The sequence below is a fragment of the Ptiloglossa arizonensis genome, chromosome 3 (assembly GCF_051014685.1).
Source record: "Ptiloglossa arizonensis isolate GNS036 chromosome 3, iyPtiAriz1_principal, whole genome shotgun sequence".
Taxonomy (NCBI): domain Eukaryota; kingdom Metazoa; phylum Arthropoda; class Insecta; order Hymenoptera; family Colletidae; genus Ptiloglossa; species Ptiloglossa arizonensis.
In genome coordinates this window covers 1,205,309-1,451,938 of record NC_135050.1, presented here as the reverse complement: position 1 = coordinate 1,451,938, position 246,630 = coordinate 1,205,309, and the positions used below count along the sequence as shown (strand labels likewise).

Below are 246,630 nucleotides of genomic sequence, written 5' to 3'. Positions count from 1 at the left end.
CGTTGAAATACGGTTCCGAAAACGTTCAATTCGTAACTCGTCGATGGAAAGATTCGTACAATTCGGTGGAGTCTCTGGAGAATCGTCGATACTTCGTAAGATCGTGAAAATTCGCTATTGCGAAACAATAACCGTTCCGTGGAACTGTGGCGAGATTTATAAAAGTTTGCAGCCTAATAATAAAAGTGAGCTGAAAATTTGGTTGCAAAGTTCTTCCGTCTTTAAAAATTCACAAAATCTAAAGAAGCTGCAAGCTAATGGTAAAAGTGAGCCGAGAACTTTGTTTAATTCTTTTATTATTACAATTTTTATTACTAAAAGTGAATTAAAATTGTGAATTAAAACTTTTTCTCTATGCATTCGCAATATCTACGGAAGATGGAACCTAACAGAAAAATTGAGTTCAAACCGTCGTCGCAAAGTTTATATTTACCTAAAAATTCGCAAAATGTACAAGTTGCAACCCAGTAACAAAATTGAATTAAAACCGTAATCGCGATGTTTTTACCTAATTTTCTTTTCCAAAAAGATTCGCAAAATCTACGCAAGTTGCAACTCAGTAACAAAATTGAATTAAAACCGTAGTCGCGATGTTTTTATGTAATTTTCTTTTCCAAAAAGATTCGCAAAATCTACAAGTTGCAACCCAGTAACAAAATTGAATTAAAACCGTAGTCGCGATGTTTTTATGTAATTTTCTTTTCCAAAAAGATTCGCAAAATCTACAAGTTGCAACCCAGTAACAAAATTGAATTAAAACCGTAGTCGCGATGTTTTTGTCTAATTTTCTTTTCCAAAAAGATTCGCAAAACCGAAGCGGTTCAATTTCGGCAGCGGCTGCCGAAAACCGGCCGAATTCCGCGGCCGAGATTCGGGAACACGAAAGTTGCACCAAAATTAGACGTTAGAATCGAGCATCGACGCTGGTGATCTCACGATAGGCATGTCATTAGGGAATCGTGGTGACAGCCGCTATTATACTCTCGGTGCTCTTGTACGTTGCTACGGATGCCAACTATCGGCAGTCGCTATGTAGAGATGTCGGACTATATTTGGGACGTTGAGCTACGGTTACTTCACTGGCCCAGTTGGCCGTTGATCGGACCCCACGTATTTTTAGTTTAGGTCGTAAGCACCTAAGAGCAACTGCATCGCAAATTACCGCGAGCAGCGTACGCGCAAGTAATGAACGTGTACGGATCCCAAGCTGACTCTGCCGTGTTTATAATTAGACCAATGTTACTCGTACGTGATTTTACATAAGTGGCACCGATATTCTCGTTAACCCTGAAAATCAGCACCGACGACGACGACGACGACGACGACGACTACGACGACTACGACGAGTACGACGACGACACTTGCACGCGGTCCGATCGTTCCTGATTCGCGGCTGTCAAGCGAGCTTGACAGACGCGTTGACTCTGTGTCCCCAGACTTCCTCCCGGAAAGAATGTCGACGTGACGCAAGCCTCTGAGCCAAAGACCCGTTGTTGTTGTTGTTGTTGTTGTTGTTGAACGTCAGCACACGTGTACAAACATCGGTGACTACGATCATCTCTTGGATTTAGCTGGCGAAACGATAAGAAATTTCAAATTCGAGAACGTCCCTACGGTTTGTTTACCACGGTGAGATCTGTCGAAAAATGCGCGGAAAACGATACACGCGAAATATAGAACGTGAATTTACGCAAGACGCGATGTTGTTCCTCGAACGATACGTAACAATTACGATTTAACACTGGAGCTACCAAAGGGGTCAATTTGACTTGTGCCAGGCTTCTTTTTAAAATTACTCGATTATTAACGGTGTCTTTGCTTACAATATTGGCGAACAATTATCAAAATAGGTAACTAATCGTACTGGTAAATTATTCTGCCCTTTCTTCGTCTAACATCGAAGATACGTATGTGGTTGATACAAATAGTGATCATCGATAGTTCTAGTATTAAATTACGGTAAACTGGAAGTAGTATACTAAATGAATAATTAGGTATGGTGTGGGTCAGGATGTATGGGCTATATGTTATACGTGATATGTTATATTTATACAATGTAAAAGTTTGTACTAGGATTTAGTTATTTTAAGTTAGATTAAGTTGAATTTGTGTAATAATAGAGAAGTACAGAAAGGAGACAGATCTCTTTGTATTCTCAGAAGGAAAACAAATAAAAATATATTACTACTACTATTGTTACTACTAAATGAATATTGTAGGTCGTACACCGGACGACGACGTGTACTATGAACGATACTTGTGGCTTACTACAGGCATAAAAATATATTGTATTAATTTGTACTGTGACTTACTTATTTTGGAACGTCAAACTTTTTGTTTGACAGTGTTTGTACATCTGTAAGAAATATACTAATTGGAATGATATGACGCGAAATTGTACACATCAGCGAGAAATAAAATAATTATAATAATATGAGAACCCAAAGTAAACAAAAATAATTGCACGTTTAAGCAAGACGACTATTTCATTAGTAGATATTTTCGTTACGCTTAAATTAATGATTTGTAAAAATTCTATGTTCGTTTACACTTGAAACATTTTTTCATCAATTTATCGTGAACGACTCATCGATTTGATTTCCTTCACTTATAATCTGTGAAAGAAGGAGACTTTTGGATAATTATTTTAGTAAAAAACATCGAATTTTATAAAAGAATTCAACTCTCCAATAGAAATATACAAATTTTTGTAATACCTACCTTGATCAAAAAGTTCTAGGACTGTCCCCCGTGTGTCGCTGTCAATCACCCGATTGTTTCTTTTTTTTTTTTTGTTAGGTTACCATATCTGTCATTAACACTTCCTTCCAATTTCAGCATCATAGCTTGATATTTGTAAAAGTTACGTTGTACTGAGCACATCTCCTTTGTTCGTGTCTTCGATTTTGAAAATGGCATCATTTGAGCATCAACGAGTTTGCATTAAATTTTGTGTAAAAAACGGATTTAACGGTCCGCAGACCTTGGATATGTTGGAGAAGTGTTTCGGCAACGATACTCTTTCGAGATCAAATGTTTTTCGATGGCACGAACGCTTCAGAAGTGGTCGTGAGTCGGTCGAGGATGACAAACGCAGTGGCAGGCCGACAACGTCGAAAACCGATGAAAACATCGATAAAATTCAAGAAATGTTGTCCGAAAACCGCAAATTGACCATCAGAGAGCTGGCAGAGGACTTGAACATTGCTTATGGATCTTTGGCGGCGCTAATAAGATGTTTAAGGTAGGAGAGAACGGAAATATAAGGAAGTGGGGATAAGCGTTTCATCCCGGGCCTGCTAGTGGACTCGTCAGTAAGGCATCCTAGCAGGCCCTGCCTTATACGCCGGGACATTGGAAGATCGGTAAGAGGTCGTATATATAGCGATCGGAGCAGGTACGGGAACTTGCGGGAAACGGTTGATGGTGAGTTTCCCTCTGGTGGCAAGCGTGGGTAGCGCCGCCACAGATCCGTTCAAGACGTTTTGGTTAGTGATTTGGGCCTCAGACGTGTCGCTGCAAAACTGGTGCCGAAAGACCTCAATTTCATGCAAAAAAAGGACCGCGTTGAAATCGCGAAAGACATGATTTCCAAGGCCGAATCCGACCTAACATTTATTAAACGTATCATCACTGGAGATGAGACGTGGATTTATGAGTATGACACACAATCCAGACATCAAGCGAGTGAATGGCGTGCACCGGAAGAGCCGAGACCGAAAAAACCACGTCGTTTTCAGTCAAGAAAGAAGGCGCTGCTCACGGTTTTCATGGATTACAATGGTGTTGTGCATCAAGAATTCTTGCCAGAAAAACAGACAGTCAACAAAGAATATTATTTGGGCGTTTTGAGACGTTTGCGCGAAGCAATTCGTCAAAAAAGGCCAGATTTGTGGGCAAACAACTCGTGGATTTTGCACCACGATAACGCACCGGCGCACAATGCGATCCTTATCCGCGAGTTTTTGACGAAAAACAACACGAACACTATCCAGCAGCCTTCAAATTCACCAGATCTGGCTCCCTGCGACTTTTTTCTGTTCAACCGAATGAAAAAACCGCTTCGCGGAACGCGTTACAGTACCCGAGAGGAGGTCATGACAAAATCGAAGACGGCTCTGATGGACATACCGAAAATTGAGTACCAGCGGTGTTTCGAGGATTGGATCAAGCGCTGGCGCAAGTGCATTGCAGTCAATGGGGACTACTTTGAAGGGGACCATATCGATTTGGACGAATAAATTTGTATTTTTGATTTTATGAATAAAGTCCTAAAACTTTTTGATCAAGGTAGTAGTCGCGCAACATTTACAATTCGATACTGTTTACCAGAAACACGATTCGGACGGATCGACGTACACGGTTTTTTTAGTATTCTATTGCCGGAATATTATTTAATCGTATTTATTTATTTTATTTCGTTGTACGGTAACAAATACTAGTTTTATTTCTACTCTCGTGAATACGCAAAAAGTCCACGAAGTTTTGCAGAAATTTTCCAACGACCCAATAAGCTTAAACGTCAAACGAGTATTTCGCAAGCAGTTAAAAATATTGACTTTAGAATAATAAAAGCACTGACAAAACAAACCCGATCTCCGAAGTTAAGGGTTCAATAACTGTCGCTCGTTATTACGCGAATAAATAAATGGAGTTACAATTCCATTTCTTCGAGACTCGTTGATAGCTGACGAAAACGTGTAACGCGTATATCCGTCAGCGTTCAGCCCGAGACACTACCTCTTTTATATTTTATAATGTACATATATCAATATTTCAAAACGTAACAATCTCTGAGAATCAACTCTTTAGATACAGTCAACCACAACTACGTTCGAAAGATTCGTGGAGCATTGACTCGTGAAAGAATACGAAAGAAAACTATCATTAATTAAAAAAATCTTAAAAGTACACATTTCTTTCCCCGTATAAAATAATATTTTACCTTTTTACGCGTTATTACCGTTACACATTTGCAGAATATTTCCAATTTGGTTCCTCGTTGAATTTGTTTTCAATTTCATCTCTCTTATATCTTCTGCAGCATTTGTAACACGATTTTGTAATTTTAGTCAAGTTCAAGCATCGTTTCTTTATTTTCTAATTAATTACCTGTCTCTTGTAACGAGGATTAGCTGTTGCAGTAAAGAATATGCATTTACAACTATATTTACCAATACGTAAAACACTTATCAGAGGCCATCTTCGATTTCGAAGTTTACACTAATGACTGTAAAACTCCCTGTTTTTTTCATTTTTTCTTAAATACCATGTAACTCGAAACTTCGTCGAAGCCAAACGTTCACGAGTTTGTGTCGAAGATCCATCGTCGAACTTTGCATATTTCTTCGACCTCGAGAAGCTAATAGAAGTCAGGGTGCTTTAGTGGCTCTATAAATATGCATATTTTTTATTCGTAAATAAATGGATAAATAATGTATTGTAATGTATAAATGAATAATAATTAGTGCAGAGTTTGTAGTGTTACGAATACTGGATTCGGTGGACGAGGGAAGAAGAAAGTTAGAAAGACTAATTTTCAGTAATCGATTCACGAGCATCGGAATATTACAAAGACTGCTTCAGTATCACTAAGATGTTCAAGATATTTTGGAAAACCAGACACGGGTGAAACATAAACCAAGAACCAGGTGTGCAACCAGGTGGTCGAGATGCAATGACCAATGTTACGAACAATTGCGCAACACCGTTGGTTGATAAAATTATAAGAGAGCTTGTATACACGCTTATGTACACATAGTGTACATCCATCAAATTGGAACACAGTTATTGTTCCAAAACAAATGGATGTAACTTCAGAGGCAAATTCGACACGTTTAAATAAAAAAGAGTTCGTACAAAAATATATATCCGATCTGACCTTGTTTCCGAATTACAGTTAATTTTGTGTTATACTAATTCTATTATCTTCACGGAAATTATTCATAGTAGATACCATTGTCATTAACGTAAGCTTCTAAACATCTTATCGTAAATAAGATAATTAATCCGTTCAAAGGTATTAGTTATTGTTCGGCAGACAACAAAGGTACAGATATGACAAGAAACGTTAATTATAAACAGAATTGTAGAAAGTTTATTTAAAATAACGAATAAATTTTACGAGTTTACTTTTTCATGATTTTATTTTTACGTTGGACAACGAACAATGGTACCTTATTCGTTATTTGAAATAACTCTGTGGTGAATAAAGGTCCGAAATAAGTTTTATTGGCACATGTAAAATGAAAGTTTCTTATTTAAATAAATTTTTATTCGAATGAAACATTATTTATTATTATATTTCCCAATAATTTCGTTTCAATCGTAAAAATGTTCGTGTATTGAACAAATTTATTCGAAATGTTATTCAAATAAAATTCAATTCGAATAGCGCCCAACTCTGCTATAAGCTTATAAAAGTTTCAAGGAAGAATTTGGTTTATCGTAAAAATTATTGAAAAACGGACACAAAGTTATATCGGACATACGTTTATACGAACGTTTTTTCTTATTTTAGTGCACTGAATTCGCTTCTGAAGTTATGTTCACATATTTTAAAATACTTTGTACATACGTTTAATAGCGATGATCACCATCGCTGGCAAATGTACTAGTTTTCGTTTAAGCGGTAAACAATGTATGACGATAAACATAAAATTATGCGTAGTAGAAAGAATAATTTGCCGCGCAAATAGATCGATTTCGTAATCGCTATTTCTAAAATATTTAATTTCGAGAGTATTTTGCTCATCCGCGAGTTTTAGAAACTCGGGAGCGCAGAACTCCATCGCATGCCCCAAATTATCGTACGTTCTGACGCGTATCTAAAGGAGTTTAAATACTCGAATGTTCGAACATCGCGAAATTCGAACCGTGTCAAAACTTGAATTTTCGATCCGATCCGAGAACTTGAAAAATCGAGCAGCTTTGAAATATATGAATAACTCGAATTGAAACGAGTAGCTCTAAGTACTTGAAACAGTAGTAAGTTCTAAATACTTGAAACTGATCATACTTTATTTAAAATAGTTGTGCATATTGTTATGTGTAATTGAAATATACGTATATTTTCTAGATTTTTCATTTTTTCACTCCTCCCATTATTTTTAGAAATAACGTCCGTTAGCCTCCTTCTGTATAATTTTTCTATATTTTTGTTTACCAAGAGGTTTAACCCATACATAAATAAATAGAATGAAATACAATAAAATAAAAATAAATATTTGAACAACTCAATTCTTTTGAGCAGTTCGGTTCTTTCGAGTTGCTTGTTTCAATTCAAGCTACTCGTTTCAATTCTAGTTGCTCGGCTTTTCCGAGCTACTCGTCTCAATACAAACTACTCGTTTCCATTCGAGTTACACGGTTCATTTTGAGCTACTCGTTTCAATTTGAGTTACTCGGTTTTTTCGAGCTGTTCGTTTCGACTTAAGCTACTCAGTTCAATTCGAGTTACTTGGTTCTTTCGAATTACTCGTTTCAATTCGAGCTGGTACGTTCTTCCGGGCTACTCGATTTTTCCGAGCTACACGTGCCAATTCGAGTTACTCGGTTCTTTCAAACTACTCGTTTCAATTCAAGCTACTCGATTCAATTCGAGTTACCCGATTCTTTCGAGCTACTCGTATCAATTCAAACTACTCGTTTCAATTCGAACTACTCTATTCAATTTGAGCTACTCGTTTCAATTCTAGTTACTCGGTTCTTTCAAACAACTCGTTTCGATTCAAATTACTCGTTTCAATTCAAACCACTCATTTCAATTCGAACAACTTTATTCAATTTGAGCTACTCGTTTCAATTTCAGTTACTCGGTTCTTTCGAACAACTCGTTTCGATTCAAATTACCCGTTTCAATTCAAACTACTCGTTTCAATTCGAACTACTCTGTTCAATTTGAGATACTTGTTTCAATTCCAGTTACTCGGTTCTTTCGAACAACTCGTTTCGATTCAAATTACTCGTTTCAATTCAAACTACTCGTTTCAATTCGAACTACTCTATTCAATTTGAGCTACTCGTTTCAATTCCACTTACTCGGTTCTTTCGAACAACTCGTTTCGATTCAAATTACTCGTTTCAATTCAAACTACTCGTTTCAATTCGCACCACTCTGTTCGATTCGAGCTACTCGTCCCTGTTCGAGCTACTCCTCTCAATTCAAGTTACTCGAACTTTTAGCTCCTTCGAGCTGCCGGGATCGGTTCGACTGTTCAAACCGAGTACAACTCGTCTTGTTCGAGTATTTAAACAGCTCATCGTCAGGGTTATCGTTCGCCCGCACTTTTGCGCAGAGCGATGCGCGTTGACGGACCACGCCGAGGAGTTCCTGCTTCCTCGTTAAAAAGTGAACGTACCCAGACTTGCCCGCGCGTCCCGTGCATATTTTTAGGCGACCGACAGGATAATACGAAATTAGAACGGGCAGCCTTTGTACGTAGCGCGTCATTAGTTGTTTGCGGGTCCACCGCGGCTGTTACGCCCGATCCACTCGCTGTCCCTGGGAGGCATTATTGTTGCCAGAATCCAGAATAGACGTAACTCGCGCGCTCTGCCCCTCGTAACCCCCATCTGTCATACGAAATTTCAACTTTGATCCTCCCGATGGCCGCCTTTAAATCTTCGACCGTTTCCCTCGCGTTCGCGATGATTTGTTGGCCACGCTGAAAGCTCCGTCGTTTCTCTTGCACTCGCTGCTTCTCGTGTTTTACGAATATTGATGACCCCCCCCCCCCCCCCTGATGAATCCTCCCCGTAGAGGCACGGATTTGTAAAATTGCTCCAACTGTAAAATTTTCCAAATTGGACCACCTTTGCCGACGATTTTCGAGCGAAAATTATTTTTACACATTTTCAAGCCAAACCTAACCCGGACCGACAGTTCGCGAAGTACCACCTACGGTGACGATATGTAACGTTGTTATTAAATTGTTTCGCTCGTATACTTTTGTTTATATAGGAAAATAAAACGCGGCGAGGAAGTCGATGATCAAAAATCGTACGTACACGATAAACCGAACATCGAGCCGAATTTACGGCTAAGATCGAGTCAAATCGCGCCAAATATATAAAAGTTATGTTTGGCTGGGCCAGCACACTCCTCGCGTTAAAGACCCTCGGACTATTTTGAGTTATCGCCGGTCTGTGATTATTCTGTCATTTTTCCTCTCGATGAATATATAACCGTCGTTCGCGGGTTAAGCGTTACAATTTTATAACGTTTTAAACCATCCGTGCACTTTTCTTCGTTCAGTATTGTTTTCGATCCTTCTCAGCGACCGTCGTGAAAGAATCTCTTTCGATTCGATCCTGTTTCAATTTTATATTCGATCCCAACGCGTTCGAGTTTTTCACGCGCACAGTCACGTTAATTTCGTTCAACGCGTTAAACGTTCCCAGATAGAAAAACACTCTCTCTTTCTTTTGTTTAAAAATTCTCTGCGTACAAGATCGAAAACATTCGACACGAGAAAATAGAAGATCCTAGAGCGACGTCTACATCGAATTTTACTTTTCTATTCGTACAGTCGTAACGAAGCTCCTCGAGCTAAGTAACGCGGAAATGATAGATCGAATAAATTTGTAAAACCGCGCACAGGAGACAATACCCATAGACGCAACACCCGTGTTGACGTTACCGTACCGATTTCGATTAATTCGCGAACGCGGCCCAATTTAGGTAAGCTTGCTCCACCGACCCTCGCAAGAGCGATACTCTCCCCGTTTAAAACGTTGCCCTCTGTCGTCGATGAGAAAAGATTCGGCTCGGTTACAGTTCGATCGATCATTCGAGTCGACACGCTGTCCCATCATGGGAATTTAGCACTTTATTTACAGAAAAAGGTCCACAAATAAACAGGATTCGGCCCGCTGCCGGCGGCACGAGCGGCTCGAAGCTAGCGCGCTCGTTGCTCTATTTTCAGGGTCTGCCCGATGAAATTCGCGTCAGCGTGGAATCAAACTCGCCGGGACACGTGCTCTACTTAACAAAGCATCGTGAGCGCGTTGAAGGCTGCCCGAGCGTGCCGTAGATATGAAAAACGGGATCGGGTATAATTAATCGGGTCGAGACGGTTCGTAAACGGCGATCGACGATGCGTGTTTCGAATTACTTCTCGCAAATCAAGACTGCGCGCCTGTCTAAAAACCACGGGAAATGGAAAACGGCGTAATGAATTTACGAGGGTTAGCGAAAGCACGCTCGTAACTCGAAAGTCGATGGGGGGTGGGGGGGAGGGGGGAGGGATGAACACGGTACGCCTAATGATGTCCCGGAACGTTGGTACCACCGGCCGACTTTTACGTAACACTTTATGTTTTATCTAAAAATAACGTCACGCTTTGAACCGCGACTACGAATAAGCGACGAAATAACGACCGTCTATTTTCGTTCATCGTAATGAGAGAATACCGAGAATGCCGCGAAACCTTTCCGCGACCCGTTGTGCACCCTTCGGGCGCTAGGTCTCCCGCAAGTTACGCGAAACCTGTTGGACGCATTATAGTGGTATTGTGGTTTTGGAATCGGTTCTTCGTACACGAGTCTTCGTTTTCTTTCTCGAAAAAAAGAACGTTTAACGCGACTCGTGGACCCGGGCTGCCGATTTTGAATAGTTTTTTTCTTTACATCCACAGAACGATTTTTAAAAGATCGATTTCTTTGCGTCCATAGAACGATCTTTTTGTGTAGATCTTTCTCTAGCCGATTTTGTATAGTTTTTTCAGAAGATTTCTTTGCATCGATAGAATGATTTTTAATCGTGAATGTAAAATTGTATCGAATTGAAAAAAAAAACGCAATTTCCTTTGTTCGATGTAAAAGAAATTTTTCTTAACAGCATTTGTCTCTACATCGAAGCACATGTGAGGAAAATCTGAACGTACGTGTAAGTAAGATCGAGAGAGGACTTTGGTCTTGATTCGATTCGAAAAGAATCGACTTCTTTCCGATCGATTTTCAGTAAATTATTTTTAACCTGCAGTTTCTCAAAAATATAGGTTTTAAAAGTACATTGTAGACCATAGTTAAGACCTGACCATTTTTTAATAATATTAGAATAAGAATAGTTTTGTAATTTTCAGAGGTGGCCCTCGTTCATGGACGAAACATTCTTTTTTACGAAATTCTTAATCGTAAAGGTTAGAGGGCCCTCCTAGGGCAGCCATCTTAGTCGAGAAGAAAGACACGTGTACCCAATTCGTAGTTGTAACTTACCACGTAACGAGATACCAAGCGCTGTAATTTATTCGATAATTAAAAACTTCCTCTAGGAAGTTTAGTTTGCACAACACTCTCGAATTTAATAAATCACACTGATAAATTAGAAATTAAAAATATTATACAAGCTGTCTCGGATAAATGGTGTCACAAACATCCGTCTTATTTCTTACCGTACGAAAAAACTTTCTAGAATAAAGTGGCATCGTTTTAAGGGCTGTGTGTAATCACTGAAGAATTTTTTCTCAAGCCCTTCTTTGTGTGAGATTTTAAGGTCGTCGATATTTTTTTTTCTTTACATTTAGAGCACAAAAAAGAATTCAATAACCGTAATAACTATAGTTTCTAAAAAAGTTCGAAAAATATTCTTTCTGTGGTTACGTGTAACTCTTGGAACAGTGCAACCATAAGTGAATTTGTCATTCTTTTAACTTGTACAACCAGGAACCGTATAGTCGTGCTTGGAATGGACAAATAACTAAAAAATGTAACTGTAATTGTAATGGACATTGGTCGAAACTAAACATTTATATTTCGATTTGTATTTTTATATTTTAGTACAACGACTTTTGTTCTTTGATTGTTTACTTGATCTCCGAAGATGATCTTAAACTCGTGGATCGAAATGTAAAATACAGAATGTCTGGGTTATACATCCTGTTTAATGGTATCTACCAGATAGCAATGACGTGTGTTTCTTCAAGTCCCATCTGTATTGTATCCGAAGGATAAGTATCGGGGAAATTGTTGTTTTTCAGGCAACGTCGCGCAAAAGGTGCAGAAAGTTTAACAAAACGTTATTAAAACTAAAAGAAGAGCGTTTAGAATTACAGAGACGATTGCTAAACGAAGAAAGAAAAGTTAAAAGAATAATTCATAATTTAATCGAAGAAAATCTTAAACAACTAAAGAAAACGAAGAAAAAATGTGACTTATCAATATCAATACCGATATTTTATTTCTTTTTTCCATATAAAATAATGTACATATTGGTATAAATAACGTGTTGCTATTTATACCAATATGGAGTAAAATAATTAAGATTACTAGAATCGTTATGCAAATTTAAATAACACAATAGACGAAATTCTTAATAATTATAAATGCACAATATTTACAATTTACACATTTTTATGAAACATCAATGAGTATATGGATGGAACGATTAATATTATCCACTTTTAAAAATGCTCAACAATTAACGCATTTTGTCCTCCGTTACCTTATTTATTTCCTGCAAATATTTTATTCGCAATCTGTTCGTCATCTATTATCGGTATTATTGTTGCAATACTGTTTTCAATATTTTTATTCTAAATAGATACTTTCATGCTCAAAAATTCGTTTTATTATACTTCTTGATCGAATTATAAACGTTCTTCGATCGGTGTGTTGATTTGCAATACTCGAATTAATAAATAATTTTATCTAGAATATTCACTACCGCTTAACAGCAAACCTGATGAAAATTTTCCTAATTGAAATCCGCTGTGTAATTCACTGTACAGGGATGTCGTTGCAACGAGCAACAAAATCGCATACAATTTGCATATTAACAGATTGACCGTCGTGTTCGCATGTTTTTGTAATAGAAATTTGCAAAATTGTATCGACAATTTGTCGGCAGGAATTAGACCGACAACTTTATAATTACCAATGACTTTTTAATTTATATTCCATCAAAATGTTAAAGAAAATTACCATCATTAGAGTTAATTGAATAAATGAGTTAAAAGTTAACTCATATTGAAAGAAAAATATCCTGTTCCGTTTCGAAAGACTCACCATCTAGAATTTTTCACTGTTAGTAAAAATGTTGATACATCGTACAGAATGTAATAACCATATAATGTATATCAAACATGATTGCAATGCAACAATACGGTATGTGTAGTTTTATATAATACTTTCTCTTGCAATTTAATCATTTTTTCTGTTCTTTACCCAGAGATTGCACTTCGATATCCATTCCATCGTCCAATAAGATTTACATTCTGCAAAGAAAATTATTTTCAATTCTTGAATTTCTTTTCCGTTCTGAGGCATTTTAAAATATTGTGGTTACACTAATACAAGTGTAATCGATACTTTCGAAATAATTTTAAGTGCGGTTAATGCGTTTACACGAGAGAAACCTATCGAAAGTAAAATACTTCCAGTAACACGAAAGCACAATGTTAATAAAATCTGTAATAACGGTGGTAATGTTACATTCCGAACTGCTCGTAATTTTCCTTCGATTTTTTATTTCCATAACCATAATCATTTCCTTTTTCAAATGCAAACAGTATCGAAAATCCAAATCGTCGTATATTTTTAAATTATTACTCCGGCTTACAATTAAAAAGAATATACTAATTGAAAAATATATTTTTTCACACTGCATAACTAATAAATAGTCAATCGATAAGTGTTTGTCTAAATTTTTCACGAATTTTTTAAATCTGGAGGTGCTCTTAACTCGCACCAAAGTGTGGAAAAGTACTTTTTGTTAACAATACGCAACAAAAGTTTATCGATTACTTGTTACTTCATTAATCAAATATAGAAAAAATTTGTTGACATTTTCTGTAGATATGAGAAAATAACATTATTCTTGTCATCATTACCTCTGGAAATATCCTGCTTCGATCAATGCACACTTGCGAGACTTATAAAAGGGCTGTGTAATAAGTGAGTTGCAGTTGATGGTCAACTGCATTACCTCGTTATATGTTACCTTTTTCAGTGATAAAGAAGCATTATAAACTCGATCCGAGAATTCAACTGATTCATTCTACTTGATTTTTCTCTCGTTCAATCAAATCTTTTTGAGTGTAAATTCGATCGAACAGTGGATAACAATTATTGAAATTGCATATCCACTGCACTTTTACATCACATTTAACTGTCTTTCAAGAAATGCATCACGTACGTTCTGTCCTAACCCTCTATGGAAAAGGATGTTCGTCTATTGTTAGATTTGCAGAAGGTTTATATAGTTTTACTAAATTAGAATTTAGTACGGTCCATACGTCGCGTATAGCAGCTGATTTATCATTTGTTATTCGTTGTGCACGTGTGTTTACATCGTCAAAACGAATAAAACTTAAAATGTTCCAGAGCCTATTCAAACCCATATTCAATAGCTATAAAAGCTGGGAATTCTTGCGTGGTAAGGGTTTTTCAGATCTTTGGTAATTTTATTACCGATTGTTATTTCTCACTCGAATTTCTCGTGGCGGTGTTTGGTGGATTGTAAAAAAAACTGAAAAATAATTTAAGGGAAAGCGTTGAAATGAAATTATTGTCACGTGTTTGATGCATTCGAGTAAAAACGCTTCGAGTAGCCAGGTATCTGGTTATTGACATACGTAGAAAAGAGCTGGTTATTGAAATAAGAGTTAAACATTTTCTCGGACGTCCCCCTTGAATCGTGACACTTTCCTTGATCTCGACTTCTACCTTGGAAAACACTGCACTTGCATCTCGTTTTACTCAGAGGGCCCTCGAGGATCATATGTCCCTTTAAATTTATTTCTGGTACACTTTATTTGAAATCGTTTAACATTCGTATATACGTAAATCGAGAAAACAAGAAAATTGAATTTGTCATTTTGTATTATCGTACAATTTTCGTATCGTATAATATTTTCGTAATACAAGTTCGTGCTAATTATGTCTAATGTCGAATTTTCATTTTTCTAAAAAAATTTAGTAACATTTAATTTATTACGTATCCTTCACCATTGTTCACGACCTCTTTCTAAACGTCTGAAAATTGTTTAAATCTAATTTTTGGGAAATTCTATTCAAAGCGTTTTAAAGAGAACGAAAGAATTGCCTTTTTTAAACCATGTAAACTATTTTTGAACTATACTCGCAGCAAGATATACTTCGCCATAGACATCATCAATATTTTGAGCGGTTTCGATAGCTTCGGAATCACGATTAAATTCATAAAGTAACACGTGTCAGAGATGTTTGTTTTTATTCACTCAGGATTCCATCATTTTTCACCCGAAGTTTCATCATTACCAACGTGAAACGAAAACTCCCGAACGATTTAAACGCGGGAAAACAAAGGCAATCGAATCTGTAATACAGTACCTTAAAATGCAATATGGAGTATTTCATACTTTTCGTGAAATTATAACCGTACAAAATTTAACGAACATTGCGATTATTAATTTAATACTATTGTAATTGGTCTGTCTACTGTTGTGCAAAATAGAATAATATTTACACATATTTTTGTTGCGAGTAAATTGATCATTTGTAAAAAAAATCGATATAACTTTACGATAACTTTTTTCAATACTAAATAACTTTTCATCGAAACATTGACATTTTCTTTGAAAAATTATTCAATTCCTCTTACAATTTAAAACAAAATCATCATTTTGCCGAGACACCTGTATTATTAGAAATAAATACAATCGGTCATCCACATTGTTCTACCTCGTAAAAATTCCTTTCGTCCCCCATCTCTCTCAAATCGCAAAACTTCCCCGATCTTATCCTCTTTAAAGAACACCCCTACACGCGAGTCGGTGGTTCGGTGACACGTGCCCTCAAACCAACAGCGATCTCGTTTCGCTCACAGATGAGGAGAGGGGGTGGGGGTGGGGGGCACGTAAATCAACGTATCTTTCCGGATCCGTTTCTCTCGCTCGACGAGCGTTTCCGAGAATACGACCGCGGTTTCGCACGCGATATACTTCGTGTTACTTTGCTGCCCGTTTATTTTTAATCGGCCGCTAATATATTTACTTCCGATTTATTCCGTCTCGCGTGATAAACTCCGCGCGAAAGTGGCGGGGCGCGCGAACGAATCAGCTGGCCTGGATGGAACAGATTTAACGCGAAACGGTGTCTCTCATGGACGACACGCAGATCGAGACACGGCCGTACATTAAGTGTATTTAGAATCCGTGCAAGAAGCAGAACGTTGACCGTGCGTTCTTCCTTCGTCCCCCTTAGCCCCCTCCCGTGACCGTTCCACGCTCGCTCGCTCGCTCGCTCGCTCTCTCTCTCTCACGCGCGAGGTGTTCGAGCGGCGTCGCGTGGGCGGCCGATGGTTCTTTTCTGCTCCTATTTATGAATTATGTTCCTGGGTAATTCTTCGCGCGTGTCCTAACGCGCGAAACTCCCTATCGAGTGTCATGGAGTAAACCCGTAACACGGTACACACGAGATTCAAAATTTCAGTAGGACAGTTTGAAGGTAAAAAAATACAAAGACGAGCAATACTTGTAAGAATACTGTCTTTTTATTCGCGTGTAGTTTTATATACGAGGGTGGTCCCAAAAGTAGCCGACCTGACGTATAGATGGCGGTAGTTGTTTGAAAAGTACGACTAAGGGAGAAAGTACCGACCTTACGAAGCTTAAGTTCGAAGGTTGACGACGCTACGTTATTTGATATTTGTTTGGCAGCCATCGATAGCGAATGCTCTCAGTGAATTTGTAAACATGGAGAAAATTGGTTATAGTTACGGAATACAATACTTTTGCTTGAAGGGCCTCGCTGCAACCGACATCAAAGCGGAGTTAGATTCTACTCTGGGGGGAGTCTGCTTTTTCGTTTACAATAATAAAATATTGGATGGCAGTCGAACAAATTAGGTAACTATGCCTGAAATGGTGACAAAAGTCTACAAAATGGTATTGGATAATCGTCGACTAAAAGTGCAAAACCAGCAGACATGGTAGACATCAAATCAAAAAGTGATGTACGTCGCATATTGACTGAAAATTTGGACACGAGAAAGATGGATGCCGCGATTACTCGCAATGGAACAAAAACAGCGTCGTGTGGATGTTTCGATCGAGTGTTTGGCGAGGTTTCATAGCGGTAAAGCCGAGTTTTTGCATCGATTTATGACCATGGATAAAACATGGGTCCATTGCTTCACACCTGAGACGAAGGAATGGTCGAAACAATGGACCGAAAGGGGAGAAGCGGCTCCGAAGAAGGCGAAGACAGTTCCATCTGCAGTGAAGGTCGTGGCGTCAGTTTTTTGAGATGCTCGTGGGACAATTTAACATTGATTATCTTCGGAAAGGAAAAATGATCAATGGCGAATATTATGCGAATTTATTGTAGCGTTTGAGCGATGAAATCGAGAAAAAACGGCAGCATTTGGCGAAAAAGAAGGTTTCGTTTCATCGAGACAATGCACCAGTTCGCACATCCGTTATCGCGATGGCCAAAATCAACGGATTAAAGTTCGAATTACTTGCCTCGCGCACCCTATTCGCCAGATTTAGCCACCTCGGATTATTTTCTATTTCCAAACTTGAAAAAATGACTCGGTGGTAAAAGATTTACCAACAACGAAGAGGTGGAGTCTATAAACAGGCTATCGAAGCTATTGAACATCCTTGGGAAAAGTGTATATCGATCTAACAGAAGACTATGCAGAGAGATAAAGATATCTTTTCCCAAATTTATTGCGTTTTCTTTGTTAGATCAGGTACTTCTGGAACTAACCCCATATTTTTTTCCTTTTCTGGGACTACCCCCATTATTTATTGTGTTTTCTTTGTTAGATCAGGTACTTCTGGAACTAACCTCATATGTTTTTTCTTTTTCTGGGACTAGCCCCCTTATTTATTGTGTTTTCTTTGTTAGATCAGGTACTTCTGGAACTAACCTCATACGTTTTTCTTTTTCTGGGACTATCCCCCTTATTTATTGTGTTTTCTTTGTTAGATCAGGTACTTCTGGAACTACCCCTATATGTCTTTTTTTTCTGGGACTACCTTCATTATTTATTATGTTTTCTTTGTTAGGTCAGGTACTTCTGGGACTACCATGAAGATATATATGAATATAGTTTTGTCTAGTTGGTTCGAGTTTGGGCACGGTAGATGAGAGTGGGGCTAGGGCAAAGTTCGATGTCATTCAGGTACTGTCATCCCTGAACTATGATTTGTTTCGATGCGTCACGAGGGCAAAGTTTGATGGGTGTCATCCGGGGGGTGGATTATCTCAGCGATGAGTCGCTCTGATACCTCACACGAGCTAGAACATCACTCGGTAGTACATCCCTGCTCGTCATTGGTATCCGTCTAATCAACGGAGGTAGAGCGCGTAGGTAGAACTATGGTATTGTGGTCACGTTAGTAGTCAAGAGTGGACAAATCCCGCTTTCATTGAATTTGGAAGAAGATCGTCGAGCCGAGTGTCCCGAGGAATACCTCGAAGCTGAAAATTGTGATCTTACGACGGTATATTCAAAAGCGTAGTCACGAGAAGACGTTTGGCGACCTAGGGGGGCCACGAGAGAAAATGTTTTATCGTTAAAATTATTAGAAAATAATATATAAGATATCTGATGTATTGTTATATCTTATATAAAATATCTTTTTAAAATTATTAGAAAAAGATATCTTTCCAAGCTTTTCTCTGACGTTTCGATCGATTTGTCTCGATCCTCTCCAGAAGAAATAATAAATGAGGAACGTACAAAAAGGTAATTATTTATCGTGTATTAAATACGTGTAGTAGAAAGAGTTATATAGAATTATGGATGATAAAATTCTATCACATTTCGTTTTGAATGTAACGTATGGTAAATTTCTGTTATAGTAACCGATACTTAAAATTGAAATCAACGTTGCCGCGAGGTCTTGTTCTCTCTTTTTCAGCCCGTGTTGCGTCTGAAAATAAAAATTGCGACAAATTTTACAGGAAACGAGTAGGCACGTTTCTCGCTAGAAGTTGGACGAAATTTTTTTTTCGAGTAACCAAGTGACGTAACTTCGAAGAGGAACCAAGTGTTTCGAATACCTCTGAGCACAGTTGTTACATTAACAGATTCGTATCGATATATTTACGATATTACACGTTAAAGAACGCTCGAGCAATCTCGTTTTTGGTAAAGCCCGAGATAGCACAATCTTATTTTGAGTTATTTACATGTTGGACCACGCGACGCGGAAGGAAGGAAAATTATATAACGAGTTGTAGTTTCCACGAGACAATCAAGGTTCGTCATCGTGTGCATGTCACCGAGGGGCAATAACGGAACAAAAGCGACGGAGCCTAATCCGTTTGCCATGTTCGGCGCGATAATATAAATGATGTGTCCCGAATGACCGAATAACAAATTTCTCGGACAAGTTCGGTCGTTGGGGGTCTTCGTCGATAGATTGTCTTTGAGGTTGTAGCTGATATCGCATTTGGACGCGTGCCAAGCACCTATTTTCGATCTTAAGAAAAATGTGTACCTTGAACGTTTCCAATAACACCATTACATCGGGAAACTGGATAAACGCGTTCGATCGTACATAATTCGTTGCTACTTTTGATCGATCGTTAAATCATTCGTATTATAGTAAAATCTTCGCGATCCGAAATACCATCGATATATAAATCCGAAAAACCTGAAAACCGAACGAGCAAGATACCCGTACCCGGATCGTCCGTCCTGCTTCAAATTCGATACTCGATTTTCATCGTTTTGCACCGATTTGTAAATTTTCTGATCTTAAATGTCAAGATCGGTGTTAGAACTATCGAACTTCTTTTCAAAATCGCTCGATTATTGACGAGACTTTTGCAGAAATATTCGGTGACAATTATCGAAATAGAAAACTAATAGATTTGCTCTTCCTCCTTCTTAATTTCAAATATACGTATGCGATCAGGTACAACTAGGAGTACATTCATTGTTGGTAGTTCTAGTGTTAAAGTTGAAGTAAAAATTAAAAACGAAACGAACGATTTTCCCTTTTGTATCCCGTTCTGTATAATCATACTTCTTTACAAATTCTCCGATCAACGCGGATAATGATCTACGATCGTTAACCCTTTGCACTCGAAGCTTTTCAGCCATTTTTATTTCAATACTCCACGTACATAGGTTTACATCTTACAAGGGTGTAACATTTCAATTCCAACCTTCCGCATACATACGTTTACATCTTACAAACGTGTAACATTTAAATTCCAATTTGAATTCCAAGCCGCAAAGTCTTCCCGGATTGGAAAAAGGTACACTGAATTAAATGGCGAGCTCGAGTCTTCCCCTCGAGTCCAAAGGGTGAACCAAACCGTTCTCTGGCTGCATTTTCCTCGAAGGTGTAATTGTTCCCCTTTTCACGAAGATCCAATCATGGAGAAATATACTACACATGGAGAATTCACCGTTAATTCGTTACAAGAGAGCGTAAGGGAGTCGCGCGCGACGAATTGCGTCCTGGTACCGGAAGTCGTGCTGGAGAACACGGTGAAGAGGTTCGTTTCCTCGTCGCTCTGGCACGGTATCTTCTTAAACGATGGAGAAGACTCGAGCTCGGTCTCCCCGGTGAGCCGTTTCGAATCTTCGCGAGCGTGTCGGCTGGTCGGATTCGAAGGTTAAATCGAAAAAAGTGCGACGACAGTCACGGGAGGCTGTGCGGCCGTCGCCGGGACCACTGGCTTCCGGCCAGAGTTTTCCCTCGTTCGGTGTCTCGCCGCCAGGTAGCGACGCCTACGGACTATTTAAAGGAATTTCGGCGACGTTCGTCGCTTCGTTTTGTTCAGCAGCGCAGGCGTTGCCCTTTGAATGTTTGTTTGTTTGTTTTCGCCCTGACCCTTCATGTAAAGAGTAAATAGTAAGCACGCGTTTCGAGCGATGCTCAGGGAGGAGTAGCCGATTCGGAATCACCAAGGAGTCTCAGTTACACAGTGTGACAAACAATTGCGTTTTTTTTTTTCAAACACGTCGTATACGATTACGTGTCGGCCTGACCAGTGCGAGGCCGGGACCTACGGTGCCGGTTCGACGAAGCGACTGTAATAGATAAAAACGGGCCTGGTGAAAGAAGCATTGGTAAGTCCGCTCGTTCGCTCGTTCGCTCGCTCGCTCGTTCGCGAGCACCGGTGACACCGCCGAGTTAGTGTTTTGTGATGGTACATGCGACAGTGCGAACCGACGGGAGGATAGAAGAGCGGAGATAAATGGACAGCTAGCAAGTGTTGTGTGACGATAAAGCTAAAAGGGACTTGGCCGGACCGTGGACCGTATTGTGGATTTTTTTCACGGGGGAGAGATCCCACGAGCCGTTTAACGATCGTCCTATCGTCCGAGAGATCCCCGTAGTGTGTTCTTGACCGGTTCTCGGGGTCTCGAGTTCCGGTGACCAGTGATTGTCTCTCTTTGTTGAAAGGATAGACTCGAGTATCGGATAGAGTACGATAACTCTTAAAGTTTCTCGTTGAACTCGTTCAATTTCGAAACGCTAACTTGTTGATTCCTGGCGAGATCCTCCATACGAGGCTACGAGAGAAACGAGTATTAGTAGCTTCCTGTGCGCGAGCATGGTCTTCGAACTAACGAAAGACGGAATAGTTCTTCTCTTTTTTCTTTCATTTGGATAGACAATTCTACGTACTACGGACGTACCGTGTCCAGTGATGTATATCAAAAGTTCGATATTATTGGATGATCGTAGTTTCATCGAGCTCGGTGTGTCCAAGTATCGGCTAGACTAACATAGCGTATTGCTTCATCGGACGTGTCGATGTGAGGCTCACGTTACATACAAACACGACCTCTACTTGTTTGCCAACAAACGTACTACATTTCCTATCTTTATAGCCCGTCCACCATGTTGCATCTCATCTTCAAATAGAAACCGTTCCGCCACACTGCAACGATTCGAATATTATATCACCGCCAGTCGGTTACCTAACAATATTTTTGCATCGACCTATCGTTCCTATTTACCTCGAACGACTCATCCGGCGATTGCATCCACTCTCGATCTTTCAAATATATTCCATCGTGGCGTGTACGTTCGTTGAGTCGGTGCGATAAAAAAATAACTGGAACGAACTCTGTCTACCTCTGATCGGTGGGTGTCTTTTCCTTAAAGTATACCTAACGCGTCACAATTACCAATGTGAACGCGAACGGACAATGTTTCGGTTGCTTCGACGAACGCCATGTGGACTACCCTGAAAAGATACCAAGAAAGGATAGAAGAGCGGAGAAAAATCGGTAGAGTCGCGATAAAGATAAGGAGGAGAGGCTTTGACGCGAGAGGGATAGCTAGACGGTAGAGGCCGATAGAGAGAGAGAGAAAGAGAGGGGGGGGGGGGAGAGAAATCAGAGTGCCTCCTGGCCACCTCTGCCAAAATAATTAGGAAGTCGTCGTCAGAGACGTGCTAAAATCGTCCGCTAGGGCACGCGCGTTTTGGCCGGCTAGTCGCTTCCCGGGCGTTCGAGCGAGCTGGTCGTCCGGACAGGTTTCGGACCGGTTCCCAAGTGTTCCGTCAGTCCCGTGCGACCAACCGCCTGTTTAGCCGCAGTCGTCTGGCCTTCTAGCGCGCGCTTTATTCGAAGTTTACCTAACCGAACCTTGATATGACCGTTTGGGCATTTTCGTCGGTGCAACGGGACAACCGCTCACATTAGCGTCGAAAGGGTTAGTTGGCGGGAGTTTTTAATACTTGTTCGAATTGCGTTTCAACGGTAGAACTACCCACGGTGAACCTATCGCCGCGTTACGCGTATGAGAGAAGTTACCACTGACCGTATACGTATCTTCGAAGTTAGGTGGGGAAAGGTGGGTAAATTAATTCACCAGTACCATCAGTTGTCCATTTTGATCATTGTTCGACAATATTGTAGACAAAGACACCGTTGATGATCGACTGATTTTTGAAAGAAGTTTGGAACAGGTCAAATTTATCCCTTTGGTAGTTCTGGTGTTAAGAGAGTGAGAGTGAGTGAGTTTGAGTGAATGAGAGAGAGAGAGGGTAGAATCGGTCGAAGAGGTCTGATCGAACGCGACGTTTCGTCCAGGTGTCATTCCGTCGTAGTCTCTGTTCGGAGCTTGAGATCCTTGATCATCGAACTCGTTCGGGTCAGAATGTAAGATCATTCGCGGAATGGTTGAACGCGGCGTGGTCGTGTGGCGAGTTCTTTATACGCGGTGTCACTTGCAACGGATTCCTGTGGCCGTAACCCCTGTTGACCTCCGATTACATCGCTCATCCATTGACGCTTAAGTTTAGCTAGCGCTAACCTTGGCTTTGGACGTTTCCTAGACGCGACCATCGAACTTGAACACGAATTTCAAGTTCGACGCGCGCCTCGACGACCTTGAACCAACGCGCGACAATCGATCGACATTGAGATCTATCGATCGCGGCCTCGATCGTTTCCATGTGCGCTTAAGTACTAACGTCGTTTCGCAGCTGGATAACGCGCAGAGACGCATAGGATCCATCACGCGCGTCGGTGATCGCACCTACGTGTCAACCGATCCTGGAAAACATTGCACAGGGCCCCGTCGAGTTCCCAGATGGGATCGCGTCGATGTTAAGGATACTAATCAATAAAAACAGTTTCTCCAAGAATTTGTTCAGATTTATGCCGATAGCACCGTACAACGCTCCCGTTACGTTCTCTCGTGTTAGATAAGTTTTGACGCTTCTCGTGGACAAGATCGGTTCTCGCAACTTTCCCATTGTGTTCGAATAATAGTGTGAAAAACATCGAGTCGAAAACCAACGTCGAATCGACGCGAAAGTAATCGCGTATCCGGATTCGAATTACGCGTGTCGTTGATCACCGTACGCATTGGCGTATCGATGCGTATTCGGTAACGCAACCTCGCCCCGAATTGGAGAATATCGTAAAAAACGATCATTTATTTCGAGTGCGCGCGTAACGTAACCCCGAGTACAAAGTCGATGAAAACTAAATAAGAGTACACTCAACTCGCGCTTTCCTCGGTTATATAATCGGTTTGAAAAATTTCATAGTTTCCAGCCCCCGGGCTCCACCGTTACGTAACCGACAACGAAACAAACGTTTCTTTGTACGTTTGGTTCCGGTCGGTGTCGATCGTAACGAAATTGTCACCTCGGTAGACACACGGACAGCATCGGAGAACCGGGCATTAAAAATTCTCCGAAATGAAATTATAAGAGCAAACAGTTACATAACGACAATATAGTAATGTCCTTTGAATGTCTTAAAATACGCGCCAAGGAAATAGACTAGCAGAAGACTGAAAATAGCCGAGCGCGTCATACTTCACGAACGCTGTCCAGCCAATGGCGTCGCTCCACATGCTCGGTTCGCGCGACCTGCACGCATTTCCCCGCGGCGTGGCGCGCCGTTCGTGGCACGCGTTTCGTGAAATACGCGACAAACGTGCGAATGTCTGTCACGGAAATTCCACGCTTCGGAAGCGACGAGGCATCGGGCACGAACCGCGACAGTCGGTTACGTTATTCGCGACGTCGTCCGATATTTACGTTGATGCGATCGCAGACGGCGCGGTGGCAACTGCGCTCAATTTGTTAATGGCGCATTCCGCGAGGTGGCGCACGTGCGCAATGATTCGCCGTTCGCTGTGTCAGTCTCACGGAAGAGGAGGTTTGCTTAGCATTTAGGGGAAATATATCCGTTAAGAAAATGACGTGCGTCTCGAATTTCTGTGCCCGCGTGTCATGATACGTCGTGTTCCGGCCGCAGGACAATTGTAATCGGCGTCCGGCGAATTTGTTCGTGCCAGTTCGTTTTCTCCTTGGTTTTTTTTTGTGTGCTCGAGTGCATTTTAGGGACCTATAGCTAACCTAAATATTCGGCAGCCGTAACGTAATTTCTCTGTGACACGTCGTCAACGAACATTCCGTACCCGTTTCTGGTGAGTTTTGTTTTTCGTCGGTTCTTGCGTCTCGAAGTGACTCGAACCGAACCAGGAAAGTCAAGTTGTGCACGCGTCGCGAACTTTTTCCAGTTCGACGTGATTTCGACCCGAGACAATTTGCGACACGATTTACGAATACTGCGTGCACGCGGTTGCACTCGTTCTCGTGTCCTTTGTCCGAATTTGCTTTTTCGGTATTACTATTTCAATGCCGTTCTCTGGTTAGGTGAACGCGCGTGACTCGTTCGTTTCGATTGCGAATCATTCATAATCGAAGCTTCGTATTCCTTTTTCCATCGTACTTTCGCGATCGAAAATCGAGTGTACGAAAACGTTCGTTTCTCCTCGCTTGGTTAATAATTTGTATCGTTGCACTGTCACTTTTTTATTCGCATAATCGTTCCGTGCATTTATCATCTATATTTTGTATCATTAATCTCTGCTCGATGCTGTGCGAATCACTCTTTGTAAATAATCAACTTCACCGGTGATTAATTTAGTTCTAATTCAAGTTACGTTTGTATTGCAGAAACTATAGTGTGAATGAACGTGGACAACCATTGAACAGATAAGATTAGTGACGTACTAATACAGAAGCAACCATGGAGGACGGCCATTGCAAAACCGTGGACGAGGTGTTAAATTATTTCAACGTCGATCCTGAGAAAGGATTGTCCGTTGATCAGGTCAAGAGGAACCAGGAGAAATACGGTCTCAACGGTGAGTAAACGCTGCGACGTTATTGTTTTTTAATCTACTCGGCTCGTACGTGCAATCCGTTCGCTTCGCTATTGGACACGGTAGAAGCGATTCTATTGTCGATATACATTGCGTTAGCTTTTCCGTTCTAAATACAAAGAAACCAGTGTCTATTCTCAATCTGTATTGCTTGTTGTTTTTACATTAGAAATTGAGCAGATACGATTGGTGTGCGCAATGTTCTAAATATAATAAAATACGTGTCGTGGAATGTTATTTATCATCCGTAACATATCAGAAATAGTACGCGTTTCTATTGTGTATGCATACTTAATGGAAAGTCACGTGATACGTTACGCTACTATCTGTAAAGCGAATGTAACCGTTACGAGGTTCGCGTAATACAGGAATTACGCGTTTCTATATCTTCTTGGCGCGCAGAGAAGCCACAGGAATCTCAAAATACACGTTTGGAACCGATGTCGTTTAGTCGACGTTCCTATACGTATGTCGCGAACCTATCCGCTCGGTGAAGTCGAGTAGCGCGGTAAAAGTGACTTTTATCGAGCTACTCGCTAGCATTGGTCTATACAAGACGCACGATACTTATCCCCACCCCGTTCGATTCCACTGCCAGTCGGTTGGTACACGTGTTCGAAGTTTCCTGAATGGCCCGCATCAGCGAAATGCCTTGAATCATCGCTTCGCTGTTCTATAGAATTTTATTGTATCGATCGGTTACGGGAACATTTCTCGTCGCTGTATAATACAATTACGTAGTTCGAAGAGAGTTCTATGACGCTCGTACGCAAACAAACGTATACGGTCTATGTACATTTTAAAATTGCAGTACATACGATTGCACGAAAAATTCGTAATCTTAACTGTTCCCGGAACACAAATGTATTCTTACGCGTTTCAAAAGTCGAAAATCGTGCGCATCTCTCGATCGAATCTTGCAGAAAATTTTTATTAAAATACGTATCGTCGTGTACGAACGAGATCTCGATCTTTTCACACGTCAATGAGCATAAAATAAATAGAATATCATCGATCGTCGATGGTATTGAACGATTGTAACGAAGCGCCTTAAGCTCCCCCTCGATAAAAGCGAGATAAGCAGTATAATCTTACTTTAGGACACGTCGTTCGATTAAGTTCCTCGAAGGAACGTTTAACTCTTTCAGGTACAATTGTTAAAGGTATAAAACGATACAAAATAAGCAAAACTGAAAAATAGATTAATCAGATATTTAATTACGAGATGAAATATTAACACTGTGTAAACTTGTATGGATTTATTTCGATTTTTCACGGTGGGTTGAAAAATATTCATTCGTATCAAGGAATTAAAAGTGCGGAACATTTCTTAACCCGCTACGCTCCAAAGAGTTAACACCGGACGTCATCTGAGAACTATACCACTTTGAAAATCATTAAACGAGGAACAAAACGAAAAGAGTGCCGCAAGGTTGCGCTCATTTTTTTTTTTTCCACGTTAACTTCTCTCTCTACCGTTTGAAAATAACAGTAGGTCATAGATTGTCAATAACGGCCTTGAATCGTAGCATCGTGGCATTCATGGACAACCAGTCGGAAGATATGCACTGTATCTCACCTCGAGCAGCGTAGAAACTCACGCGTACACGTGGAATCGATAAAACGGATTAATAAAGAAGAAATATAAACTTCGAAACGTTTACCACGATCCGATCCGTACGTGGAAATTATTCGACGGCTGTAAACAGAACGTGTTCGTGTAGAGCATAATAGTACGTATATAGAGAATGTGTGCACGTAGAGCACAATAGTGCACATATAGTGGAATTTGTCCATAGGAAATTTCTTCAAGAAGGTGAGATCGAGTCTCGAAGGTTTTAATGTCTTTCTAATTTTTTTAACGCAGCTTTTCTTGGGACTTTCTTCCAACAGAATGATAGAGCACTAAGAGCTGAATATTTTTCGTGTGAAAAATTTTGCTCTATTATGTACTGTTACAAAATTGTATTTGAAAAATGAAATAGAAAGTGGATAATTCATTTCAGCCGATTTCGAGCGATTGGAGAACTCGTAACTACTTTCGTTTTCTTTATAACTTCGCAATCGTGCGAGATACAACAAAAATTTTTTACGAAAAATATTCAATGTTTAGTGCTCTGTCGTTCAACTGTGAGAATAGTCCCTCGAAAGATCGCATCGGAAGAATGAAGAAATGTTGAATCTTCGGAGCTCGGTTTCGTTCTCTCGAGAATATTTTTTATCGACAAAAAAAATTGCGTCGTACACAACCGAGTACACTTTACCGTGCACACAAATTTTCATTAAAATCGGATTTATAGATCGGGGGAACTTCCTTTCTAATGTAGCGCACGAATATTTTCGTGAGCCACTTTAGGCTCCACCTGTTCCGTCAATGAGGGTCGAGTTGGCGAATACTAACAATAGCACGGAAAACGTACTCCACTAATTGAGAATTAAAATTATCAAAGCTATCGCTCTCACGACCAATGACCCAGTACTACGTCGTCTTGTTTTGAAAAGAGAGTGTCGTATCTTGGGAATTGAAGTCGAACATGTGATCTTGTTTATTTCGATTCGCTGCCTCGTAATTTTCGTACACGGAAGGACGTATTTGATGCTATTATCGTGCCATGTTTTGATTCACCGTAAGTCGTCGAAAATTACGACAGAAGCAGAAGTCCATCGTTTCGGTACGCTCGTTGTACACATTGGACCGTTACAGACGTTGAACGTCGTCGACAGTGAAATTAGCGAATAGTTATGGGTCGTGAATACGACTCGTGTTTGTCACATTTGTACCGTAATCCGAGCCGCGAGGGTAACGTAGCATTACGAGGCAACGAGTTAATAATTCAAAGGGAATTATGCATTTCGGGAACTCGGACCGAATAGAACAGTCTCGTCAGCGACGAAGCACGTGCTTCAATCTTACGAAGTGGTATCAGTTATTTTTTTTATCTGTTATTTTATTGACGCACGCACTTTCAAAATTTACATTTTAAATTTCAACGATCAATCGTTCGTATCTGAAAATCTTGACGGTGTACTCTTGTCTGGACGATTATTCTTGAAGTGGTCTCGGGCAAATTAAAAAAAAAAAAGAAAACTAGGAAACAAACAGTTTATATTTCGGTTGTAAAAATGTTTCCAGTCCTCGATATTTTACGAGTTGAAGATTAATATTCTTGTAGTGTTTCGAAAGCTTCGTTTAATATTTCAGAGGCCCGTTTTTAAAAGTGTGCTCGTTGCGAAAATGAAATCAGAGGAACATTGATTTTTTTGGAATCTCTGGATCGAAATACTTTCTTTAAACCTTTATTGAAATAAGAGTTGTAAAGTGTGTATGTGCCAAATTTCGGTAAAATTTCTAGACAAAAGCTAGTATAAGTTTTTTCGTGTGTGTAATAGTTTCTTCTGTTGAAAAAAATTCCCTTGTTTTTTTATTTTAACCGTAAGATTGACGAAAACGGACTAAATGTTACATATGTAGAAAATGTTAACAAAACTGACAACAGATGTACGTTTCCAAAATATTTGTAAAACACATTCAAATGTTCAGAAAAAAATCGTGTGTATGTTATAAGTACTTACAACAAATTAAATATTGTTCTATTGCCTTCGGTCGTTATTCAAAATTTAAAACTTAAAACGTTCTTCTTTGGAAGAACTAACTTTTTACAAAAAGGAAGTTCTTTAAAAAAATAATTTTTTGGGCGAAATAGATTTTATAAATGTTACAACGTAAATGTAATTTAAAAACCCGTCCTAAAATTACCTTCCGAAATGTGCACAAAGGTAATTGTAGCATGAATCATTTTCACAAAGTGCACGTGAGTACGCTCATAATCGACGTGATAAGGATAAAAAGATCGATTTGATAAATACGATTATTGATAAGTTCTTCTCTGTAAAGATCTTCGCTACTGTACGTATGCGCCCTTAATATTTTTACTTATTCCCACATTTTCGTTAGTTTCTAAATACGCTTAGCAATCCAATATTGTTAATTAAGATTTTCAAATTTCGTATCTCTGAATCAAATTTCTGTTTTAAAGAACGGTTGAAAACGCTACAATAAATACCTAAACAGGCAAAAGTTTCGAACCAAAAATTTAAAGAGAAGTAACTTTATCAACCATTATTCGTCGAATCAAAATTTCACAACGAGCAAATCAAAATTGAACTATCCCTTCGAATGATACGTTTATTTTATTCGTCACCTATTGTTCGAACCAAAATCTGGGAACACTTTACTCTCCCTTCTAAATTCGTCATTTACGAATATAATTATCCAAAATATTTCCAACGCTCGTTTATCCTTCGTCAATTAAACGATAAACGCCAAACAAAAAATTTCCTTCGTGGAAGTCGGAATAAAATTCATGCAATAGGGTGTTAAAAGAGTAAACGGTGTTTGTATTATAGTATCGCGTACAGGCGTGAGGGGTGAACGTTGCATCCGCGTTGCATCCGACGCTTGCACTTTTTCCACGTTGCAGTATCACGAACGATCTGCGACCGAATTCGTCGAACAACGACTTTGACATTTTCATTACGTTTTTCTTTTTCATTTACATTCGCAATACACGGTATCCTGGCACCGTCGCGCATTCTTTTATCAATTTCACGGCTTCGAATCAATCCAAGCAGGCAATTGCACGCGGTACCGTAGGTTTATTTTCTCACAACGCTCCGGTTAGTCTGCCAAACATCCATCGAATACCACCAATTCTTGCATTCTCAAGAATCGTCGATAAATAATCGTTGCGATTTACTGGATCGCGAATAAACGATGTAATCGCTGGGAATCGGTGACTTTCGATGGAAAAACTCGATGGAAAATTGTATCCTCGACCTCTCGTCGTTTTATCTATCAACGATCGATTCGTATCGACAGATAGAATTTTCCAGCGATTTGTTTGCCATCGTCGTGTCGATGAACGTAAATCTTCGATGGCTTGTTTACCGGTTCGTGCATTGCGAGTCGGAAAGGCTTACTGCGTTATCGGTAACCGATTCGCGAGTACGGACGTAGATTGTTAGCTACGTATTTCCCCGACGAGAGTTCTGCAAGTCACAGAACCCTGTCCTTGCGGCTGTTGCGTTATCAATCGACCACGTACTTTGTGAATTTTCAACGCCACCGAATGGATGCATAAAACGTCGCTAATTGCTTTTGGCGAAACTATTGGCGACGAAACTCATTTTTGTACAGAGTGGCCGCTGAAAGACCGAAGGGTTTGAAAAAGTCGTAACTTGTTCTTTTTAAAAAAATTTTCTTTGTAAAAAAAAAAAAAAAGATTCACGATGTTAAATATATTTTCGCAAATTTAACGGACATTGAGATACTTGCAAAATAGCTTCCGTGATTTATAAAGAAATTCGTACTTTAGCTCAGCTTAGGATCAAAATTTATTGTACAACTATTTTTACTATTATTATTGTTTCATCTACGGGCAACCAGTACCATAATTTACATTAAATTAATCTCTACGAGACAGGGTGCGACTCTAAACTATTTTGCTGTTTAAAACTTTGTTGTACATTTTAAAATCGGGCCTGGTGTCCGTTGAATTATAGAATGTGAAACAATTTAGTTACCGAGAGATTGGGTTCGTTTGTTAATTAACGTTTTCGAGAGAAACGTCGTTCAAAGTTAACAAAGTATGAGAAGAATATTTAGTCTTTCAGTGGCTAACCTGTGTATTAGGTATTCTCAGAAAGAATATTAATTTATTTACGTTGAAAAGAAATCCTTCGGATCGCGGTGTTCCTCGGATCGCAATTCGCGAACTTCCAAGTACGAAACTCAAAATTTCCCGAGTGTTTCAGTTTTAAAATACTCTTCCAAGTCGACCGAGAAAACAATTGACACGTAATTAATAGTTCGGAAACTTTGAAACCGTTTGGACTACAATTCAGTATTGTTGATAATTAATAGATCACCATGGATTTCTTCAAAAATCATCGTTGCGTCCTTTAGATCCGATTTAGGTGAAACTAATTCCCGATGTTGTTTATTTTTACATATACCACGCGGCATGTTTCCGTAAAATAAATCAATAAATACAAGTAGCTCGGAAATTCACGAGTACGATTCGTTTAAATGCTCTGTCACGGAAACTCGCTACGTTGAACATTCAAAATAGTTCGGAATTCCAGAACTGCGTTAAATAATTCCTACATTAATTAAAATAAACACGAGGTTTATTTCCAACCTCGAGATCCTCAAAATTTGTTACATTTTAATCGAAAACTTAAACATTCTACGTAAGTAATATGTACGATAAACAAGAAACGAATTCCGTTGTATAAGTATTTAATTAATAACGTAACTATTAAATTGTCTCGTGGGGATAAATTGGAACTGTATATTAATCGAAACGAAACACAAACGTTTCCATTCAAAACTTAATCTAGGAAATTCCTACAAATTACGATCTTCATTCATCAGCGTGTAGATTGATAGCGTAAGTGTTTCAATCTCATGGCATCAATCATGAAATGGTTAGAGACATTGGTCAATTTCGTGGTCATGAGAATGACGCGAAATTCTTATGCATCTAATCACGTCTATGAAGACACGGTGCTAGATAAAGCCTTACCGAAGAGTTCAACTGGCAGATCTGGGGCAAAACGCACCTAGCTTCGCAAATATACGGAAACGTTTGCTTTTTTAAGGTAATGAGTTGTTTACTGAAACTTAAACACGGCCTTCGAGAACAAGCTGCATGCAGATATGCGCTGTAAAAACGTGCCAGACGCCCTTAACGGAGCAGTCCTACGATCTTTCAGATTTTCTTCTTTTTTTTTTTTAACGAAAACTACGCGACGAATTAGAACGAAACTTTCTGCACTTGTTTAATATCCTTACGAAGATGGTACACGATTGTTTTTTACATAATTTGTTTCAATAATGTACGAATTATTGGTAATATTTCGACGCTGCGTCGAAAGTGATATCGTAAATGGTGATCACGATTGAATCTCGCTCGACAACTGGAAATAAAAAACCAAATAAATTATTGTTTTTCACGAGTGTGGTCCCTATCAGAATCAATTGAAGCCAATTATTATAAAATGGCGCCTCTTTGAGGAAACATAGCTGCGATCGCTACAATTTTTTTAAGTTAGTTTTTTTTTACCGTAGAAAAACGTTTATAATATATAGAATTAATTTCGTTGCGCAAGGAAACTGGATGTTTAAAATTCACGTCGATCGGTTAGTTAATTTTATAGGATATCATCGGCGACAGTTCGGGAAACGTAATTTCAAGAGGAATGCGTTCGAAGCTTTACTTACGGCTCTTAAGTATTTAAACAAAGATTTGCGTTACTCGCGACTATTCGGCTATTCCAGGACCATAAAGAATAACTTCCTTTACCTCGAAAAACTTCCGTAATTCCAATTGTTCCTGTCCAAACAGTGCGAAACCCCAAGGTTTTCAAGTTCTAATTATACTTTGAAGTTTCCCTGGCAACGAATAATTGAATTGTACAGTGCCAAGACAAAGAGTTACATAAAATCTAAATCTGAAAAACAGCGAAGAACTCGTGCCCCTACAATGAACACCGTACATGACGCAAAACATTAACAGATCTTGGGGTAATGTTTGCGTAAATTCTAACGTACACGTATCTAGATATCTCGCGGAAGAACAAGAAAAATGTTCAAATTTGTCCCCCGCGGAATTTACATACTGAATTGTTCGATAAGTTTGGTCGTTTTTTCCATTGCAAAAAAAAAAAAAGAAAATACTATGACACTTCAACTTTGAACAACTGCAAATATACGAACGAGTCGACGGATCTACGCGAAACTTCGTACACGTTCATCGAACAGTAGTACCATCTTTCGAAAAATAAAACTTATCGAGCAATCTATTATATACGGAAAAAGAACCACTCGACGTTTATGTATGTTTACCACAGTAGCGATGAAAGTAGTCGCAACACTTCTGGACATTAAATAAAGAGGATAGAGATCGAATGGGGGCAGGTAACGAGTTGTAATCATTCATAGCACGTTAGAAGAGAGAGCTAGGAAACTCGGATGTTAGACAGGAATAGCTATGTAGATCGGTGAGATAGCTAAGCTACCTAATAGTAGCCGAGTCGTTGGTGTATACACAATAGAGTTGAGGAATTCACGAACGTGGATGAACATCCATATTAAACGAGAGAATTTTATAACTGAACGTAGACAAAGGACCGGATGAAAGGATTTTTATTATCGGTCGTTACAGTCTCCTATTTGTTTTCCTCGAGTCGCAGAAGATCACGTTGCACATCCGTCACTCGGTTAGTCGCTAATCAATGAGATCGGACGCGAGCATTCGCTTTTTACAAATTCGAAATTCTCGTGTTTCCGATTACTTAGCCGTCAGCCGCTAATTGGAATTCGTGGACCTGCACTTCCACTGACACAGTTCTTCGTTCACAGTCCACAGGTCAGTAAAGATTCGATTTCGCGTTGCACCACTTCATTATTTATCGCATTATCGTCGGTTCGCGAACTCTGAAACAACGACGAGGATTTTATCGTCATCGGTGATAGATCTTTATGAACCGGCTCGTACGATTACGCGTAGTGTGTTTCCCGGTCTTGTTTTGCCAGTCGTGAAAGCTCACGTTGTCCGATTATTGCTCCATCGGTCGCTAATTAATCCGACTTCAACTTTTGTCCTTGGCAAATCGATGTCCACGAACGATGTCCTCGTATTTCTTGATTGTTCGGTTAACGATAGTCGGTTGGCACTCGTGGATCCGCACTTTCGGTAGCAGTTGTTCGTTCGTAGTCTCCAGATCGAAAGACTTGCACGCTTTAAAAATTCCAGAGCGTGTTTGCGGTTGTTTTTAAATAGCTCGACGCACTGTTATCGCCTGCATGTTGTGCGAGGTCACGTGGCCACGCGGGTCAGCTTATGTCTCACGTGTGCCTTATTTTACGTCGAAGCACATTTTCGCAAAACATTTTGGACGAAACTCGCTCGATTTATACGCAACGATGTAAGAATATTAACGCGATAATTGTTTATTCTCACAGTTTTAAATTAGATAGAGAGGTGGGAGAACTTTTATTCAAAAATACGACGAATGAAACCAACGTGCGGCGATTTATTCGATCGGATGATTACACTTTTTATTTCTGCCGCGTTGAACATTTCATTTTACGATCCGAATTCCAATTTGTATTCAACGAGCAACGGATAGAAAGTTTGTTTCCTCGTTGATTCGTTATTCGAAACTTTTAACTGGATGACAATTTTTCTCGTCTCTGGTTACAAATTCTTAGAATTATTTAGCATTGTATTTTAATATTAAACTTGGTACTACCTCGTACCGCAGAATGGAGACTGTATCGATCGAAACCCACACTCTGCGGTTAATCTTTACAATTAATTCTTGCTCGAAATTGTGTATTGTCTTTACCTACGTTTTTGTATCTTTCCTGCGACAAGATTGCGTAAACTTTGAAATTCCTCTCCATTTAGTCCAAAATATACATCGAATCAACTAGAACTTTCTTTCAATTAGCGTATAAAATTATTAAATTCATTCTGCTCCAAGTTTACAGTGCATGTATTTTTGTCTATAGCGAACGTGCTTTATTAGCAATACAAATGAAGCAATAAAAATACCAACTGTTGGTAACAAATACGGAAACCATTGTACATAAGTGTGCATTCACCTTTAGTCTCGAACTTATGCGACATCACGCGTAGTGACATTGCATTTAATGTGCATCCTGTGCTAGGTGTCGATCGAACTGTGCAAAGAAATAGACAAACCTGACTTCAACGAGAGCGATTATGCGGTTCGTTCACGAATTAAGTGGACAATATTTCTTTTCTTATATTTTCGTTTCAACAAACGACCAATCCTTTCAACGAGAACACTACAGTATTTTTAATCCTCCTAACTTGTTTCTCTTTTTATATTTTTGTATCGTCAAACGACTAATCCTTTCAACGAGAACACTAAAGGATTTTTAATCTTCCTAACTTGTTTCTTCTTTTATATTTTTTTCCCCACCAAACGTGAATCCTTTCAACGAGATCACCATAGTATTTTTAATCTTTCCAACTTGTTTCTTCTTTTATACTTTTTTTTTCCATCAAGCGATGAATCCTTTCAACGAGAACACTAGAGTAATTTTTAATCTTCCCAACTTGTTCCTTATCCTCTTCCAAGTTCTGGTGGTTCCCCGCCGAAGTGGTTCAAGGTTTCTACACTTTGAGAAACACTGCTGCGAACGGTTTCACGTATTCGAGGGTTCCCCGCATTCGTGTGTCGCGTCGATAACGCGGTTTCCATCTTGGTCGGTTCGTACGCGAACGTACAACGGATTCGCGTTTTCCGCCAGCGCGCCACACTGGATTTCTGGCAAACATTACGTCGACGATTACGAGGTCTACAAAATAGGCGAGTGCGCGGCGAAGTATCGTCTTTCGTTTACGAAAATAAAATACGCCGAGCAACAAGTCTGCTCTTGTAACCGAGCGCACTATTTGCGCAAACTCGCGTCGCTGAACAGCCCTTTCTGATTCGTCTCTCGACCAAGAAGCGATCCGCCTCGTTAATTCAGAAACCGGACAGTCGAAACGTTCACTCCGTTCTCTGGAGGGAACATCTATGTCCCCCAACGATGAAGGATCATGCGACCGGTGATCGCGAATCCTAAAATTGGCCGCGTGCACGAGACACGGCATTATTCACAGTGTCGTTAAACTCATGGCTCGCTAGACCTGGCCCAGGTACTTAAACTCTTTTTTGTCCGGTGATCTCATATTCTCGGTGTGTCTCCGCTATTTATACCAATCTGTCCGAACACCTACGTCTCGATCGTACACGCGATCATCGGAAGCAATCGAAGTGCCGCGACTTTACGGTGAATCCTCTCAAACGTGTCGCGACTATTTTTTTTCTCCCTCGCGTAATGTCACGGAGTTATTCCCACCGATTGGAACCGATTCGATATTGTGTTCTCGACCGCTCGTTAACTAGTTACCAAAGCGAAAAAGTAAAATTTATGATAGGTTGTTCGATAAGTTTTCACGTTCGATAAAAAATTGAGTTATTGGTTTCGTCGTTTTATTTTTTTAAAGATGGTACCACCGTTACGATGAACGTGTGCGAAGTTTCGCGTAGATCCATCGACTCGTTCGTATATTTATAGCTGTTTAAAGTCGAAGTGTTGTAGTATTTTTTTTTACAACGGAAAAAACGACCAAACTTATCGAACAACTTAGCGTTGTTTCTTATTTTTCTTTTTGTTTGGAAACCTCGAAGGCCAAATAGTGATTATCGATGATTATTTGGTCCCAAACGAACGTGTTTCACTAAAGTGTTTCATTGGTGCACCGAAACAGAGATGGACTAGATTCTTATCTGAATATGAATCTCGAGTAACGAATAGAAGATACATTCAACTAGTAATAACTAGTTGAATAGAATTCATCGTATTCGTATTGAAGAAGAAAGATTATTCGAGCAACTGTTTAATCGAATAATCGTCGACCTAATTTATATACGCAGTAAATATACGTTGAAGAATATATTGGTAAACTTTCACCAAAATGCGTCAGTCAGCGCATAGTACATTTACTAGTGACTTTATACGTTTCTTAGTCATAGCGAGCATTGTAGCGGTAACTCTCAACGATAGTCCAAACAAGCATATTCGAGTATATACTGTCCACGTTTGGAGCGACGAGCCTCGGTTGTAGATTTTCTTCGATAAGTAAGAAATTAATTTATGCAAACAGATATAGAAAAATTGTTTTACAAGGGGAAAGAAGATTGTAACGATTAATATATCACGAGGTTAACTTGGAATTACAAGATACTATTACATGTAAAATGAAAAATTATAATTATGCTATGATAATAAAATAATAATCAACTGTATAGATTAAATTCTCATTTATCGAAGGGGACGTAAAGCCAAGGTTGTAACGTATAAATAATATACTCGAGAATTACTGGTCTCCCCTTCTCGCGAGCACTACCCTGAATCACTTCGTTATACGAGCCTTTCAGAAGCCAACTAATTGACTCCACTTTGTGTAAATAATATTAAAACGGTGGCTGATAACGTCAATATTCTCTAATTTTTTCAACAAGTTAACTAATTTTACTTCTATAGTTTTACTAAAATCCCTATTAGGGGACTCAGGTTGAAACCATACAAGTACATACTTTGGACACTATTTCTGTCAATTTTCATAAAAAATTTTAATGTATCATACATAGAAAATATAAGCGTTTTCGTGGTACGCTACCCAAATTTCCTAATCGCGTGATAGGATGGATATCCCTGAATCTATTGGTCGAATTTGAATAAAATTACAATTCGTAGAAACTACGTACAAATATCGCTATCGTTGCACGTGCTGCGAAATATTTGTTAAAATATTGATTTGTTTTGTAATTGCAAGCTTTTAAGGAAAAATACGTAAATTTTTCTGGAAATAGTTATCGAAGTTTTCTCAAAGATCGTTATAAACAAAAGATCCCGTATGTGCGACAATAGAGAGTATTATTGCGAAAGTTATCCACCGGTTAGGAAAAATCTGATTCGAGGAAAACGTGATTAAAGTTTAAACATAGCCATTATCATGGAAAATCTGGTATCTTCTTTAAAATGATGAATTTCGTTTTAATATTTTATAACAGTAGTCTTGAAATGTTGAATATAAAATAAATAGAACAGAAGGAAATACCAATTTTGTCGAAATAAAAGAGGCGATGTTCCCCTTTAAACGTGCTACATTCGCTAGTGAGTATCCGCATTCACTGCAGTTCACTCTTCAACCGTAACCAAAGATCGGTAAAATTTTTATCTAAATACAAATTTCGAATAACGAATAAAAGCTGAATAATTTTTTATTCAGAATTCGAATTAGAATTATAACCAATATCGAAGATTCAAAAGAAGGGAATTTAGTAATTTCGTACGACAATTAAAAGAAATGAGGAAAGATGTCACTATTTTCACAATCTTATCAAAGAAAACGCACAAAAACAAAGTACACCGCTTCGAGAAGCAATTCGTTTGAAAAATTAACCTTATGTTTGTACAATAGAAATTCCAACACGACGGAAAATAATACTAATAATTTCCATCCAAGAAGATGTAAAATTTGTATCCGAGTAAAAGTTTCGGACGAATAAAAAATAAATAACTTATCATCTACAGCTCTATAAATAAAAAACAGTATTATAAATTACAAACTGAAATATTTCACAATGATCGAACAAATCGATACACCTTTCCCTCCATTTTCAATTCGAATCGCATTTTATCCATTTCCGACTCTACGTAATTAATTGACATCCATTCGAGATAATCGAATACGTTATCTCCAGCCGATATAAGAGCGATGAAATTTCACGCGTCTCTCTGTGGTAGCGTCGCAGCTTGTTCGCGAGCCGGTGACAGTTTCGCAGAACTCGGTGTAACGGGCACGCGCGCGTGCGACCTACATCGATCACCGCGCAAACTCGATAAACAGTATCGACGACCGGGGTTAATACATCGCTCGAGGAACATTATCGGCCATTCCTGTTCGATTTGTTTTCCGCTCGTTTAATTATCCCCCCGGTTACGGTCTTCATCGACCGATAAACGAGCAACTCTAATCGGAAGCTCTCTCGTTATCGAGAGAGTACCGCGACGCGACAAACTCGCGTTCTACTCGCGACACGCGCACGAACGGTATAAGATGTTCGCGCGCCGCGTTCGTTCAAGACCGTTCGATGGCGTTCGCGCGTTCGTGCGTTCGTTTATTCGTTCCAAAAATATTCGGCGGCCGTCGACACGCAGATCGCGCGTAAACTGCGTTTCTTCGCCGCATTTGGAGTCGATTTTTTCGCTCCCATTGAAAGCCCGCCAACATCGCGCCGGTAAATCCACGAAAATACGAGGCAAACAATCCGAGCGGTCCTTTTTTTTTTTCGAGGACAGCGCGAGCCGGAGTTTGAGAGGAATATCTAGTGCCTCGAAATAAGACACCCGCGAGTGTGTTTGCTTTGTTTGAAGTTAAACCGACCCGTGTTGCGAAACGGTCCATTTTCAGGCTTGAAATATACGTGAACAGTGTTGTCGAATATGAATACTCCGTTTTGAAGTAGGTTGGATTTTTTTCACAACGAATCTGCCCACGCTTGCACGGAAATCGATGCAAACACAATATTCAACTTGTAATTCATTGCTCGGGATAACAAAAGCGTAACTTTTTGTATCTTCTCTCTGTAGAATTATACGCGAGGAGAAAGAACATGTGCCGGATGGATGAATTGTTATGTTGATTTTTTTCAATTATAACTAGCCGATGCAAAACACTTCTTATAAATATATATTTTTATATCGGTTACGTAATGCTCCAACTGTGAGTTATGTTTTCTAACATCGAATATGTATCTTGTATAAAATTAACGAATACACGGTTGCGTGTAATTATCTATTTACATTCTATTGCACTGTGTACAGTGATATTTATATTTCGTTTACGAAGAATGAAATTTTTGTTTCAAATTGAGACAACTTATTTCGTTTTAAATCATTTACAATACCTTTTAATGTTCTTATAAGTGAGTCGATAATAGTTTAGATTTTAAAGGAATATCCAATTCTACTTATTTTGTTAGTGGAGTAAATTTATTCGCGGTTGGCAAAAACGTTTAATTAACCGATGTTTATGAAAATGAACGGATAGTAAATTTGCATGCGCTTGAAACCAGTGTAACAAGCGTATTATCATTTATCAATATTTCTTGATCGAATTCATTTTTAGCATTTTAGAGAGAAAAAGAACTTACGTCGCTGTTAATTAAAAGTTATGTACTTTGTCGTTAATAGTTCGAGCAGAAAATCGTAGTTTGCGTGAATTTCGATTTTATGTCAAATAGAATGATGTTGCGACACAATTAAGTGAGTCATTATTTTGTCGCAACTTAAAGAAACTACGAGAATCGTTTTTAACAAAAGTAATGATAAAGACATGACATTGTGTTGTTTTGCTGATCGTTTGTTTGTAAGCACAAAAGATAGTATTATAAAAATTGTAACGATATGGAGGAGAACTTGATAATTCGTTCTTCGTAATTAAATGCTCGGTAATTCATAGAACTTAAACTAAGTAAAAACTAAACTGCACAAATCATTATCCTGTTACGATTCGACACACCTGTGTGAATCATTCTTAACGATACCATCGTATATTACGTCGGTTCTAAAAGCGTGAAATTATTAAATTCTACTGCTCCGGTTGTCCACAACACTGTCCATTAATTAAGATATAAAACACAATACCGTGTGAAATTTAATTTCTCGTCGAACCGAACATTTCTACCGATCCTTGTACGAGTCATTGTTCTTCCACAGTTGGACAAACTCCTGTCTGGATAACAATTTCTAGTAATAAATTAAAAAACTTTCGATAGGTTTTCTGTTCCACAAACGTCACAATTTAATTTAATATGGTGCAATTATATTTTACCTTAAACGAACAAAATCTTATTTCGATAACTGTTCGATACAATAAACGTTGAAAGTAAATCGCTATATCGCGTTTCAATTCGTCGTTTTTTATTATTCAAATAAATTTTTATCTATTTTCGGACGAAATCGCTTGAATTGTTCATCATCGAATAACAAAAAAAAAACATGGTTCCAAGTTATCCAGAATTCATCGGAAATCGGTAGGCAACAAAATCGCTATTCTTCAACGTTTTTCGAATTTATTCACTGTGATTCGAGTTGATTACTGGTCGACCAATAGAACGCGGCAGTATGTGTTCTGGAGATAGCATTTTATTGTTCATGGGAGCGCCGTCTCGCTGTTAATGGGTCGTTTTAGTTTCTACGTCTACGGAGAATTCTATTTACAGTCACAATCGGTTAAATCGTAAAATTCGAAATTCGTTTATTTCATATCTAAATATATATATGAACGAACGAAACCGCAGACGTAATTGAATCGCGTTATTTTATTTTCCGTTCTCGCACGCGCGTATACGTATATTTATCAGATAAGAAAATTATGCTTTAAATAGGACAGAGCCACCTTTGCATTCGGTAGCCGTGTAGAGTACGTTATAAATATTAATTAACAACTTTTCTCGCGCGGAAAAATTTATCGTAACGTACTGATATCTCGTTCGCGATTCAAAAGATTCGCCGTGCTACACGGAGTACGGCTATCATTTTATCCGTTTCGTTTCATTTTTCACAAGCGTGTGAAACTACATCTCGTAAACGTTTGTCGTGGAAAAACGACGGAATTTCCATGCGTTATTGTTCGTTGAATATTCGTTCGTACCGTAGTTAAGAAACGTCCAAAAAAGTTAAAAGCAGTCTGTATACGATTCGAAGTGGCAACAAATACTTCTCTTTTCCCTATCGGTACGAGCGACCACGAAACTGAAACAGTAGATAAATAAACATAGGAAGATAATCGCGATTGCAACATGTAAGCTAGAATTCCGTGTATTGGGTAACTCGAATGGTTTTCAATTGTACGTCGAAATTATCGACATTGATGTTTCTTAGAGTATCGATCGGTGCATTAAAACAACGAGGTCAATTTTTCTTTATCAAGCTTTTATCTCTACTATGACACGAATTATCAACAGAGTTGCAAAATAGTAATCGTAGTCGTGTAAACTGTGTGTTTCTTATTCGTGTGTGTGTGTATGTGTGTGTGAATTTCAAATGTTAAGAATCAAATTTTACGAATTACTTAAAATCATGCTGTTAACGATGGGTCTCTTCAAAGACTTGCGAACAACTACATTTTCCTCGAAGCTATTATTATTTGTATTTCTCTTCGAGTATACTGGAACAAATTTTTATTTTCTTTTTTTTTTTTTTAAGAAGTCTGAGATGTATTGGATTCACGAAGACTATAGTGCGTTGACATTTCGCTATACTGAAACGTGAGAAAAAGAATTACCCTTTCATTGAACTCAGCTTTTCCTTTGTCTATGAAAGTGCTCAAGGAAATACCATCTGCTAGGTTGTTCGATAAGTTTTGTCGTTTTTTTCCATTGTAAAAAAAATATTACGACACTTCAACTTTGTACAACTGTAAATATACGACAAAACTTATTGAGCAATCTATTATTTAGAAAAGCGTTAAAATATTTCGGGGACGCATTCGAAAGAATCTATTGTTTCTTTCGCAGACTATTACTTCCTAGAATGTGGAACATCGTTACGAGTTATTTTCAAATTGTTACAGCTAAATTATGGTATCTTTATCGAAGAACTTTGCGAGAATATTCGCAGTCGTTGATTTCGCGAAGGATTGTGCAAATACTGGTTTTAAATATAGTTCTAAATGTTTTTACGTAAATCGATTTCTCTTGGAACTGTCTCGACAACAATAATTCGGAAACTATTGTTTCCTTGGCTACAGTTGATATTCCGAAAGTATTGAAATTTCAACTAGTGTCACTTGTGTCTTGTTCTTCGTAGAAAATTGTTATTGCGCTCGTATTTAATAATGTTGACGTCTTACGTAATCAATTTTAAATACCAAACAACTCGAAGCAACTACGAGCAGTATAAAAATATACCGCTGATAAATACAGCGTTTGAACATGGTTTCCAAGATCGAAAAAAAAAACAATATTTATGTTTTGTATTTCTTTGTCGACCAGGAACACGATCTGAAGTAAAGCAATGGAAAAATATGTTTCGATCGAATAATTTCAATTGAAATGTTTTATTTCGAATACTGTGACCAATCGACGAGGAAATACAAAATATCAAACTAAATCTAATATTCAAACTATTTAAAAGAAAAAATAAGAAACATTTTCGATTTACTATATTGTCTTAAAGAAGCGAGAAATATTTACATAAATATATGTACGTGCAACAGTCAATTCCTATTGGAATGTAAACCAAGATTAGAGCTCAACTTTGCTCACCGATCAACTTAATTTTAGAGTCTGATATTTCTCCTTTCAAAAATTTATTTTTCATGTCTTGTATAGTAATGGACGAGTACACCTAATAATTCTGATCTTAGTTTATACATACTTCACATTGGATCTATTTCTACGTGTTTGTGTATATTCTTTGTTTTAAACAGTCACTCCAATTACAAGTGTTGAAACGCAACCGTACATCTGTTTATGATTTCTTCATATCGATTATCTACACTTTTCTAATTTCTACTTTTACGATTATACTCGTCGATTGTACCTCAATGAGCGTTAGTTTTAGTACTCTCGTTCATTGAAATACTTTTCCTTGGACAAGCTACACTTTCCAAAAACACCATTTATATACGAATCGATCAATAATCGACCGTGCCCGAGTTAACTCGGGACGAAATAATCGCCAAAAAAAAAAAAGAAACCATGCTCGACAACTATAATAAAATTAAAGAAAGAATACATTTGGAAGAGAAAATTTTCGATATATTTTCGTGTCTTTAAATATACAAATGGCAAGATAAAAATAAATTGTATTTTTTATATCGACCATTAACAAGGAACTCAACAGAGAAATGGTCAAAGAACGAGTATTTACGATTCGTTCGTCGGAAAAGACTAACTTGCGTTATAGAATGCAATTAGTGCACTCCAAATCGATTTTTGGGAAAAAATTTTTAATTGCCTTCGTAATGATAGAAATCCTTTACGCGACATGATTAACTTGCCGATCAACTCGGACATTTTTCGTATCGGATGCAATTAATGGTCTTGGATTACCCGATAATTACCATATCGGTTACGAGCCAATTATTTACAGAAATGTCTCGTTCAGGGACTGGTGGCAGCGATCAGTCTGCGTAGCGTAGAATTTCAACCGTCTCTGCAGTTTGTTACGCTTCGAAATATACACCGGTGATACTCGGCATTTTTCGTCGTTTTGCTTGATTACGCACAGCAAGGGCGCGTATATTTTTCATGCTCCCTTAACGCGTTTTAAAACAGTTTGGAAATTCACTAGCTGGGGCATTCACATGGAGTATTCGAAGATTCTAATCTAGTGGCGGTCGTGTTCTTAATCAGGAACTACCTTACGACTCTAAATTATCTCGGAGTTAAACATCGAGTGGAAACGGTCTGATCAGAAGTAGAAACATTATCTACCGCACGACGTTGGATGTTAAACAATGGAAAATAAAAACAGAGATAAACGCGTAACTTACTTTCGATCGCTTAAGCGTTCGTCTCCGTATGAAAATTTAAAAATGAGCCCAAATTTTGTGCCGTGTTCAAATTGCACAATTAACGTGTAAGTATGCAATCGAATCGAAGAAAGTTCAATCCTTCGAGCGAGTAAATTTTCCAACAGTGGTATTTGATTCTTGAGATGAACAAATATTAAACACATCTGCGTCTCTCTTCCCGTAGCATTGAGAAGAAAAATATAAAGTTGTAGAGTATGGAATAAAATACAAAAAAAAAAAACACAGAATATGTTCAATCGTTTCCTTCGATCTCGTACACCTGCATAAATAATAAAATGCGTTTAATTTATCGTAGGATCGGTACGAGTAATTATGATAACAAGGCGCGATTAAAGTAGTACAAATTTCAGTAATCGATTAAACGAATAGGATAGTACGTGAGAAGTACAGTGTGAAATTATGTTATCTACGGCACCATTATCGCAAATACTTATCGTTACTGCGACGTTGAAAAAAAAAACTACATCTCGCGTAGAGTACTGTGAACAGAATACTCGTTGAAATACAACATAATCTTTGTCTGTACTGTGACTCTCAACCGATCACATCGGTTCGTGTGTTTTAATTATTTCGCTTTTGTTTTGCTTCTTGTCGTTGTGTTGTTCGTTTTCCTTTTTTATTCGCGTTAATTTGAACTCGCGATAAATTCGTTTCGGTGAGCAGTATACAATGCACGTAACGTAATCGCGTTTCGTTAAAGTTGTAACGAATTTAAACCTCAAGGTTTCGTCTAATCGTAACGTAGCACCAGGCACGATTAACGACTCGAGTAAAATTAAATAATCCATCGACGTAATACATTTTCAGGATAGTAAACGTTTCATAGAAATCGATTCTCTTGCGTTTCAAGAAATTTAAAACGATAGACAAGCACGACGTTTTGCTTTCGTACAAAGTTATCGAAAAGAATTCGTAACACATGCGTGTAAATGTAGAACAAAATTATGGCATCGATCATTGAGCGTCCCGAAAACTGAATGAAAATTCAAGGAAATATTGAAAGAACGTTTCCTGGTAGAAATCAAACGGTATGGAAAGATAATGCTCAAAATTGAATCAATTACAGACACGAATAATGAAAATGAGACTGTCATTGACGACAAAGAAAATAATTCTCTTCGATGTACGAGGCTAGACCACATATTTGTTTCAATATTGTGTTTTTAATGATTCTTACTCTTTAAACCTGACTCGGTTACAATACATCGTGTATCTGAGTTTTCGAACATTAATGAATCACAAATGACCTAAAAAATGACGGGAAAGTATTGAAACGTATCACGGTTATACGTCATAGCACTGATCAAACATTACGCAAGCATAATGCAAATCGACAGTTGGTAAGAAATTTAAACTACATAATTACCCGATCTAGAATGTTTTCACATCTGTGACGATTAACAGTGTATTAAACGCAATATAAATGTTTAATTATATTATTACAGAATTGCTTCTCTACTTATTCTGAAAATGGTAGCATATTTTATTACGAAGAATAGTTTGTCTATTTAGGTACGAATCCGGAAGAAACGGCCAGATTTCCACGAAATGAATCGTATCTACAAAAGATGGTTGCAAGTGCATGTACATTGGCTGCTTTATGGCTATAAACAAACGATAACATTAGCGTCTGTGCACGCTTCCTAAATACCAGACCACTGCTCGTTATTGCGAATTACGACTCGTCTAGCTCGCCAGATTTACTCTTCGTTGCGGCTCGGTTTTTCAGAATAGACAAAAAGATTAGAAAAATTGAATCTAAGGTACTATTTAAAAAATGACACATTTTTATCAAAAAATTCGTTCCAATTGGCTAGAATTCTATTGCAATTTCCTGAAACGTACGTTTCATTTATCATTACATATGAAAAAAATCTATGGTATACAACTGTATGGAACTAAACGATAGAAAAACAATTCAAGCGTTCTCTTTGGAAACTTAAATAATTTCTTTAATCGATACCAACAAAGAAAGTTACAGTTTTGTTATTTTTTAAATCAATGTTAATAGTCAGCATCATAAAATCTTTGTCGATGCCTATTTCAAATTTTTAAGACTATATGTCACGCGTGTGAAAAAATCTATAATTCCTTAATAGAATAACACAGGACCGAATTGAACCATAGAAAAACAATTGAAAAGCGTTCTCTTTGGAAATCTAAAAAATTCCTCAATCGTTACCACCGAAGTAATTTATAATATCATTTTTTAAATCAATAGTAATAGTCTAATAGTGAAAAGCGTACGCTTGAAAGACGCCTCGTAAAATCTTCGAACCGTTTTTAAACCTTCAGGGCTACGTGGATACGCGTTGAAAAAAATTCCAAATTCTCCGACACAATTCCACCGCTAAAACGATCCACTACGGTCTCTTATTGGCAAAGTATCGAAAGAACAGGAAATTTCATTCTTCCCGACGAGTTTGCGCGGCACGAATTCCAATTACCTTCCCGCTATCGGCTCTTTGTTTTGCACTTTCCTTCTTCCAGTCGGCGCGGAGATATACCTGACGTGGTCGAGTTCGAGCGTAAGCAACCACGTCAGAGTAACTCGCCGTCTGATTCATTATTAATAAGCGGTCAGGGAGGAAACGTTCTCCGTCGACTGACTTTGTTCGCGATACCACGCACAGGCGTACCGCGAACCGAGCGTGCGTTCGCGTTTTGCACGCGATGCAAATTCGTGCACCGAGTCGACGCGAATCGTTGCGCCGATTGATTCAACGGGTTACGACGAAATAATTTCATCGGGAGACGTTAATACGCCAGCCATAAAAATCGCACCGCTCTTGGTAAATCATACGCGTTACGGCAAAATTGCATTAAGAGTTATCGCGGCAAATGGGGTTAATTCGTTTTAAGGCCGCTCTTCGGAGTTACTGCTTGTCGCGGCATTTAACGTCGTTCCGACTCGCTCGTGTCTTTCATCAATGACGCGAGCATCCTGCGAATCGAAAATATTTACCATTTCTTCTCAGAGATACTTTCGATACGTTTCGATGCACACTACAGTTCAGAAGTATTTCACCATCTGGAATTTCATCAAAATCGGTCTACTTCGCTAGTACGATGTACATATTTATACGTAGAACGACTATCGATTTTTCAGTATCGGTAAAAATTTCATCGATTAATAGAAGAAAAGTATCTTAATTGCGTTTCATCGGTTAATAGAAGAAAAATATTTATAAATACGATGTACATATTTATAAGTAGAACGACTATCGATTTTTCAGTATCGGTGAAAATTTCATCGATTAATAGAAGAAAAGTATCTTAATTGCGTTTCATCGGTTAATAGAAGAAAAATATTTATAAATACGATGTACATATTTATAAGTAGAACGACTATCGATTTTTCAGTATCGGTAAAAATTTCATCGATTAATAGAAGAAAAGTATCTTAATTGCGTTTCATCGGTTAATAGAAGAAAAATATTTTAGTTGCGTTTCATCGGTTGATAAAAGAAAAATATTTTAGTTGCTTTTCATCGGTCAATGGATGGAAAATATTTTAGTTTCGTTTAATCGGTTAATAGAAGAAAAATATTTTAATTGCGTTTCGTCGATTAATAGAAGAAAATTGTTACGTATCTCCGTTCGTTTACATGTTCAACACGCTGGCAATAACGAGGTTTATGATGACGTTAATCTAGCAACAAGTTTTTCGAATGTATCGAATCTTCTTGAATCGCTGTTCAAACGATTTTTACAATCGTCCACGATTGTTGTTCAGATTTTGGACTCTTAGTTTGCACTTCTCGATCCGTTTCATTTCACAATTTTTCAATCGGCAATTTTTATCCGTACTTCAAATATTACTTTCTTATTCGTAGTAATTTAAGTATTATCTCATTAATTATTGTCTGTACACGAGAGTGCGAGATACAAAATGGAAGTATAAACTACGTTGGAGAAACTTGGATTATATTTTGTATCTTACTAATATAGTGGAGGTGACCAAATGCTTAGAAACGGTAGTATTATATATCCTCGATGGAGACGAAAGAAAATATTAGTTTTGCAATTGATTTTGTTTATCTAGTACACCGTTGAATATTATGTAAATGATGCGCTTACGGAGCTGAACGATACCGCGAAGTACTCTCGACGAGAAAGTTATTCATCATTTTTTTTACGAGCTCTTTCAAAGCGACCTGGTTTTCAGATCTAAAAACATCAACGGACGATGAAGTGTTTTGGAAATGTATCTCGATAGCGTCGTTAAGTTTAACATTAGTCGATCTTATCAAATTGTTTCGAGTATTAATCGAAAGGATTGTTTGGGAAACTTACCAATCGAGTATAAATATCGAGTTTGTGTAACATATCCAGAAGCGTTCTCCGAATAATTTCTTCCATCGATTTTATCGATCGAATTATTAATTAAAAGTCTTCGTTCAAACGAATAGTAAATAGTACGCAGTATCATAAATACTGAATCAAATTCAAAGGTAGTAATATCTTCTTTTTTATTTTGCTCGCAAATCTTTAAAGCGTGTAAAATATTTTCTTGTTATCGATGTACCTGAATTGTTTAGGCTTTCTCTCTCGCATAAATTTCGCCACATCGGATAGTTTCCAGAAACAATTAAACTGTCGAGTCTTGGTAAGACAATAGAAGCACGTATAGTAATTATTGAGCCGAGAGGAAAGTTCTGTTCGTTGGTGTCTTAATTTTAACGGAAACGGGTATACGTGAATGAAACGCAATTAATCAGTGATATAACTTCCTAGTTTGCATGTTGTCGCTTATCTTGTTTCCACAGGCACTTCGATTCAATATTTACCGAGACCCGGTGGTTCTGTGAATTATCGCATCAACAATGAGAGGTTTCGTACCGACGTAGCAATTGTAATATGGTATCTCTTAAGGTATTCGCGATGTTATCTTAATCTCTGGAAGCTGGAGTACTTGAATTCTTGTACATATATATTTTGGGTAACGTGTGACGTTACAAATGATAATTTCGTTCTTGGAATATACTAGGTTGTTCGGTAAATTTTATCGTTTTTTCCATTGTAAAAAAATACTGTGACACTTCAATTTTGTACGACTGTAAATATACGAATGTATATTTTCATTCTACTGTTCATCGAACAATAGTACCATCTTCGGAAGAATAAAACAACGAACCTAATAACTCCATTTCTTATCAAACGACAAAACTTATCGAGCAATCTATCATTACAGTATATGAACAATATTCGTTATTTTATAACAAATATTTTAAGAAATACTTATGCATATTATTGAGTACGGATTTATTTATCATCGTGCTTGAAAATAATTATCCAAACTCGATACGAGTATTCCAAGTCGATTATTTAAACCCTTCGAGTGATCCGAAGAAGTATCTACTCGAATACTGTTCAGTTTAAATTATTGTAAAACAATGAAATTCAGCGGATTCGAGCAAAGAAAATCTTCTTTTTAAATTACTCGAATTATTCTAATCTGCTTGTTCGTTTCATTCGAAGTAAACGAGAACGTCACCAACGCTCTATCGATAAAAAGATTTTGAAATATTCGAGTTATTTACCAGAACGGTAGATTAAATACCGAAAAGCCGTAACATTACAAATATATTAAACGATACGGTAATCGTTCTTCTTATCTGATAAAAATACTTCGACCGTGGAAGGTACGGTTACAATATTCAAAAGCATGGTTTATTTACCAACGAGTAGGTACACAGGTTTACCGAGCAATTTTAGCGTTGAATTTAACGCTGTGTTGGTCCATCGATCGATGTCACGAAACGAAACACTGCGTGTTCATATGTTAGATATGTTTGTTGAATGCCCCAATTGTCGTACGAAAACAACTGTCGGCAAAGTCGTGCGATCGTTTCAATGGAAAACGGGAAATAATGGTTTCGCCGCAGCGTAAAGTCGAAATACGCTCTTTCACTTTGTAAAAGAGCAAAGCGTTCCGAGATAGATCTCCAATTTCAAACTGCACTGGAAATATTACGGTACAATACTGTTCGTATCGTCTAGTGTCTCTGTTACCTTTGCAAAAAAGCAACGGTCGAATGAAAAATAAACTTTGCGATCAAACTCGGACACGGACTTTCTCCCAAGGAAATTCGAATTTGTAGCATACTTACGTCGTTTAGAACATCATTGACCTTATAAGTTCACCCTTTCGTGCACGATACGTTCCGAGGAAAGTACCTACCACCAATTGGAATTATAATTTTATGTTACAAGATCGAGTATTTCTTCTTATACGAAGAAACAATTCGCGTTGATCTTATCGAAAAAGGTCGGGTAAATAATAAATGAAATTATTAATCGAACTCTTGGCTTTTGCAAGGTACAGCGAGTGGTCCGTGTAACTGTTTCAAGTCTTAACTTCATTATTAATGCACTTACGAAAGAGGCTCGAAGAGCATTGCATCTGTAGGACCTTAAATTTGTTTCATGTTCAACGGTGCATGTGCAATGAAGAATTGCATCCTTTCTTTAAATTGAAATGCATATTTTTTGCAGCACAGATCCATTCCCATGTCTATTCTACGTGTTCGAAAAAATTGTCAAGATATCGTGACAAAAAAATTTCTCTATATATCGTGCTCTATATGCACACAAACTATTACTAAAATCAGTCTTACAGGTAAGAAAAATTTCCTTGTAATACAACGTGCGAATACTTTTTCGAGTGATTCTATCTTCTATTTTATCAACTGCTCTCGTCACGTACTAAAAACCAATTGCTCTTTTCGGATTAAGTCGTATCGTTCGTTTTTACAAAACTGTTTACAGTTTCTCGATTCTTGTAACACATAAACTGTTGCATCTTTTCGACCCTACTTATTTAGTGGAGATAATGGATGGCCTCAACGTCCCCATCGAACTCAAGCATCGCCCCTTACTCTCTCACTCACACACGCGCGAATAGCTTACATTAGCAAATTGGACTTTCATTGGTTTCGATTTCACCCTGTCCCAAAGGCGTTAAAAGAAAGGGTAAGTGAAGTCGATATCCTGAGGAAAGGTCCAGCACCGATTTGGGAACTCATAAATTAATACATCGAGGATGAGAGACGCCAATTGGCGTCGTTCAATTTTCAATCGTTGGTGACTGAAGACCGTACGTTCGTACAAAAATGTCGCGTGTACTGCAAACAAAAGGAGGGGCGATACACGATATATTTGCAAATTTTGCTTAGTACCTCTCCATCGAGGAAATTGTTTTCAAACATATCGCGCTAAAAAAACGTTACTAGAAGTATCTTCAAATATGCTCGTTGATTTTTAGTAGAATATTTTACACGTTAAATACTATACACACTTTTGAATCTTATCCATCGTTTAATAATAATAAAATAATAATCGAATAATTTAAAAATTACGCGAGAATTCAACTATATGCTTATCAAGGCATCAATGTGTTAAGATTATAACTTTTCAATACAAGATTTATTAATTTCTTATAAAATGTATAATATTTTATATTAATCCTCGTAGAATGGACCTCGCGACCCATACTAAAATCACATAAACAAATTTCAAAGCGTAATATTTTCCTTGCATTTTACGAATAGGTTAATTACACATCAAAAAATATAGGTTTACTATACGAAATTTATAAATTACTAAAAAAAATAGGTTTATTATAGAAAAAAAAAAACCCAGCCTCTTCAGAAAATAAATAATATTTGTTAATTTTCTGCACAATTTCTACACAAATGTAAGATTACTATTTTAACGGTCTGGATGTGTCGGAATTATTTATGCAACAGTTTTCTTATAAAATGTATAATATTTTATATTAATCCTCGTAGAATGGACCTCGCGACCCATGCTAAAATCACATAAACAAATTTTAAAGCGTAATATGTTCCTTGCATTTTACGAATAGGTTTATTACACGTAAAAAAATATAGGTTTATTATACGAAATTTATAAATTACTATAAAAAAATAGGTTTATTATAGAAAAAAAAACCCAGTATCTTCAGAAAATAAATAATATTTGTTAATTTTCTGCACAATTTCTACACAAATGTAAGATTACTATTTTAACGGTCTGGATGTGTCGGAATTATTTATGCAACGGTTAATTTGTCAACAGTAAATATTACATATTTATACAACCGTAGTGCACGGGTACTACACGAGAACAACGTTATCCCGAATAGGCAAAGCTTCTCGGGGTGCGTTAATTTATTAAACCGTATCTAGAATAAACAACATTTCTCTAGATACTTCGCAATGAACCGTACGCTAAATTGTACGTCCTTTCGCCAATAACAGGCTTTTACAGCAACAGTAAACAACGCTTTTACAGCTCAATCGTTCTGAGAATAACGAATAACTTCACCATTTTTCACGATTTTTACTTTCGCAAAATTGTAAAATGAAGCTGAAAATTGTATTTATATTCTCCGAAAGACCACATTTTTCATTTAGTGACAATAGAGGAAAGTTTCTTAGAGGCAGCTGCGGTTTCAGCACCGAAAGGTGCTCAATAACGTCAACAAGACATTTCGGTAAATTACAAAACCCTTTTCAAACAATACAGACCCGAAACGTACCGGCTGAGGTACTCCAGGTAACAAGGGTCACACCTGGCCATGGGCGCGGTCCGCCGATACTCACGCGAACTCGGAAATACCTAAAGGGCAAGCAGTTTTCATAGTAGAAGAATGCTAACAGCCGACTGGTGCGTCCATTGGTTAAAATACTATATAAGAAACCTTGAGAGGTGAAACTGGACTTAACCCTCAACCACCGTCTCGACCAGTTTTCAACCTATTTCGTCAATACATACGTATCAAAGTGATCCGTATTTCAACCGGACCGATTTATTTAAATATTCACTTGCGAGTAATTTCGTAACATAACCTAAGCGGTATCTCAAAGTATCTTTCATCGAGTTGCAACAAGCAACTATTACTTTCGCAATGCTGGTACTCTAACACTTAGGAATCACAATATAGGTATTGTGTCCTGATCCGATTTTATTTGGAGTATGGTCACCCTATCAGCGTTACTTAATTGTTAAAATTGAATATGTGCAGCATAAATTTTTACCGATGGTATCCCACTCTTTGAGATGCCCAATGTCTATATACAACCACGACTATACACACGTACTTTCACGCAGAATAATGTTCGATCTTATGTTTGCCTATAATGTTTTAAACAATGTTATTAAGTGTCCTGAAATCTTAGAATATTTTAACTTTTGTACTTTGTACCTATAACAGCTAGTAGCCATCGCATCTTATTAAGTCCAAAACAACACCGTACCTCTTATGGTTATTACAATCCTTTCGATCGTATTATTGTCAATGTCGACAAATACTATAAAATAATTGATTTCTTCAACACTAATTCTCAAGCACAAAATTCTCAGAATGTTAAGTATAATATTCTGTATTACATTAGCATAGTATTATACTAATAATTTTGTAACACAAAAGACATTTTCCCGTTCAATAAATAAATAAATGAATTTTTGCACCGCAATTCGCAACTACTTAGAAAAAAAATTTGCAAAATTTACCCATTTCTTCGACGTTTGTTTATTGTCGCTTTTGATACGTGCCCGAAAACTATTTACAAGTCGGTACAACTTGACACCCATCTGGTCATTCCCCAAGAGCCGCTTGCATATTACGTTGAGGACGAAACAGGTGGAAAAACGGATTGTGCGCCTTGGTGACTCGAATGCAAAGCTCCCACTTGGTTATGCATTTTTGTGCACTCGGAACCGCGTGGAGAAAAGCAGCGTATTAATTTCGACGTTTCCCGAGCGGCTCGTTTTATAACGAATCGCTTCGGTTTACGGGCCGCCGAGAACAGGCTATGAATAATAATGCTATCGGGAGAGAGCGAGAAGCGTTAAAAATGAAAAAAGAGAAGAAGAAAAAAAAAGAAGAAAAAGAAAAATAGAACCCTCCTCGGTACGCGTTTACCGGCATGCGAACAATCCTCGTATGCACGGTGACGGTCGTAATTATTCGAACGATAGCGAATTCTAACGTCACCATGGTCGAGTACTTATTTTTTTAAATTAATCACGCTCGATTCTGGGAAGACGAATACATTTTGTGACGCAAACGTGACACGTGCACATAACGCACAACGAGATCCATTCGTAGTTAATTCGTGGTTTGTTAATTTCGGAGACGTGTATCGATTTCCATTATCGTGGATCTTGGAACTCGAAACGTATCCGTTACTCGTTGAAAATTTCAATCATCGTCCATTTTGTTGTTCCACGGATATTTATTTGAAAACGTATCTTGCGACACCCTACTCGCGCTCGTTACAAATATTAATGGTAAATTCGACGTACTCGATGCTTCTGGACGACGAGAAAAATATACTTTTATTACTTTTATTTCCAGTGTATTCGGTGAAACAATATATTATTTACATTTTTCTCAACACGAGGACACGATTTACAACGATGTATCGTCACAGTGTATTTAAAATCCTGTTCGACGTGTGTCAAATTATACAAAGAGAAAAGTTTTACGAACATTCCCACGATTGAATCGTATTTACATACTTAAAGTACAGACTGTTCACCATTCGAGTATTCGTGGCTTTTGATACTCGCGTTAAAAATGATAACGGATCACCACTTCATAAATATTAAATACTCGATCGATTATTCAGACGATATATTCTATTTAAAATGCAAGTCAAGCGTCTTGTGCGTTCGATTGTATTCAACTTTTGTTCTCGGGAATACTTTTCTATCATTGTCGGTGCGAACGTGCCATTTTTGTTTCGAAACACAAGAACCTTATCACGGATAAGCACGATCGGATGAACCGGTTAGGATTATCAATCGAGACTCTGTTATCGTTACAGAATCGTGTCCACGGGGGACAGTAATTGATCGGTTGTCATAAGTTCGTCAGAAGTTCGTAAATTCGAAGATGCCGCGTCGTGTTTCGGATTATTTCATTATCGTTGTTTAACGCTTTACGTACCGTAATTGGCGTGCAAAAATGTACGCAAATGGCCTCGTTTCTACGATGCACATGAACTCGCGTCGCCTCCAATAAAACATGTACGGTTCACAGTGATGGATCGTGAAGTGTAATGTTCACTTAGCATACATATTCAGGCCAGACGATTTCGTATTCGGTGAAAATACGACGACACGTTTTCTAAAGGCGAGTTTCCACTTAGGCGTCTTGTAGCGTGCCTCCACGTATCGTTCAATATCGTCTGTTTTTATGCTAAATCAATTTCACCGAGTCAACATCAGTAGTGTAGGGATAATTGATACGAGGTTGGAATGGAGATTGAGAACGTAAAATAGTTTTGTCATTCGATAAGAAATTACGCTATTAGGTTCGTCGTTTTATTTTTCAAAAGATGATACTATTATTTGATGAATACGTGTGAAGTTTCGTGTAGATCTGTCGACTCGTTCGTACATTTACAGTTGTTCAAAGTTGAAGCGTCATAGTATTTTTTTTCTTTTTGCAATGGAAAGAACGACGAAACTTATCGAACAACCTAGTATGTTTATTAAAGATAGACTGGAACTACAGTTTCGTTATAATTAAACACGTCTTACCCTATTTCGCTCCATTACTTTTCAAATTTGTTTTAAAACTCTGACTATGACTGACTGTCATTAACACAGAGAGATTGGAAGGTCTTTGGGTCACCGATTTAGTTCAAATTTTGCAGAATGGTAGATCTGGTGCTCCTCTTAGCGAAGATACACGATTACGTGCAGCGCTACTCAATAATTTTTTAGATATTTGCAATTGAAGATTTACCATTCCTTAAATGTACCTCTTCGAAATGATTACCGTGTAATGGATTAGGCTTATGACAAAAGATCAGTTTCTAAGCATCGGACCTGAATTCGATTTCGGGACAAATGAATTACTTTTTCTTTTCCAATTCTTTTTTATTTTATATCATTTTTTTTTTTTTTTTTTCGTACAAAAAGGGCTAGGTTTGTATGTGAAGTTGAAGGTGTGAGTATACTGTAACTTTATTATGGTTGCAATTGTCTTAGTAGAACTGTGCTTTGTCTTACACGTCGTTACCGCATGCTACCATGCTGTCTAAATGTTGTCTAGGTGTAAACACGCCTTAAAACGCTGATGTGACCAGGAAGTTGTTAAATAATACTCGACCTTGCACACCTAGTTCTTTAACCCTCGTGTTCATCTACGTATAGTCTTTGGAAAATCACCTATAAAAGTGAGTATTTCAGGAGTAATTTTAATTTCGTACGTTGGAAGAGCAATAATATAAACAAAAGAGAACACGTTAACTTTTTATGTAAATTTCATACCGTTAAGGACTTGTAATTATATAGAAGATGTTCTGTAAAACGATATTGTGTAAAATCGGAAGCACGTTATCGATATCCTTTATTTTAATATGATTCGAACTCGATATATCCGATGACATTTATCGTATTCTATTGCAACGTTCGTATATTTTGATCATAGGTGCATTTTGCAGCCAAAATACGACTGCTTTGCGTTCGATAAATTATATTTTACTTTACACATTTCTAGCATTTTTTTCATCGAATCGAGTCTTTTCGTTAGGTTTTAATTTCTTCTCTGTTATACATTTTATATCATTTGTAACGTAATTTTGTAACTCGATCACGTCGAACTTCTGTCGCTAAATTGCTTTTTAATTGATTAATTGCCAATCTCTCGTGAAAAAGGATTTTTTGACTATTAATTTTTTAGAAATATTCCAATATAGACGAGCTATTCTAAGCAAAGAATATGCAGTTACAGCAATATTGTTTATTAATATGTAAAATATTGACAGAGGCCACCCTCGACTTTCACATTTATACCAATAGGCTCTTTCTTTGCCATTTTCTTGTTTTTTATGTTAATATTCTTACCGAATCAAAACCAATTTTGAAAAATGAATTTTTCAGAGAAAGAAGCGAAAATGAATATTATTTTGTAAACATTTTTTGCGAGGGAAGTGGTATATTTTAAAAATTTTCCGATCGATGTCTCAGTCTTCGCGGAATTAACACTTTGCCAAGTTAACTCGCAACGATTAACGTAACGGGTGCAAAAGCTGATTAGAAAGGAAAAATATCTTCAGCTGCTTCGAATCTAGTCATTCCATAACTAATGAAGTTAAGCAAATCCAATTAACATTTTGTCCGTGTGGAACGTGGAACTAGCGAACGCACGAATCGATAACCTTTCCTATGCAAGCAAGTGATAATATGTTGATTTTATAATTTCACTTAGAAATATGCCGTTGTACAGGCTGACTCAAATGTTGTTCAACGATCGAAGATTTCAAGATCGATAACCAGGTCCGCTGGAAACGTAGTACAAACGAAAACCGTATAATTTCAAGAATTATTCACAATGCAATACAATAATGAATCCTAAAATTATAAAGTTGTATCGAAACTATCGCTCGAGTGATTTTATTTGCGGTACACCTAATGTATAGTTTAAAAATCGTAGTATTCTACTTAAATTATTGGTATTTTTAATGAATTATATTGCTTGTAATAACAAGTGTATGGAATTCAAGAATGACACATATACCATGTATGCACATTGTGCACTATAAATTATTGTCCTGTCATGCAGAGTGATAAATAATAATGCTCGTAAGATATTCTTATAACGCAAATAGATCTTCGCTAGGCTTGCCAAAACTTACGCAATCTTTTATCAGATACCTGCATTCGTTGGCTTTCTGTAACCTACATTTCAAAAATATACAATCAGATTTGTACTGGTTGGATGCACGTGAAATGTTGTCGATATTTATATCTACCCTACACTCGACTATGTTTTTCAAATTTTCATGCACTCGCAAACGTAGTAAGATTCACGCCGCTTTCCAAACGTTTTTCTAACGACTTGTTTCGTTTTTCATCTTACTGCATCCTTTCATCGATGATGCATTCAGCTTGGATTTATTCGCGAGCTTATACCTAGAACCTTGATTCGTCGATGCAAATTTTTTTTAATCGAATTTTACTTCGTTTTACCGTACTTTCAAATTCCCCTGCTGGAAGCTAACATTTCCTCCTTTTTCTTTTATAATGTTCCGTTATAAAATTGTTATCGAACAGTAGTACTTCCAATCGAGTCAGAATTATTTTTTATACGTAGAGACGCAAGTAATAAATAATTATTATCGTACCTTTTTAACATTTTTGGCCTTCGGTTTAAGGTGATGTATAGAAAAAAGACAAGTTACTAATTTATAAACGCGAAATTGACTAAACAGACATACAGCGTTGAAAAATATAATAAAAATCATTACACATCGTATAAAGGTCCAATATAAAAAATACAGGTTTCAATAGTCATTATAAGTATTAAATATTATCTGTAAAAAATATTTGCACAAATATCACAGACAGATTGGAATTTCCGAAAATTGGTTTTACCGTTGTATAATATTAACACGTCAAAATTTTGTCATAAATATAAAGAGATCCAAAGCAGTGTACATTCTTAGTTTATTTTCTCTTATCGTACTATACTGGATGATTGTTATGAGTCATATAGTCATGACTACATAAGTACCTAGACACATAAGTAATATCGAAGAGAAATTTTCAATTCCAATTTCCTCGAGAACAAACTTTCCAATGGAAAAATATAGTTCAGAAGAAAAATTTATTTAACTTTTCTATTCCAAATTTAATTCTCCTTAACATTTATTTAAAACACTTTTTACACTGTTATATTTGAAATAAAATATATTTATATTTCTATAATTATATGCGACTTGTGCACAATACATAATTTTGTCAATATGTACATGCGTATTGCAAATAAATTGTGAACGTTGTTCGCGTTTGTTAGTATATTTGTTATCGTTGCCAACGTTCTTCGGTTATAAAAAATAGTATGACACGTAAAAACCTAAAACTTTATAATCCTCGCAAGTACTATAGCAAATGTGTTCGTCTATATCGTAAAGTTAAGATAGTCCTGAATAATATCCTCGTACGTAAACATTATTTCTCTTGCTGCTACAAAAAATACTGGCTACCGTTGTGCTAATAGTAGAGAGGAAAGTTTCAGTATTATGTTTCAAGGACCCAAGCATCACCAAACGTAAATAAAAATGTGTATCCATAGGATCGAGACCTAACCTCTTCCATTGGAAAATTAATCCGTGGTATATCCCTTGCTATAAGTGCAACTCTTGTCATCGGATGCGCCCAAAACTGCACAAGTGTCTTCTTTCAACCGTTTTCCTCCCGTAGCACATCTAACATCGTAATCGAGTTCTCTTCGATACTTTCTTCGATTATCTCGAACTCCAAAATGAATTTGAATCTGTCCAATCGGGACAAATCGCGTTCATTGAACCCGAAAACACGATTCATCGCTCCAACGACTCGTTTTTACGAACCTCGCGTATCAGATACACACTAAATCCGCGACCGTGACGCTCGAACAACGGGAAAACTCGATTGTTTTTGTTCGCGTTCCCTTCACAGCTGTTTCTGATCGGTTGTAGCGCCAGAGGTGGCGCATTGTTCCCTAAAGCGTGCCATCCACGCCGGATATATTATACATCGGTGTGCGTGTCCGCGATCGATGCCATTCCGCTTCGAAGACCTCCGGCGCGCTGGACACGAACGTCCGGCCCAATCGCCATGCTAATAAGTCGGGAAAATTCATAACTCGCGGGGAGATTTACATATGCGTGCACCCTCGTTTCGAAAACGTGGAATTTTCGTCCATTCAACGACCGAACCGCTTCTTTCGCTACCTGTCTGTCGGAGGTGAGTGCTCACAGTTGTCCGATTTGGCCTGCACTAAATTCCTCACCGATGAACGCTTGGAGGCTGTGGTCCCATTCCCAATTTACGAACGGGGCACTATGGTTTGACTAGTTGGAGATCGAATGGGACGGAATGATATTTAAGTGTGGGATTATGGAATTGTTTGGCACAAGAGAAAATGTAAATAGGACGTTTACTTTTTAAATAAATATAATACAGTCGTGCAGCGGGGTATGGTTATGAACAACTGAACAGAGTGTAACGATCACGTCGGCACACCAACCGAAAAAATAGGAAAGCCGGTATCGAGCTCATCCACCATGCCTTGACTTCTCAAACGCTGCATGGTTGAATGTCGTATTCCAACATTAAGTATTAAATCAAATTTAATTGAATGCGTTCCGTGCTCGTGGTTAGTCGGAAGATCGTTTCGAGCATTGAATGTCTGTGGGATTATTGGAATCGGAATGGTTACAATGGTCACGAGGATGAGGATTATTAAAGCGATTCGATATCGTGATCGCTTTTCCCTCGTCCAGAGAAACGCTGTTACAATGCTTTTACGTTCGGCCACACCCTTAGGTGCGCGATACATCATCTCTCGTACAGTAGATACGATAAGTTAACCACTCGACTGACTCGTGACTCGCTATTACAATCACTGCCCCGTGTCTTTCTTATACGAGTTTGGGGCTTACGTGACTTGTGTCCCTCGTTTTTTCGGGTTATCGAGAGTGTAGGTCGACCGTGCTGGCTGGTTTAGGTAGTTGCCAGAAGGTTAGCAAACGATGGGCCTCTGCTATGTCCAGGTCACGGAAAATTCTATGGTCCCATCGCTACACGTATTGGTACAACCCTCGACCAGTTTCGACCCTCTGTAGAAGATCGCTCTTGCCCTCGCTCGGCATACTCTCTTTCATATGCACACACGCATATCCCATCTTCGAAGGACCACTTTCCTCCATGAAAGGAGGATCTAATCGAATCAGACGAGATAAACTATATTTCGATACTAACAGAGTTTCGATAGTCAAAATACTACGAAGCTAAGTTCGCGATTACTCGGTTAGCTTTATCTAAGCGAGTGTCGAGGCAAGAGGATCGAGTCTAAGAACTACGAACGGAATCAACTCGAACGTGCCAACTAATCTTACTCGAACGTGATGAGGTGGAGACTAAATAGGGTAGAGTGGAATTTATGTCTGTGTTTCGTGCTCATGGTTGGTCAGAAGATCGTTTCGACCGTTGAATGCATTTGCACAATGTGCACCGACTGAGAATTTCAAGTTTCGAAGGACCACCCTTTTCCATGAAAGGAACTAATTGAATCGGACGAGATAAACTATATTTCGATATTACAAAAACCAAGTCCGTGATCACTTGATTAGCTTTATCTAAATGAGTGTCGAGGCAATAGGATCGAGTCTAAGCCGACTGATCTTACTCGAACATGACGAGATGGAGACCAAATGGAACAGAGTGGAATTTAAATCTGTCCAGGGTGACAACGCCAAAACAAAAGTCCTTAACACTGTTAAACACCACAGTGTCCTCTAGGGGCACGAATTCTAATTCGTAAACTTTTAAATAGCATTACTCTCGTTGGCGATACTATAAAATAACAAGTACATCGACAAATTATCCAATATTTCAACTTTTTACATTATGGTCCGAACAAATATCAGGGACCTTCTTAAGTATCGTGAAATCATTTATTAACTATGAATAATTAATACTCAGACAATAGCTAGATAACAGTAAGTAATGTGACGATGATACAACTCTATACAACGCTTCACGATTCTCTGCTCAACACTCCTCCTCTGTTCAACACTGCTTTTCCTTCTCGAAAAGAAAAGGCCCTCACCTGCTTTTCGACACTCCCACCGTACATTCTCTTGCATTGTTATTCGTTACTCGCCAAATTTCGCTAACGTATAAATGGGCCAGCCGTCGTCAACCACCTTTTCGTTGAGCCTGATCCCGACCCTTATCTACTCCCACTTTCTCTTTTATTGTCCTCTTTCAACCATGATCCTTAACCTCTTACCAGTACTGCAATTTTAACAAAATAGCTCCACGTAACGATTACCTATTTTTTCTCATAAATTGATTGGTACTGTTATTCCGATGTAAAAGAGAGTAATTTCAAGTAGTAAATAAGTTCTTTTTATTGTAAAAAATGAAAAAAGTTATATTTAATACATACGTAACATTTTATTTTGATACAAATTATAAACACGACTAAAAATTTAATGTAGCGAGTATCAGACTCGCCCGTGTCTGACAAGGGGTTAACTTAATAATGTTCTCTTAGCTACGTTTTCCTAAAACTACACTATGCTAAAATTACGATACTACGGTTTAGAAAACTGATGTGACGTTTAACGTATTAACAATGCAACAGGCTATAGCGACGACGTGAATCCTTTCCGATTCTTTTCGATGATGCGTATCGCGGGAAAGATATTTAAATTGACACAAATATTCTGGACACATTGATCTATACGTATGGTCACGTTATAATGTTGGAATTCGATCACCCGACAAAAAGTAGACAGCCGATGTAGGATTTAGGTCCGAGATACAGTGTTCATTCTTTTTTAACTTTTCTTGGAAGCTACTTATCTAAGTGACTTGAAATTTCAACTGTGTATTTAAAGTAGCACTGTCTATCGTACGAACGAATTTTGGTAATTTCCAATAGTTATTAAGACAACTTATGAAACTGTCGATTTTTTCTACAAAATTTATATTTTTACCTCAAAATTACAATTTATATCGATATAACTATATTCGCATAGTTTTAAAAAATATTAATTTTATTTAATTCCGATCATTAAAGCTAGAGAAATCACCCCACCATGCGAATAGAAAATAGACGCTTGTATATTTTATATGTATTAACACTTTTCGCGAAGAATAGTAGAAATAATGTTCGAAATACATACTTTTAATATACGTTTGAAACATTTGTGTTAGACGTTCCATACTGGCGGAAAAAATTTCCAAATGTCAGATTTTTTCTGCCCGAAAGGTAGTATTTACCCTTAAAGAAAAGAGGTACACTTTCAAACATATTATAGATTGGAAATAAGAAAAATTCAAGTTGAATTGTAAAGAATTAGTACATACCACATTCGGAAGTTTTTAAATTTTACTTTCTTGTATCGAGAATATACGTATCCAAGACTTGCTCTTGTTTGCATTTCAGTTTATATTTAGATTAAATATACTGAATAAAATAAAAGTCTTAAAGTACTGCAAAAAATGCAAAAATGGAACATCTTCGTAGCATTCAATTTTGTGTTAAGCTAGAGTTCTATGAACAAAGTTGCTGTACTTAATCAGTTGTATTATCTTATTTAATTTTCCTGGAGTGCTTTCTATTTTCAAAATTAAAACTAAAATCACAAAATCAGTATTTTCATCTTATTTTTTAAAGCAAAGAAATTTTCCGAGTAGTTTAAAAACTCGCACGAACGTTGTAAACGATGTCTCGAAACTTCGGTGACTACTGAGATGAATATAAATGAAACGCTGCCAATCTCATTATTTTCCTCTCGTACTATGTATATTTATGTAGAATGTAGGAAACACAAAAAGATGAATGACATATTGACAAGTGCACATTTCACTCTTGCAATAAATACACGAATACAGTTATCAAACAGTCTTCGCATCACTGTTTAGAATTTTTTAAACACAGTCTCGCATAATTCATACTCGACTCTAAAAAATGAAATTAATTCCTATCGTTTGACACTTCAAACTTCTCTTTCAAGAAGTTGAGTTTAAAATTTTTTTAAACTCAGTCTTGTATAATTCATACTTAATTCTAAAAAATAAACTTAGTGTCTATCGCTTGACACTTCGAACTTCTCTTTTAAGAGATTGGTATTTTTTTTAAACTCGGTCTTATATAATTCATACTCAACTTTAAAAAATGAAATTAATTTATATCGCTTGACACTTCGAACTTCTCTTTTACGAGTCTACGGTCTAGTGATAAATTTCATCATATTCCATCCGGCTTTGAGAGTTGTAGCACAAAAGCTCCTAAGAACGAGAACGATCTAAGTCAATTTACTCCACTTTGAGAAATTAATCCTTTAAGTGTGGATTTCAATACATGCAACGCGAATACGTGGGCATACCCTAGCACGGTACTCTATAAAAGTCATGAATCGTCTCTTGAAAAATGAATAGTTGTTTTTAAACAATATTCAATTCGAGTAACAACAAATACCTTAAGAAGAAAGTATAAATTAGTTTTGAAACAACAATATTTAGCTCGATCTCCTTTTGCTCTCGAAGCAGCAGCAGCAATTCTTCTGGAAGTGCTCTGAAATCATTTTTCGATGAAATAGTTTGATATCTTCCACCGTTCTGTTTGAGGAGCTTAACATCGTCGGACATTGATGCAAACAGAAACAAAACTAACAAAAACGAGCTAATTTATATTTTTATCTAACACACAATCTATCATCGTAACAGTTTTATTGCAAGATTTTTCAAAAATATATAACAATCGATAGTACAAATGTGGTCATACGGAAGACACTTTTAAAAAATACACTCAATAACTATTCTTTCGCAGACATAATCAGTTACGATCGAACATGTACTTTCAATCCAGTAATAAATTAATAAGAACTACGTAAAGCGAGTTACTCGATCGAATAATAATTACTCGCGTAAGTTTCTGTTCGTTCAACGTTAGATGTGATATCATTTTGTAATTCGAATTTTAAAATTGTTTGTCTTCTAGTCACTGTTCGAGATTTACATCTAAATGAAAATATTTTCGCTTATCTCTGGTCCCTATCTTTGAATATTTTCTACTCACGGTGCTCTTATTTGTAGAGGCTTATACGTAAGTACGCAGGCGACATAATAAACGATTAAGGTATTCCCGCTAAGGTTGAGATTCAGACAGCTGCTACGTATACACCGTTGTGTATAATAAAGTTGGATAAAATTGTACTTTATTTAGGTCAAGGTTCGGCGTAGACTTTATCAAGGCTCTTATATGTATGTTTCCACTGTAAATTCCTAAGATAATTGAATTAATTCCGGGTTAATTAACTCGTTTTCACCTGGCAGACCGAGCGATGGTGTCCCGAGACTAATATATATAGATACATTAGCCAGCTACGTTATTAACCGCAAAGCGTTATTTGCGCACGTGAATACCGCAAAGCGTTCGAGTAATCCAATATCGAATCGCTCGAATTTGGTTGCCAATCTCCGTGGAACAGGAAAATGAAATTAATACGTATAATTTGACGTGGCTGGGCAGAACAATGGCTCCTATTCTCTACAAAAGTCTACGTTAACGCGATACAATGTTGAATAACTAACGAGTAATCGTCAATCTTAAACAAGCTACTTTTATGAACGTCTTGGCTCGTGTATTTCGAATCGTCTTCGAAATAAACGTTACGTATTCTATTCGTTTTAAAAATTGATACAATTTCAAAGAAATAACGAGAGAAAAGTGACAACACGAAATAGAATAAATATTAGAAATTAAGCGGATAAGATACGAATTAAACGACGTACGAGAGATGAGAATATTATTATTGAATAATAAATAACCAACAGAAACGACGACTAAAAGTTCTAGGTGGAAAATTTAGACAATTTTACCTCTAAATAAAAAGTTGAATCTGTTGTAGGAATTATAATAAATATGTATCCTGTTTTATTCTGAGAAATATTATATATAGTTTGAAAGTGGAAATTGTTCGTACATTTTCATACTGGATGGAAATCTGAGCAATTGAACGAAAATCGTATGTTATTCCAACAATACGGTAAATGAAAATTTCCCCGAGGAACAAAATAAAAACGCAAGAAAAGAAACAAGACAGTGAATTCTAAAAGTAAACCGAAAGTAAATCTAATTTTCGGACAGAATTTTTATCTTTAAATTGAAATTTCATCGTGTTTCGGGCAGATTCTTCCAGAAAATCCCCACGCTCGAAATTTCCATGAAAAGTGACCATATTCTTTATCGGATGCTCGGTGCGATAACCGTACAACGTATTCGAAAAATGTGAAAATTATGCTACGCGAACGAGAACCTCGTTTCTTAAACGTACGATGGGATTTCAATTTCAATTCCAAAGCAGAACGATAAAATCGTGTCGGAGCGTCTGGAGCAGCTTTAAAACGTTCTAAAGCTTTGCAATCATCGAATCTGCTGGTATCGCAGAATTCACGAAACACGTCGATGGATCGAATATTTCGACGAAAGAAACTTGCGCAAGTTCCGCCGTGGAACGCTGCGCAAACGCTTTCGAGGGTCTGAATCATCTTCAGGGCTCTCAGGACTCTTGAAGTTTGGCGCCAAAGTGGGTCGACGAGTTACTTTCCTCGTTGATTTTGAATTGCTTCCTCCTTCGGTGCCGATTTCCTTCGGAAAAGTTGAAAGAGCGCGCCGAAACCGGAAGGAAGTGCGTGCCGATCGCTCCCTGAAGTAAACCCATCGCGAAATCGATGCGTTTCCATACTACTCGGGAACGAACGACGAAGAATAACTAAACACGTAAGAGTTCAAAATTTGCGTACGAAGAAATTCGAAAAGTGCGAAACAACGTTGCATCAACTGGTGTATACCAGATGTTCAGGATGGGAAATTTCGTTCGATCGCGAAAATCACTTAAAACTTTTTTTTAAAGTGATACACGTTTCTGATTTTATTCTTCTTTTTTTTTTTGGAACACAAATAACGCTCTACTGGTACATCGCCTTATGTGAAATTAAAAATAGAAATAATCGGCTTATTATGGATTTTATTAAAAATTGATGTAGAAACGGAAAATTTGTAAACTGAATTAAGATCAATAAGAAATGTCGTTTCGAAAATTCACTTCGGAGTTTCACGGTTTAGATACTTCGTTTTATTTATTTTTTTTTTACAAATTGAGCTCCGCTATTATTTCACCTTTGTGTGAAAATAAAAGTGGAACGAATTGAGTCTATGTATCGATCATTGTCGATTGTATAAAAAATGTATATAGAACTCGGTGTACAATATCCGTTTTATTTTTAAGGGCACAGAAGCAGGTTGTTATTGACTTTCTCGCGAATTCGTACATAACTGAAAAGTTTTTAAATTCAATTTACAATCGTTTTTGTTATACTCGTTCTCGTTGAAAAAGCGACGATAAGCGAGATTTAGTACACGTTACACTTGACGTTCCCGCGAGTACTCTCCCGGTAAGAATTTTGCAATGTCGCTTACCATAAATTTCACATCTGGCTACTTCATAGACGAGCACGAAGTTTCATCAGAAATGTTTCCATCCGATTTTCTTACGTAAATAGCGAGAACTGTGCATTTATTTATATAAGTTTCGTGTCGCACGGTCGCATAATAAAATTAAACCTGTGACGATCAGCAGCCAAAGTGTACACTGAAATTGATCGCCGAAGCCTTTGTAAGTGGATTATTTTTAAATATGATTATCAATCCGAACGAAATAATTCCAGAGCCCTCGACAGGGAAATGAAATTACCTTAAAAATTACTCTATCGCCTAACTTCGTTTTCAGAAAAATTTCCTGCGAAATTTAAAAAGCGACAGGGACGTACTTGTGCCATAAATTGCGCTGGAAAATCAGGTTTGCTTTCAGTTTGCTGCAAGAACTCGGTTTCCAAGTATCTTCAATATTTTTATTTCCCTCTCGCGTTTCCAACTCCGTTCCCCTATAAATATCTTCAGAAATTGTGTTTTCGAAACTTTCGGTTTTTTCCTCGAAGAAACACGAATTTTCCCTGTCGCGTAATATTTCGCGGGATAAATTACAGCCGAATCGAGAACGCCCCGACGACCCATTTTCCATTTCTCGGGCTTAGAAGGGGAATGCAAGGCCTTCGTTGCAGTGATCTAGATGAGGCTTTGCATACTTGTACATTTACTTACCCTGATATATTACGTATAGCATTATAGCAGCAGATGCTCGATAGTTTTTTAATTACTTATAGTTAAAGTTTTATCATTCTGTATAATTAGAGAACAGTCATGGTATTATTTTTCAAGTTGGACGTAAGGGTAAGGTTGTCGTGCTTTTTAATATATTTTTGCTTTTCGTTTATCCAAATTAATCGGATCTTGATTAAAATAATTTCACTTTTTACATAAAATATGATACCGTTCTATATACAAAAAAATTCCAAACTTATTACTGCTTACAAAATTAAACAAAAAATTAAAAACGAATTTCAAAAAATACATTTACTCACATTACGCACAGAATGAATTGTCCAGTCATGGCTGAAAACAAAACAAAAATAAACGTGAAAATTATTTACCACACGATATCAAATAAATGTACAAAAAACACTTACAATTTATGTACATGTAAGGTACTCACTTTTGTCTATACAACGATAAGTACCATATTTTACGCAAAGGATAAAATTACTTTGCTCAATTATTTTTCATTTATTCTAATTAATTTGAATATACTATTTTTCTAAAGCTATACAAAATAAATCAGGGTAAATGTACGAGTATACAAAGCCTCCTCTAGATCGGTGCAACGAAGGTCTCCTTCTAAGCTCGAGAAATGGAAAATGGGTCGTCGGTGTGTTCTCAATCCGGTTGTAATTTAACCCGCAAAATATTTCACGACGGGGAAAAGTATTTTTTCGAGAAAAACCGAATGTTTCGGAAACACAATTTTTGAAGATATTCATGCGGAAACGAAAGCGATAAGAACCACGAGAAGGACAAGGTGTATGCGTAGGTGTGTGCGCGCGTGCGTGCGGAGACAAAAGAAAGAAACAGGGGCGAGCGAGGGACACGTGCAAATAGGCAATCGGTGACGAGAAAATGATGAGTGCGTTTGAGTAATTTCATATTCTTATTAACCGATAAGAGAACTATCGTTAAATCGTGCCTCGAATAGTTGAGTGTCATTCGTTCCCCAAAACTATCCGATTACCCATCCTACGTTTACAAGGGAATGGAAAATGGGTTGTCAGGGCATTTTCGATCCGGTTGTAATTTATCCTCGTTAACCGACACAAGAGTACCTTCCATGTCCCGCGGGAGTATGTCGAACGCAACGCGTGGTCGCAAGCAAGCGTTCCAGGCACGCAGCGCGAGAATCCGCGCGGGTAGCGCTAAAATCACCGCGCAGAGTTCTATATTCTTTTTTCTTTTTTTTTTTTTTTTTTTTTTTTTCACCCCCATTTTCCCCTGCGGCCCACTTTTCTCACCCCGCTGTCACGAGGGACACGCGTCGACGAGCCGTCACCGAGTGTAAGGGCGTTTATTATCGACGAGGAAAATCGTTGTTTTCGATGTCGGCGCGCTGCGATGCTTCAACAATTCGAAGTAGGCCAACTTAAAGGAGATACCACTCGCCGAAAGCTTTCGAGATTGCACGCACGAGCCAAGTTTCGTACGCGTACGATTAATTCGCCTCGCGGTTTCCCGATCCGATCGTCGTTTTGTACTAATCGGTTGTTTCTTTTTCTGTTACAGAGTTGCCAGCCGAGGAGGGTAAGTTGTTTCTCCCAAAGGGAGTTTTCGTTTTCACTGACGATCGACACGGTAAGCTGTAATCCACGACAGATTGGCATCGATCTTTGTTCTCGTTCCGGATACACTTGTTGGCCGATGCTAAACTCGTGGCTCGGTTTCAACCCTTTGCGGTTCAAATTATTTTCAGTCTTTCGGTTTAGCTGACTCGCATGGCATTTAAACACTTTCAACGGTATCGTGCACCGGCTATTGAAAAAGGGATCAGGATTTACAGAGCATACAGTACCCACTGAACCGAGTAAACAATGCCTAGTCAACGTAAGCGGAAAAGGATGCCTTGTTAAAGCTTCAATCCGTTCTCGGTTTTGATAATAAAATTGATTCACCTTCGTCCATCGCGTCTACACAACTATAGATGAATAAACGTACTTAAAAATTCTATTTAGCAATTGTTACTTGTAATACTTATTTCATAGAATTTGCGTATCAGTGATACTTATTATATAGAATCGATGCATCGGTAATACTCATTACACAGAATTAATGCATTAGTAATACTTATAACATAGAATTAGTGCATTGGTAATACTTGTTACAAAAGATCTATTTAATAATTGTTACTTGTAACATTTATTACGTAGGATCAGTGTATTACTGATACTTATTACAAAAATTCCATTCGATTATTGTTACTTGTGATACTTACTACATAGAATTTTTAGGTACGTTTATTTATTTCGTAACATTGAAATCTTATTCGTATCGTCCGAGATGCAAATTCTATAAATAAAGTCACCGACGCTTCTCTAATCCTACGTCGACCAATGATTTCGTAATTTCTATTCTTTGCTGAATTTTACCGTACACCTTTTGAATTTTGAAACCTTTTTTTAATACATTTAGTTGATTTATATTTCAATATTGTAATACCTGACGAAGCGTATATTATAATACACTTACATTTGGCGAGAATTCCTCGTGGACTACTTAAACACGAACCAAAACGGGCAGTAATTTATTCAAAATGTAATAACTTTCGAGATACGTAACTTCTGCCGAACTCGTTACTTTTATCTGCAAACGAGAAACTTGCACACGATTAAAAGCAATTCTCGTGTTGATCGATTCAATTATTTATACGCGATCGTAATTTTATAAGAAAATACATTTCGAATCGTCGAAACACGTAAAAACTATCACAGAATGCGATCTGAAGCTGCACTCTCGATGTAGAACCTACTGGAACAAAATACAATGGCGAGATACACAAACCGAATTTTCCCTGAACTAATGGCTTTTATAGTTCTCGGAGGAAGGAGTGTTCCGTGGAACATCAATCCCCTGCGGACAGGCTGCAATTTGTCACCTAGACACGCTGGATGTTTTAGGATTAGTCGATTTTTTATGTCGATCCGACGTCACGGAGCACGTGGTTCGAAAAAATTAAATTTTATCCACAGAAAGTCTCTCGAGTTACGAAGTTTTTCAATCCTCGTGATCTTTGGAAAATTCGATACGGAAAAATCGATCGTTCCTTAATAGACCTAGAAAGTCCGCGGAGAATTAAAACAAAGGACTGACAAAGACTCAGGGTTATCCAATATTTGATAAACAAATTCTTTTTAATACGTTGACTGCCAATATACACTAACGAGTCATTACTAATAGCCGTAGAAATTGTACTACTCCTTAACAATGGAGTATGCGAATACATTGCATATATAAAAGCAACACTAAATAGTTTCGTTGTAATAAATTACGTTTTCTTCGATCTAAACCAACCTATAACGCTCAATAACACACAGTTCGTGTGTAAGTTAAACCGAAAGCATCGATAATTTTATGGCGATGTAATTTTTATAGCCATTACTGTACACTTAGGAAGTTGAAAACTATAATTTGACGTAAATTAGAAATTTTGCTCTATTTTTGTTACCCACCGTAGTCATAGATACACATTCGGTGTAAGTTTTTTTGGCAAGGGAATGCTTAATTGATCAAGAATTATTTAATTCATATTACATTAAAAACTATAAAAACAAATATCCATGATCAGTACAAGTTACAATTAAGAAAGAATTGTACGAAAGATATAAATACTGTTTCACTTTTTAATAAGCTTTCTGAAATATTACAACATCCAACCGTACGCTACCTTTACTCCGAAAAACAATTACATAACTCTAGATTTTTCAGCTGTTGCATAATTTTCCTCGCGCGAAATGTAACATCTGTTCCGAAGATTTTCGAGTAGCCAGGTATATGCACTACTACTGTTTCGTTCATCGCGATATAATTTTTCGAGACACTTCGTTCGAGTACGAATACACTGTTATAAATCCAACGGGCGTTTGAAAAACATAAATTACGAAACCTGGAACCACACCCAAGAAAGATTTCGCGAAACAAGCTTGGCAGTCAACGCTTTAACGTTAGATTTACCAACCAGTCGAAATGACTGGTTTTAACTGTTTTTACAAAGAAATTTACTTTAAATTCAGTAGCATATTTTCAAAAGACATTACGACTTTTTCCATTCTTCTAATAAATTTCATAAGTTCCTCTTTTTCCTCGATCATCGATTTTCCTGAGATACGTACGAGGAACACTTTAATATACTGGAATCCATCGGTAGTTCTAGCGTTAACATAGTCCAGTGTTGCTTGAACGTTCGTCAGACCACGATGACACGAATAATGGACGGTTGAACGTCCATTGCCAGATCTCTGGCAGTTAGAGGTTCTCCTAGAGGTATCGGATCATGCAAGATCGAGGCTTCTCGCACCCGTGTTATTTACCTACTTACGCGTAATCTTCTACACCCTACGATCCCTTAAAAATAGACGCACTTGTACGTAATCGGTGGCCCGGGTAGCTCTATAGAGACGCCCGATCGGCTACTTGGCCGTGTAATTATTTATAGAGAAAACGACGGTAACCCGGTATTCTCATTTCATCGAGTATTGTCCAACTGGTCGATCGCAGTCGTCGTTGGACTAATCTTCGTAGGTTTTTGAGCTTTTGTAGGCTTCGAGCGATCGTAAAGTTGAACACGCGACATTGATTTTCATCCCGGATGTTTCATCGCGTGACGTATATCCGAGGAATGAACTCGTCTAGCTCAGCCAAGGGAATTAACCACGTCGGTGAGTTTGATACATCTTTCACTCGATGGAAAATACAAGGTGTTCGCAAGTTCATGGTAGAAAATTTACGCGCGCGTAGCACTCGTAAAAATAAATACTCGATACTAAAATTAGGTCCGAAAGGCAAACGTTTCCGAGATTCAGCCTCGAATACTCCGGTCGCATCGGTTCGTAAATAGCACTCAATACCGATTCGAAATCTCTGAACGCGTATCTACTTGCCTACCGCAATCGCAAACATTTCGAACGGAACTTGCAACGTATTCGTGGTAAACATTGCTTGTTATTACGAAAAATAAACACAAATATAGCGTAAACGAGCCTAGCTTAATTTATTTGCTCTTTGGTCGGGAAAAGAACGAGAAGCTTTTTCTTACTACGATAATCCCTCTTTAAAACGTAAATTGACGCGTCTTCTCGAAACATCTCAAGGAAAGACAGTAGAGAATTTGTTCTTCGAATCGACTTTTTCGTATCACGGACAGAGATCCAGATACGTAAAAACTGTTCGACAAGGTACACCAAGAACGAACGCAACAACGAACTTCAAAGCGATGCTTCTCGTGTATCGGTATAGCGACACGATTGTAAACTAAATTTTATATTTTTCATTGTATCTTCGTGAGAGTATTCAATGGATTGGCAAGATTCTCCCGATGAAAATGAAACTAATCGTGTATTTTTCCTTGTAATCGCTAAAAAAAAAAATTTTTTCAAAATTGAATACAATTATAAATAGTCCAAATCGTGTCGTGTTTGGACTTCATTTTCACGGGACAATCTCGCCAATCCATTGATAATATTCTCATAAAAGTACAATGAGAAGTGCAAAATATTTCTAGTTTGCATTAGCAGCTATTGCATTCTAAATGTATTCTAAATTCAATTCGTTTTCTAAATTCATAGCTATTACGCTTTAACGAAGGACGACTACATAATTTTATCAATATTATTTCATAATGTTCACTTACTCACGAACAGTTATATTACGTTGTCTACGGTAAATAGAACCACTATTATCAAAGAGTACCAAATTTAAACTTGGCTTTTGTTATATAGATGATTCTTGATTTTCAATATATGCATCGAAAACAGTAATAGGCAAATCGTAACCCACATGTTAATAAAAAAATTTACAAACGAGCAACTGTTTGATGCGCGAAAGTTTTCTTGTTCTTTCAATCGCGAATAACTAAAACAACGAAAAACGTCTAATCGCAAGCGGAAAAAATGGCACGTTCCTATCTGTCCTAAAGCTACGTGTCCACTTGAGAGTGAAATTGTCACGAATCGTCCTCGAAAGTATTTCCCGCCAGTAGAAACTGCGTTTGAGAACGATTGTCAGATTCACGAACGCAGTTTTCACCGGTGAGAAACACTCGAGAGCAATTGGCGCCAGTTTTACTTTTCGATTGTTTTCGATCGAAAGGCTACGTTCGAGTTTGTCGGACTCTCGAACACAGTTTCCATCGTTGAGGAACACTCACGTGACCAACCAGCGACACTTTTACTTTTCGATTGTTTTCAATTGGAGCACTGCGTTCGAGAGTGTTTGTTAGATTCTCGAACGCAGTTTTCACCGATGAGGAACACTTTTAGATTCGAGTGGACACGTAGCTTTACAGCCAATGTCGACGTGCGATTTTTTTCCCGTTTGCGATTGTATCTTTGCGTTCATCTTGGTTCGTACGAATACGACTATGGTGCGAACCATCGGAAATGAAAAATGTTGATAATTAAAGAAATGACGACACTTTGAAGTTTAAATATCGTTTCTTTCGTTTCTTCGAGTTTATACAATACGTTAAGAAAATATAAAAGAACAAACCTTTTTTGAAAATCGTAGTTCATTAACTCTTTGAGGCACAGTGGGTTAATATCCTGATACGCATGATGGGATATTTTTTGACTCGTCACGAAGAATTAAAATCCATGCAAATTGCACGCTGAGACTGTTAATATTCCCTCTTATAATTAAATGTCCAATTAATCTATTTCTTAGTTTTAGTTATTTTGTATCGTTTCGCACGTTTAGCAACTGTGCCTCGAAGAGTTAAGAGGGTATTCTTGTTTAGAATTAAAACAAATTGATGATTTTTGATCGCTTTCTCTTAAAGTATACGTCATCCAAAATACGTCTCCAACAGGATTTGTTTGGATTCCTAATATTTACCAAATTACGGCCGTTCAAAGAGCACAATTAGTGGTTGTAACAGACTGATAAATAAAATTTTAAACGCGTTTTTCTTAATACTTCGTTTCTCGAACCGGTGTGCAGGATATCTCAAGTTATACTTCACCGATTAACTTCAAATTTGCATTATAGTCCATCCAAAGAGACGAGATACCAATGTTTACATTAATAACTGCGCGATCGGTTAAATGATCTGCAGCTATTGGTCTATTTTCTTCAGCTCCAGAAACCTAATTACTTAGATCAAACCTAATTGCTGGTCCAATGTCGATAACTAAATTATTACCGCCATAGGTGACTATAGGATACTCGAGTGTATAACAATGGGTGACTATAATCACCGTTAATGTCGAAAGTATCTATACAGAGTTCAACGTCACATTTTTCACAGCGATATCTCGAATTTTATGCCTACCATTCAATGTCTCCACGAATTTGACTATTTCCCCCACGGTGTAATTTTTCGAACAAAATCTCCTTCCGTTAAACGAGGTATTACATCAACGTAAATTGCTATCCCTTGCCTGGTACTTATATCACAAAACTCGATGAACTTCTTCCATCAGCATGACCCTAAATTTCAATCAACTTGTAGATATTTTTCTTCAAAAAAAAAAAAACCAAAATAGCCATTCGGTAGATATCTCGCTCCATTGTTAACTTCCAAGTTTGTACTTTTAAATAAAAAAAAGACTGTCAAGATTACTCAAACCGTTCGAGTTTAATTGGAAAAGTAAATCGACCGATGACGATTGGGACACCACTTTGTGATATCGAAATTCCTTTCCTTCGAAGATTTTTAATTTTATAATTAACTACGCGGTGTACGTACGTACCATCTCTTCCTCGTACGCGTCACTTTGACGCAAGAAATGCCCGTAAAGCTAGTGTTAATATCGAGCACTTAGGCCGGAAACGTGGTACGTTAAGTCGACAACTGACGTCGCGGGGGAGGAGAAGCCACTTGCAGATGCCGTCGATGATGGAAGGCGTCGCTATCGAAGCAGGCCAGCCTTCGAGCGCAGACCAGCCTCATTGCATTACCGTTTCACGTGCCCGCGAACGCCTCGCAACGGGAGCAACAGAGACAGAGACACGCGGCCTGTAAACGTGTCAGCCAGGTCTGTTGCACGATCCTCGCGTCGCGCGCCACTCGATTTGCGAGTAATTGCGTCTGCATTACGCCCGATGCACTCGAACCATAAGGCGCCGCATCGCCTTTAGGTCCGACCTTCGATGCACGATCGACCCACACGCGCGCGCGCGCGGGTTGCTCTTGTTTTCGAGCCCTGGGTGCGATAAACGCATTGTCAAGGACGTCTACCAAAGTTCAGACCACCCTGAACGATGTCTCCGAACGTGTTGCGCACTGTTATTGTTCACCGGGTGAAGTCGAGTCTCGAGTACACGCGATCGAACACGTTACTTTTCTATGTGTTTTTCTTTGTTTTCTTCTTCTTCTTCTTCTTTTCTTTTCTTTTCTTTTCTTTTCTTTTCTTTTCTTTTCCTTCGCGATTTATCGAAACGAGTGGTATTTTTAGCCACCGAACGAACGCGCTCTGATGTAACGACGAGAATAACATTTATATCCTGTTCTTGTTTATTTCGCGACTTATCGATGCACGTTGCGCCAGTCACGTAGAAAGAAAACGATACGTACGTAATTCGTGTATTTTTACGAGTGTACGGTAGAAGCTCGAGCGTCGCGATTGGACGCCCAAATGGAGGGGGGAGGGGATAGCTCTTCCGATGGCCTTCGGAGGACAGTTTTCTCTTCGATTACAGCATCCATGGAACCGAGAGTGGGGAATACCAATACTCGATCGATCTTTCGAAAGATCGACTTCTTCAACGCGGAATCGAATCGATTTGAAAAGTACACGGATAATTTTCTCTCTTCAAAGACTTTCTCTTTTCATCGTACGTACGAATAAAATAGGTTGTGTCGATCTTGAATCGATTTTTTAAAGATCGATTTCTTTACACTAGTAGATTAATCGATTTTTCTATGGATTTTTTCATAGTCGATCTTCTAAGAAAATTTGTTTCTAGAAAATCAATCTACCAACTTTCGATCCGTATCGATTCGAAAAATCGATCTTTTTTTTCAGTAAAAATCGGTGTCCCGATTGGAGGAGAGTATTGGATCGATCGAAGATACGAACGAGCCGTTTTTAAAGAAATGTTAGGGAAATAGAGTTATAGGAAATAAATCGACAAATTGCTTTCACAGTGTCGTTCGTCGTTAGAAAGTTAAAAAACAGTAAAAATTTACTGTTTTCCGCTTTGACGTGTATACAGAGACGCGGACTACGGTATCACGAGCGAACCAGTTGCAATTAAAGAGAATCGCACGCGAATCCGGTCACGAAACTATTATTCGTATTCATGGCCAGGCATTTTTCTTCCCCGATGTATAAAAAAGTTTTTCAGTCCGGTCGGTGAACATTGAAACGCGACTAGTGAATGTTTAAAGCGTTCCTCGCGATTCACCGTGAAAACCGTCTCGGTTTTTTCGAGCGTAATTATTGTCTTTTGTCTCGAATGTTGAACCGATTCTCTCCAGAATCGCTCGAGTTTATATCGACCGTGCGTAAAATCAAATAAGCGAGTTAAAGTGGTGGCTGGTTAAAAAATACAACAGAAACGGCACCAAGGTCTCCGAAGAATGAATTCTTTAACTCGATTCAAGTTGCCGAGCCGAGATTCCTCGCGTAACCATAATTTCGAGCAACGATTAACTTCCAACTAAAGACGAATCGAGAACTCGAAACTGTCGTTTTCCATTCGTTTTGCTATTCTCTTGAACCGAGCCAAGATTCAACGATTGGTACCACGCGTTTATTATAAAATTAAACTCGATCCTAAACGAATTAACTTTCCACGCGGAGCTTTCGATTGCAACGTCGTTTCAATCTTGGCTTGGGAAATCGAGTCACGTGGGTTTGGAAATTCGAAGAAATTTGAAGGAAACTTTTCTTTTTCATTTTACTACATGCAATCGCGAGCTTCCGTTGTAGCTGATTTAAAATACCTTCTTGGAGCGGAGGCAGGCCATCAAGGTCACATTAAGGAGATTTCTTCGGTAATGTAACAACCACGTTCGTAATATCGCGTGTACGTAGCCATAGTCCTCGAAGTTGATCATTATACCGTACGAACGTCATTGATCGACTAACAATATCCATATTACGTGGACAAATACGATAATAGAGCCGATGCTTGCACAAAAGCATTCGAAGGGACTTATCGATGTTTAACATCGCGAGTATCGTAACAAACTCTTTCAATTTGTTTTACGATACATCGATGGAAGCTCCAATTTGTTGATTTTGACATTACGAAACACTTGGAAGCATTCAATACGGTATAAATTTTCGCATTTATCAGGTTTATTCGAATAGATTTTATCGAAGATACTAAGAACATCGATCTTCGTCCGCATTTTTGTTTATTTCTTCTCCTCGCGGTTTGTTTAAATTATAAGAGTTGAAAAGCAACCGGGTAAAAATCGGTTCCATCGGAAATTCGAACAAGATACACACCTTGTGTGGGATAAATTGATGTATTTAAAATAAGAACGAATAATCGAGGGTATAATTCGTTTCGGGGGGAAAACTTATCAATTACAATGTTGTATATCATGGAATCGCTTAATTTTGTGCGTAAACTCGTCAACTATAGTTTTATATATCGTAGAATCACCTGGTTTTGTGTATACATTTATCAATTACAATTTTATACACCATGGAATCACCTGGTTTTGCATACAAACTCGTCGACTACCAGTTCTCTATACCATAGAATCGCCTGGTTTTTTGTGTAAATTTATCAATTAAAATTTTACGTACATTGACTATAGGATTTTGTGCGTAAACTCGTCAACTACAGTTTTATATATCAGTTCGAATCACCTGGTTTTTTGTATACATTTATCAACTACAATTTTATACACCATAGAATCACCTAGTTTTGTATACAAATTCATCGACTACCAGTTCTCTATACCATAGAATCACCTGGTTTTTTCAACTAAAATTTTACGTACAGTGACCATAGGATTTACCGTACCGTAAACGTCACGATTGACAAACGTTGCGACACACTTGGTAAAAGTGAAATTAGCTTGCAAATCACGAAGCTCGCGGTTCGGTAATTGAGATCGGAAATCGAGACTAGGGATAATTAGTCGCGCAATTCCATCGTGGAAGTTTGATGGCCAAATGCGAGCCAGAAACATCGAGGGGGAAACGTGTCCTTATAATTGGCCAGCAATCGGATTTTCACTCGTCTCTGGTCGCCATCGTAGATTACAATTAATGAAATCGTCGACCGTAGAGCACGTTGGAACGACGTGACGTCAATCGCGTGGTGGCAAAAGGCACTTGCCATCAAGGACGCCCATCGCCTGCCCCCGATTACTCTCGGTTCCGCCATTTTTTTTTCGCACGTGTACATACCAGTCAACACACGCCTAGATCGCCGATGAAATTCGAATTCCAACGTCGAAAGGCTGTCGTTTCTTCTCTCGTGATTAGCTCACTACCATTTGGACGAACGATGGACGTCTAACTCTATTTCGGAGATTTTTTTAACCATTTTTTATCGTTCGCGTTAATTATCCGCGATATATTTCTCCAGTCGCGAAAAACATCGCATTGGTTGTTGCTTCGTAGAAGAAAGATCTTCCGTTTTTAATTCTACTTGGAGGAGAAAAGTGACGCTTTCCACGAAGGACGTAGACTCACTCTCGTGTCCGCCATTTTTTTTTCACGCGTGTCGACAGGCTGCAGTTTCTTCCCTCGTGATTAGCGTACCTTAAATTTGGACCAGTAGTAAAATTGAACGTTTAATCGTGTTTCAGAAATACCATCGAACTGCAATTTTATCGTTACAATCGAAAAGGTATTCCGATAAGCTGGTTAGAAAACATCGAGTTCCTGATTTTTTGCCAAAGAAACCGTAAGACTTTTCGGTGCGTGCTTTTTGTACTGGTAGTTATCCATGTTTGCGCTAGATTTACGATTTTTTTATACGCGAAAATAATAAATATTGCACGAGTTGTGTATCACTTGAGTGAAGCGTGTTTTGAAAGACTGGAGCGATTAGCTGACGCGATTCCTGTCGTTCTGCTTATGCGAAACGTAAAAACTAAACAACATCTCGATCGGTGCAAAAATGACTGTAGCGTGAACTATGGGAAGAGAAAATCTCGAAAATTAAAAAAATGGGGACGTTTGAAGTTTGAATATCGTCTTTTTCGTGTCTTTTTTACTTTTAGCGTGCTGCAAAAGAAAATTAAATTGATATATATATATATCAAACGCCAAAACTTATGATTCTTACGATAAAGGATATCTGCTGAAGATTCCCTCCAAATTTGAAGTAAATCGGGCAACTGGAACTTACGATATACTGTCAGCCAGTTTAAAAAATGAGAATTAGAAAACAAAATGTGTTTAAAGTCTTGAACCAGAGAAAATTCTTTTATATGAATATTTTCATAGCCATATACTTTGAAAAAATATAAAAAAACAACAATCGATTTTTGAAGCCGGATATATCCCCTTAATTGTCGAAAATACATTCTTTATGATCAATATACCGATTAATTTAATAAAATCTTTCGTATTCAATCCCATATCAAAGGAAAAAATCCACTTTGTAGAAAATAAATTCTTTATGATCAATATACCGATTAATTTAATAAAATCTTTCGTATTCAATCCCATATCAAAGGAAAAAATCCACTTTGTAGGAAATAAATTCTTTATGATCAGCGTACCGATTATTTTGATAGAATCTTTCGTTTCTATATCGAGGAGAAAAATAGCGGTCGTCACGAAGAACATAAAGATTTGGCACCGTCATATTTTCTCCTACGTATAGGGTATCAATTGATAAACATCTCCATTATCGACAAAATCGAAGTTGCAAGAGTCAACAGGTTACGCTTGTCTCGCGTTCGATGCCTCTCTTATGGATAACCTTTGGATGTCCACCAGTAATTTCGTTTCTGGTAGAAATTCTCAGCATTTATTTTCGGAAATTCTTTTTGTCGTGCATCGTGTCACTTTATACAAACAATGACCGAGAATAAACCTCGATACCTATTTACTAGGTTGTTCAATAAGTTTAGTCGTTCGATAAAATTTATTGAGCAACCTAGTACTATACCATATTTTATCGAATGACAAAACTTATTGAACAACCTATTATAATTACAAGCGTCTTCTGAAAATTAAGAGTCGGAATAAAAGATCTTTCCACAGGATGAGTTAACTTTGACTGACTGTTTTTAAAAATTTATACCTTTTGTAGGGTTTAATTAATATTTTTTGCAGATTATAAAGAATTTTATGAAAATTTTACATCAGTCACCTAAGTTGACCCTAGTGGAAATATCTTCGACTCCAAATTTTCAGAAGACGTTTACACTTGTATGTAAACATCGAGATCTACATTCGACCATTGTCAGCGCCGCCATCTTTCTTTTCCAGGAGCGTAAATTAGAGATTGTCACGCGCCTCGAGAACCAAATTCCAAAATCAACAAATTACAATTTCTCTCGCTCTCACGATCCATATAAATTATCCAATTTAGATCCAATTCTCCATTCGGATATCGCATAACTTTATACGTTTCCGTTTGACTCCATTTTGGAGATTTGCAACTGCGATTCGTCTTTTGCAGTGTAATCGACGATCGTATAATCAATTACGCGGTTCACTTCATTTCCTCCGTATCTCTTGCCATGATCTGCTGTACCTAGCGGTAAATTACAGAGAAAAGTCAGGTTATGTCTTTGTTACGGGTATCGGTAGCTGATACGACGCTCGAGTGTCTTGTTATGAATGTCGGACAATTCGTCAAACATCGATAACGTTCTAACATAACAACGAATCGAATATTTTTCCCCGAACAGTACCCACGTAAATACATGCAGAAAACAAACATTAACTTTTTGGGCTGGAGAGGAGGAGACTCTCGGTCATCGTCTAATTTTGGGAAAAATTCCTGGCTTGGAATTAGAATATTATACTCTTCCAAGATCTAAACATATGTACAGTGTTTCGAAAAAGTATTCGTACGCTATATTATATGAAAATTCTTCTCACCTGTAAGACTGATTTTAATGAAAATTCGTACATATATAGAGCATAATAATACATATATCGAGAAATTTGTTTGCCCACAGAAAATTTCTTTGAGAAGGTGAAATCAAGTCTCGAAGGTTTTAACGTTTCTTCTTTTTTTTTAATACAACTTTTCTTGAGGCTATTTTGCAACAGAATGATAGAGCACTGAGAGCTGAATATTTTTTCGTATGAAAAGTTTTACTCTATTTCGTACTATTACGAAATTGTAACTTCGAAACTTTCTTTTTAACTTCGTAATCGTGCGAGATACAACGAAAATTTTCTTACAAAAAAATTTTCAATTTTTAGCGCTGTACTGTGAAAAAAGAAATCGCCAAGAAATTGTATTAAAAAAATTAAGATACGTTGAATTTTCAGTTCTTGATTTTAACCTCTCGAGGACATTCTTTGTCGACGAAAAAAATTGCATCGTATACAACCCAGTATACTTTACATGCAAACAAATGTTTATTAAAGTCGGACCTGTAGATTAGGGGAATTTTCTTATAACATAGCGTATGTGAAGTATTGGAATAAAAATGTTCTATTTCGGATCAATTTACGAAAAAAAGCTACCGCGAGGGTGAAAAATATTAATATTCTCCTTTCGTCGCTACTAAGAGCTCTCTATATTGTATAAATCATTTCTCGTTGCATTGTTTATTGATACGTTCTCGAAATAAGTCGACGGTGTCGACGTATCGTTTGCGTGCACAAATTCTCTCACGGGAATAATAAAAATTAAGTTCACCGTGGCGATCGTCTTTGCGCGTATACAAATATTTTTTTCTTTCCAAAAAGAAAGTTACTAATTTCGTGTCTGTTTTGATTTCAGGAAAATCCATATGGCAACTCGTCTTGGAACAATTCGACGACCTTCTAGTTAAAATTCTTCTATTAGCTGCTATTATTTCTTTTGTACGTATACACCGTTCAACGAATGGCCGAATGTTTGCATTGGCGGTCCACGGGACGTTTCGAGCGCGAGGAATTTCGCAAAGCTTCGCGTAATTGGAAGATCGTGGTTCTCCAATTTATTATTGTCAGCCGTTGGCGCCGGTGGTCGATAAATTACAGAAGCACGCGCGAGAACGATCAATCGACGATCCTTGCCGCGCGCGAGAAACAAGGATTCGATCGATTCAAAAAATTCGACGATCCCTCGTCGTCGTCGCGCGCGTACGGTGACGAAAGTTTCGCGTCGCGTTCAAATCTCGTCGAGCGTTCAATTAACCAACAACGCACTATTTGTGTTTTATCGCGAGTAACAAATGTTCGAATAGTGCGCGACGAATCGCTCTTGGTATTTTTAGACGTGACGTGAAAGACGTTAATTAATAATATCGAAGCGCCGCATTATTCCTCCAAGAGCTACTAAGTAATTATTAGTTGGTCAAAGTCATACTATGTTTACAAGGGTTCAAGGCTCATTCGGTATAAATACATCTTAGTTTCAAAGGTGAAAAAATAGCGCATCGATTTCTCGTCGCTATGAAAGTCTCGTTACTTTTACGCACGTGTGGAAAATTCGTAATGGAAGTTATTCAGAATATTTTGCAACGCGACATGAACGATCCAAGAATGCACGTTTCGTTAAAATTTCTACCATTTCGTGGAATTATCCCGAGCGATGTTTGTTTGCTCTTTTTTTTGTTGTTTTTATTCGTTTCTTTATTAACACGTTGATGAGTCCCTGGCACGTAAAATCGGAATAAATTGTCGAAGTAACTGTATATTTTAAATTCCGAAAGCGTATATTAACGATCTATTAAAAGATACGAGGGAACCGTTGAAGAATTTCGAACGACCAATAAATGAATTCGAGTTGTGGCACGATCCACTGATTGGATTTGTATAAACTCGTAAGAAAAACTAACCAAGATGACTCGTTCTTTTGCACTTTCGTTGCTTCGTATTCGTTCGCAACGATACAGATGCAAATTGTAGAAACTTTTCAACGATTGGAACAATGCGAACGCGTCTCGAGCTAATTACTTTAGATCAAATGAACCTGAACAGAACCGCGAGGATAAATCGTAATATTTGACGATAAAATGTAAAAAAACTTATCTTATCGCGAGTACTACCATTTAGATAATTTTTTGCAACACCTTAATTCAATGGCACACTCTGTTCCGTAATCTTCTTCCTTGTCTGTTCGAATTGAAAGAAGAGTAGCTTGAAAAAATAAACAGAATTTCATCGTGGATTAAATATCTATAAATAAACGAGAAACGTTTCGCTATTCAATGGTGAAACCGTAAGGGATACGTGCGATAAGTAAAATTACTTACGTCGTTTCTAGCAATATCATAATTAGCGGTTGCCAGTGTACGATTATACCGTATCAGCTCCGTACGCTTTATCTTTCACTTTAATTACAATGTTTAATCGCGACAGATAAGGAGGAGTCTCATTCAAAAATAGAAAAAAGAAAGAAAAAACAAAGGAAATATGTTACCCTTTGTATATTAAATTGAGGGCGTTGTTTCACAGGTATTAGCTTTATTTGAAGAGCACGAAGATGCGTTCACGGCCTTCGTCGAGCCCTTCGTTATTTTGCTCATTCTCATCGCCAACGCCGTGGTCGGTGTATGGCAAGAACGTAACGCTGAGTCTGCGATCGAAGCGTTAAAGGAATACGAGCCCGAGATGGGCAAGGTTTTACGAACGGACAAGGCCGGTGTCCAGCGAATTCGAGCCAAGGAGATCGTGCCCGGGGACATCGTCGAGGTGTCCGTCGGTGACAAGATCCCAGCTGACATCCGTCTTAGCAAGATCTTCTCTACCACTCTCAGGATCGATCAGTCTATCCTGACCGGTGAATCGGTCTCGGTTATCAAGCATACCGACCCTGTCCCTGACCCACGTGCCGTCAATCAGGTGGGTACTGTTCGAAAGGATCAACGTTGCGCGAATAGAGTACAGTTCAGACTTCATTGTGAGTTCGAGAGCTCCTCGAACAGAGGAGGCTCCAAGTGTTGGATGGAACCTTTGCCGGTAGCGGTACTTAACCTTTTCGAGCTCACGACACGATTTAGAAGATTCCTAATCTTCTTCGGTTCGTGGTACAGATTCGAGAAAGAATACCTAGCACAGTTTTTTTCTAACCATGAATAATACAGCGACGATAGATATGTGAAAAATAAGGATCGCTAGAGTTTATAATTGTCTTGAGCTCGTGGTACGAATTGGAGAAAGAATACCTAGCACAGTTTTTTTCTAACCATGAATATGAAAAATAAAGGTCGCTAGAGTTTATAATTGTCTTGAGCTCGTGGTACGAATTGGAGAAAGAAAACTGGGCACAGTTTTTTTAAACGTGAATAATTATAGATAAAAATACAAAAAATAAAGATTCGACCAATCATTAGATACCGTAATCGTCTTGAGCTCGTGATCCAGTTTGGAGAAAGAATACCTGGCACAGTTTTCTTAACTGTGAATAATTATAGCTACGATCGAAAAAACTACGAGAAATAAAGAGCCAATCGATCGTTAGAGGACGCAGCTCGAAGCTTCGCGAGATTATGGTTAAGAATCGCTGCTTTAAGGCTTCCACGAACCACATTCTTGCGGTGATTATTGTTCGAAGCTTTATCAAGGGTTTAAGGAATACATCCGTGCCGAGAAAACTCGAGAACAAGTGGACACAGATTGCATCTGAAATCCGTGAACATTGTTAGCTCTAAGGACCACAAAAGTCTCGAAGAGTCGAGCACCGATCTTGAAGAAAATAATTCAGCGTCATCAATTACAATATTAGCAAAAGGACTTTCCACTAGTCTTTCAGAAGGACTCATCTGAAAGACGAACAATATTAGCAATAGATACATCTTCGTTACCTTTAACAAGCCAATTCAATGTTTCATCACAGTTGACTCTATTCGAGTATTCCTTAGAAATAAGTTTTTCAAAATTAAAGATTAGAAAACTATTCTTTTGTATACGCCTATCTTGAAAACGCAAAATAGTGTTATAAAGAATTCAGCCATTACAATATGTGTGAGAAAGTAGAATTACGTTCCTCTAATTTTATAGTACGCACTGCTCTAACTTTAGAAAGGATCGAGAGTGTTAAAATATTGAATTGCCTTGTTAAAGACTATTAATAATATAAGCGGGAAATCTTATTCGTATTTTAAACAGTAAAGAATGTTCACACTGAAATGTATTTATTCTTTTGTTCAGGACAAGAAGAATATCCTGTTCTCTGGTACCAATGTTGCCGCTGGTAAAGCTCGTGGCGTTGTCATTGGAACCGGCTTGAACACTGCTATTGGTAAAATCCGTACCGAGATGTCCGAAACCGAGGAGATCAAGACACCTTTGCAACAGAAATTGGACGAGTTCGGCGAGCAATTGTCGAAAGTCATTTCCGTAATTTGCGTTGCCGTCTGGGCTATCAACATTGGACACTTCAACGACCCAGCCCACGGTGGATCCTGGATCAAAGGAGCCATCTACTACTTCAAGATTGCCGTTGCTCTGGCCGTAGCTGCCATCCCTGAAGGTTTACCAGCCGTGATCACGACTTGTTTGGCTCTGGGAACTCGTCGTATGGCCAAGAAGAACGCTATCGTGCGATCGTTGCCGTCCGTTGAAACTCTCGGTTGTACGTCTGTCATCTGCTCGGACAAGACCGGTACTCTGACCACCAATCAGATGTCCGTCAGTCGGTATGTCGCGTTAATTGTCATTCGTAATCGTTTACTTTTATAATAACGGTAACTTACCGAAAAGAATTCACGAAATTCACGATTGTGTTACAGAATGTTCATCTTCGACAAGATCGAGGGTAACGACAGCAGCTTCCACGAATTCGAGATCACCGGATCGACTTACGAGCCGATCGGTGACGTCTTCTTGAGGGGGCAAAAGATCAGGGGTCAGGATTACGAAACCCTCCATGAAATTGGCACGATTTGCATTATGTGCAATGACTCCGCCATTGATTTCAACGAATTCAAACAGGCATTCGAGAAGGTCGGCGAGGCGACGGAAACCGCCCTCATCGTCCTCGCGGAGAAGATCAATCCGTACGGTGTATCGAAGAGCGGATTGGACAGACGCAACGGGGCTATCGTGGTCAGGCAGGATATGGAGACAAAATGGAAGAAGGAGTTCACTTTGGAGTTCTCTCGCGATCGTAAATCCATGTCGTCTTACTGTGTGCCCCTTAAACCGAGCAAATTGGGCACCGGACCGAAGCTGTTCGTTAAAGGCGCTCCCGAAGGTGTTTTGGATAGGTGCACGCACGCCCGTGTCGGGTCTAACAAAGTTCCTCTTACTTCTACTTTGAAAAACCGTATCTTGGACTTGACTCGCCAATACGGAACTGGCAGAGACACTCTGCGTTGCCTGGCTCTTGCCACTGCTGATCATCCGATGAAACCCGATGATATGGACCTCGGTGATTCCACGAAATTCTACACTTACGAGAAGGACCTGACGTTCGTCGGTGTTGTTGGTATGCTCGACCCGCCTCGCAAGGAAGTCTACGACTCCATTGTAAGGTGTCGTGCCGCTGGTATTCGCGTTATCGTCATCACTGGAGACAATAAGGCTACTGCTGAAGCTATCTGCCGACGTATCGGTGTTTTCACCGAGGATGAGGACACCACTGGAAAGTCCTACTCTGGACGCGAATTCGACGATCTTCCTGCGTCGGAGCAGAAAGCGGCTTGCGCTAGGGCTCGTCTCTTCTCTCGCGTAGAACCGGCCCACAAATCTAAGATCGTTGAGTACTTGCAGAGCATGAACGAAATCTCGGCTATGGTAAGTTTTATTAACGAATATTGTCTAAACGTTATAGAAAATTTACCGACAAAGTATACGTAATTGTTATTTCTGTTCCACGGTAGACCGGTGACGGTGTAAATGACGCACCTGCCTTGAAGAAGGCTGAAATCGGTATTGCTATGGGATCTGGAACCGCTGTAGCGAAATCCGCCTCCGAGATGGTGTTGGCAGATGACAACTTCTCTTCCATTGTCGCTGCCGTTGAGGAAGGTCGTGCTATCTACAATAACATGAAACAATTCATTCGCTACCTTATTTCTTCCAACATTGGTGAAGTCGTAAGGTCTGTACACAGAAATTTACTCGAAATATTTTCTAAATAAAAATACTCGCGACAACTTGTTTAATTATATCTGTCAATTATAGTATATTCTTGACTGCCGCTCTTGGTCTTCCCGAAGCTTTGATCCCTGTTCAACTTTTGTGGGTCAACTTGGTCACTGACGGTCTTCCAGCTACTGCTCTTGGCTTCAATCCTCCCGATTTGGACATCATGAGCAAGGTAAATGTTGTTAATATATATAATTATATTATATACATTAGAATAATGTATAATTATGTTTATATCACTACAGCCTCCCCGTAAAGCCGATGAATCTCTCATCTCCGGCTGGCTGTTCTTCCGCTATTTGGCTATTGGCGGATACGTAGGTGCTGCAACTGTCGGATCAGCTGCATGGTGGTTCATGTACAGTCCACATGGTCCGCAAATGAGCTACTACCAACTGGTAATTATTACTTGAAATTGAAACCTACACTGTACAGTGTATAGCGTATTCGTATGAATTGTTCATAAATTTGGAATAACTAAATACATTTAGTTATCCGACTACGACGTGTGTACGTTTTGACATTATTACGGTAAACATTACAACTCGCAGACTCATCACTTGTCGTGCTTGGGCGGTGGCGACGAATTTAAGGGCATTAATTGCAAAATCTTCACGGATCCTCACCCTATGACGATGGCTCTGTCCGTACTCGTAACCATTGAAATGTTGAATGCTATGAACAGGTAACACAGTATAGACGAGCTTCTTCGCAAGTACTTGAATCAATAATTAATTTATACTTTATTTTTTGTTTCATTTCAGTTTATCTGAGAATCAATCTCTGATCACTATGCCGCCTTGGTCTAACATGTGGCTCATTGCCTCTATGGCTCTTTCTTTCACACTCCACTTTGTCATCCTTTACGTCGACGTTCTTTCGGTATAATAAACAATCGTATCTACTCTGTGCCGTTATATTCCATCGACGTAACGCTACCATTTTTTGTCTGTTTTAGACTGTATTCCAAGTTACCCCCCTAACGGCTGAGGAGTGGGTTACCGTTATGAAGTTCTCCATTCCAGTGGTACTTCTCGACGAAACCCTGAAGTTCATTGCCAGAAAGATTACAGATGGTGAGAATCCACTTTACACAGTGCATTGGATCGTTCTAATGTGGGCTGTGTTCTTTGGACTATTAAGTATTTGCCCCATATAGAACATCCGTGAAACAATATTAGTCTAACAGACGATGTTTTTCCGATGGAAAACATTTACAACTGAGTTCTCGAACTTGCAATTGCATTTAACTAAAGTTCTTCCCCGTTGCCCGGGAAGGTCGAGATAAGTTATTAACGAAGTGCGTTTAAGTGAGATTTTAACCAGTTTGACTGTTGTGCATGGTGTTAGTACAACCATACAAATTTGCCACCAAGGCCCACCATGCCCGCATCACACCAGTACCCTGACGTCGCTCTACAATCATACGGATTTCAGTGGCTTCGAGTGATAAAGAGACCCATCGTAATCAAAACAAATTGTGATTGTTGAATTATTTTCTACGAGTGCCTTTTAAACATTAACTTTCCTCTGCAAGAAACCACCCATTGATGTTCTTTCTAATCTGTTACATGGCCACCCTTTGAACACCGTATTTGCATGTCCTCCGAACACAATGCACTTTTATACGTCATTTATCTTGCATAGTTATTGTCGAATCCTTTAACTCGTTAAGCAGTCGCATTATTGTTACGTGTATGTTAAGTCTGACGATGTTTTAGCAATATTTAAAAAGGAGATTGTTTAAATTTCTTTATCTTTTTTATTTTCTATTTTTCGCCAAAGAAAGTATTGCTCGAAATTTTTTTTCAATATTCGTAGGAATTCTGTTTAACGGTCTGGATGTGTCGGAAATATTTGTACAGTACAGGAGTAATAAACGACAACAACGCTATCCCGAATAGACAAAACTTCTCGGGGTGCTTTAAAAACATAATCCATTAAACCGTATCTAGAGTAAACAGCACTTCTCTGGATACTTCGCAATTAACCGCACGCTAAACTCAATATCCTTTCGCTAGTAATACATTTTTACAACAGCCCCCGTTCAGGGCGATGATCCTTCTTATACCCCAGAATTTGGGGTCTACGTGACTTATGCCAGGCGATGGGCCTTTAAAAGGTCCCATCAGCTTACAGCCAGTTGCGACCCCACTCGCTCGTACCTTCGTTCGCCCCCATGTTCTCTCTCGCGCACACGCATACATCATTTGCTGGCATCCTACACTCCTAAATTCGATACCTGTCCTCAGGTATCGTCCTTTCACTCACGCCATCAGTTTCACTATCTTTGTCACCTTGATTCAGGTTTGTGGACCTTAGTTTCATAAGATCCACAGCCATTGATGTCTGCATCGGGTCCTTGTGTTCACCTATTCTCTCAAACACGCGTCAATTACTTAATCCCACACTATACAACCCTAACAATTTATTCTGTAATTCTAAATTCGGTCCACGCTGAGTGTGTTCAATCGCCACATCATTCACATGACACTCGCACGGAACGATCCTCTTGCGATTCGTGTACGATTTCGTCCCGATATAGCTAACATCTTGTTCCTCGCACATGACCAGTCCACTCCTCGTGTCCTATCATTGCTTCTTTAGCTCCTCCTTAGCGTACAAATCGGCCTCACACAAGGTCAAACATTCCAACATCTCATCTTCCCCTTTAAATGACACAAACTCGAAACCCAGTTCCCGGTAACAAAACTGCCACCAATATGACGAAACCATTGAATCCCCCATCTTATACATCCCCGACTCTATCTTCCACAGCTTCTACAGCCCGTGCCGACAACCACGAGGGTACTTTGCACATACTGCATCGTACAGCTCGCGTATTGCCGAACCAATTCGACAAGGTGTAGACCGCTCGTGCTATTAGGTGTATATGGTCCTCTATAACTACTCTTATGCCACATCCTAGGCACCTTCTATGTTTCAATGATATTTTTGTTTTTGGAGTTCAAGTAAAAAGTCGTACTCTAGATGCACCTTTCCCGCATCCGCATAACAGTACTCTGTCGATAGTAGGGTGTAATTTTCTAACCTCCTCTTCTACCATACAGGTGAAGAGAATAGGAGACCACGATGGTTCAGGTATGATCTTCTCCCCCTCCTCCCATTCACAGTACCTTAGTCTCGCAGCCACAAGAACACCCTGCTCCTCACGCTTCTTGTGTTTCTCCAAGACCTCTAGTCTGCTAGTCACCCTCTCGGTAATGATTGCCAATCCCTAGCTTCTCTCGTCAACCGGATTTCTGATTTCTGCCTACGAACAGCTTCGATGGTGATCGGATCTTTGGAATCGCGACCTCTCTCCTCCTCTACCTTCTTTGTCACCATTTTACTCTCCCAGCCCAGGTATCCTGCATCCTCGTGGTTATCCCTGATCCTTCCAAGTCTTAGCTTCTCCAGCATCGTCTCGTAGGGTTTTGTCTGGTTTTCGAGGGAAGCGTTGGGTGCTAACCCTCCTTCTTGGTGTTTCCCGACTCCTTCCCATCCTCGTTCCCATTCTCCTTATCAAAGACGTCCGTATCGACACCTAGCGGCCTGTCGAGTTAAAATTGCTGTAACTTGGCAACCCTTTGATCCCTGTTCCCTCTAAAGAGGCTAGTCCCCTCTGAAAACCGACTTGCAGTTCCTTCGGTACCCGCTTTTCTGTCTGCAAAAAGTTGATTGTCTCATCCTACATCAGGCTAAGCTAGGTCTGCTCCTCAAGCAGTCCACCTACTTTTCGCCAAAGAAAGTATTGCTCGATATTTTTTTTCAATATTCGTAGGAATTCTGTTAAACTTGAAGTCTGGTAGTCCTTCGACGTGTCTCACCGTCCTGGTCGAGCTGTACAGTTTGACCCTTTCAAACGCTGCCAGCAACGATGATTTGTCCTCAAATCGTTGCATGTACGTCTGATTTCGTAGCACCCGGCCAGGAACACAAAGTCCACCATCTCGTCTTCTTCAAAGCGTACGCGATTCACCAAAACTATCTTCTCGTGGAAACATTCGCCGAAATCTTCACCTCTCTTCCACATTTGTCGAGCTGGTGGTTGTACATGTTGTGCAACTCCTCCGGGAGTTCGTTCAGGGGATAATCTAACTTACTCTGGCCTTTGAATGGGACCATTCGAGAGCTTTCTCTCGCGATCGGGATCCAATTAAAATCCTGGATTCCGCGTCACACAGACGATTCTTTGTGAAACACGTATTCATTTCTCCCACTTTTCATAGTGATTTGCCGTCAAAATAACTTAACAAATCCGTAATAGCTCTGATGCTCATCCTACCGCGAATACTAGCACTTGTAGTTTCTTTCCTCGGTGCACTTAGCTCATTCTTTTGCTGCTGCATCCTGACCTCGTGACCTAGCAGGTCTATTTCGCGTCGTATCAGTTCGTCGATCGGAGTTGCGATCACCACCAATTGCTCTCGGAAGTTCCTCTGCATACTCGACAACTTCGTCATCCGCACCTGGTCTTCTCGATGTTTCCTCGGCCGCATATCCCAAACATCGATCTTTCGGATCCACAATCCCTGATCGTAAAACCAGTTCAGCCTTTGATCCTGACGAAATCAGTCCCATTTGTTTCAGTTCCTCCCTGAGACGCGATGTAGAAAGTTCCTGATACTTTTCTAATTTTCGATCCTCGCAAAATGTTCACGAACAATGCAAATATTTCTGACACAAACCACCGAAAAGTCCAGAATCAGTTACGACCCCCCGCAGAGGGTCGCTCGCCCCCATGATCTCACTCTCACATACACACATACACACACACACAATTCGTTGATATCCTACATATTTTATTATCGTAGATTACAAAAATTAGTTAAAACATCGACAGAACGGGGTCCAATAGCATGATACATTATTTTTGCCATAATTCTAATTCTGGGCACTTGATCTTAACGCACACATACACACTGCAGCTGACTATACTTTTCGGTTTACTTATAACAAAGATGGTTTGCACTCTTCTAATTGTTATTCATCCTAACTGCTTTTATCGTTGCTTATTAAAAACGGTTTTGTTCATCGATCCTTAGCATCAAGAAAGTCCGCTTCAATGACGACGTCTAAGCTGGAACTGCCTGATCCGTTGCTGAAATTTCAAGACAGAGATTGTGCATGAAGTTTTCATGGATCTCATTTTGAACCCGTATGTTATGTCTTCCTTCCCGTCGAATTAATGCATGCACAACCGTTATCGATAATACATCCTCTAAATTCACCTCCTAGAACAATCGCTATTAGCAATTAAGAAATCCTGTCGTGCTTCGTAAATCTTGATCGCCATTGTCTCATCGATGATACGATGGATATTCTAATTTCTTTTGATTGTAACGATGAACGTGTAGTGCGCGTAGACACTCGCGCGATTCGATTCAAACGTTATTCAACTTCGATCGAACACAAACAAAAGTAACTTTATTTTATTTTTTTTTTCCTTTTCAATCCGTGCGCGATCAATCGAACGAGCACCGCAGGAACATTTTGACATCCTGCACTCTCATCGCATCTACTTAATCTTTACGTGTACCTTATCTGTGTGATTTACATGTTGAACGATCGATATATCACACAATAGATTTGTATACCACTAATTTATGGGTACGGACTGCAAAGGCTCGTGCGTGTAAGATATGAAAAGGACATTGAAAATCGATCGTCTCCAGCAGTCCGTATCTCGTCGTATTAATCCTCTCCCTCCCTCTATCCCTCCTCCGGATGGTGGTCTGAACACGAGAACGCTCGATCTAGAGATACAACTTCGTTCCTATTAACAACCACGGTTGTTTCGTCGATGTCAAACGATACCAGGAGACAACGTTTAGTCTCTGTTGTTGCCACGGTCGGAAGTAAAATAGAAGGAAAAAGAAGAACGCGATCGAAGAAACGATCCTCGTCAAGAGGAACACGCGTGTTCCTCGGAATTAGAGCTTTATCGGTAGACACCTTTGATCCGTTCCTCCTGTTGACACGTCACATACATATTCCATCAATGTTGGAATAAATATATATATATATATATATATACATACACATACGTCACACACACACACATTTGTCGAGTGATTATCGAGTTCAGACACCGCCGGAAACTACACGCGCCACATGCGAAACGATAGAACATCCGGTGTCGTCACGAGTACGTGGGCCTTTCTAACGCATCTAACTGTCACTTAGTCATTTCATTCGGGGATTTTATAAATCGTGTATGGCAGTCGAGCCACTGTGACGAACGCGTAGCAGCGACTGCCACTTCTCGACCCGTGCAAACGCAACAAGACTGACGATGTGGTTCGAGGAGTGGATATCTATCCGCGCATTCACCGTTCGACGTGAATGTATAATAATTTAATTTGCGTTAGGGCGACCACGCGGCAGAGTCTCGTCCGCTCATCCGCACTACGAGATAGCGTAATATATTATTATCATCAGTTAGGGCGTGATACTTTTGTTTTCGTCTACATCTCTCGTTTTTTTTTTGTTTCTTTTTTTTCTTTCTTTCTTTCTTTCTTTCTTTTTTTCCCCCTTTTGGTATGGGCATAAGTAAACTTAATTAGACAAAGGCAAATTATGTGACGACGTATACCGTGCATGGGTGCACGGGTGCGTGGTTGGGCGTGCGCATGCGCGTGCGCACGCGCGTGAACCCGTTTGTTGTTCCTCCACTCACGCACCCCACCTGCTACCGCTTAAAAGTATCGGAAGCAGTACTAACAGTTGTGTGTTTTGTTCAAAGTAACGACAGTTTTACTTTGTAACGGTCGCGAATGAAACACGTATCGGCAGATCCGCTTCGACGACTCTAAACGTGCGATGCACAGATCGGTCGAAATGAAAGTTTCCCCCGTAAATTACGTATTAAAAATGTGACGTATCGCCACGCGCAAAGATCGCGGAGATCGTGTTGCCGATACAAAGACGATTCGATACCACCAGTCCCCCCCACCCCATACACACACACACGACGCTCAATAAATCGTTGACGAAATTTTTATTCTTTTTTGCGTTCATTCATGGTATACATAATTTGTAAGTACTTGATTAATGATTGTGTGGATTGTGTTTTGATCTGGACCGGAAATGAAGAAGTAGTGCCATCGACGAAACGAGTAACAACACTGCGCAGCGTTACGCAAACGAGAAAAGCATCCACCGCGATTCGCGTGTCAAAGGCTTTTTTTCTACTTTCTTTTTTCGCGCCGGAGTACCGCGAGAGACAAATTATTTTGGAACTATTCGAAAAGTATATTTCGACCCCTCGACGAATTATATATATAAATATATAAACAGAGCCGCGTTATCGTTACGTTTCATCGAAAACGCGTTGCGATTCGGCTACGTTGTTTCTCTATACGTGGATCAGCCTTTTGCCTAACGCTCTGTATCTAATCTAGTACGGTAAACCTACGATGATGAAACCACGGTCCCATCGTTCGTGCAAGGAAGTACCTATTTCTAATGATAATAAGATAATAATATTAATAATAATAATAATAATAATAATAATAATAACTATAATAATAATAATAATAATATTAATTAACTTATATAGAGTGCGATGACATTGAATGATTTTGATGCATATTCGCCAGACGCACTTGTGGCGAATCACGGTGTGATCCTAATCAATTAGACCCGACATTACGGTCCGACGAGCCGGACGATTCGATGTAGAGAGAGAAAACTTATATATAAACGAGAAACGTCGAACGGTCCGCAACCGTTGCAGAATTACGTTATACCTAGCTCACGCGTACAATCGATGATTGTAATTACACAGAGACACGAGTCACGTCCTACGACCACGGCGCGTTGGCTCGCCATTTAGGAGAAGTTTGTTTATTTATCGTGTTTTATTTATCTCTTAATCGTGCATTCGAATCAAGACCGGTACGACATTATAACAAGTGAAAGTATCGTAACGATTATCAACGACTAGCGACGGTCCGACGTAGTGCATTACTTGTTATAATAATAAAAAGAAAAAAAAGATCATTAATGTTACCAATGCGTGTTCGAAGTCAATGATCGGCCTAGTAATTTAAATAGATAGAGAGGGGCAAAAAAGAAAACAAAAAAAAAAGTGAAAAGTCGAGCGCGGTTTCTCGCTTGAACTCAGTGGCATCTGCCGCGTGTACGAACATCGAACACTTAATACAATGTCAACGTAATAAGTGTTTGGTTCAGTTTGTCTCCAACTACCTGTGTAACTTTCTTTCTCTGTCTCTGTCACTTTTTCACTCTTACCTCCGAGTATGTGTCTGTTCTCACCTCATCAAATCATCGGCTGTAAAAGTTATTTTACGAGAACCACGGACACTCGATCATCCGATAGAGGATGATAACTGGTCACGACCAATCGAAACGGTCGATTTTAAATCGTGGAACAGGGATTGGATCGGATTCCGCCGATAATATCGTCCACGGGGTCGACACGGGTACGTCCACGGACGTCACGTGTTGACCATCATCATCATGGCCATTCTGTGTTCCCGGAGTTGTTGTTTGAATTTTTGCATGCATTCTTGAGACAAAAAAACAAAAAAAAAAAACAAAAACAAATACCAAAACCGATGTTCGGTAACTGTCGTGTCGGCCTGGAATGACCAACACTCCTAATCGAGGAAGTTGACCCCGACACACTTTGTTTGCTAACTCCTGCCTGCTGGTGTGTGATACTATTCAGTCACGGAGCAGACCTGCGCCGTACCACGATCGAAGGAACACTCCCCGCGCATGGATGTTTCAGGTAATGTTTTCTATGGCGATTACTATACCAGCCAACATTTTTTTTAATATCATTTTACGACACACGGGACAACGGTGTTCCCGACTGTCACCGAAATTCAAGAACGAGAACGAATTCAGAATTCCACGGTTCCTTACGACGAGAAGCAACCGTTCGGTTTTTTTGCTTCGATCCGTCATACGTTGAGTTTCCGGGACATTAATGATTTCCACGATAAACGAATTTAACTCGATCGACGCATTGCGCATGATTGGCGAGATATCTCGTTTTTAACGAATCGAATCCTCAACACGAGATATTTTGTCTTTGTTTCTTTTTTTTAATTTCGTTTTTGTGTAATCATTATTATTTATTTTATCATAGTGTTTGCAGTAGAGACTAACGTTTACCTCGAATTGCTAAAAAGTATAGCAGTATTGCTCGAAGGAGGCAATTTCAAAGATTACTTCATAGATCAATGAATGCACCTTTGTGGAGAAAGTTCATTCGTCGTTTGAAATAAGCTTCTGTAACTTTAATTTGTTAATTTGTGCAGTTGTTAAATATTCTGCAATATAAAAAAAATTAACATATTATTATGAAGCGAGTGACGTAATTCGCGAAACGATGTAAAAATGAGTCTTCGTGACAAAATATTTGATTCTACGAGTATATTTCTCCTCCATGAAAATTACTATTGTGTCATGTTTGTGCAAGTAATTCTTTCTGAACTTTGTTTAAGAATTTTCTTCCATTGTTAAATACCAAAGTGATAACAGTATTTTATATGCAAGATCGAGTTTGCATAATTTTATGTGCGTTAACAAGAAAATCACTTTCGATCAAATAGACAGAATAGTAATTGGTGAAAGAATTATTGTCAAAATAATTCTTGATGATTCACAAGGGGGTCCTACGCTGAGCGATGATGGCATTTTGAAGAACAATCCGCTCTAACGGACACTTTCTACAAACAATTAAGATTTTCAAGAGAAAAATCTCCAAAATTTAATACATTTTAATTTAATGGTATATTTTTAAACAGAGATTTAATACTTGTTATGTTGACTCTAAAGCGCTTACAAGACACTTGTAAATATTTAAATATCATTACTCTCCTTAGCAATACTACAAAAGTTAGCGTGTTAAATTAAATCACACGACATTGAATTATTCGAAAAGATTTGAAATCACAAGGATTCAAAACCTAAAGTTTTTCCGCGTACGAAGCAGGTATACAGGTAAAATTTAAATTCAAATATTCTTTTGTTACAAATCGTAATCATTTTTAAAATGTCTCCGTTAGAACGAAATATCTTCAAGATCTCAGATGTAGAGACTCCTTATTGGTAAAAAAGTTCTTCCAAATTGTCGGCCATATTGGTTTGCAGCCATAAGTTGCTCCAATGGTCGAACCAACGTCACGTGCAGTTATCTAGCGGAAATAAATTAATTTGTTAATCAACGTGCACTTTATCGAAGCCTAGAAGCAACCTCGGTCGACTATACGGGTGACCAATATATTTTTAAACTCGATATAGAAAAAATATACTCGGTTTTCGCTTAATTTCGAGCGAAGAATACTCTCCATTTTGTTTGCACCACGAATTACATCGTAAATACGCAAACACTGAAAGCAAATTACGCGCGAAAAGCATCTCACGTGATGCGTCGATAATAAAAGTTACTTTCGAGTATTCCGATTAAATAACGCGTATATTCTATTCGCAACAGTCGAACTTTCGTTCGGATTAATAAATTATGATTAATTGTCGATCTTAAGCGAGTTATTTCTATTTAATTTTTCAATCTCTGTCGGAGTAAACGTAAATACAAAACAGAGATTACAATCGCAATCATCCGAGCGAAATAGTGGAAGTAAAAACAGTAATATCAAATTAGGAATGATATTAATAAATTTAATAATGACCGAAAAATGGGCATAAAATACCGGTATAACGGTATAAAACATCGAGTATAAATTGTACAGAATTTTGATCTCGTATTTACGTAATCATTATTATCCGTTAAGTTCGTCTATTATTTCTCACCGTTTCTTTTCTTACCTATTAATATAACGTTAAATAGAACAAAAACGATAAGTACAATCTCGCAAACTACTTATTTTCGTTTTTCGAGTACCGATCGAATTATATTGCAAATATTTACTTTCTCTCGTTCAAAATTACAATCTTAATTTTCTATTCATTGTACAACAACGTTTACTCCAAGGACGAATGGAAACGTAAATAAAACCAGCTCGTCGAAGACCGACCGTATTCACCGGTTGCGTCGACAGGCATATCTTTTAGTTATTGTTGGACGATATACCGGATAACACGATATCGCACCACTCTAGCAGACGCTGCAATATTCGCGTCACAGCTACGGAGCTCCACAACGCCGACAATTCGACGGACGCGCGCGTTTCGATGTTTCGGAACGGCCAGGGCTCGTCCTCGGCCATGCCTCCACAACTGACTAACCCAGATTACGTGATATGCTTTCAGTTGCACCGCCAGTGACGCCGCCGAAATAAAGATCGAGACGCGTAGGATGAATCGACACCTGTCCGGACACGAGAAATCGTCAAAGGCACTTAACACCCACCCGCAACAACCCGCAAGCTGATCGATGGGATCGAACGACAGAAAAAGTTACAAAACGCTATCAACGCACACACACGCACACGTACACGTTCACACGTACACTCATCGGAACAGACACACGAATACCGAATTAGTGAAAACGAAAACAAATCAAAAACAAAAAAAAATATATATATATATATATATACCGGGACGCGTCTTTTTTCATCGTACACCGACCGACGCGCGCCTTGAAAGGGTGGTTCAGGAGAATTTTGAGAAAGAGTGGAGGGGTACGGGGAGAGGAGGAGGGGGGATTCGTCATCCGCGGCGGTAGCGAGCGTTAACTTTCGTCTCGCGAGGACGACCGATCCCGCGGAAGGGGGAGCGCCCAGTTACCGCGACAATTTCAAAGGGAGTTTTTCGAGGGGGCGTGGGAGGAGAGGAGAGAGGGGGGGTAGCCAGCGAGAACACGTACCCTCGTAGGGAAACGGCTCGAATCCAGGGAGCACCGAACGATCGCACTAATGGCTGTGTCTGTATTATGTTGCAGTAAACGAGAAACGGTCGTCAACAAGTGGAACTAGGCTTGTTCCCTGTCACTGTGTCCGGTTGGCAACCGTTCTTCCGCAGAGAACGCTTTGTAATATATGTTAGAATACGCAAGCTCAGCTTCGAGAACAGAAACAAAGATCAATCACGGACAAACTCGCGCGAACGCACCGCGTCGGACAATTGCGAGAACGATCTCGCGCGGTCGGCGAACGTGTTGGTCGACGTCGATGCGAAAAGGGGGGATCGTCCACGATCTCCCCCCCTCTCTGACCGCTGATCACACACCGCACCGCCCCCCTCCAACGCTACTTTTGTTTGATAAGCCCGAGCGCACCGTTTACGAGAACTTCCATTTTGTTCCATGGACGTGAGTCGTGTTGTCGACACGAGGATAAGGCATCGGAGTCGAGAGAGCCGAGATCGATACGCGATCCGCGATACGTAGTCGCTACTTTAGGACCACCCGTTAACCAGACGCCTGGAAAACTCTTCTAACGCAACGACCTCTTTCGTTTCTTCATTTTTTTCTCTCTTCCTCGACCTCCCACCGGGTCGAACCAGTCCGCAGAATCCTTCTCTCTGTTCATCGATTAATGAGAGAATAATCAATGAAAGACCTTCGTTCGCTGCCAAACACCGAATCTGTTTCTTTTTATTTTCGTCGTCTCGGACGAGCTCTCTGCACCCTTTCGTTTGCCTTTCTTCTGTTTCTTCCTCAGTTCTGATTTATCTTCTAATCGTGTCTTCTCTCTAACGAGATTAACGGTGTCTTTGATAATCAACCTTCTACGAAGGAATACCCTGTATTTTCTTTCCATTTGTCGGAGATACCCAAGCTGGGCCAGATTCGTCAAAGGTGTAGTTCCTCCGTTCCAGCAGCGAAGACTTCTCGCGAAAACCTTGTAACATCCCGCGAGGATGAGCCATCGTCGCGATATCGGTTCTGATTTTCTGTTCATCCTTGTCGTTGCAACGAAAATCGTCACAGGATTTTTGTCCATCCAACGACCAAGACGTCACGAACTCGCGGAGAACGTAAAACGAAAGCCCCTCTCGGCGAGTCGACGACTATCCAGGACCAACGAAACCGTATACCGGGTAAACCGTGGAACGGTGGTTCACTCTCTTGGTTAATTTTTCGGGCGGTACACTTTAGGACGAATAACAACCGTACCGTATTTCGATCGGTAACTTCCAACGGGGGCTTCTGTGCAGGCGCGCACGATATCGCGACGGAGAAACTGATTCCAAGGGGATTCCCCAGGATGATCGCGGGAGCCTCCAGCGAGCGCCCTCGCCCGCCCTCAACGCGAAACTTACGCCATTGGAGAAACGACGATGTCGATGAAGCTCGCGAGAATTTAACCATTGTACATAAATACGTTACACGCGCGATGTTTAAAGAGAAAAAAAAATTATTATTATATTATATATATATATATATATATATATTAAGAGACATTAAATATATATATATACATACGTATATTTTTTCCCGCGAAGAATCCGCGGCCATTTCGGGACCCGGGCCTCGAGCGAGAAGGATTCGAATCGGCCGAACGACACCGGGTTGCGGTTTTTAATTAATTTATTTTTTTTTCCTTTTTCCTTCTTTTTTTTGTTTCTTCTTTCCTTCTTTCGTTTCACCCTTCGATCGCCGATCGATCTCTCGTAGCAACGCAGAGACGGAATTAGCCATCTCGGGACGATTCTGATTGTTACTTAGGGAGAGATACGACGCTGACGATTGCCTCGAAACCGATCGGAAGACGACCGGGACTACTCTGTCCACTTACTTTCTTCGTTCATTGTGTCCTCGCGTTTTCATCGAGGAGCTCTTTTCCACGACAGCGACGCTCCACGAGATCCACGAGACGACCGATCATCGATTACCGTCTCACGAGTTGCCATCTTCTCGATTATCGGAACCGAGTGTTTGGAAACATTGGGAAACGTACGCGGAGTAAGTGTCCTGAAGTCGCACCGTTCGAAGAAAGCTGAAAGTAGCCGATGATCCCATCGAGTCCATCGACGGTTATAGCCCAACGGATTACTTTTCCAATTGATTTTCCGTTCTCAAATTATTCGCGCGCCCTGTCTCTCTTTCTCTCTCTCTCTTTCTTTCTCTCTCTCTCTCTTTCTCTCTTTGCTCTCTATCTCTCTTTCTTTCTCCGCACTCTTTCTCTCTTTCTATCTGTGTCTTTTTATCGTCGTCACCTCTTACCATTTTCGCCGAAGTAAGATCATTTCGTCTTGTAACTAGAAACTAGAGCCTTACGTTTTAGCGTTTACGAACCCGGCAGCATCGTCAAAGGGGATATTATTCCGCGCGCAACGATCGTCTCACCGAGACGAGATCGCCGATCGTGCGCGATTTTCCTGTCGATTTCTCGCTTACACAGTAAGTTAAGTACACCGTCACGGTCGAACCACCGCGATCCAACGACAAAATCCTCTCACCGGGGAGAAAACGGAGGAGGCACGAGGCGTTCCCTATTTTTTGTATACTCGTGCCGCGGTGAGGTATGACGCCATTTTACTCGATACCTGTCACCCACTTCTCTTTAAACGAAAACAAAAAAAAGTTCGAATATTTGCAGTGCATGTTAATTGTATCGTGGAGTGTAGTTTTTATTCGTTCTTGTATGGAAAATTAACGGCTGCGCGGACGCTCAAATCGTTCTCGCTCGAATCGTCCATATCGGAGTTAAATAACGAGGAACGAATTTCATTATTTTCTTCTGAAACGGCGACAAACCTTGCGTTATTTTTAATGTTGTACGTCAACAGCTCTGTACGAATAAAGGTTTGGAAGTGATGGAACCACGACCTGTACTGATATTCCGCTCTCCAAGACGGTGGAACGCCGAACGACCGAACCAATTGCCCCGATAAACTATTTAATAAAAGAGATAAGAGTATATTTGCGTTTGAGGCTAATTTTACGTCCCAGTACGGATAATAGAGAAGCAACCGGTGTTCCACCGTTCCTATACCTTCCGTGCGCGTTGTTCCTTCGTAAGATTAACGCTTCGATCAGCTGTTCGGAAAACTGGCGGCCATCTTGGTGTATACTGTCGGGAGATATTACAGCCTCGCGAATTTCTCGCGAATGTGAATCGAAACTTTGAACGTTCGAACCGAAGATACCGTTAGAAATTTTATTTCGTCGTGTATTTTTAAAACGTTATTGAACCAAAGTAGTCGCTGATACGAAATACAAAATAATCGTTCGATCTTGTTAAACGCGTATACTTAAATCTGTTTAGGTGAAATAGACAGTTTGGAATGCTACTTAACAGTGCACGCGATAAATATCAGCGAATCGAACCAGAAAACTGGATAAGATAAATTTTTAATCATAATTGCGAATATCGCGATTAACGGTAAGTATACTCTTCTTTATCTCTAAAAAAATATATTATTACGACTTTACAATAATTAGTTACGACGCGACTGCTATAGGACTTGAGAAGATTTACGACGCGCGTTTCCATTTATTCTTTCTCCGATAAGAACACTATGTCCGATCAGGCAATAACTATATCGCGATTAAATCGAGACGCAGCAACACTCCACAGAGAAATTACGAGGAATTTTATAAAAATTTTTTTATTTCTAACGTCCTATAGAATATCACATTTCACGCGTTCCTTTTCTTACATCGATCTAGATTAGTATATTCACCAATTCGCACCCACTCGTTTCACGTATGCATTCTCGGGCTCAAACAGTAATTACAAACTATACGTAATGGTTGTTCGCGTTATTTCTACGGTCGTAATGTAAATAAATACAGGATAACAAAGACGATGCAACGCGTCAACGATCGTTCGAAAAATGGAAGAAAACATAGCTGGAAGTGATTGTTAACTTATTGGTGTTTCCTTCGCCATCTCCTTCAGTCGTTGATTGAATGTCTGCCGGATTTCATTGATGGGTTTCACCAGATATATCGGCACGTCGTCATCTCGCCTCTGCAAGACACGAACGGACAATGAATTTACAAAAATTGGACAATTTTACGAGTAAAATACAAACGACGACAATGAGCGCGTAAAATTTTACAAAGTTCTCAAATTGTACACTTGTAAAGAAAGAAAATGTTCGTTGTTTAAATAATCTGCATGGAATTTGAAATACTTTCGGAGACCGTTCTCCGGATGCAGATCTGTGTTATAAAATTAATTACAAAGAAGTAAAAAAATTTAATTACAGCAAAGTACAAAATAAATTTATAAAAATAACCTATCGGTGGATTTCAGAGATCGTTTCGAGTATACGATGTGTTTGTTCTGGAATTAATGAATAATTCCAAGAACAATGTATCTTAAGCTAGCTTGTATATTTATAGTGGATGAATAACAATTGATCACATCTTACGTCTCTTCTTTTTCTCAAATATTAAAGTATCGACTTTGCTAATTGTACTCTGTTCAAAAGAACCTAGAATTTTCTCAAATCCACTGACAAAGTACAATAGTTTGCTCAATAAGTTTTCACGTCGTTCGATAAGAAATGGAGCCATTAGGTTCGTCGTTTTATTTTTCGAAAGATGGTACTACTGTTTGATAAACGTGTGTGAAGTTTCGTGTAAATCCGTCGACTCGTTCGTATATTTACAGTTGTTCAAAGTTGAAGTGTCATAGTATTTGTTTTACAATGGAAAAAAGGACAAAACTTATCGAACAACCTAGTATACTTTGTAGAGTATCTTGCGTATGATGGAAGGAACGTAAGTTTCGAGTTGAGAATTTTTCATTTTGTCACCGACTGAATAATTACCATGTAACCGAATAAATCATTCGGACCATTCGTAAACTCTTCTCATATTCGAGAATAAATTATCCGATAAAACGAAACGGAATGTTCACCTGGAAAAGGCATTCGCCTTCGAAGTCGACCAGCTTCTGTTTTCTGGCCCTCAGCAAGAGGCCCACGCATTTGTCGCTGATATGTGTGTAAATGTTGAAAAGATCACCGAAAGTGATTGCAATGATCTCAGGTTGGTCCCGACACGGAGTGCCCTCTTGGTAGATAATCTCGCATAGTTCGAGAACTTCTTTAAGAATATGCGCGGTGGCTTTACGACCGCGAATGTCCGTCAGAGAACCAGCTTCCGGTCTAGAATCAACGAGTGCTCGATTAACACGTCATCGACTCGTTTCGTTCCATTTTCTTCTCTCGAATAGAAAATGCTCGTGATACGAATCTTTTCGTTCAAATCGATAATGGTCGTAATAGCTTTTATCGTTGAATCGATCTCACGATTTATTTTCCAGCAATAATACTCATAAATACGTAGAAAAATTAAATGAAAGTGAAAAAAGAAAGTAAAAAATCAGATAGAATTGTCCACAAAAATCAAAATGTTTATATGACCGATGTTTTTTTTTAAATTCGAGTGCACAGCAGTTAACAAGTTGATCTCTTTGTTATTTTAATCCTTCGTACGATGACGTTTTGCGTATGTATTTGGTAAAGGGTCATTTATGGTCCATTACCAATCGATCCACTGTTTCGCGCGAATAGTGCCGAGTATTGTTGCTTTAAATGATTATTGATGGTTGTATAGGGTATGTGTATAAAATATACAATGAATTCTTCGGAAAACTAATTGTACAGAAAAATATGAAACGAATAGAAAGTTTAACGTAACATCAACGATCCGACGTAGAAGTAACCTCTATAATCGTGAATAAATATTGAGAATTGTATTTTTCGCTATTTGATATTAACAAGATGCTTTTACCAATATTTTAGTCTCCATCTTAATTCGACTCTCAATTTAATGAAATCTTTCGAGAATATTTACCTGCCGTACTCATCCTTCGAGAATTTCCGCTTCTCGAGGTTCAATCCGGACGTGAACGGATTTTTATTTTGCTTGTCTTTGTGCTTGTTCGCGTATTGGTCGAACATCGCCACTTTGTCGCTAAGAGATTCCTAGAACACAAAAGAACGCATCGTGATTGTTACCTTATTATTATATCTATGAAATATATTTAAATATTATTTCCAAATTGATATAATTTCTTCAGTTCACTCGACAACTGTCATCCCTCAGCGATGGAGGATTCCAATTGTTCCTTTCACGCGAACGGAGAAGATTGACGATAAAAAGCATGCAATACATAAGAAATTTTATTTAAAAAATATAATTATCCGCAATTATAATCATTCATATGAGATAACGAGAACCCATATCAGATACGAATCGTAAGAAATCACATGTACGGTGTAAGCCAAATTTAAAAAAACAAATTGAACAATGCTTTCGAAAGTAAACGATAAAATTCACATATTTCTAAGATCGCAAAAACGCGCACTCGATCGAAGAAGATTCGATCGTTCACCACTTCTCGAGAGAAGAAAAATAAACGAGTCGAATAACTAACGCGTTGTATCGACGACACTTTCAGGTAATTGAAAATAATTTTTTACGTTGCAAAAAAGAAACGAAGTAGTACTCGTGTGCGAAAGAAACGTTCAATAGCCAAGGAAATACTGGTATCGCATTGTCAGGGTTAACGGTAAGGCTTCTAATCCTCAAACCTGACAGTCTGGTCGAAAAGTTTGCTTCAAACGTGCATTCACTGCACGTAACTGCATAAACGGCACGAAAATAATATTCTCTTTAATACATTTGTCGAAAGAATTAGGTAATGACGTTCCTACATCATTTTAATAAATGATCCAAGTTTCACCGGTCCGAATCAACTTTTCGAATATTCTGGTTCGAAGATTAAAACACTTTTTGAAAGTGTCATCTTTCCTAAGTAAAGTATCGTCTGTGTCGAAATGCGGAAAATTGACCATTTGGCAGCCGAAGCAGTAATGTAGAAAGACGAACGACGACTTGAAAAGTTTAAATGTATTTTTCTTTATTTGTGTAAGTGAGTATAATTGAATCTCAACTGAATCTCAAGAAGCTTTCTGGAAACTTTACTTTCCGAGAAAAACAATGAAATTGTCCCTTTTTTCAATGAAAAACGACATAATTTTCTCCGATTGTCTCTAATTTCTTTTCCACGAATTTGGTTAGAAAGTTTATCGAATTAATCAACCTCGAGAAAACCTCGTAATCGTTAGAACTCGGTTTCAAATCAATGGAACTTTCTAAAAATGGTCCTTCGATCAAGCGTGTACGGTGTAATTTTGAATATACCGAGAACGGAACTGAAGAAAAATTATTATACTCTTCGAGATACAAGTAATCATTATCCAAAGGGAAAGTTCTCGACTCGCGTTTATTTCCTTGGAATTAATTCCCAAAAAAGTCTTTACTTTTCAGCAATTCGACTGGCCAGTCTTCTTCTTCGAGATACGATTTTCACGTCAGTGTCACGGTGCACCTAATCAGCACGGAATGTTGGAGGAAAGCCAGCCTGGACCATTTAACCGGTCCTGACCATAAAAGACAAGTAGATGGCATACTGACAAATTTTCACCGCCGTCACTGCCATCACGTTCATACGAACGACGCGTGATCCATGTTAGAGAACCTCCTTTCGAGGGATGATCAAAGTTACGTAGAAACATTCCTTCCCGACAATTTCGCGAAAACTGTGAAAATGTAGCCTTTCCAATTTTTCAAGAACCGTGGAATATGTAATTAGTGCCCAACACGCTCAAAGTTACACCGACAGCTTCGTGAGAACTGTGAAAATGTGGCTTCTCCAATTTTTCAAGAACCGTAGAATAATCAATTAGCGCGCAACCAATAAGCACACATACAAAGTGCTTATCCGGACGAAAATTTAACTATTCGAATCAGGTGATCGGTATTTCGAAAGTTATTTCTACTTCTTGAACTATAGACACATGCAACGAAAATTCCACGTTCGAGCGCGTGGTATTGTTAACATTCCTGATATTTGATTCATTGTTCGAACACGTGGACCTGTTATCGTACTTTGATGCATACACGGTGTCCCGAAAGTGTCCAATACGACCAAAATTTTATGAACGCATACCTTACGAATAACGTCGTTAATGCAAAAAGAAATTGTCACATACGTATTTGAATCGTCTATACGCTGTATAATGTATAAAAATATCTGTCGAAATTGATTCAAATGTGGTGTTTTTTTTCCTATTAGTAACATTATTTGACAGGTATGCATTCTTAATATTTTCCTCGCATTTTTTTTACTTTTATTTTCGTCTCACTCTTATGATTCTTAACTGCATTATTCATGCATTATTCGTGCATTATTCATGCATTATTTGTGTTTTCTAAATAAAAACTAGACACTTGTCTATATGACCAGATTTATAGTGGAAAGCTTTTTCTCTCGTTCCGTAAAGTAGTCGTTTACTCTAATAAGCATTGTACAAATTGTTAAATTACAAAATCATTCATTTTAATTCTGCTCGACACAAAATGGCTTGTACGGACAAATACAAGCTGGTTTACGTCCAAAAATTCTACGTCGATCATATATATACCGAGTGGATTAGAAATGCAAATAATGATATCGGTTTCTTTGTTAAACTATAACGAGACCTGTTGCAATTGAATGAATCAGCTTGAGATTGTGCGAAGCGAGGGTAACGACGATATCTGTATGAAAAACGAATCTTTGCGAATTTTTTACGAACTCTTGTAAAACATTCACTATCACCGATCAAAATTGTTTATAAGTCGAAAAAGAAATATTCCACGATCGTAAAGTCTGTTTTCATCGTCGAAAGGTGTAGAGATAATTGCAACTTTGGATCACTTGTTTCTCAGACAGTATGAATATTCCAAAGGTAGGTTCGATATAGTAAACTGTAAGGGTGGTTCAGTATTCGTATCACTGTGTCATTTGTCCCATCACCTCGAATTCCAACATTTCGGTGTTACATGTTAAATAATACTTCATCAAGCTAAGCAGTTCGTTATACGCAATGACTCGATTTTCTTGCTGTGGTGTTCATAAAATTTTTAATGGAACGTTCATAATTAAATTATATTTCCCTACCAGTAAATTTAACAAATCGTAAAACAAGTGAGATTTTACTAATAAAACCGCTGGTGTTGCAATTAGTTCTCTGAATCTTTAAAATTGTACAAATATTCCACTGGTTCTACAATTCATCCGTTATATCTTTAAAATACCATAAACATTCCCCCACTTCTGTAATTTATCCGGCGAGTCTTTAAAATTCTACAAGTATTACAAGAAATAATTCTGAAGCTCCTTTTCGCGCTAGAATAAAATACAAAAAAAGAAAGAAAAAATTGAAAACGCGACAAGTATCCCGGATGATATCGATCGTACAAAGTTGTTAAAGTTTGTTTCGGTATGATTAGAGAGCGCGCGATGAAAAAACTAAAAATCCCAACCGATCTAGCGATTCAATCGCTCAAGAGATCCAACATCAACATGCGTCGATGTATAGTTACGTGGCGTAAGAATATGTTAACCAGACGAACCAGTCAAGTTCATTGTCAAGCATGCTTTCTTTGTAGGAAAAGAAGACGCTAAGCGAATCATGGTACGGTGTTCAGAAATACTCACGAGCATGGTCGATGACATTCTTTCACTGTGTATCGTTTACAAAAAAGAAGTAAAAGCGACGACGATAGTGAGAAACTATGCTATTAATACTGTACGGTACGAAGGAATCGCGAGAAAAATCGTCGAAACGCGTCGGAGAATCGCGCTTATCGCGTTATCAACCGTTTCGAGAATATCTCGTCGAGTCCCGTCAGTGAATACGGCGTCGCGACGCCGCGCGTCTTTTTATAAGACGGTGTAACGACGTCAAAAAGCTCCCACCAAGAATTTCCGGAGGGCAGGCTCGCCACCGGCCGAAATATTTGCCGTTTTCACGAGCCAATTCCGCGCGAAATTCACAGCTTTTGATTGGTTGCCAGCAACGGGTTCCGTGGACCGGAAGTGATGAATCTTCGATTCCGTGTCCTCATCGAGTCTTCGCCACTGACGAATTTCATTCACCAATCTCGACGAATCCACTTCCCGCTGAACGCTTCTATGCAGTACGTGTTTACTTCTGTTTACATTCGAAGATACGAAACACGTTGTTGTCACTTTCTCGTTAACGAATCTTTTTTTCAACCCTCACCCGTGATGCAGTTTCATCGATCGTACTTTACGTTTATCGATATCGATAGCGGGGATTCGTATAAAAATAGTTGAGTTTTACTTTCTGATCGTTCTCCACCGACTTGGACCAAACTTTTCGTTTGGAAAAATATCGAGAGTACTTTTACAGGGAGAAACTTTTGCTTCGAAATGTGTTTCGAAAACCGTTCTCGTGGAATAAATATTTTAGAGCCCTTGTGTTTACAAGTTCTATGGGAATCGTTACTTGGGAAGTTTTATTAAAGAACAGTTTTGCCGAGAAAATAAAATTCCAAATTTATAGTACACCGTAGGTAATAGTTTTCTTTAACGAAAGAAAATTGAATTATACAGATATTCTTTCGTTATTTCGAACGAGATATATGAAATAATAAGAAACTGATAGTTTCTTGCCAAAAGTGATCCTATTGGAAATAAGAAGAATCAATTTTCAAACAACTGGGAATTATTTTGCTATCGACGATGAAAATAGTTGGTCGCATAAGTACTTTTATACTTATTTCTTACAAATTTTATTCGAACTAGAACTTTTATTTGTCCGTTCTTGTTGGAATTTATAATGTGAGAACTTTTAATAAGTTCCGCTTTAACTGTCTCAACGAAACCAATTGAAAAAGTTCCATAATTGTTTCCATCTCTGCTACGAACGCGTTATACTTTTAAAAATTCGCATACTGTGACGTCAAACAAATTTGCATACATCTATTTAACCTTTAATTAACTGCGGTAATGTATTAAACAGGGTGAGTTATTTAACACAGTATCGGTTGAAATTACTTGTGAATTATTTGTTGTATTAAAAAATGTTTCAAACGAAAATTGTTTGGTATCGATTTGGTAATTATTGACTTTGTTGTTTTGCTTTTTAATCGAGATAAACACAGAAATTGTGTACCAAGAAGATAAGCTTGTAAGAATTTCTCGTGCACAAAAGTTCTATCATTTTTCATCGAAGAATAGCTTGGGAATTATTACTTTTTTATCCCATGTATCTTAATAAATGATTACTCGACATTCGGTACTTTTTCCACTCGCATGGTTAAACATTACACATTACGATTCACATGAAAAACGAAAAAGTGAATACTATCGTATTCTACATTTCGCTCAATATCGAATGATTTTTATTTAGGACATTCTTTTGTACAACATATAGTTTACAAGTAAATTCACGCGATACAATTAAATAACTCATCGTGTATATAGTACACTGGCATAAGATTTAATTACCATACGTACAATATCGATATAAATAATAAGGAATATATTCGATATTGATGCAAGTAGTCATATATTTGATTCCAAGAGTAATTCCGTGCTCCAAAATCATACAAGCAATTAAGAATCAATACTGTATTCGAAGCAAAGTAAATTAAGTATTTACTCTGTTATATGGCTGTTTGTATTCACAGCGAAGAGTCAACAAAGTGTTAATAAAACGATAGGAACAATTTTTGTAAAGTATTATACAACATACCTATGATATCTGTATGAATATTTTCCTATCGCTAATCGCTGATAGCTTTATATCTTAGCTGCCATTTTGTCATTCAATATCTCTCGAACCTATACATATATTTATTACTTCGTACGTATAATTACACACATCAAATTCACTCCGTTCAAGGTACCATTTTTTACATTTTTTTTTCCCTTCGTTTATCTATTTTATAAATTCCACCGAAATTTAATGCGTAATATTCTTCGATATCTACCTCTATATTTAAAATTATTTACTCTCTGGAAACAATGGGAAATTTTGGTTAATCCTCGTATACCATATATGTACGAGAAAATTCTGGTTCGAGTTATGGTAGGTCCTATTTGTTCAGCATGGTTTAATCATCTACTCAGACACAGTACGGGATAAAATTACTCAATTGAATCTGACTCAAAATGAATCTTTAAGTTTTAGTAACTTTATTGACAAACTACCCGAGAAACATAATTTACTGCTTTTCATTATCATACAAGGGGTGTATGTTTCGAATAATATAATTTGTTGTAATTTGTAATATAAGTTTGATGTATAAGTAAAACAACAGCAAACTCAGACCAGAGATGGTTAAATTTTTATTCGAACAATGGACAATATATGAAAACACCAAACAGCGATTACTTCTCTACATTTACTAAATAGACACTACGTAACATTTTTTAATTCAGATTAGAATTTTCGGACCACAAATTACTAATAAGATGTTGCTCGTCTTTTATTCGGTGTTAGAAATATTTATCCAGAAAATGACACAAACGCTACAGTACGCGTGTGATTTTCCAATAAATTTTCATCGAAAGGCAGCTTCGTATAAAAAAATCTATTCCACGGTTGTGACTAGTTCGCGAACGAGTAATCATCTATCGTGCATGCACCTCGAATTACACCGCATTGTGTATTTACATCTCATTGATCGCGAATAAAGTAACGCAAAAATGTACAATGCTTACGAATGGAAATGCAAACTTCGAAATTAGAAATGTTTATTTTTCTTATGTTTCCAATACGGATTAGGTTAGATATTATTTCCTCGGTCGTGAAATATCGAGTTTCGAGGAAACCCGCGAAAAAAGAAAATACGCAAGCGCACACGATCTTCGTTCGAACCGATACAAGGGAACCTTCGCTCGCATTCCCGGCTAATTTTAAATACCGACATATTTCGATAAAATTCCAACCGTTGCACATGGCCATAATTACGACCCGTTTCAACTATTACAGGAAACCTGACTTATCCTTCGCGCGACGAATGTTAAATGAACTAAATTTAACATTTTGAGAACGCAACAGCTCTCGAGAGAGCGATTGATACCGAACGAATTCGTTCGATAAAAAAATGAAAATGTTTTTATCGTCACGAGCGTAAATACCTCGTGCACAATTCTTACCTTGGGCGAACGTGTCGCAAACGAGATACACGTTTAAACAATCTCCCTCTATGATAAAAAAAAAAGAAACATCCTATATATAAATAATTAAACGATGGGTCGTGTCGTACGATAAGTTACGAAAAATAAAAATATCATTTCGGTGCATGGTGCAATTCGAGCAATACAGTGTCTCGAATGCACTGAAATACCTGGATAGAAATTGAAAATTTTAGATCGAGGATAAATAAACTTTACGATCTTATTAATCGCGAGGGAACGTGGATGTATGAATTTTGAAACGGTTTAATTATTATTTTTTTTTTTTTTTTTTTAATTTCCAAAGATGCACCTTTTGCTTCGGGGCGTTAACGTGAAAATTCTCTCCGTGAACGTGTTTCTCGAGGATCAACGAACTCCAACGTTCTTCCATGAATCGATGGATCGAGATTCCATAGTACTCGAGGCGAAATCGGTGGAACGCTCGTCCCTTGATTTATGCGTACCTTAATACGCGTTCACCGGTCCAATCCAGCTCGTATATCGCCACTTTGTCAGTGACAAACCGTTCCTGGTCGGAAGTTAATTTAGGATGATCAGAACACGGCAACGCGATCCCCTCGTTAAACGAAGTTACCGTTACTTGTTCCGGTGTCTTTTTGGCAACGAGGCGTCTGCTAGAGGATTTCCTAAACTGTCATGCGGCGGTCACGCGGGACCCAACCAATTTAGAAAACGCCGTTCCGGAATAATTGGAGCGGGAACGACATATCGGCGCTGCTTCAATCTCGCAGGAGAAATAAACGAGCATCCTCTCTAATATCACCTAAAATAGTCGATGTGGGCTAGGTCCGTCATGGCGGCGAGGTGACTTCATTTAATGACTCATTTACTCGCCGAATTAACCTGAAATTATTTTCGATTGAAAATATCCTACGAATGCAAAAATTACTTTTACGCTTCCCAATGCGAGACGAATATTGTTCTATTTCGTGGAATAGAAATATACCGCTCCCTATTATTGCTACTTATTAAATTTCTACAGCCCGAGCAGTGTATCAGTTCCCAGTCACATCGGTCCGCGAACGAAACTCGGACGGGGAGATATCTCGGTTATTAAGAATTCTGTCGGAAATTTTTGTAGAAGAAAAAAGTTTCTAAATTTAATTTCTGATAACTTTTGTTTTATACGTTATTACTGTAAAAGTAACGGTAAATAAGATATCGTATGTTTAATGATCGATGCCCCAAAACTCTTCGACAAGTATTTAGCTACGGTCGGTAACTTAGATTTACATTACAGTTACTTCCCTTACGTTTTCAAGTTATTTATTTATTCGATGATTAATTAATCCAGCCCAATTTTGTACAAAATATATAAACAAAAAAAGAATAATAGGACGTAACGAAAGCCGTATATTATAATATCTTGATATTAGAATGCTCTTTTGGAAGAATGTTTCCCGTTTGTTGTATAATGGACTCTGTGCACTTTGCAGGAGGTAACGAATCGTTGATGCAACGTGAGAATTCAAGTGAAAAGTACACATTTCGATCGAATGCGTTAATGTTTAAAGAAGTTACGTTCGTATCGATCGAGAGTACGACGTTTCACACGCAACGGTCAAACAATTCGTGAAATCTATATTTACATAAATAAAAAGCAATTTTCTCTAACTCTTACCGTACGAGAGAACAATTGAAGTAATTGCGATGCACCAACTTGGATCGTAACCAACTTGGTTCATAAAAAAGAACCTGGCTTAAAATCTCAGCTACTGTAGAGAGAAAGGTAGGTCAGTTCCATGTTACTAGGAACGTGGCAGCACGAGTAAAAGGTACGGAAACAGAATCGAATCGTTCCTTCTATTAACTACTGATTCTATGCGTCAGTATACTAATCTAGTAATTACTCGTTTCCCTCTACGATACCCAACATCGCGCAATTCTTTTCAGAAGTGGAAGTTTCGGGGCACCGGCTACCGAATGCACCGTAACTCCCTTAACGTTGCTTCTATGGCAAAAATCCAAATAATATAAATTATTGGAAATTAAATTTAGAAACTTTCTCGTAATGCACAATTGTTCGATAGAACTCACGTTAACCGAGTTATCTCTCTCTACTTTCTTGACTCCCTCCAAAAACGTACGACGAAAGAATATTTACATTCGGAGAATACTTCCTATCGTCGAACAACGTCGAGGTGATACATCCAGCCGTCGAACGAACTAACGTAACGTTTAATTCGTTTGCAATTACTATAGCTCGGAATTCTCGGCCGCATTCCTCGACAGAGCCGTGTAGCCAGACGATCCGCGTCTTCGCGTCTTCGCGTTCCTCGAAATGAATCACCCCCGATGATACTTGAACGCGTCCCACGTATCGAGGACCCCGTTGAAAAACAGAGAATACTGACGCATCGTAGATAAATTTACTGCAACGTCCTCCTCCGTTCGACGCAGCGAGTACGCAGCGGTGGAATGTGCGCGTTTACTATTATAGTCGAGGGCAACGCGGCTCTGACGTAGTCGTTCATTGATAGCTGCGCATCGGGACGACGCAAAAACGCGTCTAATTCCGCGTTTCCGTTCACTGGTTGGCGGGGGATGCTCCTTTTACGGTGTCAGGCCCGGTGCGAGCGAGTCCGCTTGAAAGGCGTTTGAAATTCCGCGCCGAAACGAAGAAAATGGCGCCCACCGATACACCGTACGTACGCGCCAACGCGTCGACGCGTTGGTTAGGGACGACTGTTCCTTTATTTATTTGCTCTAAAATTTTCATCAGCTTGCGAAGAGGTTATCCGTATCTTGAAATAAGTCTACACCGTCGAGTAGTATCGTGGAATTCGTTGCTTGGAAATTGATCGATGTAGCAGGTTATGTGTCCTTGAGTTTTCAACCGCTCGGATTGTTTCGAGGTTCGTTCAGTCTTCTTGGGCAAACAGGTGTGTACGAGTGAGTTAGAGATGGATGATAAGGTGTATCTTGGCAAAGAGCTTTACGCGAATCGATCCGTGTAGCGTAGTTGTAAGGATTACGTAAGAGAGGGACACTGTGTACCGGTATACGTAATCGGACTTTTTAAATCGAGCGTGTATTCGTTGACGACTTGTTTAGATAATCATCGGAATTAAGTTACCGCTCTGTTCCAACTTTGTGAAAATATGCGACGCGTTTGGCGTACCGATTATTTCGTGATCAATGACACTCGCTATATTTTTATGGTCGTGAACTCGATGTTCGATGCGCTACGGATTATTACGGGATTTAATTAATCGCCCGAGGGCTTAATCGCAGCTCAATTTATCGAACCTTTATCGAACAATTTATTGATCCTTTATCAAATGTCATAAAAACTTAACTGCACGCTCTTTACAGCTTATGGGTTGGAAAATGTGGAAGATATTTGTCGTATCGCTTTGTATTAATTGTAAATATACAGGAGAAAAATAGGAGTTCATTGTTTTTAATAATTGTCGTGTTTCGCGTGTTATCTTTCGGATTAATTTTAGAGAGATGTATGCACTGTCCAACGGATGCCTACGAAGTTTCGAAATGGGAATTGACTAGCGAGGGACTTAACTACGAACAATGTCGAGTGATTGTTTAAGACGATCGATGAAGTATCATACTCTAAACCTAACCTCAAACATTTTGTTCTTATTCGGAAATATTTACACGCGATACATTATGTTTGTTGCATGATTCTTGAAGACGATTGAAGCAGTACCTGACTTTGAACATAACCTCGAACAATGAGTTGTCGCTAATATTTACACGCAACCAACATCGTTTCGAGTAATACTTTAAAAAGTACCCGATCCTTAAACCTAACCTTAAAAAATGGATTGTCGTTCAAAAATATTTATACATAATTTAACATCGTGTCGAGTGATTCTTTAAGACAATCAAAGTATCTGATCCTTAAACCTAGCCTCGAAGAATTGATTATCACTCACAAATATATACATCTACGCATTTCCACGTCGTATCGCGCGATTCTTTAAAACGATCGAGGAAATACCTAATCCTAACCTAACCTCGAACAATGGTTCATCGTTCAGAAATATGTTACGCGATTCTTTACGACGATCGAGGAAGCAGTGAAACCGGGTCGTGTGGTTTAACGCGAGAAATGTATTTCAAGCTGCCCCAGGAATTTGTTATCAAAATACTAGTTGCGTCGACATAGTAAAAATATCTATTACTACGTCAAAGAATTTTTGGAACGAACGTTGCGAGGGACTATGCACTTTGGACTCGTCCGTCACAGTTAAATCGCAGAAAATTACGCGAGCTTTCGCGCATGCCTCGTAACGCTCGAATGAATACGAGATGAATGAATAGATCACTATGAATAGATTATTTCGTTTTTAAATTCCTTGCCCCTTACACGCCGATACTTGTCTATAAATAGTACAAGTATTGTAATAAATTACTCTCGATAAAAAAGTTTTTAACAAGTTCCAATTGAGATTGAATAATACGGTATGTCTGATCCTTGACGGACACTTTCACTTGGAATTCAGACGGGCTGAGTACTTGTATCCACACAAAGAAGAAGCAGAGCTATACACTGTGCATTAGAGTAGCTCAAAATTTAAACCGAGAGAAACTCGAGTTTTCTTCTTACTTTTTCCATTTTTCTTCTGGAAGAAATTAGGAAAGAAATTAGTGTAAGTTTTATTCTCGTTAGATCTAAAAATTTTTCTTCTCGTAAGAAAAAGTGGAATTGTATTTTGCAAGTGCATTGTTAACACTTAGGTACGGAAAAAGTGAGATTATAGAAAAATTGATAATAGAGGTAATGATGAAGAAAATAAGAATTTTCTTTGGTAAGAAAAATCTTTTCTTAAATCGTAACCTTAATAAATTCAAAATAAAATCAAATATATCGCGACATTGAATATTATAAATTAGCATATATTGGATTCTGTAAATTATAAAACTTTCTTCTCATAGAATAAGTAATAACATTTATTTATGCTAAAGAGACCGAAGCTCCCTCTACTCTAAGTTTCTCTTCAAAATTCTCTATTCTTCTAATTTTTTCTATGAAATAATACGATAGAATAACAGCAATGGTTGACGGAAACGTAATTTAGATAATAATATTCTGTTTCAATTTTTCAACCCTCGTTTGGGCCCTTCTCGATAAAAATATTATACTTAAATATAAAAGAAATGTCCATAAATATTGGTGTTCGTAACGTTTCGATTCAAATACTATTCTTAAAATTATGTTCTTATTAATCGTCACTATTTTTTATCGATGTTCAGTAAGACGGCCAACTTTTATACGAATAATTTCTCACGATACTATAAAACATGACCAAACGCTACAAAATTCAGCAGCCGGAAAAATTGACCGAATACAAGGCATGTTATACCCCTTACTTCGTTGAAGATAAAAAACAATGGTAGGAGAAAACGTTGAGTGGTTCAAGAAGATCAATTTTTCCATAATCTCACTTTTTTCGTACCTAAGTGTTAACAATGCACTTGCAAAATACAATTCCACTTCTTTTTAAAAAGAATCCTACCTTTTTTGAACGAATAAATTTTCTTCGTTATTCCACGTATAAAAGTATCGAGAAAAGGTATTTTAAGGAAAAATACTTCGCAAGATATTTCAAGTTTCTTAGTAAAATACGCGCTTCGTTCAAAATTCTCAAGAATTCCACCATTCTCGTAACAAACATTTTCCAAACCATTTATTTACGTTCTTTAATGTACAATATTTTCCAAGATATTTTTCGAACACCTTCGCCTAAAAATTTTATACAAATTTTGATTACACAATGTAAATTACTGAAATCATTTTACTTTACTTTTACGTATATTCAGGAAAATACATTCGACATTAGCAAACTTCCAATAAAATATTTAGTCGTTTATGTTTTAAATAACGAGGAACGTATTTGAATCGTTGGAAAAATATATTTAAAATCGCCAATGAATATGTGGAGCATTCTATGAGACGAACGAAACGGTATTCAATCAAAAAAAGAATAAACAAAATTGATCGCTAGAGTGTCAAAATTGGTAACAGTGGATACATCTAGCACACGGAGAATATGTAGACGAAAAAAATATCTAATTATTATTAACGATGTTACTAAGATTACGTAAAAATGATTACACTAATTTTTTTATTCTACACATAGGTAACAGTGTAACATATAAAAGGAGATTGTTTTCCATTGCGAATACTTCAACGATTTCCATAATATAATACTTGATATTGTGAAATTTTAATACGGATTAAAACTTTTCAATGGCGGTGTATATAAAGAGAATTTTTCAAATCATTTTTTAAAAAATTAATTCATTGCAAATATTTCAACCACTTTCATAGTATAATATTTTCAGATATCGTGAAATTTCAATAGAAATTTTATAACTTTTCAGTGACGGTGTACCTGAATTGTTCAAATCGTTCTTTAAAAAATGCAATTGCACTTTAATCGCGTCACAATCTTGTTCTATACCGATTAACTTTTTCCCCTATTCGTACCAACTACCTGTATCGTGCGATGCATTCGGTATAACGAGAAATTAAACGACGATACGAGCCAAAATCATTTCCCGGGTACTTCCATTGTTATTACAAAGTTTCTAAAATTAATTCATTGTGAATACTTCAACAACTTCCATAGTATAATATTTTCAGATATCGTGAAATTTCAATAGAAATTTTATAAGTTTTCAGTGACGGTGTACCTGAATTGTTCAAATCGTTCTTTAAAAAATGCAATTGCACTTTAATCGCGTCACAATCTTGTTCTATACCGTTTAACTTTTTCCCCTATTCGTACCAACTACCTGTATCGTGGGATGCATTCGGTATAACGAGAAATTAAACGACGATACGAGCCAAAATCATTTCCCCGGTGCTTCCATCGTTTATTACAAAGTTTCTAAAATTAATTCAAAGGAATTTGACCGTGGAACCGCGATTTTATCGAAATTTTCGTCAACGACCTTCGGGTAGCAATGCTCCGGGACGTTCTTTCGTTCCCCCGGGCCGATGTCACGAAGAAAGGAAAAGAAACCACGAACGAATGCAACAAAACAGTCCGGAATGCCGGTATGAAGCTAACGTAACCCGTCAGATCAGGGCCCGAGCACGTGCGAGATATAAATAATTCCAGGAGCCACGGGCTCAAGCTCGCGCGATGTTCCGTTTCGTCTGAATGAAGCCGACGCGCGTCCTTGTAAACATTCGAGTGATACGAATAAATTTCGCGCCAGGAATCGCCGAAAATTCGAGACAACAAATTCTCCTCAATCTAGATCGTCCCCGCCCGTTTCTTCCATAGAAAGAATAACGTCGTTATCGTTTATTAATCTTCAAATTCGCGAGGTTGCCCAACTGCGACATATTTATTCTTTGTTTGGGTACGTGGACGTTATTAGGTATTGGCAAAGTATTTTTCAAGCTGTCGTTTCAATAATATATTATTATCTATAATTTATATCTATTTCTGTAATGTATTTTTCTCGATTTCTATTTATCGACCAATATCTATTTATTTTGACGGGTAAAATAATTCTTTCTGTTTTATTTACAACTTTTGGAAAAAACTTTGGTTCAGAAGGGTTAACATTACGAATAGATGATTTTTGGAATACGATGTACGATAAAAACACCGTTTTGGGAAACATTTGAATACTTTAGCACGGAGAATGTTCTCTTCTTTGGGCAATCAAAGTAACAATATGTGTTTATTTAATTACCTACGTATCTATATTTTCGACGAACGATAAAACACTGTGTTTTTGGAAAAATTGTAATTCAATTCATTAATTTCGAAAGGAATGTTCGTTTTAGCGAATCAGAAAGTAAAGGTACGGTTATTCGCTAAAATTCTATTCTTTACCTTATTTAATTTTTGTATTTTTATTTACAAGAAATATTAAATTATAATATTTTGTATTCTGAGGGGAATACATTTACACGGTCATTCCTCTTGGCACTTATTTAATAACTAATTAGAACGAAACGTTATTTTTCGAGAAACAAAATGTTACGAAAATTTTCAAAAGCAAAATTTATGATTTATAGAACGATCAAAGATAGCTAAAAGTAATTGAAAAATTTATTTAAAAAATTCTCACCCTGACCTCCTCGATTCTAACATGATTTTTTGGAGTGTGAAAAATATTCCACGCATATCTCGAATTGTTCGAGATTCGATGAATATAATTGATTAACAAAAATTGCAGTGTATACGTAAATTTTAATAATTACAAAGAATATTTATCGACTTATTTCCAATTCACTTAAATGTGTAAAACTAACTCGTTTCATATTACAAATTAAAATTTTGTCCGTAGAATAAATGCGATTGTTTTATATTAAACGCGACACGTTTCACGATGGAAATATTATTTTAAATGCTTTTAGCTGCAACGTTTCTCATATGATCTGCAAGTTGCATCAGTGCCAAACTATTTGCAATGCTTTTTGACAGATGTCGGTAATTGTCACGAAACACGCTTAAGCACAGATTCATCTTCAAAATATAATACGATTCAAAAGAATTAATTATTTGTTCTACACGTGGAATTTAACGTTAAACTCGACGGTAGAGAGTTTAACGAACAGTAGGTCAATTTGTAAAAGTATTCGACGAGTTTACGACCGAGTTCGAGATAATTTCACGTGTTTGCAAAGTCAACGCCAAAATCACGCAATCGTGCACACAGTGAAAACTATAATATGCGTTGTCACGTTTGAACAAAAAAACAATGTAGAACGTAGTTTTAAGAAACATCGTTTATTTATGTAAAATGTTTCGACGTACGATTCTAGATTCCTTTCGCTGTAATTCTTTTCTAATTTTATACATACCACATATTGAACCGTTTTTTTTTTACAAATTTTCAATGTTACAAAACAAAGTTATTAACTTCGATAGAAATTCTCTCGAGTAAATTTTACGCGCATTGCGATCTAATTTTACAATAATATTTCACTCTTTCGTTGCCTCTACCATTATAAATATTCTTACCTCATTATCAACCATATTGAATCATACTTTACCATATTTCGTAGAAAAAGAAACGATAAAGCAGTTCAACCATATTTTCATTGTCACAAAAATTGATTAACATCGATAAAAGACCTCTCGAATCAATTTTTACGCGCATTGCGATCTAATTTTACAATAATATTTCACTCTTTCGTTACCTTTATAAATATTCTTACCTCATTATCAACCATATTGAATCATTCTTTACCATATTCAATAGAAAAAGAAACGATAAAGCAACCATATTTTCATTGTCACAAAAATTGATTAACATCGATAAAAGACCTCTCGAGTAAATTTTTACGCGCATTGCGTTCTAATTTTACAATAATATTTCGCTCTTTCGTTGCTCGTGCACTCGATTTTGTAATTCCACGCGAAAATACTTATCCTTGTGCAATCTGTATCGCGTAGGACCTGAAATTGGAGCGTAAATAAACTATGCTCGATAAACGTTATTAATTACGATCGCGGTGCGAGGAATTGGTTTTCATCGACTTCTAATTAAACTTCGAAACGGATTTCCCCTGGTTGTCGAATGACTCCTCGGTGATCGTGAACTGCGCAGCGATTCGACGGTTTTTGGCACGGATCGCGGGATCTCGGAGTAATTAGGCGAAACCGCGTCAACGGACTTACATAACCGCGGCGGATTTGAGTCATAAAACTTGCGAGATGACACCGTGCAGCGATTTAGATCGTCCCTCTGCTGGCGATGCCCTCTTAGAAAATAGTGAATGGCGAAATCGTTGAAGTTTTCCGCGGCGGTAGCACCGAGACGAGATTCCTTCGCAACGCCGGCGAAGACCAACAGAAACAAGCATTATAAATAAATTTTCGGCGACGACGAGAAAAAAAAACTTTCGAAAATCCAGCCACGAACGCGGAGAGGAACGCTCGCGCGTGCTCGAGATGGCAGACTGGTATTCCGGAGCCGAGAACCGTGCGTACTTTATTGTTTCTTTCTCTATGAAATAATAATCGAATTCGAATGAAAATAGTTAAACTACGTGTACACGTTCCATGGTGTAGTTTATCAAGGTATAGTCGAAGGAAGAAAATTGGTCGTTCAAAGAGTACTACATTTTTAGAATCGTGTTCTCGCTGTAAGTGCATTCTTGGTGCACTTGCATTCAAAAGTTGCATTACTTTTTTTAACGGGAATTGACTTTTTTTACGCGGATAAAATACTTTCGTCGTTACACGTAAAAAAGTATTAGGAACGAAAAGTGATGTTTCTTTATTATTTGTTCACCTACGAAACAATAATTAAATTTGTAGTTTGACAAGACATACAGGGTGGTCTGTGCAACTGTTTCAGGTCATAATTTCATTATCGATGCAGTTAAAAAATGTCGAAGGAAGAAAATGGATCGTTTAAAGAGAACTACATATTTATGGCTATTTTTTTTTTATAAGTGCAACGATGCATGTGCACTCAACAATTACATTTTTTTATTTACATAGAAATGCATTTTTTACTTTACATGGAAGAAAGCCTCTCAGCGTTATACGTAAAAACTTATTGGAGCGAAATAGTAAAGAAATGATTAATTCGCAAAATATTTTAAACAAATATTTTTATGGAAGATACGTAGACACTTCTCCGTTGCGATATTTCTGTCCGTTTGAAGCATCATCGTTGAGAAAATATAGACCAATAATACTTAATTCGATTCATCTTAATTCAGTTACGAAAACAATTAGAGAACGTTGTACGACATGTACGGATTCAATTTAACAAAGAAGCGTTTGAGCATCGTTTTCGATAATAACAATTATTTAAAATCTCTCGCGAACTAATCATTTTTTTACTACTTCACTTGGATACTCTTTTTCGCATAATTACGAGAAAATTAGACCTCTGCAACGAAGAAAGTGCATTTCCATTAAAAAGAATAATGCAATTATCGAATGCACTTGCACCGTTCCACTTGAAAACAATATAATCGTAGGTACGCAGTGTTCTTTGAATCGTTCATTTCCTACAGTTAATATTGTTCTCTAACTGCACCCGGTACATAATTTTTCCAAAACAATTCTTCCCCCTGGTTTCTCTTAACGAAAATCAAAAAAACTTTCTTTCCTACTTGAGAAGAAAAAATAGTTCTCCGTTCGAGGTTCACCACAAATTACGAGACACCGAGCGTTTAATATTTTTTAACAAACGTTCCGGGCGTCATGGTGAATGAAATTTGCCAAATTCTTTAACATGATCTATCTTTACCGATAAAATCTGATTTATCGGATGGGACGAATTTATGAAAGACTCTCGAGAATAACTTCCCGAGCGAGATCGCGTTCCAAAGTTTCGCGACGTAAATTCTGGTGAACCCCCTTTTTGTCCGTTGAGACGACAGTTCGCTCGTCATTTTCTCACGACAGCAATTCGACCACCTCTATCCAATGAAAACGGAGAAATTATGTTCTGCGTCTGGACAAGGGTGAGCTCTGGCGCCTGACCAAGGTCACGAATAAAAGAATTGCGTCCTCTCGAGCGTTCGACGACCCCCTTTTTGTGGTGCTTGAAATATCTTCGATAAGATTGACCTTCTACCGCTACAACCTCCGGTAAAAAGTAATTCGGTCAAGTGAATTGACGAAGCCGAAACGAAAATTTGGTACACTACTGCTCGAAAGTCTTGCAACACTCCTGGTCTACGAGCGCGCAGTATATAGCTGCAAATAAATCAAGAGTCGTTGCTAGGGAAATCGATATAACGTTTTCGATCATTCTTGGATCCTCTCTGTAGATTTGAGCGTAATGAGGGTTTTTGAAAAATTAACCGAATACGGTTCTACACAAGTAATGAATAAGATTTTTCAGTATTTTCTTTATCAACGAAAATGGAGGAAAAGTTTACTTAACATTTTTACGTAGAATTTAATTCCGTTTAAGATTTGCTTAATACACATTTTAATCTTTCTATAAGAACGACATCGTTGTCCATGGACCGATTTTGCTCAAAATTGAATCAGTATGAATGTAAAATTTCATTAAAGTTGCGTTAAGGAATGTATACAATATATACGTGCAAACATTCGAAAAAAATGTCTTTCTTTTAATAGTCAAAACGGGATCAAAGGATATTAAAACGCATATTTCCATAAACAAAAACTTTTTTCATATTTGTCTCGATTAAAATACTTTCTTTCCCTATAAATGGAAGAGCGCTGAGAAAAAGTAATTATATAGGAAAGAGAAGTAGATGAAATACTAAATGCCATATATAGTTCAATATCGTTGATAAGATTATATCAAATGGGATAAAAAATATTGAAGATCGTAGAATAAATAAAGAATAAAGGTTCGTGATAAAAATCTGTTTTGCTATGGATTGTACATATCAAAGAACCCCATTCTCAGAGCATAATACACATCGTGACTGGTTGCTTTCATTCATTTCCATTCAAACTAAAACCCGTTTCACTATCGCATTAGCAACCATTATTCTGTATCTCATCTATGAACTATCACGCTGTTTGTAAATGCCACGAAGATTTTCTACGTATCGTCAAAAATACAAGTTGAACGTTATTAACGGAACACGAACACGAGATCGTATGGAATAGGTGTACGTTTATGTGAGTTTGTTTCCTCGTCTTCAGGCTCTGAAACCATCCTAATAATACTTCCTAAAGTACTTCTCACGCATCAAAGAACACCCTATATAAAAATAATCGCGAGTGAGGAACCATATCCGATACAGCTAATGCGTGCGCGAACTTTCTTTATTATTTTATTAATTCGTATTTATACAAAGCAAAATACAAGTTTCTTGTTACGTGATATTTCACAATTTGCGTTTCAAGGAATTCAAAAATATTGATTAATGCTGATACCTTGATCCCAGACTTGTCTGTTATATAATTACTTTTTTAAGCTTTACAGAAATGAAATTATTTTTTTTTAGGAGCCACGAGCAAACTTACATTTTTCGCAAAAGAAATATATTTACGATTCTATTCAACGGTTAAATTTCTATTCGCTAATTCGCAACAATGATGCAAAGTTCCGATTGTAAAACATACAAAGATTGATAATGTGAATTTGACATCGACACTAGCTTCCATTAACTTTTTTTTGTTTGCATTTGGTTTACATCGCTTGTATAAAAACAGCTTGTTTGATAAATCTATTCTCTAATTCGTAACAATAATGCAAAGTTTCGATTGTAAAACATACAAAGGTAGATAATGTGAATTTAACACCAACACTAGCTTCCATTAACTTTTTTTTGTTTGCATTTAGTTTACATCGCTTGTATAAAAACAGCTTGGTTGATAAATCTATTCTCTAATTCGTAACAATATTCCAAAATTTCGATGATAAAGCATGGAAAGGTAGATTATGCGAGTTTGAAATCGAAACCAGCTTCGATTAATTTTTTGTTTGTTTGCATTTGGCTTACATCGCTTGTATAAAAACAGCTTGTTTAATAAGTCACAGTGTATTCATTCAATACGACAAAGTGGAACACCATCCGACTAAAATTAAACTAGAACCTGTTTTATTAGTGGAAAATCGATTTTACACCACGGCCTTTGCCCTTATGCCCTAACCTGTGCGCAAATCGATACAGACCCCAGGGAAATCAAATCACATACAGCTAGAGTAATACGTGGATGCGTGCCAACATTTTTGGGGACGAATCTACGCACTAAGAGAAGTAAAGAGTATTATACACATTTGTACCCTAACGAATACCGTACTTTTTTAAAAAATCTACGCTAAAAAGATATTTACAACTATATTATGAACATTTTAATGCATTTACGTAATTGCGACATTTTCAAAAAACCGGTTTGTAGAAAAATATATTTACGTCATTTTTACTAGATCCAGCACTCGTATGTACATTTTTCGTACGATTAATTAAATTAAATACACACAACAAAAAACATAGTAAACTGGTTTATTTCAGGCCAAATAAAAATATTTATATTTCCAATACACGTTAATTTTATTTCATTTAACGATGAACACGTACGGTGGAAATATTTATGAGCACTGAATTCGAAAGTTTTCAACTTTCGTTCGAAGTAGTTGTTGAAAAAGTCTAAGATTGACTAAATGGCGACACGTGGAAGTTATAAAAAAGTTTTACTACAAATTTCGTACCTTATATTTGAATTGTTAAGAGAAATTTGTACCATATTGAGAAAATCTTAGTTCAGAGAAAAAGTGCTTTCTTTGTGTCTAACAAAAATTTCCAGTCGATCAGTTTCACGTGATATATATCGTGTTGATCGGTTTATAAAAACGTCGATTCGAAAAAAACATTTAAAATTTGTCTCGCGTTATAATTTTACTACTCACTGTTTTATTCAAACGCCCGTGTCTTCCTCGATTCATTGAATTTTGACTATTTTGAACGTGTATTTTTGCAACTTTAAACTTTAACCTTTTAAGTACTGAGCTCGAGAACATTCAAGAGCGAATAATAATATTATTCTAGACATTTGAGTCAGAGAAAATACCAATTGTACAAACTCTGATTTTATGAGCAATTTTATAAGATTTCTTCTTTATTCAATTTTTACACGTAGCACAGTTATTAAAAAATAAATTGAGAAATTAATTCCACTGATTAATTTAGCAATGAAAAGGTTAAAGGGGTTTTCTGCTGTGAAAGTTTGAAGAAAATGATATTTTTTACATTTCTGCAAAATCTACTTCGGAATTCTCAAAATTAATGAATTTCTAGCGGAGGAACGGACTAACGTCAATTTTTATCCTTTTTCTTTTAAAAAATTTATGAACGTTACTAAAACGTGAAGAGATATGCACTAGAAGTGTCGGTGTTAAAGAGTTTATAGTACCATTGTAAAAAATGACAAAAAGGAGATTAAAAAACACGTTCCACGGAAGAAGTGTCGAAAATTCGATTTTTGGATTTCTGCATTTTTGCAAATGTTTGTAATCTTGAAAATGTGTTTAGGTATTTTTGGAAATGTAAACAAATGAAATTTAAATAGAAGTTTAAAAGGACCTGTGCGGCAATAGCTTCCGCATCAAGCTTTCGTCGTTAATTTTTCTCCCGTGTAACCCAAAATTTATTATTTTATGATTGTTTTTGTAGCTTTTACGAGCAGAACCACGGAAAAATCTTGTAGTTCGTATCAGTAACGCATAAAACAGTTTAGCTCGGTCGTGGACTTGTCTCGAAATAGATATCGCATTTTATATTTCGTATAATCCTGGACAACCATTTACATGATAAATATTATTCGCAAACACGATGAAAATGGATCGAACGAACACGAAAGAAGAGACACCGTAAGCCTACAGCCGGAAAATGGACGATTTCACGGAAATTGGTATACCGGGTGAAGAAAAAACAAGTTTCACAATTATAGACAGTGAGCACGATTATTGTTTCATGCAATATCATTTTTTCGACAATTAGTACACGGTCGATAATTCACAATTGTAAAAATCTTGATAGAAAAGCTTGCAAGCAGCGTGGAAACGAGAATTTTTCAATTAACTCATCGTCATGAATTAGCTACTGATTATTAAGAATAATTTTCATTATAATTGGTTTATGAATAAGTAATTTTTTTGCGATTGAACATATACTTTTGTACATTTTGTAAATATTTTTTTTTTTTTTAAGTAATAATTTATTGTTTACGTAAATATTGTAAAACTTTTTTCATAGCTTTATCGTTTGTGTATTTTTACGTAATTTTGCAAAAAGAAGAAACGATACTTTTAACTATACGATGGACTTAACTATACTAGACGATAAAACAAGCAAAAAATAAAAGGGCGAACATCCCTTACGTGTCCGTGAAACGTGTAATGTTATAAAACTTTAGATGAACACAAAAGAATTCCATAATTAGATGACTACGAAGAGGCACGCACGAATAATCCCGCGAGTAGTGCAACAAAAATGAAAGTAGACTTGAAAGTAATGTTTTTTTGAGATAGAGTGGAAAAATACGGACTCGGATACATTACGTGTATCAGTGACGGGGATAGTAAAATTTTGAAAACAATTTTTGGCATCAAATTACACGAGAGAAAAAATTATCGTACGAAATAAAAAATCTATCGATCGTACTTGAAAATAATTTAATATTGCCGAAGACGGAAAAAGATCGCAAGTAAAATTACACGTGTTTCGTTCGAATAACGAGTAAATCCTTTAGATTTATTCATAAAGAACGAATAACAATTTTATTCGAAGAATTCACTCGAAATGTTATTCGAATAAAACGTCAAACTCTGATCACGAGAATGTGAAAGAAGCAGAAAAACTTATAGCGAAATTATTATTGGGCTCAATAATTAGAAGAAATTTAAATTCTATTGAAAAAATGAAAAATACAACACGAACGACAAATTATCGTTAAAATAGTACGAACAAAAATCAGTTTTATTCAATAGGGAAAAAATCATTGGTGCAGATGATACGGGATCGTGGTCACGCTTAGATCTTTCTCGATAAACCGCCATTAAACCGGGTCTTGTCAATGATAATATCGATTTACGAGGATTTGACCACGCTTAATATATTGAAGAGATTTTCGGGAGCCAATGCGCGTAATAGTAACGAGAGTCTCTAATATTATGGACTCTTGCCCGGAAGCACTTACATCGCGCAGCGACGACGATTTAAATTGCAACATTTCTGGCTGTTTGCATATTTAATAAAGGACTCGGCTCTGATTTAAAAACGTTGCTCACAATGGGAGTGAAATTGGCCACGGAACAAAGAATTTTGTCAACGACGAGGGTGAGATGCATCAAGACTCGAGCAGCACGAGTCAGACGCAACCAAGAAGACTCACAGATACGAACAATCGGTTCGGTTGGAATTTTTTAAAAAGGAAAAGGAACTGTTGTACAACCGATACTGCTGATCAAATTGTAAGTGCTTTTAATTTCTACTTATCGCGAGTAAACACTTACGGTGCACCTTGTTTCTTTACTTTTTTCCTTAAACGACTGCCACGATATTTTCGTAAGGAATCCAAACAGTGTCGGGAAAAAATTGATTTACTTCTCAAGATCGATCGTCGAAGTACTGGTGTAGTTAATATCGGAACAAAGTATACTCCAATCTTATAAAAACACAATAGTAACGATATATTCAACGATAAAAATTATCCCCGACAAAATCTGCGAACGGTCGATCGAATATGCACTCGATGCAGCAATCAAAGCTTTATTTTATGTCACGAGAAAGGAAAAGTACGATGGAAGGAAAAATAAATTTTACAAATATAAAATGTTGAAAGTCAAGAACACTTTGAAAGTCGATCGATCGATAGACGAAGTTCAGACGAAAAATGAAGATCGAACACGGTCGAGTGCCGATCGAGTCTCTATTTCTTGTTCTTCCTGTAATACTATATAATAATAACTCGTCGAGTCGCATACATAAAATCTTCTCCTAGCCCAAACTAACTAAACTTTCAGATTCTTCGCGCTAATGATTTAAAACAGTCACTCGTGTATGCATCCGATTCAAATTCGAGTATCGAGTCGCGTACATAAAATCTTCTAGTCCAAACTAACTAAACTTCCAGATTCTTCGCGCTAATGATTTAAAACAGTCACTCGTGTATGCATCCGATTCAAATTCGAGTATCGATCGATTCTCGATTTTTCGTTCTTCCTCTAACAGAAATAACTCGTGCGAGCAGTAGGTACGATCGCGCGATGGAACGAAGCGTACGGACGAACCCAACGATACACAAAATCGTCTCCTATTTCGAAGCGAGTGGCTCGCGTCCAGGTGATGAGAAGAAACGGATCGTTGCTAGCGAATACCGATCCGTGACTAATACGACCGCGACTGCCAAATCGTTCGCTCGGCTGTCGCCATGAAAATCTTCGTATCCCGATGGACCAAGTATCGCACGCGTGTCGTTGACACTGCTCGGTGCCGTAACGTCGCTCCCGCGTTCCTCGCGAATTTTTCCTGGCGTTCGCGGATCGAGAGAAAATTTCTTACCGCGTTACGCGCTGCCAGCGGACGGGACGCTGCGGATTACACGCGTGTCCCGCGTGTTCCAAGACGACACTCGCGACTCTTAAGGAGTCCCGCAGTGAAAAACCGATTTTCGAGCGAGACGCGTTTCAACCGCGATCCGCTCGAAGCGTTCGCGACTACGTAATTACCAAACGAGATTTCGTTGCATTCTTGAAACTCGGCCGCTGCTGCAACCATTCCCAACTTTCTCGTTGGATTGTTTTAGACGTTACACAATTTACAAAATGTCTGCCATATTCTGTGTACCGTACGACGACTTTGAACGATGGATTGGTATTTTGTATTTCGAGTATTTTTGGTTTTTGAAAAGTGTGTAATTGATTCAAATGTTAGAAACTCGCCACTAATGGAACAATTTGAAATTTTTACGTTGGATTGTTCTGGACGTTACGCGATTTACAAAATGTCTGCCATATTCTGTGTACCGTACGACGACTTTGAACGATGGATTGGTATTTTGTATTTCGAGTATTTTTGGTTTTTAAAAAGTGTGAAATTGATTCAAATGTTAGAAACTCGCCACTAATGGAACAATTTGAAATTTTTACGTTGGATTGTTCTGGACGTTACGCGATTTACAAAATGTCTGCCATATTCTGTGTACCGTACGACGACTTTGAACGATGGATTGGTATTTTGTATTTCGAGTATTTTTGGTTTTTAAAAAGTGTGAAATTGATTCAAATGTTAGAAACTCGCCACTAGTGGAACAATTTGAAATTTTTACGTTGGATTGTTCTGGACGTTACGCGATTTACAAAATGTCCACCGTATTTTGTGAATCGTACGGCAATTTTGAACGATGAATTGATATTTCGAGCATTTTTGGTTTTCGAGAATGTGCAATCGATTTAAGCGTTAAAAACTTGCGAACGATTTGAGATTTTTCGTTGGGTCGTTTTAGATATTACTCAATTTACAAAATGTCAGCCATATTTTATGTAGCGTAATTTGAACGATAAAATTGATATTTCGAGTATTTTTGGTTTTCGAAAATGTGTAATCGGTTCAAGCATTAGAGACTGGCCACTAGTGGCCAACAATTTGAGATTTTTTCGTCGGTTTGTCTTAAATATTGTGCAATTTACAACATGTTCACAATTTTTTGTACATCGTATGGCAATTTCGAGCGTCGAACGAAGCGTAGACGTTTGTTTTTTTGAAAATATGTAATCGATCGATACAGTCCTTGGAGACTTGCGCACTGGTTCAACCATTCGAGACTTTTTCGTCGAATTGTTTAGATATTACGCAATTCGCCAAATGTCCACAATCTTTTGTTTATCGTACAACGATTTCGAGAGTCGAACGATACTAGGTTGCCAATAAGTTTTGGCGTTCGATAAATTTTATCCAACAGTATAGTACTAGGTTGCTCGATAAGTTTTATCGTTTGACAAAACTTATCGAATAACCTATTAAAGTTGAACCTACCGAACGAACCAAGTATTTATACTTTTCAAAACAACTTCTTCCTTTCTACTCAAATGTGTACTTGAATGTTCATTCACAGGTATCGATTAGAGAATTCGAATTAAAAATATAAAAAGAGGAGGATATTAAGAAATGGCAATTTATGGTCCCACCTGAAAATGAAAAATTCGTGCAAACACGTGAATACGATAGCAATCGAACTCAACTAAACGTCATATTTCATCTTCCTTTTCTTCGAATATTAAACCACCTTTGAAACGAATTAAAACAACTGATAAACCGATCAAAGATCGAAATCGAGCAAAATCAAAGTACCGTAAAATCGTTACCACATGGAAATAACGATCGACAATAGGTTCACCGTTTTGTATCCAAAAATAAATATTTGTAACTCGATAATTGAAATACGTATACTGGTATATTTAAAGAAATTATAAATCACAAAAAAAATCAAAGTAAAGAGATATTAACAGTTTCACGATAATCGATGAAATGAAAACACCTTTGCAATTAAGAACAGTGAGGTAAGAATGGTGTTGCAATACGATCGAATTTTTGGTATTTTGGTTTTACACGATTTCGTCCTTTGGTTACTTTACCCACTAATTTTCTCGTTAATCATTTCATAGACGAACTTCAGTTCGATCGCCATGGTGTTTACACGTTCCATTTAATTTTTAACAACTTTCCCGTCGTCCCTCGGGAAAGTGACAGAGACACGTATCGTTCCTTAAACGAATACTTCGCTTTCGAATCGGATAAAAAACGAACACTTTTAACAATCTCTTTAAAGACAAATTCGTATTTTATTATCCATCGACCGAGTCCGAGTGTGGCATTATTCGCGACCTCGGTCGTACGAGCCTCCATTGTCGCGATCCTCGAACAGTTCTTCGAAACAAAGGCATACAAGAATAGGAACGAACGCGTGAATGGGCCACGAAATCGTGTCGCGTAATTTAAAAATATCAACGTTACGTCCCATGGTAGGTTTTACCGGAACCACAGATGAATCGAGAGAAGGAAAAACAAGCAGACATCGACCGCACACGGAAATCTCCGATGCTCGGTGTCGACTATTTTCAGCCTGGAGAGATTATTTTTGCCACTCCGCGTCATGGGTTTGGCTTCCATGGAACGACGAATCGGCGATACTCGCGTGGCGAATCGCGTCTGACCGATGCCACGGACTGTCTCGCGGATATCCGTCCAGAGGAATAAACAAACAAGGTGTTCCTGGTAAGCTCGAGGCGTCGATGCAGCGGGATGTGGGTCATGGAACCAATCGCGAATACGCGAAATTCTTATAAAGACGTGGATCTCTTTCGTGGAAACGTTTTCACCGAACTGACCAAACGAGAAGTAGGTGGAATGCGATTTTTGCATCGAGAGTACACAAGTAAGAATTTTTGTCGATATTATGGTTGTTTCGTTACCTCGCTAAAAATGTCATATTTGAAAGTGAGAATTAACGATTATCAATATTAATGGGTAGAGAATTCTTTATGGAGAATGCTCCAGCACAGGCAAACACCTTGAAAAGGAAAATGAATGGGATACAATGAGTCACAGAATCGATTCTGAACACGATAAATTCTTATAAAGACGTAGATTTCTTTCGTGGAAACATTTTCGTTAAACTGATCAAACGCGAAATCGGTGAAACGTGATTTTCGCAGACAAGTAAGATATTTTGTTTGTACAAACGACGATCGTAGTTGTTTCGTTACCTCTCCAGAATCCTAATGTTCGAAAATGAGAACCTATAGTTATCAATATATGTAACATAAATAGACATTTTTTTATCGAAACTGATCGAACTTAAACTTATCGTTCGTAGAGAACATTGAATCGGGCAAAAAATATAAACAATATCGAGGACGAATGCTGAATTTAAACGATAAATTTTACCAACAGTTTTAGTGGAAATAAGAGGATGCGATACGATAGGAAAGTAATATTTATTGCAAGTATCTACATAAATTCTGAACACGATATTTTGACCACGTTGTCCTCAGGTACTCTTTAGGTCCATAGACATACGTGTATTCCATAATACAAAAATCTGAAAATTAACAAGAAAAGTTTTAAGAAAGAGATATTAGAAAAGAAGAAGAAACTAGAGGAGGACAAAAATAAATAAACAAAGCAATTAAGATCTTGACGTAGTGTACGAGAAACAAAATAGAAAAAATTTACAACATGGGATATCAGAGTACCATGTGCTCGTAACGTCGGGTTCGGAATTTATGTACCTGCAATAAATTGCCTTTACTGTTTAAGAGAAAGCAGTCAAAGCAGTTGTGTATGTGCATTCAACGAGATCCTTAGACGATATCATTATTATTTCTTGAATATTTTTGCCTTAGTGTTAAGGAATCAACAATGTAAGCTTAATCTTCAGACTAAATAATCATTTTCTATTTCGATCGTTTAAATTATCTATCCGCGTGTAATCATTGCTTATGGAAGGAAAACAAAGGAGTAGAAATAAAGCAAGATTATATATCATGTTGTATATCAAATTAATTATTAAATTAATTGTTACCGTGCTATAATTTATCTTTGCATTTTAAAAGTAACTCGAAAAGAACCAACTATTATATCCAAAACATTATACATTTAATAAAAGTATTGTTCTTACAAACAGCTAATATATACTATTTTATAAAACAAAGTCCTTCCAAGGATTAAGAACAAGTATAACACTTTGTGTATTTCATAAATCACATATTTTAATTAGGTATCGTATTCCTTGATCCGATAACACCAGAAACGAAAGTCAATTATATCTCTAAATCAATTGTATCTCTAAATAATATGTACGACACCAATTTACATTTTTCGGTAAACAATACTGAAAGAAATTTAATTCAACGTCCACTTTCCGAGTATTTAATATTTTGGCTTAAAACGTCAACTGCACTCGAGACTCTTTAAAATAGTAAAAATAATTGAAGTTTCGTTTAACCAATTTCCCCTTTCTCGTTCAATACAGTATTCGAGACGAGCAGACTGCGAAAGCTACCACACAATGCAACCCTGTTTTTGCGATCCTACGTATCATATGCGACGTAGACTGATACAGTCACTGAACAATTGCTCGTTCAACCAGCGATTAATCAAGGGGACAATTAACGAAGCGTTCTTCAGAAGCAATCGGACGTTTCTGAATTAGTATACACGGTGTTCCATAAACATGGTTGCAGAAATTAAGAACAAAGAATGCATGTACGTATAACAAATATGAATTATATTACCGAAGTTACAACGTTGCTTGTATTTTTCAGGTATTATCCGATTATCTCGGCTTGAACACAAGTTCAAACACTTATTTCGAACTATTTAATTCACAGGTTTGTTCCAATAAGAATTTTGTATCAAACATTTTTCATATCAGTGTTGACAAATAAATAGCAATTACCTTAGCACTACGATTGTAAATACAAATTCTCTTATTGGTTTATTGCTCTTTATTTCTATAAAAGGAGTTCTACGTCTACTAAAAGATCTTTGTGCCTCTTCAAGAAATTGCTCACAATATTCTGTTTGGTAATGTAAGTCTATTAAATCATTTATCGCGGGTAGATAGATTAAACTTTTATATGCACTTGTAGAGAGTAGTCTATAAAATTTCAATCAGGAGTTGTTTATTTTTGCACAACGTACGGTGAACAGAGGAAATAATTCTTCTGCTGTACTGAAACAGAAAATTGTATTTTACTTGTGCGAAGCGGATATTCATCCCATTGTTTATGTTATACCTTTTTTTCGTTTCAGTGTATAGTAACATGCGCGTTTAAATTCTTAAATATTTTATATAGTATATAAATAACCTTATATAATATTTTTATACGGTATTTAAACAATTTTATATAGTATATAAATAATCACTTCTGTCACAAGAAATGATTCCTTAAAATAAATAATATACTATAAATAAAGAAATATAAATAATATAATTATTAAAGTATTTATTTAATTAAAGTAATAAATAATTATTGCAAGTATAGTTTCGTGCTTCCTTTATTTATTTATATTATCGTGCAAGGTAAAAAGAGAATTTATATATACAATGACAAGCAGAGAAATTTAAATTTATTTCTGAAGTATTATATATAGTAAGACACTTCTATTGCGTAGTGTAATCAATGTTTATTAAAAGGTTTCTTTTTTTATTTCATTACTTCGTTGTTAAGAATACGACATTTCGTTAGTGATAATTTACAGTTTAAAATTTTACCCGATTTACCACAAGGTTTAACCATTACATATTTTGAATAAATCGTTGATAATTTCTACTTTAGCAGTATTCACTTTCACGATTGGTCATAAATTCTTCAGCCGATTCTCAAGGCTGATTAAATCATTACCAAATATTTTTGAAGATTTTAACAATTCTTCTACCAATTTCGAAACATATTGACCTGTAAATTCCTCTTTATGGCAATCTAAATCTTAAATAACTTATTTCGTTTCTAGAATACACAACGAAATGACAAGATAATTATACCTTAATTTCGAACACAAGGAGTTAACCGGTCGTCGAAACTGGTGTTAGAAAACAATCTTATTATCGAAAACTATTCGTCGATCGTATACGTAAGTCGGAGAATAACGTTCTGAAATCGAGTCGACGCGAAAAGAAACTCTTAAGCTATCACTGACCTCCGCCTCGGAGTCGCTGAAATAGTAATCCATCTTTTGTCCAGCAAGGGGTTCCTTCGTGGATGAAGAGACACGAGCAAGCGAAGTTTTTCTATGCGAAATTCTCTACACAAACTTTCACAGTGACTATCGACCTCGCTCACGGTGACTTTGCAACGACTGCGTGATTCTATTTTCGATAAAGGAAACACGTGGTCCCGTCGACATGTTGCTAGGAAAATTCAAGTTGGCCGACGAGCGCGCGGTTTCGTCCAGACGTTCTCGAGAAGAGAAATCGATATTGATAAGGACGACGAGAAGAAGTTTTAGACTGAATTGATCCGCGCGAGAAACTTGAGTCTCGAGAGTCTCGAGACTGAGGACAACCATCGATCCTGACGACGTAACGACATTATTGTTCAGTTGCTTATGTCGCGAAAATCATTCGGAGCACGAAAAATTTGTAATCGTTTAGAAATACGCAAACAGTTTCCAATAGAAGGCATTCTATTCAATTAAGACTAATAGATGCATTTAACCAATTAAATAAAATCGCATATAACCGCGACGATCTCTGATATACCGATAAATTTTAATTGTAAATTTCTCCAGGCGTTAAACTCTCTCTCGAGACTCTTTTAAACAGAGCTGAGGCACTCTAAATGCGCTTTGCAACTGACTACACCCTTCTCGCTACGCACTGACCCTTCTCAATGCATACGGTAGAAGAACTGCAATATACTGGTTTTTGTACTACGACGGAGATATTAAAATTTCAAGGTAAATCTAAAGCACGGAAATTTTAGATACCATTTTTTAAGGAAAAATTACTATTTTCTTCTCTTTTTAACAGAAACATTGTTATACTTCGTGATTCTAGTATTCAACCCTGGAACCAACTATAAAGTTTTAGAAAGAGAAATAGCGTTCAATAATCTGCTTTCAGAGCAGATATATGTATATTTCTTATACATATAAACATACGTACCAATTATTGCACAAATTTTCAGAGTATTTCAAGTGCTTTTCAATTAGATCCTTACTTTTCTTCTCTTCGATCACTTACTTAAGTTATGCGAGTCATTAAGTAAAAATGAAAAAAGAATTTGGATTAGATTCGCAACATTTTTCGATATCCGAACATTTTAATCCGCGGAATTTCTCAGAACTAACGTCACAATTCCATGAATCCGGGACGGTTATGGAAGAATAAAGGAACTGGAAAATCCCGAGAAAATAAATAAAATCGTTTGTGTGTAATAGTAACAGCAGTACCGTGAAAGGATAACCTTGAACATCTTTTACAAAAAACAGAAAGTACTATCTCCATGTACAAACTGATATAGTAGAGCCGAGTTAAAAATGAATTACGCCTGAGAATGAATTGGACTCTTGAACCGTGTTGTATCGGTTTATCGTAACTATGGATTAATTATGTAAGCTGAATATGTGTGCGCTATCGAATAGTTTTAGCGTAATTCTCGAATTAACATGTACCGTATACCATACATATACTGGGTTGTTCAATGAGTTTTGTCTACATTGTACTAAATTGAACAGTAGTGTTCACCAAGTTTTATCGAACGACAAAACTTATTTAACAACCTAGAAGCGCTTCTGCGACGGTGGGCAGTGATTGGTGGAGGAAATCTTGGCGTTGTCAATGGTTGTTTTTTATCCCGCCAGTGGAAAATTCCCAGATTGATACGAGCTGCCTCTGATATCGCCCGAAGGATTGTGATTTATGGTCTTGCCGAGTACAATAATGATCAGCTTTCATTGCAGACATTATTATTGTTGCATTTGATACGTTCGTTTCTTCTTCTGTTTGAAAGATTCAGCACGATTAGGTATAAAAAATTTATTAAATTCTAATCTTCAAAAGTTGCCGATAAAGTGCAATTAATAAGAATCTGTACGATAGTCGCGTGTCTCTATTGGTCTAAAATCGTTTGGAAGTATTCAATTGAATGATTTCGTACAGAAGTATCAATTTCAAAAGTAAACGATAGTATCGAAACACGTCTCGGTCTCATCGCCGACTATGCGTATCTAACAGAGGTGAAAAAACCTGGGGCTCCACCCGTGGAAATCCACGGTATCCAATATCTGTCGATAAAAAAGAAAGAAATACAGTATTTATTCGTTGAGAGCTGTGTTTGGTTTACACGCTGAAAGCTGAGAGCTCTCCCTACCATTTGCAATTCACTTCTGTCCTACGAACACGAGAGCGAAATGAAACGAGAGCGAATCAGAGGGACCGAGAGCAAACGAGAAACAGTACAAGACGGACGAAGTATCGATACTCTGTCTCGCTCCGTCTTTCTGGCACCCGATACTCTGTCCTTTGAGTGCAATAATACTTCGTCTGTCTCTTACCGTTTCTCGACCGCTTCAATTTCTCTCGCTCCGTCTCGTTCTATTTCGCTCTCACCCACGGCAGAATAGAAGCGAGAAGCGATCCCCTCTACGTTACATAGCGTGCGGCTCTTCAAATCCATGGGCTCTCAACGAATAAATACAATAAATTCTCGTCGCGAGATATTTACATTCCGTTCCTCGTAAGATCATCGTTATCCCCACCAAACCGAAAGGATACCGATCGGAAGTATTGCTTCAACGAACAATGAAATTTTGCAATTCTTTGTGTTACTTTCTTCACACTCGATGTTGGAGGGTCCGGTGAAATTGAAATATTATGTAATCCGTACGAACGCTCCTTCCTCTCGAGCCGCATTCAAGACTCCGCTGATACGGTCTGCCGACCCTACGTACCGCAGTAACCCCAAATCTCGCTCGTACTTGCCAAAAAAGTGATCAATTTGATGCGGAATAGCTCAAAAGTCAACGGTCTCTTCCAACCCCTAGATTCAAAACCGGTGGAGCGAGCTAAAAATCTATGCGCATCTCGCTCGCTCTCGTATTCTCGTATTCGCCCTTCTTACTTCCTCGTTCGCTCTCGCTCTTTCTCACGCGGCTATCCTTCTCTCCCACTGCCGTGCACTGTTTCTCGTTTGCTCTCGCTCGTTCGCGCTCGCTGTCCTTCCGTCCTTTTCCTCGACCGTCGATTGCCGCCGCGTCGGCGAAACATAAGGGCGACCCGGCAGCTTAACGATATCGCATGACCGAACATGCCAACTCGAGCCGAACGAGGTGCCAATCGCTCACCTTACGCACGATACGAGAGTATCGGTCCCGAGTGGTTCTCGTTGCCGATCTTGAAACGAGGATATAGATCGTGTTCGTTCGCTGTTCGAATATGGATGCTCGCGCTCGTCTAGAACGCACCGGCGAAGTTGAGATCGTAATTGCGGCGCTCGTGGCGCAACGCCGTCGCCGAACCATGCACGCCGCGGCATCGTTGGAAAATAGACGGGAGCGCGCGTACGCGTGAATCGAGCGGTCCAATCCCGGCCGCGAACCGACGTCGTCCATGCCGATGGCACATGCGCCCTTAACCCTCGTCCCGCGGCAGCGCCAGCAGATGACACTGCGATTTCATCCCCCCCCACCGCGGCTTGCCGTCGCTCGCTGCTCTCGCTCTGTTCGATGCATCGACTTCCCCTTCCCCGTCCGCCGTCCCCGGCACCGTGTCCCGTCCTAGTGGCTGGCAAGCGACCGCGGAAATACGTGCGATAACACGAGGATTTTCCAGCCTCTCCGTCCCGTCGATCCTGGTGAGTAATCGTTCGTACAACCGCCTCGACCTCTCGCGAAACGCATCTCGGTGAATCCAAACAGCGTCGCTCGATTCTCGTCGCGAACGTTTCGCGAGACTAACCCCACCCGTGGTCGCAAACGATGCTCGAGCCGAGCCGAGCCGGCTGCCCGACGACATATTGATTCGACCCGGTACTCGCTGCTCGCCCCGCGTCTCGAATCGCGACGGTGGACGCGATACCCGCCGGCTAACCGATTCGATCGGACGCGCGCGCGCGCGCGCTGCGCCACACGAGTTCGCGAGTCGAAATCATCCCCGGGGAAAGGCGACGCGAGGCTAGAGGGTCGCTGGAAGCGAGACGAGAGCTGCGCGGCCAGTTCGTTGCCGCGGCCATTACGCGAGCCGGAGGGGCGTGCGACCGTTGCGACGCAGTTGGATCTCTCTCGCCTGCGATTCATACGCGATCTCCAGCCCCGGTGATTCTACGTGTACACGACGAAGGCTTCGTTCGGCGGTATACCCGATCGATCGAGAAGGTAAATAGTGGAACTATCGGTCGCGCGTCGATCAGAATCCGCCGGTTCGGTTTTTCGTCTTCGTATAACCTCTAACCCCCTCCGAGTGACCGCGTCTCGTGCGTGTTTCGTCGTGCGGGACATACCGTCGCGTAGCGATCCGAGAAAATAGTTTCCCGTGGCGAAGAAAAGGCTATTTCGAGGGGGGTTTTTTCCTCGCGACAACGTCGAAATCGCGAGCTTGAAATTGTTGATCCGCGTAATGGCCGCTGCGCTCGGTCGCTCCGCCTATTATTAGAAGAGGCCGGTGGACGGTCTATCGAACGTGGGACGCTGCACGCGATATACGCACACGGCAACGTGTTCCGACGATGAATCGGTGGATCGTTTTCGTCGCGGGACTCGCGAAATCGAGCGGTTAGGTGCGTCGTACGGATATCATCGATCGCGTGGCCCTCTGTATCGGGTCGCGGACGCTCGCCATGGGGTGAGATCGAGCCTCGGTGGGATTCTATTCGCTCTCTCGGGTCTCTGTTTCTTTTTAGGGTTTGACCGAATAAGCGCGCACACTCGCGACCGACGGTGCTCGTATTTTCGACGTGGCCCTCGCGTGTCGTCCGTACGCCGAATCAATACCCTTCGAGGCTCGCGAGGACCGGTCTACGTTGACACGTAAATATTAATTGCCCTCCCAATATATACGCGTCGATATCGTGCACCGAACCCCGTTACGCCGGTCTACCGGCGGCTACAGCCTTGCGTTAACCGTCGCCAGACCCGCGAGGAATCTCGTCTCGCGGACCCGATTGGAGGTAATAATCGCGACTCGTTCGCCGGTTATCGAATATTCACCCTTCTGGAAAAGTGTGGTCTCGCGGATCAATGGCGACGTGCCTCGTACAACGTAACACTCGTTCTCCGTGGTAATCGATGGTGTGTACGGAAATGTATGGAAATAAGTATCTCGTATTCGTGACGATTGCGTAACCGGCCTGGACGCTCTGCGGAAGACGGTCGGAGATATGTAAATATTTGTGGCTTTCTCTGACTGTTTTCTACGCGTTGTTCGTTTAAGGGGACGCGACGTACGGGGCGACGGGTCGGGGGACGAGGTAACTTTTTCCAAATTTTCTTTTTCGGCCATGTGTACGTTCTTTGAAATATATATCTGTCATCTGTAGGTGCGCAGGTTAAAGTGTCGAGTAAATTTTTCATTTTTATTCGCGTGAACGTTACGGTCGATCACGTGGATCCGTAACGCTTGGACTGACGGGAAGACGAACAAATTGAAAATTAAACAGATGTATACGCGAGCGCAAAACTAATATCTCGCAACCGGTTACACAACTCGCCTCGTTCGCGAAACACAAGGAGGATTTGGAGCGTTACTTTCATTGTGAAAAAATGTTCAATAATAGAAAGTAAAAATGATTATCGTAAACGGTTGGGACTTGGATAATTTCGTATAGTCGAAAATAATACGGTTAATTGTACGGTAGATTACAATTGGATACAATTTAACGTAACCCTTGACACGTGTAATTGCTGTTAAATAATTTTCACAAAATAGTTGAAAACGATACGTTCTGCAATAGAATGGAAGATAAATTTAAAATTAATAAATTGTATTAATTGCAATTTATTAAATTTAAATAAAATCGTCAATTACGCATAAAGTTTCACACAAAGAAATGTTTGTTTACCGTTCCATCTAAGTTTGCGCGATCAGTCAACGAGAAGACGCATAACGTCAAATTTAAACAAATACCGAATAACGTAACGTTAAAATCATAGTGTTTTTTTCGTTTACAATATTTCGTTCGATTAAATTTAATAATCTACCGACCCTTAAATTGCCCCGAACGATTTCAATCGTTTTGTACGAAATCGTCGAATAGAACTATCGCATTTGAGTTCCTTTTAACACCAGCTTTACCAACCAGTCAAAACGACTTGTTCTAACTGCTTTTACAAAGAAATTTCCTTTAAATTCCATAGCATATTTTCAAAAGACACGAGTTTTTCTATTCTACACGTATAATCAATTTCACAAATTCCTTTTTTTCCCTCGATCATCGATTTCCCTCGGATACGGAAGGGGAACGCCTTAATATACTGAAATCGATCGGTAGTTCTAGTGTTAAACCAATAAAGCTGTGCCAGGTAGAATTTGTAGCATGCTAGTAGTACAAGCCTGCGTATGGTCAGCCGTGTCAAGCAATTCCAACATCTCGTTGCACATTGATCGATGTATCTATATCTTTCGATGGATCCGATAACGAACCGCATTCCGTGATATCGAATCCCGGTCAATCGCTAATGACGTGCACAACTAATTATGCGCAAATGAAAAGAGACGTACCGTGAGTACATACGCGAGAAATTATTTCACCGAATTCTCTTGGTTCTCCGCTCGTCGCGCTTAATACGCGTCTCGTTAAAATGAAAGTCACCGTAACGAAAGTTATAAACGTCATTATTTATTAATTTCAATCCAATCGATTTGTTAATCGAGTTTCGTCGAGAAATCTTTCGATTGAAATCGTTTGAACAATTACTGCAACAATAACCCGAATAATTATCGTATTACGCAAATACGTGTACGTTTATCGTACTCGGAAGAGCAGATAAATATATTCGAGTTATATTTCGCGTTTAATCAACCAATAATTATTTCTCCGCCATTACGTTTAATCGATGCAATATAAAACCGAGCCATTGATAACTAAATCGACAGAAACCCGTTTGTGAATGTTCGATAGATCGCGATTAAAACGATCGAATTATCGTCCGAATATTGAACATTTCGTTGCATAAATTTCATTGATATTCTTATGCGAAACAAGTATTAGAATAATAAAAAATAAGTATCAGAATGATGGAACAAATTCTTGTCGTTACGCATAGACCGAAGAAAAACGTATCGGTCGATGTTGAAAATTGCTTTTTCGTATATTCGTACGTAATGGCGTCACTTAACAAAAAAAAAAAAAAAAAAATATCGACATCCTCGCAGCAGGTATTAACGGGATTAAATAATCCGGTTACAGGATCGACTGTGCGAAGCGAGATTTAAATAGTCCGGACTCGAAAGGAGGAAAGTTACTAATTTTATAAAACAATAGGTTCAAATTGAACTTCTCTAACATTGTAACGCAACTCGGCGTTCAATACGTTGCAAATAAAAGCTTTCAGTTCCCTTCTGTTTGCCACGTTACTCGTGTTGTTGCTTCGAATTAGGTTCGTACTTGCAAATCTTGCAAATAAGTGCAGCATATCGTGAGAATTTATGTTCCGAATATTCTACTCGACTAGAGTTTCACTGTGGTCTCCGCGAGTCAAACATCTCTGTTTATATTATCACAAGTGACGTAAGAATCAGCATCGTCGATGTCAGTTGTCCCACCCATGGGAAACGCCTCTCGTGCTACAGTCTGAACACAATTGTCCGAACCGATTTGCATCGTAGAGAGGAGAAAGAACACAACAAAGTCTCTGGATTAACGCTAGAACTACCAAAAGAATCAATTTGACTCGTTTCGAACTTTCTCTTTAAATCGCTCGATTATTAACGGTGTCTTTGCCTGCAATATTCGTGAACAATTATCGAAATAGACAACTAATGGTACTCGTAAATTAGTTTGCACTTTTCTCGTCTAACATCGAAGATACGTATACGGTCTGATACAAATAGTAATAGGCTCACCGTCGGTGGTTCTAGTGTTAATAAAAAGTAACTTTACCCGCGGTATATTTAATTCTGCCTTTGGATATTGTAATTTGTAATTTGAAATATCCTGTAATTGGTATTAGACCTAACCCAGACCTCTGTTCTTCCCAAAAGCCTCGGTGATCGATCAACGTCAAATTTTGGGAGGGAGGAGAGAAAGAGGGATAGATCCTAAATATAAAATATTAGCTTCGAATATTTAATAGTTTTCGAGATATTAACACTAGAACTGTCAAATGTGTGAATCCTTTTTAAAATTATTCGTTTATCAACAATGTCTTTGCAATATTCGTGAACAATTATCAAAATAGGCAACTAATACCGATACAAATAGTAATAAATTCACTGCCGGTAGTTCTAGCGTTAATGTGCTTTTGCAGAATAATAGTAACGCGATCCCTTTTGATGTATGCAAAATATTAGGTATAGATACTCGATAGTTCTCACGATACCAATAAAGTGACATACCTTGGTACGCAAGAAGATGCATCGTGATAAAAACCTTGCGAATACTAAATAGATGCAAGAAATCCATTAGATACGAATATAAAAAATATCTAAAATATATGTTGCACGATCTCAATAAAGTTCACCGTTCGTAATTCTAATATTAAGAAGAACACGATCCCACGCCAATGGGCGGTACCTTCTCGCACGACCAATAGATACACGTTTGCTAAATGACCCGAGTGGTCAGTTTCAAATACGAAGAAACAATATACGACAAAAAAAAAGAAGAAGAAAAAACGAACAAAGAGGACGAAATAGACCAATAATTTTTCCTCCATCCCAGACCTGACGCGACCCGAGCACGTTTGAACCGTTGCAAGTCACAGCTCCTTTCAGTAGCGATCTTTCTTTCTCCCTGCAACACCGGTGTGTTCCACGGGAACATCGCAAAAGCTGAAAATAATTGTCCCCCTTAAGCGACCACCCCACAACTGCCCCCAGGGATCGATACCGAAGACGAGTTTTCACTTTCCTACTCCTTCTTGCAGGTGACTAGAGCGTCGACATGGGTAAGGAGAAGATTCATATAAACATCGTGGTGATAGGCCACGTAGACTCGGGCAAGTCCACCACGACCGGACATCTGATCTACAAATGCGGTGGCATCGACAAGCGTACCATCGAGAAGTTCGAGAAAGAGGCTCAGGAGATGGGCAAAGGGTCGTTCAAGTATGCCTGGGTACTGGACAAGCTGAAAGCTGAACGCGAGCGTGGTATCACGATCGACATCGCGTTGTGGAAGTTCGAGACCGCCAAGTACTACGTGACGATCATCGACGCCCCTGGTCATCGTGACTTCATCAAGAACATGATCACAGGTAACAGCGAGACCAATCCCCCGTTCTTTAACACCAACGACGTGTTTCACAGCCGAGATCGATAGGTATCGATTCTTTCGAGCATCGTGTCTTGGAGTATCGAACGAGTATCGAAATGTCATTGGTATTAATAAGACGCACTCGTGAAACCTCGACAAACACAAAGATGCAGTTGGAGTATCGATTTCAAATGTACTAAGTATTTACTCGTGTAACGCAGGGGTTACCGAATGATTAACTCAGAGTGTCGTATGCGTCGGGTATTGCATAATACTGGTAATATACAAGGTGGACCATTTAAATAGGAATCGAAATGTCTCTGGTATTTATGGTTCAACGAAGACACCACTTTTACGGACAAAGTTGCACCGTTTGAAAGGATACTTGTAACGCGTCATTCTTTTTCCAAGATCGTGCTAATCTCTTTTTATGAGAATTTTAGGTCATTGATATCTTTTTCAATGGCACGTCTATATTGTCGATATTCTTGTAGAACATAACGAAACAAATCCAACGAACTTGTAGATTGTATCGTTTCGACCATTCAAGTTCGAGAAATTTATGTTAATATGTTTTAACGTTATTGAACAGTTACTGCTCGATAGATTCGTACCGAGAAGTTTATTTATGTTACGATTCTCGTCGTTGAAGTTATCGTTTCAAATGAATGTTTTAACGGATGTATGATTAAATGTGCAAAGTATGTGGTTTCAGTACAATTAGTGTCCAGTTCGCTATACTAGAATAGCAACGCTACAACTTGATACTCAATTCCCGAACATTGAATTGAACGAAAGACACAGTGGACTGGTCAGCTCGTTATCTAGATTTCACTCCACTGGATTTCTATCTATGGAAAAAATAACAAAATGTTATTCGTCTTAACAAACTTACAACACCGAAGGATACAAGACAAAGAATTAACGCAGGTTCAGTTACGTCACAGAAGTTAGAAAATATACAAAAATTATTTATAACCAGACTCAATTATTACATTAACGCAATCATTTGAAAATGATTGAAACGGTATGGTTGAAAAAGTCGTTGGATTTATTTTTCTATGCTTTGCAAATATATCGATTATCTAAAATTCTCGTGGAAAACGACTTTGGAAAAAAAAATAACGCTTTCGTTACGCGTGTCTCTTCAAAGAATTATTTCGCAAAACCGTAAATGACGGATATTCAAGCGTTACATGGTCCACCCTGTATATCGAGTAAGTTATGTAATATAATATACTCGATGCGACAGTACTTGGTACTCTATTCTTTTTAGAACATGGTCAATCTCTTATATGAAAACTTGTTGTCAGCTTTGACGCACGAAGACGTTGTAGTGGGAGCTCGAATCTCATTGGTGCTGGAGAACTTCCACTTCGACGTCTTTTCCGAACAGAATCACGAGTCGTGTCTTGATCACTTGCCTAATGTCCCAACTGATTTGCCAGTGGATCACGGTTTATAACTCCTTATGTAAGTGGCTTATCCTATTCCCGTAATAATTTCACTAATTTCTTACACAATTTAATTTTCTCACAACGAGTTACGAACCGTGCTCTGCGACATTTGATTCGTATCGAACGATTCGTTGTAAACGATGTATTAAGCTCGATACCGGCACCTATTTAGCACATGGTGCAGAATCAGAATTAAAAACGAAGAACTACTGACATACAGCGTTAATCGGGTTCTCAGTCACCTGCTCTGGTGTATTAAGCATTTGTTCGTAAATACAGAGACGAAATAGGGGTTCTCAACCAAGAAATGAAAACAAAAATTGCGTAATAGTAAAAACATCAATTTTGGACAACAGTGTTGTTTGAGCCAAATCTCACGACACCTTGGGGATTCTCTCATACTCACCTGAACACGATACCGATCATAGTAAATGGCGTCTGTAAGCTTCCTTACCACGGAGACACTAGACTCGTCGCATCCTCATAATGTACAAGGTGTCTCAAAATTCATGGTACAAATTGGGTCATAAATATTCTGTGGCTCAAAATAAGGCGAAAATCAAGAGTAATAGATTTGCATCGAAGACTTCGTTTTTTGGGAAAAACGCATTTGAAAATTAATGTAGTGGACCTAACCGATGATCAGCGTTACGTATTTCACTAGAGATGGCTCCTATGATTATTTTTGTATAAAATTCTGTTTACTGTCAATACTTATCTATTAATGCGTTTCAAAGATATGTAGAAGACACTTTAAAAGATTAGAAACCGTAATGTCGCTCATTAGTTAAGTGTACGTGTACTAGATGTACTAAATTAATTTCCAAAATAATTTTTCTCGAAAATGAAGCTTCCGATGTAATTTTATTATTCCATATTTTCGACTTACTTCGAACCATAGAATCTACCTGACCCCTTTTGTACCATAAATTTCAGAACACCCTATATATTTTTTTTATACTTATAACTATTACAATAGATGCAACTCGATATTCCTTTTTTTCTCTATTAAAGAAGTAAGTGAAACAATCATCCTGTATTTCTTTCCTTCTTTCTATTGTTAAGTAAAACACGAGTTTTTACATTCGAGATATTTTTTATCCAAAAAGTTTAAACGTATAGTCGAACGAAAGAACGCATTCAACTTAATGAAAATATAGTGTGGGAGGAAACGCACACAATTTCAACAATTGGAATGGAGAAAAAGCACACGTTGGACAGCAGTTGTTTAAAATTGAAGAACGTCTAAAGTCGTGGTCAAGTAAACTGTTCGGTCAAGGTCACTTCCCCTCTGGCGAAAACCGTTCTCTTTTACCTTTTTTCATTCCTTATCACGACAAGTCTAGACTATCGTCTGTTGGTGTCGACATCTGGAGTGTCGATGTCGAAAGACTCGTCATTTTATAAACCGAAACAGGGTACACGTTGGTTCGTGCAGTTTTTACTTATCACTGTCTTTACAGTAACTACAATTGCTCACTGTTTACAAGGTGACTATAGTTACACGTCAAAATTTTGTATCAGTTTGCAACTCTTACCGAGCATAGCGTAACTTGATACTTTCAAGGTTATTCGTGTTCCTTCGTTCAGCTGATTTAATTCCTTGTACAATATTTTGATCTATGAATGTAAATTACTCGTAAACTACCCGCTATATAAGAAATGGTTCAGACAGAAATTGAATGGTTTCGAGAGGGCCATAATCCGCTGTAATTAGTTTTTCCACACATGGACGCATAAAGGTAGAATAAAGGTGACACCTATCTTCTTAAATGGAATCATAATTTTTAACGCACCGAGCGTTACGTTACAACTCGTTATTTCCTACGAAAATCTATCGACTTATTTATGTCGAAAAATGATTAATTTAGAAGTATGCATTGATAATGAAAGCAATGTCTTTCAGCAGATGAACATTAAAGTAAATTCATTATTTTCATTGTGCCGTTTAGCAAATTTCTCGCTAACTTTGATTGTTCTTTATCATTTTGTATAAATAATTGTCCATTATCGATTCCTATTAAATCTCTGGATAATTTAATATCTATTAAATCCACTTTGCAATATTGTGATTGAAATATTTTACAAGCTAATAATTTGTTCGGTATAAACATGTTGTGCTGAAATTTTTTTGAAAAATAAAGAACTGCATTCGCTGGTGCATTTAAAATTTGATTCCATTTAAGACGTACGTCACCCTTATATGACCTCTACGCATCCATGTACAGAAAAACTAATTACAGCGGATTATATCCCCCTCGAAACCATTCAATTCCTGTCTGAACCATTTTTTATACCGTGAGTAGTTTACGAGTAACTCGCATTTATAGATTAAAATCGAGTACTCTGTATATTACATATATATATATATAACGTATGAAATGTTACAATCTGTGTCCGTGGTAAAGTGTACACATCTTAGCGAAAAGGTTGAAAGATTGACCTTTTAAGGGTATTTAACGCTTCAGAGTTCTTTCGTTCGACTGTACGCTAAAATTCTTTGGGTAAAAAATATTCTAAATACACGAAACTTGAGTTTTTAACTTTACGGTGCAAGAAGATGTTTAAAAAAATACAGGAGCATCCAGTTGCATTTATTATAATCGCTTTAATTGTACGAGCCAAACGATATATCGCGAGAACGCGATGGGTCGAAAAAAAACCCGTGGAATGCACTAGAGTTAACCCTTATCGAAGATCAATGCTTAAGATCCGATCTGGGTTGTCATTTAACTGGTGTTTGCATAAAAGCATCTATTTTAACATTTTCTACGAAATATTTAAGCATCGGTTATTCATTTCTATGTCTGTTGCGTTATAAGTTAGTATGTCACGTGGAAGGTGGCGTGGGTCCAATACGATGAAATTGGTAATGCCACGTGAGAAGTGACACACGTCCATCGGTGTTTAAAGAAACAAAGTAGAGTAGTTTAGAAGTGACTGAATGTTACGCCATTGGTATTTCCCAATGCTTCCTTTATTTACCCCTGGAGTAGACCACCATAAGAGTTCTAATGGGTAGGCTTCCAGCTTCTTCCAAGAGACCTCTAGAAAATTTCCACCGTGCAAAAAATTAATTTTAACCTTTCGAGTCCTATGGACGTATACACGTGTCCACGAAAGATATCAACGCGGACTACGAACGCATACCTGTATATTAGAAAATAACTTTCTTGCATCGCTTAATTTGACGTAAAAGAATAACTGTACTTGGTCGAGCCTTGTACATCCAATCGACAGAGTTCACACTAGCAACAAAGTATTCCATCCCCATCGATCGTAGCCACTATACGCGCGCCGTCCATGCAAATTCGGTTGCAAGTATTGAGCGCTTAGGGTTGAGAAGAAACAGAAGAGAGGGCAGAGATTGTTCGATCCCCCGATGTCACTGACCGGACAATCTACTTGACCGCGACATTGGTTAGATCGAACGAAGCGCAGTCAGATCGAAGCATTTAACTGTCTCGTTCCTCGTAATCCTATAAAAATGTGTTCGATTTGAACCGAGTGGTTAATCGCAGGTACGAGCCAAGCGGACTGCGCCGTGCTGATCGTGGCTGCTGGTATCGGCGAGTTCGAGGCTGGCATCTCGAAGAACGGGCAAACGCGCGAGCACGCTCTACTCGCGTTCACGCTCGGCGTGAAACAGCTGATCGTTGGCGTGAACAAGATGGACATGACCGACCCGCCGTATTCGGAGACACGGTTCGAGGAGATCAAGAAAGAGGTGTTGTCGTACATCAAGAAGATCGGCTATAACACCGCCTCGGTCGCGTTCGTGCCTATCTCCGGCTGGCACGGTGACAACATGCTCGAACCGTCACCGAAGACACCCTGGTACAAGGGATGGAAAGTGGAACGCAAAGATGGTTCCGCCGACGGCAAGACGCTGATCGAGGCACTCGACGCCATACTGCCGCCGTCCAGACCCACCGACAAGGCTCTGCGTTTGCCGCTTCAGGACGTCTACAAGATCGGCGGTATCGGCACCGTGCCGGTCGGTCGTGTGGAGACTGGCATTCTCAAACCAGGTACAAAACGTTGTTGAAAAGAACGTGTTAGCTGGGAGCTGGACAAAATCGTAACGAGAGACGCGCGAGAAGTGTATCGCTGACCAGTTGTGGTCGGACTTCGTTCCCTGAATCGTTGACTGGGAAGAGTTCGCGTATCGTGCGTTAAAGGGATCAGGGTGGAAAAAGATAACGAATCCCATCGCGATTGTGATACATTGGACGCACAATCTACGAAAGAGAGGAACTCCCACTCCTCCCAGTCAACGATTTAGGGAATGAAATCTGGCCACGCTGACCTAAAAAACCTAGAAAGTCACAGAGGAAAGGGGAATCGTCCATTCGTGTCACTTGTGATGTAACTGCTACGCCTTTGCGCAGATACATTGTCGCTATTGGCTAACGTTGGGCACGTGTGGAAGTCTCGACAAAGAACGTGAACGGAACAATACACGATGAAACGAGATGCAAAACGTATCTGAGATGCGTCGGCGAACTCTATCGTTGCATCTCCCTTTGTCGTGTTTCGTTTCGTTCGCTTTCCTCGTCACGCGGTGGACTTTTACACGTGTCCAACTTTGCCAATAGTGACAATGTATCTGCGCAAAAGCGTAGCAGTTACGTCACAAGCGACACGAATGGACGATTCCCCCCCTTTCTCTTGCGATTGTTTAGCTTTCAGGACAGCAGCCAACTTCTCGCGCGTCTACGGTACTATACGTTGCTGGAAAGATGATCTGCGGGACGGCATAGTCACGATGACTGCACCTAATCCCTACCTCTAACTCCCATAACCCCGCTATCGACACGTTCCATCATTCCTTTTCTTTATCAGGCGACGCGAATGAGAGTAGACGAAACCATTCGACCAATCGTACTCGCATTTCTTCCGCTCGTCAACTTTCTAGCAATGCACAGTAGTACAGTAAAGAGAATACGAACAGAATCGAGCAATCTTTGCTCACTTGCAGGCCTTCGAAGCCTACCTGAAACACATTTGACTCAATACGATTCACAATTCCTTCCAGAGGTCAACTTGTCAACACCGCACAATAGATACTATACAGAGCTGGAAAGAAGACGCATAAGATGGTACAACAGAAGTTAGAGAAGAGCCTCGTTCGTTCTGCCTGTCCCTACTATACAACTCCACGAGAAGACTAACATGTTTACGTCCCCATTTTAGTTTACAATCTAGTAGCTAACTCTCCTACCACCATGCGCATTGTTGCTATTGGTCAAAGATGGTGACGAAGATGTGTCGGTCCTCGACCAATAACAATAATGCAATGGTAGGGGAGATTGTAAACTAGAGTAGGGATGTAAACGCTCGTTGGACTTTTTCTCGTGAATAGTCAGTACTAATGAAACTAAGACCAACTAAGACCAATTGAGACCAATAGTACTCACATTTCTTAATCTCCTCTTCTTTCTAGCTCTGCATAGCAGGTATGTTCCTTTTGTACCGATACGTTTAACGGTAATTAATGCAAGGTAAGTGGTATCTCAGCAGTAGGCGATTTAAGAGAAAACGCCAACTTCCGACTCCAAAAATTAACATTTTTTACATCGCTTTAAAATTTAAAATCCCAAGAATGTTGCCCGAAAATATTAAGGGCAAATTCGAAATATTAACGTAACGAAGATATATACAATTTTTAAACATTAAACGTAATTTTTTTTTTCCAAAACATGTACGAATCCTTTTTTTGCTTTCGATCATTTTTAAGAAAACTTTAAACGATATAGTTTTTCCTGAAAATTTTCCATTTTTTTTTATTTTGTAAACTTAGATTACAAGATCACATCGCCGTCTATGGTTCACCTCGCGCACAACTCCCACTTACACTCTCGATATTTGTTTATGGAACTTATTAGTTCGTGCTCTTCCTCCTTCGAACACAACCGACTTCGAGGAATAAAGGATCTCACTCCTGAAAGATCTTATCCCTGATAAAATTTTATTCATCTCTAGCAGCAAGGATGACCTAACGATCAAACTTCCTTACGATTGCTCGAGCCTAGAGTCTAAGGTCTGGGTCTGAAAGATGAAAAATCGAATAGAAAAATTACTCTGGGTCGGTTCCCTTTGTTTATGTGGAAACTACGAGGTTGAGCCTGAGCATTGGCACACGTAGCAGTGCTGATACGTACCACTACGTGTCCCTGATGCATCGCGTAGCGTTGTTACTTCAAAGTATCCCACTTTGAACAACTCTTCCATTCCGGTAGTGGAAAAGGAAAGGTGGCGATCTGTCAACTTGCTATCGCGTCGACGTTCGTCTCCACAGGTATGCTGGTGACTTTCGCCCCAGCAGCGCTGACCACCGAGGTGAAATCGGTCGAGATGCACCACGAGGCCCTGACGGAAGCGTTGCCCGGCGATAACGTCGGTTTCAACGTTAAGAACATCTCCGTGAAGGAACTGAGACGTGGCTACGTGGCAGGTGACTCGAAGAATCAGCCTCCGCGGGGGGCGTCCGATTTCACCGCGCAGGTGATCGTCCTGAACCATCCCGGACAGATCAGCAACGGCTACACACCCGTCCTCGACTGCCACACTGCTCATATCGCTTGCAAGTTCGCGGAGATCAAGGAGAAGTGCGACCGTCGTACCGGCAAGACCACCGAGGAGAATCCGAAGAGCATCAAAAGCGGTGACGCTGCAATAGTGATACTCCAGCCGACCAAACCGATGTGCGTCGAGGTGTTCCAGGAGTTCCCGCCACTGGGTCGTTTCGCTGTTCGCGACATGCGTCAGACCGTCGCCGTGGGTGTCATCAAGGTACGCTTGCTCCGAAACAAGATCCGAGAGATGAGAATTCTTACGGTCGACGCTTTTGCGCGATTTAAAGACGTTGGACGCTAGCTTTTGGCCAAGGATATCGACCTTTCGTCGACGTTACGATTAGAAGTAAATCTAGAAATGTAAATTTTACTCGTTCGGTAAATTTGCGAGGATTTCTTGGACCGTACGCGATTATAAAAATGCTACCCCGCTTTCGAGCAAATCGACAATCTCGATTTTGTCGAAAGTGGGAATTGTACACATTGGGGACGAGATACGAGATACGAGAACCACCTCGATAAAACGCACACCCATGAATCCGTACGGAGCTTTTTGAACAGAGACGGTAGCGAATTTGTTCTTTGAATGAACAAGGAGAGCGAACAAGATACGAGATGAGCGCAACAGGGAACGCACTATCGGTGTGATAACGAGTGATAACTATCGGTGTGGAAACGAACCTAAACACGACCTCGTTCGGAATACTTTTATTTGCGCGTAATTGGAAAATTGTCAAAAATAGCTCGAATAACGTGTAATTAAAAATAGTTCAAATACGATCGTATTTGGTCTCGTCTTCGTCGGGAGGGTTTCACGAATCCATCGACGATTCTCTCCGAAGATAAAGCGAGTGGTATAAGAAAAAGTTTTTCATAAAAGTGATAGGGATACGATTCGATACGTTTTATGGGGGAGAAAACGCGACTGTTTATCGAGGGGTTACCGTAGATCGAGACAATTAACATTGGTAGGCGGCTAACCATTTGCCTCGAATTGTTCGCAGAGCGTCACCTTCAAGGATACCCAGGGCAAGGTCACAAAGGCCGCGGAGAAAGCCCAGAAGAAAAAGTAACCATCAAGCTTCCTCGGAAGCTCGCAGTCCGCTGGCTGGCGCCCGACGAGCGTCTCCGCGAAGGGATCACCATCCCCATCTAGGATGCAGTACGCCGCGGCTGCTCCATTCAACTCATACTCAACTATTAATACCAAAAGTGAAAAGATGTTGTGCTTACCCCCGTTACATTATCCGGTAGTTTTGAATCCGCGCATCTATCCGAATCTGCACATTCAGTTCACCCATGCCCCGCGCACGCCCCACATATGCTAGGTGGATTCTTACGTTTTTACATCATTCTTACATTGACGAATATGTGTCCAATTACAGGTAATACTCAGTTCCCTTGGACTCTGTGTAGTTAGGTTTTTCAATTAAATATACATATACACCGAAGACGAAACGGGATGTCGTGCGACGATTATCACACGCGAGACAAAACGAGGCAGCGGGGCCGGCATATCGACGATTACCTGCGAATCAGACCTGCACACACACACTGCGCTACACAATGCATCGAACCGACGTGTCGCAACGTCAATTGTCATCCATAAAGCGTGAAATAAATACCGTTGAACAATCATCGCGATCCTCCTTCCTTGCGCGACTGTTAGTTACCTACCCGCCACGAAGAAAAAAGAAAGAAAAGAAAAATAAATAAACGGAGTACTCGCCGCTGCCTCGCATCCCCGACATTTTTAATCGACTCATTTCGAAGGATTCGTTAAGGCTGATTTCGTTGAAGACTTGGTTGCCTCACCGCGAATAATTTTATTACTTGTATAAGAATGTATTTATCTATAGTTAGGGATCATTAGACTGTGTCCCCTAATCCCTTACGCGACTCGCGGGAACTTCGCTCCCAGGCGAAGGTCACTTGGCGCGCGAGCGAGTTTTCGTACGCGAGTCGCCTGTGTTAATCTCGGATACCCCTAATAGACGCATTCTACGATTGTTTTGACCCTTAGCCAGTATTATGTTGATGTAATAAAACAAAAATTTTAATTGCACAGCGTGACGTTTTTTCTTCGAAAATCCCACGTGCGGTCCGTAGCTCCAACGTGAGTCTTTCTCGTAGAACAGGTCTCGTTGAAAGATCGAGAGGAACGAATAAACGTAGGTGTCCATAGTCTCGCGATTGGACTAACTTCTGGATCAGTCTTCTCCGAATCTTTGGACAAAGTTTGAACGATTCGATGAAACTTCTCTTATCCTGAAACGAACTCTCAAAAATGTTTCTATCGATTTCTTAGTCGGTTGGAACGAAATCCTTGCGCAAGGTGCGTGAAATATACCTATCTATCGCAAGTACAAAACAATGATCCAACAAACGGGAAACAACCATGGGAATAGATATGCAAGGTACACGACTATGGTAAATATAATTTATTCCGTATAAATTCTTCGTTAACGTTACAACTAGACGTGGTATGTACAAATATATATTTAATGCAACGATCTTACAAGAATTTAGTGTAATGCAGGTCTTGGTCAGTCGTTAATTGCCGAGGCCCGTTTACTCGGGACGTCTCGAGCAAGACTCGATCCCTCGTTGCGATCGAACGTGACGCATAATTGTTCGCAGAAAACTAAACGCTGTTCTTCGTAAATGAAAATGTATAGGCACTTCTGTCCGGCTACCTTACGCTTCAAAAAGGATAAAAGAAAAAAAAAAGAGAACAGAATCTCGTCGCATCGGGTCAACCGAACACGGTACGCGCAACTATCCGGTTCCACGTTTGCGCTGGAGAGTCAAGGGGCGGAAAGATCGAGAAACTTGTCCTTAATACTAATTGGCAAACGTTGACGACGGAACCTAGAATTTTCTGATCGCTCGTGGCTTCGCCAGCGGGCGGCACCGCGACGCATCCATCGTGCTCTCGACGACAAAAAGAAATAACGATAAAGCACTGAGAGACGAACCGAACCGATAGAGGAAGATGCAACGAAACAACGATAAAACATTCGCCCGCGAAAAAAGAAACTGGAGGAACGGGACTCGACCGCGACGACGAAAGAAAAAGGGCACACCGAAGCTAAAGCAACCCGGGCTCCACGCCCTAATACTCTATCTCTATCTACGACCTCTATCGCTCTTTCTCTCGAACCTCGTAAATGCTAAGACAACCCACAGCCTCGGTAAATATACAAAAACATCCTCGACGCATCCGTTCTTTGTATCGCAGAGTTAAGAAGAGGCCCTCTTTATTACCTAATTGTGAACCATTATAACAATACAGAGTGATTCTCTTGTCAATGGATCTAAAGACATTGCCGTCTCTTAAACACTCCAGTGATAATCTCGTGTTTGTATATAACGATGAAGCGACCAAAGTCCCTGTTGCGTCATCGGCTGATCGACGACTACTTCAACGAAGACCGTTGTCTCTGAATCCACCGGTGAGACAATCACCCTGTACATCGTAGAGAGAAAGAGAGAACCTGGAACGGATAATTCAGAGTCTAAGTGGGTCGGTCATTTCGTTCGACCTTCGTTAGTTTTACAGCTGACAAAAATTACTCGACATTGACCGCATTCTACCTCACTTGTGACGTCATTATTCTTGTTAACCCATTCATACCAAAAAAAATGAGTAAAATTTACGACCGAATGTCTTCTATTTGGACGTTAACGACCACGATTGAACGTTATCATTTGTATATACCGTGTAGAAAGACACGTTGATTTATTTTCAATCCTTACTTTTACAAAGTTACACTTTGCTGAGTATGAACAGGTTAATCCAAGATCGTTCTTTCTTCCTACGATACTTTGGATCGTTCTTGAAACACAACTGCTGTACAGAGATCATAAGTTGCAAAATCCTTGAAAACTGAACGACAGTGGAGCAAAAGGACCGAGCCTCTGCTCTGGCCAATTACCATCAGGGATACCCAACATTTAGATGCCAAATGATCACGTTACAGAGGAATAGAATCTCCGTATCAGCGGGAAATATACAAAACCACAGATACAGGGATCTTATTGCGTAACAAAATTTTTCGCGTATATTTATAAAATGAAGGGTATCTTCGGTACAGGTCCAAAGAAAATTGTTGCACACTCCGGAAGAGTGTTAAAACATTTTGTGATCAAAATTTAGGTACTCTGGCATTTAAAATATCGATATGGCATCGTTCCACGGGTTCCGAGAAATTGTGAACCCACAAAAATGTAAATTAAGCGACAAGTTCGCGAAAACAACTCGGATGTCTGGGATGAACGAAGAGAGAATTTTTACTCGATCGTAATAGTTGTTCTTGACATTAATTACTGCGTAGAATCGATCAAAATTATATTACGGGAAACGTTGTTCCGGCAAGTAAATATTTCTGGTATGCGCTCACGTCGATGCGTTTCAGTAATCAATCGCTCGTTATCGCTACGTCTCACTCTGTTTCGATGCGTGTCCTTCCAACATTTATCACGCGACGGACTCGTACAGCCAATAACGTAAACGCGTGCAATTTGAAACAAGCATAATCCGATTAATTGGCAACTTATGATCTCCGCAGGGTAGCAAGTCGGATGATACGTGCGCAAGTCACTGGTCACCGAGACGCAATTCCTTGTCACCTACCTCGGCCCTCTCGCGGGAGGACTCTTCGTTTCCCTGCGATAGAACGGGTTACTTCGGCAGGAGCGTTCGTCGTATCTTACGAACTAAAGAACCAGAAAGAAACTTAAAACACTATCCTCTATGCGGGCGAGGACAGCGCGACTGGTTCTCGTCGAAGAGGCAAACCGACCGAAATACTTCGTCGAATCGTTGGTACGACGATCGTCGATCGAATTCTTGGCCGTCGTTCTGCCCCACCGACGATGTTCAAATACTCGACTGACGATCGTTCACGGTGCGAATCCACGGAATACCGCGGACATCCGTCCGCGTGTGAACACACGTTTGCGCACATGCCTCGGGGAGAGTGTGAACGAACGAGAATAGGACATCGAGCCACCTTCGGACAACGTTTATGTCTGCTGCTGATGGGGAGGACTGTGATGGTGCGACCACGCTGGCGGCGACGAGTGGTTGAAGTTCACCGATATCGTCACCGGATGGAGAACCGTGTCGGGGCCCGTGTCCGGGATGAAGTTTAGATGAGGCCTCAGCAGCGACGCCTCGACGGTCAACGGGACGTAGAACGCGCCACCGTCGTGAAGAACGAAGATAGGGACCCCGTGGGACGACGATGCCTTCTCCGAGCTGGCAGCCGGTGGTGGGCTAGACTTTATCCTCTCCGCGGAGAACCTTTGCTTTATGGAGCTCTTGAACTTGTAATTGGAAGGCTTGCAACTGGTGGCTGGCGGCGTGCTATGCGAATGGGTGCTATGATTGCTGTCGTCGCTAACGATCGTCGGTGGTTGTATGATCGCTGAACGTAGAGGGCGCTCTGGGTCACCGAACGAACTCACACCTGAGCTCGAACCGTGGTCCGAGTGACCGTTAGGCTGACACATCGTGGGAATGCTGGTGTGAGCGTAGCTGTTGCCGTTCGCGATGCCATTAGACGCTGGCATCTCGGGATGGGGGAAGCCCAGCCTGTCGCCTGAAAGTTTCGGACACGGATCGTTACACGAAACTTCTAAACAGACGAGGTGTTCTAGTGTCCCTCGCGAGGACTACTCACTGGTAGCCAAGATCTTCTCGCAGTGCTGCTGCAAATGGCTAATGAGATGCACGCAGAGGGAGTCTCTGGCGAAGAAACCTTCCACCTCGACGAGAAAGTGCATCGTCTCGCTGAGACATTCTTGGAAACCCAGCCTGTAGTGTTCCGCCGCGGTGGACGCCACTGTTGAGTGGGAGACGCTGTCCACGCTGTCCTCCGGGTGCGTGTGAGCGGACGACACGGCCGAGTGCTTCGTTTCTGAACGACAGATAAGGAACGTTAGCTAATTTTTTATTCGGTACCGACGTATCGACCAACCACCGGATTGTTCTCCGTATTGGACCGATCGGTACCTTGTCGAAGACCTTGAAGATGCTTCATATGGCGAATGGCCATCTCGATGATCTCCGTCTTCTCGACCCTGCCTCGGCCTTTCTTCAAGTACTCGGCCGGTATGAGCCTACTGAGATCGGCCAAGCAATTGTTCATGCGGTCTCTTCTTCGCTTCTCGATGATCCTATGAGACATCGGATCTTGCTGCAACATAATGAAAAACACCGTGTTAAACAACGACCGACAGGTACCATCGCGAAACACTTAGAAAGCATCGCGTACATGTTATTTCGAAACATAAATTTATTTGGATAACAACGATTTCGGACAACGATTTATTTTTCATTCTTTTTTTCGACACCGATGGAAAAACAATGGTCGGGACGATTTCATTTAGTAGTAGTTTTAATTCACTCTACCTTAACCACGAACGCAACTATAATTAGGTTTTTACGATCGAGTTATGTGGGCGGATCTAGAAGAGTGAAAGTTATATCTATGCATTCCAACACACAAAACTATAACTCGCGAACGACTGTATTGTGTAACCGAAATTTCGAACTCTTTCTTCATTATTTCGACGTTTCATTACATCGAAAACACTTAGTATTTTCAAAATTACTCTTTCAAACAATATAACGTAATTATATCGCGAGTAGAGTTTAAAATAGAATAACACATTTTCTGCATTAACTCTTCGAATTTATTTTTCATACGATTAGATGTACAGAGCGTAAAGAAACATTTGCAACGAAAGATCAACTTTTTTTTTCATTTCTACGCAATCTATTCAAACGGAGGATAAAAAGGTCAAAAGGAACCATGCGTCGCGGACGAACCGTTTCTTTGTAAAATATTGTTAAAGATTTGGCCAATCAGATTGCGCGCTGTTCTTTCGAGCAGCAAAGCGCTTCCTCCACTCTGTCTCCCGTTAGTGTATACACATCAATGACGCATTTTGTATGCATTTGCCCCTACATATGCACAGCACGAACCTAATTGATCGAAACTTCAGTCACTTTCCTGAAAGAAAATTCGAAACGTTTCATCCATTTGTCCGATAGAAGACGTAGAAATAAGAAATCTTGAACTTTCGTTTCAAAGCAGCTTTTGATAATAAATTTCCACTCGTCCAGATGCGCAGATTCATCGATGAAAGCTGAAAAATATTCTCTTCGCATTCGGTTCTTATATCGGCTTCGCGATCACTCAATCACTTTCTTAACGATACCCTAAACACTTTAACCAGTTAACAATTTCTTAATAACGTCGAATCAATGCTTTGTCAACTTATTAACACCGCAGCGTTGTCGTGAACATGTATAACAATATACTCTGCGGGGGACACAGCAGCAACTCTATCGAAGCGTTGTAAAAATCACATTCGAATAATTAGATAAATTTTATTAATATTAATATCGCGCGTTCGCCGGACAGTGTTTTGCGTCGCATTCCAGCTTCGAAGGATCGCCAATATTTAACCAAATTGACGACCATTTAAAATCGAAAGGCTTCCACGAATTAAAACACGAACGATTATTCGTCCATCGAGAGGTTCGAGAAAAAAATCAATTTCTCGCTCGATGATAACACGGAACAGCATATTCCACGAATTCCGATGAACGTATTTCTCTGAAAACCCGGTTGCACCAAATAGGAAAGAAAGTATCACCTCTTTATTCAAACAGCGCCTCTTCCTCATTGGCGGCGAGTGCACTGCCGCATCTACGTGACTGTTCGTTGGGTAATATTGCATATTCAAAATATTGTCCATGCTATGCGTCACCATCGTGCTTCGACTACCGAAACACGCGAGAAAAAATGAAGGCGAACGCGCCTTTATTGTTCCTCCTTTTTCCTGCGAGTGTCGCGCCCGACGGTGCTTGCTATACGCGTGGTGTGTGTCCCGTTGAAACTATACTTTGGACACACCAAACGACAATAGGATAATAGTCTCTTCTCTGTTGACTTCGAATCAGTCTATTTAGTGGAAATACGACCAAGTGTCGTTTACGCTGTTCTCAAAACGATTGACAGCGGTATTCGCAAACGGGAACTCGTTACTCGAGACTGTTCACGGCGCGGAACAATGCGATTCGTGCGACGATGCGCGTTGTGGACGATGTCGCGCGAAACAGCGGACGCTCTCGTAATCCTGTGCGTGCTTCGATATGGCACAGCCAAGACTGCGATCCACGGGTGGCGGCGCTTACGTTCCTTTAACAAGGAGGGAGATGTCGCTCGGCGATGACGCCGCGCTATCACGTGTTGTAAACGCGATGCATAACGCCCAACACGTGAGGAAACACGTTTCGTCGAGGAAGCCTACTCAGGAATTATCTGCCGCGGTATTTTTCTCTCTCCCTGCGAGACTATATATTCATCGTTACCGAGGAAAAATTCAGACGGCCGCCGGTAGCACGTATTTTTCTATGCAAACAGCGTACAGCACTGCCTTGAACCAGATACTCGCATTCGAGAGTGACCACTGCCCGCGTGACGCGCTGCCGTTCGCACAAAAAATTACGCCTCGTCGAGTGTGTACGTGTCTGTGTGTGAGTCGGGCATGGAACATAACCAAACATTTTCGATCGAACTATTTCTCGCTGCGTATCGTGTGTGCAGGCAGTGGTCCTTACGGTTTTTGGTTATAGTTTCAAACAAGAATAGTTGATCGAAACCAGTGTTTCTCGAACTTCACCTTCCAACGAGTCATAGAAATATTATTCTCTTGATACATTTTGAAACTGTATTTGCGAATTAAATTCTTCTTAACTTTCCGATTGCTGTACTCGAGTATATTGAAACGTGGGCAATTATATCATGCTCGATATCCAAGTTGAAAAAAACTCCAGGTAAACGAACTTTTCGATTTTTCTGGACAATTTTTCAATATTTCTTATACTTTATTTAATTTTTACATTTATTTATAATAAGTAGAATTATTCAAAAATGAATTGTGAAATTAATTCAGCACAGAGACCGTTACTTCTCGCTAATGAAACAGTGAAAGTGTTAATTAAATTGTTGTACGGTGATATTCGTGTATAACTTTCTAATAATAAAAATTCTGTCTAACTTTGTACGTTTCGGTACGTGAAATTATTTTAACGCGTTTACCTAATCTACATGCATTGGAAAGAGGGTATTTGGAATATCGATAATCAAAAACTTATACTTCTATAATACAATAAATATGAATATTAAGAAATTCTTTTACCTGCATTTCAATTTCATTTATTCAGCGTCAGCGTATTTTCACTGTTATAAAAATCTAAACGATAATTAACTTTTTTGTTAAGTTCAAAACTTAGTAGTCATTGCAAACACGGTTGGATAAACGCGTTAGTATCCGACAATGACGAAGCATTATTACGAAGTAAAGTCTTCTAACCACTTTTAACGTTTCGATTCAATAAATATCGCCTCTACGATTATATTAAATACTTTTTTACAACGATAAGTCTTATATCTCAAAGACAATAATGCACATAATTGAAAAGAGAAGGTAGGATAACGAAAATAATAATGCACATAATTCAGACACGAAGGTAGAATATTTACTGCCACGATAATCGACGAAACTTTCTGCACATTCGAGTACAGTGTTCGCACTTGTAAGCGGAGACTATAAACGTCCCGCCTTCGCCAATGCAATCGTTCGAGTATTTATGATCTTTTTGCTTATGATATTATACTATTATAATATTTATACTCGTTTCAATTTTCAAGCGACATTTATACAACCTGTATCTCAAAGATAATAATGGGTACAGTTCCGAAACGAAGGTTTATTTATTTTCTGTCATGATAATCAACGAAAGTTTCTGCACATTCGAGTACAGTATTCGCGCTTGTAAACGGAGCTGTGTACGTGTTGACTCGGACGTCAGACAAGGAACGAACGTTCTCGTTACGCTCGCGGCTTCGGAACTGTAATCGACGCTGCTCGTTGACCCTCGATATCGAAGCTCGTTCCACGAGACGCGAGCAGACGAGCAATCCGGGAAAGGAGCCGGATCGCGAAAAATTGCTGGGGAACCGCTTTAACGGAGTCGAGTTATCGGTATTCCGGATATAACCGGACCGGATAGATTTTTGCGGCTGACATCGAAGCCTGTGTTGTGACCGGAGTTTATTGGCAAACGGTTGACCGCGGTGGCCCCACCAGTGTTTTTCATACGATAACCGGGCATCACCGGATCCAGCAGCTTCACCACCGCTGACAATAACAAACCAGAGCCGTCCGTCTCGCCTCGCCTCCCCTCGCCTCACCTCGCCTCTCCTTTCCTTTTCCAACTACACACTGTTGAAAAGATTCGTACACATCGTTATCTAGCTATTCTTTTCGCGAGGAAAGAAAATCATCTTTCTCGTCGCTACTTTCCTACGGTGAAGGAATCATAATCGCGTTCTTACCCGTTAAATCGAAAACTTTCCCGCTTATTTTTCTCGCCATTTTTTTTTTCTACTTCTCGTGTCCTTGAGATGTACTAGAGAAACGCACACTCCCTTCGTCGTCCATTGGCACAGAATTTTAACGGTACGTAAAAATCCCTTCGTACTGCGCTAACTAACGTTCTTTCCGAGCGAAATCCGTTTTACTCGCGGAAAGAATGCCAGTTTACGGATAGTTACTTTTTACCTATTCACGAGCGAGTAAAATTCACCCCCGACGCACAGGGGTTCTCAAATTGTTATCACTCGCGGCTCCTTTTCGTAAATATAAATTAACGGTACTTAGCTTTGGTAATATATTTAATAATAATTGTTTATTGTTATTAACAGAATAAAATTTTTCTTTATCTTATCTATAGGCGTTACAAATTCAATCGTACGCGGTGCGGTAACAATTTTGGGAACCGGTATTCTCGACGGGGGAAAATAATTTAATTTATACCGATTATCGTTGTAAGCGTATAGTTTTGATACAAGGATACGACATTCTGATATTTTAAGATAATTAAAAACGTACTTTACGCTTTTAAAAATATTCCGCAACCGCGAAGAATTTTAACTTTCCGAGAAGTCTACGCGGTTTAAGCTTCGATGGGCAAATTACCGTCCATTATTGAAAGGTGATTAAGAGGTAAAATTTTCGATAATCATCTTATATCTAATAGCTATAGTAACCACTCTGTAGCTACGAGTATTCACGATGGTGCAATTTATTGCGGAAAAGAAATATAATTAGATGATAAGAGAATTTTTGAGCTTTGCGAACAAATTTTACAAGAATCTTTTCTGTTACAAAATTCTTAATCGCTTCACCAATCTTCGAATTAGAGGTAATACAATTTTCTGTATACAGTATAAATTACACGATGGATCGTTAATAATTTGTAATTATTTCGAACTTTGAGAAACTTGGACCGAAACATTTTTTCACGTATCACATAATGACAATATCGTGGAAAAACTTTTCTTTATCGTTCTGTACAAAGAATTTGCGAATGTTTTAAGAGACACCCTCCTTGGAAAAAAAAATTTCTATACCTGAGACTTTTTCTTAGTAGTTCCAATGTTTCTAAATTGTACAATTGTACAATTATAATTTACTCAAATTCTATTATAATAAGTTTGCATAAAAATACGGTACAAATTTTTCGATAATTAATACGTCGACCCAATATCGACGGGAAACAGCGATATCCACGTTTTTCTGGATTAAACACATTTTTTCACGGTCCCCTTGGGTCGTAAGACACTCACCTTAGTGTTTGCTCTCCATACTTTGAAAAACACTGTTCTATAATTTGCTGCGAATGTTCCGTAACCGTTATCCGGATACGACTGTACAAAACGTCCGAATAAAAGTTCCGTGAGAAGTGAAATCGAAGATCGAAGATCGAAGAAACTTTATCCAGTGGGCAACGGCACTGTTATGCGAAGAAACTTAAATAAACAGATTGAAGTACGAAGCAAGGCGTCGTCGCGACATCGTAAGCGTAGATTTTAAGAATTATTGCAAAACATGTTTTCCGCTTTGCCAACACACGAAAGAGTTCACGCAACATTGACGATGAACGAGGCATCGATGAAAAACACAAATCGTGCGCGATGGAACTGTGTCACGAGCCGATGAAATTAAAATTCGGTCAAGAGCGAGGAGGAACAGACGCGGAGAGTCCAAACACCTCGTGTTCGGGCAAGTGGCTCGAGCACTCGTCGAATATCGATCTGTGATTCCATCGACGTGAAAGTGTTTGGACACTCGAATATTCGAGTAACTCGAAATTCAAGAGAGAAACTCCTTGAGAGAACTCGAAGGATCGAGCAGTTCGAAAAAAAAAAAACCAAGCGACTTGAAAATATCGAGTAGTTCGAATTGAAGCGAGTGGTTCGAATCGAAACGAATAACTCGAACGAATCCCTCGAACTGAGCACAATAATTGTGCTTATGGTTTTTATAATTGAAATTGTGTGTATATTTAAAATTCTTCCGTTTCTACTATTACTTTTAGAAATAAATATTACGCAACTGTTAGCTTCCTACGACGGTTCTGTATAACTTTTCCGTATTTTCGTTTACCAAAGAGTGCAATCCCTACACGAATAAATGAAATAAGATAAAATAAAAAAAATAAAAAACAAATATCTGAACAGCTTCTTCTCAGACGCTCGGTTCTTTCGAGCTACTCGTTTCAATTCGAGCTTTTCGGTTCTTTCGAGACACTCGTGTCAATTTGAACTACTCGTTTCGATCCCAATGAATCGATTCTTCCGAGCTACTCGATTCAATCCTAATCGATCGGTTCTTTCGAGCAACTCGAATCGGTTCGACTATTCGCACCGATTATAACTCGGTTCGTTTCATCCGAGTATTCGAACACCTCTGATCGGCGATTAAGGCGCGTAATCGCCGAAGCGGGAGAACGATTCTCCGCGAAATATATTACTATACTTCTCTGCCGTCGTCACCGAGTATCCCTTTTCGCGAAGGTCGTCTAATTCTAGAACATCGTCTACCCGAAGTCCCTGGCCGACGAATGATCACGTTGACTGTGTAAGGTACGCTTATGAGAACAAACATGTGACCGCGCTGATTACAGATGGTGTACTGTGAATAAACACGTGCTGTTTTCCACAACCCTGACGCAATCGTACGTACTATTCCTGTCACGTGCAAATACCATAACTATCCTCCACGAACGTAGAAATTTCGCGGCTATTAATTATCCCATCGATCGATAATGAAATATTCCGTAGATTCGTTCGACAATGGTCCTTCGACGTACTCTGTCTCCACGATTGTGTCATCTCGGACCAAATATAGGCCCGTCCTATCGATATTGCTCATCGTAAGAAACGAAGGTGAACCTTCGTGGTAGCGTCAACGGTATAACAACACCAGCAATTTACGATTCGCTGTTATTGGACACGACGACGCGAAGAAACACGCGATAACTTGTGTTAAAGTCCAAACTAACGAGCACTATTTTCCAGAATCGAAACCGCCTTCGCTCGTTTCTGTATCGTGTCGTCCATAATATGATTAATCTCCGATCGGTTATCGAGAAAGCTCCGTTATCGACTTCGTTAATGGCACCGCGCGAAGTCCAAGACGATATCCCATAACGGCGCACTTGCGTCCCATTCGCAGAAAGCTCATGATAATCGTTACGTCTACGTCAAGCCCTCGTGACGCTCCGTTGCCTCGTAATAAAACTCAGACGATACATGCGACCAGAGAAAACGAATTCCCCTTTTGTATCTCGATAAGGAATAGTAGGAGGCACTGCGGGCGAAAAGATAGGAAACGCACAGACGCGCTATGCTCTATTATCGAGGAACGTGGTTACAAACGATACGTTGCAAAGGAAAACAAACAAAATACACCGATTCGTTTCTTCTTTCTCTCTCGGGCCAGAAATAGGTAATCGCAATTGTTTTTTTTTTTTTTTTAGAGAAAACAAGTATATACACTATATTTCGATCAATAATTTTACGTATTGAAAATCGTTGAAAAAGACGCACGAATTTTTGTACGACGAAAGCATCGATGTTTAAAAAGTTACGTGTAAAAACGTAAACCGTGTTTACGTTTGCCTCGTTCCATGATAACACTCGTACTGGTGGTCAGAAATATATAATTGAGAATGATTTTTAATCTACAGAGTGGTATTTATAGCAGGTATCAGAAACGTTACAAAAAGCGAGATTAAACGAAATGGCGGATGAAATCGCGACAAGTATCCATTCTTGAGTGATATTTGTCAATTTTCATCTGTTGGTGCAAACAAAAGAAAAATGCGTTCGAAGTTTTTTGTACCGTTTTCTACGGTGATACTTGTAAAACTGTGTTACTTAATCTTATCGGTGATAGAAGGATCCTCGATTTCGGTTTAAGAACGCACAAATACACGCGTAAAAAACATAAAATGTTATTTATACGCTGACTACGCGAGTAAAAATTAATCTAAGAAACGACCAAAAGAACTTCAATGTATGTGTGTTTCGAGGGCGTTGATAATTTCGTTCGTATTTTGAATTTCGGTATAATATTTCACACGCGTATTCCAAACAGTATAAACTTATAAAAAGATACGAAGGAAAAAAGCATTTCTTACGACCAGAAAAAGACGAATATCCACTCAAGTTTAATCAATGTGTTGCGTTAAAAACCAACGTTACGATTAATCGTCCATTAATTTCACCGATCAGGAAAATGCAAATATCCCCCTTAATTTTAATCGATGTATCGCGTTAAAAAATAACGTTACGATTAATCGTCCATTAATTTTTCTTGCCAGAAAAATACGAATATCCGCTTAATTTTACTCGATGCGTTGCGTTGAAAAATAACATCGCGATTAATCATCGATCGAAATCCAGTAACTGAATATCTCTTCTTTATCGAAGAAGCATGACTCCCGTTACTATTCGTTTCTCTGACTTTTTCAAGCGATAAATGTATCGCAGGAACATATCTAACTGTCCAGTCATCGCTATTTTTTTTCCATTGATTTTCGTACGAAGGGAACGATAACGTAAAAGAATTCTTAGTAATCGCAATTTTGTTGAAGGAAACCAACTGTAGAATTTAACCAATTGGTGACTAGATGGCATCACGTGCGGGACGAGTGAGCGACACGCAACGATTCACGTGCATGTGACGAACGAGAGAGAGATAAAACGCATATGTATGTATACCTTTAGCGCAGGAGGAGACTGTTGAATCGCACGATGATCGTATTTTCACGCAGTTTGAAAATTATTCCGCTTGAATAAAATTTTGCAACCTTTTGAATCGAGACGTCTATACTCGGTACGGAAGTATAAAATTATACGATAGTTATACGACATTCTACACGAACTACCCTTATGGTCGAGGTATAAGCATCGTACGACCTGTGTCGGACAGTATACTCTACCTGTCGGTTGTATTTAGTCGAGCTTCCCTATTTTAAGAAATAATAGTCATTCGATACCGATAGCAACCTCGATTTTAAGCATAAATTAATTGCAGATTCGTAGACATTTTCAACGATGCGTTTTTACGTTGATCGATTCGTCTCGCTAGTTAGAGAGTCGTTTTCCATGATATCGAAAAAAAACTATAACCATTGAACCGAAATTATAATTATATTTTCGATATAGCGATCGAGAAACATGTAGAAATAAAATAGATAATTCCGTTTAAATGATTCCTTTCTCGGAATAATTGTGATCGAATTTAGCAATAAATCTTACACGAGGATAAAAGAGCAAAGTTTATTCGTGTCTATTTTTAATCCTTACCGTAGATTCTCTTCGGGAACTATTTTCAATTATACAAATAGTTTACAGGTACGAACGAGAGCTTCGTTGTTTTCCTTTACGTAATTATAATTTGTTTTCCTGTTTGCTTCATTATTTATCGCGTCTTTGTTACTCTTACGGCCAATAACGTTCAACGCAAATCTTACACACGTTGTTACTAAACACGTGAACGCAACCTCAGAGACGAATTCGAGCAGAAAAGTTCGTATAAATATACGACCTCTACGACTTTGTTTTCTAGTTAGAATCGCTTTAGTCTTCCAGTAATTCGTATAAAAAACGAATTACTTTTCCTTCGATCGTTTGTAAGTAAAACGTTTCTCGTCTTGTCTGCGTCCTTGCTGTCTGTTATGTAAACACTAGTTTGTAACGTGCTTGAACCAGTTCGATGCATTCTCTCGATGACACCGGTACGCATAGATTTCTATTTGCGGGGATACCTAAAGTCTTTGCTTTACAACACACCGATAGATAACGTCGAGGTGCTCCGACTGCATATTCGTGAGCGTTGCCAGCGAATCTAGAGGTGCACGATAAAACGTTCAGAACGATACAAAATCAATTGTAGCATTTTTTCTTATTTTAGTGCGCTAAATTCTTCTCTAAAATTATACGTAACGTATTTATGTAAAATAATTGAAATCTATCCTGATTCTTCTTCTCGATTCGAATGAATCGTTTCGAGTCTGTTAATTTGCTCGCTTTCTACGTGTACATTTAAATATCCTTTTACGAAAATTTACCAATAATTCGAATAAACTCTCGATATTTCGTATATTAATAATCGTTCGATGGAAAGTATTATAGTAAATAGTACTGAACGCGATCGAATGCTTCTTTGTTGAGGCTTTGCCGTACGATTTAAATTTCCATAACGCGTGTCATAATCAACAGCAAGGTCGGTCGCATGTGTCACAACTCTCTTAGAAGACTAAATTCTCTCTCAGAAGACATCGTATAAGAGTTTCTTATTAATATTTTTAAGAAAATATATTCGAACGTACGAATGTGAACAAGATTTAACCATGATTCTCGTGTTTTGAATTTCCTTATCAGGAGTCTGACACGATATTGTAGACAAAGTGTCAAGTTTCAATCCTTTAACGGTTGAAACTTTTATCTCGATAAATTTATGCAATTTACCAAAAAAACTGTCTACATTTTTTACTGTCTAAATTTGTTTTACCTATGATATAAAATGTAAAAAATTATGTTTCACGCGCACCGTTTTAATAATAACTTCTTGTGCGGTAAACTTTGAAGTTCGAGATACAAAGACCTACATCGGAGTCTGAACAACAATATTTGATTTCTACTTCTAACTTTCTTTCCATTGGTTCGTTTTGAACAACGCACAACACATTTTCGTGTTGGTTTTTCTTTGTTAGCAGTTGGTGAAATAAAATCGATAAAATATCTTTCTATTAATCGCAGTGAAGACAGAACAGCAGGTCGACCTAATTTGCTGGTTCTCGATGAATCAGTGATGTGATATTTCGATATCGGTGCGTCTATTACTAGATCTTATCGTCTATTACTTACAATCGAAATTGTAAATGAGTTCTTGTTCCGCCATCTTTTTAATATAATTATTATTATTATTCCCTTTTCTTTTCCATAGATTGGAAAGAATTTGATTGGAAAGAATTATAGAAGAATTTAATTCTAATGAATTTTTATCTATTTATATTTATATATTTTTATGATTAAAATTACAAATGTTGTATGCATTTTACATCGATCGGTCCAAGTCGGTCCACCCTGTACAAATTCATTCCACAATACTCGATCCAAACGATCGTCACGATACTGTGATTCAAAACGGCCAAAATCCGGAAAAAATTCGATAATCGATAGTCTCACTCCTACTAAACTATCGCATTATTACAATTTTCCTATTATAATACATACGACCAGCTTGTGCATTTTTTAAGGTCTCTCGTCGTAACATACTAGATTGTTTAATAAGTTTTCTCGTTCGATAAAACTTATTCAACGACCTATTAAAGTTAAGAACACCGGTTAAGGACACCGAAAAAAAATCAGAGCGCGCCATTCTTCTTTCAAACGAAACGTACTGAATGAAAATACAGAAAAGTGTCCAAGCGACGATCCAAAGGGCAAAACTAACAACACCAGAGTTTCCGTAAAGTCGTCGATTATTTTGCGTCAGGCCTATAGGAAAGGAGACAGTCAATCTCATGGAACAAGAATAAGTTCGTGCACCTCGTTTCTGCGCCATTGCGGCTACTATTTAGGTCACCTGCAATCATCACCACGCGAACGTTTCTCGCGATCTTACGGCCAAGAACCGAGTGATTTTCCGGTCACGTTACTTCTTTCCATAAATATCGAGTCGGCCCTCGAATCGACCAATGCGAATAAACGAACGAGACTCGACGAGAGGAAACACGTTGTTACTCGAAACGTTGCAACCGATCACCCTTCGAAACTCCAGAGGAGAGGAAGATCGGTAGTGGCACTTTGATTTTGGAACGCCATTGGGTATCAAACGATACAATTTATTATTTTATGTTCACCGTTACCGACAACTACGGACACCTCGAGTTAAGAATACTTGAGAGATAAACAAAGAAGAGTAGAGAAAGCGAACAGCGATGCATTAGACGAAACGCGTTGCAGGAAAAAAAATCGGTGCACTTTGAAGGAACGAATGCACAGCTAAGAACTCTACACCGGGAATGCCTTTACAATTCTCGTACAAAACAGCCATGGTCGCTTGTATCTCACGAGCAATTATAGACTCGCGCAATCATCTCGTCTCATTTCCCTGCCATTCATACTATTCCTCCGAGGAAATGACGAATCACGGAATACATTGTTCACGAAGTGTTGCCACCTTCTTACGTTACAGCATCTGGAAATTCGAGGTCTGCTAATTACACGCTTAAAAATAGGGATTACAAGGCTCTACTCGCGAAAGGTTCCTTTTTATCGATATCTCGTAAACTATTGAACAATCGAAGCTAACGATTATTTTATATTTAGTGTCCAATCTCAAAATTTGACGCCGATCGGAGGTCTCGTATGGATAACGAAACGTTGGCGAATATTTTTAAAAATTAAAATCGAACAGCTCCAGAGACCCTGGACGAGACACCGAAACCAAAAAGGTGGCATTTCTATTCGAAAATACGAGCTAGAAGAAAAACAAGTGTAAAATTCAACGCGGATCGGTGAATTGTATCGAGTTCGTATTTGACGAGAAAAGATTCAACTGAAGATATTCAAGTCGGAACAGAAAAATACCGAGGAGAGAAACAAGACAATGTTTACGACAAATCTTCCACGCTGCTGCACGAATCGAGTCATTAAGAATATTCCTGGTGACGTCAAACGGATCAAATGGTAAGGCAGATCCTTCGAACTAATCTTGGACGGCTCGATCGTAAATTTACTACGCGTTGCGAGTCGTCATTGGCCCGTGGGTAACATCCGATGACGTAGAAGCTGTATCGAGACCCTGACTCATTGCCGGAGCCATGACCGAGAATCCAGTCAGGTATTTCCCGACGTGAATCGTCAGGGTGGTGCGAAAATCACGTTCGCGCCGAAGAGCACGTATCTTCCATAACAACGTGTTACGGGCAAAACGAGAAAAAGAATCGCGCGACCACGATACGCCCGAAGAATTCAACGATGTTTCTTGTATTCGTCGTGGAGGTGCGAAAATTACGACCATCTCGCGAATCGCGTATTCTCCGTGGCGAAAACCCTTGCACTCGTGACCAGAGGCTTCTGGTACCATCGATTTTTCTTCTCGTAGGTTCTAGTACAATTCAGTTCTTCGGATCAATTTTTCATCTTAGCATCCAACGATGCTTACCGAATCCACATCGGCTGGTTCTACGCGGGAAATGTTCTCGAGAAATGAGAAACTCTACCGAACTTATCAAATTCAACAGAGTTCCAGATACTTAATCTACACGGGTGAGAGATTTTTCTTCTCGTAGATTCTAGTACAATTGAGTTCTTCGGATCAATTTTTCATCTTAGCATCCAACGATGCTTACCGAATCCACATCGACTGGTTCTACGCGGGAAATGTTCTCGAGAAATGAGAAACTCTACCGAACTTATCAAATTCACCAAAGTTTCGTATACATAATCTACTTGGGTGAGAAATTTTGGTCCTCGTAGATTCTAGAACAATGAATCTACACCGACTGGTCCTACGCGAGAAATGAGAAACTCTACCGAACTTATCAAATTCAACAGAGTTCCAGATACTTAATCTACACGGGTGAGAGATTTTTCTTCTCGTAGATTCTAGTATAATCGAGTTTTGTAGATAAATTTTTCATCTTAGAATCCAATGATGCTTACCGAATCTACACTGACTAGTTCTACGCGAGAAATGTTTTAAGCTTATCAGATTCAGCAGAGCTAACAGAGTGTTGGATACCGATTCTGCATCGATGAAGAACTGTGCAAAAGGAGGTAACATCGAACGAGAGGGAAGTCGGGAAATAAATCAAGGACAAATGGACACCATGGACCACAAATTATTATAGAAACGTCTTATCCCTTTAAAGTTAACACACAACGAGGACTGCCCTATTTCTTGAGAGATTATAACATTTTATTTACATTTTTCTTTTATCACTTGTACCGACTTTTATTCATTTAACGAGACAAATATATATATATCCAAATTCATTTTCATCAAAGTTCAAATTATAGTGTAAAAAGTTGAAACATTCGATAATTTGTATACCGGTTATAGTCAATTTTCAGCTTATTATTACATAGTATTACCAACGAGAGTAATGCTATTTAAAAGTTTACAAGTATCAAAGTTCGTGTCTTGTAAACGCTCTAGAGAACGTTGAACGCGAATCACTGACAAGTCTACGAAGAAACGCATCTCGTCGTTATCCTCTCGTGTCGCGACGATTTCGCGACACGAGAAACTGAACCGGCGTTTGGGCCGATTATCGTCACGTGAATCGACGAAGACGATCGATTTCGCGATTCTTCGGGCCAGCGTCCAGACAATCGATCCTCGAAAGATTAATCACGATTACGCAACGCTACGTCGCGACGTTGGTTGTGTAACCGAAAATAAAGACCCACAGCTTTTCACCTCGTCTTTGGTCGGACGGCGACAACCTCAATTGGCAATCACGACGATTTCGGAGATATAGAAGCGGTTCTTCTGCGCCGATCCGTAGAATCGAGTCAAGGATAGAGATGCCGCCGGTGAGTCGAGCGGGACGCGGAGTAAATTATTTTTAAGCCGGCGGTACTTCGCTTCACGAAAATAAGCGTGAGCTTATGTTACCAATCGGATCGACACTTTCGCAACCGCTCGTCTCATTTTAGCGGATAGGCTCGTTTTTACCAGTTCGTTGCGATTCGCCACCGCGTATGTATCTATCCTTTTTCGATACGATGCATTTGGAAATAGATACTCGCGCGTGTCACCTGTCCTAGGAGTAATTCATTTTAATGCACGCCGGGCAGACTTTTTCGCGAAACGCGAACCTATTTGGAATTCGTTGCTCGTAAACTGAGATTTCGAACCTTGGTCTTACGATACAAATGACGCGCGTCGCAGATGGTACTTCCGTCCAATGACCAATTAATCTTAGCGTTTAACGCAGATTCTTTCGCCGAGTGCTCCTACTTGGAAATCGTCGCTCGAGAACTTTGCAAGCTTCTAAACGTTCATCCTGTACCACGAATCTGTATCATAGCTACTACTTACGTTAGATTCTTTCCTTATTTGCCTTACTCGAAATTCGTTTGATGCGAAACCATTTCTCAAACTTTGATTCTACGACATATATATATATTACAACCAGAACTAATTATTTTTAAATCGTGACGCAGAGTCTTTCGCTATATGCCCCTACTCGGTATTTGTCACATTCGAACCGACCTTCCAAACTTTCATCCTATGACACAAATGCGTGTCGCAGCCGGTGCATCGGTGCAATGACTAATCGATCCCAATGCACTGCGCAAATTTCTTCGTTGCAACCTTTTACTTGGAACTTGGAACTTCTGAATCGATCTATCGAACGTTGATCCTGAATCGTTAGCCAGTGGATCGTTGCTATTACATTACGCGATAACGTGGACCTTTATTTTCTCGCTGGTTGAACTTGTTCAAACGTACCGTCCTCCCTGTTATCTTAAACAATTACTCGTTTCTCCATTCGTTCCTCCGCATAATTTACGTATTACGCGGCTTCGACATTTCACGTACCTACGTGTTTTTTTTTTTTTTTGATATCTACGGAATGGTATCTTTCCACGATAATCCGATACACGAATCTGGTCATCGTCCACAGGTATCGCAACGATACTCGAATTACCATCTTCCGCTCTAAATTTTGCGATTAGAACGTACCGTGCAATCGTCACGCTTGCTACCATTGTTTCGAATTGTTGGTATCGATGGTACATCGGGAACATTGTGGCTACTCGCCACTGTGACGACTTTTTTATCGCTTCGCGTTAATAAGATACTTCCAAATCGACAAACATATTGTGTCTCCTAACGCGAGATGTTTCAATTAACGCTAGAACTGGCAAAGGGGTCAATTTGACTTTAAACTTCTTTGCGAACTTCTTTTTAAAATTACTCAATTATTAACGATGCCTTTGTCTACAATATTTATGGACAATTATCAAAATAGACGACCAATGGTACTCGTAAATTAATTTTCCCTGTTCTCGTTTAACTTCGTAAATACGTACGTGGTCCGAAACAAATAATAATACGTTCACTAATAGGTAGTTCTAGCATCGGAGAACAACGATACTCGAAGAAAATCAGACGAGCCATAAATTGAAGATTCACGGTGGGTCGTGTCGAGACCCAGAGGGCTGCAACTTGGGTCACCGGACCTATTCTATCTTCAAGTTTTCCCCAGACCTGACCCAAATCTAACTCAGACCTATCGTATCTATCTTCGAGTTTTGTCAGTCTCTTTCGAGCAATAGAACGGTCGGTACGCGGCAAGCAAAATCTGTAATCACTTTCGTACAATCGTGAACAACTATCCGCACACGTGAATACTTGACTAACAATGAATACATTTTGTCGTTAAAATTTCGAGAATTCGAACATCGTGTCCTTCTTCGAGTTGACGATTAACCAGAAGACGTTCACGGACCACCGTTATCTCTCGAGCACGAAGCGTCGAACGAGGAAACTTTCGGGATAAAATATTCCCGACTCGCAGCCAACATCGTTTACGTAACGCAGTTTAGAGAGTTTTGTGGAATAGTCACGAGGATCGTCGCGGCGAACCGATCGTTTGAACGTCCGAATCGGCAAAGTAAAGAATTGGAAAGTCCCGCGAGTCGAAATTAAGGGGTCACTGAATCCTCTCTGGTGTTCTTGAAATTCTAATATAAATCAGGAATTAGCATGAACGGCTAGCGATGAAAGCCGACCACTTGAAATTCCGAACTTTCGCATTGCTTGACCACCGATACGGAGAAGTCACGGTGCGAAAACCGAAAGCGATGCAATTCGTTCCGGCTCCGATCGATTCGAGCGACGCCACGCGAGCATTGTACCGTCGTTCTCTCAGAGACGTTCATTTTCAATCTGGATCCGTGTAATGCCCGCTGTTCGATTTACAACGTCCCTGAAGAACGCCTCGTCGCGTTCTCCGAACGCTTCCTGGATGAACAGACTACACGGAATCTAGGAAGAGCACGATGCTACGAGAGAACTCGACGGGTCTTGTAAATTCATTTTAAAGATGTAACGAACGCTTCGTAAATGTTATACCGTTATGCGCGTTGCAACGATTTTTTCGGTTTTCGAGAATAACGTTGATCGTTTACTGTGCTCGGTAACTTACGTCGAGACGTCTTGGCGATCACGGGTATATTTTACGAGATTGTAATTTTGTATACGTTTGTATACGTATATAATACAATCCGGATGAATCTGTCGTCTTTTGTATACAATACGATACAAATGAATTGCGTCGTCTTTCGTATAACACAATGCTAATGAAACTGTTTTCTTTCGTATTATATAACACAATGGAAAGAAATCTTTCGTCTTTCGTAGAGTACAATACTAATTCGCTAAAATTAACCTTATCGAAACCTGGTAAATTGCCATCCGTGTACGTAGCTGATATTTGAAAAGATCTTCGTCAAATATAGGAAGATGCAAGACGAAAATACGATTACAAAGCCAAGTGTAATAATAAATTGTAATAGAAATGTGCTCTCGATTGAAACGAAACGTCCGACGTTTTACCTAAAATTTTCGAGCAATATTCTGTGAAACTGTCCACACTTGCGATCAACTTTCCTCCCCAGTGGTATTCTACACTTTTCGCTCTTAGTTTCGCGCGATAACTCTTGACGACGAGTTAGCGACCGATGAGAGTGTAAATTTGGAATAAATAAATCGGGACGACGCATTCAACGCGCCTAGTTTGTCCCTTTATCGGATTCTTCCAGAAACTTCGAGAAGTCTCGAAACATCTGCCGTGGTCCGTAAAAAGGTTCGACAGTGGTAGTTTAAAATATACTCGTGCAAATTATGTCGATAACGAGTGCGCTATCTTTACACTTCGCATACGTCGGCCAGTTCCGACCGCGTAAAATACCTTAGAACAATTTGTCCACCGGTCACGCGACGTTTGCGTGTGACGCGTAGATTAGTCACTTTAGACGATCGGAGATTATCGCGTGGAAAATATTCTTCGAGCTGATCGGAAAGCTTGGGAGGAGTCATTGTTTGTGTGTGTTTTTTTTTCTCTTTCTTTTTTATTTCGCAATCGGTTAATCGCGACCGAGAATTTCCAAGGTGAACGACGTTCTTATTCAAATTGAAACGACCCGTCCCTTCGAAAAGATTGACACGTTGACTGTCACGAGAGTTTTCCTTATTCAAGGAGCTTCTCGACTTCGACTTTCCGTCAAATTGTTCCGTAACGAGTAAAAATGTTCGTTAATGCCTACAAGCGTAACTGTTACTTCGTAGTATCGTTAAGGATGGTAACGTTGTTCAAAAGTTTACCATCGAGCTTCGTTTCTTACGAATGTTTCAAGGTGGGTGGGTCTTCTGGAATATTCTTATCTAGAAGCGATTTTTTCGATTTCTTTCGGGATTTAAAAAAGAGAAACTGTAAATCTTTTTCCGCGCGAGTTGTGATGCACGTATTCGCTAATATTTAAACTGTACAAAATTACTTTTCCGAAACGAAACAAAAAAATAAAAATTACACGAATTATATTTGGCTGGGAAAAAGCATTGCGAAGAAAAGTATTTCGCTTGTGTGCAAGATTCCGACCGTTCCTTCGATCTGAAACCAACAAACAAAATGGCATCTCGTTTTGTACGAATATGACTACGGTGTGAACCATCGGAAACGAAAGCTCTCGATAATTAAAGAAACGACGACACTTTCGTTTATTCTTTTATATTTTCTTAATATGTTACAGACTCGAAGAAACGAGTTTAAACTTCAAAACTCTCGATAATTAAAGATATGGCGACACATTAAAATTTAAATATCGCTTTTTCGAGTCTGTAATACGTTGAGAAAATATAAAAGAATAAACAGTTTTTAAAAACCGTAGCTCGCGAGACAACGACAGGTCTGTTGAACGTTCTGGGAAAATTTGAAATTAATCGACGAAGCACAACTCGAGATATCGTGCACACCGGTTCGAGAAAAAAGGTTTCGAGAAAGAAACGCGTTTAAAGTTTTTTCTTATCGATCCGCCGCAACTGTCAGCTGTGCTCTTTAAACGCCCGCAACTTTGTAAATATTACGAATTCGAACGAATCCAGTTGCGAACATATTTTCAACGACGTGTACTTGAAAGACGAGCAATAACGAAAAAAAAAAAAGAAAAAAAGAAATCGATTAACGAGACACGTGTTTGCAAATTCACCGGTAACCACCAATGGTATTTAACGCGTTACCAGCAAAAATCAGTCGATTCCACGGTATAAAAATTTGTTCTCCGATCTTTACGGACGTGTACTTTCGAATCGGTCTGTACTGCACGTACCTCGAATCGTTCTTCGTTCTCGAGTAGATCCGACGATAATGATATCGCAGTAATCGTTGCCCCGTAAATGAGATCACCATGAGGAGTTTTAGAAGAGAGTCGAGGAATCGTTATCGCACGCTCGATAGGCTGCTCTAATCGTCAGTGAGATTGCCTTATTTCACGCGAACGGGCCAGACACTTTCGTCGACGACTATACGGTGTTTCGATGTTGTTATTCATGCATGCCCGATGAGAACGGTTTGGTATCGCGATCGATCGACTTGTATAAAAGTGGCGCGACCATTGGGAGGATGAGTCGTTTCTTCGAGTGCGATCCTAACGTTGAACATTTACGTGCCATGACGCGCGGCCAGTGGCCATCAGAGACAGGAAAGATTCTATTCGATTGAAAGATGACGAACGAAACCAACGTACATCGATTGAATCGCGACACTGTCGTTCGATTGTGAAATATTTTGTTCCGTAATTAAAATTCTAATTTCGATTCGACGAGTAACGGATAAAATGTCTTTGGTTCGTTATTGGAAACTTTCATCCGGATATGGATTTTTTTTTTAACGAATCGAAGAGTTCGATTTCACTTGTTTCGAAATTCTTTTTAAAATTACTCGATCGTTAACAGTGTCTTTGCCTACAGTATTCGTGCACAATTGTCAAAATGGACGATTCGATTCGTGAATTAATTTACTCTTTCCCCATCTAAGTTTAAAAATATGTACGTAATCCAATACTACATAGTAATACGTTCTAATACGTTCACCATCGGTAGTGCTAATGTTGAATACAGTATGAAAATCCCCTGCAAGAAATTTTTTACTCGTTGCATGCTTCTCTCGATCTTAACGATCCACTCTCTTAACAAAAAATGATCGATCTATGTTGCTCTACGTTTGCACGATCCATCGGAGCTTGTAAAAGAGCTATCGTATATAATAGGTTATTCGATCAATTTTGTCGTTCGATAAAACTTATCGAACAAGCTGGTACAAACGGTAGTACAATTTCAATTTCCGATGTTAATTTTTACATTTCTTTTCGAGGGACTGAAAGTATTATAGATAGGTATCTTCCAACGAGCCGAATGAATGCGTTACTATCCGTGACTGAGCTAATTCTTCGAGGGTTACACGAGGTATACCAATCGATCGAGTAACCGACCTCTGCCGAAGGGAAAGACCAGCTGATTTCACGCTTAATTTATCACTCCAATTAGATTGTAGAATTAAAACGATAAGATTCTTTACAGTACGATAACAAAGAGTAACGACTAAACGAAAGCTCGACCGATGAGTTCAATTGTTCGATTTGTGTTTAAAAATCTGTCTGGACCGTGTCTAACTTGTTGCGTATGAACGATGCCTAGTATCTGTGCAACATACGAGTTTTGCGATGCAGGAGGTACAGGAAATTGGGCCCACGGGTTGCACATCTGTCACGGTCGCTAACTGCGCTGCTTGCGTCTCTGGAATCGCTATACTCGTTATCGAAGAGACGGAGTCGACTGCTACAAGTGCACGTGATCGGTTGAAAAGCGTTAGTTTTGCGATACGGTCTCGTCCGGTCGTTTGAATCCCTTTTCGTAGCAAATAAAAGTACTTTCTAGACACATCTCACTGTACGTCGTGAAATCCTACTGAACGTAACATTTATTTACAACGCTATCAGCGGTCATTGTTAGCCTTTGGACCCTCATTTGTGCCGTTTAACCGGACGCAAAATACACTTTGAATTCTAAAAAGAAGAATTTCATAAAACAGGGACCAAAGATACGAAATGGACTTTATATTCAAGGTTTAATCTTATCTGGTGGAATGTATTTTTCAAAATTTTTTTCATCGTTAGTTCTGAACGGTGGGATCTAAATTTTCGATACTTTATTCTACGTTATCTTTCTTGTCGAGTAAACGTTTTTCAACAAGTTTTACATCGAGGTGCTCGCAGTATTCGTCATCGTTCCCTTTAGCAATCCTTCGTTCATCGAAAAATATTTTGACAGATGTTTGTCTAACGGATAATGTGAATTCAACACTGTGCCAAACGCTCAAATTACACCTGACCAACATCTAGACATTTTTCGTGAACCAATAACGAGCTTCGACTTAAACTTCTATAAGCTTATAGAAGTTATAAACGCTATCCTGTAACGGATGCATTACTATTAGGTTGTTCGGAAAGTCATTTCGTTTTTTTCGGTGAAAATGAAACACGAGTTTTTTAGAGTGTACAAACATTTTATTAAGTTAAATATTCTCCATTTTGGAAAACGAAATGACTTTCCGAACGACCCAATAAAATGAATATCGAAAACACAAGTCATCGTATCTCTTTAGTTTATCGTCGACCGTTTCGTTGTTACTATCGTTATCGTTATCTTCCGAACAATCTGATGCCTGTCGAGGCAAAATTCCTTGAATCTCGAATAAACGTCACCGCTACATTTACTCGTGATTTTCTACATCGATATTACGTAATCGATATTATCAAAAACTATTTTCACCCGTTTAAATAACTGAGAAATAACTCTTTTTGCTTCTAGAGAATGTTAAAACCTCCATCGAGTTTCGAAAGAAACCGAATGAATGTAAACAAACATATCTCTTCCAAAAAAATATTAATAATTTTGTAAAAATTCGAAAAATAAAAAGACTTCGGAAGCAAATATTCTTCCATGGCATCTTTCTTTCAGAACTATTCAAATTGCGCAATAATCATTGTTTATATACTTAAAAATACAAAAAATATTTAGATGGCTTCTTTCGGTTGAGACACCCCTGTATACCAAGTGGCGCGCGCGCACACACACACATATATGTGTATCTTTCTAAAATTCCGCGTAATGCATGTCGGTGTTATTTTTAGTTTCTAATTACTATAAACGGTATAATCGCGACACAATGAGTCGTCCCAACGATGCTTCGCAAAACGGGGATCTCCCCGATCGGTCGACAATGCGTTAATGCGAAATAATCCTCGATAACTTTCACACGGACATAACACTCGGCATTTTCATCCATCTTTCTACTTAAAAGAATATTGCTGTACAGATTGTCATTTCTTCGGTTTCTTTTATGATTTTTGTTAGCGATGAGTAAGCTATTTTGTAGCGAGATTTTTCAAAAACGTTTAACCATCTCGTAAGTACACTCGGTACTTTTTTCATCCAGAAATATGAAAAATGAATCGAGTTATAGCTTCTTGTTTAGTGGCTCTTCTAAAAAAGATACCATGATTCCAACCGATTCGCTAATCAGAAACAGAGGATAAAAAAGTATCTTCATTGGAAAGGATATAATTATAGCAGAAACTGGGAAAAAGTAAAAATCTCGATAAATAAAAAGTGACGAAATTTTAAATTCTGAGTTTATACTTTTTTGGTTTACTTCGTGTTTAGCGCGTTAAAAAAGATAGTAAAACTCAACTTTGAGAAAAACGCATTTAAAGTATCTCCTATTGACTTCGCACATAGCGGGAATGTATATTCGAATCTCTATATCTCGGCATTTTCTCGAATCGAAACGAATGGTTTTGCACACGTGTTTTCAAAGTCACTTTAAGAAAATGAAATAAAAAGAAATCGATTTTTTTTCTTAACTCTAGACCGCCATACACCCTTAACGTTAAATTTACCAACCAGTCGAAACGACCGGTTCCAACTGCTTCCATAATGAAAATTACTGTAAACTCCGTATCATGTTTTCCGAAGACGTTACGACTTTTCTATTCTACACGTGTGATCAATTTTATAAAATCCTCTGTTTCCTCGTCCGTTGTTTCTTTTTCTTTCTTCGGATATATGTATGAGATATAGCTTAATATTCAAAAATCTGTCGGTAGTTCTAGCGTTAACTCCGGTGGCAATTTACGCACCGTTTCGATCGGCCGTCCGCGACGACGCTGCGAAGAATAAACGAGGAGAAGAATAATTTCGAGGGTCTCTCCCCTCCCTTCTCCGTCCTGCGTGTCAACACGTGCATACGAGTCACTCGTGCGTGCGCCGGTTACAGCGGCGCATGCGCGTCACGAGCACACAGGCAATTGTGCAGACTGCCTTGAATGATCGCTCGACGAGACGCGATATCCGTGCCACGTTGTCCCGATATCGAGCCTCCCTTGCCAAAAGTGGCGTTTGACGCTCCCGTTCGACGCTAGACGACGTCAGATTCGAACGTGCACGTTGCACGTGATTGGATGCAATTGCAGAAAGAACCGGTGTATCGCTTCACGACCGTACCGCATGCTCGTTGCGTGTAAATATTCATTCCGCTTCCTGCTGGTCCCCGCTATACAATAACGTATCGTCGAGACGTTTTCGCCGAGATTGAAACACGCGTATCGATCGCGCGACTCCAATAAGACGTATTCCCCGATATCGTCGCGCGCGGATCTTTGTACCGAACCTTTCGTTTCGATACACGGACGGAAATACTCGCGATAGGAACATTTCGCGCACGGAGATCCATCGATGAAATCTCACCGCGTTTTACTCTCGTTTATTCTATTCGTGTATATTTGAACGATGGATTTTTACGTAGCGTAGCATCGTATAGCGAAATTTCTCGATCTTCCGCAACGAAATGAACTACGAGATCGCTTCTGGTAAAGCTTTCTCCCAGGTTTTAAAAATATCCGTTTGGTTTTAAGGAAGAAGCGTACGCGTAAGCTCGCGAGGGACGCGCGTGGATGAAAAGGGGCAATTGAGTCTGAAAAATTGAGTACTGACCTGGGAGATGTGATCATGCGAGAAGGGAGATGCTCGGTTATATTTTTAGTTATATTACAGTTACTATTACCAAACGCGTATATCATTTTTCGACGTGTTTCGATGTTTGCCAATGGAATCGCGACGCGTGTCCCGTATTCGTTGAATCTTCGACGGAGATAACTCGGTACGCGGTGAAATTCCTGGTGAGATTTTTTCCAATCGTATTCCACGTAACGCCCTTGGTGCGTTTTTATTTAATTCTCTCAAGGGAAGATCGTCTCGTTTCATACGCGGAATGTAGCCTTCGCTGTCGCATCTCCGTTAAAAACGGTAAACAACGCATCGCGAGAGAGCTATAAATATGAACTTAAACGAGAACACATCGGAGTTTGTCGCCGTGAGTTGTTTTTAAAGTTCCCTACCGCACGATCGAGGCGAGCAGCGCAAGATATATGACGCGCGTTTCTTAGAAACGCGAAGATCGTTAGGAGCGCAGTTAGCTGGCAAATAAAATTGCTGATCACCGTTCGCAGGATACTCGCTCGCTATGCAAAGAAGCGCGTTCGGCCGCAATCTGGGTATTTGTTTTTAACGGAGCGTAACGAAAATCACGTAACGCGCTCATTGTCTTGTGCACATACCCAGACCGTTCGGTGTCGAATCGCAGATATTACTTTTTTCCCCGGATATTTTTTTTTTCCTGTTTCGGATAGCATCGGAACAAAATTCCAACAACGCGAAGAAACACCGTTTCTTTTATTATTTATTCGGAAGATTTAATTACCGCGTACTTCGTCTACGATTTACTCGGTATACTATATATACTATATATACTACATATAGTACACCAAATCTAGTATTTGGAAAATTTCCGTGCAAATGTATCGAATAACATTGTAGAAAAAACGAGGGGACGGATTTCACGATTTGATTTCTAAAAATTTCATTTCGCGTCTACTCGATGGGAAACAATTTTCTTTTCGAGTTACCCGTGTCGCTATTTTCTTCCATCTCGGTCTTTCTCTTTTCAATTCGTTCCTGCAATCGTAAATTCGTTGGTTCGTCTTTCATCGTTGCCCAATTCCCCGTCAATTTTATCAATGAAAATATATTTAAAAATATCCCGTTAAATTGGCACAGCACCGGCTATCGAGGAATCCGCGCGATGTTGCAAAAACTGTCTCGTATGCGCAATACACAGTGTACACAATACGTACACGTCGGTGTGTCACAATGGATCTTTTTAGCGCGAAATAATTTGACAAAACGTATAAAGTAATCCCTCGCATCGATCATACTTTCGCGCGGACGAAAAACCGTCCCTCCTCCCGTGCGCGTACCCGTACGTCGAAACGCGAAATTTCTAGCGAAGAGAACACGTAGTATAATACACGGGCCGATCGTATTCGTGGTCGTCCGCCAAATGGAGCCGCGCGCCAAACAGCGTCGTATTTGTAGCAATTCGAATTATTTGTACACGAGTTTAACAGGTGCGTTTGTCAATGTGGACGTATCGCGCCCGAAGCGCACGCTTCTGGCAACGGTAGCCCATAAATATAACGTACGTAACTCGAACCGTTTGAATGAAACGTCAGGCCGGACGACCGGAATAAAAACCGCGCGCTCGAATGAACTTGTTAAAAGTCGGTGAAAACCCGTCCGAAATAGATCCGAATTTATAGGATCAACGCGCGTAGGTATTCCTCGCTGCGGTGGATCCGATTTCGCCCGGTCGCGATGTCACAATCGTTGTTTTCGAGAAACGTGACCGCCATTGTCGTCCCGGCCGGTGTATAGTATTGCGTCACCGACCGATTCGACAACACGGAAAACCTTTCTCTACACCGGCCTAAATACCGGTTGGGTTCCTCGTGTATTTGTCGCGCGTACGGGAGATTTTGGCGCGGCCTTCCGGTCGGCCACGATTACGGGGGAAAGGACCGATTACGATATCCTCGCGATAAATGTGAAACCGTGGTCCACGATAAACGCGAAGTCGAGATCCGTGATAAGTCGATGTACACGATAAACGCGGAGTCGTCGGTACACGATAAACGTGAAATAGAATTTCGCGACCGGCGTGTACTCGAGATACGCGATAAACTTGGATCGAGATCCGCGATAAATGTGAAGTCGAGATCCGTGAAAAATCCGTGATACGTCGATGTACACGATAAGTGCGGAATCGTCGGTACACGATAAATGCGAGCTCGATATCCGCGATAAATGTGAAATCGATGTCCACGATAAATATAGTTTATCCACGCTACCGGAAAGGGTGGTGATTTCCTTGGAACCAATCGAGCGATCAACGTGACACTTTAAGATGCTCGTCGGTCGACTGCAACGTAACGCTAACCGAAAAGGATAAATGCTTGTATCGGTGAAACAATAATAATGCACAGACGAACCTTTCTCGTTATCGACTTTTCGTCAATGAAAACGTTATTGCTGTATTTGTCGAATCTTTCCGATTAAAACGTGATCGAACACGATGCAATTTAGATCGTATTTACTCGTTTCTTGAACGATAAATCCGAAAGAAAGCAGGTTTCATCGATTCCGAGTAACGCTTCGTCGCATCGTAGGACAAGTGCGAATGGAACAGAGACTTATTCAATGAATGCAAAATATTGAATCGATATCGCTCTCTGGATAAGTATGTTTACTCACATCGTCCAAATAATATCACATTTCGTCTTATTTTAATCGGGAAGATTCAACATGTCGATAAAGGCTTCGTGAAAAAACGAACCGAAAAGTTTTTTAGCGCGATTGCGTTAACGTTACGAGCGAACAAGTGGCTTGTAAACTTCGGTGGCTGCCTTGTTGCTCGGTCCCTCTTTCTCTTTCGCTTCCTCTCCGACAGAAATGTGGAGTTTCACGAATGCTCCTCTTCGTAAATGTGAATTTTGGTCCCGAAGCGTTCACATTTATCGAGAAAATAGCGCGCCCGGTATCTCGCGGAACGCGACACCAGGGACGATTACGTCGATGGAAAAGCCGTGGCGCTTGTGGAACGCGATTATAATCGGTATAAATGTAATTATAGAATGTCCAACGAGCATACGGAGACGCGCAACGGTGCTTGCTGCGGAGCGACAAAACGATCGGAAGCCGCGCACGGTTTAACCCGAAGCCGCAACCCTACTTGCGTAACGGTTCGTAATCGAAACGACGTAACCGAGTTTTCGGACGGTAATTTCCCCGAGTACGGTTGATACGACCATTCGAACGATAATTGCAAAACGTGCACGGTGGTTACCATTTAACGCGATTATAGACAGTGTGACGCTGCCGTACGATCATTGTTGCGACTCGAATGACGATTATAACGTACTCGTCTCGGAATAAATCGTTACGCGATAATATCGTCGGAACACGATTATAACGACTATACGTGGGCGGTACCTATTCGAAGAAACCATTTTAACGCGTTTCGGTCGCGATTCGTGACGTATGCAGGTTACGCAAGTGGAACTATGCCTTAAGACTAGTCGCGCAGTGTGACGCGCGCGGTACACGGAGCTGAGTTGCGAAGCGCAGCGTGCTCAGAAACGCGATTTCAGCTTCGTTCGTTGCCTCGAACATCGGCGCTATTATATTCGATTATCGTTGTACGAAAATATATCGCGTAAACGATATCGATTCACTCTCGTCGTACCACGCCTGGATCTTTTCAGACCCAAAGAGACTCTTCATTGCTCGGTTATATCATTAATAATAATATATATATATATGGCTGAGAGATCCATGAGAGGAATATACATGTAGTATAATATTGGATATTATTTAACAAGTTGTGACTAAATCGGATCTAAATTTATATATTTATTCCAAGTACTTATAAATTAGTTAAAAATTACGCGAACTATATCGATTATAACCTAACCCAGATCTAACCAAGATCTACTTCTTTACTAAAGTATCGAAATCGACACTTTTATGTAGTTTCGATTATGGTAGATCGATGGTACATCGATATATCGTCCAATCCCTCTCTTCTCGAATCTCTTTAAATTTCGTTTTCTAATTTTGTTTTCGTATACGTACGATTTGTCCTGTACAATGAAAAGGGACAAGACTACACTACTTACCGTGGACGTCTCGCGAAATAAGATCGCGGAGGAATCAGTCGCATACAGGAAACCCCACGCAGCTTTCGCTTCAGTTGATCCTGCGTCACGCGCATCACGCGACAATGTGCAGTGTGCAATTATTTCACGTTGTTGACAAAATCCTGCATTGCGTCACTCAGCACGACCAATGCGCGTCTCGAGTCTAGACCGATCCGATGCTTTGCGTCATCGTCCTTTGTTACCCTTGATTATTTTGTCAGCGTCGATGCGCCGGTTGAGCCAATGCATCGAGCAATGTTCCATAGCTACGATCAACAGCCACGCTATCCGCTATACATCGTGAATTGATATGCTTCGCTCGTGTTGAAAAGTATTACAACGAGTGGATGAACTCTTACTCGCGAGTGAACTCTACCACGATGAATTCTTTTATTGTAAACCAGGGCTGCACAACCGATGGCCCAGTAGCCACGCTCGCCTATCGCGTTTATTCCACTTTCTTCGTTCGTAGCTCGCTACAGGCCCGACCGAGGCCTATGAAACTTGCACAAATGTGCTTCAAGTGACTCTACCACTGGATCTATTTTTTGAATTGTCGAAGAAACGATTCCAGAGATATAGAAAAAACTCCGATACGAGTATACGTATCTTTGAAACCATATGGGGAAGATACGATACAAAATATTTTGTAACGTTTCGTGTGTCGTAATACGGTAGTAAAAAATTGCTGGAGAATTATTTTTCAAAATTTGTGCTCTTCCACCTGAACATTTTTGGGAGGTCGAATAATACGAAATTTTGTATCGAACTTTTCTTCCTATCCGATATTGGTTGGAAAGATATTTACGATAATATGTAAATTCATATTTTGTTCAAGGGAGTGTGAATCTTTGAAATCTCTTCTTCGACGAAACAAAAAATGGACTCGTTGATAGGATCACTTGAATTACGTTTCGTGCAACGATTCAAATTTCTTTCCATTTTCAAGTTACCGAACGTTCCTTCTGTGTTGCACAACTCTGTTGTAAGTCGTGGAGGAGTGACGCAAGTGCGTGTATACGTTGAAAATCGAAACGTGACTATCAACAGAGACAGCAGAATCCCGAGAGTTGCGAAAAAACAGCTCTGAAATTTCCTGCGAGTATCGGAGTTTATGCAACTATCGAGGTAACGATCTCACGGTGGAAACTCTGACCCCCCCACTACCGTGCTCGACCTCTCGTGAAAACGTTGGTCTTTTATCGGCTATTTGTTTTTGTCTAAAACGGAAGACTTTCACTTCCAGCTTCGCTCATTGCTAAGTGACTTGTTAATAGAATGCAACGAACGAGGTATGAAAATCGATACGATACAGACGCGTTAAGGGAAATTACACCGAGCGATGAACAAAAAATCTGTTAGAAAGAACTCTTTTACCGTGAATTATGGTAAAACGCCGCGATACATTCACCGAAATATACGTTACGAATACCGAGATATTATGCATATTCGCTCGGCTCGGAAATCGGTTTACCAAAGCTTCGAATTCGAGCCTCGGTTGAACGTGTTTCAAATATGTATATTCAAGGCGATCGTTCTTTAATATATTTAGATTGCATTCCTTTCATAGTCTATGTTACGCATAACGAGACACGTGTAATACATGTGAATCAAGGACTCACCCTAGAAACCTTCTTCTTGGTGTAAACCTCGTCATCCTCCGAGGCCGTGGCAAAGTTCAGGTTTCCTTCGCAGTATCCGGCGCCTATTCCCATCCTGTATATTTCGTCCTTGCAGGATCTACCATCGAGGCTGCGAAGAAGAATGAAACGTGTATATTCGAATCGACGCTCGATCGTTGGATGTTTTGATTCGAATAATGAATACGAATTTTTTTAATCGAACATTGACCAATATTCCTATCCTGTATATTTCGTCCTTGCAGGATCTATCGTAGAGGGTGAAAAGAAACAACGAAACGCGCACGTTTGAATCGAAAATCAATCGTTCGATGTATCGGCTCGAGTAATGTATTCGTACGAATATTTTTAATATTGCAACGACATAAATAATGTATAGGAGCCCTGTGCTATAACTTGCGTCATCTTTTGGAACGTTCGGCGCATTGCGCGCGCGGACAAGCATTCGTTTTTACCGTAAAAAGACTCGTACGCGTAATTATTCGCATTATTTCTTTTTTTTTTCTTTTTTCTTTTTTTTTTTTTTTTTACAAAAGTTTACGTTAATCCAATTTCTCGAAAGAGGCGACAAATATTTCCCCTCTCTGAAACCGAACTCACCGTTTTTACGCTTAGAATGTCACGTTGGTTAATCGCATTATCGTGCACATTGCAAACATTTATTTCCATTCTATTTATTTTTCCATTCTCGAAAGAAATTAACAACCAAATGGTCGTTAATTCGGAAAGAACATCGCGTTGACTTATATTTAGACAAACTTAAATCAAAATTAACCGATGGCGTGTGCAAAGTACTCGCGTTTTAACACAACGCTCCAGTCTCGAAGATGCGAACAAACTTATTACTCTAACCTGACATTTAACCGTTTCGGCTCCATTAACACGTTTCTTCGCGAATGTTTGCTTTTCCAGGGAGCTTGTAATTATCACCTGGTAAGACCGAGTTAAATAACGTTGAAAAGTTGCGAAATAATTCAGAGAATTTTACAGCGGCAGTCACGTAAGGATCGTGAATTCCTGTCGAGATTGCAACCATGACACACGATGTTCCAACGAAAAGAAATTTCCCGCGACAGTTCCACGAACAATAGCGGCAATGGCAGAAAGGATGTCGTGTCCGAATAACTTTCGTCGCTTTCACATTCGCGCGGGTTTCAACAGAACGCGAACTGTATTAAAAATCCGCCTTGAAGCACTTAGAAAACTAAGCTTTAACGTTACATTTTCTTTTCTTTTACTTTAGTCAGGTCTGGATAAAACTATTTCAAAATAAATTGTCACAGTCAAGGCTAATCCGAGTAGATATTAGAGCTAAGAAATTCTGAATTCGTCCTCATAAATTAGTATCGGCTGGAGTAAAGAGTAACTATAAGAAACGCGATGGGTACGAACCAAAGCCTCGTTTAAAAATTGTTAGTAATCAGAATCTGAAAATATCTATTTCAAAGTAAATTGTCACAGTCAAGGCTAATCTGAATAGATGTTAGAGCTAAGAAATTCTGAATTTGTCCTCATAAATTAATATTGGCTGGAGTAAAGAGTAATTATAAGAAACGCGATGGGCACGAACCAAAGCCTCGTTTAAAAATTGTTAGTAATCAGAATCTGAAAATATCTATTTCAAAGTAAATTGTCACAGTCAAGGCTAATCTGAATAGATGTTAGAGCTAAGAAATTCTGAATTCGTCCTCATAAATTAGTATCGGCTAAAGTAAAGAGTAACTATAAGAAACGCGATAGGTACGAACCAAAGCCTTATTTAAAAATTGTTAGTATTTAGAGTCAAACCGATTTGTACCGTAAGTCGTTCAAAAAACTCCGTTCACTTGAAATAAATGAAATTCGTAATAATATAGAACACGCGTCATCTGTATTCCACTGAAAGCTTCCACGTTTGCACCTGCTAAAAAATTCCGAAGTCGCCTTTTGTCACCGTAGTTTAAATGTAGCGCGTTTCGAATCTCTCGGGTCTAAACATCTAACTACAGTTTCAATATTGACCATACTCGAACTTTTGGTTAGTCATCTTCTTAAATTTGATCTCTCTATATATCTTGTTTTGTTGTAGCGAATCACGGTTTAGATTTGGTTGGCAGCCAATCTTTCGATCTCGTTTTCATTCTTTGTTACGTATCTTGTATATCCACGTACAAGAAAACAACAGATAAAAATGAAATTTCATTATACCGCTCTGTAAATTATTGTCGCGAGTGGGATTTTTCAGTCAAAACTTCTGAAGTTGTACCTATCGAAAGCGAGTCGAATAAATATACTTCTAAAGTATCGATTCGAGAAACTGAAAACTATGGATATATCTGTGAATTTTAACCAATAATCTATAAAAGCCTTGCGATAAAGTAGTGTATTTTGGTTTTAACTAATAACCTGTAAATGCCTTGTAATAAAACAGTGTATATTAATTTTAACTAATAATTTATAAATGTCTTGTAATAAAGCAGTGTATTTTAGTTTTAACTAATAATCTATGAATGCGTTCTAACGAAGCTCGTGTTTGCTTCGACATCCGAGTGTTAGGTCCTTTGGTGACCAAACGGTTAACACGACTATAAGGATTCGCTTAACTTCTGCGCATACTGATGATGTCAAAGTAAAGAACTTACTCGACGCAATGTTTTCAAAACACTCGAGACAAGTTCTCTTTTCGAGTTCTCTCAAAAAGACCATCCAAACAAATCGTATGTTTGTCTACGTTGTTCTCGATTGGAAGAGTAAGAAAAAAAACGAAACATAGGTTTACATCGAGCCTAAACCGTGAAGCATTTTCGGAAAATATCGCCCGCGCGATCAGAGTCGGGACTAATTCGAGCAAAAGATCGATTCGCCTCGTAACTTGTCAACTGGAGCCGAGGCTGACGATTACAAGTACATATTCCGCAACAAGTCGGAACGAAATTTGAAATTCATTCCGTCGCTTATCGAATTCGTTCCAACGATGCTCCGTATAGAGATTGTTCCGTATTCGAGTAACTCGAAATTCGAACCGAGTCGAGACTCGGATTTTAGCTCCATCTCGAGAACTCGAAAAAACCGAGCGGCTCGAACGATACGAGCGAGTCGAATTGAAACGAGTAGCTCCAAAGAATCGAAGCTTGCGAATGCTTTAAACGGGTCATACGTTATTTGAAATAGCTGTGTATACTATCGCGCGCGATTGAAGTACACATCCGAAGAGCTCGATTCTTTCGAGCTACTTGGTATTTCTGTGCTATTCGATTCTTTCGAGCAGCTCGGTTTTCTCCAACTGCGCTCGTTTCGATTCGATCTACTTGATATTTTTGAGCAACTCGGTGTTCTCGAGTTATTCGATTATTTCGAGTTGCACGGCTTTTTCGAACTATATTCGATATTTGAATCCAGGCTACTCGATACTATCGAGCAGCTAGATTCTTTCGAGGTACTTGGTATTTTTGAGCTATTCGATTCTTTCGAGCTACTCAATATTTTCGAGCTGTTGGATTCTTTCGAGCTACTCGATTTTTTCGAACGATACTCGGTACTTCGATTCGAGCTACTCGGTAGCTTTAAGCAACTCGATTCTTTCGAGCTAGTTTGTATTTTTCAATTATTCGTTTCTTTCGAGCTACTCGGTACATGCAAACTGCTCGATTCTTCCGTGTATTTGAACCCGACGCATATACTTCGAGAACGAACTTCGAGGTTCGGTAAGAAAGCGATCGTTCCGACGTTATCGAAGATCCAAGAGGATCCGTCGAACGAAATCTCATGTGGCTGACTGTGCAATGGGTTACAGGTGACGAGCACGTGTTCATCGATTAGCGCGTGACTCGTGGAATTTCTCGAGGCGGAAACGATCGGTAGCCAGCATCAAGCACGCCCACAGTCGTACCAGACTTTACGTAACGCTTTACAACGACCGTTTCAGTCAATAACCCGACACGCCACGTCCTCTGCCCCGTTATAGATTTTCCGACGTAAATAGCACCGACGTGAAAAGTCACGAGTCCCCGGCGCATTATTGATGACTCCAGCAATGTCGTTTCTCATAAAACTTACACTTGGGGGGCTTTCTGCTCCTACGCCTAACCATCCTCTGCCTTTTCCCGGGACCATGAATATTGAAGAGCAAATTGCCGATACTCGTGCGTCAGCTATTCGTCGCCTCGAAAGCGTAAATACTTTGACCACAATAACGATACCAGACGGTGAAACGTGACCTAAAGATTTCTCCTTTCCTCGTTCATCCCTTATTTTATCAACTTAAGGCCGGAGACTTGAGTGAAACGTTGAAATAAAAGTGATTCTTGACAACTTTACTATAACGTGAAACGTCGATGAAACTTTTCGTTGATATATATTTACATTTCAAAATATGTATATATATATATATATAGTTTTTTTTTTTTTGTTACAATTTATCGACTTTTCGTAAAGTAATAAATGTTATTCTTCATGGATCTTCTTGTCTATGACGCGTAGCTTGCATTTTTTACGGGTATCTAGAGCAATAAAATTAAACGGAGTTTTTTTTTCGTAGTAGAACTAAACATTGTACGAATTTCTCTCGAATTTACAGAGAAATTCCAGAATCGGGTATTATCGTTGATATTTATATTTTATAAACAGGATTTAGATTCATACGATGCGTAGATCTATTACGAGAATAACTCTGTTTCATTTTTTATTCTAGATTAACGTAACAAATTGTTAGAATGCACGTCGTAGACAGGAGGGTCCATGGGGAATAACATTTATTACTTGGCAAAAAAAAGATAAATTGTAACAAAACGAACAAATTATATCCTGAAATGTTAAATACACACACACATATATATCCATATATATATATATCAATGAAATTAAAAGATAAGTAATGAATTTTATTAATTATCGGATAGAAAATGAGAAAATAAATATTTATACAATAGATTATCGAAGTATCCGATTTCTTTCGTACGTGTTCGATTTCGTTTCGCTTCGATCTTATCGTTTCTAGCTTTGTCTCGCGATAATGAAAATAACAAAGTGAAGATGTAACGTAACGTATCTCCTCTTCTTCGAAATCGTATCAAATTTTGATATTCGAAGCTATACGTGTCTAATTGCATTCTGAAATGGTTATACAATGAATGCATAATTGTCGCGTAACAATTGCAAAGCAATGAACTATCCATCAAAGGAATTGATATATCGTGAGAATTATATGTATCGGAGTAACGCACAAGGCTCCTTTTGCAATAAATATCGTCACACCTTTTTGTTGCATATTTTACCATTAATCGTACCGTGTATACTTCGTATTCAAAAAATATAAGTCGCAAAGTCTCTAATTTTTCTATAAACAACCGAATAATGTAATAATCTTCCGCGCGAGAGATGTGTCAAATTGACGGGAAAGTAAAAATATTCAATAGTTTGTCCGTTTACTTGTTATTTTGTAGCGTTGTAAATAACAGTAACGTTATTCGAAAGTTTACAAGTACAGCGATACACGGTTAACTTTCCACGATTATCCACTACCCTAATCGCTTCCACTCAGTGTCTCGAACTCAACGAAACCTGACCCAGTAGAACGGAAAGACACGTTACGTATCGTGTAATATTGCATATATTAAGTCAATTAAACGTAGTCTGATTTGTGTCGTGTTTGGACTCATTTTAATGGGAACGATCCAAAGAGTCGCGCGAAAACTATAGAAAATAAAACTTTGTACATTCAATGATTATTTTTTTTTATCACAGCGATATCCTTTTAAAGTGCTACTATATCTACCTCGTTCGACGTGCAATCTATATCTACCTCCCTTTCTCTTGTTATAACTATTTTCTTTTTCGTCGAATAATATTCGAGTTCGATTTTATGAAAAATACGCTACCCTGAGCACGAAACTTTCACTACTAGTAGTTCTCGAATCTTGTGAAAGTTAAGCGTGCATTATTTTATTAGGATTCATTTCTTGTAAGCGCTTCAAATCTTTTAGTATCTTACAAGTTCTTCGAGTGCCTCGGAATACCCTGAGAAATAAGCGTTGTCGGAGATATTTTTTAAAATTAACATATTTCCCTTAAGAGCGAAGATACGTTCGCGCTTTCTTTTTCTCTCGTATGTAGAAATAAATGATTGTCCATACATTAAAGTTCACGATCGAAAATGAAAAGAATAAAGTTCACGTAAGAGATGAAAGAAGAATCTTTTCTTCTCTGAAAACATTTTCATATTTTTGAGGAAGTGAAACCAATTATATTTGATAAAATGCAAAAATAAAATACTTCTTTTTGAACAACGTGCGAGTGTTTGAAAAAGGGATCTTGCGAAAAATGAATTAAAATAATCGATAAATGTGTTCGTAGTCAATGGAATACGTTTCGATTCAATGTATTCTAAAAATGGGATGTTCAGCGAACCTGATCGAAACGTACGCGTGTAATCTTTCAGTGATCCGACAAACCGCATGCTTAGATCGAATCGTTCCACTCGTGATAAATTACACTTGTACAGCGATATCTGGAACAAAACTCGGTAAAATGTATTCCCGGAACGAACGATCAAACGCACACCGCGTTGGGCTAAACGTACACACAGACGGCCGTCTTTACCACCTGCTAATTACCGCGCACGAGTAATTAAAGCCCTCCGCCATGAGACGAGTGAATACACTCCTCTCGTGGCGCGAGTCTAGCCGTGGCTGTTTACGCGAACAAACAGAATATTCTCGACTTCGAAATCGTCTACCCCGTGCGCAAAAATGATGCATACAGGGATGCCAGGGAATTTTTCGGAAAAAAAGTTTTTGAATACAATTTTCTAAAACAGTTTTCTAAAAGAAATTTTCCGAAAGAAACGTTCCAAAGGAAATTTTCTAAAGAAATTTTCCGAAAATGTCCCTGGACATCGGAAAAATCTCTCAGGAACAAAAGAAAATATGCTTGGATGAAAGGGAATGTCAGAGGGTGTCTGTTCTAAACCTTCGTACCTTCCACATAATTGAAGAATTTCAATTAAATGTCTATACAATAGTTTCTTGTTGTTTTCTTTTATTCGCTAGGAGTCTGAGTCCCAAAAATTTTAAATTTTGGGAATTTAATTTTAATCCGAGCTTGGAAATGTGAGACACAAATGCATACTTGCGAATATTTAGAAGAGGACACGAATTGTTCGGCTTCAATTTTAACGCGCTTTTAGAGAATAATAGAGCGATCCATTTTGACGTATGTAAAATATTAAACGTAGATACTCGAAAGCTTTGGGGATATAAATAATTAAAGTTACGTATTTTGATACACAAGAACATGTATCGTACAATAAACCTTGCGAAAGCTGTATGTATATAAGAAATTCATTAGACATTAAATATAAGACATAGCGGAGAGCTGCTGGACTGATCCTAATGTCGAAGAAGCATCGAAAGAGTAGTTCCTTCTGACAAAAAGATGGTACTGGAATGGAGATCTAAATTGTAGACTGTGTGGGAAGAAAATTTGATACACGTATTGTATGCGCGAAGGAATGTGAGAAAAAGTGGGAAGAAAAATTGAAAATTGGATAAGAAATATTGCGTAAAAAGAAAATCGGAAGGAAGATACGAATAATCAATCGAAAGGGGAACGAATGAAAGAATTCTGCATTTACGGTACAGTATTTGCGAAAAGTTGTTTAAAACTTTAAGTTAAAAAATAGACACTAAAGAACGTTAAGGTTTATAAAATGAATAATTTAAAACAACCCAAGTACGCGGACGTAAGGATATGTAATTGTTCCGTTGGATAAATACACGTGTATTTAAAAAGTCTAGGGTACGGATGATGAATGAATTATAAATTAAAAAATTTGATCGGAACGATCATTTGCATCGAATCAAAGTTTGTATATATTTTTAAAACAGATCGATCCATCGAAAGTATTACATTAGCAACGATACCTACGTACATCGTGGGAAACAATCTATTCGAGATTTTGCGCAGCAACAATGTGAACGACGGATTGGGGACAAAACGAACGTCAGCGAGGTAACAATAGCGGTCACTGAATAGCCGTATACGAAATCTGTTGAAAAGTACGAGAGAGAAAAGCAAGGAATAATCGATCGAAACGCCTGCGCCAATAATTAATTACTCGTGAACGATCGTACTTGTTCGAAACGTGACGCTGGAAACAAACACGTCGGCCATCGACGTGTCGAGGTTGCACATAAAATTTCCCCGTGGCGACACGTGCCGAGTTTTTTCCTGTTCAAGTTAAACATTGCCATCGATCACGTAACGCGCGTGACGAGCTAAGGACGCGGAATTTTCGCGAGTGAGGTAAAGAAAACAATCCAAGTCGTTTCCTTTTCGATCGTAATTTCGCGTTAACTCTGTGTACACGATGTTTCATAAATCGTGGACGCAATACCGAAAGCGATTTCAACGTATACGAATGACGCGAAGAGTTTTCGCATAGACACTTGTTCACCTTGTTTCCGAGTTACAATCATTCTTGACGTAGAGTTGAATTTATTTCGATAAGAAACGAACCAATATCCAATTTTGTATCAAATTTATGGTGAATCGGAAAAAAATAAACAGAACGTAACGAAAGAAGCATTCAATAGACAGTACGTGTATTATCGAGTCGAACCATAAAATCGGAGTATAATATTTTTTAAACATCGTGTTTCAGTTTGTCTCCGAGTCGTAACCATTTTTGACGTAGAGTCGAATTTATTTCGATAAGAATATCGGTATAGCGAAGTAAATACAAAACGAATAAGGAAATAGTCAAAAAAGCATATACCAGATTACGTCAATACGTATTGTTACGTAATTCTCATATCGGTATGCAATATTCTGCGTAATGTAATCAAGAGTGAATTGCACAAAGCTAAAGAAAAAATCCAGAATATTTGTATACGGTTAAACATACTAGATACAAAATATAAAATTAGATTCGAAACACAACGTGCTAAAAGTATATGGCATCGACTTTAAACGACCGATAATTAATGGAATCGATTACACTGCATCGATTTGAAACGAGAATTATTCCGATACTAAAAACAAAACGGTATTCTGGAAACAAGATCGAATAGGCGAACTATTTATACGAATTCTTTTCGTTTCTTTCCTGTGTTGAATTCGTATCTAATGTTATGCACATGTTTTACAAAACGTCCGGTGTAATAAATTCCAGGTTGGTGTTGGATCGCGGATTAAGAGAAGCATCTGTAAAGTGTATCCTTTTCAAGAAATCGGTTATCGAAGAATGATTCACGGTGTTACGTAATAAAGAAAGAAACGAAGCACGTGTGTACTCGAAATAAGGTTTACGAAGTAAACGAAATCCTCGAATACGAAACACACTTGTTCACCTTCACCACTGACGATTTAAGATCTCGTAAAGCATTTCGAGTTTCCATTAAATTTCACCGATTTTTTAAAAATCTAGAAAACTCGTCGAGTGTAAAAAAAGAAAATAAGAACGATCGAGAAATTTCTTTCAAATAAGACGATCATTAAATAATAGATCCGAATCTCTTACGTACCGAAGAAAGAAGTAAGGGAGCAGGTGTGTTCTCGATCCGAGGTTAACAAAACACACGTTCACCTTCACCATCGACGAGTTTAGAATTTACGAAGTACGAATTTTACCGAGTTATAGATTTCAAAGAAATCCTCGAGTACCGAGTATCGAGTATCGAGTATGGAGTACCATCCTCGAGTAAATTAAGAAAGCATCCTTTAGAAAAAATCAATTGTTGAACAATATATCGAAAAATTATCCACCAAAGGACGAAACATCCTCTGGATGCAAAATTTACAAAATACTTTGAGAAATTGTCCTCCAGAAGAAATCGATCCGTGGGGCTTGTTCTGGACGTAAGATTTTCAAAATACTTGTTTACCTTCACCGCGCGACAATTTCGGAATTGAAAAAATATTTCAAATTTCCATTACATTCGCGATTGATTTTTAAGATTCAACGGAATCGTCAGGCCTGAAAAGTAAAATTCCGTAGCGCGCGTTGAATCCCAAATGAGACGAATTTCTCATAAATTCGTGGTGGGTAAAACCAGAAATTCTATCGTATTCGTCGACTTTCTCTCGATGTGCGTGCATGCAACGCGATTCTAGTTTTCCCTCGAGGAAACCGACCGAGGACGTCGTGAAAATCCCGGGAAAATCTCGATCGATGTCAATTGGAGAAGCGTTTTGTCCCGGCACCTAGCGAAACATTTATTTATACGTTATCGTTCCAGTTACGTGACATAATTTCATTTTGCCTTATATAATTACAGTTATGCAAGTGGATCGATGATCGAGTCGAGTCGATGTTACTTCTCCGCTTTCCGGAATTACTCGCCAAAGTAAAAGTAACGCAAAGGACGATGCACATTCGAGCGTTGCACTCGGATGCAATTACGCACGACCGTGTAATAACAACCCGATAACAAATTATGGGTCTCCAAAGGATGAGAACGAATTCAATAATCGACCGAATACACGATACCAACGCACATTTACACCAGAATTTGTTTTTCCACGGTACGGTTTAGCGCACCGCTAACGAGACGATAATAATTATTCGACGTTGTTGCATGTGACTCGAGTCGCATGTACAACTCCCTTTTTTCTTGTTTAAATTTATTTCTGTCCGTGACACTTAGCAACTGACCCGATTCTATTACACGTTTTCCGTTATTATTAATCAATTTTTTTCCATTCGTTGGTTTCCCTTCTGAGTAGAAATGAAAGAGATTTTGATCAAAAAGGATCTTAGGTAACATTGATTTCCCGATTTAAAAGAAAAAAAAGCCGGAAGAATTTTCTATGCGCCGTTTTTGCACGCGTATTTGTCCACGTTTACACCGGTTTTGTGATTTTTTATAAATGACAATAATAGATATTGTAGGAGGTGTACGATGTTGAATAAGAGGTAAAAACTGATGCAAATAGTTAACGTAATTTCGTTTTAATTATATGGAACGGGAAAAAACGAACAGCGTCGTAATTAGTACGAATGTGAATGTGGCATGAACTACGGATAAATAAAAAATCTCGACAATTAAAAAAAATAGAAACTCTCAAAGTTTGAACATCAATTTTTTCCATATTTTTTTTTTTTTGCCTTTATCGTGCTAGAAAAGATAAGAAACAAAATTAAATTTTTTAATTCACGATGTGTGCGGTAAAGAAACATTTGTTGAAGATCCTATTCAAATTTAAAGAAAATCGGTGAACTAGAAATTTAGATGTATCATCGAACAATTTAAAAAACGCGAATTAGAGGAAAATGCATTTTTCTTATGCACACGCTCTCTTTAAACGTCTATAACTTCGTTAATATTAAAAACTCTAGGAAATTCTTCTGCAAAGATATTTTCGAAGTGTTTTACTTTGAAACTGAACTCCTCGAGCTTTTTTAAACTTAATTATTTGAAAATTATCTCTTCGAGCTTCACAATGTTTCGCTGTTACGTTTAAACCGTTATTAACCATTTTTACTCGAGAAGCGATTCTCAATCGCCATGTAATTTAGTCTGATTTTTATAGAATTCAAAATATTCTACTTCGGTGAAACGTAAGAATACGTGAAATATTACGATAAAAGAGTGACAATTTAAAATGATTCTACGATTTATTTTTGCTTTCGGTACGAAATATTTCGTCGTGGTGTTCCAGTTTCTTCGAACAAAAGAGTTTCAAGTATCGAAAACGTATTCGTTCGCAGTGAATGTTTCCCAACGATCGAAGAATTTAAAATGAATAATGTTAATTTATATAATAATTATTTCTCCACTATACGCGCAACTTTCTTCCGTGTAGTTTTTTCATTCGAGTTTCTTGATTCTTATCAACCGATCATCTTTCGTGGATATTCTCGTGTGTTATTTATTTTTTATAATTTTATTCCGACGTAAATAAAGACAAATTGCACTAGCTAGTGACCGACTTTGCCAATTTTTTCTCAATAACGTCGAACAGTTAGCAATCTATTTAATTTCTCCAATAATTCATTTTTTCGAACTAAATATTTTCTCCGTTTCGGTGCGTCGAATTTTAATACAATAACAATGTCTATATTGGATTAAAATTGTTCTTCGCGTGGTAAATCTTCAATGATTCCTAAAAGAAGCTGTGGTATATTTTTATCTTACTCGTTTATTATCACCGTATTCCTGAAATACCATACTTGAGTCGAACTTAATATCAGATGCGGTGGAAGTTATTTATGACTCGATCAAACATTATGCCTATTTTAATTTTTTTATTTTTTGTGCAACGATAATGTTTACATTCGCATGGAATTTTTCTTCGCGTCATAAATCTTCAACGGAGCTGCGTTACACTTTTATACTGTTCGTTTATAGCCGGCATATTCTTGAAATACCATATTTAATCACAGCATAATTAGTCCATGTAATAAACGGATTACAATTTAAAAATAACCATCGTACTGCTACCGATATTGAGACACTATCCATTTAATTGTGTCACGTGCAACGTTAACGATGTCGTTTTCGAACGTCGACATTTACCGTCCCTTTATTCACGTGTTTCGAACCAAAATGCTATAATATCGATAACACAGTGTCGTTCGATGGAAAATGTTCGAATAGAAAAATATCTTGCAATAGAGTACTTTCCGAGATTTTCAATATCATAGGTTGTTCAATACGTTTTATCGAACGAAAAAACTTATCGAGCAACCTAGTTACTCTCCAAAATAATTACAAAATCATTCGATCGAGTTTATTGCGCAATTCCGATTAATCGTACACTGTGCACAGTATTTCACTATCTGTTGCAAAAAAGTTTTTATAAATATGTCCAAGGCACCTAATAATTTTTTGTCGAACTTCAACGTAAAAAGGTAGATTTTGTTTTACATCTACCAGTTGAATGAATTTGAAACTTAAATTGTACAAGAAAATTACTCCATTCCTTGAAATTGTCATCATGGAATTTATATAATTTTTTAATTCACTGTTGTACAATCTTTGAATTTTCTTTTCTTTAAGTCTCAATTTTGTTAAATGTACATTTTGTAAACAGAGATTCAGAAGATGGAATCACGTTTATTATCGTGGTACGTATTATCTCGAAATATTTAACAATCTGAAATATTTGCACGAAATTATTTTTAATATATCGTAGTCGTTGAAAAACTCCAAGGAAAAAGCAAACATTAAGAGAACAAGGGAAACGGATCGTTTATGGTCAGACAGATGTCCTCCCTTAACGTAAATGAAATATTTCTGTAACTTTTCTCAATAATATAGAGAACCATGATAGTCAATTACAAATGTGTAAATTTTTTTACATTTCAAAGTATCGTGCCTCTTTTGTACACAAAGTTTCGATTATTTGAACAATGTTGTCTCGTGAAAAAAAAAAGACACACACAATGTTTCCATTTCGTTCCTGCTTTCCCCCTCTATGCATCAACATCCTTCGTCATGCAAGACGTCTTTAGGTTATCGCTTAGCATTTATAGGTCAGATTCCGTTAATCAAGTCTGTACCGCTTACATCAACGTGTCTGCAAAGCGAGAATGTGTTGTCTTATCGTTAGAAACGAAGTATGAAATAATTGATCGTAACATGGTTGAAACCGTAATTATGTTCAGTATGAAGCTGACATGGCAATTATTTATGGCATAACAAAGCAGAAACGTGAAGTTAACGACCGCGTTGAGAATATTCATTGAGTAAAAAATTCAGAAGATTGTAAAATTTGACGATAATGTGTACATACATATCCAAAAGGAGAAGATGGTCGAATAATTTTATCAAAGGAGACGGAATACGGAGAATATTCATTTTGGGCTTTTATTTATGTAAATACTTACTTTCGGTTTAAGTTTCAAAGCTAACGTACGTTGACTTTCAAACTTCGTACATAACGAAGTATCATTATATATAGCGAAGTGAGAAGGATCGCTCGGAATTTAAAAAATGTTTCAAGAATGGAGATCGAGTAAAGTCGTTAAACTTTTCTTTCCGTTCGGTATTGAAAAATGGATCGACCGAGAAATTGAGAATGGAGACCGATAAAAATTGTTAAATTTTTATCCGTGTTTAATATTGAAATATTTCAAAATGAATCGATATCCCTCCTCGCGAAAACAGAATTATTAAATTGAAAAAACTGTAAATTAAAAATGGAAATCGAGAAAAGTTGCAAAAATTGTGTTTGCGTTCGATATTGAAATTTTCAAATGAAATTTTAATGGTTTCCCATTACGCGAAAATGGAATTGTTAACCTGAATAAAAGTGGAAATTAAAAATGAGAAGCTAAAAAGTTGTTAAATTTTTATTTGTATTTAATATCGAAACATTGCAAAATAAATTGATCTACCTTCTCGCAAAAACGAAATCGTTAACTTGAAAAACTGGAAATTAAGAACAGAGATCGAGAAAATCTGCTAAAGTTTCGTTCTCGACCTATCATCGATATGGAAATATTTCGAAATAAATCCATTCGCGCGAAAAAGAGTATTATTAACATCAGGTATGTATCAGGATTGGTTCGGTTAATCGAGGTTCTACTGTATTTGAATAAGAAGAGTCGAATAGAAAACAACGTCCTTGGTTTCGTCGACCAGCAAGTGATTCGTTATACGGTATTTTTCTCCGCACGGTGTGCGGTAAATGATGTAACAGGCAAGTGAATTATCTGAAACAATTTTCTGCATCGTTTCTTGCACGAGCATAATCACATTGAACAGGTTATAGGCGAGAACCTCGTGTACCCGCACGTGGTTGACATTTCCCGGCATGTGACTCGCGTTCCCTTCCTTCTTCTTTGTTTCACGCACCGTTTCTACGGCGTGAACGATGCACACCTGTGCATCTACAGCTGCACGCATCCTCGTAACCTGAGCGCTCGTAAATAAACGTAGATGCGAAAGTATCTACCCAACACTGCGTTTCATAAACAAGAACGGAGCTTCCCGTGGATCACTCGACAATTACTAGAGACACAATGGAATATTTGTCGAAAATTCTAAAAAGATATTTACAATGAAACTACCTAAACTCGAATGCGTCCTCCATGGACGAGACATCTACCCAACACTGCGTTTCATAAACAAGACCGAAGCTTCCCCTGGATCACTCGACAATTACTAGAGACACCACGGAATATTTATCGAAAATTCTAAAAAGATATTTACAACTACCTAAACTCGAATGCGTCCTCCATGGACGAAACAGTGTGCGTGTTTCGTGATATCGCGTGAAAAAAAAAATGAAAGCTTCGCGACGTTGACTCGCGAATTTTTTGCAACGGTCCGCAATTTTTGTCGCGATAGCGTGTAATTTTTGTTAAAAAATTTTTCAAATATTCCGCTTGCAAACACAAACGATAAACCAGACTAATAATTACCCCTCGTGAGTAAAATTAGACACGAAAGTATGCGCGTGGTGACCGAATTGAATCTACTTTTGGTAATTGACTCGGGTATTTATTGCTCGGATATATAGTATAGTTTTGTCGAAAACTTTCAAAGAAATTCTACGTAGAAGAAAGTTTTATTTGAATTTGTTAAAAGTTCAGTGAATCTTTCGTCAAAAGCTGATCGATTTGACACACATTCTCCAATATTCATTTTCAACTACGATCGAAAGTAAATTGAATCTAATAAACAGAGGTGGATCGATTACTTAATTTGAAAAACTCGGGCCATTCAATCGACTCAATATTTCATATAAAACGACCGGCTGCATGAGTAATTCGATGTATAATATCCAATTAGAAGTACGTACGTATTTATATAATTTTTTAATTCACTGTTGCACAACCTTCGGATTTTCTTTTCTTTCAGTCTCAATTTTTTTAAATGTACATTTTGTAAACAGAGATTCAGAAGATGGAGTCGCGTTTATTATCGTGGTACGTATTATCTCGAAATATTTAACAATCTGAAATTTTTTTTAATATATCGTAGTCATTGAAAAGCTCTTGAGAAGCACTATTTGGGCCAAACTCGAGTATTGATCCACCGAGAAGCGTAATTAGTTAAAAAAAAAATGAGTTAAAATAAACCACCTTTTTTCGATTTCGTTCCTGTACTTTGGCAAATATTTATAAAACTCCATCGAAAACCATCGCTCGGAAAACGCTACTATTTTTCCGTATTCGTGATGCAAGATTAAACGTACAATAATCCAGCTAATTGCAGAGATGGCTTTGAGCTTTGAGAGATCGATACGAAAATCTAAGTCCAATCGAACGCGAACGTTTACAAGATTTCCGATAATTGCAATCCGATGTTCATCGACGTCGACGTGTCGTGACAGTAACGATACAAGGAGTATCACGAGCAAGGAGATCTCTCCATCGAACATTCTTCGACGTCTACTTATCGCTTCCATCGAAAGCTATCCGAGAGACGTCACCGGGATCGTTAAAATCGTCCGCCTCGCCATCAACGTTACAGAACCGACCTACTGTCGTACAACGATTATGAAGGTCTTCTGGCAATCCAGCTTAAAAAAATTCCTTTTTTTTCTTCTTATATTTCGTAAAAGTATACGCCTTCGAAAATATCCGTGCAAAAAGATTTCGTAAAATTAACGATTTTTTCGAGTTCGTAAAATTAACGAAGTTATAGACGTTCGAAAAGACCGATGCACAACTCGCAGCGTACGCAGGAAAAACTTGAAATGCGTTTCTTTCGAATCTGAATCTTTTAAGCTGGCCAACAGTATACTCAAGTTCTAGTTGACCGACTTACTTCAAATTCAGAGAAAATCTTCAATCACTTTGAAAAGAAATGTAAAATAAATATAGGATAATATCCGAACGAATGAAATAACTTGGAGAAAAAAATTTTTTTGTTATTGAAAGTTTAAATCGAAACTTATCGAACGGTACTACATTGAACAATACTCGATAAATTTTGTCGTTTAATAAAATTTATGTTTCGACTAGTTTAAACTAGTTTCGTCATTCGATAAAACTTATTCAACAACCTATTGTTCCGAACCGAGAAAAAAAATCCTCCGCAACTGAGCGAGAGTCGTTCCTGGATTTCAAGAAAACAGTCCAATAGCTACGTTTCACTGATCGCGCAGGTGTTAATGTAAACATTGGTCTCTCGTCTCTTCGGACGGACTATAGCGGTAATGCTATCCGACATCACGTTTCGTTTCACACGTCTGCGAAATTGGCGCGTCGCGCGAACCGATCATTACGCAACAATTAGTTTCGATTGAGCTCAAGTTACAAAACGTTGTTACCGCGACGCTGCGAATTCCTCCGCCGATATATGTAGGTACGTGGATTGACTTTTTTAGGCACAGTTGCTAAACGTGTGAAACGATACGAAATAACTATAATTAAAAATGGATTAATTAGATATTCAATCACGAGGTGAAATATTACTCCCGTCGTGCAACTGGTACGGAATTATTTTCATTTTTCACGGTGGTTTGGAAAATATCACGGATATCGGGATATTAACCTGACCCTTGCCCTACGATTTAAATTTCGATAAAGCGCGTCATAATCAACAGCAAATTTGAGCACAACTCTCGAACGCTAAATTTTCATTTCGAAGACGTTATACAAGTGTTTTCCTTCTAATATTTTTAAGAAAATACCAGGTTGTTCGATAAATTTTCTCGTTTTTTCCACTCCAAAAAAATACTACGACACTTCTACTTTGAACAACTGTAAATATACAAATAAGTCGACAATTCTACACGAAGATAAACGAATCTACATGAAACTTCGCACATGTTCGACAAACAGTACTACCATTTTTCGAAAAATAAAACGACGAACTTAATAGCTCCATTTCTTATCGAACGACGAAACTTATCGAGCAACCTATTATATTTGAATGTACGAATACGAGCAAAACTCAACCATGGTTCTTACGTTTGGCCCGATTCTTTTACCACGAGTCTCGTACGAATACCGTAGACGAAGGGGTTGAAAAGGCGAGAGATATCTCAATCCACTGTGGTTCGAAGCGTTAACGTGTTCCCGACACGCACGTGCGACGTGTTTCTTTCTTTCGCGTCCGTTCGCGAATCGCAACGCGCGTTCGTGTCTTCCCCGCGTGAAACAGAGACAGAGGAAGGTAGAGGGAGCAGGACGAACGAGGTCGGGATTTCGTAACGAGACTTCGAGTTACTCCATTAATAGCGGCTGCAATTACACGGATCCGCCCATCGGCGCGGGAATATCTGCGAACTCTACTCGCCGCGCGGCAAATCCACCTACGTGACGCAACGCGAGGGCTTCGATGCGGCCGAAGCGTTTTTGGCAGACATCGTAACCGTTTTCAGAGACATTTTTTCATTTACCGACGTAACAATTACTACCGTCAATTTAAACGATTTTAGTTCAACCATTACGAACCATTCGGATAACCATTATGAACGATTACAATTTTCTTTTGTACCACAATAATCGTTATTGATGGAAAATATTGAATTTTGGTTACATTGATCGATACGAGAGAAATTTTTTAATTTACCGGTGTAGAAATTAATGATTTAAACGATATTAGTTGGGAATAATCACTACGAACGATTACAATTTTCTTTTGTACCACAATAATTATTATCGATGGAAAATATTGAATTTTGGTTACATTCATCGATACGAGAGAAATTTTTTAATTTACCGGTGTAGAAATGAATAATTTAAACGATTTTAGTTGGGAATAATCACTACGAACGATTACAATTTTCTTTTGTACCACAATAATTATTATCGATGGAAAATATTGAATTTTGGTTACATTGATCGATACGAGAGAAATTTTTGAATTTACCGGTGTAAGAATTAATATTATTAATTTAAATGATTTTAGTTGGGAATAATCATTATAAACGATTACAATTTTTTTTGTCACAATAATCATTATCGATGAAAGAAATTGAATTTTGGTTACATCAATCGAAACGAGACAAATTTTTGTTGTTATCGATAACCATTGTCGATGACCAGAATTTATTTTGATTATCCATAACCATTATCGATTGGCGAAGAATTCTTTTTTATTACCGCTAACCAATTATATTGACGGTCAAATTTTTCTCTGTTTAAACCACCATCGACAATTGCTACCAACATCACTGACAATTAACGCTTATTTGTCGATAAAAGAAATCGTAGATACATTGCATCGTTTACCACTTAACGAGTTAATTTAAAAATACTTCTCGTGCATTGTCTTTTGTTGTAGATACCGCAATGAACAATTCCACCGATTTTTGGCTACGTGTTGTACATTTTCTTTTTTTTTTTTCTCTCCAGTAGACCATTGTCGGCCAGATAATAGTTATGAACAATCAACAATACTCCGTTCATTCGTACTGGTTACCGTAAGCAAAATTAAACATCTTTTACCAAAAAAAAAAAATTGCAATCGTTCATAATGGTTATTCCTAAATTTCTCTTACGACAGTTACGATGTCTGGTTTCCGGTTGTCGCACGCTCGGTCTCAGGGAATCGAAAAAAAAAAGGAAAATCGAAAAAAGTAGAAGGTCAGGACCGGTCACTCGTTTCCTTGTTTGCCTCGAGAAAGAAAAGACATCCTCGAAGAATACCGAGCAAGAACCGCCATTGTGACGTAATTTATAGAAGCTAGTCGGTTACATCGTATATATGTATGTCGTACGTTACCCCTATAGGGTAACGTAATATTTGTTTCGATTAAATTGAATATCGTTTTGAATGTACTTAAATATTGTCACGTACATGGATTTGCATAAAAACTGTATGCAATGAAAAAATTAACAACGATCCATACCACTAACACTAGATTTACCAACCAGTCAAAATGACCGGTTTCAACTACTTTTACAAAGAAATTTACTTTAAATTGCATAGCATATTTTCAAAAGACGTTACGACATTTTTTATTCTATAAGTATAATCAATTTCATAAGTTTCTCTTTTTCATCGATCATTAATTTTCCTGAGACACGTACGAGGAACATTTCAATATACTGGAATCAATCGGTAGTTTTAGTGTTAATATCGTAACTAACCGATACGTCTGTTCGCACTGATTAATCGTTTTATTTTTCTAAAGATGGTACCACTGTTCGATGAACATGTGCGAAGTTTCGTGTAGATCTATCGACTCGTTCGTATATTTACCGTTATTCAAAGTTTAAGTATCGTAGTATTTTTTTTACAATAGAAAAAAAAAGAAGAAAACTCACCGAACAACCTAGTATATGTCACAAAATTATTCATGTACGGAGAAAAATTTTCTATTCGACTGTTATTTCAATTGCGTTTCAGCTCCGACATAATTACATTTATTTTAGCTACTACTTGTATATCTTGCATTACTGTACAGTTACTGTACAGTTACCGAATCACGTTCCAACGATGAGCAAAACGTCAACGAAACGTTCCCGTGAAAGTATAACGTGCATCGTGTATAATTGTCTACGATCAAGATCCAAATACCGATCGACTGAAATGCCCGATCGTTTAAAAAAATAACGATGATCGTTTTCATCGCGATTCTGAAAAGCGATTCGTGGTAGGGAAACGGTATCACAATTGTACAGAGAACGCGTAGAAATTACCGCTTAAAATTACAATTACTCTTCTCCGTCTCGATAACGAACGATCGCTTCGTATGATCGCGTACGTCGCGGAATAATCATGGAAAGTGTCGATCGTACGCGAGACTTTCTCGAATTTATTGCGGAACGTTTGGGTTTCGATTCGGATCAAGGATGCTCGGTCGAAAATAAACATCGGTTATTTATTAAATCGGCCGACTATTGATCAAACACCAGCGACGAAAGTACCGAGTCAGCTTCCGTCCAGTTTCGACATCGTTCATCGTCCCTGTAATAATAACTGTACGTTCGACTTCGTTAATACGGACGTACATAAACAACGCCCGATATCGCGCGCAGCCTTAATTAGAATCTGGATTTTAATTGGCTCGGAATCCGGGCACGAGAGATCGCCAACTGTGCCCGCGATTCACGACGTCCTTCGTCGACCTTACTGCCCACCACCTTGGTTGGTTGTTCGTGCGTGGCTGTCACTTTCACATATGGTTGCACCTCGAGCAGCTCGCCTCGCGCACGTGCCTCGGCCAACCAGTCAGAAGACGACCTGTTTACCGACTTTGCTCGCTGCCGATCGTTTCTTGGTCCCGACCCTTCGAACGTACGCAATCGCGAACTTTCGACGATCTACGCCGAAAACTCATCGACTATACTCGATCCTAATGAATGCACAATCCGATACTTTAGCAATTACAACGTGATATTTTAAGCGGACGAAATTGAATTTTAAAAGTCATCCGAATCTCTACGACTATATTACGTATCGATAATAAAATGTCCATTTTACGTGAAAACGTAAGTTTTACTTTGAAAAATGACCTACAACGATACGGTAGGTTGTTCGGTAAGTTTTGTCGTTTCGATAAAATCGTGTGAAAAATTTGTGAACCTGAAAAATATATACAATTCCATTAGGAAAAGACTGCACTTGCAATTTGCAATTACGTCGTTATATTTCCGAGGAAAATGAAGTTGGATAATTTTCTATGTGTAACGAAAGCAGAAGTACGCCTTGTATGTATATTTGTATACTTAAAAATCTTTCAGAATTGTAATATTCAAATACACGATAAGGCACTCGTTTATTTTATAACGGAGAAATATATAATCGGAGACACGCAATTTCTAACGATCGAGTTTATGTAAATACGATGAAAGAAAAAATTTAATGCAAAAAGTTAATTATTTTTTTATAAGGAATAAGATGGCATCAATTATTTTTCGAAATTCGCAATAAATTTTGAATTGTAAAGGTGACTACTTTTGTCGTTCGATAAAACTTATCGAGCAACCTAGTACTATACTGTTCGATAAGTTTTATCGAACGACAAAGCAGTTTGTGCGAAAACGTCGTGAACAATTTTGGGAAAAGATCGGTAATCTGGAAAAAGAAAGCCGAAGCGACCATTTGGAAGGTATCTTATTCCGTTATTATCTCCCAAGTTAGTATTTTTAAATAAAAAAAAAGATATATCGAGATTGCTTTAACCGTTTGAATTTTATTTAAAAAGTAAATCGACCGGTCACGATTGGGACACCCTGTAATACGGTCCAGAAGTACAGCTAACTATATTCAGGCTTACGAACGCGTATTAGCTACTCGAGTTTCCTTTTTAAGTGCATTGGAACAGTGCTAAATGCAGAAAAATCTGCTGAAGTAACTGGCGTTAATTTTGAATTAATTAAACATTTTCACATCATATTGGAATATCTAAATTCTGATTTAACAATAAATTTAGAAAAATTTCAAGTATGGCAAATTATTATAATTCGTCAATTGACTTTTTAAATATTCCATTATTAAATGTACGTGTGTCTGTATCGTTTTTACAATACATTTATTGCAAATACGTACCAAAAGTGGCTCACAAAAGCTTTCGAACCGAACATTGAATAGTTATTTAAATTGAACGATTGACAGTTTTAATAAGATGTTGGCCAACCGTTTGCTTTTATAACAATCCTACAATCCTAAGTCTGGTTTCCATTGAGTGAACTCACTTATCGTTAGAAATAACATTTGAATCTATCGATTGTCATATTTCCATAATGTTTCGTTTCAACGCTTCTTTCAAAGCAATAACAGTATTTCTCACTCTTCATAAATGTCCCACGGGATTTAAATCAAGACTCTGCGGTGAATGTGGCAATACGTGTGGAATATTATACAATACCCATTCTCTGATTATTTTAACGATGTGCTTCTGATCATTGTCCGATCGAAACGAATAATTACTTGGCAAATCCAATTTTCATACACTGCCTTTTAAACTTTCCTACAAAATTTTTAATTACCTTTTTTTTGTGAGCTTTTTTTTCCGGATCACTCGCGTTTGTTCATCTGCCAACTTATATCGCGATCCAACCGATTTCTTCGTTGTTTAAAATTTCAATTGACAAATTACTATAATACCTCTGTATATCACTGTCTACATTCTTTGTTTCGCTTTGTATTTTAAAGTATTTACTCTCAACTGTACACTAATGGAATTTATCCCGTTCATATGTATACGAATAAATCAAACATACTAGATACAAGAAATATTGAAACAAAAAGGTGTTGTTCCAAAATAATTCTACGATTTATTTTTACTTTTGATATAAAATACTTCATCGAGATGCTCTATCTTCGAGCGCAAAGGGTTAGTTAATGTTTTCTGAAAAATCCACGTTTCTCTTTTATGCATACTCCAGACAACTATTAATGTCCAACTACCCACGCGAAACTGTAATGGGTCTTGAACGACCCCGCGATAGCAGGTACGTGTAACCGAAATATCATTAACTAAGGATTAAAATTGAAAATTATAAAATCTTAATAAGCTTTGCACGTTTTAATAAACATTGTGTAGAAATATTAACTTTTTAATATTAAAGAACCAAATAAATGCTGTTCTACGTGTTACAATATTTTATGTTCTATTGATACTCTACAGGGTGTATCAATAAATGGAGGTAAATTATTTGGCAATTGTTCTCGAGATTTCGAAGAGATACAATGTTCTATTTCTTGTTTGTTAATATATAATCGATATTATGGAAATAACGCGCAAAATAACACGTCTCTTACGATTACATCGCATTAAACTATAACTCCGATACTCTTATAAACTCTAGGACTGTTTATTATAGTCGCTCCTATTCTCTAATCTCTAACTTTAAACAGACTGTTTAGACTCGTCGAGATTGGAAGTTATCGAGTAAAAGAAATAAAAGAAGTTAAAGCAGGATGGATTTAAAGACCGATTCTCGGTACTCTTGGCTAAGCCAACAGTTAAAACCTACTTGAATTCCAGCGCAGTTAACGAGACGTAAATACTTTAAGTTGTTTCTTACAGGAAATTTGATCAAATGCTTTCTACAACGTAATCGAGTACCATAATATCGGTTAGATTCTGAAAAATTCATTGCAAATATCAAAATCTCGTTTCGTATAACAGTGCGTCGAAAAAATGTCGTATCGGAACGTCGATTGCGATAAATGTACGAATTTACAACAAACAGAGTAAATTGATAATGTGCAACGTTACGTTACGTCTTGAAGAAAATATAAAAATAAAGGTGGTGAACAATGACAACCGTCGTCGTAATAATACAACCTGTTATCGTCTAACCCGTATCTCTGACAGATTATACTGTTAAAAGATTAATAACCCAGGTCTTATCGCGATATCCCACCTGTTCAGCGATAAAACGCAATTCACTACAAATACCGTAGCTACACGCCAAGTTTCTCTATCGCGCAATAATCTATCGATCGATGTAATTTCACGACATATTGGAAAAAAGTCGGTAAACGAGACGATCAACAATTCGTTGAACGAAAATTATATGGTTTTTTCTATCGCGCTCGAAAATATCTTCGAAACACAGAACGTTACGAATCGTTTTGGTAAAATTATGTATATTCCGTATTATTTTGACTCCGTGTTAAAAATTTGAATTTAAATGGTGTTTTATACGTACGGAATAATTCAATGTCGGCAGCGTCCTTCGAAGAACTTTCTGCCAACTCGTGAGCAGTCATCAGTACCATTCACTTTCGTGTTATGTTACGGAACGCACAAGCTCACGCACGTGTGTAAAGTGGGCACGCATTGCCCACGCAGGAACAACAAAGAAATCCGCGACGTCGATTACCGATCACTGCCGCAATAAGAATTTCTTTGATCGGTTTATCGTTTCTATCGGCTACCTCCGCAAAAGAATCGCGTAACGATCGAACGATGCTTCGTAAACAGCGAAAAGTAATAGGTTGCTAAATATAGTAAGTTTTGTAGTTCGATAAGAAACGGAGCTATCAGGTTCGCCGTTTTATTTTTCTAAAGATGGTACCTACCGTTCGATGAACGTGCGTGAAGTTTTATGTAGATCTTATATATTTACATTTCTATATATTTACAGACTTGTATATTTACAGTTGTTCAAAGTTGAAGTGTCACAGTATTTCTTTTACAATGGAAAAACGATGAAACTTATCGAACAACCTAGTAATATCAACGTAGCTCTAAAATGTTATTATTCCGCGAAGTTGATTCGTAATTCTACGAAGAAAAAAACATCGATAGATTAAATTGTCCAGAAAATCGATCTACTCGTATTCGTACGAAAATGAATATTAATAATTAATATTAAAAACAGTCGGTGTCAACAGCTCGATACGAAGATGACTTTCGAAAACTTATATTCGCAAAAAAATGATTCGATCGATCGAATTATTGGTCAGAGATTACAACTACTTCGTCGACCGATATATTTAATCATCGATGAATTCGTCTTAAAAACCATCTTGCTGTAATTCCGATATTATTTATCTAGAAAAAAAAACATTCGATCCTATTACGAAACCGAGATTTATTGGGTTATTCGGAAAGTCATTTCGTTTTCCAAAATGGAGAATGTATAATTCAATAAAATGTTTATACACTCTAAAAAAATCGTGTTTCATTTTCACCGAATAAAACGAAATGACTTTACGAACAACTCGATAAATCGCAAAGTTTTCAATCGCAGGAATGAGTAATCTTTCGGTTCAACTATCTAGATCACTGATAACTCTCCCACGAATCATCGAACAATAACACCTAAAAAGAAGTATATCGCTAAAGGAAAACACTAGAACTTTCAGTTTTGAAGAGCGTAAAAATTCCAAGGTGATTCGTCCACGTAACCATCCTCGTGGGTTTATCAAGGGTTTATATGACGTTGTATCTCCTCCAAAGTTCGTGGAATTTGGATTACTTAGCGATTGCAAACATTTGGAATCTCGATATCGTACACGTTAATTTATTAACGATATCAACGGTTCAATAACGCGTCGAAATTCAAAGTTCGCTGGTACAAAGTATGATGCACGTGAAAAACAGTTCAAAGTACACGCTCGAGTACTAACGCGAAAATATAGAACGAAGATTGAAACAATTTAAATCGCGAAAGCCTTGTAGAGGTAAGTTTCCATTTTCTCTCCAAGGCATTCCTCTTACGCAAGAATCGAGACATCCGGAATAAAAATCTCATATAGATAGAGACATCCGAAACAAAAATCTCGTGTAAATCAAGACACTATTCGAGTCTCGTCGTCTCGAACATTCGAAGCTAGATTATACTAGATTTTGCATCAGCTCATGTGACACGGTACAATGCAAATATACTTTGTAGCAACGTTACAAGAATTTCTAATTTCGATTCTCTTAGATGAATTAGCTCGTGTATGATGTTCACGTGGATTTGCGTCAATAGTCACTGAGAACGGTATAATTGAAATGCTTCTTATAGAACAGTAGATGACATTCTCAAGCCATACCCAATTTCTTGGAAACTTATGTCATTAAGAGTTAGAAGAATGCGCATTTCAAAAATAGCACCGACCTTTTACATCCTCAGGGTAAACGCAACCATATATTTATACCAACGGATTTATCATCATTTATTCTTTAGTTCCGATTATTTGTAAAGATTTATCGCCAACGACTTTCCACCGACGAAAGCAGCCATAATATCGACCATGCTTCACAAGCCAATGGTATGTTTCCTAAAAACGTCTTATCGCCAGCTAGGAATTACAGTCGGCACCGATCGATTCGACGATCGACAAGTTCGATCGAATATCTCTTTGAAAAGTCGCCAACACAGCCACGTAGATCCAACGTGACTGTAGACGAAAGAACATCCAATGACGTATTCACCATTTTCCTGTTACCATATTTCCTGGCTAGATATGAATCATCGAAAACGCGAAATAATCAACTGAAAACATTCAGCGTTACAAAGGGAACATTCTACGTCGTTGTTAGCATATAGTACCGGATATATCTATATGTACGAGAACTATTTTCAATTCATTGGATATCTCGGCAAAAGATACTTATCGTATTAACGCTACTTTTAATTTTACGTACAGAAACTTCGTTAATTTAAAATTCATTCCTCGCACAAACTACGGTAAATTACAATAAACCTACATCGATATAATTAATAATTTTATAAATTTATTTAGAATTTATTCCTTTCACATCCCACCGAATTCTCATTGAACTGTGTCAATACATTGATCCCCTCGATATGTGTATATATGATTCTTAATTCACTATTTGGAAACCTTTAAAAATTAAATTTTAGAATTTATTCAATAGTTCGATTTTTCATAAGTGAATAAACTTTCCCGTTGTACCGTGAGAAACGTATAAATAAAGTCGAAGCATTCTTAATAAAAAAAAAAAGAGCGAAAAAAATACATCAACGATTGTATTTTCTCTCTTTTCCTAAAATCGTAATACGTACGCATATTTTAGTTCTTCGATGGAAAGTACGAGAATTCGTAATCGTGAATCCAAAAATGACAAATCGACAGCCCACATAGATGCAACCGATAAGCGTACGTGTATCGATAACCGACGAGAATGGCTGACAGTGTCAACACGACACACGTGAACCGCAATGAACATTTCGTGCACGCACGCGCATCGTGACAATATAGTATGCAGCCTTTGGTCTCGCGCAACGCGACTCCAAACACGGGATCGCGAATAGCTGGCGAGTACTCGAAAAAAGTAAGGTGAGACTCGAATATCCGTACCGAGTCGAGTACTCGAACGCTTCGTGCAGTTCGTACATTTTTAATAAATCCAATGATTCGAGCAAATGGAACGTTTTCAATTGCTCGAACATTTCGAGTAGTTCGAATACTTCGAATAGCTTGGACATTTCGAGTGAATCGAATTAATAACCGAATCGATCTACCATTTACTCGTGATAGCCAAGGAATGCAATACACGAGTGGTCGTTCAGGAGAATGGTAACGCGTTGAAAGATAATATACCGAATAACGACATTTGAGATTAATACTTGCCGATGTGATTATTACATGGTACTAATAACACGGCAGCAAGGGAATACAATACTACCGTCGACAGAAGCAAATTTATCAGTATCACGTACGATCTATAGTATTCGTATACAATATTATAAATGATATTACACTGGTACAATTCTTGGCACAATTTTTTTACCAGAAAAATCTGTTTTTGGAAATCAAGTTCAGACAAAGGGTTAAACGTATAACGAACGTAGATATATTTCTAATACTAAATTATCGATAACAACACAGTATTCGTATATTTACAATATTTGAATAATGCAGACCCTGATGATGTATTTAACCTTCCAAAAGACACGTTCCCCGTCTGACACGAGGAAATGTACGTGCCTGTTCGATACTATAAATAGAGAAACATTTTACACGTTTTATGAAAGTAAATTTGTAAAGTTCAATAACAAAGGGAGACGTATCGGTGGAATAGAGGAAGGTTCTTCTCCCCTTATAAAATAATGGTGGAAAAAAATTCCACTCCGTATGAAATAAACACGCACACGCGTCCCGGAAGGTTAATTACATCCTGTCGTCGACCGATTATTGGGGCACGCATACGAATGACAATGCGGATCCCCTAAAATGGTGCAAATTAAATAAGAACAAGTCCCTTCCCGTGGAAAAAGTCGCGAAACGTTTTACCAAAATTCCAATCGATTGCTTCGTTTTCCGTTGAAACATACTTATACCGAGTGCAAAAGGAGCTGCTTGCGCATTAATTTCTCGTTACCAAAAATACTAGGTTGTTCGATAAGTTTCGTCGTTCGATAAAGCTTATCGAGCGACCTGTTAGAAATATTCTACGACATCTAAAATAAAAATAAACGAATCGCAAATAAAGTATGCGGATCGCCCAAGTGTTCGATGATTCGAATACAGACAATTTTGACGAGTAGTTGCAGCCCCAGTTTTAAGGCGCTCGAATGTTTCGAATACTCGGACAGATTTAGTCGTGAATACAATTTCAACCACGAGGATGAAAATAACGACAGAACGGTTTAAATGCATGCCTCCTTATCAGCCACGTGTGGACCACATAATGCAATCGATCGTACGTTACGTGCTCGGTACCTGGACGCGCTTAGTTGTAAGTAGAAAGTCACGATGCATAAATGCACGGCGTCGCATGCTCGCGCACGTGTACTTAACGGGTGGTCGAAAAGAATCATCTACGTGACACTTTACCTACCGATCGGCAACGCTGATTCGTCTCGGCTCGTCTCGGCTCGTTTTTTTTTTTTTTGCTCGATGCTCGTATTTTTCCTTTTTTTCTCTCCGCGTATGTTTACGTATTTTTAATTATGAAATCACACGCGCGACTTGATCGCGATGTCGCGAAGAAAGAAACATTTGCTTCCGCGGACATATTCGATTTACCTTGAATTTTCGTTAATAAACTTAACGATAAACGTATCGATTACCTGCACCGTTCATTGATAAATTCAATTTAATCGAAACGATCGATACGGAAAGATAACGTTAAAACGTGTTAAAAATACATACGAATGTAATAAATACATTCACGTGTGTAATAAATAAACATTGTGAAAAAGACGAACGTTTAGGAATTCCTACGAGATAAAAGAAACAAAATCGAAGGAAAAAAGGAATCGTCGTTTCGAGTAGAATATTCGATATTTGTCGCGAGAAAGTATCAAGATCTCGGTCTCTCGATTATTGGAATTTTTTTAATATTCCAGAAAATATTCTGGAGAATTTATCAACGCAAACGAGGGGACAGATTAAAGAGAAGAATTTGACCACGGATTTTAATTTTGAAAAGTGTTCACGACATCTTGCTTTTCCACCGTAACTTACCACAATGTGACGTATTCGATGCTGGAAAAATTTCGCCAACGTTAACCACCGATACAAGATATACGTTAAATTTAGCAACAACGTCGGTACCAAGCAGATCTGAAAGTCAAACACCAACGTGCGATAAGTGTAATCCGGTGATCGGAGATACGGGAGATGAATACGGAACGTCATTGTCTTAATCGCTTAATTCTAATTAATCGAAAAATTCCGAAGAAAAGAATTCAATTGGACGACTGTGCCGAGTTGGATTCGATTGATGCTCACGTTGCATACTATACGCGACAACGTTACTAATAATAGATAAGCTCTGCTGCGTGACTGTCGACGCCTGCAGACACGCTAGAAGGAAAGTCTGATCGTACATTCTTGCTGGGGATCATGCGTCCAACCGTGCAGTCGAACACGTGACAGGCTCGACGCAGTAAATAAACCGACACGAGGAAAGAGATTAGCCAACGTGCGAGATTCCTTGGTTCGCGGATACTTTGCTCACCCGGTAGCGCGGCTTGACGCGTTCACTGCCACGCTACGTTGACCAAATGTCTTATCGAGACACGATTAAACGACCAACACGTGTTATGCAGACGAGCCGATAATTGGGAGAAATTTTAAAAAATAACACCAATATCGTGTTAAACCTAACCATGGTTTACAAAAACATCGAAATCTATTTGGAAATCTATTTGGAAATCTATTTGGATATCTGTTGTCCGTTAAACTATTATAAAAAATATCTTCAAATATAGGATTATCAAATGCACATGTAGACCAATGTTTGAAAGTATTCGATCATTTGTTTCACGCGCGTTTGATAAACTTAACAATGTGTGTAATTCTATTGCTTTCTCGAGAGAAAGTATTTATAATAAAAATGAATTTGTATTGTATCGAACCGACGATGGAATACTTTCGAACGATACGGTGTATTGCGTTACAACGGAAAGAAACTTAAAAAATGTGAAACATCTTGTTCTTCGGCGCGACAAAGACGAAACCGTGTTTAAAATTATGTTTCAGACGTTCCGTGCATACGATGAAATGATATTTTTAACGATGTTTAATTTGCAAAGTCCCGTCAATTTTCAAAATATTAATTACTTCGCCCGGTTATAAAATTGTTTCGCAAAATGATTCTTTAGTAGCTTCGAACTGTGTAATTTCGCTTTCGATAAATATTCTTCGTTCGTTTCACGACAGTTTGTTAACTCGATTAGCTTCTGCTAGGAATTCTTACTTACATTTCTCGTAATCGAATGCACACATGTTCCCGATATGCTTAACAATAGATTACTTGTAACCACGAGTCGATTACGAGTTCACCTTCCGATAAATCAAACTCGAGACTAGTTTTACGATTCGCGATTATCTTTTCGCGCGAACCTGCCCTAACTCAACGATGACGAATCGATAATCGTTGCACTTACTAATTGGAATTGTCGATAGAAATGAAGGAAGTCTTGCGAACGTTGCGAAATTGTACTCTTCCTTTTTTTCGAAACGATACCGAACGATCACTCGTTCCACAAAACTCTTGAAAGTAAGCGCTTCGACTATTATACGTATCGCGATACTTTAACCGATCCCCCGTACTTTAAGTAAGATTATTTTTATAGACCATTTTAATCGAGGAAGATCGAGCTTAACAATTCAAGGAAAGCGAGATAGGTTTCACCGGTACGAGCAATTCGGTTTGCGACACTGTTCTGCCATAAGTTTTAGAAAAATCAACCACAATTTCAAAACGGACGAAATATTCTTACGTCTAACGCTTCTACTTTGAAATCTCTTCTCGTTATATGTTTCTAAAGTGCTTTATAAACCGATCAATATTTATGACTCTTTCGCACTACTGATCAATTGCACTACTGCATCTACTAAACATCTATACGACACTTTAGTAGATTTTTTGTCTGGATCGTTAACGTCATTCGTATCTAACTTACGCAGAACGCTAAACCTGAAGTAACCAATTAACCGAGTGTTTTCACAGCTTCCGACAACGATTATGAATATATTTAAATTTTTCCAATCAACGAGTCTTCTATCGTGCATATATGCATATCCTACCGTTCTTTTATACTCAAAGAACGATGCTGATAAATAACAGTGATAATTAAAAAGACGTCTACACCGAGCGGTCGAACAATTTAGTTCCAAGATAGGAACAAAAATTTCGTGAAATTGTTACGAATATACTAGGTTGTTCGATAAGATTTGTTGTTCCATAAAACTTATTGAACGGTACAGAAACAAATCTCACCGAGTGAATCTTTCCGTTCGACTCGAATTAATTTTTCAATTCTCTACTTTGTCAATTTCCCGTCGAGTATTATCCGTCGTCAAAGGATAAAACTTCTCGCGTAACAATATCGGTACAGTAACTAGTTTTATTAACTTATCGAACGACCTATTAAATTGGTGTTTCGTTCAGGTTCTGCTGATGGTCGGTCAAACTGACCCAGCAAACTTTTGATCCTGGCTTTAGAGTATTTTGAGTCGACTGTTAGCAAGCGTTGAATAGAGGGCATCTAGTGGCAAATGCACGAAACAAAACATTTACCCGATTACGAGGGCAAACGTTTGAAAGCCAGAGTAAACCCTTTCGTTCGATTCGAATTAATTTTTCAAACCACCATTTTCTTTTAAATTTCAGCGGAGTATTACTATTCATTGTCGAACGATGAAAATTCTCGCGTAAAAAATATCGTTAATCGTCGAGCACGACACGCTACTTCCTTCGTATCCGGAAACAAATCTCACCGAGTGAATCTTTCCGTTCGACTGGAATTAATTTTTCAATTCTCTACTTTGTCAATTTCCCGTCGAGTGTTATCCATCGTCAAAGGATAAAACTTCTCGCGTAACAATATCGTTAGTATCGAGCACGCTAGACACGCTACTTCCTTCGTATCCAGAAACAAATCTCACCGAGTGAATCTTTCCGTTCGACTGGAATTAATTTTTCAATTCTCTACTTTGTCAATTTCCCGTCGAGTGTTATCCGTCGTCAAAGGATAAAACTTCTCGCGTAACAATATCGTTGGTATCGAGTACGCTAGACACGGTACTTCTTTCGTGTCCTGAGATAAACCGGACAGGAGGGAATATGGTCTCGGAAATTCCTTGTAAGGTTGCGTCGAGGACCTCGCGGAGGCGGCCCCGTGTCTTACCTTAATCGCGTTACATCGTAGGGGGACTGTAAAAGTGGCAGCTACTAGGACGTGGTATAGCCGGTCACACACCGTATTGTTTTGCCCGGCGCGGCACACGCCGCGCATTGCGCCCGTATTCGTATGTACCGGGTCGCTCGCGGAAAAATACTAACCTACATCGGGCCGAGCTCGTAGCGCGTGTCGGGCAACGTGACTCCTGACTCGCCGATACGTGTCGGTAATCCTGCTGCTCCCCGCCCTTCGGCTCCGTTCGTTACTGCCGCCCAAGACACCGTCTGTCTATCGCGTCCACGTCCACTTACGTGTTTGCACGTCTCCTATGGCCCCGTAGAGAACTCACCGTCACTCGAAACACGCGAACAGTCACGAAAATGTCTGCGCCGTGACGCAATATTCTACTTGACGCTTTCACGGCGCCCAATGACGCGGCGCTCCGTCGTTCCGGTTCGCAAAAATTCAGGACCTCTCGAGACCCCTCTGTTGGCGTCCTTCGCGTTCGAAACGACTTGGCTCCGAATTCGAACGGAGACAAAACGCGACAAATGATTCGCCTCGCGACGAATCGTCCATCGCGAACACTCTCGTAAGTCGAGAATTCATTTCACGGATACGTGCCGGCTCGAGGAGTCGAAGTTTAATAACCGTTCGCGGCACAGGTGCTAAACGTGTGAAACGATACGAAATAACTAACATTTTTTAAATCGTTCGACCGGATGTTTCGTTACAAGATGAAATATTTGCAGGCTCACCGTGCCACTTGTACGGAGTTATTTTAATTTTTCACGGTGGGTTGAAAAATATCCCACCTTGTGTATTAGGATATCAAAAAGGTGGATATCATTTTTTAACTCACTATGCTTCGGAAAGTTTACGCATCGACTCGTAGGATTTGAAGCCCGAATTTTTATGTCTACCTACGGTGCGTCTCACGAAGTCCGTCCGCTCGAATATCTTTCTTATTTGAAACAATACGTGAAAATGTTACAAAAGTTGTACGGTTTAAAGAAGTATATAATATAGCGAGAATGATTTTCTTACAAGTGGAGGCGTAGAATTCCGAGTACAAAAATACTATAAAATGCAGTTGTCCTAAAACTTACGGTTTTTAGGATACTTTATTTCGTTCGTCCTATTACTTATCCGCTATTTGTTTACATTCCAAGTACCGAACGTATCTTCGCATGTTTCGTAATAAAAGTAACGGAACCTACGAAGTAAAATATCTTAAAACTGTCAAGTTTTAGGACAACCGGATCTTGGAACTTTTTTACTCAGAATTCGTTAGAGTAGTTTGTGAGATCTACTGCTATACTAGAGAAATTTTTCGTTTCTTATAAACAAAATTTAAAGATTTCTTGGTCGTTGATTACAAATTGAGAGTCAAATGACCAAAGTATAGTGGACGAAGATCCAAATTTTTTAAAATTTTTTCAAAGATACTCGGTCAATATTCGATCCATAATACAATCTACCGATGAAACGAAGCTTCAAATTAAATTTCAAGTACCATAAATTTGTACCTAGAAGTGTGCAACGAATTTTAATTACCAAGATCCCCCATATCTGTGAAACCGATTCTCAACTCGGCTTAAACATTTTTCGCAAGACACGATTCGATTCTAAAATTTCTCTTCGATTTGTCGAATCAAGTCGAGTAGGAAGAACGAAAAAACGAACCAATAGGGATTCTGCATTGTATCGAACCGTACATTTTGATCAGCCTTCGTAAGGCCAGCGACTAACAAAAATTACTCGACACTGTCCGCATTCTACTCACTCGTGGTACCACATTCCCCTTACTCCGAGATCGATCTTTCTTTCTCCCTAGAATACAATATGTCCACGTATAACATAAATTATAGCTCGTGCAAAATGTGAAGGTACTGTTCGTTACGAAGTGATACCGATGCGACCGGTGATTTCTAAAAGTAACTAAATTGATGCAATAACGCAAAACCACTGCGTAATAACGCGCTTATCCGTATCGAGGTGCTTACACAACTAGGGATTCCCGTGTGTTGCTTTACTTGGAACTGTCTGTACCGTGTTACGCGAAGATTGTCGCAATTCGTTTACCGTGTTATACGAACCCATATTATACAGAAGTCGAACGCTTCGAGCTATTCGAATTTTCCTAGCTGCGATAGAATTTCGATACTTGCTTATGGACCTTATTTCTTAAATCGTATCTAAAGAGATTTCCAATACGATAGAACTTTCGAAATGAAATAAAATAAAAAATTATTTTGTAATCGAATGTAAAATACAATATTATTTCGGTATTGAAATAAAATAAAATGTTATTTTGGAATCGAAGTAAAATAAAAACCACGAACGATAATCTGGTACTTCTTTTATATGAAAATACATTCGATAACAATGTACACAAAGTGCAATATTATTTATAAATTCATCAAGATTGCGTTTAGAGGTATAAACGTGATGCAAAAGTCCAAGGAACGCCCAATTCTTGACAACGTCGTGGAATCAATAAATTTGGATTCTCGTTAACATTTTCCCATCCAGTGAAAATATTCTTTTGGCTTCTTGCACCGCGTTGATCTAGTCGATACACGTTGGAACGAGTCGATCGACAACCAAATCGGTGTCTTGGAATTTTTTTCCGCTAAACGACGAATTGCGAGTCTTAGCAACCGTCTTTCGATCGATTTGCAAAGCACTACCGAATACAAATATCACACGACTCTGACAATTCAATAACAAACATGCGGTTGTGACGATTCAAAGTTACGTCGTTCTTATTGAAAAACTCTATAGAAAGAGTGGTTTTACTCCTCCACGAGTGAAATTGAAAGCAGAGGACTTTTATTTCGGACAAAATCGGGTCGAAAATAAAAAATCGAACACGAATCGACTAGAAACAAATTTTTGGCCTAATTTTCTCAACTCTGCTTGCCAATTTTTCTCATTCCTTCGAACCACTCGAACGTTTCCACTGCTCGAGGTATTACTTTGACGTGGTACCGTGTCCTTCCACGAGCTAAAACTAGGACTCCTCAACGTAGAACTACGTTTTCTCGTAAACTAAATCTTGCGAGTTTTTAACGGTCGAATAAGTTTTTGCACGAACTAAACTCGATCTCTTCAACACGGATGTGCGCCGTGTTTTTTCGCGAGTTGAAGTTGCCAGTCGCGATTCAATATTACAATCTGTCCTATAAGAACGTATCGGCGAAGAACGTGGTTATTTTCCAAATTTTACACCCACAGAAGTGGAGACCGTGATCATCTAAACGTATACGGTCCTCTCGAATACACGTTGGCTAAATATCTATCAAATTCGTTTCTATCGTTGTCGAGAACAGATCTTTCCGAGATGAGTGCTGCGTACGCAAAACGGTTTGAGGCGGTTTTCCTGTGTAGTCGCACAAAAGGGCCAAAAATGAGTTTTGCAAGTACTACAAAATACTTGCACAAGTCACCACAGTTCGTTAAGAAGTGGTTAGATAGGTACAAGGAAACGAAAAGTGTCGATGATTTTCCAAATCGTGGTTTAAAGCGAACTATCACCATCAGAGAAAGCGATCCTCGGACTTTTTGCTAAAAATCCAACACTTTCGTTGCGTAAATATTGAAACTGTATTAAAGGGTGCTTCTTTCATCGGTGAAATGTTGGTTCGTTCAAACCGAAAACGCGTAGATTTTGTAAGAAGATAACGATCCAAAACACAGAAGTCGCATCTGTGGAGAATAGAAAACGGCAAACGGATCACTTATCGTATTGGATTAGCCGTCCCAGTCCCCTGATGCAAATACAAACGAAAATGTATGGTTCCTAATAAAGCACAAACTTAAAAGGAAACAATATATTAAAATTAAGAACCCTGGTAGACCATATTTGTGAAATATGGAGATCGCTATCCGTAACATAGACAAAAAAATTGATAGAAAGCATGCCAAGGAGATGTCAAGCCATTATTGCTAATGGAGGAGATTCGACTCCCTCTTAAAGTAAGAACGTATTAGTGTTTTAGACGTGTACTCGGTTTGTGTGAAGTTTTTTACGAAAAAAATCATATTTAAAAAAATATCAGCGACACGCTTTTGCGAGACAGACTGTACATCTTTCGTGGATCGAACAGTCGATGCAATTCTACATCTTTTCGAAAGTGAAAGCGTGAAACCTTTCGCGTATGGCCACGTCATTTGTTGATCATTCTTTATCCTACGAAACAGAAAACATTCGACGAGGCAATGGCCCGCATATTGCGCAACAATTGATCCCGTTTCCCTGAAATATCATCCACGGTGACAACAAGTTGTCGAATAAAGGCGGGTTTTCACTTAGGCGACTCGTATCGTCCAAAGTCACCTGCTTTTATGCGTTATGCGACGAAACCAATTTCACCGGAGCAACATCAATTACAATAGTGTCTTTAGAAACAATAGCGGTGATAGCTAATGAATAATCGAAGGTGAAAAGGGAAACAAAAACAAGATGGCGGAGAAGAAAACTATTCGTTGAAATAAGCGTCATTGTTGCATACGACACGTTGCCTAAATGTTGCCTCGATGGAACTGTGCTTTGTCTGGTGTGACGTTGTCGTACGTTGTCCAATGTCGGTTAGGTAGAAACTCGCGTTTAGAGCGTTTGCGGGCGTTTGTCTTTCTCTCGTGTCGCGTGATAAAACGTTAAGAGTAATTTTTGGAAATTTCTGTATAACACGAAACTACGATGAAACTTCCCGACAATTTCCATATATATTCTTTAACATTCCAAGTTATAAATTGCTTCTTTTTTTGTTACAATTTATTGACGTTTTGCAAAGTAATAAATATTATTCTCCATGGACCTTCCTGTCGACGATGCGAAGTTCAACATTCTTTTATATCGATCTAGAATCACAAATCAAACGAAATCTTTTTCGTACGAACCCAAATCTTGTTTAAAAAATATAAGATTAACGATAATACACGATTTTGAAATTTCTTTGGAATTTCGAGAGAGATTCATACGAAGCGCAATTCTACTGCGAAAAAAAATTTCATTTGATTCTTTATTCTAGATCGATGTTAAAAAATACTAAACTGTACACCGTAGACAGGAAGGTACATGGAGAATGACATTTATTATATTTCGAAACGTCGATAAATTGTAACGAAAAAAAAAATTATACTATACACCTTGAAATGTTAGAGAATCTATATAGAAAACGATGGAAAGTTTCATCGAGGTTTTACGTTGGAAAAAAATTTTATAGAAAATCGTTATAGAAAATCACTTTTATTTTAACATATTCCTCGAGTCGTCGTCCCCCCCCCCCCCCCCCCCCCCCCCCCCGACAACGATATCGTCGATAGAAACGGAATCTGATCAAGGAGAGCTATTTTCTCGAGTAATTCTACGCCTTTCGCGCCCACGATCGTTCTCGTCGTGTGCTTTGCATCGATTTTTTTCTACGTTCTATCGCTTCTCGCGAACCATCGGTTCCCAATCCTCACCGAGACAACATCGACGAATCGCTTTGGCAAACGCTCCGCTCGTTCTAAATACTACGCGCGCGAGTCCGCGAGAACGTTCGAGCGCTCGCGGGAAGTTCTAGGTAGCGAATCGAAGATTAATAAATAACAAGCCGACTGTGAGAAACGATTTCATCCGCACCGCCACGGACACAGAACACGGGCTCGTTATCCCGCGTGCAACGGCCACCGAGTGCATTTCATAATCCTACAAATAGTTTCACTGGCGCAGTTAAATCTGTCCGCGGCGACCCCGATTTCGCGTAGCCGCGAGCCGAAACCTTGACTCGCTCCGACCACGGTTAAAAAGGCGAAAACATCGAATCGACGAAAGAAAAGTCGCGCGTGCACGATCACCGATGACTTGTTTTTTTTTTTATCAAACCGAGACTTGCAAATTTCTTGTGAAAATAGTCGTATTTTTAACCGCTAAGGAGATGTTCCGGTCTAGAATTTCGAAAAATCGGTTTCCATTTTTTATGTATATCTTTACGTGATATACGTGTACATGCAAAATTTTCTCAAGTTCGTAAAATTAACGATCACAGATGACTTGCTTTCTTTTGTCGAAACGAGTCTTGCGAATTTCTCGTGAAAGTAATCATCGTATTTTTAACACCTAAAAAGGTATTCCGGTCTAGAATTTCGAAAAGATCGATTTCTTTTTTCTTTTTATGTATCTTTTCTCGAAATATACGTCTTTGAAAATGTCAATGCAAAAGGATTTCTTCGAGTCTGTAAAATTAACGAAGTTATAGACGTTCGAAGAGAGCAATGTACGGCTCGGAGCTTGCGTAAGGAAAACTTTAAACGCGTTTTTCTCGAAGTTGCATTTTCTAAACTGGCTGAAAATATATCTTAAGTTTTAATTGACCAATTTCTACAAATTTCGAGAGAAACTTCAGTAGATATCCCTTTATTGTACGAACTATAAATTTCAAAATTTGATGTTTTTCAATTTTTGCTAGCACGATATAGGCGACGAAGACAGGAAAAATTGATATTCGCACTTTAAAAGTCCCTATTTTTTTAATCTTTGAAATTTTTTCCAGCATAGTTCGTGTCATAGTCACGTTTGTACCGATCAAGATGCTGTTTAGTTTTTTCGTTTCGCGTAAGCAGAATGACGGGAATCACGTCAGCCATTCGAACCAGTCTTTCAAAACTCGCTTTATCTAAGATTATACAATATATACTGCACGTTTATTATTTTCATTTACAAAAAATCGTTAAACTAGCTTAAATAAGGATAAATACGAATCGTTTTATTCGATCGAATATTTTTCCCAATGATTGTACAGTAGAACGAAACCAATAAACCGGATGGACTCTATTTTTATCCGCCATCGATGTATCGTATCAAAAACGAAACTCGTGTAAAAAATGAACACGAGTACTTGGAAAATATTTTACAACGTTAATAAAACAAAAATTAGACGGGTTACGTTAGTTTCGTACAATGTAACCACCGTTAATCCATAGACAATCAAACCAATGTTGTATCGACGAGAAATCCGGAAGACTTTCTGCAATAACTCGTGCAAAAGACAAACACGAGTTCCGAGCATTACATCAGTTCTGTAGAAAACAAACAACGTCGAAGCTCTTAATGCGTAGACGTAAAATCCGCAATAATCCCTGTAGTAACTCAAGAGGAATACTTCCCGTGTTTACGAGCGCGACGCTATCAACAACGCGAATGATCTAGAACGAACGTCATCGAACATTGTCGCATGGAACCAACCAAGTGCGTAGAGACACCGACGCGAAATGTTCATCTCACCGCATTCTCCTACGTTTCAACAATTTAAAGTTTTCCGCAATGAATCATCCTTCCCGCTACTAATAAAATCGCTGTACTATTTTCCACGCCCACTCACACACGTGTGCACGCGCATTCATCGGGCATGGAAGTCCCTCGCGACGCGCGCACACGAATGCGCATGGGCACGCGCACGCGCACGCGCACACACTCGAACACGAGCAGTGGGGACAGCCAAGGTAACTCTCACTTTTTCTCCAACGACACTGAACGTCCCTCGAAGCACGTCGTCGGAATTACGCAGGCCATGGGCCCCGACTATTGCCAATAAAAAGCAATAAACGACGCGTTGTTAGCGGAACGGAATTTTCGTGAGTAGCGATGAAATTGGATCGCGGCGCTACGGCTGGAACCTTATCGCGACACGTACCGCTTTATCGTCGAAATTTTCCGCCCGTTTCTCCTCGGTCCGAAACCATTATCTCCGAGCGTCGTAAACGCCGGATTATGACGAAAGATGCGTGTACACAAGAGCGAGGCTGCCCAACGAAACACCGAGGTTCCCCTCGCGTCACGTGTTACTCCCGATGGGAAATTCCTTTATTAATTGATACGTTTGAACTACTCGTGACTCAGCCAACTGTCCGGCTTTCATAATTTCACGGGTGAACCGGAAGTCGTTGCACGAAGATTAACGCGTGACCAAACACACGAAAGCTCGACGATCGTATTAGATTGTTCGATAAGTAGTCGTCCAATTTTGTTACCTAAACTGTGGTTTTTTCTAACCGTGGAACGATACGAGCTCTTTATTTCCAAAGTGGCGAAACATCGAATGTTCCTTCGTTCGAAATATTTAAAATCTCGCGTTTCGATCGATCGATCTCTGCGCGCGCAATTGTCGCGAAACAGTACGCTCTACACTGTCGTCTACAATAAACAAATGCAATGTAGAATTATTTCGTAATTTGCTTCAAATACCTACCTTGTTTGCAGAAACTCCCAATATTGTAACTAAACACGTCGAATATTATGGCGGGTATAGCCCGTCAATGTTGAGTTTGGCACGGAGAACTCGCGCGAACGAGACTCGTCGTTTCCACTCAAAGAGTTCAAAAATACTGACAATCGCTAATACCTTTGTTCCGCGCTTTTGTGATCTTATTATTTAAAGATGTTGACCGTATGTTATAAAAAAAGAATCGATCAATTCAATCGAAAGCAGTTCCGAGCGAATTATTTCAAATTCGCGTTACTTCGACAACGATCGCAATTTCCACAGTTAGAAACGGATGCCATGGTCGAACATTGATCAGCGCAACCTCGAAGACGTTCTTGAGATTTGTTTGTCGCATATGTGATATCATCCGCGGTAGAAATAAAGGACGAACGCTTTTGGCATACCCTCTTAAGACGCAAAAAAGATTCCGCGAGTGGAAAATTTCAATTGTGCCGTAAAATAATAAATTTGTGCGTGGGACGACACGTGATATCATTAACTCGCGATTTTGTGAAAGGAAAGGTACACGGTCGTTGTTCGTAGCGTTCTTTCGATAATCATTCTACACGTACAAAATCAAAATGATAGCTCAGCGACCTCTTGTTTTGTTTACTCCTCCTATCTAATCCCTCTTGCGTTCGTAATTGAAATTTTTCCCACGGAATCGTTACGTTCTCTCGGAACAAACATTCCTACATTTAAGGAAACGACGGGAGAGAGATAGTCGAAGAAAAAATCGATATTTCTCTGAAACGAAAGGTCGATCATGGAAGGGATTACCGGTCGTACCGGCTCGGACGATTCGGTCAACCTTCGTGAAGTCTACTATCGAACAAAGATTAATCGACACTGTCCACGTTCCACTTGCACGTGGTACCGTAGTCCCTCTAACCTGGGACTGATCTTTCTCTCTATACGTAATACCGTTCGCAAGATTCGGATTAGACATTTATCGACTCAACCTGGGAAACACCTGGGTAAATCGACACACGCGAGCGTCGTTTCGCGTACGTACCGCAAATACACGGTGAAAACGTTTTGCAGGTTGCGTTCGAATTTCATCGATATCACGTGTTCACGGTTTACCGGTCGCGTTCTTCGCCGATTCGAAACGATTTCGCGCATCAAAGTGGTAAGAGGATCGAGACTGGTACACGGAACGATTGAAACGCTCCGCGAGCATATCGAAGGACCTTCGTTTCGATTTACGATAAGCAGAAACGTAAACGGGGGAAATATCTGTGTCAAGCCGAAGAAAAAGAAGCACGAGATCGAGTTTGCGTTTACACATCGCTATTCGAGAAAGAAATAGACTAAAAGAGGGGGAAGAGGAGGGAGGGAGAGATGTTTATTGCGTTCGATGCAACGGCGGTCATTGTCGGTCGGATTGACGCCGGTATCTCACGCAGCCATAATTTATCGTTGATCGATGCAATTCCCTTCTCCGCTGCAACGACCTCCATATATGAGCGCCACTATTGTTCGAGGATGCAGGTGCTTTACCGTATTACCGCCGTGTATCGTCGAACACCCGGAACGAATCGGTTTAAATACATTTATCCAATTGTCCTGATCCTCTTCAAACGGCCAAGCACGTGTTACAAGAGAGAAAGAGAGAGGGAAAATTACGTAAAAAAAAAAAGAAAAAAAGGAAGAGAAAAAAGTGTGAGCAAAAAAAAAAAATATGCGCACGCACGCGGTTGCAGCATTCCTTCGATAAATATAGAACACCTGCAGACATCTTAACGAGCCAATCGATAATGTCGGCTTATGTTTGCGAATTCTCGCGCACAAGAGAGAAAGAACGATGCATGCCTACGTGACCGAAAGCAGAGAAGCGCAAGCACGTGGCCATGCAACGAGCTACGATTCGCTTCGAGCGAACCTTGGAAAATGAGAAGCCGTAGGCGGCAGCCATTCTCGAATACTACGAGGGTTGAATGAATAGTAATGCCAACCGCCTGCCTCCGTAACTTCGGTTTAACCCTAGAAGGACTCTGACTACGTCACGTTAACGGCCGAGGGAGTAAAACAACTTCTGGGAACAAATATTGGAAAAGTAATCGCAGTGTCACGCGTCAGTAAAGAAGTGAAACGAACAAATAGAAACGTATTAAATTTTGTCAATCGTCGCGATCACTCGTGCCTATATAGGAGGAATTTTTTTGTACAACGATATCGTACAAACTCGAAACGAATTTACCGTGCTCGTTTGTTCAATTCATCTACATAAGTGGAAGGATTCATCTGTGTGTTTCTTGTGACACGATTTCGCTTTGGAAATATAACATTTTATTCCTTTATGTGTCGTTTCTGTTACACATTTCCGGCACCTTCCAGTCGAAACTCGTGTTTCGTTAGTTTTGTTTTTAGTCCCTTGCCTCTTATATTTACTACGGTACGCATTAACACGCTTTTGCAATCCAATCGAGTCCAAGTTTCTGTCATCAATTTGCTTTTTAAGTATTTCATTGGCTAACTCCTGTAAGAAGATCCTTTGCCCGTTCATTTTGGAAACAGTCCAATCCGGATGGACCGTTATAAATAAAGAATATGCATTTCGTGCAGCAATATCTACTAATATATGAAACATTGACCGAGGCCACCCTTTGACTTTCTGATTTATACGTTTACTTGTATTGCTTCTTATATTGTATTTGTACGGTTCTTTTCGAGTTAACATTGTCGCTAAATTAAGATCGATTCTTCAACAATTTTAGAGATACAAGCGATAATGAATAATCTTTGAGAAATATTGTGCACGAGAGAAATAACGTATCTTTATAAGGTGTTAACCGATTGATTTGACGAGCCCCACCTAAGTCTTATTTATAAATAAAAATATTCGAATAAACGATATAGATAGATAATCCTTGAAATTGCTGTCTTATTACTGAGAAATTAGTTCCCGTTGTCAAGTAACAATTTTTACATCGGTTTTCGATAAAGGAGTCGTCCCAAACAAATGTTTATATTTCTTCAGCGAGAGCGACAAGATACTTACAATGGATTGAATTTCATTTACTCGTCACTTGAATTCAAATTTTATTTTCTTTAATCTTCGTAACAGTATTACTAATGAAATTACGAAGTTTCTCAGATGAATATAAATTTGATTTAAATTTGTATCTAACGCGGACCACTGTTTATATTTATGAAGTTTCACAACCTGTTGACTATTACGTTGACTAAAATCCAACGTTTCCTCTACTAAGATAAAAGTTTTCCGACTTCGCAAATTATTGGTCGATTGATCCGAGAAATTTATTATACAACGTTTTTGACTCAACTTTTCGCGACATCTTCCGTATAATAATGTTTGTTATAAATCTAAAACAAAATATTTAAAAAGTGAGTGAAAACGGAAAAATAAAAGTTTATAATAATTTAAAAATAAAATTTTTAATCTTGAAAATAAAAAATGTAATACTTAGCACTTTTATACGAAATAAACGTTATTTCGTATACCGAGGATGATTGAAAACACTAAGACGAAAGCATTGTGTAGTAAATTGCCTAAGTCGTCCAACGACGTACGAAATCATACTTATTAATACAATCGTTGATTCTCGTCGTAAAAATTTGGTAACGTGTACTTGGCTGAGTAGATGTGCTTTCGAAAGAAGCTATAGCAAGTATCTGTGAAATAAAACGATGCATCGTCCAATAGATGACACCGTCGGGATCTTATTGAGAAATTTAAATTTCTTACGTGATACTTCAAGTTACTCGACCATTGTTGGTAAAAGTGGAACGATAAATACAGACAATAAGGAAGTTCGATTCAAGAATCATTTTCCTATTCCGTTTATAAAAACGATTTATCCTCGTTCTAAGTAATATTATGAAGACAGAAACGCTACGTTTCGTCTACTAATTTATAAATTCTTCGTTTCGTACAAATTTTCGATAGGATCGATAGTAACCAAGATACCGAGCGTATCGAATAAAAAAGTCTGTTGGGAAGCGCCAACCGTAAATTTACGATAACTCGATTAGCGTTGCTTTCTCAGCGCAAACGCGCATGACAGAAGTTGTCGGTGATAAAGTTTGTCAGGTTTTTGTTCGATAAAAATTTGCGATAGAATCGATAGTAACCGAGATACCAACCGACTCTTCCTACCATTGATATGCATATATCGGATAAAATGGATTCGAACTTTGGATAAATAAACTTTCTACGTTTAGCGACATTCGGTAATTCAACCAAAGACGAATACAATTCGAATTTCAAAGCGAACCCGGTAAATGCGCACAGTACCATCCGCACAAGTCAGAAAAAGCATCGTACACGCCTACTCGCACGTTCCCGAAAACGTTTGCGTCGGTTTTTGTGACGCGGTCTTGCTGGTTCGAGTCGATTGTTTCGCGTCGACCGAACTCTCGATAATGGCGGACACGGATTATTAGCGCTCGCTCGAATTACCGATTAATCAGAATTGAGTACTTATGCGCGGTGTCGCAGAGTTTCTTGTAATAGAGTTTTATCGAACGACAAAACTTATCGAGCACCGTTCAATGTAGTACCGTTCAATAAATTTTATCGTTCGACAAAACTTTTGTAGGGTTTAATCGTTATTATTATTTTTCGCAGATTATAAAGAATTTTACAAAAATTTACAATGATCACCATCGATACCCACTGCAGGAACGAGTTAAAATTATTGAACAGATTAACATTTATTTACATACGTTTCGCATCGGTCCAAGTTGGCCCACCCTGTAGTAGCGCGTCATTATCTAAAATTGGAGAAGCTGCGAAACAACGAGCATTCGATAATGCAACGTCATTATTTCACCCGGATTTAAAACGATGATTTCATCCTATCCCTCGCGTCGTACCGCGAACGATCGCGCCGATTCGTTTATTCGTACCACCGACTGTACCACCGAGCTCCGATCTCGGGCGAAAGAATCGGTGCAGCACCTCCAGAGGCGGACGGGAAGAAAAAGAAAAGAAAAAGGAAAAAAGTAGACGAAGTGGAGGAAGAAAGAAGTCGTTCGATTTCCAAGTTAAATCGTTGTCGTGCGACCGGGCACCAACGTACGCGTACACGTTCACGCGCTGTACAGACGGTGCTCAAATGAATCCGTGCGGATCGATCTCCGGTGTCAATGGCCGATGCGACGGTTCAAGCGGCCAAGATGCGAAACCGTGTTCTATAGCGTGGCCCGAAGAAATTGCCCGGTTGCTGCGAGCGCCGTCAGCGCGGCCCTCGTTCCTCGATGTACAGGGTGATTCTACCAACTGGGACGGTGTACTCGGTGGAGTTGTCCCGTGCAATCGAAGAAACGCGATCCAGGGACATGTGTACGAATACTCTGACGCGGAAACGTTAACACTTAACGCGCGTCTGTTCATTGTTTCGAGCGTTTTGTAATCTCCGCTCTCGATCGATCGTTGAAACCGCGCGTACACTATCTATCTACACCGTTTCGTTCTCGCAAGTTTTACGTCATTTCACTTAATAAGTCCGATTCGAATTTATCGTAATGTAATTTCGTACTTTGTACCCACTCTTCTCGTAACGTTGCAACTCTTTCCCTTGTCACTATAGACGGCTCAAAAATATCGAGTAATTGCAAACATTCAAGTGGCTACGAAAGTTCGAGTGCCTCGAATTGTTCGAGTAGCTCGATCACTCGATACGAAAAAAATTCGATCCGGGTAATTGAAATAACGTTGAAATACTCCAACGATAAAATTCGAGAAGATCGATCGTGATTGTTTCCACCTATGGATCAACTCTGTTTAAAGCAGTGTGATCTTCTGGAAAATGTTGCACGTTTTTGTAAGATGTATCTTTCTGTGACTGTGTATTCTTCTTCACGGATACGATATCGCACGTACCGACTACAATTGTTTACCGATTTCTTTTAAATCGGTATTGTGTAAGAGGAAAAGTTACTTTTGACGTTCTCTACGAACGTTCTAAATCAAGGTAGCAATTTTACGAGTGATTTTTATTAGAATGTATATCGTGTGCAATAGTAACGATGAAATAAGCGTAACTATGACTGTACTACGCTGCTACCGAATTGTAACTTTAAACTCTTTGATCCTCACTGCACTCTGAGCACCCTTAAAAAGTCTCACCGCCCACATGCAACTGCACACTCGCTCTCAGCCACGATTCATGCATTACACGCGCTCCCCATTCCTCGATTCCTTATTTTCTAAACATTTCACTCACATTTGACATTCGAAAAGCTCTCACTCCTACGTAACTTCGATTGCATAAACCGATTCTTTTCGTGATTCTACTTATGCAAGTACCTTTATGCAGCCAAGATCCAATCCGATGCACTTTGCCTTTGAATTGTGCCACAGATCGATATTATCCGATTCGAATTACAATAGTAAAAATAATAATAATAATAATAATAATACGTCTTTACTGCACACAGATACGCAGTGGAAAGAGAAACTAAATAATACAAAGAGAAAGCGATGACAATGTTATACGAGGTATAAATTAAGTAATTCAACGATATACCGTTATTAAATGTCAACCTGGTTAAGTTGTAGTGAATTATATTAATTAATCGATTCAATTATCAAATTCGACTATCTGAGCTAATCTTATCTAACACGAAAACATTTTTACCTTGGTATTGACAGGGTTAAGGTAAAAACACGTACAATAATATTTTACGGAATATTTGGAAATACAAGTTGTTTAATAAATCCTATATTTATATAGTGAATAAAAAATTTCGACAAATTTATTAGACCGCCCACCCCTTTGGTAGTTAAAGGACAACGACTGCTTACCGTGCACACTTTATTTCAAAACCTCGTGAACTATTCACGTTTCCATACTCTTATCTTAATACTCTTTTACACGGAATAACGATAAGAATCGACGTGTGCGGTGAAAATTCCATTCAATGTTGCATATTGCGAAAAAAAAGTACAGTCAGAAAAAGATAGACGTCGTTACTTCGGTATCAATAAAACGCACATTTTCCTCTGACCTAAATTGACCATATATTCCGATTTTTACGGAATAGTTTCGTTTTCTTTTTTACAGTTTGTTCCGCTGCTCGAATTTAACGCAAATTGTCCCGATTAAAAATCGTGCATACTTTGTCCTCGTTGGGTATTAATGCGTTCACCGAACGTGTGCTTTCAATGTGCAAGTTGCGAACTTCGAGCAAAACACAGTTACCAATTAGAACGTTACATTAAACGTCAAAATCGATACAAGAAATTCGTGCGAGAAGTTTTACAAGTTTCCATATAAAAATAAAAATATATCAAAAGAAGTTCGTAGTAATGAAACATTCGGCCGAATAGATTGCAATTGAAATCAAAGAATATTTCGATGCTTGTTTGTATATTTTTGTTTACCCGATAAATTTCTTTTTCTTCTTAATATTTTCGCGATAAATTACCACATAGCCGCACCGAATAAATAGTACTCGTACGAACTTAAGAATTGTTAATAATTTAATATTCGTTATCGTTTAATTAATCGATAAAAAAAATTCGTCCATTTTCGAGAGACTTTCCCGCCTTTGCGCCCAAGTAGTATGATCACCTGATTCAATTTTTCCTGAAAAAAAAAAGCCACGACCAGTTCCAGTTCCTGGAATTATCCTATACGTAACGTGTCTCCAGTCTATTCTCGATCTCCCGCTAGTGTTTACGATCGACCGTGCTGACAAACTCGTGAGAATCACTCGTTGCTCGAGCTTCTGAACGGAGAACTTGAATGCGTGTAAACGTCACTCCCCTTGACAATAAAAGCCACGAATATGAATGCGACAGGCTCGTGCCACGTTTCCTTGAAAAATTGCGTCCATCACGCGCTCTGTGTAATCCAATAAGAGACGAGTCGTGTCGTTTCACTAAACGTCGACTTATCTTTTTGCTTAATTCGTATCAATTTTATTACGCGTCTATTACACAAACGATTACAAGTTACGAATGCAGTACACGGCCAATTAATTGTGTAATTGTTCGACGATTACTCGCTCGTTCGCCGATTTCGCCAGTTCACTGTACCGATCGACTCGCGAATTCTCGAACGCTCCTTAAATCTCCCGGCGAATCGATTGATTACTCGCGCGCGGCCAAGCGTGCGAGCCGCGATATCTATATGCGCGTTTAATTGACACCAACGTTCGATGATAGGAACGGGACCTCCGTCGTCTATCTTATCTCTCGAGCGGCCATGAATTTTTTGGCAATGTACGGACTTTCAAGATGATACAAGCAAACCGTATCTATACACGGTGGTCACGTTATTGTGATACAGCATTTTTCGTGCGAATGAACGACAAGCGAGATAGCGTTCACAAACAAACAATTTGCTAACTAATATCTGTGACCGATGCAAGGTCTGCTAGATACAACTCGAAGGAACTCGGGTCGCCGTTTTAATATCAACCTTCGAATTTGTTGCACGTTCAGTTGTTAGACTTGTTACACAATACCGTTGTAACGAGTAATTAAAAACAAAGGCAAGGTCTGTTTTGGAAGTCTTATTCGCGAGTCGACTATGAAACAGTGGACTCAAAACGAAGCTAACTCTTCTCATCCTTCTCCCTTCTTTCCCGTTATGATGCGATACAACTATCGGAGCATACTGCATACATCGACATAAAAAGTAAGGTTGATTCCGAGTGAGATTGATATGCATCCAGTATAATCATCTTCCTCGTTTTTCATTCTAGAAATCGTGTTCACTTTGTACATTGTGTATTTAATCATTTGCAAGGAAAAGGGAAATTCTCAAAGTCGAGACGTACGTATACGTGGAAAGAGCACTCTGAATGTCAGAGATAGAGTGTAAGGTCATCGGGATGTCGTAGGTGCCGCAAATTGCAGCAGAAGCACCGACAAACGGAAGTGCGACGCAAACCCTTCTTTGTAGGGTCTATTAACCCAAGAGAAGTGTGGATACTAATACCGAAGCATCGCACCTAAGTACACGGACGCAACGCTGACACATTTCTTCACACAACGACGAACGCGACAATTTTAAGGGGATCTTTAGAATCGTTAACCCTTTGCGTTTAAACGTCGAATCGTGACTCCTTGTATTCAAATACCTTTCCAGAAAGTTTTTAAGTATTACTCTGAAACGTTCCAACCAATGTATTCCACGTTATACAGTGCAAACTGAAATATGCTACGATACTCGACTTTTCCGCGTTATTAGTTTCATTTAGAAATCTTGTTTATAATTTATTGTAATACGTACACCTGTTTCTTGTTATAGTTATTTTGTAAATTGCTCGTTAATATATATGCTTTTTCTTTGTACCCTAATGGGGTTTTACAGCCGTTTATAAATATATAAATAAGTAAATAAATAAATGTATTTATCGTTACGTATATACTTATTTCTTGTTGCGGTTTTTCTTCTAAATTACTCGTTAGTGTGTACTCTTTTTCTTTGAATACTAATGGGTTTTTATACCCATTTATAAATAAATAAGTAAATAAATAAACATTTATCACCGACACCTGTAACTGGTACCAACCTTCACATTATGTACTATCGTTTTTCCGCACCATTCACTTACCAACAAAACACTAGACTATAATAACCACAACACCCTATAGAGGTTCAATTATCAATGCCACGGCTCGAGGAAGGATCGGTGGTATCGGGGAAGCAGGGAATGAGAGGGGAGACCTCAAATTCGAGCACCTGTGTATTCACGATAACGAACGTGGTAGTTTTCCGTATACCGGGGAACCTATGGATTCGCGTTAATTTTTCTTACGAATCGACATAGCGCTGCTCGTGCAGTTTCGAGCAGAACGATCTCACGATATAAATACCTTCGGAGAAATTCGGGAAACTGATCTCGCGCGAATCGATTAATCAAAACGGAATAACCGTATATGAATCACTGCTTAATTAAGCGAGATTGGTCGCCTTCGATCTACATACGCGCAACACAGCAAGACATGGTCTGCGTATCACGTTGATGGTCTTACATAATCCGCGAGTCACATGTTGGATTGAACATTTTCGTGAAGCTTGACCAATCGCGATATTGAATTATTTTGCGGTCGCTTATTTCGACGGTTTCACTTCTATAAAACCGGTAATAAATCCCATGTCTCTGTGCGAAGTCACGCATCTCTGGTTCACCCTATTTAACGAGCGTCCTCGATGCAGACCGTAAATATTTTCAGGTCCATGTAAATATTTTCGGGCGGTATTAGACCGAATAATCTCGACAAGGCTGACCGCGTGAAACGTTTGTCTGCTCTTGAAAAAGAATCTAGAATGCAGCGGTGATTCATGTCGCGTGCGAGCGTTTAATTACGCGCAATTATTCGCGACCAAAATAATACAGACGCGTAAAAAAGATCGCATGTAGTTTTTCGATTCAATAACCAAGGACAGTGAGTCCTTTAAAAAATGTCCTTAAAAAAGAAATTTTGCTCAATTCTTTAACAAAAGCGATAACATCTAGCAAATACGATTTTTTTTAAATGCTTATAATGTTTCAAGTACTCACCTCTCATATTTCACTTGCATAGAATGAGCGGAGTTGTCCTCCCAATAATTCTGTGTCTCCATCATCTTGCAGCATAGAATCGCTTCCGTTGCGCGAACACGATCACTTCCGATTTCAACTCGTTGTCACCGTTAGCTTTTCCTTCTGTTGTTTCCTCTCCACGTTTTCTTTTAACTTCCTCCCTTTTTTTCGACGTCCTTTCTCACAATGGAAATCGAAAAACTATCTTCTTTGAATTCACGCTCGAAATGCACGTCAGAAAAACAACTCGTAATACTTGAGCGGGAAACTTACGAACGCACAGACAGAAGTATTTTCACTGATCGCGAGATTACGCGTACATAGCCGGTATAACCGAAAAAAAGAGTCGGGTCCTCTTTAAACCAATGGCTCCTTGATCGATAGTGCGCACCCGACGACTAGGTTAGGTTCGCCTCCGCACACTCACTGACACACTCGTAACGACACGACGGACCAGGAGGCCGGTACTTGGGAATCGTCCACGTCTTTCCGTCCAGTCACACTCGCCGATATATCTGTACTGGCGCCCTCTTCTTTTCTTCTTTGTCTTCCTTCCTGCTTCCCGATTTGTCTTTTCGAAATCGTCGATCGTTGATCGGTCCCACGGCACAGCGAACCCCTGTATACGCAACGATCGAGTTTTTAAATCCGAATTCTCAGCCGATTAGTCGAAGAAACGTTTCTTGTCGTAGAAGCGATAACAAGCAGAAAGAAACGCTAGCGACGATAAGGCCGTTGACTCGTTCGACCGCGAAATTCCACGATATACTAACCGGCAGGGCCGTAAGAATTGAACAAGCCGCGTGCGTTCACTTGCGCATCATCGTGTCTGTTAACATATAGGTACGTCTTTATGGGTGCGTACGCAATGCACTCTGAAAATTTTGACGCGGCAATACTCGGCGGCGCTCGGGGTTTATCCTGGACCAATGATCGCGTTACGTGCTCGTCCGAATCCTTGTTCAATTGCACGCACCCTCTATCTCACCCTCTATCTATTACCCGGCGCGCTGTCTCGTATAGTATGAGCTCGTGGTTAGAATTCTGATTAGCAAAAATATAAAGGATCGTTTAAACAGTTCGTATCGCGGCGTATACAAGCGTGCGTCGTTTCCTTGGCAGGTTACACTACGCGTATAATGCGCGGCCCTGTTCGATTCTCGCGATGGGCCGCGGTGTGGCATGCAGGCCGCTGGTGGGAGCGATCCAGAGCCGTCTCAGGCGCGAAACCAACGATCCCGGAGCCACGTAACTCAAGGCCCAACCCCGACGAATGATATCACATTTTTCTCCTTATACGATACGATCGTTTAGATACAATTGCAAAAGTCATTCTTTCGTCGCTGTCGACCAGTCGTTAAATTGGTCAATTTCGACGACCTTCTTATTGAAATCACGATATTGTTATGAAAGATAGTAACTAAGTGATCGTTACGTAGTTTGATTTTTTGTGTAATCTACGGTATCTGAACGACGCGTTGGTGAGTGTGTGCTCGTTAGCTTTGCGAAATGTGATAAGACAATTTGTTCTTGGTGCATCACGTGTTGATAACATTACGTGTAAATCGATAGAGCAATCTCGAAATAACTTCAGTGATACGCGCACATTTATATTGTTCAAAAACCAAAACAAAGAATGTTAATCTATATCTACAACATTAGTCTGTCACCAGACAGTCCATGATCGCAGCTGCACATCTCTACCACGTTTTTTCATTCATTGCGTCATCCTAAATTAATGTATTATTTAATTTTTATTACGAAAATATCGCTTTTCCTCTGTGTTACAAACTCTTGCAAAATCAACACGTTGATTATGTGTCGTGCAGAAGTTTGAATCATAAATCAATAAAGGCATGTAATAACTGAGCGACAAGTCGACAACAGTGTGTATATATTGCATTAACTATACGCTGTCGCTCATGAGTGTAAACAAACGCGCGTCCGATGTTCGCATTCTGACATGCGCACGATATATATATATATACACATTTCTGACCAGTATCAGAAATTCGAGAATCGCAGAGACAGTACATTGATAACCTCAACAACGAGCTACTACACGGCAAATACGATTTCATATTCTCGTAGTCGCCGAATGCGATACCGATACAATGCTGTCCAGTGCCAAAGTACAAGCCGGCTAAATTTCTCGAGGACACGCTTTCACCCTACCATTTCTCTGATATCTCGCCGATACGATTCGACAATAGCCGAGGAGAAACCAGCTGTTTTCTTGGTTCCTCGACAAGGAGGATCACCGTGTCACGTAACGTCTCCGCGTGATGCAAATCCACCCGTCGCGACGCAAAACGCGCGGAGGACCGACGGTGTGGCGAGGGTGAGGCGCAGAGAGAAAAAAATTATGACTTCCCAGGTGAAAGTCTGCGACACAGAGGGTGAAGTGGGGGCTTGAGACGCTACTGATCAGGACGCGGAGTGGTGAACGCGTGGAGGGGCATGGAAGGTGAGGAACGTTCGCCGGGCTGCGGAGCTCAGGGAGGAGAGGAACAAGCAGTTACCACGCTATGTGACACGTGCGCGTGACGTCACGGGGCCGGTCACGCGAGTACCGTGTGCTCCCGGTCACGTGTCTTGTCACGCGCTCGCTTCATCTCCCCTCCCCCCGTTCCATGCCATGCCGCCGCACCGACTGCATCCCTTCCTTCGAGACCGCCAACCGTCTCTCTTTATGCCATTTATTTTTCTTTCCTTTTTCTCGTCCGTTGTCGATCATGGACTACGCGCCTCAAGTTCTCTCAATCTTTCCCTCGCTTATATCCAAACAGAGAACGACCGGAACCTGAATGCTCACCGTCGCGCAGGGACACGCGAGAATGATGATCTCTCTCGTATATTCCAACGACGTGTTTATACCTGTGCCGTGGCAATGCGTACTGCGAATCGTTCGCAGAAACGCGATCGTCCGAACATTGCGTATTTTGACGAGAGAATTGAATTTTTAATCATACCACACCGAAACGGTGATACTGCCTTTTATGAATTCCAATGCGAGCTTGCGTTTACGATTAAGAAACCATTTTTGGTTTCCTTCTTTCGTTACGAAATAATGTTTCTTTTCGAATCACTTTTAATTTAGAAACAATCGTAATATCCAAGTAGATGCTAACTTCACTGTATTAGGAACTGTAGGTTTAACCATAGTTCGGGAAAGTGGCAGTATGCCTATTATTGGCATAGCGATTCGGAATGTGTACTACTTGCGAGCAATTTTCAACCGCATAAGCCTCCTTTAAATAATACATACGGTAGCTATGATTGACAAAGGGTCAACTTTTCTGAATAAGGTCGTTGTACGTCTGCATTGCGGATAATGAAACACCACTGACGAATAGAAATAGAAGTAACACGGGTTGATCTAGCTGCAAAATTAATCGAATTCAATCTCAGTCATAATGCTCGCTCTAGACGACATACTTTTCTAGTTTTACGGGTCAACTGTGGTATCCAGATCTCGTTTCTGTTACACACGATTGGACACCGTGCAGGTGATTACGTTCGTAGTCCGATTATACGACTGACTTAAAGCTGAAAAGAAATTACAGCAAGTGTGCGGAAAGAATGCAGCTAACGATGCGTTTTTTCTTTTTTTTTTTTTTTTTTCACCAATAAGATTTACTCATTACGAAACATTTTTATAACGTTGAAATCCACAGACAGACTAGAAAGTATAAGCATTTGCGATTATGTAAACGGTTGCCTTTCAGTGGACACCTACTTCCAAGACGCAACAACGATTAAATCCATAATAGATGATACACGGATAAAATACACCCCTAAAATTATAAAAAATCTCAGTATTCCCTGAAACTTTGTTTAATCAAT

At 38.8% G+C, this 246,630-nt stretch overlaps 6 protein-coding genes and 3 long non-coding RNA genes across 35 annotated transcripts; 4 read left to right on the top strand and 5 right to left on the bottom strand.

The window, feature by feature from the left end:
- Positions 1 to 20,713: 20,713 nt before the first annotated feature.
- On the top strand, positions 20,714 to 103,362 carry Serca (ATPase sarcoplasmic/endoplasmic reticulum Ca2+ transporting SERCA). Of its 6 annotated transcripts, none has more exons than XR_012991365.1 (14): positions 20,714 to 21,023; positions 25,388 to 25,578; positions 70,045 to 70,062; positions 83,359 to 83,441; positions 85,020 to 85,406; positions 86,715 to 87,202; positions 87,296 to 88,301; positions 88,388 to 88,608; positions 88,692 to 88,827; positions 88,901 to 89,053; positions 89,207 to 89,340; positions 89,420 to 89,537; positions 89,614 to 97,416; positions 99,906 to 103,362. XR_012991365.1 is itself a non-coding variant. In XM_076306452.1 (14 exons), the coding sequence occupies exons 2-14, from the start codon at positions 25,461 to 25,463 to the stop codon at positions 99,932 to 99,934; spliced, it is 3,009 nt and encodes a 1,002-aa protein (XP_076162567.1). In that variant the 5' UTR covers positions 20,714 to 21,023; positions 25,388 to 25,460; the 3' UTR covers positions 99,935 to 103,362. The 6 variants fall into 6 exon arrangements, 1 of the variants encoding a protein (XP_076162567.1); XM_076306452.1 differs by having other exon boundaries at positions 89,614 to 89,731; XR_012991368.1 differs by lacking the exon at positions 20,714 to 21,023 and adding an exon at positions 22,399 to 22,620.
- LOC143144654 (uncharacterized) lies at positions 33,788 to 36,072 on the bottom strand. The gene is made up of 2 exons (XR_012991476.1): positions 34,158 to 36,072; positions 33,788 to 34,096 (listed from the first exon to the last, which is right to left on the bottom strand). It is a non-coding gene; the product is annotated as an uncharacterized LOC143144654 (long non-coding RNA).
- Positions 103,363 to 104,134: 772 nt separating the features above from the next.
- On the bottom strand, positions 104,135 to 137,802 carry LOC143144232 (actin-binding Rho-activating protein). Of its 2 annotated transcripts, none has more exons than XM_076306453.1 (4): positions 137,652 to 137,802; positions 106,354 to 106,484; positions 105,413 to 105,662; positions 104,135 to 104,515 (listed from the first exon to the last, which is right to left on the bottom strand). In XM_076306453.1, exons 1-4 carry the CDS (start codon positions 137,682 to 137,684, stop codon positions 104,408 to 104,410), a joined length of 522 nt encoding a protein of 173 aa, XP_076162568.1. In that variant the 5' UTR covers positions 137,685 to 137,802; the 3' UTR covers positions 104,135 to 104,407. The 2 variants fall into 2 exon arrangements, with proteins under 2 accessions (XP_076162568.1, XP_076162569.1); XM_076306454.1 differs by lacking the exon at positions 137,652 to 137,802 and adding an exon at positions 110,048 to 110,243.
- On the top strand, positions 116,218 to 120,069 carry LOC143144762 (uncharacterized). Its single transcript, XR_012991509.1, has 3 exons — positions 116,218 to 116,445; positions 116,879 to 116,930; positions 117,013 to 120,069. It is a non-coding gene; the product is annotated as an uncharacterized LOC143144762 (long non-coding RNA).
- On the top strand, positions 122,879 to 138,485 carry LOC143144233 (uncharacterized). 13 transcript variants are annotated; one of them, XR_012991378.1, is made up of 5 exons: positions 129,938 to 130,420; positions 135,982 to 136,214; positions 136,274 to 136,339; positions 137,466 to 137,585; positions 137,696 to 138,479. XR_012991378.1 is itself a non-coding variant. In XM_076306458.1 (4 exons), the coding sequence occupies exons 2-4, from the start codon at positions 136,209 to 136,211 to the stop codon at positions 137,816 to 137,818; spliced, it is 195 nt and encodes a 64-aa protein (XP_076162573.1). In that variant the 5' UTR covers positions 122,879 to 123,481; positions 135,982 to 136,208; the 3' UTR covers positions 137,819 to 138,485. The 13 variants fall into 13 exon arrangements, 3 of the variants coding, with proteins under 3 accessions (XP_076162573.1, XP_076162571.1, XP_076162572.1); XR_012991375.1 differs by lacking the exons at positions 137,466 to 137,585; positions 137,696 to 138,479 and adding exons at positions 133,974 to 134,382; positions 134,479 to 134,666 and having other exon boundaries at positions 129,963 to 130,420; positions 136,274 to 136,417; XR_012991371.1 differs by lacking the exon at positions 129,938 to 130,420 and adding an exon at positions 131,692 to 134,222 and having other exon boundaries at positions 137,696 to 138,449.
- A 135-nt stretch (positions 138,486 to 138,620) lies between these two features.
- Positions 138,621 to 141,529, bottom strand: LOC143144623 (uncharacterized). Of its 5 annotated transcripts, none has more exons than XM_076307222.1 (2): positions 140,180 to 141,529; positions 138,621 to 139,739 (listed from the first exon to the last, which is right to left on the bottom strand). In XM_076307222.1, the coding sequence occupies exons 1-2, from the start codon at positions 140,365 to 140,367 to the stop codon at positions 139,673 to 139,675; spliced, it is 255 nt and encodes an 84-aa protein (XP_076163337.1). In that variant the 5' UTR covers positions 140,368 to 141,529; the 3' UTR covers positions 138,621 to 139,672. The 5 variants fall into 3 exon arrangements, 2 of the variants coding, with proteins under 2 accessions (XP_076163337.1, XP_076163336.1); XR_012991472.1 differs by having other exon boundaries at positions 140,799 to 141,529; XR_012991470.1 differs by having other exon boundaries at positions 139,826 to 141,529.
- On the top strand, positions 141,153 to 156,963 carry Ef-1a-f1 (translation elongation factor eEF-1 alpha chain). The gene is made up of 5 exons (XM_076307220.1): positions 141,153 to 141,307; positions 146,535 to 146,864; positions 151,842 to 152,351; positions 154,622 to 155,115; positions 155,903 to 156,963. The coding sequence occupies exons 2-5, from the start codon at positions 146,552 to 146,554 to the stop codon at positions 155,969 to 155,971; spliced, it is 1,386 nt and encodes a 461-aa protein (XP_076163335.1). The 5' UTR covers positions 141,153 to 141,307; positions 146,535 to 146,551; the 3' UTR covers positions 155,972 to 156,963.
- A 361-nt stretch (positions 156,964 to 157,324) lies between these two features.
- On the bottom strand, positions 157,325 to 243,920 carry Cwo (transcription factor cwo). 5 transcript variants are annotated; one of them, XM_076307646.1, is made up of 6 exons: positions 243,558 to 243,920; positions 242,764 to 243,403; positions 191,131 to 191,260; positions 160,918 to 161,101; positions 160,586 to 160,822; positions 157,325 to 160,504 (listed from the first exon to the last, which is right to left on the bottom strand). In XM_076307646.1, the coding sequence occupies exons 2-6, from the start codon at positions 242,826 to 242,828 to the stop codon at positions 159,927 to 159,929; spliced, it is 1,194 nt and encodes a 397-aa protein (XP_076163761.1). In that variant the 5' UTR covers positions 242,829 to 243,403; positions 243,558 to 243,920; the 3' UTR covers positions 157,325 to 159,926. The 5 variants fall into 5 exon arrangements, with proteins under 5 accessions (XP_076163761.1, XP_076163760.1, XP_076163763.1 ...); XM_076307645.1 differs by having other exon boundaries at positions 242,764 to 243,920; XM_076307648.1 differs by lacking the exon at positions 191,131 to 191,260 and having other exon boundaries at positions 242,764 to 243,919.
- LOC143144842 (uncharacterized) lies at positions 164,436 to 168,358 on the bottom strand. Its single transcript, XR_012991538.1, has 2 exons — positions 166,610 to 168,358; positions 164,436 to 165,203 (listed from the first exon to the last, which is right to left on the bottom strand). It is a non-coding gene; the product is annotated as an uncharacterized LOC143144842 (long non-coding RNA).
- Positions 243,921 to 246,630: the final 2,710 nt, after the last annotated feature.

What these genes read in the sequence shown, in the direction of transcription:
- LOC143144623 (XM_076307221.1), bottom strand. Translation starts at nt 140,989, where the DNA reads ATGCCGCGGCGTGCATGGTTCGGCGACGGCGTTGCGCCACGAGCGCCG. An exon ending in ACTCTCGTATCGTGCGTAAG is followed by an intron (nt 139,740 to 140,798) that starts GTGAGCGATTGG and finishes TTTTATCGACAG; the next exon opens with ATATTGGATACCGTGGATTT.
- Ef-1a-f1 (XM_076307220.1), top strand. Translation starts at nt 146,552, where the DNA reads ATGGGTAAGGAGAAGATTCATATAAACATCGTGGTGATAGGCCACGTA. An exon ending in CATCAAGAACATGATCACAG is followed by an intron (nt 146,865 to 151,841) that starts GTAACAGCGAGA and finishes GGTTAATCGCAG; the next exon opens with GTACGAGCCAAGCGGACTGC. An exon ending in TCGCCGTGGGTGTCATCAAG is followed by an intron (nt 155,116 to 155,902) that starts GTACGCTTGCTC and finishes AATTGTTCGCAG; the next exon opens with AGCGTCACCTTCAAGGATAC.
- LOC143144233 (XM_076306458.1), top strand. An exon ending in TCGAACTATTTAATTCACAG is followed by an intron (nt 136,340 to 137,695) that starts GTTTGTTCCAAT and finishes TCTTTTGTCCAG; the next exon opens with CAAGGGGTTCCTTCGTGGAT.
- Serca (XM_076306452.1), top strand. Translation starts at nt 25,461, where the DNA reads ATGGAGGACGGCCATTGCAAAACCGTGGACGAGGTGTTAAATTATTTC. An exon ending in ACCCACGTGCCGTCAATCAG is followed by an intron (nt 85,407 to 86,714) that starts GTGGGTACTGTT and finishes TCTTTTGTTCAG; the next exon opens with GACAAGAAGAATATCCTGTT. An exon ending in TGAACGAAATCTCGGCTATG is followed by an intron (nt 88,302 to 88,387) that starts GTAAGTTTTATT and finishes GTTCCACGGTAG; the next exon opens with ACCGGTGACGGTGTAAATGA.
- LOC143144232 (XM_076306453.1), bottom strand. Translation starts at nt 137,684, where the DNA reads ATGGATTACTATTTCAGCGACTCCGAGGCGGAG. An exon ending in TCAGCGACTCCGAGGCGGAG is followed by an intron (nt 106,485 to 137,651) that starts GTCAGTGATAGC and finishes TTTGTGTTCTAG; the next exon opens with GAATCTCTTAGCGACAAAGT. An exon ending in TCGAAGGATGAGTACGGCAG is followed by an intron (nt 105,663 to 106,353) that starts GTAAATATTCTC and finishes CGTTGATTCTAG; the next exon opens with ACCGGAAGCTGGTTCTCTGA.
- Cwo (XM_076307645.1), bottom strand. Translation starts at nt 242,828, where the DNA reads ATGATGGAGACACAGAATTATTGGGAGGACAACTCCGCTCATTCTATG. An exon ending in CCAAGAAGAAGGTTTCTAGG is followed by an intron (nt 161,102 to 191,130) that starts GTGAGTCCTTGA and finishes ATTATGTTGCAG; the next exon opens with CAAGATCCGATGTCTCATAG. An exon ending in CGAGAAGATCTTGGCTACCA is followed by an intron (nt 160,505 to 160,585) that starts GTGAGTAGTCCT and finishes CGAAACTTTCAG; the next exon opens with GCGACAGGCTGGGCTTCCCC.